Source organism: Watersipora subatra, chromosome 7, assembly GCF_963576615.1.
Source record: "Watersipora subatra chromosome 7, tzWatSuba1.1, whole genome shotgun sequence".
NCBI lineage: Eukaryota > Metazoa > Bryozoa > Gymnolaemata > Cheilostomatida > Watersiporidae > Watersipora > Watersipora subatra.
In genome coordinates this window covers 13909100-14197457 of record NC_088714.1, presented here as the reverse complement: position 1 = coordinate 14197457, position 288358 = coordinate 13909100, and the positions used below count along the sequence as shown (strand labels likewise).

Sequence of the window (288358 nt, the reverse complement as noted above, 5' to 3'; positions counted from 1 at the left end):
TAATACCGGAGACATTGCATTTGCCATCAATGACAGAAGAGAATGGACAATCAATGCTAAGTGCAATGGTAAGCCATTACGATTAAAAGTGGATACGGGAGCATCATGTAATGTAATTTCACAGACTGTACTAGCCAGCGTAAATAGTCAGGTGACAATTGTCAAGCATGCTAGATCATTAGTGTCTTTTAGTGGACATGCACTTGATGTATTAGGCAAGGTTATGTTACTGGTGGATGTTAGCAATAAGTATCATACAGTAGAGTTTATAGTCGTAAAAACTGATACAAACATGGCAACTTTATTGGGGCTGCCCAGTTGCATTGAGCTTGGGTTGGTTGATAGGGCTGATTCCGTCACAGATAAGGTAGCTAAAAAATTCACTGATGTGTTCAATGGTCTTGGCAGGTTGCCATGTAAGCATGCTTTGCAACTAAAAGAAAACGCTCAGCCTGTTATACAAAGTGCTAGGAGGGTCCCATTTAGACTAAGGGATAAACTAAAGTTCACGTTACAATCTATGGAAAGTGAGGGCACAATAGCTAAAGTAAGACAAGCAACTGACTGGGTGCACCCTATAGTAAACATACTGAAACCTGACGGGTCACTCAGGATTCGTCTAGACCCTACACAGTTAAATAAAAATCTAAAACGCGAACACTTCGCATTACCAACAGCTAGTGAAATATTTGCTAAACTTTCGAAGTCTCGAGTATTCACTACGTTAGATGCAACCTCAGGATTTTTGCAGATTGAATTAGATGAGGCTAGCAGTTTGTTGACGACTTTTGCCACTCCATTTGGTAGATATCGATTTCTTAGATTGCCTTATGGAATATCCTCTAGTCCTGAGATATTTTGTCGGATCGATTTTTTAGATTGCCTTATGGAATATCCTCTAGTCCTGAGATATTTTGTCGGACTGTGTCGGAATTATTTGAAGACATTGAAGGAGTGGAATGCTACGTAGATGATTTGTTGATTCATGCAGCGACAGAAACCGAGCACGATAAAATCTTAGAGTTGGTATTGCAGAGATGCAGGGATTGTAATCTGAAATTGAAAGAGTCGAAATGCAATTTTAGGCAGTCTGAGTTGAAATATCTAGGTCACGTTATAGGCGATGGTACTATCAGGGCCGATGTCCGTAAGGTGGAGGCAATTAAAAAAATGCCAAAACCAGAGTGTAAAGATGACGTCAGTAGGCTTTTAGGAATGGCCACATATCTAGCTAAGTTCTGTCCGAATCTGTCGGAAGTTACCACCCCACTGCGCAAGCTAACTAAAAAAGGTGTAGAATGGTCCTGGAGCGAAGGAGCTAAGCAGGCGTTTGAGAAACTAAAATTCCTCGTATCATCTAGCCCAACGCTAAAAATGTTTGATCCAGAATTGCCAGTTACCCTATCAGTTGATGCCAGTCAGTTTGGCATGGGAGCAGTAATAATGCATGCAGGCCAACCAATAGAATATGCCAGTTGCTCCCTTACGGAAACACAGAAAAAATATGCGCAAATTGAGAAGGAGTACCTCGCGATTCAATATGGTTTGAGGCGGTTTCATCAGTACATATACGGGCAGCATGTTATGATAGAAACAGACCATCTTCCACTAATTGGAATAATGAAAAAGGGTTTAAATGAGCTTAGCCCTAGATTGATGCGCATGAGACTACGCAATCAAGGATACGATTACACTTTAATTCATAAACCAGGTAGAGACCTAATTTTAGCTGATACATTGTCACGTGCATTTCTTCCTAGCTACGGTGCTGAGACTAATAAACTTGAAGCACTAGATCATGATCAGATTGATTCAATAACCACAGGCATTATCACACAGCCTCTGTTCAAGGGAAAGTTGAGTCGGGCAACGAAACTAGATCCCACAATGCAGATACTAGCGTCATACATAAAGCATGGTTGGCCAATGACTAAACATGCTTGCCTTGAACCACTAAAACCTTACTGGAATGTAAAGTCTGATCTAACAATGCATAATGACCTGTTACTGTGCCGGGCCCAGATTGTTATTCCTATAGCAATGAGGAAAACGGTGTTGGACCAAATACATGCTGGTCACATGGGAGTTAGTAAATGTACTGAGCGAGCTAAAGGTGCAGTTTATTGGCCAGGCTATTTAGGTCAGATTAGAGATTTGATAGAATCGTGTTCTGTTTGTCAAGAATACATGAGATCAAACAGTCAGTATAGCCTTGAACCATATGATATCCCAGAATACCCTATGCAATCGGTTAGTATGGACATTTTCCACCTCGACGGCAACGATTATTTGGTAACGGTAGATCGATACTCGAAGTGGCCAGCCTGCTATCAATTAAAAACTTCTCGGTCTTTAGAAGTCATAGAGTTATTAAAAAGGCAGTTCATCGACTTTGGTCGGCCTGAAACCTTGGTCAGTGACAATGCGTCATATTTCACATCTTATGAATTTAAATGCTTTATTGAGGATAATGACGTTAAACACATAACTTCCTCTCCCTATCATTCACGCTCTAACGGGTTGGCCGAACGCATGAATCAAACCATCAAAAACAGCCTCAGAAAGGCGTTGATATCTGGTCAGACATTGTGTGATGTTTTGGCCACATTACGGTCAACTCCATTGGGTGACCAACTCCCATCTCCGGCAGTTTTGCTACAGGCTCGAAATTTAAGAGGACAATTACATTGCCTACCCCACCAACTCAAGCCCCAAGGACTACATCTAGGGGAAATACACAGTCGCTTTGTTAAAAGACAATCACAAGCTATCTTTCAGAACAACACAGCTACCCTTCCCACTGAGTATTGCGCAGGAATGGAAGTTTGGTGTAAACTAGGCCATAGAAAGTGGGCAGAAGGTGTTATTGTTGAACACGCGGAAACGCCTCAAAGTTACTACATCAAATTATTGGATGGCAAAGTTTTCAGGCGCAACATAAAATCTCTGAGACCTAACCGATCTTCTCATGCCTATAATAAAACCTCGATTAATGATCACATTGATAAACAACAGAGGCTCGTTGAAAGTACTAATTCTGATAGAACCTTGATTAATGATAACCTTGATAAACAACAGAAACTGGTTGAAAGTACAAATTCTGATAAAACTTTGGTTCCGGTCCAGTCTGCTCAGCAAAGTCAGTTAGCTGTTGTTCCCAATTCTGCTGACCAGAGTGGCACCGCCACTCCTGCATCGACAGGTGCAACCAATCCTAATCAAATGAGTTCAAGCTTTTCCTCAGTTGTCACTAGGTCGGGAAGAGTGTCCAAACCACCCACTCGTTTAGGTTTCTCTTGATTAGGACAATTATTGTAAGCTACATCCACCAGATTTTGTGTCTTTTTAGTTAAAAATAAATCATGTTTTGTTTTTGGTGTGGTTTTGGACTAAGTGTCAATTTCTACCAAGAATCAGATTTTGTACAAGTGTGTTTTGCAATCAACTTTTATTATTTTAAACTGTTATGAAGATATGTTATTTTTCTGTAAGTGTCTGACTTGTGATATTTTAGAGCAGTTTGAATTGTAACAACTAAAAGAAGAAGATGTCACAGTGTGTGCTCACACTGAATGCTAATGACTCTACCAGCCCTACAGTAGCTGAGTCAGCTTATCCTATTATTATAAGATTAGTTATGCTAGCTATGTTTGGACTAGCTATGTTTGCCAGTTGCTTACACACATCCTATGCATACAGTTCATTACAGTTCATACAATATAACATTATTAAAATTACAATTCCTGGCTTTATGATAGGGACATATGGTATCGGGTGCTAGGCTAACATCTGCATTAAGCATTGTAAAAAAGAGCTATATTCATAAAAAATGTGTACATAAAAATCCTAAATGAGAAGAAGGTACTGAAAGAATAAACATAAAAAAACAGTTAAAAATATGTAACATCTAATTCAATGCACTCTATAGTAGTCCAACATTTGTTTACATTTTTGAGCACATGAAAAAATGTTTGTGCTGAAAAAGCAAAGTGGGTGCAATAAAGCGCTTTGCCTCGCCATACATTGAAAAAGCATAATGCACAAGTGCGATGTACTTATTAAAAGTTTTCAATTGTCACTGAAAATGCTTCCAGAAAGTAGAGAAATTGTCGAGAATTTATCTAAAATATGTTTTCTAATACTTTGTGTTTACTGCTTTAAAACTTGAGTCATACTTTTAAAGATGTAGTTGCGTCAAAATTTAAGTTGATCTTAAAAGAAAGCATTTTTTTTTCTCTATCAGTTGATATGTTGTTTGTTGTGTTACGCGATCGCATTGCCAAGAGATTTGAAGAATAAAACCGAAAAAATCTGATCACCGTAAAAACGCTCAGGCCACAAAAACGTGCCCAGCCTCGCCAAAAATGATGTCACGCGTTTGGCAACCTCTCTCTATCTCTCGTATTCACATTGGCTATTTGCGATAAAAGTCTAGTCTTACGCGGCTCTATTGGCATATATCTTATTTTGTATTTGCTCGTGTTGGCTAGAATAAAATTTTAAATCCTGCTACAGATGCATTATTATGAATGTTTAAAAGGCCTCAAATAACGAAATTTGAAAGTTTGTTCTACTCACTTTCTCCAAATCTTGTGTAAACATTTGGGTACCGACTACCAATTCTACCGGTCTACGGTAATTCTGTCTAGTCACTTTATGTAGAACGCGGTCTTTGTATCAGCACAGTTCTGCAGCTACCCATATAAACGATATACAGCCTCCCATAAGCCCCGCCCACATTATGTCGCCTATTACCTATTGCCTACGTACTAGTTTCTTACCAAATGCTAAGTAATTGAAATAAGCAAGCCACCTCTTTGAAAAGAATATAGACAGGGATAGAGTTTTAAGGATGAGAAGTCTGCTGCAAACTGGATTTGAACTCACATTCTCCAGTTCTGCGGACACCCATATACCATATCCGATTCACTACAATATTCTGCAAATCATGTTTTGCATTGTCTTCAACAATATTATTTTATTATATAATTTTTACAAGCAAAAATATTTTCATCTCGGCATAAAGCTTTTATTAAAAATATTCATCAAGTCGTGGCCACTCACATAGTATTAGCTGATACAATAAGACAAATTCATCTACTGCAACAAACTCAAACAAAACATCATCCAGCACGCATTCAAGTCTCGCTTTCTCCTTTATGGCAGTTTCCACACAATGACAAAGCTTCTTCGGCTGGTGGGACGACATAAACATTCTGTAATCAGTAAAACAAGTAAATGTAAACAAAGTAGATGCATTATATATGTCATTCATAGATATGTCATTCTAAAGCGTATCTATTGACAGCTTCCAAATTGGGAGTTAAATAGATTGCGAGTGTAATTTTAAAAACGAATAAACATTTAATAATGGCACAAGTACGCCAAGCCAACGATTCGAAGCTTTGGTTCTGGAAATTAAAGATTTGCAATGATCAATCGATTTTACCCACTTCCTACGAGTGAAAATAATTTGTAATCATGACTCTAATTTACCAAAAAAAATTCGAAAAATTTTTTTGCTAGGTAAAACGGCAGATAAGCTATGAAACGATGATTGGAGATAGCAAAGAATTATCATTTTATTAATTAGTATATGTATTTATGACTATAAAAAATATTACATTTACTAAAGTATAGAAGACTCTAAGTTAATTTACCTCCATTCTGTCTTCTTCTGCAGCAAAACGCTGCTGACGCCTGTCAGCTTTGGCCATAGGCTGTCTACTCTAATCTTTCACTAAACGTTGCTCAGATAACTCTGAGTAGCGGTCGCTCGAACTTGAAGCCATTTTAAAACTATGTATAACTTAGTAATTGTTGAAACGCGTTGAATCAGTAACGATGAGCATGAATTCTCTAGCGATGAGAATCTTCGAGATCACAGACAACGCGTTTTACGAGTGATAACATTTATTACGGTCTATATAAAAATTTCGCGATCGTGATTGGCTAACGAAGCGACCTCATATTTATCGCTCGTGGTTTCGTTTCAGAAAACAAGCTAGTGACGTCACGAAATTGGCACCCGCTGGAACGTGAGCTTTTTAAAAGAGGGCCTCATTCAAACGCATATATCTCTGGACAGGGTTGGTCTACAAAGACAAAAATGGCATCAAATTGTAGCTGATGTTTTAGCCTTTTATGGGTCCTAATTTCATTTTTGACGCAACTACATCTTTAAACACCGCAACTACTTATAGCTGTCTTCTTGATTGCTCAACTAAAGAGCAGCAAAGAATAGTGCCAAAAAAGTACACACAAACAACAGGTAAATAATACCTAATACCTAATGCTATTTAATCTACTGTAGCCTAGCATTTGTATACATGCTTCACAAAAGCTAAATAAAAAAGTTAAAGTTTGATGTACTAGTTAAAATATAACATTTTTTTATTCAAAAATAATCTAGTACAAATAGAGAAAGAGAAAAGGTGAAGAGGTACAGTAGAGTGTAAGTAGTTTATATGTATGCAATACAGAAACCTTCTAACAAAGAAAATGTTTACCAATTGAGGCTCAAATTGGGGGGGGGGTTTCGTTCAGCGATGGAATTGCTTAATGATGGGGTCTTTAGAACATAACCCCTTCATTAAGAGAAGACAACTTGCAATTGACTTTGCTATTACTGGATTATCTAATTATACTTGCTAATCTCAAGTTAACACTTTAGATGGTAATATTCTAAAACTAGTTAGGTTTGGGCGCATGTCCCAGCCTTTCCTACATATCTGCTGTATTTACAGTAATCAGCGGTTTGTATAACCAGTGGTTTGCATGATTTATATAGCGCAATTCAACTTAGGGATCAGTAAAGACAAGTCAAAATTCAAAGATTTTCAAAATCCTGAGATAGATTGGCTTCTCATCTGTGGCAAAAATCCTAATACAAAAAGGCGTAAGGTGGCTGGGTCATCTGCACAAGATGAGTCATGGCGAATCATCAAGACAACTATTATACTCACACTGCTACGGAGGATAGAGAAATCAGGGCGGACCCAGAGAGAGATATGGCGATGTAGCTAAATGTAACATGAGTTTGAGGAAACTAGATACAAACATATGACAAAAGGCTAAAAACAGGACCGCATGAAAGTCAGTGATGAAGTCTAAACCATGAGACAATGACTGACTGCGAGAGAGAAAAATACAAGTAAATAAATAATCAAATCAACTGTGAGCCATGTGAGGTCAGAGAAACAACTTGAGTAACTTATCCTTACTGAATTTGCCACTAATAATAATAGGGCGCTTGTCAGTCCCATGCACTGTGAGAGATTGTCATGAGTAATCAGCATATGGAAAATCACCCCATGAACCAATAAGGTGCTCGAGTGGTGTGGTGCTGTATTTGCCTTTGAATCTGGTGCCGCGAGTTCGATCCCGTGTAAACCAATATTTTTGCCTAACGCTCTTAATGTAGCTTTGAATTAACAGACAGACACTGATCATATTCTAGTAAAAATTATAAAAAAATGTAACACTAGTGAGAGGTAGAGCTAGGTGACACCCAAATATGTAACGCTAGCGAGAGTTAGAGCTAAATGACACCCAAATTCAGTTTACCGACTTACATCTCTTAAGAATAATTCACTCTATTGGTCTGATTAGAGTCATTTAACAGTCATACCATGACAAGCAGTATTAGCTGAAGAACAGCTGAATCCGGTCACTAGTTTTGTGTTACTAAAAGAGATTACTACAACCTTACAAATAGATGATTCACTCAGTATGACTACTATGCATAACTATAAGCTGTGATAAGAAGGACCATTGAAAACAACAGTTATATATCAATCTGAATTGGTTTTAGTGTGATAGTTCCTCGTTATCAAATTTTTTTTAAAGAGTTATGTAAATTGTATGTAAAATCGTATGTAAGGCCTGCTAATAATTGAAACTTAATTGCACCACATTGACCAGAGAGAATGAAAATTACTTTAACCTAATTACAATAATGCTCCAACGTTCCAGGCCAAACTGCTACTCTATATGGTTTAGAAAGAAAACATTAAACAGTAAACAATTACTTTCTGATTCAACTAAATTTTTTAACTAGCTTCAATGACTAGGTTTACTGCAAGTCTCTAGGCTACCTTCAATGGCTGTAATAGATTTAACTTAAACACTATACCATACTTCTATAATTTTCGGTATCAACTAATAAACATTTTGGTTTGTCTGGATATCACCTTTCACCATCAGATAATCAACAGCTTCAGGTAGTTCAACTTTATACAAAACGTAAAATATTGTCTGATAGGTTGCTATACAAGGCAGTGTTGTTTCTAAACAAAGTAATTGAAAAGATGAGTATTTTGGTCTGCAAACCTTCAAACAGTATCAAATTTGATTTATCTATATAGACAGCCTGTTATATTACATTATAGAAAGTATCACATTTGACTTACCTGTAGATTTTGTTACTATGGTAGTTGTCGATACTCATTGAAACTACGCTCAGCTTCCTTTGATGTAGACTTAGTGATTTGCTATCTCTGCTATTTGTTGTATCAATATTTGCTCTTAGGCTCTTAGCCACTCAGCCGATCAGGAAAAAATCAGTAAGGCGTGTTTAAACCCGTAGATTCAAATGGCTCAGGTGGCTATCTATTCACAAATACGCCGCCCTGTGTGACTGGATTGGGTATAACAAGCCTGAGATTGAATAGATTCAATAAACACATGCCAAACATTAACACGCATAGTAGAGTCGGATGTTGCATGTATTTAATAGTTACAAAAGTCTTACGCCACAGTACCATTACCTATCGCTAATTATTTTGTTGTAACTTGACAAACCAGGTAATTCAGCTGCGGTGGTTTAAAAAGGGTTTAAAAGTGGTAGTAAAGAGCTTTTTTTATGATTACCTCACGCTTTTTAATTTAAATTTTTGATTTCTTACATTTTAATATGCTAAAGATTGTTCACAAATTGATAAACTCTGAAAAAAGCTAAAAATAGAAAGTGCTACAAAAAATAAGCGACCAGAGATAGCTTTAAAAGTGTAGAGTGCACTCAACAGACTAGTGAAATAAAAGACAGGTGCCAAAACAAAAATTTAGATGTTAGAGAGTATTAAAATTGCAAACAAAACTATGTCACCAACATTTGGCAGCACTTCTCTTGTTTAAGAGAAAAGCTATTGTTCTAAAAGGTTAGTCAATGGGTTCTTATGGGTCAAAATATTATTTTTCAGTGATTCAGCAATAATCACACTACCACATCGTATATTAAACAATTTTATTGCATAATCCATAGCATTGTTACAATAACCTTCATAGATATAAAAACACTCAATTTTGAAAGGCTTTTGTTTTGTCATAGACATGACTATTTAAATAATTTCAGCAGATTCAGTATAGTTAGATATAGTCTAAATAGCTAGCAAACGAAATTTGTGTTCAAATTTATTAAAACCAGCTTGTTTTTTTATTATATAAATATAATTTAGCTTCAACCAGTAGTTTAAACACCATAACTGCGCCAACAGCTATCACAGAGATTGTTAGCTTTACTTCAGTTTTAATAGCAACAGAGACAACCTATGGAGAACATTTGGAGTTAAATAAGCAGATAAACATGATTAGAACTAAGATTTGTTGAAACTTAAAGTGTGAATTAATGTGTTTAGATAATATTTATTATTGTTAGCAGAATCTTTAGGTCATCAGGACTTATGGCCAATACTGTTGTTCTTCTTATTGTTGTCATCTTTCATCGACACTCTCATTTCTAATGCGTTCCGATTAATTCGCGCTCAACTAGTTCGAGCAATAGTCAAAATTCTTAAAATGCTGATACACAAAGCTAATACCTGGGCTACTTGCGTATTGTCGGGTTTTGTACGCAAGAATGAATAAACACTGAATTTGTTTAGACTCACTGGCCTATGGATGTATCAACTAAAAATAAGACGACTCTTGTTAAAGGAACAACTTGTGGATAGAAAGGCATCAGCAGGGTGGAGATGATTTCCTATTGCGTGCAATTTTTCTGTGAGCTAAATTGATCATTGTTATAAACACAAAGGGTTTTGAATGCTCATGGTATGCTTGTATGGCTGACCTTGTCGACATTTGTTTGCGACTTGTCTGTGTTCTGATCATTGCTTCATCATAACCAGGCTCGCAGCTAAACGAAAGTGTCGATGTTCTGTTCATTTAGTGTGTTTCCATGATGCATATGATGCGCAAAATGAAGCCAACCCGCAAGTTTCCCGCATCATAAAAACGGCATAAATCCGCAAACTAAGCGAGTTTTCCGATTTGCAAAACTTTATCATATCCATAATGCTTGCGAATAATGGAAACAGCACTTGCGAATGATGCACATTAAAATATCGCTCCAGCTATTCAATTTTATGCATTTTCAATACTTCCATCATCCGTTTTTAATTGAGTTTCACGCGATTGGGTTGCTAGCTTGTGCGTTGCTAACTACATCACTAATTATTAGCTTATAGCGTACAATTCCTCACCTTTTGCTATCAAGGCGCCAGAGTCAATCCGCATCATGTGAATGTCTATAGAAAGGCTTAAGTCGCATGGTAACACAACTCACACACAACTTGTCTACAAATCCACATGATGCGCTTCATGCGCCCCATATAAATGCAGTGAATGTAATGCTATGTGTTTCCATTGCATAATCCAAATGTATATCATTTATAAACAGCTAAATGCTCTGTTGGAATCGTAAATTGGTGTCAGCATGGGAACGGAAATTTGGAAAAATGGAAACAGCATGTGCAAATAATGCAAACTAAAATACTCGCCAGCTATTCAATATTAAACACTTTTAATAATTTCGTTCGCCTCTTTTTGATTGAGTTTCACGTGTTTCCGTCACTAACACATGCGTCACTAATTATTAACTTATAGCATACCATCCACACCTTTTTTCAACAAGGCGCTGTAGTCAATCCAGATCAATGCGATTGTCCATAAAAACGCTTAATTCGCACGGTAATACAACTTGTGCACAACTTTAAAACATGGAGACAACTCCAAGTCATGGAAACAGTATATTGTGTTAGATCGTGTCCACCTATTAAACCGAGCCAAGCCGAACCAAGCTGAGCCAAGTCAAGTCCAACCAAGTAGAACAAGAGGCTAGGCCTACCCGCTACATAAGCTTGAACTTTTGGGTTAGAGAGCAGAGCTGTTCTGGGCCTGTTCATTGCATGTGTTTGATTATTCTTGTACTCTTATGAACAAAACGGAAATACATGTATAAACTTATGCATCGAGTCTTATACTGGTAGAGTAATTAAGGGTGGCACAAAACCTTCACAATATGTTTCATCGCAGTCACGCTCTGAACGAAATGAAAATGTCCGTGTACTGATCGTCGCTTCATTGTAACCCTCTCTCAGCAAAATGAAAAATGTAGCCCCATGTTCCTCCACTGATCAAATGACTTTGACATGATGTTTCATATAAGATAAAACATTTAATGGATGACTAACAGAGCCATTTTGTGCCACAATCGTCCATTGACCTTTACCCTATTACTGTGAATGACTTACCACTTCCCACAACTTCAACATGGCAACAGAATTAGCCAATGAGACAACCAATGTAAATGCACTTCGGCTAAAATCCCCCCATGTCAAACCTCCTATTCCCACTTCTAAAAGAATGCGTCCTAAATATTGGTGGATTGCATTTGTACAAAACATTTACATCATATGCTTAGCTTACCAGATATCTAATGGGAAAATAGTGAAATACTTCTATGCTGTCTGTGCTGTGCTGTCTGTCTGTGCTGTCTGTGTGTTAAACACTTAGCCTATTTCCTACACTTTATTTCTAGCCTTTTCACTTCTAGCCTTTTCATGTCCTTAAAAACAGTTAAACTTATTTCAAAATAATTATGGTAAAACTATACAATATTCATTTGCATATTTACAATCTTCGCAACACAATTTTGAAAATTGTATAGTTTTGGATGTTTTTATTTTGAAAGTCTTCTTTTCTAGGCATATATTTATGAAAAATTCTTACAGAATAAAAGGTCTTTCAATAACTAGAGAACTTCAAAGCTGATAACATTTTAAGCTCGCTGTCATGAAGAAAGTATAACATTTTTTGGTAGCTTGAAAGACTTTTATTCCATAAAAACATAAATATTAAATATACCTACTTCTGTTTCCTAAAGTTTGCAAATTTAAAAAAAATCAACCTCCTTTTTTGGTCTTGAAAAAATTATTAAATATGTTGGTTTAGTCTTATTTTAGGACTAAACAGACAGAAAGTCCAGCGATGCCCAGGATTTTTTTCATTTTCGGTCAGACGGTCAACAGATAGGTACTTAAAGATAAACTTACACAGATTTTTTGTAAATTCTGTCAAAATGTATCAGTATTTTACAATCATTTGCAATTGTTTTTGATTATTGCGGTGATCTGATTGCCAGGATGTTTCAAGATTGAAATTGATAGAACTTGATTAGGATTAAAACGCTTAGCTCAGTCGAAATCTGGGATTATGATGTCTATAGTTGCAAAGAGACCAACAGAGTAAAAACGTGTAATGCTGTAACTTAAAAACATTAGCTGATATCAACTATAGCAACGATAACAACTAGTGACGTTTTTTCGCATGTACTTTTTTTCGAGCATTTTAATCGCAATCAAGTTTCATCGATTTTAGTCTAGATACAACAGTCTAGATCACTTCAATCATTCAAAACAATTGCAAATGATAAAAAACATACCGATACTTTCTGATAAAATCTAAAATAAAAATGTGTATTGCTGCCACTTGAACACAATAGCCAATATCAACTATCGCAATGATAGCAACTAGTGATGTTATTTCACACTTCTTTCTGAGCAATTTAAACAAGATCAGTTTGGTAAATTTTAATCTTGAAACATCTTGGCAACCGATCACTTCGAACAATAAAAACAACCAACAATGATAAAAAAATATCATTACTTTTTAATAAAATCTACTGAAATTTTGTGTGAGGTCATCTTTAAGAGGGAAGAAATAGTAAAGAAACTCAGCAGATATTTTAGCGGATTTGAAGAGGCTAATGCTAGCAAATCTGCATGAATATGGAGTGCTTGATCTTTTTGTTTGCTGCCTTGTCATAATTGGCTGGCTGTTTGTCTGCAAAATTAATTTGGTCATTTTGTAATTTTGATGCTAACTTTTGGTAGAAAACTACATTTTACTATCAAAAATTAATTAAATGACAAAACGTGTTTAAAACGACTCACAAAATGCACGAAAATGTATTTTTTTTTCAACATAAACACTCATTCATTTTCAAATGATTATATTGTCTCATTCTGAATTACAAATACAGTTATTAAAAGTGGAATACTAAAGATATACAACTTGTATCAGAAGTGTCATGATATAAATTAATATTTTTGAAAATCAAGACAAAGCTTTACTTTCAAGGCTGACATCATTTGAGTGCTGCGAACAGCATTCATCGTAATACTAACACTAGTAGTAATGTTTTGCAACACTACTTATTTCCGTGTGATGCATCAGTTATGTAACTGAAAAGATTGAATGAGCTCAATTGGATGATCTTATACTTCCTGTGCCACGAATCTTTCTACACTTTACTCTGGCATAAACTCTGTGTGTACAAGGAACATGCCATTAACCCTGTGTGTACAAGGAACATGCCATTAACTCTGTATGTACAAGGAACATGCCATTAACTCTGTGTGTACAAGGAACATGCCATTAACTCTGTGTGTACAAGGAACATGCCATTAACTCTGTGTGTACAAGGAACATGCCATTAACTCTGTGTGTACAAGGAACCTGCCATTAACTCTGTGTGTACAAGGAACACGCCATTAATTCTGTGTGTACAAATAATACGCCATTAACTCTGTATGTACAAGGAACATGCCATTAACTCTGTGTGTACAAGGAACATGCCATTAACTCTGTGTGTACAAGGAACATGCCATTAACTCTGTGTGTACAAGGAACATGCCAATAAATATGCTGCTCGATAAAATGCTGCTCGTTATAATATATTGCAGTCTTCCAGATTAATGTACAAAAAGAGTTATGACACCAAAAGTAAAAGAAGCCATACTAGGTTCATTCAGCCTACTATGGTAACATGACTCACTTTATGTAGCACTTTGTACCAATTAGAGGCTAGCTATGAGGCATACCATACAGCAAAATTCTTGTTTTTAAACTACTGGGGCAAATGGCTCTCTGGCTATATTATAACTACACAATACATGTTTATCTGTCTAATGAAGTATTCTATGAATAATATAATGTACTCACACTCTTGCGCTAGCATGTTCTACATAAACATGGTGCATATACTCTCAAGCCATGAGTTTCATCTCTAGATACTCTCATTCTTATAAGAAATAATAAAATTAGTTATGGCAATTGAAGCGCATATCATTAAATTAAGTTTGTGGTTAGTATACACTTTTATTTGCTCACAGGCATTAAACTGAATACGATTTATTGAATATATTGATTTCAACTTGTGCATGCTGGGTAATTTTAGAAATTTCATGCTGTTAATGAGTTTGGAGTCGCCCGCGACTGGCAAAGTCGTACCCTACTGTTTCAACAATTCTAAGTTGCACAATATTTAAGTTTTCCAAAATTTGTGATGTATCCATCAAAGCAAAATTTTTGAAGCAAACTCGCATTCAGGTCAAGGTCACATTTAAATTAATGCGTAGTCAACTAGTTAGACTAAGTAAGCCAAGTTATTTGATCACTGTTCTATTATTGTGTTTATTATTGCTCCATATTACAGGATATCAACAGCTTTTACTACTTAGTATACAGGTTTTACTTCAGAGGTCGCAACAAGTCAAACCAAAACTGCAGTGAGTAGCAATAGAGCGGTTTTGTATTGGAGACCCATGTGGTTGCGCGTGGAAGTGTGCTAAAATTTCTTACCTCCACTGGGAAGAGCTTAGCGGAGTATTATCGATTCGGATCCATCAGAAGTGAGGATATGTATTTTTTCGGAGTAGTCTCAGAGCAGATTTCTTTGTGCATTTGGGTTTTTATGATTCATAGTGGAAGCAACTTTGAACCAATTCAAAGAATAGACATACAGTGATAGAGGCATGCTAGTACTTATTTCATTGTAGTGTTTAGGGTTGGGTGTTGATGCTGTTAAAATGCTGAAGGCTGTTCTCATGTGCGTGAAGACATGTTGCTTTAATCAGAGACTAGAATTTAGGCTAGCATCTGCTTCAACTGTTGTAGTTATGTCCTCTTTTCTATATGTTTACCATGTTTGCTAGTTTAATTAAAAATCGAGGTTTAAAAGCAGCCTAGATGTAGTTTCTTTTGATTGTACGAAGATAACTAAACTCATAGCATGTCGCACAACTTTTACACTATGCTATGATGTCAAAAACGTTAAATATTAGCAACAAATCATCTCAGTTGCAAAGCAAGCAAAACAATTGAAAAATTTGAGTCTATTTTGTAGAAAGCTATTTAATTTTCGAATTCTGTGAGAATTATTTTTTTTAATCTATTTTTCTAGTTGTACATATATTATTTTAATGGCACAATTTAAAAAAAAATAAAGTAAACGAAAATTAAAATAAATATTGGAAACGGAAAGAGCATTGATAACGCTCAATCTGTGCATTATAACTGGGATCAAGTTTTGTTGATTTTAATTTCAAAACATTGTGGCAGTCAGATTACCCCAAACGTCAAAAAAGTAACCAAAAATGGCAAACTATTGATACTTGTGGTTTGTATTTTGTTATGCAACACCCCCTTTGTCATGTGGCTAGAACTAATCCTTCAAACTGGCATTGGTGAAAATACATGCATAGTGTCGAGGTGGAAACTTGTGATTGCTTTAATAAACCCCCATACTTTCTGATAAAATATACTAGAATTTTGTGCAGGTTTATTTTTAATTACATATTAATTACATTAATTACATAGTATGAATGTCTAAAATATGTCTGACATGTTTCGTATCCAAAGCGAATCTTTTATGACCTCTTTTCTTTTCAGTTTTGCAATCATCTATATTTGTCTTTATGTCACACTCACTATCATGTTGTTTCTACTAGCAATGAATTTCTTTGCTGAATAGTAGACAGGATTCTTTCTTGTCCTTCACTTTTGAATAGTTCAGTTATCCTTCTGTGTATGTTACTCTCAGATCAACTGAATCTTTATATGTTGAGCTAACTGTTGCCTTTTCCCATAATATATAGGTGACTCTGGCCTCTGCATATACGTAAAAAAGTTTTTGAACTTGTATTTATTTATTGTATTAAATGATACACTTCTGTTTTATTAATAAAGCCTATTCTAGCTTGAACAGCTCAAAAAATGTACCAAGCCATCTGTCAGATATTCAAAATTAGAATCACAAAACAGGGATTCGCTTTGCCCTAATAACCTAGATTGACTGATCTATAGGCAACAGGTTGGCACTCCATTTCCAAAAATACTTCTCTGGTAGTGATAGGAACAGCATCTGACATCAAAACACTCTTTCTGTCAAACCAGCAAAACAGATTCGAAAGAATAGTAGAATTCAAGCAATAACAGGCTTAGCTAAGATTGCTAAGTTATAACAAGTTCTTAAATGTGATTGGTCATTGCTTACTGAGCAGAGACTTCGCGGGTTGATGCAAATATTTTTTGGTGACATACCCAATGACTCTTCGCTTATTATTTTGTTCAACTAAGCAAAAAGGGTAATTTCGATGGTGACAGATACACAACCTGGCAAAAACTGGTGAGACTGTTCAAGGAAATACACCTAAGTGGAACTTTCTGGAACTGTATGGATACTGCTAGTGAATATACAAGTAGTTATTAAGCGATTGAATAACACTAATAAGTGTACAAGTAAAAATATAAGAGGCTGGATAACACTAGTAGGTATACAAGTACATGTAGATGTATAAGTGGTCGGATAACGCTAGCAAGTGTACAAGTAGAAATATAAAGAGGTCAGATAATACTAATAGGTATACAAATAGATATAGAAGTGGTTGGATAACACTAGTAGGTATACAAATAGATATAGAAGTGGTTGGATAACACTAGCAGGTGTACAAGTAGATATAGAAGTGGTTGGATAACACTATCAGGTGTACAAGTAGAAATAGAAAGAGGTCAGATAACACTAGTAGGTATACAAATAGATATAGAAGTGGTTGGATAACACTTGTAGGTATACAAATAGATATAGAAGTGGTTGGATAACACTAGCAGGTATACGAATAGATACAGAAGTGGTTGGATAACACTAGTAGGTATACAAATAGATATAGAAGTGGTTGGATAACACTAGCAGGTGTACAAGTAGATATAGAAGTGGTTGGATAACACTAGCAGGTGTACAAGTAGATATAGAAGTGGTTGGATAACACTAGCAGGTGTACAAGTAGATATAGAAGTGGTTGGATAACACTAGCAGGTGTACAAATAGATATAGAAGTGGTTGGATAACACTTGTAGGTATACAAATAGATATAGAAGTGGTTGGATAACACTAGCAGGTATACAAATAGATATAGAAGTGGTTGGATAACACTAGTAGGTATACAAATAGATATAGAAGTGGTTGGATAACACTAGCAGGTGTACAAGTAGATATAGAAGTGGTTGGATATTACTAGCAGGTGTACAAGTAGATATAGAAGTGGTTGGATAACACTAGCAGGTGTACAAGTAGATATAGAAGTGGTTGGATAACACTAGCAGGTATAAAATAGATATAGAAGTGGTTGGATAACACTTGTAGGTATACAAATAGATATAGAAGTGGTTGGATAACACTAGTAGGTATACAAATAGATATAGAAGTGGTTGGATAACACTAGTAGGTATACAAATAGATATAGAAGTGATTGGATAACACTAGTAGGTATACAAGTAGATATAGAAGTGGTTGGATAACACTAGCAGGTGTACAAGTAGATATAGAAGTGGTTGGATAATACTAGCAGGTGTACAAGTAGATATAGAAGTGGTTGGATAACACTAGCAGGTGTACAAGTAGATATAGAAGTGGTTGGATAACACTAGCAGGTGTACAAGTAGATATAGAAGTGGTTGGATAACACTAGCAGGTATAAAATAGATATAGAAGTGGTTGGATAACACTTGTAGGTATACAAATAGATATAGAAGTGGTTGGATAACACTAGTAGGTGTACAAGTAGATATAGAAGTGGTTGGATAACACTAGCAGGTGTACAAATAGATATAGAAGTGGTTGGATAACACTTGTAGGTATACAAATAGATATAGAAGTGGTTGGATAACACTAGCAGGTATACAAATAGATATAGAAGTGGTTGGATAACACTAGTAGGTATACAAATAGATATAGAAGTGGTTGGATAACACTAGCAGGTGTACAAGTAGATATAGAAGTGGTTGGATATTACTAGCAGGTGTACAAGTAGATATAGAAGTGGTTGGATAACACTAGCAGGTGTACAAGTAGATATAGAAGTGGTTGGATAACACTAGCAGGTATAAAATAGATATAGAAGTGGTTGGATAACACTTGTAGGTATACAAATAGATATAGAAGTGGTTGGATAACACTAGTAGGTATACAAATAGATATAGAAGTGGTTGGATAACACTAGTAGGTATACAAATAGATATAGAAGTGATTGGATAACACTAGTAGGTATACAAGTAGATATAGAAGTGGTTGGATAACACTAGCAGGTGTACAAGTAGATATAGAAGTGGTTGGATAATACTAGCAGGTGTACAAGTAGATATAGAAGTGGTTGGATAACACTAGCAGGTGTACAAGTAGATATAGAAGTGGTTGGATAACACTAGCAGGTGTACAAGTAGATATAGAAGTGGTTGGATAACACTAGCAGGTATAAAATAGATATAGAAGTGGTTGGATAACACTTGTAGGTATACAAATAGATATAGAAGTGGTTGGATAACACTAGTAGGTATACAAATAGATATAGAAGTGGTTGGATAACACTAGTAGGTATACAAATAGATATAGAAGTGGTTGGATAACACTAGCAGGTGTACAAGTAGATATAGAAGTGGTTGGATAACACTAGCAGGTGTACAAGTAGATATAGAAGTGGTTGGATAACACTAGCAGGTGTACAAGTAGATATAGAAGTGGTTGGATAACACTAGCAGGTGTACAAGTAGATATAGAAGTGGTTGGATAATACTAGCAGGTGTACAAGTAGATATAGAAGTGGTTGGATAACACTAGCAGGTGTACAAGTAGATATAGAGAAGTGGTTGGATAACACTAGCAGGTATAAAATAGATATAGAAGTGGTTGGATAACACTTGTAGGTATACAAATAGATATAGAAGTGGTTGGATAACACTAGTAGGTATACAAATAGATATAGAAGTGGTTGGATAACACTAGCAGGTGTACAAGTAGATATAGAAGTGGTTGGATAACACTAGCAGGTGTACAAGTAGATATAAAAGTGGTTGGATAACACTAGCAGGTGTACAAGTAGATATAGAAGTGGTTGGATAACACTAGCAGGTGTACAAGTAGATATAGAAGTGGTTGGATAATACTAGCAGGTGTACAAGTAGATATAGAAGTGGTTGGATAACACTAGCAGGTGTACAAGTAGATATAGAAGTGGTTGGATAATACTAGCAGGTGTACAAGTAGATATAGAAGTGGTTGGATAACACTAGCAGGTATACAAGTAGATATAGAAGTGGTTGGATAACACTAGTAGGTATACAAGTAGTGATGAGAGAACTTGTTTTGAAGAGTAAATTTGGAAATAGCAAACAAAGTAGGATTATATTGACTCTGGAATCTTGTTTTGATATCCTACATTTATGTTAGTTGGAGATAGATCATGGTCTAGTTGGTTACAGATGTTGCGTGCCTTCAATATGTTACAAGTTATTTGTATCGGAGCTGCAGTCACTTTTCTTATGGCTCTCATTAGAAGGTAAGTTTTTTATGTGCCTTTCGACGCCTAATAAGTTTTACCTGCGCATTACTTTTAAGTTTAAGATCAATGGCCGATTGGCTTATTATGTTAGAATTTTGACCCCAAAAACAATTTTATTGCCTAACTTAGATGCAAACTAAGTCTAACTGTAATTTTTAGGGCATTATGCAGCTTTGGAAGTATGCTATAACTTGCGAAGAACTATGGCAAAAATGAAATAGTGGCTTGCATATTTATGACTAAGCTAAAAGTAGAACTTTGCTATTTTCATTGGCGTTCGTAAAACCAAAAACGGATTAGTCACAGGTTTTATGTGTAAATTTTAATATTAAAACATCTTAAACAATACTCACTCACGGCTGCAACAGAGCCCACATATTTATTACTGGCTGAATAAAAAACTGTTGTTAAAAGTCTTTACACAACAAATATCTTATAAAGGCACATTGAAACTATATAATTTAACTGACATGTGAAGTGGAACTACAGAACGGAAGTGAGGGCAATAGTTGTAGAGATCGCAGCAACTAACATTCAACTAAATTATTATCGTACACAGCACATCAAAGGTTTGCAAAATAAAAACACATGAACAAAAGCCCAAGTAATCTGCACTATACACATTGAACGGTATTTATCAGTATTCATTGACTTACCATCATTATCGATGTTTATGTTGTTTTTACATAAATAAATATTCCTAGACCTGGACTGACAAGAGTGATTGTAAAAGATTTTAATCACTATGGTGTATGATATCCGTATTAACATTTATTTTGTTGTGTTTATCACCTATTTTAGCAAATTATCACTAATTTTTTGCTATTTATGAGTGATGACTAATACCGCCATCGAAATAATAATATAACTCTCTCGTTAGTTTACCAATCACTGACTACGCTTGATGGCTAACTTCTGTGTCACTTGCTATTAATGTCTGTGCCCTAATGCATTCTTCTCACCTGTCTAAAACAAAATATCTTCATTAAAGAAGCAAGTTTTTCCAGGCAATAAAATAAATGCAACCTTGAAAATGACAACTTTAACATTCAGTTCTACAAGAAAATCTAAAAGAAAAAGTTATAGCTTTGTTAAATAATAAATACAGTTTACTCTGGTGGATGAAAAACTACTTCAACAGGATTTCGTTTCTGTTATATTATGTTAGCTATGTTACACATTTGTCTTAGTTAAAGCTATGTATTCTATTTGATATATTTATGTTATAATATTAGCTATTTCTATGGTACAGGTACTACTTTTGGCATCCAAGACAAGTGCATTTTCTAAGGCCGCTGTTTTCAGTTGTTCAGAAAGACTACAAATTGTCAGCGGGTAAGCTACCTGACCCTTGTAGTAATGGCTTTTGCTATGCTTTAATGTCATGGCCTAGTAGTCAAGAACATGTGACCTGTCAACAACAGGTTAGGGTACGATTCTAAAGAAATCCACTAGTGGTGACAAGAATGACGTCTAACATTAAGTTATACCTCACAACTGGGCACGTCTCCGATTGTCTAGGTTTCCTTGGCACTGCACTCAGACTGGCTAAGACAAGATCACAGATTGTTGCATTGTTTGTGCAACAATCATAGACCTATTAACTATTATACTATAGTTTTAGCTATATTCATATACTATTAACTATAGGTATAGTTAATAGGTCTATGGTAACAATGCTCGTAAAACATTCATTCTCTGCTTGCAGTAAGCTAAGCAGATGTTATACTCGATCTTTGAAGGAATTTCTCACACTACGGCCTTCTCGAATATTTCGGAATAGAATGTTTTATCAAAAAAAACTGTGATTTAAACTTGAGAAAGATAATATTGCTTCATTGACAGGAGACAGGAAAATTATTCTGTTGGTCTGAACGGCAGGTCTGTTGGTCTATTTGTCGGTTTGTCGGTATGTCGGTATGCCCCTCTTTTGTCTGTCAGTCTGTACATCTGCCTTCTGTCAATCTGTTAATTTATTAATTTTTATCTGTTCATCTGTCCATCTATCAAAAAAGATCAAACAAAAACACACAAGATGATTGCACAGTTTTAGATCATTGGATTTTAAATTGGGCTTACTTAGAAATTCTCTGTTGTTATTCTGCAAAATCTCACAAAAAACAGGGTGTTGGATTTACCATTTTTTGAAAAAGGTTGGCATAATTTTCTACTTGAATAGAAACTGAAAGTTTAGTTGTCAAAATATACAATTAATTGATATGTCTGTATAATTAGATAATTTATTTTAACATCGTTTGCTGGGGTAAAAAGTTATAACTGATAATAACCCAATTATTGAAAGAAACTAAAAACATGCAGACTGAACCGCTCAGGTAGAAAGTGTCTCAAAAATTAAATTAACATTTTATGTCATTGACATATTAGAATTGACTCTATCTAACACTATTACACAAGTTGGTGTTACAAGGCAACATCTGAAGTTATATGTTCCTTTCGTATTTATTTATTTTCCACGCTTGCCAATTTTTGTATCAATTATTTTTTCTGATTTGCCAGAAAAGCAACTAAGCAAAATCAATCTTTTTGGCAAGCAAGTGAGCTATTTATATCGCTATTGCTATATATTTTATATTTGCTATTGGTATATTTGAGTAACCTAAATCTTGTCTCTTAATAAACATATTATAAAAATATTAAATATGTTGTTATTGTAATCATTTGCAAGTTTTCCTCTATCTAACTAAATAATATTTACATGTTATGTTTTTAGTTTTATTCCTAAAAGTAAATGAAAGAAAACAATTAAAAGTTATGAGTACACACGGGTTCAAGAGTTGCCTGTCAAGTATTACAAAGATATTTCATGAGTAGCCGGCTATTACAACACCTAGGAAGTATAAGCTACACGTGGAGCTATGCTTGGAAGCAAAAACCTGCAAAAACAGAAATATTATATGTACATTTACATAGCACCAATTAAGTTATAACATAAAGTAGTAGGTTTATAACTAAACATTTTATATCTTCTTAATTAATTGAAATTCTGATTACATTTCTTATATTGTCAATACTTTTTCATATGTTCAGTAATAACTAGTTAGCATACAATTTTAATCTAAGAAATGTATATGATTTAAGCACTATATACAAATGTGACTTTCTTAGATATCAGACACCTGTTTCTATAGATGAGAGTGAAGATTGCGTTCAGCAGTTTGTTATGACAAAACTAGAAAGAACCGGATCCTCTACTCTGCACTCAATTTTAGCTCGACTTATTATCCGCCACCAGCTGAATGTCATGACTTCTCGCAGAGGCAGACACATGAACTTGAGTTTCCCTAATAGTGAGTTCAAGTTTAGTTTATCTTTCATAAATGCATTTGAAAACTTTGAAAGTGTAAGCTGAAGGTTTTAGGCTATGTTAGTGTTGAAGTGGAACGTGACTTTTGCAATATGAATGGCCCTCAAAAGGGCCTCGGAGTGATACAGAATATTAGGCATTTTTTACTAGAAAAAATGGAACAAGCATACGTTTATGCAAGATTGTTTATCAGACTCACACACGTAACCTACAGCTCAAATTTGATAAACCAAAACAGAACCAGCAAGGCTATGCAAATATCTAACTTGCAGTTACATTGTCCATGTGTTTGCTAAATCCTATCTTGCTGGTTAAAGGTAAAATGTACTGAAGTGAGTTATGATATCACAGTGAGTAGCGAGTAGAAATATTAAACACGAGAAGGAACACAGGCTAGAACAGTGAGCAACTGAAATTTGCGCGTAATAATCATAGCAATGAAAAGTACATAGAAGCTGATAAGGCATAGTCTATAAAAGTAAATGCAACATAAGGAGGTGGGGTAAACTAAACTAGCAATACGCATATTCACCATGTTTTCTGCTCTCCATGTAGTCTAATGCATGGGACATAGCTACAATCGCAGAGGATATATCAGACCTCGTAAAGTAATGTAATACATTCTTTATAGACTTCGCTTTGCTATTTCAAAACTTCCGTAAACAAATATGTATTAGATAAAAAATTTACTATGTTTCTAGCTCTTGAAGTCTGCGTCTTTAAAGCTCTGTTTGTGGACTCTGTTGCAAATTGCCAAAGAAATATTTTGATGAGAAAATAAATCGATAAACAGTCTTGCTTAAAAAGCTTTATAGAACAAGCTTACAAAGAGCACCAATAAGATTGCTAGAATTTAAACTAACCAAAAATAAAGGAAGTCGAACTAATACCATAAACAAAAGATATTTAAGGAGGCAGATTTCCTTACCTAACAACAAATGCTGGCCCTGCATATTAGCATCATATTCTCTCATATTTCTTTACCTGTGTATTTGCTGCTTGATGACCCAACACGCTTGTCAATCAAGACAAAAGCCTCAGGCTCCTGGCAATCCTCAATGTGTGGTTCGATAGCGAGTTTCACTCCTTAAGCCTCCATGAAGGACCACTAACTATATTTATTGCCAGATAAGCCAGTCTGTTTGCAGCTTCTACAGTTGACTTGAATTAAGCTTCTGCAAATGTGCATTTAAACTTCATCGGGAACTCTTTCTTTATCTGATGGGTGTTTTATCATTTTGTGATAGAACAATCTTTACTATAATAATAATAATAATACTAATAATAATAATACTTATCGAAGCTAGAAGACCAGACCTCATACTAATAAACAAAAAAATCAAACAGTGTCAGATCATAGACATAGCAACACCTGGAGACACAAGGGTAGTACAGAAGGACGATGAGAAGATTGGTAAATACAAAGAGCTTGGGTTCGAGATAATCAGACTGTCGAAGGCGAAGACCGAAGTGATACCAATAATAATTGGTGCGCTCGGAACAATATCAATGAGGCATATAGCATACTTAGCCGAGGTGGGAGTGAACATATCTTTTGAGACTATACAGAAGACAGCCATCTTAGGAACAGCTCACATTTTGAGGAAGGTCCTCTCTTAGTGGAATTGAGGAAGATGTTGGATCCTTCGGCCTTTTTTGTTAAGACCCGGACTCAACACGGACTAAAACTAGTCACCTACCACCACACGACTCTGAAGAAAAACTTTTACAATAATAACAATAATAATTCTAGCAATCTTATAGGTAGTCTTCATCCAATATCTGATGTAGATAGAGTATATGTTGAAAGAGACCAGGAGGAAGAGGATTAATGAGTGTTGAGGAAACTGTAAATTACAAAAGTCACAGTCTGAAAAAGTGCAGAGAATTTATACCCAGTCAAATTTTTAAGAACAGCAGATAAGATCATAAATACCAACAACAGTGAAGATGGAACACAAGAGTATAGAAACCATCAGAAAACTGAACGAAAGCAAAACTGGCCTGATAAGCCAATGAATGGACAACATCTAAGACAGACAGAGGATCAAGCAGCAAAGGAGACATGGCATGGATGAAGAGGGGATGTCTCAAACGAGAGACTGAAAACCTGATCATTGCTGCCCAGGATCAAGCATTAAGAACCAACTATAGGTAAGCCAAGATAGAAAAGTCAACAAACGATCCGAAATGCAGATTGTGCAAGCAGAAAGATGAAACAGTGTCCCACATAGTCAGCGAATGCAGTAAGATCGCAAAGACAGAATATAAAGGGTGGCATGACAAAGTGGCAAGTGCAGTGCACTGGAGTATATGCAAGAAACATGAGTTGCCCCACACAGAAAAATGGTACGACCACCGTGCAGAAGCTGTAGTGGAGAATAAGAAAGTGAAGCTGCTATGGGACTTCAACATGCAGACAGACAAGATTATTGAAGCTAGAAGACTAGACCTGATACTAATAAACAAAGAAATCACACAGTGTCAGGTCATAGACATAGCAATACCTGGAGACACAAGGGTAGTACAGAAGGAAGATGAGAAGATTGCTAAATACAAAGAGCTTGGGTTCGAGATAGACAGACTGTGGAAGGTGAAGACCGAAGTGATACCAATAGTAATTAGTGCACTCGGAACAATATTAATGAGGCATATAGCATACTTGGCCGAGGTGGGAGTGAACATGTCTTTTGAGACTATACAGAAGACAGCCATCTTAGGAACAGCTCACATTTTGAGGAAGTTCCTCTCTTAGTGGAATTGAAGAAGATGTTGGATCCTTCGGCCTTTTGTTAAGACCTGGACTGAACACGGACTAAAACCAGTCACCTACTACCACACGGCTGTGAAGAAAATTTTTACAATAATAATAACATTAATAATAGTAATAAGAGACGTGTGCTTCCATCTAATTTTCCAAAGCCATTCTTGGAGGTTAGAAAAAAATGTATGACTCTGGCATCAAACTTGGACCTTTGGCTTTGCAGCCGGGCACACTACCAGCTGCACCAGTCAACCACCTCGCTGCAGAGCAGAATAATTGACTTCGCATGGCGCATGGGACCACCAGCACACCAGTCTTTACTATAATAAGAGCTGTGTCTGTTTGTCCATCCAAGCCAAGGTTGAAGCTTGTGAAAAAACATTGCATGGTCCAGGATTTGAATTGACAACATTCCCCCATCCACACCAATCGAACACCTATTAGCATGTCAGAATAACTGTATGTACAATTATTACATCACATTGCCAGGATAGTAGTAATAATACATAGCGACTTATCTGTATTAATAATAAAACTAGATGGAAAGCAGACAAAAACATACAAAAGCTTCAAACTCTGTTGACTTTGCTGTTCTTATGCTGTTTCTAATCCATTTTCTTGAGAGATAGCGCTTTGCATGTTTTTTCTTCTAAAATTGCTTATTTTATGGTTACTATAAAACTGTTTTTTAGTGACTTTAGCATAACTTTTATGCTGTTTTTAATCAAGCTTCTTGAGAGATAGCGCTTTGCAGGTTTTTTCTTCTAAAATTGCTTATTTTATGGTTACTATAAAACTGTTTTTTAGTGATTTTAGCATAACTTTTATGCTGTTTTTAATCAAACTTCTTGAGAGATAGCGCTTCGCATGTTTTTTTTCTTCTAAAATTGCTTATTTTATGGTTACTATAAAACTGTTTTTTAGTGACTTTAACATAACTTTTATGCTGTTTTTAATCAAACTTCTTGAGAGATAGCGCTTCGCATGTTTTTTTCTAAACTTGCCTGTTTTATGGTCACTATAAGTTTTCAGGAATTCTTATTACAAACATATTTAATTTTCTACTTAGTTTTAAATGTTGGCATTTAGCATCACTATTAATTATGCTAAAATTAATTTAAAATCAAATAGAATTTTTGAAAAAAGTATTAAAAGTTTGGTTTTATTAACAAAAGCAGATTAAGAGAGACTCAAGCATATTTGAAAATGTTCCACAGACTAAAGTGTATGCTACAGGCTTTATGAATAGACCAGAATATGCATCGCAAGCCGATACCCTTATAAATCACGCTGTTTACAACCAAACTTTGGTAAAGAAATATGTAAAACCAGGATACTGGTATATCGGTTTGGTGTGGCACCCAGTAGCTTGGATAAAATCAGCAAGCATATACTTTACCAGAGGACAGAGAGCAAAAAAACGATTTTATGTTCATGAAGCAAACTTGGTAAGTAGATTTGTAATTTCATAAAAATGTTTGCATTTAATGGTACAATACATCTAATTTTCTTGCAAATGTGCAGTGAAAATAGTGTGCCAATCATGCATAATCTGCTCGAGGGGTATCATAGAAGATAATGAACCATTTTATTTTTAATTGACGCCTGAAGAAGTATTGTCTGATGATAGCCTTCTATTTTAAATGAGAAGCTCCAAATCGAGTTGGTTTCACCTTGGCTAGCTGCGACGGTACGGGTTCAACTACGAACACAAAAATAATCTGACAGCTATTAAAGATTTTATCGCAGCCCTTGTTCTTCAGTAAGTATGAAAAAACCGTCACGAATGTTAACAACTCTATCAGCGTATTAGCCAACAAGTGAGCGAATTGTGATGGCAAGAGTTTAATTGTTTGCATCGTCCATAACTATTCAGAGGTTGATACGAAGTGGTTACATAGATCAATACATAATATTAGCAATATCAAGATATACTGTAACAATGATATTCACAACTGTGAGTTTTTTAAATATACATAAATATAACTTTAAACACTTAATCAAACTTGTAATATTATTTAGTGGTTCTATGTGCAAAGATTGTCACGCCTCAGGCAGACCAGTCTAAGCTGGAGGGAGAGCCAATACACAAAGTGCTACTAGTTAGGACTCAGAACTCTGGTAGCACTTTGTGTATCAGGAGGTTAGAGGACTCGGGGTATATATTTGTTGCTCTGGGAAAGAATACAACTTTAACCAATTAGTACCCAGGCTAGTAGGTGAGAATACGATGTCGATACGTAAGGCAAGCATTTTCTGCTGGGCAATGGAAATTTGCCTAGTTAAATGTTTCTTTTGATGAGATTAGTCGATGTTCCTTTGTTTTCGTCTACTTCAAATTCTTATTGGTGAGCATTGTAAGGATATGGAAAAGGGCCAGCAACTTCACAAGAGTTGTATTCCACTTCAAGCGTAATGAAGACTGCAATTGACACTGAAATGAAAGAGTTTTTGTCTCTGCATATGAAAAAAAGACGCAAAGACCAGCAGAAACTGTCACTACTGTACTTGACTAAATAAAGCTATGCTCACACTCAATAGCTGTGATACAAGAATTTTATTTTATTTTATGATGAAGAGCAAGAATTATAATACAACAAATAAAACATTACGGTTTATAGCTTTACTAGCCTTAATTCTGGTGTAGATCAGAGTTTCTTTCATTTTCAACAAAAATACTTTCACAACAGAATTCGAACATTGACATTCACTAAGGACGATTCTTGAGTTTTTAATCAGGTAGATTGTGACATATTTATGCTGAAAACAAAAGTTCTAAAATTTCCAATAAATTCTGGCATAGCGTGAAGTAGGCTTGTTTTTTTTCACAGTAAATAAGCCTTAGTAATTCTCCTCATATAGCTCTTCTCTTGCACTGGATTGGTTAATACTATAGACCACTAGTTTTATTATAGTAAATATTAATCATTAGCTTCGGAATTGGGTCATTTTTATTGTTTGGCCCCATTTATGCAAGCTGTCCTCTATTCTGTGTGATGATTTTGAATTTGGTGGTGTTTATGCCTAGTATTTTACTGTTTTGCTTTATGTTTTTTGTGATCTTACGGGCTCCCATGAATCTTTTATCATTTGTTCGCTCTCACTCATTGCTTGATGTACAGGTGCTTCCCCAGGCAGGCCTATGGTGTAGCCATACAGGCAAAGTCTTCCCTGAGTGATTTCTTAGTTCTTTTGTCTTTTTTTGTGTTATTGTACAGATTTGCAGAACTGATCTTTGTTGACCATCAACGATCGATCAGTTTCTTAGCACTTGTCTATGAGAACTGCTAATTTTTGATGTGTTTTTGAGAGTAATAAGCAATTCAAGTGGTGGAGGGATGGTCTCATACTCTTAACATTACATGGTCAAAACTAACGCAAAGCAACCTTCTACGAAAGTTGCTTTGAACAACTTTGAGAGAAAATATAGAAAGGCAACATCGGGAGAAGTTGTCTCTCTATGTTCAACACAACTCAGTGTTCACACACACGCACACATGCACGCACAAATGAGCGCACATTCTCCTTCTCTCTCTTTTTCGCTTTCTTTTTCCTTATCTCTCCCTCTTTCTCTTTATCTCTCCCTCTTTTTTCCTATCTCTCCCTCTTTCTCCCTCTCTTTCCCTTTCTCTCTCTCTCTCTCTCTTCCTCTCTCTTCCTCTTTTTTCCTCTATCTCCCTCTTTCTCCTTCTCTCTCCCTCTATCTCTTTCTCCATTTTCTCCCTTTCTCTCCTTCTCTCCCTCTCTCTCTCTCTCTTTCTCTCTTTCTCTCTTTCTCTCTTTCTCTCTTTCTCTCTTTCTCTCTTTCTCTCTTTTTCTCTCTCTCTCTCTCTCTCTTTCTCCTATCTCTCTCTTTCTCTCTCTTTATCTCTCTTTCTTTCTCTTATTTCCTTTCTACTCTCTCACCCTTTTTCACCTTCTGTTTGAATTGGGTAACCTGGTGCCAATCTTATGGTACGAACAACTTTAAAAAACTAAATTATTCATTACTTCAAATCTTCCAAAATCAAAGAAGATGCATGATCTATCTGTCTGCCTATTATATTGTCTGCCTACCTTTCTGCAATTTGTTTGTATGTCCGCTTGTTTGCTTATGTGTCAGTCAGTATATCTATCTGTTTGTTTGCCTGTTTGCGTATGACTCTTGAGTTTACAGCGAGATCTTAGTTCATAATGATTACTAATTCTTATGCAGAATGGATATCATCATTATAAACGACCAATATGATGCTTCGCTAATCATGCTCCAAAAGATTTTTGCTGGACACTTATTGATATATTCTACAACTTAACTGTTACCTCACTAGCTCCTGGTACAGAAAGGGATTTACCAGCCGAGTTAGTAGACAAGCTTCTGTCAGCCAAGGTCAACCTTAGAGACAAACTCTTGTATAACAGCATGAACAGGACCTGGTGGAGACAACCTGAACCAAAAGAAAACAATTTCTGGGATGAGGTAATGAGAATTATTTGCAATACTTCACAATTTCACAAGAATGTTAGATTACTGCAATCAATAGGCTGCTTATTAGAGACGTGCATATTAAAATTACTTATACCAGTAAAAAATTAAGCCTATTGACTACTCTAAAACCACTGTTTTAATAGACTTATCATGTTTAAAGAGCAGTTAGATTTGAAGGTATTTTATGGGATGCGGAAGTAAACTCAAGAACTCAGATAGTTTGTGTTCACTTAACAAAAGCTGACCCAAGTTGTTTAGTTTGGGTAACCAAGTGTTTTTCAACATTCAATGCTGCCTTTTAAACATAAATCAAAATTTTATGCAATGGTGAACTTCCCATAAGATCCATTTAAATATAACTCTATTTCAATTTATTGAAACTAAACAAGTATGTGACCAAAAGTAATTTTAGCATGTGACAAAATTTTATTGCTATATCTTTATATGAAGTGTTCTGTAGCTGCTGTTTGATGCGTAACTTGGGAAAATCATGATATGATAGTCGGAGGGAAATTTTATATTTTATTTTCCTCTAGGTTCCTATGGCCTAGGGCAGCGCTTATGGATTCTGAGCAGGCTAACAGATTGGACCCTTTTCTTACCACCACCTTTGCCTTTCTATAAATTCAACATCAGCTTGTTGGTTCCCAGAAATGCATATTTTTATCAACAGTAAAAACATTTATTTTTAAAAACATCAGATAAAAAGCCTGGAGCAACAAACAAGAACAATTGTCGACAGTATCTTAAAACTTACCCATCTGACCGGATTATACACAAATACACAGATTAATTTGGCCGAAAATTGACACAAAACACTTGAAAAACTTGGTTTAATAAAAGTTAAGACCGGCCTATGATACGCCAATAAAGCCGTGCTACAGATAGTAGAACTATTTAGCAGTGCGCATTTCACAAGAAAACCTTGCTCATTTCACCATTCTATGCATTGTTTATTTGTAATCAAATTTATTCAAAGGTTTCTGTAATAAATGTAGACCGTTTGAGGCATACCCTAGGACACTTATGTATTCGCGGCATCTAACTTTCGCGTTTTCGCGGCAACAGCCTCTCGCGAAAATTTCATGAGCGAAACTAAACTATCATAACGAACGAGCGAAAACGCGAAAATATATGGCTTTCTTCATTGATATTCACAATAAAATCGTCATATTAGAAATGCAGGCAATTTTCGTGTGTGGTTGGCTCATTGGGCAAGTTTTGCTAAACTCATTATAGCTAATACACCGACTGAGCAGCTTGGCAAAACCAATTAAGATAATAAGTTTTTTTTGGAAAAGCCTAAACAAATGAAGAAGATGATGATATTAGTTTAGTCATTGAATTTGTAACTGATGAGGATGACAGTCTAGTAGGGAAAGTCATAAAATTGAATAATAATTATTGTGGTGATGAATTTTATTACCAACCAAAAGCAATAACAACCCAGGGCCATGGCCACCGCGGCACCGTGTGCTATAAATACTTGAATTATAATATTGGTACAACATCAGTCACTGCGGCAGGGACCTTGACGTCATTGATAGTCCAGGAGACAAACTGCAGCAAGCGATCAAATTGCATTATTGATCTCGCCTACACATTTCTACCTGCGGTTCACAAATACAAACTACCATACTTTTCGGACGATTAGCCGCTACTTTTTTCTGATGATTTGAGCCATGCGGCTTATAGGTAGACCTACAAGGGTGCGGCTAATCACTGTGGCTTATTCTGTGGCTTTTTCTTTCACCGCTAGGGCGCACTAACGGGAATCTCCAATTAGTGCACTTCTAGCTGTGAAAGAAAATACGAAACAATGCCTCACGGTACTGTCCCGTTAGGCACTAAGTTAAAAAGCGTCGGATAATATGAAACTGTGCCGTTCTGCGCTGTTCCGTTTTAAATGGCAAAGTTGCTGCCACGTTAAAAAGCACAGTACTTAGTTCTGCGGCCTATGGTAAGGTGCGGCTTATGTATTGTTTTATTATCATTTTTGGAAAATAAAGCACATGCAGCTTATATAGAGGTGCGGTTTATAGTCCAAACAGTACGGTAGTCCCAAATTGAAAAATATTTCGCACCAGTGAACTGGACCTGAGGAATCTAATGTTTGTTCCACTGCATTTATTTTCACATCACTATATTTTCGCACTCATCAGAGCTGCGAAATTAAGTTCCAGCGAAAGTTTACTCTGTATGCTACTCACGAAACTAAATACTAGCGAAATATAAGTGTCCTAGGGTAGACCGATTTACAGGTTTGAAATTGTGGTACACAGTTTATCAGCCTATGTTTTTTTGTCCAATCACCAAAGGTTTCATTAAATTATTTAAAACGTTAGCTGAAATTCTTTACAACTTATGTACAAGCTAGGGCCAAACTAAAGTGCCCCTTTATGACGAGAACATTTTTTTATTTTGCTGCAGTTTGCAGAAAACTTCCAGACGCATGAACGCTCATACTTACTTTCTGTTAAAGATCGCTATCAAAACCATTCTACAATCAACACAACAAACTTTCAAACTGTGTATAGTACACAGTAGCTTGCCATTTTATTTATAATTTTACATTGCAGAGTTATAATAAACATATTTCCTTATTGTTGTTGTTAAATTATATACATTACAGTAGGTTAGGCCTACAGCTTTAATTAATTTTATGTCAAATTTATTTTATGTCATCTCGAACAAATTTCATTTAAACTATACTCTGCCAATTCCTGCTGACAACTACATTTTCAACAACCAGCATTGCCATTTCTTTTTTCTGTTATCACTCATTCCATTATCAGGTCGTGGGCTGTATGACAGGAGAATTTCTAGTCTATATATCAATCACAATGTTTGTCTGTCTATCCATACTTCTGTCTGTCCAACTATGAAGTTTTATGAATTAGAAATCTGCTTTGAAATGGATTTGAACTCACAGCCTCCAGTTCTGCAGACATCTATTTATTAAATACGCTACACTGCCAGCTGCCTGCTGTAACAGTCTACACTATGGAATAAAATTGGCACATACATGTACTTGGAATACGTGCCATTCTTTCATGGCTTCACGTTAAACACTGAAGCTAGCCTCATGCCTAAAGCCATACCAGAAGAAAAATCTGTGAAGACTTACTAAAAGAAAAATGCATGCCTATAAGAGAAGAAAACTGCTTAAACTCAAATCATCAACAAGACTATTGCAACCAGTATAGATCTGTAGTAGGCACTGTAGTTTGTACTATATGAATTACACAGAAACAAATGCAGTAAACATAAAAAGCACAGTTTACAGAAATAAACAAACGCCTTGATTTAAAAGTTAGAATGGTAAATTTTAACGTTGAATGTGTTGATTAAAAGTAAAAGTCAAAACTACTTTTTACTATTCGTGCAACGCCGGGTATTCTTCTAGTTATTCATGAACACAAAAATCTGTTATCACCTACTGTAGTAGTTTAAAATGCATGACATGCAACAGACTGCAATTGAATTTCTTCAAAAAACAACTAGAATAGAAAAAAAGAAAAACAAACTAGAACTACTAGAATAGAAAAAAGGCAAACTTGAGAAAAAAAAGACCATGGCACCTTTAATGTGCTTAATTGATTTGAATAGGTTAGAAGCCTTCACTGTTTACCATAAACTATTACAATATTCAAAAACATTTTTTTGTCCTACATAACAATAAACGAACCACAAAAAATATGAAGCTATATTTTTACAGAATGCAAGATAAATTGATGTTGGCATAAAATTGCATAGAGTTGTGAAAACCTCAAAAAACCCTCAATTACAATAAAACACAATGAAAAAATGATGAACATAAACTTTTTATTGATAGTACAGACAACTCCGTTTCGCAATATGTAAACAATGTTTTCAATCAGGTAGTTTTTGTCATGAATTCTCAGATGGTTAATGGGTTAGTCATGTCAAATTTTAAAGATTTTATCATAAAGTACAAATATTTCTATCATTTGAGATTTTGTTTGGTGTTGGAGGTGATCTGACTGCCAGGATGTTTTAACATTAAAATCGACAAAACTTGGTCACAGTTGAAACATTCTGAAGAAAAATATGTGCCCAGACTCATCGATCAATGACATCGATCGTTGTGACTATAGTTTTTAATTTAATGGTCTTGTATACTGTAGCATCTGGTACTCATGTTCAAACACAGCATTTAGAGAAAAACTGGGACAAATTCTAACCCGCCATCCTATCTTTAAATCATTGAAAATATATAGCAACCGTCGACATCATTTATCCAGCACTGTATTTGAAGTTTTCTTCAAATAATCATGATAATAATAAAATAATAAAATGATAATATTGCAAAATGAAATATATGTCAATAGAAACACGTAATACTGCAACTTGAACGTGATAGCCGATGTCATATAACAAAAGGGACAAACAGGAAGTGCCACTATTGACGCCATGATTGGAAGAGTCGTTTTCTTCTGAGCCTTTCAACTCTGATCAAATTTTGTTGATTTTAATCTTGAAATGACAAACGAAATCTCAAAGGATAAAATATACTTATACCTTCTAATAAGATGTTTTAAAATATAACATTTTTATAAAAAATTTTTATAACCAACTCCTATTTGTGTCAGACTTCGAGAGACACTTTACAGTAGCTACATGTTGGATCAATTGGGTCAGCATAAGTAGCGCTAGTACAAGTGATTGACTAAATTTTTGTAGCCTCCTCAAGCTCATCTCTGTAAATTATGTTAAAAGTAAAATATATACTGCACCATTGATTACACACACAATTTCACGAATTCAATAAAAAGTTCGATCCGGCGCAACGCCCAACGCATCCCTGCTGCGACAGTAATGCAGTTGGTTCATTGTGATAGAGAGCCGCTTGTAACAAACTTATATGTTCTAGAAAGGAGCACTCGAAAAAAATATTTCGATTGCAACACAACATAAATACAATGGTAGTAGAATTTCTATGCATTACAAATAGTTAGCCATCTTGGATAAGGTTCAAAAAAGCTCTGAATTAAGGATAAACTTACACAGAATTTTTGCAGATTTTATCAGAAATTATTGATATTCTTTATCATTTGTGATTGTTTTAATGTTTGAGGTGATTTGACTGCCAGGATATTTTAGGATTAAAACCAACAAAACCTGGTTGCGGTTAAAATGCTCAGAAGAACAGTATGTGTAAAATGATGTCGTTAATTACTATCATCGCTGCAGTTAGTATCAGTTATTGCATTCAAGTGGTGGAATTACGTATCTCTATTCTTTCAGGCCCTTCGCAACTGTCAAGGTCATAATCACACTTTTGCTTGATCTGAGCATTGTAACTGGAATCAAGTTTTGTCGACTTTAATCTTGAAACATCCTGGCAGTCAGATCACCTCAAACATCAAAAGCAATTGCAAATGATAGAAGAATATAAATACTTTCTAATATAATCTATTACAACTTTGTGTAAGTTTATTTTTAACAAAGACATGATGATAATGCATTTTGTTAAACTAAAATTCTTTTAGTAAACCGGTGAACCAAACAGCCGTAACAACAATAATTTACTGTTGTGATTGAACCTGCTCTATTGCTCATTGAGAAGCAAGCTTAAAGGTTGACTCGCAACAATATTTCCATTACAGTTATTTGATATCAAAAGATTCACCATTTCTTACTCTGCTGTGTTGTAGCTGCGAAATATGTGAAAATGTGATTACAAGCTCTTGAAAGCTCAAAAACAATCAGTTAACTGCAGCCATCACAAAAACGCCGTTGGTTGGAATTCCTTTCCAAAACGGATCAAATGGGACGTTGATGAAAACGATGGCTTCTGTTTACACGTTCATGCAACCTCAATCGTCAAAATATTTTCACAAATATACTTCACACATTCAATAAAACCATGTCTATTGTCCTTATGCGTCTATTTCATCATCATTGTAATGCTGTCACTTTGAGCACTGATATTTCAAAACCTACCATAAAAAAGTTGTTTAATTCTTTAACCTTAGCTCGAAGGAGTGTATATCAACTTCTAATAAACATGACGATGATTAGATGGTTAGACTAAACTGAAGCAAAACTGTGAAGTAGCGAGCATCTATATTTGATAAGGGCTTTCCGGTAAAACGCGAAATGTTTGTCATAAACTAGTGCTACGAGAAGTTTTATATTGAGCTTTTTATTGGCCTTCCAATTTATGTGAGAACATCACATGACAAAACAATAACCAAATTTAATGACTACATCAGAGAAATAAACTGATTCCGATCGGCGGCGGTTTCGTGATGGCTGCGATCAACTGTTCGTTTTTGAGCTTTTAAGAGCTTGTAATCACATTTCCACATATTTTGTACCTACAACACAGCAGAGTAAGACATGGTGAATCTTCTGATACCAAATAACTGTAATGTGAATGTTGTTGCACGTCAACCTGTAAGATAAGATTCCAGATTAGCACTGGCTTGTAGCACAGTACAGAAATCAAATAACGCAAGGAGTTGGTGATAACATTACAGCGCTGGACAGCCAGACGAATGTTTAAATTTACCTTCTCCTAATGTAATTGGTATTGAGCTAAGCCCACAAACTGTAGCAGTTGAGATTAATTTACAGTTTTTTATGGACACAGAGCATGCTCTAACATTTTTCAAGCAAATGACTTCTGGCAATAGCTAACTTTTATGGGCAATTTTTCAAATCTTCTATAAGTGAGAAAGAAAAATCGCTTGATAGACACTCCAAAAAATGTATGCACAAGCCGATTGGTGGAATTTTATATTCACTGACGGAAAAGTAATGTGGCATATACAAACATGTCACAGACAAAATATATAATGACATGGGTGAAGATCGGAAGGAAAATTTTGTAATGCTAAAATTCCTAGCGATGAAAATCTAATTAAATTAACTCAGTGGCAAAAATTGTGGGTGTTAGTTTCTGATGCTACCAGGTATGGTGGGTGTTACCTTGTGATGCTACCAGGTATCATGGGTGTTACTTTATTATGCTACCAGGTTTTGAAGGTGTTACCTTATGATGCTACCCGGTAATGTGGGTGTTCTCTAATAATACTACAAGGTGTTGTGAGTGTTACTTTATGATGCTACCAGGTAATGTGGGTGTTACCTTATGATGCTACCAGGTATTGAGGGTGTTACCTTATGATGCTACCATGTATTGTTGGTGTTATCTAATTATACTACTAGGTATTGTAGGTGTTACCTTATGATGCTACCAGGTATTGTGGGTGTTACCTTATGATACTACCAGGTATTGAGTGTGTTACCTTATGATGCTACCAGGTAATTTTGGTGTTGTCTAATGATACTACTAGGTATTGTAGGTGTTACCTTATGATGCTACTAGATAATTTGGGTGTTACCTTATGATGCTACCAGGTATTGTAGTTGTTACCTTATGACGCTACCAGGTATTGTGGGTGTTACCTTATGATGCTGACAGGTATCGCGGTTGTTACCTTATGGTGCTACCAATTATTGTGGGTGTTACCTTATGATGCTACCAGGTATTGAGGGTATTTTATTGAAAATATTTTATTTATTAGGCCAAACATAGGTTTTGACTGCTTTTCTAGATTTGCTTAGCTGGTTCACTGCTGCTGTTCACATTAGCACGTATATAGCAAACCCCATCGTAACCCATTACGAAGCGTTTCATTGTCACTACATCTATCACGAGCAAGATTTACAATTAATGGAATTTTTATCACCTATTAACATGATTAATTTGAAAGCTAACAAGCATTCTGATTGGATGAGAACTCTATTGTATTTGGTGATTCATAAATTTAAATAGGAAGTCCGTATCAAAGCAACATGATGCTGAAGCAAAGAGAAACCCACAACATAACAACATTGTGCAGTTTGAAATAATCAAGACTTAGTAAGCAGCTGTATATCAGTTTTTCTAAATTACATTGCATTTGCACAAAAATCAACTCTAAAAGGACCAGTAATTTACTGCAAGTTGAAACTAATTTTCTTCGTTTTATCAAGCTTTGGAATTTATATAAGTCTAACTATTCTGTCAATGTTTGTTCTACTATTGTGTTTGACAGCACGATGTGTTATGATTAATAAAAGACAACAAGATTAATCAGACCATCTGTTGAGCTTTACTGGAGACTTACAGAGCTTCCAATACAGGTACATTATTACTTTATGATGCTACCAGGTTTTCTCTAAAACATTTGCAGGTGGAAGAGTGAAAGAGAAAGGTTTAAAGTAGTGTTAAATTGCGCATAAAACAATCTCGTGATTTAACAATTTGACTTTTATATCAGAGGCTGTAGCAAAAATTCAATGACGTCTAACTCGTGCAACTCAAGTCTTTATTGTAATAGATCATAACTAGCTGTGCTACCCAGCATTGCCCGGGTAACAAAATCGTCTTTGCACAAAAAATTTATTTGTATTTAACATATATAACAACATTTGCCATTTTAATTTTCAAACTACATATTATGAGAGAAGTGTTTTGTGTAGTTGAAATAAATTAAGAATGAAAATAAGAACAACTGTAAAGGTTTTCAAACTTTTTCAAGCAACTGTAACTTTCAAAATTTATATCATGAAGAAATGATTTTGTGCAGAACAGGTTCCTTTTTTGGAGGCATTAGACAATGAGTAGCTTCTGATAATACATGTAATTACCGAATTAATAAAAAAATGACAGGATATGGTAGTATTTTGTAATTGAAATTTTATTAGAACAATCTCTGCCAAAAATGGTTGAATAAAAATTTATATTTATAATAAAGATTGAAAACTAACTAAGTAATAATAACAGTGACAGGAAAATGAATGTATAAACTTCAAATATAACTTGTGGTGGATGGTGTCCATCTGTAGCCAAGCCAAAGCCGAGTCAAGCCAGAGCCAAGCCGAGCTGAGTCAGAGCCAATCTGATCCAAGTTGAGCCGAGCTGGGCCAAGCCGGGCCCAGCCAAATAGAACAGAGGCGGAGCCTACCCGCTATATAAGCAAGAACACTTAAGTTAGTAGGCAGAGCTGTTCTGGGCCTGTTCATTGCATGTTACTTGATCATTCTTGTACAACTTATGAATTAAGCAGAAATATATGTATAAACTCATAAACCGAGTCTGGTACTAGTGGAGGAAAAGTGAAGGTCGAACAAAACCCTTACACTGGTGGCGGCAGTGGGATTTCTGATGATCCCAAGAACTCCGCAACGAGACTCGCATTGGTTCACTGAATTCTGGATAAACTGGACCTGCCTGAAAAAACGGCAAACACTGTTCTCACTGGAAAAACTTCCTGGCAGCAGGAAGAAACCCAGAGAGAGCTGTAGAAAGCCCTGCAGCAAGGGACCCAGTAGATGCACTGCTCTGAAAGCAGAAACCTACTGAAGGCTTCGACCGGACTTACCTAAGGAGGTCGCACGGCTCCCACTAGAAGAACTTCCTGGCAACAGGAAGAAACCCATCGTTTCTGCATCGATTGTCGGCGGCTGAATGCCGTCATCGAGCAGGACACCTACCTCCTACCCAGGATTGACAGCACATTGGGCCTGGTGAGCGGGTATTGGCAAGTATCCCTGGATGCGGAAGCACAACAGAAGTCGGCCTTCTCAACATGATCTAAATTGTGGAAGTGGAAGGTGTTGCCCTTTGGATTGAGGTCTGCCCCAGCCACTTTTAAAAGGCTCATGGAACGCGTCCTACAAAGCCTCCACTGGCAAATGCTGTTGCTATATCTCAATGACATTATTGTCATCGCACCGGACATCGATACACACTTGCACTGACTGGAGTAAGTCTTCCAGCGAGTCCACAAGGCCGGATAAAAACTGAAACTATCTAAGTGTGAACTATTGCATCTCCAAGTCTGCTACCTGAGTCAAATCACAAGCCAGGACAGAGTTTCTACGGGTCCCGACAAAGTAAAAGCAGTCACAGAGTGGCGGAACCCGAGCGGAGTAAAATAACTCCATAGATTTTTTAGGACAGTCAGCTACTACCGACAATATATCCCGGAGTTCGCCACTATGGCGCATCCCTTGCACTGGCTGACTGCAAAGGGAGAATCCTTGAGATGGACGGAAGGGGAACACATTGCTTTCAACAAGCTGAAGGACAGTATCAGCACCGCCTCAATCTTGGGCTACCCAGACTCCTGGAAGCAGTATATTTTGGGCACGGATGCCAGTAGATGTGGAGTAGGGGCTATGCTGTCCCAAGTACAGGGAGCTGTGAGAGGATCATTGCCTATTATAGCAAAACCCTCACTCTCTTGAAGCGCAATTACTGTGTCACACGGCAAGAATGGCTCCCGGTAGTTAAGGTGGTGAAGCACTTTTAGCCCTATCTGTATGGACAAAAGTTCTTCCTACCGACAGATCGCGCTTCTCTCCTGTGGTTGTGCAGGAGGAGGGAACCGTTGAACCAGGTGGCCAGATGGCTCGAGATCCTGGCAAAGTTTTGCTACATTCTGGAACACAGGTCAGGAACTCGCCACGGAAATGCAGATGGGCTGAATAGGCAAACCGGCGAGGACTGCCGGCAATGTGCGAGCATTGAGCAGGGAAACGGAGGCCCCTCACAGAAAGAGTTGGCAAGGGAACAAGGGACGTTAGCCGCATGGGTGCTGACCAGTTGCCTGGACGGGACTCCCGCCCTCGACCGGGTGGGATCGACCCTGGGCAACGTCGCATACCCGGGGGGCCGGCTAGCAACTCGCATGGTACTCCCTCCCCAACAGTGATGGGATTTGACCTGAGTGCCAGTGGTTCCCCCGAGGAGCTACTAGTCCCGCCAGGGAAATCAGGACCAAAAGGCGAGCTGGCAAGGCTACAGGCCACCAAACAAGGACCAGTGGCCATCATGTACCGTGCCATCGCCAAAGGAAAAGAGGTGCCAGCAGAACACCTGGAAGTTGGAAGCAGAGAGCAGGATACAGAGAGCTGCACCACATGAGGGGCTCTCTGCGAATACAACAGGATGGCATGCTGGAAGCACGTGTGGCCTCGCAGGACCACGCTAGATGGTGCGCCATCTGCCCCCGGCTATGCTGGAGACCTCGGCGTGGCAAACGCACGCCTTGGCTCAGTCTGGGGTGGGAAGGATGACAAGTGGGCTCCAGCTGACTTGGTACCAGCCCGGACTGACGTCTACAGTCAGACGGCTCAAGAGGGGTGAGGTGTGCCAGGCAGCAAAGCATAAAGGGACAAAGACGGCCAGAGGTGAAAAGAGCCTCTATGCTGGATAACCCTGGCAGAAGGTGGTCGTGGACCTGGTGGGGCTATTTCTGGTCACGCCAAAAGGAAACAAGTAAGTGCTGGTCCTCACCAACCACTTCTCCCGATGGCAGGATGCTCTGGCACTGCCTGATGCCATGGCCCCGGTGATCGCAAACGCACTGAATGAGTAGGTGTTCTGCTACCTGGGGTTGCCAGAGCAGATCCACACAGACCAGAAGGTGCAGTCCAGACCCAACTGATGGTCGAACTGTTCAAACTCTGGAACGTGGAGAAAACACACACATCTCCTTACCACCCACAGGCCAACGGAATTGTTGAATGGAATAACCGGGGACTTGGAGACTCCTAGAGGGCACTACTCTTGGCCCAGGGACAGGACGAATGAGATCTGTTGCTTCTCTAGCTGATGAGGGCATACCGAGGCACCCCCACTTGGCAATCGGAGAAACAGCCAACATGCTGATGTTGGGACGGGATCTGAGGCTGCCGGACCAGCTGAAGAGTCAACCCCCCACCGAGTTTTTTCCTGTTCACGAGCAGGCCCTCAAGCTGCAGCAAAGGCTACAAACGATAGACGAGGCACTATGAGACAGCATGATAGAGGTGAGACAGGAGGACCGAGAAGAGCCACCGCTTTACGCCCCGGGCAACTGGGTATGGCTCACGAACAAAAGCTGGAGACGAGGATATATTCCCATGCTGCAGGTGAAGTTCGTGAGACCATATCAGGTCTTGAAGGCTTAGGGCAACCACACATACATGTATCTATTGGAGTGACAGGGCCAGTCTGCCATCCAAAGCCGGCCAGACCAGAGGAAGGAGAGCACCAAAGACCAAGTTCAGTAAAATTCAATCCGGTCCCACTAAGAGAAGAAGTTCAGGTAGAACAAGAATCAAACCCAGAAGAGGCTAGAGAAACCGCGACTCCAGAAATTCCATAAACTCCAGAAATCCCATCAGCATCAGTCCGGCACAATCCGAGACTGGCCCGGACCACTAGGAAGCCGGAAGGGTACAGAGATAGAGTATGCTACTCCATTGACTTGCCGGAAAACGGTATGGAGGTCGTACGGGAAAACAGCAAAACAGCTCTCACGGACACAACCAAAGCTTACCTTTTAAAACACTCGTTTTTTTTGACGACATCAGAGCACTCGAAATGATGGATAGTGAAGGAAACTTATCACTACAGGATCTACTGACTTCGGTCACAATTGGCTTGAAAGAATCTGGAGAAGGAAAGGATAGGCCAACGTCAGCAAATGTGGTGGCCTACAAGGGGGCTAGTACAGAATTCAACATGGCACGAAGACCGGACTCTGCCGTACTGGAGATTACAGATGAGGGAGCGGAGGCACTGCTGGATGCAACCCTCACGGAGGAGAGAGTGAAGGCCCTGCTGAACAAAACCATGCCGGAGGAAGAAGAGGAAAAGTGCCGGTTGGCTACTATACGCACCAAGAAGAGACGGATCTGCCCCCCTCACCGGAGTTGTCCTCTTCTCCACCGGCTGTTGGGATTAGGGAGAGTACGTCTGTGAGGGAGCCAGAGCCAGAGAAAAACAGGCAACAAAAGAGGCCAGTGGTGAGGACAATTAAGTATCTGTCTGCCTGGACTGTCACGCGAGTGGAAGAGCAGCTGTGGGACAAAAGCTGCCAGATCTGCTCGTTTACGACCAGCACCCGGCAGATCTGCCTTCATGTGCTGCAACACTACGCCGTGTTTGTATGTCCTTGTGATTGGCAGCACATGTTACGGGATCAGATGCTGATACACCATGCTACTCACCAGCAGAGAGAAGTAGAGCCGATGGTGTATCTGGTCGACCAGAATACCTAGGACAAGTTTTGCCAGGAGAATATGCGGGGCTCCCTGACGATGGCTGCCTGCACTCCCACTGTTCAAGGAAGGACAGACAATAAATAAGAGCCCAGAATGCCAAGATGCAACCTTTTTCCTGGCTCGGATTTGCCCAGCCTCAACCAGGAGGAGCCAGACGGCCTTGGACTGATCTAGACACCGCACACTGGCCGAGATCGTGAGATGGACTCTGGCTAGACAGACTCTCCTGCAGACTCAACACAGCCGAGCCTGGCTGTTGGCCCAAGACGCACAGGGTTGGACGAAGGCTGCAAAAACCATGCAGACAGTTCTGAGGACAAGGACACTTGGAGGGCCAAAAACGCCAGTTGCTGCTGGACGAAGTGGAGCGCCTCTGCTACGGAGCCCGCCAACATGAAGCCCTGGCACAACTGGTGCTCCCCCAAGATTTAAATTGAAAACCCTAGTCGCCAATAGGGGGAGTGCGTGGTAGATGGTGTTCACCTGCAGCCAAGTCAAAGCCGAGTCCAGCCGGAGCCAAGCCAAGCCGGGCCAAATCAAAGCCGAGCTAAGCTGGGCCGAGCCGGGCTGGGCCCAGCCAAGTACATGTAGAAAAGAGGTGGGGCCTACCCGCTGTATAAGCATGAACATTTGAGTTCGAAGGCAGAACTGTTTTGGGCCTGTTCATTGCATGTTACTTGATCATTATTGTACAATTTATGAACTAAGCAGAAATATATGTACAAACTCATGCACCGAGTCTTGTACTAGTGGAGGAAAAGTGAAGGTCGCACAAAACCTTTACAATATTATACTCAAATTAAGTTTGAAAATGCAAGTTGGAATAAAAACAATAATGCAACAAACTTTAAAAACTTTTATTATAAACTTTAAAAATTATACAAAGTTTATAAATGTAATAAAGGAATGTAAATTTATGTATCTATTTATCTACCTATAGAGCATCCGTATAAAGAAACTTGTTGATGAATGTGCATATTTGACACGATTTCAATACCATCAAAACGCAGATCTTCAATATCAAGATTTAAAGATCTATAGCTGGAATGCAGACATACGATGACACACCGATTTTGAGAAATACTTCTATTGAATCAAATGATGCAATCAAATGATGCAATATAAAACTTTTCGTAGCACTAGTTTATGACAAACACTTCCGGTTTTACCGAAGAGCCCTTAACAAATATAGATGATTGCTAGTTTACAGTTTTTTTGGCTTGGTCTAATCATCTAGTCCAGGGGTGTGCAACAGGCGGCCCAAGGGCCACAATCCGGCCGACAGACTAAGATAATGTGGCCCCTGCATCGTTAACTGACCATGCACTTCATTTGACATTTGGTAAAGATTGATGATTGACTCTTTGTAGTAAACAAACTCTCATTTACCTAGCACCTACGGAATAGCCATGAGATCATCATCACATTAACGACAATATAATAGCTTAGTTAGTGATGCTTGTTTATATAACCTATGGTTGTAGATTGCACTGATGCTGCCTATGAATCAATTGACCATTTTAATCCTTTTTCGTGTATTTTTAGCTAAGCTAGAAAGATTCATAGCTCTTGCATTGCCATTTTGCAATAAATTGTATTTTTGTTTATGTTATAACCAACAATATATAAACTCTGCTGATTTGTACTAAGCCATTTTATACCAAGCTACTCTGCTAGTTGGCAGCAAGTAGTTTTTTAATATTTTCGCTTTATCAACAGTCATAGCTTGACATACTAGTGATCAAGTCTTTTTGCTGCCTTACCTGGGTAGAAGGCCAAAGAGGTATGCAATTTATATTATTAGCAACCATTCATGTAATTGTACTCATTAAAGCTTTTTTTGCGATGGTGATATAACAGTCAAGGAAATTTGTTTTTTTGTAGCTAAAAATGTCTGCCACTAAAAAAAGAAAAGTTGACGTTGAAGGAAGAGTTTTCAATAAAGATTGGAGTAGCAAATATTTTGTTGTTGAGCACAACAAAGGTGTTATATGTGTAATCTGCCAAGCTACAATTGCTGTATTGAAGGAATACAACATCAAATGACATTACACATCAATACATTCAGCCTCGTACAATACCTTGTTAAGCCAAGCTAGATTAGACATGCTGGAACAGATGACCACGGCAATTATGAAGCAACAAGGGGTGTTTACTTCATTTAAGAAAGACTCTGAGCTTGTAACCAAGCTTAGCTTCAAAGTCTGTGAGTTACTTGCAGAAAAAGGGAAGCCATTTAGTGATGGAGATTTCGTAAAAAGTTGCTTGGGTATATTCACTGATTTCGCCTGTCCGGAAAAAAACAGTTGTTGCAACAAACCAGTTTCTCTCGTTTTACTGTGGGACGCAGGATTAACCAGCTTTCGGATAACATTGAAGAGACTTTGAAAGAACGAATAAAGAGATGCACATCATATAGCTTGGCTCTTGATGAAAGCACAGATGTTAGTGACACTGCCAAATTGGTTGTTTTCATACGAGGCATCACAGATAATTTTGAAATAATTGAATAATTTTTAGACATGGCCAGTATGTCTTCAACAACCACTGGACAAGACATTTGCGACCAAGTAGTGAAGCTGATGGATAAGTTTGAACTGGACCCTTCTAGGCTCGCTGGCCTAACAACTGATGGGGCACCTTCGATGACAGGGAAAATTAATGAATTCACCAAGAAATTCTTAGATGCCATAGGTTTGCCAGAGGTTGTGGTGAATCACTGTATTATACATCAAAAAAATTTATGCACAAAAATTTTTGGTTTTACTGATGTGATGAAAAGTGTGGTTAAATGTGTGAACTACATTCGTGCTCGAGGACTCAATCATTGCCAATTAAAGGCATTTTTAGAAGAACTCGATTCAGATTACCCAGATGCTTTGTACTTCTCTGCAGTGCGTTAGTTGAGCCGAGCTAGTACGCTAAAAAGATTTTGGAATCTGAGAAAGGAGATTACGCCTTTCATGGTTAATAAGCAGCAGGATGTTGCTTGTTTAATTGATGATGACTCGTTAAATGACCTTGCCTTTCTAACTGACATCACACAACATCTTTCAGATTTAAATGTTAAACTACAAGGCAAATTTCAGTCGGTAAACAAGATGTTTGAACATATATATTCCTTTGAAAAGAAGCTTCAACTGTTTCGGAATCAACTGAGTAAAACACAACTTACTCATTTTCCTTGTTTAGCAGTCGGAAAAGCAGAACTGCCAGAAATAGATTGCTCCAAATATACTGAACGACAAGTTGCATTCTGAATTTTCAACAAGGTTTTGCTGATTTTAGGAAATGTGAACCTAAAATCAAACTATTTTCTCAGCCTTTTAACATGGTACCTAAAGACGGTCCTGACCGCTATCAAATGAAGCTGATAGAATTACAATCAGATGCTGATTTGAGGAGAGCATATACTAATAATGATTTAGTAACGTTTTATGAGAAATATGTATTTGGAAAGTATCAAAATCTAGAGCTGCATGCTAGAAATATGTTATCACTTTTTGGCAGTACGTATTGTTGGGCAGTTTTTTTCAAAAATGAAGTTCACTAAAGACAAGTACCGAAGTCAACTCACCGATGAACACCTGACCAGTCAACTTCGAGTTGCTACTACATCAGTAAAAGCAGACATTGAAAAGTTGTGTAAAAACGTAAAATACCAAGTTTCACACTAATTATCTGATATGCACTCTATTTGTTTGTCTCAATTTCTTGGTCCAATATTACAGATTCATTCTAATAAAAGTTTGTATTTATTGTTTGCAAGAAATGTACTTATTTATATTATAATACTTTCTCAGTCTCCTCAACTCGACACACAATTTTTTATTAGATTACATTATTTTGGGTCGCTGGCCCTAAGTGTTGTTCAAATATTGAAAAGTGGCCCTCAAAAAAACATGTTGCACACTCCTGGTCTAGTCGTAATCTGATCATGTGACCCATACATCCGGCCAATCAGCGCGAATAATTTATGCAGTATTTTTCTAATATCACAGGTGACCAACAGGCTTGTCATGTTTATCAGAGGATGATATGCACTCCTTCGAGCTAAGGTTAAAAAATTAAACCAATTTTTACGGTAGGTTTTGAGATATCAGTGCTCAATGTGACAGTATTACAATGAGGAAATAGGCGCGTAAGAACAATAGACATGGTTTTATTGAATGCGTGGAGTATATTTGTGAAAATATTTCAACGAATGAGGTTGCATGAAAGTGTAAACAGAAACCATCTTGTTCAGCTATGTCCCAATTGAGCAGTTGTGAAAAAAGCTTCTAATCAGCAACAGTTTGGTGATGACGGAGATTAACTGTTCGTTTTTTAGCTTTCAAGAACTTGTAATCACACTTCCACATATTTTGCACCTACAACACAGCGGAGTAAGACATGGTGAATCTTGTGATACTAAATAACTGTAATGTGAATTTTGTTGCAAGTCAACCTTTAAGCAAAAATAAATATCATTACAATATTGATTTTTAGAAAAATAAATATAAGCCTAACTCCTACATATTAAACTATTATGAGGCCCACACACGCAGTAGCACTGCAGCTATGTTAGGTGCCAGACCCACAAAACCTGGCATATTTTGGCATATAAGTTGAATTATTTGACTTATTTCATCAAAATTTGAATAGTACGCCAGTTTGATTAATCTAGGCTTGACCAGTGGCTGCTGAAATTTTTTTAAAGCAATTAAATGTTGAAATCTTTCGTAAGTCTTGAAAGTTTGTTCCATTGTGATCAAACTCTGTATTCAATTTTTTTCTTTACCAGAAGCAGAATAAAATATTGGTAAATGTCAGTTGATTTTTTAAAATATAGTATCAGAGTGACTATTTTTTCACTTTATAATCATTTGAATAAAAGCTTGAATGTAATATTAAAAGAATTTTATACTGGTCAAGTTTACCAACACGAAAACCTGAACAAACAGGCATTAAAATGAAATCAGTGGTGGTTTAGAAAAAATAGTGCTCATTAGACGGTTTTTATATTAACTTTTTCAAATAATGAAATGAGCTTTAATGAAATAATAATGAAATTTAGCTCATCGTTGCGTGCATCTTATACCAGGTATCTGTTCAAATGAATTTTTAAGAATTTGATCCAAGATATCTCCTAAAGCTCAAAATCAAATAGTTTTTATTTTAACAATTTTTTAATACATTGTACTTTGTTTTGTGTGTGTTTACAATTAATTTATTTGTTTTACACCAGTTTTTCAAATAATTAAAGTCCTAAATTTGAAGTTTGGAGTTTTATTTTGATTACAAAAATACTCATACTCAAAACCAAAGTTTACTCTTCTATTATTATATACAACTGAATGACTGATTTTTTCTAACGTTTTGATGTTGTGCTATACTAGTAGTACCCTTTCATGATTATATATTTTTGAAAATTTGCAAATCGCTTGATTGACGCAGTTGTCAAGTGGTGAACTACCAAGCTGAATGGCATGGGTTTGGGTCTTGTTAGAAGCAGTGTTGTATTCCAACCCCCAACCCTGGCTTTGCACGGCGAAACATGGTTCTTATCATAGAAAAAATTATCAACTGAATGTAAAAGTATTCTACAAACTTAGCGTATATGTGTATGAACAGTCGAGTCTTTTCTGCTACTTTTATATAAAGCAGAAATTTATGTTTCCCACGGTTTGCCTGTTTAGATTTGTACCGTGTTTCAATTGTGCGATGTGGAACTCCGTGCACATTGAGTTACCGCTTGTTAGAAAAGGTAAGAATTCTATGCCAGAGTTCATAACGGCATATGCCTGTCCTGTCAAATCAAAAGAGGCATGACAGAAGTGTGAAAAAGGTGTAAAATGAATTCGCTTTCACAGAATTTTCTTGATTACCGTTCGCAAGTGTCGTTTCCATTTTTCGCAAGCATGGCACATTTCATAAAAGTTCACAAGTTTACAAAACTTGAATGACTTGTGGACTTTTGTTGTTTCCATCTTTTGAATGACTCGCGATGCAAACTTGCTGATTACCAGTGTCGATAAAAAATTGCATTGATCCTTACTCCTCATCAAATACTTGCTCATGTGTTAACAGTGTGCGTTCCCGAGTTGTGTGCTCGCTGTGCATACGATGCTGACCTCAATACGTTTACCAATGTCTCTAAAACATAATCTAGAGAACAAAGCTTGAAGCAACTTTATGTGACTGATTCGTGCGCAGCAAAGAATTTCTGGAATTTCGAACCATTAGCTGGTCCACAGACTGGCAGCCTTGTTGGCTACATTAAACAACAGATTTGTAAGAGCTTGTTAATGTAGAACTGTAGCTCATATAATGAAGTATTGTGAGCTAATGATACTAAGTGCTGAGAATAACTTTTCCCTTCACTGTATAGAACTTAATTGTGCTATATGAATGCGTACTGCAATAATTTCTATGAATCATTCGGAAAATCCGATATCTATTCTAAAAACAACCCTTGTTCTTCCCATTTCCTAACTTTGGCTCAACTCACTGAGGCGCGCTCGCTCGTGCCCACCTGTACAATCAATGAATCGCAAATAGCTGAAGAAGTGACAGAGAAAATGTGCTGTAGGTACAGACCAAGCAAAACAAAAGCAATGAGGAGAGGTGAAATAGGTTAGTAAAATGGTGACACTGAATTAAAAGCTTATTGCTTCATTTACATCTACCTTACAGCAATGTGGGTACAAATGAACCAATAAGTTTTCTGTATTTTTGCCAGTATTTAACTACTTAGTCGATTGGATCGTTTTTTATCTAAAATCTTTCAGGGGATCGTTTGCTAGAGTTGAATCAAAAGTGAATTTAGTATTGAGTTGTGATTGGATCGTTTTCTATTTCGGTTATTATGGCTACTCAAGAAAGGCCTAGCTATGCACATCCACAGCGATTGTAGCAGATATGTAGTCTAAATCTTTTTGCAGCTAGACAATGGGCCTGGGCGTGGCTGCCACCAGTGAGCATATGGTTTACATATGTAGATTATCCCACTCCTACTTAAAGGCTCAGCTATAGCGTCTGCTATATCGTGGGTAGTTTGTGGCCTTCATTTGCATACGAATAACAACAATCTGTCTGTCTTGTCGCAATGGTTTGAATACAGAGTGCACACGCACACGATATGAAAGTCCCTAGCAATGTGGTGGTTGATGTCAGCGATAAAGTAAAATCTCTTGCAATAAACGTTAAAGACCACTTTTTACTATTGAATTTAATTTAGCCATCTTTCCTTCATATAATTATAGAGAATAGCCAATGAGTGATTTTCGTCATTTTGCTATCCTAATGCTGATTGGTTAAAATATATATAATGATTGGCTTTTATTAACACCCTAGCAATGGTTCAGCATTCAGTTTTTATTAATCTTTTATGGATTTCAATATTGTATATACATACAATGTACTATACAAGTATGTCACTTGTATAATACATTGTATGTTACTTGCTCCTACATGTACTTACATGTACTTACATCTACTTACATCTGTTTTCATGCAATTCCATGTGAGTACATGTAATTGCATGTACTTACATTTACTTTTAGGGTAGTACCTGTAAGTACATGTATGTACTATGAGTGCATACATGTACTTACATATACAGTCAAACATGGATAACTCGTCCACGGATAGCTCGAACACATGGTTAATTCGAACATTTCCTTTGGTCCGTTCCCACGTAATGATAAATTGCTATAGATAACTCGAACTCAACACTGTTAATTCGAACTGTTTTTTTGCCCAACAGCTACCGAAACGGTTGTTTTCGCTTTAGAAAATCACTTTATTCAAAGCCATAAAGGTAAACTTCATCTTTTCGTAATTCATAAGCGTCGTTATTACCACCATCGGCAAAATATTTTTGTCAACGACTTTTCTAAAAGTTTGGTGAAATTTGATTTATACTGCGATACGATGAATAGCACGGGCTAGCCGGGTCACGCGCGCAAGGATTTTCGCCACGCACATACAAAACAAAAATCGTATGTTGTTTTGCATGTGCGTGGCGAAAATCCTTGAGTGCGTGACTCGGCTAGCCCGTGATGAATAGTTTTCCGACGTTGATTCCGTGTTGAATCAACGTCGGAATGTTGAATGTTTAAAACGTCTTAAAAAATGTTGTAATTAAACGTATACGTTGTCTGAGCTACAAAAAACCATTCATCGTTTGACCTAAACACAGAATACGTGTGTACATTCAATAAGTATCTATTAAAAAAGTGTGAGTGATATAGAATGTACCGTAAAACCTCGTAAAACTTCTAATTGAACTGCCTCGGAGTGTTGCTCTTAACGAATCCCAGGTAAAGTAAGGTAATCTGCATAAACTTAAAGAAAAAACGGCAAAATTGATCGTGGGTAAAACCCCAAAAGAAAAAAATGTCTTTTCTTTTGAGCATTTCAACAACGATCAAGTTTTGCCAATGTCAATCTGAAAAACGTCCTGGCAATAACATCACCTCAAACAACAAACCAATCTCAAGTGATAGAAAAATCTCTATACTTTTTCATGAAAACGTTTTAAACTTTACATTAGAAGCATTTAATTTAAAACAAGCCATTTGTGCTTTTGATTTATATTATAGTTTGTATATGTACATGTATCTACTAATAAATAAGTAAATATATGGACTTGTGATAATGCTCTGATAACTTGAATGCTCTGATAATTCGAACACTTTTGCTCGGTCCCTTGAAGTTCGAGTTATCCATGTTTGACTGTATGTACTTACAGTACATACATGTACTTACAGTACACATATGTACTTACAGTACATACATGTACTTACAGTACATATATGTACTTACAGTACATACATGTACTTACAGTACATATATGCAAGTACCTGTAAGTACATGTACTTACAGGTACTTACATTTAAAGTAATTGCGAAAGTTTAGAAAGCAGTCCAAGTGCCTGGCTTCAATATTTTTCTTCAGAGCGTTATGACCACGTTTTTAATTAGGAAGTACATTGGTTGTTCTACGGTAACAAATTTTAAAGTTGGACATAGACTGCAAGTAAGCACATGTGTGGAGTTGCCACTGCAAAAGTAAAGAATGTTTAAAACATTTCAATGTTTTATGCTAGGATAACCCAAGTGCTTACCTTATATCCGGGCATCTCTATTCATTTTCACTGCTGAGCCCCTACAACTGGCGAGGGCAACCTCCCAACCACCCTCTTGTTTTGAATGAAGCAAAAAATGTTGAAAACATAATGAAAAACAGACATATTCGGAATATATGGAAACAAAATGTTATTGAAAGCCATTTTAAGAATTATGTAAAACATGTAAAACAACTGACTTGATAACTTTTGACTGTTTTCCTGCCTCTTCTCTGCTATTATTTTATCGAAACGTATGTCCTTGCAAGTAAGTGTAATGCGCAAATCATTTTCAGGTTTGATGACGTTACAATGTTAATTTTTGCTATACATAAGACATAAGAGATAAAAATCAGAATCACATATCCAAGTTGTTGCAAATGGAACAAAAATTTTCAATTTTCTCTCCTAGAAGATTAGATTATAGCCAGTTTTCATGATTGGTATTTGCATCCCCACAAACAACAGCTTGCACTTTTTAGGGGTGCTTACATTTGTAATGAGGAAACCCTGTCTGATAACAAACGCATTCAGTGTATGCTTAAATTACTTTATTAGATTCATGAATGGTTTGTAGAAGACAACTCCAAGTTTATGGAGTACTAAACATTACTACATTTCATGATGGATATATTTTCAACATATTTTTATACTAGATGAATGCTTTGCATCGCATGGGGAATAAAGATATTTTTGCTAAAGAAATTTATTTGTAATTAGTTAAGTTTCTTTACCCAATGAATTTGAGTAACCTAGCTAGTAACTTAACTCAACTCTTACTAGAATAAGAACCAGGTCTGTTCCTCCGAAGGCCAAGTTAACAAAAAGATTGCATAGTGATCTCTCGTGCATCCATGATCTTCAAAAGTGCTACCTGAGGTGTGAAGTGCTAATTTAAACAACCAAAATTAAAAATTGGCAGATGTAATAATTATGATGTTCATAAACATTCTATAGTAAAGTCAGTGTTATGGAGAGTATGTCTGTCTGTAGAACTGGATGTTTTGAGTTCAATTCCAGCATGAAGCAAATTTTTCATTCATAGATCCTCAACACAATAACTGGATATATGAACGCTGGATGACAGACAAACATATAGATTCATATCTAGATGTACTCTTTTAGAGTACGCACAGAAAATACAAAAGCGCTTTGTGGTAATTTGCTACAACTCTACAGTCATACTTCAACTTACGAGCTTAATGCGTTCCGAGACTGAGCTCGTATGTCAATTTACTCGCATGTTGGTGCAATTAATTTATATATAGAACAATTAAATATATATTGATTGGTTTCCATACTCTAAAAAAAGGCAAATAAAACACTCAAAACAAGATGTTGTAACAGAAAGAACATGTTGGCTATTGTCCTTACGTACTACATGCTTTCAAAAAGCAACAAATAAAAAATAATGCAAGGAAATGTGATTAATTAAAATGTAAAATTAAATACATACAATAGCAGTTAACACTCGCATTTGCAAGGGAGGGAGATATAAGTTATCCTTCGTTACAACAGTTGACTTTGATAAATTTAGATTTTATCAAAGTGTTAAAAGACAAACTTAGAAGCAAACCTAAAAGCAAACTTTCATTTTCAACTAAACGTAATTAAAATTTCTTCGGCGTTCATAGTTTGAAATTTCTCACTGGTTAGCGAGAAATCTTTCCTTTTTTTCGCTTTCACGACTAGCCGGCCGTTTTAAGATAAACCTATCTAAGGACGTTTGCCTTTGTCGCCCTTGCAACATGTTGCGATTAGGACGAACACAGGTGTCGTCACAAATGGTTAACACACGATCACTAGCCAACTTGTCCGAATGTCTATTAAACAGTTTGGATAGATAGCGCCGGCCTTTTCACATTGCATCATTTCAGTTACGCTGTCACCGGCCAATAGTTTGTCCAATGCCATCAGCGGTCGTGAAGATCGCTGCACCGTTTAGAAACTATGGCTAGTCCTTTTGCGAACTAAATGCCCTGAATATAATCCTTCTGTTTGATAATCATGAATGTATTTCTGTCATATTGCCGAGCTATCTGAATCACGCATACACATTTCGCATATTTTTCAATACTTTTCCGTTTAATATCGACTGTTATCATTTGCTGTTTCTTTGTATTATCTTTCATTTTACTGGCAAGCTTTCGGTCTACGCACAGTACTTTTAATTCACATAATTCTGCACAGAAAATCGTTCACAAAAAAACACGGTACAACAGTATAACCTGAGCAGTTGCAAAATACAGAGTGATGCTGTTCTAATAAAACACCTCCGGCATACTTGGCAACTCACTCAAGTGCTCGTATCTCAAACATGGCTCGTATGTTAGTGCTAAAACTTGCTAGAAAGCTGGCTCGTATCTTAAGTTTCTCGTACGTTGGAGCACTCGTAAGTTGAAGTATTACTGTACTGTATTAATGTGTATTATGTATGTTTTAAGAATGGAGAAACCAAACATAAAACTAAAGAAAGACATTTTAAGATATCACAGAGCTCTCCATTTGGAAGAGGAATCAAGATCTTCAGCGCTATCAAAGGCTATGTCAGGTTTCAAGCTCAACCAAATTCTTGGTTGCTTGTTTTGCATATTTTGTCATGTTCAGGTTTGATAAACTTATTATCTCTTCATCTGGCCATAGACACCAACCGTAGATGTGCAGAACTGGAACGACTCAGCTCAGATCAAGGTTGATTTGTTACATGCTCATGAATGGCCATCTTATCTTAGCAACTATATGATAGGCTTATTTGTTGCTATGTGCGTATGCGCAGGCATGCGTGTGGCACCTGTTTGTGGTAGAATGAGTTAAGTTGAGTAAAAACATCTAAAGTAAAAGCTTAACATTTGATTTTTATGTAAACAGATATTCCTCTGAGTTGAAGCAGTTGCATGTTTAAGAAAATATACTTACAAAAAGTATAATAAAATATATGATACACACTCATATACACACACTATAGTAATATACAATTTTATATAAAACAGACTGCATATGTAATGAAGTAAATTAAGTTTCCAGCACTAGTACAGTACAGTAAAGACTTCATGTCCACACTATAGCTTCTTGTCTTTCTAACGCTCTTTTCATCTAAAATGAAAGACTTTACAAACTCTTTAGACAATCTAATTATTTTTCACAAAGAATTAAAATTGTATTACAGATAGGTCAATGCCTGTGTTCAAAATTTATTAACTCATTTTTCCATGCTAGGATGCTAACGATTTAACCAACTGAAAAAGTGTAGAAGAGTTAGATGGTTCTGCAGTTTGATTGTAAACCTCATCTGAGTGTACAGACATGAAGACTACCCCTTTTACAAAAAGAAGAACTGTGACAAAAACTCCGCAAAACATTTCAATGGTCATATTTTTAACTGATCAAATGACCTCAGGACAATCGAGAACTTTAGTCTAGATAATTATCTATAAATGTAATTTTACAGCTGTTGGGTTTACATATTTGAAATCAGCTGAATTTCAAGAAGAAGATTGATTTAATATGTAATTTATGGCTATTCACTAAATTCACAATGAGTAACAACATTGTAAATGAGAATTTAAGTTTCCCAACAAAAGGGTCCAGAATATTTTGCATACCGCTGTATGAATTGTTTAAAAATATGCTTTGTTTTGAGAATCTTTTGGTATTATTTGTTGAGGAACTATTTTGTCCTATAGGGCAAGTGTTTGCCTAAATTTTATGCAATGTGTCAAGCTAGTTGTATGTAGATGACTATAGAACTGATTCTTACATTGAGAGATACTGATGTGGTACAGAGTGTTGCCATCAATGGTGCTTTGGAAGGCCAAACTGTGGAATCCATCACCAACCCAACTCAAGGTAAGCAGTTAATAGGGCATTTCATTAGATATACCAAAAGTCATTATTTGCTATTATGATTGATCTCGGATTTTCTACGCATGACATGTTTGTTATGGGCTACGCGTACATGATAAATATTGCAATTCATTGTAACTTGTTAAAAGTGTAACAATAATTGTTACACTTTTAACGAGTTACAATGAATTGCAATATTTATCATGTATGCGTAGCCCATAACAAACATGTTATGCTTAGGAAATCCGAGGAAATCCGAAATCCATAAACTTGGAGTTATCTTGTCCATAGCATTTAGAATGGTATGTGATTATCTAGTAATCACTCTATGAATTAGATGAAATTAATAAAACAAAATAGCACTCACTGAAGACATCTGCTAAATGGTAAGAGTTCAGTTATTGTTGCTTACAAACATTAACTGTCTGTAAAGATCTTGGGCTAGTTTTTTTAATAATAGATGGAGAAGCGTACAACATCTGTATGCATCAGCTGTTTCATACTAGTTTACATTCAGTTTATTCAAAGTCTATGGTAAGATTTTTACAATTATTGTATCTGACAATTATTATCTCGCAGGTTTAATATTTTAGGCAGTAATTGAGACAAACATTATTTTGTCTCAATTAGATGCTATTCAGAACATTAGTTTTCATATAAATAGTATGTTCAGGATGTAAGTTTTGTCCCATAATTGCATGTATGTCATGTACAAACTGTTACTAATGATGTTCTACAAAAGTGCAAAATACCAGACTAACAACTTGACAAATGCATATTATGTTGGATAACAGGGATTTGTACAAGTGAGTGCAGCTGATGAAACTATTTTAAGGTATCGTATCATATTCAGAGTTATTATAGCCTAGGAGCTTATGTGTGTGCTGGGGTTGGTGCACTGGCATCAGAATGAATCAGTTTGGCAGCAATTCTTTCCCGCAGATTTTTGGCACATCTAATGACTACCAAATTATTTTGCCCCAAATATTGCTATTCTTTGTTATGGCACTCTATGGTTTAAAACCACTTATTATTATTATTACTGGCCGCCGGTTCTTATTACCCATAGTCAAAAAAAGTTGTAGAATTATTTTGTTTAAACTTTAAGTTTGCTAATTTGTTATCCATCAGAAAATGTGGAAGAAACAATAGAGTGCAAAAAAGAAAAACCAAAATTTTGTCACAAATGATAGTTAAATATGCAAGGACAAAGGACAAGGACAGCAAGAAGGATCCTTTGAATAGAACAAAAATGAATGCAAAGCTAAGTTTAATGATATCAATTCATAGAAATAACTTTATGTATACCACAGTATTTATAATAAATATAATTTTATCTATTTTTCATTCCATGTCAAAATAAATATTTTATTCCATTGATGAGGGCAGAAGAGTTAGTTTAATAATAGATATGAGCCAAAATATCAACATTAAAACATTGTAAACTAAAAGAGACAATAGACAGAACCTTGTCTATGGAAAAACCTTTTCTAAGCAAGGCACATGACACTGGGAAGCTACAAACTCCCTAATTGCTAAAGATCATACTTTGGTCAACAACAGTCAATTGAAAATTAAAAAAAACTCAAGTGTTCAACACATTTTTGATGAAATGCTAAACTGTTAAACTTTGGTGCTCAACTTGGTGACTCGAGCAACTTTACTCGAACAATTCGGTGCAAAATCAAAAAAATTTGCAAAGAATGTGTATCGGAATCTGAACAGATTTTCGGTGCTCGAATCAAAGCACCGAAAGTCAATCCGGAGAAAGCCCCGGCAGTTGAGAACGAAGACCTGAGTTGAGCCCAATGCACTCCTCGGCCCTTGTATGTGTGGCTAAAAGTTCCTCATTCTTTCTGTTAACCTATTCATAATGGTTGCACGTAAAAAAATTTGTTCGGCTGAGTAAATTTAGACTAGTTTATCAGTTAAAAAGATACTGGGACAGAAAACATCAAAAAAGATAACCATAAGGACAACCATAGAAACAACCATAAGAAGCTGCAATGAGTCAAAATGGAAGCAACAACTAGATTGCAACTGGAAATTGAAGCCAAGCAAATGATGTAATAAAAATTACTATATATTTTAAAGGGTTTTGGTTTGGTTTCTGTAGGTATTATAAAATATTGTTTTTATGCCACTTGTTTTAGAATACATATTTGTAACATTTGATAGATTATTATTATATAACTTATGAAGTTGCAGATTTGTAGCATATTATTTGATAACGTCAAGGCCACTACGTAAACTGGGCAAGCAACGGATTGAGGGTCACAACTCATTTTCTACTGCACATAAAGAGCAAGTTTCGTTGCAAACATATCGACAAGTGCCATGAGTTTTTATATAACATGATTAATAATATTTATCACGCCAAAACATGGTATTTAAGCATTTTTCTTAAAAGCGAAACTGCGGGAAAATACTTACTATTGTTTCTCATAGGAAAATCAGTTCTAGTTTTCGCAAAAAAAAACAGTGTTAGACCACCAAATCGGAACAAATTATGGTTGAACACCCAGGTTCCACTACAAAGCTAACATGATGTTTCTAATACTTTGACAAAAAATGACATGAAAGACATTCTTTTGCAGCTTTGACAGGACGCAAGAATGTACAGACACAACTAACAGGAATGAGAAATATTGCATCCAGGATGTACTCACTGAGACTTGCTGTGCTTGACATAAAGGAAGCAAGAGAGGAAGATAAAGAAAAGAAGGAAGGAGTCCAGCAGGATGAACCGAGACATGACAGTCAGAGCTGTGTCTATAATATGATAACCTGGAGTTCATCACAAGAAAACAAAAGTGCTGTATAGATGATAGGTGTGTATATATACCACAGATGAACATACACACTGATAATTACTACACTAGAAATTCCCCTGTCATACAGCCCACGACCAAAGTGATAATGGAAAAAGAAAGGGTACTGCCGGTTGAGAAATGCAATATTAGCAGTCAAATGGCACTGCAGTGCAATAGGAGAACTGCAATGGTAGCTGCAATGGTAGCTGTAATGTACTGGGTGTTATTATGTTCAACAAACAGCAATGATGAAAGGAAAAGATTATATGTTTATATCTCTTCCCTGCAATAGGAGAAATGCAATATTAAAAGTAAAATGGCAAGCTGCTGTGTAATATACACAGGCTGGGGGCTGTATACCATTGATCATAGCAACCAATATCAAGAAGTTGTGATCTTTATCTAGATTTCTGTATTTATATCTTAAAAATTATGCTGAATTTAAAAATCTAAATAGATTTTAGCTGGTCATCATAAAAATAGATATATATTTATAAGGAAATGTAGGCCTATTACTTAATTGTACAGATATTAAAAACGGTTTGGCAGTACCGCGATATTGGGCACAGCCGCAGTATCATCAACAAAACCTTTAGTAAAATAACAACAGTAACATATTGCACACCATCGATCACTATATACTTTGATCTTGTAAATTTGAATAAATATTCTTATAATTAAATCTTATAATAATCCTGTAAAACCGAATAATTATTCTTATAATTAAATATTGTTAGAATCATTAGAAAAATATCATCGTCATTTCCTTTACTTTCACTGTTTTGGACACCAGTTGGAATACCAAAGTACTCATTATACTGTAAGTGTCCAAAATGTCAGAGTCCAGTAGAATCAGCAAAGAAGAAACGATTACTTTTCAGTACTTCTATGTTAATTACCGAAACCTTCGGCAATTTGACAATGCCATAGACTGGTGAAATGTGCATGTTTTTCTCGTGAAATGCGCACGACTTAATGGTTCTACTCTTTGTTGCACGGCCTTATCAGCGTTTCGTTGGCCGGTCTTAATTTTGATTTAAAAAAGCTTGTCAAATTTTTATCGTGATTTTAGGCCAAATTAATCTGTCTATTTATGTATAATCCGATCAGATGGGTTAGTTTTACGATATTGCAGAGACTTTTCAAAAACTTGGAAACATATTTAGACATGTTTATATGTGTTTTGTATCATTTTAATACTTAAACGACTCTACGCAAAAATGGTTAAATCTTTTGATGGGTTATTGTACAAGGGCTTGGTAATGACCATTGACGGATAATTTTTTTCGTGGGTTGTGTGCGCATATGCATTTATCATAAAGCTCCCAAACATTCGTTTCGCTCGTGCTTGGTCGTGGGATCATGGAATAGTAGATGTTTCAAAGCTACCTGACATGACCAGAACACTGGTAAGAAGCACGTAAGTTACAGAGGAAGACAACTCCCAAACTAATGCAGATGAAAGTGGTACGACAGCTGCACTAAATAGAGTGGAAACCAATACAATAATAGCATTAGTCAGCATAGACAATGTTACAGCTACAAAAACGTTTCCCTGAAAAATCTAAATACACGAGATGTGGTTTCACTGAAGAATACGCGTCTGCGTAGCACTCAACATTGCGGAACTTGAAGCAACAGCCCCAATTTTGAACAAATGTCAATAAACACTTTTGGTTGAAACATTTCTTTTGAAAGATGGCTTGACCTTATTTCATCTTTCACTTTAAAGTATTTTCAAAAATACTAACTATTGTAGATAAACTCACTATAGCAAACTTTTATGAGAGCAGGTACGGTTTTTCACAAACTGTAGTTGTTGAAACTCAATCCTCCCAGCTTAAATATGTGAAACACATACCTTGGATGAGCTTTTCAGCAACAGATAATCGTAGTAGATCTGAAAAGAACTATTTCACTGCCTATTGTAGCCATATGACTTCCATATATAGTTAAAAAGCGTAGTGTTATTTTATATCTCGCCTAGGGAGTTTTGTACACAACACTCCACTCATTTGAATTAGTGATGACACTAGGTATGTAGGTGCGTACAGCATGACGTCTTTACCACAATAGATCACAGGCAGAGTACTGTTTATCAGTGTTTGATAGCAAACAATGAAATATCATGTTTTAGAAATACATTTTCTTTCCTTCATCATATCATACATTATTGCGTGATAGATTTTTTTATTAAAAATTAATTTAAATAATTATTTATATCTATTATGCTAATATTATTTCATGTTCTAGTATATGTATTTCATTTATGTATATTTATTTATTTATTACTCAATGAATGTATTTAGATATGTAAAATTTAATTATAAACAACCTCGAAGACATTACAGCCAATATCAGTTCTTAACGATATAAAATCATTTCTCTAATGAATATTGATTAGTTGTTTGGGGGGCTTCAGTAGCAAAGCTACATGAACGATCTACAGATAATATTGTGAGATATCATGAAATAAAGTACATGTACTATATTTCATTACAATGATGTATGTACAACAGAAGATGGAGTAAAATACATGCATGTGCCATATTCCATGTACAATATTTTATGTACAATAGAACATGGAGTAAAATACTTGTGCCATATTCCATGTACAATATTGTATGAACAATATTGTGCATAGAGTAAAATAAATTTGCCATATTCCATGTACAATATTGTATGTATAATATAACATGGAGTAAAATACATGTGCTATATTCCCTAAGCTTATTGTGTTGGTTTGTCTTTTTATTATGTGCTCAGCCAGAAGACAGGCAGTATTACGGCCTTAAAAATAGACGCAATATCACTAAGCCTAAACTTAACTAGTTCTGTTAACATTAAAATACCAGGGACAGCCAGTTATACTGTTCGATTATATTAATTAACAAAACACTTGGTTTCACAGAATATGCCGTATGTTTATAGTTCCGTAACCAAGGTGAACAAATATAGAAAACCAGCATTGATTCAAGAATAGGTACATGCATTTAATATATGCATTTAATTATAGATGTATTTAATAGAAGTATTTAATAAATGTTTCATAGAATGCATACTAAAACTTCCTTCAAGTATGTTGTTAGTAGACTAAAATCATTCAAGTTAGATTCAGCATTTATGTTACATGTTTATCTTTACGGTAAGAACTCTGCATGTAATAAATTGTAATGTTGCATTTTATTGCAGATCATAACCAAAGAATGCACTGAAGTTGTTGTAGGTAACTCTAGTTACTAAGGTTAACATATTGTTTTGTTATTATTTTTTAATGATGATGATTTTGGTAATTTTTACCAGGCAATGATTGCATTAGATAATTATTTTGGGTTTCTAGACCATTTTAAACGTCTATACAATATTTTCGCCTGATGATGACAACAATGAAACGAACTACAATTCTATAATCGTATACCAAATAATCTTTCATTGTAACCGTAACAAAACAGACTACCATAAAACCTCTAATTGAACGCTATAGCGGTCTATTTTGCAACCTCTTCTCAATGATGGTGGTCAATTAGAGACAGCGTTCAAATAGAGGCTGGCGGTATATTTTTCAAATGGCTTGTCAGAATGTTTGAAAGATAAATTTAGCCCTACTATGGGTGAAGCAGATGTCGCCTATATTTTACCCTCTTGTTACAGTAGACTAATATTAAACATTTTGAATGCAATAAATCTGCTAACTTACCTCTAACTTGTCAAAGATCTCTTAATGAATGTGCATCGAGAAACTGAGAAATATCTCTACCAGTTGATATCTATTGCTTGCAATTGACCTGCGATGTCCTTCTTTGCGATGATATTGACCTGCGATGTCCTTCTTCGTCATTTGTTGGAATTTTCAATTTTCATTTCATTCTAAAATTGAAGACATATTTTTATTTAATATCTGTATTTAACATTGTTGAAAACGACTCATTGCACTTACTGACATGTTTGCTACAGTTTGAAGCCAAAACTAGCTTTTTATGTACAATAGAAGCTACTGTTAAACTGTTACACTACAGGATATTGCTGCCTAAAGTTATATCTCGATAAATTGCCAATCTTTCTTCATTATTGCAAGTTAACCAATTTGCTATGTCTTTGAAACAATACAAAGTCGTTGTAATACATTCACTCAAAATCTTCTAACTCTTTTCATAAATATTAATCTGGTCAGATTGGGCAGATTGCGTACAGCAGTGGCGAGTATTAATGGCAAATTTATGGCAACCCTTTTATACTAATTAAAAGTTTTCTTTGTTCTGTGATTACAAAGAGTTAATAGCTGAACTTAGCTCTAATCCCAAAACTCGGAGTAGACATGTCAATCTGTTGAATGAGTTAGCTTTCTGCTTTGGGTACTCATTCTGAGTAGAGATGATAGGAATCAGTGAAATAATATTCAGATTAACATATCATGTATTTATTTGTACAACTACAGGCGTTCACAGCATACCAAAAAATGGGTTAAGTCAGCAGCTAATTAATCTAATAATCTGATTGGCTAATGAAGATAAACATATAAGTGTAATGATATGGATAATATATGGAGTTGTCTATACAGAGAGGGTAACTCCTAATTAGTCAGTCGGCTGTAGATGTCTCTCAATACAATTATTGTATGTCTCCAAAATGTTCATTGAAGTTTTAACATCTGGTCTCAGTCTTGTTGTGCAACGCATTTGGGAAACATCTGAGGAGATTAGTAACATTGCAAGAATAGCTCAAAGCAAAGAGCCAGCTATAAATAGATTCTGACTCAAACTGCAAAGTTGTCTCAGGGTTTAAATTTTCGCCTCGTTTGAGTAAAAACCAATGCTCGACAACCCTTAATACTTTTTCTATATTTATCTCTTTCATGAGCTACAAATGTGTTTCGTTTTTGTTAAGTGAAAACAATAGAGTTGAAATATGCAAAGTTTTAATTGCATATTTAAACTGCTTGCAAATTCTGAATAAAAATGATACACACTATCGAGTTGCTCAGTTTTGGTGATTTTCAGTACAGCAGCACTCAATTTCTGTCGTTGTGTAAAATGTTCTAACGTTTGCTTGTAACTTCAACTGGGTTTATCTCAAATTTTGAGTGGTACTCTTGGAATAAATTATTTTTAGAGTGTTCATGTCGTCCACGGTAAATTAACAAATCAAGTCTCAAATATTTTCTGCTTAAGGCTGCGGTCATGACTACCTTACAGCCTCGATGTCACACCCACATTACATGTGGGTGTGACATGACATAACATGCAACATGACATAACATCCCATACATTGTATGGGATGTTTTAATTTACAATGTATACATAGTATAAAATATATTGGTACATATATATGTATATATATATCGGCTGCTCTTACAATGGACCTTTGCCCTGATGATGAGGAAATTGACTGGCACACGAAACCTCTTCATGGTGCTTACCACCGACAAATATCTAAGGTTGGCGATCTTCACCAGACATATATGTCGCTGAAACCCAATGGCCAATACAGAGTCGCTAATCATGGCAGCCCAGGAGCAAGTGCTCCCAACAAGGCAACTCCAGACAAAAATCTATCACACTAGAGACGATCCTAGATGCAGACTGTGCAAAGGTGCACCTGAGACCATCCAACACATCATCAGTGGATGCAATCAGCTAGCAGGAAACGCATACACTGAGCGGCCTAATCATGTCGCAGGTGTTGTGTATAGAAGTCTATGTGACGAGTATGGCCTTAATAAACCACAACACTGATGGGAAGCTCCTGGTGAGGTCAATGAAAATGACCGCGCTAAGATCCTCTGAGACTTCTACATCCGGACTGACAAGCATGTCCTGGTAAGCCAACCAGATATAGTGGTGGTGGACAAGAACAAGAGAGCTACTATAATAGATATAGCAGTACCCAATGACTACAATATAGCCAGCAAAGAAAAAGAAAAGGTAGAAAAATATCTCCCTCTTGGAGAAGAGATTGAAAAATGCTGGAATGTAAAAACAACTGCAATCCCAGTAGTCATTGAGGCACTGGGCTCAATAACACCGGCACATAAAATGTGGCTTGCCCAGATACCAACAGCAATCAACTCAGGTGAGTTGCAAAAAAGTGCGCTATTGAGAACAGCTAAGATCTTGAGGTGAGTGCTCAAACTCCCAGGTCTCTGGTAGGAGACCCGAGTTAGAGCAGAAACTACCACCCATACGAATTAACCGGGGTGAGGAAACAATTTATATATATATATATAGTAGTTAGGGTTGTGATCATTACAAAAAAACTATTATGGTACATTGATATGTCATTATAGATGGTAAAATGTGCTGCAGTAAATTATTGTTTGAATGTATTTGTAGTTGCATTAGCAGTTCAATAGTGAGCAGGTCACGACCATGCAGTGCATATGCATTGTGCACTTTACTACCGCAGCATACATGTAGTACAACTGCTGATATTTTCTTATGTTCTGTAAGTAGTATTGATACAAGGGAGAATAGCCTACTGTACACTGTGCAGCTGTAGATGATGATGAACTCTTTATTGGTAAAATAAATTATGACATTCAACAACTAAACAAAAGGCTCTTTTTGCAGGCAAAGATGAAATGAAATTGTATGGTTCAATTATAGCACATATTGACCTGAATAGATTGTAATATATTATATAGCAAAAAATAGATAATATTATATACAATAAAATAGACAAGTCTATTTTGATTGTTCATGTTTGTCAATGTTGACTGTTTGGCAAAATTTTCTATAATACAGATTTATTGAGTGATACTTTGATATACAACTGATATTTGCGGATACTGTTAACCCAAGCGTCAGACGCTTGCGTTAACAGTATTTGACCCAAGCGTCAGACAGCCCTAAACGCCATAAAGTGTTAGCGTTATTCGAGTTAACCCCTGTCCAGAACTATAATGTTGTCATCTGTTGTCATGTAAACATGTGATGGTGGGTGACCTGCAGGAAGTCTATTATGGAGTCCCAACTGTTTTCTGTTGGCTGTGTGTGTGTGCGTGCGTGTGTGTGTGCGTGTGTATGTGCGTTCGTAAGCTAGCATCTTTGTAATCCGCACATATATTGAGGTAATACTCCAGTCATCTTCATGGAGGTCTTCTTTTAAACAAGTGCAAGTTGGACTGCAACTCAATCCTGATCTGAATTGGATTAATTGGAGTCTGCTTTGGCATGTTAACAGGTCACATGCATGTAAAGCTCCAAGCTTTTCACTTTTGGTGTTCAGTTTTATTGGTTGTTTGAAGACATGATCTGGGTGTAGATTTGAAAGAAGGCCATATGGGCATGCCCCATCTTTGATTAAAACTGTCCGTTGTAGTTTCCATTCTTTTTCTACACAATTGTTGACTTTTATTTTCGATATATTATTTAAGGATATAAATGAAACAAGATTGTTGCTAGTACACATTGACTCAACACAATTTTAATGAGCCACAACCCTGATAACCGTATCAACTAGCAAAATCAGAAGATATGACAGTAATGCAATTGCAAACGGCTTATTTGTACTTGAGAGTTGTGCTCTCTTAAAAAATATCTCTTTTTCGAAACTTCGACCAATAGTCTTCAATTTCGACTAATAGTCTGAATTCGACAAATAGCCTGTCGAGTATCGGCAACAACGGTTTCGACTATTAGTTTTTCGACTAAACCTCTATTTATCACGCGTAAAAGAGGCAGTTCGTTCAGTTCTAATTGTTAGAACTGAACGAATAACATAGAACTAATTAGAAAATGTTATTTGGTATTCATTTCAATGTGCGTTGATTGTTGGTGAAGCCTATGAATGTTTCCCGGTCATTTAATCAAGGCGTATATCGTGATGCTATCATTTTATTCTGAATGTTGTAAGCTAATGTGAATGTGAGCCGTTTTAAATTTTCATCTAATCGATGAGTTTGTGGTTGTTGAGACATCAGGGTACCTTAATTCAACAACAAACATTTCAGCGGAAGACGTCTTTGGAAAAGCCTTCCAATAAAACCATTTCCACTGCTTAGCCCGTAGACGTTAATGAAATTCCGCGGGCGTCAGCACGTGTCCCCGTTTTTAAAATAATTTCAACGCTAACCATGTAAACCTTTATCTTCGTTTATACATGTAACTTATTTGATATTTGGAAGAATTTTAGGCTGTTGTACCATTGACTTTACACATTAGCAAGCTTACTTTATAATCTAGCTATACTTTATTTAAGCTCTAACTTATGCATATCTGAAAAACGGCATAACACGGGTTTTATTAAATGGTAGAAAATGCGAAATGGTATTAAAAATTTACGTAGCCTGGTGAATACATGTAATTGTACAGCTTTTGAGTATAATTCATGTCGTTTTTGAACGAGACGAGGTCACTTTATGAATTTGTTGGACTCTATTCATTTAATTATCTCCAACGCATGAACTACTGATCGTTACGGAGAAAAAATATTTTACCACTAAAAAAGCTACAGTGGTAAACTAGTCTTACTTCATGATTTACAAATGTAGTGAACAGTTTGCAGTCACAAAACATCTAGGCTCATTATGCACTCTTTACCTAAAATGGAATTGTGCTGATGATAGATTCACACTTACAGTGAGGCAGAGGTCGGAAGTTTGTTTGTCGTTGTTTTTCCATAAAGCTTACATAGCATATATAATCAGAATGGTAGCCAAGAATATAGATTCATGAACAAAAACAGCAGAGTAAGACAAGTATATTAATAGTTTAGAATACAATAGCTTACTATTTGCTAGTTATACTACATAGAACAAAGCATGAATCTGAATGTGTCACTTAGCAATAATACTGCCATATTTTGTAAGCGAACAAAATTAATTGTATAAGCAACATTGTCGTTATAAATGTGCAGTTACATAGAGTCAATCAAGTTAACGTTATTGTAAAATAATGAGTTGAAACCTGGGGACATACATGTAACAATGTGGTAACATATTTTGATTTAAATTCTAATAGTGGAAGCTGTATTGAGGGTTCTTACACATATTTCTAAACATTGTGTCCCCCTTGGTCACTACCCAATCATCACACTCAAATGAAAATTTTTACAAAATTATTCTTCTCTAAACTATAGAGTAGCTAAACAATCATAAAATGTGTAGTACATTTCCACAAGTTATAACAACAATAAGTTTCACTACAACCACAAATAGATGGTGGTTTTCTATTATTGGGTATTGAAGCAGAAGAACATAAGCTCTTCATTTGAATTGCAGTGTAACAGACATTAAGTCATTTGCAGCTTGCCATATCATTGGACAGCGCAATACATACAATATTAACCTACTGTATATTAGAAAATTTACAAACCATATTTTAGAACTAGTATTTTATATAATACTAGTTAAACATTTAACTAGAGATCTATAAGATTGACTGTTCTTCATGTTTTACTTGCGATTATTTTTATCTCAATTTCATTTGCTGACATGGTTTACGCGAAATCAAATGTAATTTGCAGGTTTATTAGTATGGAAAAAGTGTATTATTGCGAGCAGGGTTTATCAGTATGGGAAGGGTTATACTCCGCTCTTCGCTGAGCGTTTCATACTGTTCAATCTTACAGATGTACTGCTTATTCACATAATTCATGATGTGTCCTCAATTTCAAAAGTTCTGATCAGCTTACCGATATATTTTTTAAGCTGTTGTTGATAAAAAGAGCCAAGCTTCTACTTATTCTTTCAATGACCTCTTTGAATAGATTATGCTTGTTTGCATTAGACATATAGTTCAGTGACTATTGGTGACTTACCCAATGCAAGAGGAGCATTGCTTGTATATGAAGTTTGCTAAAGAAATCATAAAGCTTGTAAGCCATGATTTATATTGATAATTCCCACTGTCTTTGTGTCTCTGTGTGAGTCTGTTAGTCTGCATAAATGTTGTTTTTTAAGTTTTTGGCTAATTTCATCCTAAATTCACATATGTAAGTTCTGTGCCTTCCTCCAGATTGTTAAAAATATTTAATTTCAAAACTCTCTGTTTATAAAAAGCCAACTTCTTAAACGCCTACTTGCAGGTTGTCTGACTGAAAAGAAAATATATTCTGGGAATTGTCAGGCTTACTTACAGCTACTTATTTATTACTTTCCATTTTGCACTGACTCCTTGCTATTGTGGTTATGTATGCATACTCTGTTACATCGTCATCAGCAATATATTAATTAAAACAATATATAATGGCTCAGTCTGATTTTATTAAGCTGTTTAATCGGAATTTACTAAGGGAACTAGACACTGTCATACATAACATTTTGATTTGACAATCAAGTTTTATTCAAGTAGAGAATCTGGGTGTAAATAGAAATAACAGACAGAGCATATATTATGTGGGAACGTCTTGACTGAACGAAAGATTTCGTTCTTAATTATTGGCAATTATCTGTTTTCAATTAGGGAAGCATCCTGCTCATTTTGTAATATATGTAACTTGGCTTGGGAATTTCGCTCGATAGTTATGGATAAGGCCCTTGGCCTTTTACAATCTTATATGGTAGATTCACTTTTTTACATACCTAGTATTTCTAATAATTAGTGTCAACATTACATTTTGCTAACATATTTTGGCAAATGCTTGATGGTGTTTACTTTTTGTATATTTATTCGCTACAGATTAGTAATATTGTGTAGTCAACCCCGAAGAATGGAAGTTCAAAAACGTGTTCAGCTGAAAACACTCGACAAACCAAAGGAAGCTGATGCGAATCCTGTGAGGCTTGCAGTAAGATTTGAAATAAAACTAGAAGAAAGCACAGATGACAGATGTCCCGAAATTTCTTACACTGATCTTCTCCTTAAACATGAGATGAAACGGAAAAGGGCAAGCATGTCATCGAACTCTAGGATGGTGAGCAATAATACGCGCAATGTATGTATCTCTTACAAATATGGCCACTAACACACAATGTACTTCTTTGTAGACCTTGCTATAGCCCTATTTTTGTGCTCGCATCTGACATAATATACTGAAATTCAAAACAATGTTTGACGGTGTTTCGGGGGAACATAAGTAAGGTTAGCTAAGCTCGCTGTACAACAGCTTCATGCTTGGTGATTTTTTGGTCTTTCTAACGGTTCTAAATATTAAACTCGTTTCAGAGTGATGCTGATCCAGCTCCGCCAGGTAATGAAGATAATCTGGAAGCATTGGCCAAGCAAATGGAAGAAAAATACGTGAGTCATTTGCTAGTGCTCTGAGCTATTCTCAAACTTATTTTGGCTTGCTTACAGTTAACGATTCAAATCGGAACTTGCTTTTCTGATGTTGCAGGGAAAAGCATATGGGGGCCTATCGAGGGGCCGGCACGTGGACCTGGGAGATGGATATGACACAGAGGATAGCTTTATAGACAATGAGGAGGCAGTAAGTTCCGTGGTAGTGGTAAACAGGGTCAATGGCTTTACATTCTTTTTTGTCTGAAAACAAAGCTCTCAAATGGCTTGTAATTTGGTTTCATTTTAAATACATGGTTAATCACACATTTTAGAGTTTTTTGGTTGCCACGTTTTACACGTTTTTATCCCATAACTGACCTATGGCCATACATGTGTAGGATTACTTCAAGCTATTCTGTGCATATGTGGATCTCATGTTTTTGTGCATTCTCCCATCTCATATATTCTGGTCATGGACTCATCGTAAGCTTCCCACCCACAGTTTTAGTGCATGCTGTCTACTTATTTTTATGTTTCTGATTTTTTTGTACTTATATATTTTAAGAGCTTTGCACATTCATTCATCTGTGGATTGTGTCTGCGTATATAGATAGACATCCCGAACTCTTGTCTTCGACCAAACACATCTCTTGCATTATTGGCCTCATGCCTTTTGCAGATTTACCTCTGACTGATTCAGCTTACCATATTATCTTCAAGTACTACTTAGCTATAATCAAAACCTTCATTATTCTTGTTGGTTGCTTTAGTATGATGAGTTGGTGCCATCATCTCTCACAACACAGCATGGCGGATTCTACATCAATACTGGAGTGCTCGATTTCAAAGAAGTCTCTGATGATGAAATAGTATCGGATAGCGAGTTCCGGCCGAAGAAAAAGAAAAAAATTGTGGTAGGATAGTCGAAGTCAATCTTAAAGCTTACTTGATGTCATTGCGGCATCTTTGCTCTCTGGCTGATGATAACCATTTGTAGCATTAACTTAAACGGGGCGGACAACCTGCATCTCTGGGGCCCCATGCGGATCCTTGCCCAGTTTTGCGTGTTTCTCATATTTATGTTGGGTTTAGTGGGTTTGTTTTAAAGATGTGGTTGCGTCAAAAAATTTAAAAGCATTTATTTTCAACCTGTGCCGTGAGAAATCGTCGGCTGTGCTGCATGAAGTTATCAATTAAAGGCCTCTCTTTTGAACTTCATCTATATTATTATTGTTTATCTTTGTCTGTCTGTTCACCTTTGTTTCATAATGTGCAGAGAATAGGTATGTGCACAACTATTCTCCTAATCAGGATGGTAGACAGTTGGTTAGAGTGTCGGTATGCTCAGTAGAATGTCACAGGTTTTGAGCCCCATACCAAGCGATTTTTTCTTGGATGGAACAATTATTCTGAAAGGTTGGCTTGCAGAAAAATTCACATTACAGTTATTTTCTATCAACAGATCACCATGTCTTACTCTGCTGTGTTGTAGGTGCAAAATATGTGGAAATGTGATTACAAGCTCTGAAAAGCTAACAAATGAACAGTTAATCGCAGCCATCACGAAAACGTCGTAGATTGGAATCCATTTCCATAACGGCTCAAATGGGGCGTAGTTGAACGAAATGGCTTCTGTCTAAACTTTTATGCAACCTCATTCATCGAAATATTTTCACAAATATGCCTCACGCATTCAATAAAACTATGTCTATTGTCCTTACGCGTCTATTTCATCATCATTGTAATGCTGTCACTGAGCATTGATATCTCAAAAAACCTACCATGAAAATTTGTTTAATTTTTTAACCTTAGCTCGAAGGAGTGCATAGGCTATCATCCTGTCATAAACATGAGCAGCCTGTTGTTCACCTGCGATAGCCGAAAAATGCTGCAGAAACTGTTCGCGCGATTTGGCAAAAGGTATGGGTCACATGATCAGATTACGACTAGATGATTAGACCAGACTAAATCGATACTGCGAAGTAGCGAGCATTTATATTTGATACGGGCTTTCTGGTAGAACCCGAAGTATTTGTCATTAACTAGTGCTATGAGTTGTTTTATATTGAGCCTTTTATTTGCCTTTAATTTCACGTGATAACATCACGTGTCAAAACAATAACCAAACTGTTGGAGTATGTCAGCCAAATAAAGAGAATCCAAACTACGGCGTTTTTGTGATGGCTGCGATTAACTGTTCGTTTTGAGCTTTTAAGAGCTTGTATCGTACTTTTCAAACTATAAACCGCACCCCTATATAAGCCGCATCTGTTTTATTTTCCAAAAACGATAATAAAACAATACATAGGCCGCAACTTTGTATAGGCCGTATAACTCAGGACAGTGCTTTTTAACACGACAACAACTTTGCTGTTTAAAACGGAACAGTGCCTAATGGCACTGTTTCGTATTAACCGACACTTTTCAACCTAGTGCCTAATGGAACAGTACCGTTAGGCATTGTTTCGTTTTTTTTTTTACCACTAGATGTGCACTAACCGGAGATTCTGGTTAATGCGCCCTAGCGGTGAAAGAAAAAGCCGCATAATAGCCGCACCCTTATGTAAGTCGCACGGCTCAAATCGTCAGAAAAAGTAGTGGCTAATAGTCCGAAAAGTACGGTAATCACATTTCCACATACCTTGCACCTACAACACAGCAGAGTAAGACATGTCGAATCTTTTGATACCAAATAACTGTAATGTGAATTTTGTTGCTAGTAAACCTTGAAGTTTGGAAGGCGGCCAAGAGCCTCGTGTGTCTTTTTACCAGTCATGCTTTGTAGACATAAACTGCACATTGAATTGTGAGTTCCTTTGTGAACGAGGGCACAGAGTGTTCATTGTTAAAAATGGCTGATTTATGGACTTAGTTCTGTGGGACACAGTTTTTGTCATTATCGAGTGAGTCGGTATGTGATAATAGCAATAAATCTGGGTCAATTAGGACATAAATGGCAGTCTCTGTACATATGTAGAAGACTGTATTAGGTAATGTGTGCATATGTGTATGATTTGTGTTTTTGTATTAAGACAGTAAAAACTGGGTCTCTTAGGCTCTGACTGGTTGGTAACATATTTGCTTTGGTGCCAGATCCGAAGATAATTGTCAGTTGAAGAAGCATCCGCTTTCTGAAATATTGGGTCTGCCGCTGCTCACCCAAATTTTATTTAGTGTACAAACTTTCCTCCATTTGTAGAGCTCATCTGGCAGTGAAAGAGAGAACAAACCAGCTAAGGAGAATGTTAAAAAGGTAAATCTTAGTAAAAAAACTTATTAATTTTCTTGGGCCTATTGGCCTACCTTGTTAGAAATATCTCGGTATAGAGCGACAAAAATGTTTTTAAAAGATTTGTATCCACCCAGTGCAAATAACAGATATCTGGGTGCTACCATATGTTTCAGGTGTTGCATACAAACATGAGCTTAGCTGTTACATGAACTCTTAGCTGTTCATACTTATTGTTTTCAAAAGACTGTCGAGGTGTTACATATCTCCTAGTGTAAAGCCTGGTTTCCATATGACAGCGAAATGATCGTGCGCGGCCCGGTGAGCATGCGCGGCCTAATGATTATACGCAACGCATTGCTTGGGCTGCGATGTAGTGTTTCCATAGCGCGCTTAGGCGCCATGTTTGCATTGAACAGGGTGGGCAATTGCCTTACTTTTTCATACGGGAGACCGATTTCTTCGCAAAACAGCCCTCCGTTTGACTTTTGAGATAGGTTAAAAAGATCGAGCGGTGTATTGTAGGATACATCATCAGGCGCACCTGTCGAGAGGATCCATTCTGTTGGATCCTTACGATCAGCGTACGCGCGTCGTGCGTTAACGTTTCCACATCACAGCCGGCCTACTCATGACGTCGTGCGCCTTGATGCGCACCTTGCGCTGTCATATGGAAACCAGGCTTAACTGACAGGTTTAGTGGTTGCTTGTTTTCAGTAAGGTATTTCTTCAATCATCATTATTCAGTGGCTAGTTGTGTGCAAGTACATGTCTCGAACAACTCAATGTTTATAGCATCCCTCAGTTTCAAGGTTTTCTAATCGTTTTAACTCGCCCTTCCAATAGCATCAAAGAGTCTCTTCACTCGCCCTTCCAATAGCATCAAAGAGTATCTTCACTTACCCTTCCAATAGCATCAAAGAGTCTCTTCACTTGCCCTTCCAATAGCATCAAAGAGTCTCTTCACTCGCCCTTCCAATAGCATCAAAGAGTCTCTTAACTTGCCCTTCTAATAGCATCAAAGAGTCTCTTCACTCGCCCTTCCAATAGCATCAAAGAGTCTCTTCACTCGCCCTTCCAATAGCGTCAAAGAGTCTCTTCACTTGCCCTTCCAATAGCATCAAAGAGTCTCTTCACTTACCCTTCCAATAGCATCAAAGAGTCTCTTCACTCGCCCTTCCAATAGCATCAAAGAGTCTCTTCACTTGCCCTTCCAATAGCATCAAAGAGTCTCTTAACTTGCCCTTCTAATAGCATCAAAGAGTCTCTTCACTTACCCTTCCAATAGCATCAAAGAGTCTCTTCACTCGCCCTTCCAATAGCATCAAAGAGTCTCTTCACTTGCCCTTCCAATAGCATCAAAGAGTCTCTTCACTTACCCTTCCAATAGCATCAAAGAGTCTCTTCACTTGTCTTAAACACACTCTAGCTAATATGGTACTTATGATTTGGCATAACCACTTTTCACAAATTTGTTCATTCTTTATATTTATTGCTTGCTGACACGCTAAGTGAGTACTTCTCAAAGGTTTTGTTATTGCAGAGAAGGAAGAAGGCATTATCAGTTGGCACCGCTGAGGCCGGCGGTAAGAAAGGTCTGCTCACGAAGAAGAGAAAGAAAATATTGGCTACAGACAAGTTGGACAAAGAGAGGATAAAGAAGAAGAAGATTCTTTTACAGAAGAAAAAGTAAGCTGATTTGATTCTGTGGTCTTTATATTTGAGAATGTATGAGGTTCAATCTTGTTAGGTTTGTTTTAGTTGGGAGACTGTTGCAGACTTTACAATTGTATCAGAAATTCTGAGTGCCTTAAGGATTGGTTTTAGCTATTGTTTCATCTAAGTAAACCCTCTGAAACGGAAATCATTAGATTCCTAGAGTTCATTTACCGTCATTCTCTGGTTTTCGACCATATTTCATTTCAGAATGCTGCTCAAAAGGTGATTTGTTTGAAAGCGAAAGTATTTTCCCATTAATATTAACCTAATTGGTTTTAATCCGGTCAAAGTCTAATAAATAACCTTTTCAAAGCATTTTCTTGCTATTTTCGCCATAAACTGTATACACATGTAATAAGAAAGCAGGTAATATGTAAATTATAGCGATTGTTCTGTAAACACCTACAACTAGACTAGGCCGGGAATTGTACTGTACTGTTGTATCTGTAGCAGTTTGTAGGCCTACTTCATCCTTTCTCACTCAAAGTCTTGTATACTACTGTATACAATATATAACAAAGTGTAGAAAAGCACCGTGTGTTGCATTTTAATAAAATATATCCCATCTAAGATCATGAAAAACAAACATAAATATGCTTTATTGCTACCATTATCAGCATAAATATTACAGTAGTAAATGCTAACCTATGCTACCATTACAATATAAAAAAGCTTAAATGAAACAATACAATAATGGATTCAAGTAAAGATCATCTGAAATAAGAAATCACAACAGAAAAATATTTTTTGTCATCTGTTTTGGCCAATCAGTATAAATATCAGTGTTTGTCCTTTTGTTGCTCATCCGTATGTCCCGTTATAGCGATTCAAGTCTAGCAATGAAAAAACACGATTCGCATAGGTTTTGATATCGGTACTTCCAAGTCTGAAAACCATTGATCTAAACCATTACCCTACTATCATTTAACTAACTGTAGCGACGAATAACTGTGATTACATTAATTACATTGATTAAAATACTCACACTTACAGCACTAGGGGTTATTAACCAGCACAGTTGATTGATGAGCACAACGTAACGATTATTAAGCTGGCTTCAAACACAGCTATTGTTTTAGTAAAGATTTAGACTACTAGCTTACGCGGTAAGTTACTCAAATTCACCGGGTACTTATTCTAATACCCGTACAACACCTGGCATTTGGCTAATTCTAACATAATAATGAATTTAAGTACCGTAGGATAAGATCAAACACCAAAGTTTTAGTCGCAATCTTATTCAGTCGAGAACGGAAGCAGTTAAAAGCCGAGGTATGACTGTATGTCCTCCATAGTGTACTGTGTCACTGCCATTGTACGCCATATTGCTTCTTGTAAGCCTTTTGATGTCTGTTCACTTGTTGCCTCCTGTAGAATGGCAATGGTATAGGAAGCAATGACAAAATTGCTTATTCCTTTGCGGTCGATCACTCATACAATTATTTGATATACGACTTAAAATGTAAGCAAATATTTTTTTGACGTGAAGTAATTATCGATTTGCTATGCACAGTTTATTGAACCGAAATCATATTTTGTGCTAAATAGAACCTTATTTATTTAGATTTTCATATTTAGTTTTTATACAATTATATAATATGTTAAATGCTATTTGTTGTTGCTTACATAGTACTGTTGTTACTACCAATAGTACTTACCATTGGTTTTGGGCTCTGAAACAAATTTATCAAAGTGCAATGTTATATTATAAAATGATTCGCTCCAACAACACAGTATTGAAATACAAAGTAAACATCTGAAGGGATTAAATTTCTATACTGAGGTTTAGCAGTATTTTGGTTTTTTAGCTTTTCACAAACTTAGTATTTCGAGCTGTGGACTCATGGTGGTCATGCGGAGTCATGGTGATGGTCATGGATGTCAAAATGAAGCATCCGTCTGTTGTTTTTCTTTCCTATTGCCTGGCAAACAAGTTCTTCATGAATGCACTCGTTGTACTGGTTATAGCTCATGTTATATAAAGGGCTGGATCATTTTTGAACTTTGTAGGAGATTGGTTGAGCGACCCCAAATTCACCTCACTGAAAAAGAATTAGATGTTAAAGCAAAACAATACGATTCGCTGATAGATGATGTCATCAACAATCAAGCCAATTTGGGGAGTCTGCCACAGGATGACGGTGGTACTTCTGAAACTGTTAGCACATCTGCTGACGCCATAAGTAAATATTCCCATTCTTCTGCTGCGCCAATTTAGGGTAGTCTTTTTAGCGTAATTCAGAGCAAACAGGTCGGTGCTGTATCATCTGTGTTGTGCTTTGGTAACCGAAGTAAGTTTGTACTCTTTCTGACCATGACAGGCACAATTTTATAAAATCTCTTAAAGTCTCGTAAACTTTCTTTGAAAGTGGATCAACCTTCCACTGGAATTCAAAAAATCTGCCAAAATATCCATAGAGTGCAGCAAGTTTGTAGGTAGATATTTTCCTGACTATTGAGGTTTGCGCAGGGCGTTTATAAAAAGCCCAAGTAAATACATCAACAGGTTCAAAAAGACTTTAGGTAAATAGATGCCTGTGATTGCGGGCAGGTGAGCAAGTACTCTGCATCATGCACCAGTTATTGAACGGGTACCCCACCACTTTGAGAGTCGTTCATGATCTACTCTGTTCTAGGTGAGAAGATCATCTACATCTCTGATGATGGTTTTCTCATTTGCAAGCATTCTGAGGGTAGCCTAAATCTAACGCGTGTATATTAGTGTATTTTTTTTCGTCTTATTGTAATGCACTTCCATAGAATTGTCTGTCAAGGCTGCAGGTAGAAGGTTGATGTTTACAGCAATAGATATTTTAGACAAACTCTTAGTTTCGGTGATAATTAAATATATTCTATTTTGTTTAGCTTCTGGTAAGTATTTTGTTAGTTTGTTCTATCTGCTCACTTGTTTTGCACCCTGTGAACTATCCATCTTTGTCATTCTTACTGTTGATAACGTCTGGCCAGGAGACATCTCCGCTATCATCTCAGATACCATATCTGGAGACTTGGTTTAGTATCTCACTGCAGGTCAAGTCTGGTTCTCATCAATTCTGACCAGTTGTTTGACCTAGTTTTGTTTTAACCACCACTCGGTTACGGTGAATCTCTGCTCTCATGAATGGTGCATGAAATATGTTCTCGTGCCTTGACGAGGTATCTAGTCTAGTGTCGTAATATGTTATGATATGTCATAACATGTAACATGTTATGACATATCATGTCATATCATGTCATAACATGTTACAACATGTTACAATATGATATGTTGTTACACATCATATCATAACATGTAACATGTTATGATATGTTATAACGTGTTTTACCAGAATATAACTGACTCATATGTTCACATCTGCAATTTTCTTGCAGAGGGTAAAGATCAGAAGGCAGAACCTGTCAAATTACCTGAGAATTTATCTGAGAAATGTCTACAAATAATTGACGCTTTAAAGCAGGTGATGTTAGCATAGTTTTATAGCTGTATCACATGGTGTTACGCTAGCTAAAGTTTCCAGGCTTTATCTGGCTTGTGAAGGGGGATAAGAAAGTCTTTCTGGCATTAATGAGGATATTTGTACAGCCTTGCTCACAAGGTTATTTACAGGCACGAGCGGTACAGCCTTTTGAAGGTCTTTTGAACCTACTTACTGTATTATTTTCCAATGTAATCAGTGCTTATATTGTACTAAAATATAATAGCAAATGTAGTATTCTAGACAAAAGTAATGTTTTGGATTTAGTGATGCTAACTTACAACTAGCTACTCGTCTTATGTGGCCAGTTGGTTCATGCAATAAAACTGTTGTAGGCGGCGTCCAAGTGTGTTGATGAGAAGTCAAGGTTTTTTACTAACGATATCAACAATCAGTTGACGAGGTAATTACCAACCCTCCCAGTTGTTATTGGCCATGTATCTCTACGCTGTTTTTCATCAAATATACATGTACCTCATAGTCAGTTACCATAAAACCTAGAGTTATCTACTCTTGCATAGGAGGTACTATAAAAGTGCGTTTTGCTCAGCTGTTGTTTAATCTATTGATTAGTCTTTGCGCATACTCTAATAACTCTATTTCAGCTTAGATATTGAGGTGAGGAAAATAGGCTCTTCACTGACAAGGAATGCGGTATACAGCCACCTCTCATCATTTCTGCCCATCAACAGAGAGACCTTGATGAAGCGTATGAAACTTTTGAGGCTCAAGGAGCTAAGTGGCAAACTCCGGCAACCTCTTGATGACCTCAAGGCTGGTCAGTTGGTGGTGTTTATTCCTTTAGTTGTGCTACCAGCATTGCCAGTGAAGCGTAGTCAGTGAAGCCTTTCCCTTCATCTACTTTTGTACATAGCACAGTTCTAATTTATTAGCGGCTAAAGCGGATAGACTCTGAATATTAGGTCACACACTTGATTGTAATGGATAGTGATAATTTGAGCAATGATAGTGAAACACATGTGGACCATGTATCTTAGGATGCCATGCTTCTGCATATTAAGTTCTCAAATATTCCATCGATTATTAAACATGAACTCAGTTGCAAAAGCAAAAACAATTGAGAGCTCTCGTTTACTAAGGCATAAATTGAGGTAAACTCATTGTGCTGTTTGCTTGCCTTGCTACCTTCTTAAAGGTTGACTTGCAACAAAATTCACATTACAATTATTTGGTATTAAAGGATTCACCATGTCTTACTCTGTTGTGTTGTAGGTGCAAAATATGTGTAAATGTGATTACAAGCTCTTAAAAGCTTTAAAATGAACAGTTGATCGCAGCCATCACGAAACCGCCGTAGATCGGAATCAGTTTATTTTTCTGACGTGCTCATTACATTTGGTTATTTTTTTGTCACGTGATGTTCTCACGTAAATTGAAAGGCCAATAAAAGGCTCAATATAAAACTTCTCGTATCACTAGTTTCTGACAAACACTTCGGGTTTTACCGAAGACTCCGTATCAAATATAGATGCTTGCTACTTTACAGTTTTGTTTCAGCTTGGTCTAATCATCTAGTCGTAATCTGATCATGTAACCCACACTTCCCAAATAATTTCTGCAGCATTTTCGATTATCACAGGTGACCATCAGGCTCGTCATGTTTATCAGACAATGATATGTACTCCTTCGAGCTAAGGTTGAAAAATTAAACAAATTTTTACGGTAGTTTATAGAATATCAGTGCTGAAAGTGACAGCATTACAATGACGAGAAAATAGATGCGTAAGAACAATAGGCATGGTTTTATTGAATGCGTGAAGTACATTTGTGAAAATATTTCGACGAATGGGGTTGCCTGAAAGTGTAAACAGAATCCATCTTGTACAACTACGTTCCATTTGAGCCATTTTGGAAAGAGATTCCAATCTACGCCGGTTTTGTGATGGCTGCGGTTAACTGTTCCTTTTTTAGCTTTTAAGAGCTTGTAATCACATTTCCACATATTTTGCACAGGTATAAAACACAGCAGAGTAAGACATGGTGAATATTTTGATATCAAATAACTGTAATGTGAATTTTGTTGCAAGTCAACCTTTAAAGACTTCAACTACAACATGACAGCTGTAATGAGTTGGTGTGGCTATACAATTAGTTGGGTTATATCAGGTTTGTTGGCCGTAGCTTGTACCATCTGATGAGCAAGTTGGTATAAATCCAGTAGACTTTTTTCATATTTGATGTCATCATTACATCTGTCAATGTCTCATGTTGTCTTTGTTATTTGAGAAGACCCTGTTATTTCTTGAAAATAGCATGACTGATGTGTCTATGTATTCAGGTTGATTATGAGGCGTGTACTTGACCTTGGTGTGTACTTATTTGCCAGCGGTTCCTTAGCAAGAACTGTAGTTCCTTAGCAAGAGCTGCGCTGTCAAGTTCATTTGGCTGTACTAGTATCAGCCATGCGTCTTTGGTAACACACAGTACTTTTTATTGACTCTTTGAATAGCCTTTTGCGGGAGTAACGTCAAAGTTGGCAATGTTTCTTTTCAAACCTCTAGTCTCTTTTGGTGGAAATCTTAGATTCTTAGTTTGTATAGTGTAATTCGCTCTTGCAGCAATCAATGAAGAAATGACTGGGCAGATTGAAAGGTTTAAGCAAGAATCTCAGGCTAGACTGTCAAGGTATGATTCATTCATTCTCATTTAGGTAGTCACCTAGAGGGAGTTATTCAGATATTGTAAGGAATGAGCATAGCAACCAAATAATTTTCTGTTTGTTTCGAGCAGTAAACTAGAAGATGTAGAGAGGCAAAAAGAAGACACACAGGACAGCGAGGATGAATGGCAGTCTGTCTTCAGTAACCAGACATCTACTTCTGGCACCCAATCCCTTCCCACTTCTACCACTACTACAGATGCGGCTGCACCTTCTGATGAGAAGAAGAAAGAGAGAGCTTCACACACATGTCGAAAAAAGTTTGAATGGACAGAAAAAGTGAGGTGAGAGGAGCTGCCACACAGCTGATTTGTTTGATCAACTTCAGCTATGATGATTTTATAGCTGCCTGCTGATACGAGGCGTTAGCATCATCAGCTTGTTCTGTTATTATGCATAGATTCCTGTGATGCGATGCTAGGGCCACAATAGTCATTGTACATGAGTAAAATTAAAGCAAACAATTGATTCATGCTGGAATATGAAGTTTTGATAAGCCAAGAAATGTCATAAAAACTCCAGTTTTTGAATTAATCTATTGTTATAGGCAATCAGTGTTTGAAATGGCAGTCAAATGCTTTTTTGCCAATAGTCAGAAAAGCCAATAACTTGTATTTTAGTTTTAAAAACTGCGGAGTTGAGGTGGTCGTAACTAAACCAGAAATGTCAGGTGAATGGATGAACAACTTTAAACTCTTCTTAAAAATGATATTTGAGGTTTTACAGAAGTTTGTGAGCGATTTTATGTCATAGGACATATCTTATTGTGTTTATGATATGTTTGCACTGCACTTCTGCATGCTAAACTGATATATTCAGTATGAACATTGAGCAAGTAAGGGTACTGCCTCCTTCAAGCAGTATCTGTGACGGTCAGAAGGTGTTGAAGATAACAAGCATTGGAAAGTGAAATAAATCTGTTCTTAGAATGCAAAATGGTGGTATTGGAAGTGAAAATGAGTTTGGTGCAAGTAGCGTAGGTATTAAAGTGAGGAAAAATAGGCGATTCCCTCACAAGGAATGCGGTATCTATGTCGGTATCCACGGGCGTCTTTTCTCCTCATCAATCGGGGGGGGGGGGGGGGAGGAACTCTGATGAAGCTTTTGAGGCTCAGAGTTCGAGTGGAAAACTCCGCCAGCCTCTTGATGACTTTGAGGCTGGTCAGTGGGCAGCCTTTAATCTCTCAGTCATGCTACCAGCATAGTCAGTAAACTTTTTTGATCATCCGCTTCCGACCATTAAAGGTTGACTTGCAAAAAAATTCACAATACAGTTATTTGGTATCAAAAGATTCACCATGTCTTATTCTGTTGTGTTGTAAGTGCCAAATATGTGGAAATGTGATTACAAGCTCTTAAAAGCTTCAAAACGAAAAGCCGCCGTAGATTGGAATCTATTTATTTCTCTGACGTAGTCATTACATTTGATTATTGTCTTGTCACGTAATGTTCTCACGTGAATTGAAAGGCCAATAAAAGGCTCAATATAAAACTTATCGTAGCACTAGTTTATGACAAACACTTCGGGTTTTACCGAAGGCCCCGTATCAAATATAGATGCTCGCTACTTTGCAGTTTTGTTTCGGCTTGATCTAATCGTCAAGTCGTAATCTGATCATGTGACCCAATACTTTGCAAATAATTTTTGCAGCACTTTTCTATTATCACAGGTGACCATCAGGCTCGTCATGATTATCAGACAATGATATGTAATCCTTCAAGCTAAGGTTAAAAAATTAAACAAATTTTTATGGTAAGTTATAAGATATCAGCGCTAAAAGTGACAGCATAACAATGACGATAAAACAGACGCGTAAGAACAATAGACATGGTTCTATTGTATGCGTGAAGTATATTTGTGAAAATATTTCGACGAATAAGGTTGCATGAAAGTGTAAACAGAAACCATCTACCACAAATATGTCCCATTTGAGCCGTTTTGGAAAGAGAATCCAAACTACGGTGGTCTTGTGTGGCTGTGATTAACTGTTCGTTTTTTAGCTTTTAAGAACTTGTAATCACATTCCCACATATTTTGCACTTACAACACAACGGAGTAAGACATGGTGAATCTTTTGATACCAAATAATTGTAATGTGAATTTTAATGCAAGTCAACCTTTAAACACCTCTAATTTAATAGCGGTAAAAGGGGAGACAACTCAAATATTAGTTTTCATCCGTAAATGTAATAGAAAAGGGTATCTTGCAGGGACAAGCTGTGTGCTGTTATAACCATCAAGATGGAGAGCTATGACTTTCTCAAGGCAAAGGGACAAACACCAGAAATATATCTAAAGGAGTTCCTTGAACACGAGGTTAGAACACTTTGGCCCAAGGGCTGGATGCAGTCCAGGTAGGGATGCGCTGATTCCCGCATTATATACTTGACTAGCTGTGCTACCCAGTGTTGTCCGGGTATTAAAAATCACCTTATAAACAATGAACGGTAATGAGAGTTGCCTGCCACTTGCTATTAGCCTGGCACATTGCCAATGGATAATGTGAGTAAGCTTACTAATAAAAGCTATCGACCTCTCATGACATTGTGCCATCACATTGCATAGTAACGGAAAGCCATGTTTTATTTGCTCCCAGGTAGCGACACAAATCGCCTACCGAATATATCAAACTCGTGTTGCTAAATTGGTAGGGCGTCGGGCTGGTGAACCGGAGGGTTTGAGAACGAATTTTTTGTTATACGAATTCTTAATTCCAAGATTTTAATAGCTGTAGCTGAAACTACACACATACCCACCTATAGAAACTTTAAGAAATAAATATATATAGATTAGAACACTTTGGCTCAAGGGCTACATGCAGTCCAGGTAGCTACGCGCAGATTCCCACATTATACACACGTTTTAATTTTTCTCTGCTCTTGTGAGAGTCAAATAGTTTAAATGTAGGGATGGATGCATGCTAGGTAGCCATAGCTTACCTCCTACTTGATATACTACTTTCCGTTTTTCTCCAGTTTAACGTACACGTAATTAAAGCCCTGTTGGTCTAAGCATCAAGGGAAAACTAGGTAACTTCACCTTACCTTGTCCGTGATAAAGAAAGCATCCTTTCCTATTTCATATTTATAGCAAAAACCCATGTTCGCTTTGTAAAATTAGGGGAAGGGTACTTGTGGCTGTGTTGGGTTATATACATGTATCAGCTCAAAGCCTGAAGGAAGTCTTTTTCACAGCTAGTTATCCTACAGGCTGAGTTAGGCTTGCTATAATAGAGTAGCCACTTCATAAAATATTGATTAGCTTTTCTGCCAATCGGCAAGAGATTCTTTTTTAGTAAACGAATAATATTGCTTGTAGTCAGGTGGTTTATGGCATGCTGCGGTCCAATTCTTATTTACCCCTTTCATTTTCTGCTGTTTTGCTGTAGTTTTCAGTTCATCCCATGCCTTTACTGGTTCTGTAATTTATGTCTTGAAGAGTTCTGTATCGAGAGAGCAAAGTGGCGCATGTCAAATGGACCAACCCTTCAGCTCAGCATATGTAAGTAGAAAGTCGGCTTTTATTGGTTGGCTGTTCTAGAGTCGTAGTCTATCCACCTTAAGGCGCATATATACTCAGGGATCTGATGAGCTGCCTTAGCAGCGATAACCTCTAACAACCAATCTAAAATGGCTTGAAATTCTCTTTTCCTCAACCTATTGATCAATAGCGGTAGTTCTTTCAGGATTACACATTTTTTGTTTGTTAGTTTGCTTGAGTGTCTTCTATTGTGTGTCATGGCAATTGGTTTCAAATTAAAGTGAAGATGTTAAGCGTAGCATTAATGCTCTATAACTGTGGTCCTTTCCGTGTCTGAAGGTAAGGGAATTGTCCATGATCAACTCACTGATGTAAATAGGTGCATTGCTTGCTGTCTTGAATTGTAATTTTTGCAGGAGATTAGACGGCAGTTGTTGCTTATTGTAACCGCACCTTTGCTGTGTAAGACTAAAAGCTGAGCACTATTTTCATCTTGAAGCTATACTTTTACCAAAAATCAGGTTTTTCTTGGCGAAATTAGACTAGTACTTTTATTGGTCACAACTCGTACTTCTATTTTTTATGATATCAGGTGTTGTATTTTATCTGTCACTTCATTATTGAAAACTGTATCTGCCCTCTAGTCCGGTGAAGTCAGCACCCAAGAAGCCAGCTCTTATTACGAATGCCATGAAGATGGCTGCTAATATTTCAACAAAGAAGACAAGTCAACCAACGAAGGGCACCACTGTCAATAAAGGTACGTCGTTCAGAGTTGTGCCTTCAAGTGAATTGTGTTTCTTCAAAGTCATAGCTCACTGGTCAGATAGTCGCAATAAGACTGACGTGAACAGCACAACTAGAATGATAGTTTTTGATTTTGGGTTCTGTATTGTTTAGCCTTGGATGTTTTTATTGCTGCTCTTGCTTGGACTCCAAGTCTGTCGACTCAAACTTGAGCTCATGTTTTCTATGGCAACCTGAAAAATGAGTAGATACCGTAAGATGATGCAATAATGCCATACAACTGATATAAACCTGTTCTTAGACCTATTTAATTATCTCCAACGGTAACTGTTCACACAGTGAGGTTATTGAGACACGCACTGTACAGTCAAACCTGTATTGTGTACAGTCAAACCTGTTATTGAGACACGCACTGTACAGTCAAACCTTGATTTATGATCGCCTCGAATGTGCAAGTTTATTTGCAAGCGACGCTAATTTTAAGCAAATGTTTGTCTTAACATATGAAGTATTTTCCAACATATAATTCCATAAATTTCTTGAGGCATTACAGTTTTGTAAGTTAAACCGAAAAACTAATTAATAAAAAAGCAATAAAAAATATATGAAATAAATTAAATTATCTAATGTGAATTAGGGTAAGTTACTTTCAGTATTTTCATCACTCACTCTGTCACCAAACTTACATGTTTTCAGACCTACCCTTCCATTGATCTGTCTCTCAAATATAATAACATTAACATAGCACTAACATTTTTTTACAAACTAAATTTGTTGCTTCAGCTTTTACATATGATTTAGGTATAATGCATAAGTACATGTCCTAATGCTATATATGATGCACCACAGATCTTTAGCTTTACAACAAAGTAATCAAAATACGATCTTTACTAAAAGCAGTGTCCGTTCCGTGCGAAATCACACCAAGAGCAATAATAGGAAAAAATTGTCTCACACTGGGATTGAACTCAGGTACACAGACTTGCAGTCTTACACTCCAACCACTACACCACTAAACTACCCTTTCAGATCTAGATCTAAACATAAAGAAACAATTATCTGCATGCGTTGAGCCAATGAAAAGTATTATGTTGACAACTCATCTTGAGCGTAGATATGCTTTGCAAAATCGTTTATTTTGTATCCCGATTTACTGTTAGCATTGGGTGATCGTTATTGAACAGTAGTACTACTGAAAGTTGTTATTTATATTTTATCAGTAATAATAATAATGCAATCACTGTAATAAGGTTGATAAATCGTCCTACTCGGACATGCTCACGGTTTATTCAAAAATGGCCGAAAAATTGTTTGTTTTCATTTTGCAACATATTTGGATATTTTTCATGACATCGGCCTATGCAAAAACTTATGATGATTAATTTGGTATCACAATATTTTCTTAGATCGTGTGGTTCAACAGTTATGACGGTTTTAATGACACCCCTCGAGTAAATATTAGGTTTTGTCGAATTTGAGAAGAGCATTGGAAAAATTGATTACTTCACACGGGTATCAAACTCGAGCATCCGAATAAGACGCATGCACTTTACCATTACACCACTTGGTAGCCTTAGCAACACTGGTAAATTATCAGTATACTGATTACTCATGACAATTTCTCACGGTGTATGGGACTGCTGAGTGTACTATCACTTACAAGAATATCTGCTCCAACACGTGACAGTTGTGACATACATAACAAATATCAGTGTGGGTTAACGTTGTGTGACCGGGTTTGAGTCTACATAATTTCACATGCTGTCAAATGTAACAATCAGAGCCTGTTCTGAAGCTGGTATAACATTGGCCACAGGGTTGGAAAAAAATCTTGTTTTTTTCTAAATCGAAAAAATCAGCTTTTTTTTATTTAAATCGGATTCTTTTGAAAGCATCAATTACCAGCTTTCTTTTCATAACCGATAACATAATGTTATTTTGTTGAAGTTTGCCACATGAAAACATTAGCAACATAACAAAACAACTTTCCATCACTTTAATTTATTACAAGTTATTTTAATTTTGACCAAGTTGTGCAGTTCATATTCACAGACTCTCTATAAGACCCATTTTGGGGTGAATTAAGGTCAGCATTTAGTGTCCGGTGTTCAGGACCTTGTAAATGAATGCAAGTTTCCCTGCCTTTTCACACCAAGCCTGTTCCTAAGCTTGGAATGCATGATACTAAATGTTGAGAACACTCGCTCTATTCCAGCACTTGAAACAGCAGCATCCAAAACCTGGCCACTTATTACTTACAAAATAAAATTGTACTTAATAACTATTACTTAGCCTTTTTAATATTTCAAACTTTGCTCACAGCTAAAAATCAATTGTACTATCACAGCCTTTGAGATGGGAAAGTTCTCAAGAAAATAAATCAAACATGATATTTTAGGATGGTTCAAATCACAGCCTTTGACATGGAAAAAATAAAAAAATCATCAAACATGATTTTGTAGGATGATTTAAATCAATGACTTTAATCATTTAATTTCAATGGGCCAACCCTGATTGGCTGGAGGTAATAGTAGGACTATGTTATTGCTCAGCCAGCTCCTTTAGTCATGACTAGCTCAATGCGTACTTATTTACTTGCGAATTGATTCTTAGGCAGCAAACAGCTGTTTCTGCTAGGGCCAGCTAGGCGTTAGTATGTAGCCATTTGCATGATTGCAGCTTTTAAAATGTACTCCAATGCCAAAAATGTTTGACGGACATTATGTTACCATTTCGGTACATGGTAGGTTTTTATGTCAAAGTATTTTTGTTAGTAATCAGTATTTAATTTGTTTAAAGCGTGGTTCACACCATATCACAGTATGTCGATGTCGTCGATGTCGATTTTCGTGACTGTATATCATAGTGAGACTGTGCCAGACTATTCGCGGATGGGTTTATGATAGTGGGAACATTGTTATCACAGCCAATCACAGACTTATTGCGTAATCAACACTGACACAGTATAGTATGAATATAGTATGTATATATAGTATGCAATGTAATATAGCATGCAATGTAATATAGTATGCGATGTAATATAGTGTGCGATGTAATATAGTATGCGATGTAATATAGTATGCGATGTAATACAGTATGCGATGTAATATAGTATGTGATGTAATATGGTATGCGATGTAATATAGTATGCGATGTAATATAGTATGCGATGTAATATAGTGTGCGATGTAATATAGTATGCGATGTAATATACTGTGCGATGTAATATAGTATGCGATGTAATGTAGTATGCGATGTAATATAGTGTGCGATGTAATATAGTATGCGATGTAATATAGTATGCGATGTAATATAGTATGCGATGTAATATAGTATGCGATGTAATATAGTATGCGGTGTAATATAGTATGCGATGTAATATAGTATGCGATGTAATATGGTGTGCGATATAATATAGTGTGCGATGTAATATAGTATGCGATGTAATATAGTATGCGATGTAATATAGTATGCGATATAGTATGAACCAGTCTTTATACACTCTGATTTGCAGCCTGAAAACAAACAAGATTCCTTCAGCTGATGAGTACTTGGGATTGTTTGCTTGTTGCAAGTTTTCATACATTTGCTTGTCTAACTATAAACTAATCAGATTATAATCATAGCTTGGTAAGATTTTATCACGGATACCTATGGCAAATGTTTACTCTCTTGTGTTATTTGTGAAAGTAGTGAATCGCCAGACACGAGGCTTTACTAAACGTACTGTTTAATTTTGACATATGAAATTAACTCTTTTTTATATTTGCTTTACGTGTCAATAGCATCACATGGTTGAGCAAATGTTCTTATAAGAATTGCAGAGGGTTTGCTCCGCAAATGGTAGATCTGTGTTAGAAGATGCTTTGACTTATGTATGAGCTGAAAAGGCAATTACTTACGTTAAGGAAAATAAAAGTCACTATAGTGCTCAGGGTTTTTGAACTCTTGAGTGAAAAGGCATTTTCTTTCATTAAATTGTTAATTAATGAATAGAATTATTAAATTCCGCCAAGGTTGTCGAGTTTCAACCTCATTCCACCCCATTTTGAAAAAAGATGGTGTAAATGCGTAATTTTCTTTTAGATGTGTCTTAAACTCATAGAAAAAAATTCCCTTATAAGCTAAATGGTGGTTAATATTTTGGTTAGTCTCGCAAACTAAAAACCTAAAAATTTTCTAAGCAAAAAAAATCAACTAAAACTTATGTGATTATTCTATTACTGTGACCGAAAGTCTGTTAATTAGAAGACTCTTATGACTTTCTAGTCATTCTGGGGCAATGATTATTCTAACTCCTTCTGATCCACATCTTGTCATACTGATAGACAGTGTTTTGCTTACAGCTGTTCAGCCAGTTCAAAGGTTTAATTTCACCTAGTTTTCCATTTTTTCTTTTTAAGGTGATGAAATTATTTAGCTGTGTAACATATTTCATATTAGGAGTGGATGGATTAAGCAAATCGACAGCCCTGCCCACAAGTACTACTGGCGCTGAGGCTAAGGAACTCAAACCCCCTACTACGCCACCTGTTGCATCAACTTCTGCGAAATCTCTGAACAAATGTCCAAATGCTGTATCTAAGTCATCATCAGGTGCGGTATAATATGAACATTGCTTGCGTCTCCCATTGCTCTCATTTTTAGCTGTACATACAATGCTTCACTCTTCATATTCTCTCTTTTACCACCGCTCTCATCTTTGTTGTTGTCTTATCACATTCCTTCTTCATATATTACCAAATTACCATATTTTTCGGACTATTAGCCACTACGTTTTTCTGATGTTTGGGTGCGGCTATTTTGTGCTTTTTTCTCTCACCGTTAGGGCGCATCAACCGGAATCTCCGGTTAGTGCGCGAAAGAAGGGTAGCGGTGAAAGAAGGGTAGCGAGTAGCGGTGAAAGAAAAAACGAAACAATGCCTACCGGTACCATTCCGTTGGTTAGGCACTGGGTTAAAAAGCGTCGGTTAATATGGAACAGTGCTTAACAGCACTGTTCCGTTTTAACTCGCAAAGTTGCTGCCGTTTTAAAATCACCGTCCTGAGTTCTGCTGCCCATGCACAGGTGCGGCCTAAGTTTTGTTTTATTATTGTCTTTTTTTAAATAAAGCAGATGCGGCCTATATAACGGTGCGGTTTATAGTCCGACAAGTACGGTACTTGTCAACCGTTGGTACGTCACTAACACTGCAGGAGCGTTCCATTATCCACTTCTAATGCTTCAAGTATGATCTTTTACAGCTAATAGAGGCTGGGCAGTTTAACTATCAGCTCTGATAGCTGAAATAGTGTCCCCCAATATCAAAGTTTTAAAGCTGTTGCTTTATTTTGACCTTTTAACAAGTTACTGTTCCTATGTGTATAAGTAAAGAGAGTTATACTATTGTAAATGTACAGTGGTGACCATAATTATGGGACCACCAAGTAATTCTTTTGTTTCCTTTTCGTTTACGGCATAAACTCACTTTCTTTACGCCTTCAAGTCACACTTACGGTGTACTATACACTGTACATATCTGAGAAGCAAGTTCTCTAGACATTCTGTTTTTCATCTAAAGTATTCTCAGGATATATAATATATTTATTGCGCACCCGTTTATCCTATTTTGTGATTAACAATATAGGCTCGCCAACTAAATATTAAGACGCTACTATTTCCTCCAAAGGCTTTTAATTGACTTTCATATAGTTATATGCATAACAATGTTCAAAAACCATGTTAAAGTGAACCAATTTTGTCGATAACTAAAAACTTTCAGATACTGAGTTACACTGAAATCAGGTTAAAAAAGGCAAATACCGGTGGATATTAAATAATATTCATGGGTTAAACTTCTCTAGCTCTACATTGATATGCATATTGCCATAATTCGTCTAATACATACTTTAAAGAATTTGAATTAATAACAAATAATGCTTTAATTTTGAGCTGTCCCGTAATTATGATCACCACTGTTGTCTCAAACACTGTTTTGTTAGTTGCTGAGTATTTGGCTATGACTTGTCTGTTTGTTTAGGTATGATCAAGAGGATTAGACTCACTGCTTATTCGTTCTAATCGTTTGTAGCTTTGAAATCTATTCACCTTTTTTATGATGCAACAGTATTTGTGTTTGTATGACTGCATAAAATCTGTCATGTTAGTCGTGCTAGTAACTTTACTTGTAATAGTAATATTTGTGTGATAGTCGTGTTAGTCATATTAGTCGTGTTAGCCATGTTAGTTGTATTAGTGATATTTATTTATCAGTCATGTTAGTTTTGTTTGCGATATTAGTTCTGTTAGTCATATTGGCTGTAATACTAATATTTATGTAGTATTTGTGTATTAGTCATATTAGTCGTGTTAGTCATCTTAGCAGATCCTTAGTCATGTTAGCCATGTTAGTTGTATTAATGATATTTATTAGTTGCGTTAGCGATGTGAGTTCGGTTAGTCATATTGGTTGTAATACTAATATTTATGTATTAATCATGTTAGTCGCATCAGTCATATTAGTCGCATTACTCTTGTTAGTTGAGTTAGTTGTATCGGTGATGTTTTCATATTGGTCATGTTTGTCATATTTGTCGTGTTAGTCATATTTGCCATATTTTTACTTGTTCGTCAAATTGTCAACAAGGTATGCTGTAGTTTGACAGCATTATTACACTCTGTCTCTGTTTCAATTTGCGTTAATAAACTGACAAACTAATGTATTTCGAATGTAGAAATCATTACTGAATAGACATTACAAAGCATCAAATATAAAGTCAAGGTTACAAGCAAGATTAGCCAAACCGTAATACAAAACTTTGCAAGTGAAACTCAATAGTTTTTATACGTTTCAGTGTATCTCTGTCTAAACTCCTCTTTTTTCATTGCAAATATTTTTGTGCCTTTCATGGTTCTTGTTTTTTTTATCGATTATTTGTTTTTGTCTGGATTTCTTGTTTTCATATTTCACTCTGTTTACATGATTTTTGCGGATTAGTTTTCTTTCACGCCTGCTTCACAATGTCAAACACCTTCTTCACAATGTCAAACACCTGCTTCACAATGTCAAACACCTGCTTCACAATGTCAAACACCTGCTTCACAATGTTAAGCAGGTGTTTCTACTATGCACATTTAATACTTACTATATATGTTAATAAAGGTATTTTACTAGACAGTTGTGTTGTAGGTGCTGAGGCCAGTCCTACATCCACACATCCTGTTTCTTTAGCAAAGGCTAGCACTTCAACAGATATTAACAAACCACAGGTTAGAGTTATTCCTTTTGATATCCTTTCTTGGCACTGGTACACTTATACAGTTAGCTCTGGTTATCTCATGCTGTTGAAGGCTTGTTCACATTGAACTCTACAACATCGATGTTTTGGAAAGTAGCCACCGTTAGTGGCCAAACTTATGGTGATCAAACAAAAACCATTTTGGTAAAACATCAGGTTGCTATATTCGTCAGTCCCTGGTACTTTCAAGGTCAAACTTGTTTAATCAGCTCTATGGATTCACTCTACATAGAATGGTCGTGGAACCTCTACAATGTGCAACTTTGTTTTATTATTCCTTAGTTTTACTATGTGTCAAAACAGTTTTTATCTGAAATCGCTAATCGTCATATTTATCCCATCACAACATTATGACTACTTTTTGACAACTAATGGATTTGCATGTCATGGCCAATTTTCTAATTTAATTGATTCTAATTTTTTAATTGTAAGGCAACAGCGCTTATTGGGTTTTGCTGGCATGATGCCTTTCTGTAAATATGTTTTTATCGATCTTCTCATGTTTTTATCTTTAGCTTCTCAATTATTTATCACGAAGAATGGCTGAATATCAAACCTGGCCTTCGCATACAAATACTAATGCTGATTTCCATATCCATTCAGCCATGCATGTTTTTAGCAAGCTAAAAATCTGCTGATATAAATGTGTAGATTGCAATCAGATATAAAGCTTGCAGGTGATGGCCGTTTTATTTTAAAGAGACTATCGTTGTTTAAAACGCTTACACAGCGATTGGAAACTGTTATGTTGAACCTCGCCAAGCAAAAGGGAAGGTCTGACACCCGTGTCATTTATGGGGCCTTTTTATTGATGGTGGCAAAATAATTCTATTATCCTCACTTTTAAGGTTTGCTGAGTTATTCCTAATAAGAGACACGGCAAAACAGGCCTCTACAGGCTTGTTTATTTACATGAGTGATGGAACAAAGTTACTCTTTGACAGTTATGGTACCAGCTTTTGTATTGTGCAGTTGAAAATGATTGCCTTTAAGAGTTTGCTCTACTCAGACTAATCTGTATTTGTATCAGTTCTGTTGCTGCTGCTTAGATTAATTGCAAGTTTGATTGCTTTTTTAAAATCCTTAAAATATATTTGATCTTGCTACCAGGGCATGTATATAAACCTTTTTTGACTTTCCATGAGCCTTACTTAATAACATGAGCATCCAAATGCTAGTAGCGAGTAGAAACGCTAGTAGCCTCAAAATCTTGGTATATTTTAAATTTTTGTCGCATCAAAGTGCTATACAGTCGAAATGCTAATGGCGTGTTTAATGTTAGTAGTGTGTCAAAGCGCTGGTAGAATCAAAATTTTAGTAGCATGGAACTTCTAGTAGTTAGTAGCCTGAAATGTTAGCATCGTCGAACAAATGCTAGTAGCATAGAAATGCTAGTAGCATAGAAATGCTAGTAGGATCGGATGCTTTTCAAAATGCTAGCAGGTCGTAATGCTTTTCTTCCGTAGCTTATGCATGGCTCTTACCTTATCGATTAATCTTATCAATTAATCTTATCTATTAATCTTCAGTGTAACATACATCATCTTTAACGGGTTAGTTCCGAGTTTGAGTGGTTCGCGTGTAACATTCTCTTGTCTGACCAGATAGTAGAACAGAGCAGGTTTTAAGCTTCTATTGTCCAAATGTCTGTTATAATTTCTACCAATAGCTGGGAAAATATTTGACATTTAATAAATAAAAAATACCAACAGTTTACGGAAGCCTAATTGTTAGATATTCAATATTTTGTGTAGTTCTAAGCAGCTCTTACCGGTCAGAACACCTTATAGCGTGCAGTATGGTTGGCGCAGCATGGGTTTAGTAGTCGGTAGACAAATCGCATGCCATCATTATTTATGATGGGACAATAAAGGTATTATTCAGGTTTTCTTATTGGCAGACATTTATTTTGATAAACATAAACCAAGGTGAATATGCAGTCGGTGACTTCTTCATGTCTATTCAAATCTGTTGACTTGTAGAAGCCTACGTCGACTACAACAGACAAGAAAGAAATAAAAACCGTATTCGATAGTCCTTCCTCTAGCATGGAAAGCAAGGGATTCACAGCTATGACTACAGCCTCAGTTTCATCTGCATCTGGATTTGGGAAGTCCATCGGCACTTTGGCCACCTTCAAGCAGGTTACAAGCTCTTTCGCTACATCATCCAAGGGAGACAACTCTACCGTCACTGCTAGTCTATCTAACTGTTCAACCTTCACCAAGGTCACCAGCGTTTTGACTTCTTCTGGAAAAGCTGCAAGTTCTTTGAATCTCCCATTAAAGGTAACGGTCGCGAGTCCATCATCTGTCAAAGGGCTCAGCACTTTGACCAATCCAGTGAAGATCACCAGTTCTCTCGCTGCTGCCGGTAGGATGAGTATTACAAGCGCATCACCGGTCAAAGTAGTAAGCGCTCCAGCCACCTCAAGTAGAGCCACGAGTGGTCAAGTAACCAAAAAGCTTTATACTCTTACTGAGGGGATTCCTACAGTAACATTGTCTGACAGCCCTTCTCCGACGAAGACCTGGGCAGTTCCAGTACGTATCCATTGCTCAGCTCTACCTCATATTTGCATGTAACCAACATTTTAATGGTTATATCTTAAATTGTTGCAAATAGCCAAAAGCAGCGCAAACAGCAGCATTAAAATATATATGTTATATATTTCAACATTTTGATGTTTTAACTTTATTCACTTACTTTAGTGGGCCTATATCTTATCCCAATTGCAATGTAGTTCATATATATATATATATATATATATATATATATATATATATATATATATATATATATATATATATATATATATATATATATATATATATACGTGTATATTACTTGTTTCATTTGTTTAGGTGAATATTTATGCTCTGTATGATTCTCCGTCATATACTGCAGGTTAACTCACCGTTGTCTGTCATATATTGCAGGTTAACTTACCGTTCTCTATCATGTATTGCAGGTTAACTCAACGGCGATAAGCTTAGGAAAGTTGACTAATCGCCAGCACAACATCGTTAAAGTCTCTAGCGGTCAGGCAGCTACTGTTCTCGCTGCACAAAATGCAAGAAGTATGCCAGATTATTTCTACACGTTTAGCCTTATATGTAGATAGCTGATTGATGTGTCTCGATCTACTCCTTCTGATGTGAAGTCATAGATTTACAGCTCAGGTTTCTTGCTTTCGGGTGTGGCAGCATTTTCAGATTTTTGTGTGCAAGCGGAATAGGATTGGGTACACGATAGTGTTGGGCCGGTATTGGGTTATCCGCTCTTACCGATACCAAGGGATTCTCGGTATCCGAGGAAACCAATCATTTTCGGTGTCAGCTAGGTATCCGCGGCCGGTTTGATATGATCGGTATTTATCCGTAAAAGCCTATCGGTATATGGTTATACGGATATCTGGAGAGATTTTTAAAACGCTTCACGACGAACATGCCAATCTCAGCATGCATTGGTGAACAAATTCAACGAAAATTTCCATGCTTACTGTATCTACTATTATATTACGTTACATTGATAATGCCACCAACCTCGAAGATTTGGGAGTTCTACACAGATGGGAGGAGGTATAAAGACTCTAACAGGATTGGACTCTAACTGGACTGCGTATAATTATGTGATTACATTACCTGATTACAATATGTGATAGTAAAATTTTTTAAACTGTTTCAGTATATTTAACAAAGAGAGCCCATTGCCATTATCTATCTGTTCTTTATTATACATAACGTTTGTATCAATAACGATATTTTTTAATAGAATAAACAATAAAAACATCTATCATGAAAATTATATTTCCATCTTTCTTTGTTGGCTTTCTAAAACAAGGAGTCTCTTTGCCGTAACAATATACTGCTGACTAAAGAATGTTTTTTTTGCACAGGCTACTTTTTGCACAACGATAAAAATTGTTCGAGACAGTTATGACTTAAAGTTTAAACCATTTAAAGACACACTGATAACCACATACCGAACAATAGCACCGACAATACCGAACTTTCTTAGTCGGCAAAGGAAACCGAAGATGGTAAATACTGAGGATACCGATACCGGAAAAACCGATAAAAATGTGCAAGGATATCCGATCCGGCACTAAATTAGATACCGGCCCAACACTAGTACACGAGGTTTCAGACTCTAAACACAATCGTAGGGGACTTACAGTAAGTTGTGCCTTGATTGGGGCATACTAGGTAACATGGTAACCATAGCGACATGGTAACCCATAGCGACACCGTAACCAGGGTATGTAAGGCTGCAGAATAACCGAATCAGGTCTGGTTTGTTGACAATGGACAAGCTCAGGCATGACATTGCATTATTAAAAGTGACAGTACAAAAATCTCTACAAATATGTTTGTTTTAGGCTAAAGTAACTGGATACTAACCGTACAACAAACTTATTCAGTATATGCTAAAGTGTTTTATTGGATTCATTAATTGATCATTAATATAGTGATTGTCTTGGGAAATTGTCTTGGGACAGTACGATGATGCAACAGAATAATAGTGAGACTCTCTAAAGACATCTTCTATAATCACATGTGTAGTAGATATATCAGTTTATATATAACTAGATGATGGTGGATGCCTTACTTTATGGATACATATGAATGGTAGGTATATTCAATTATATATGGCTACATGTGTTATGGGTATGTTACTTTGTTGATGCTTAAACCAGGAAAATCTTGTGTGTATATTTAGTAAAATATATGTATATCTATGCAAGGACACATATTACGGTATGAGTCATGTAGTAATAACTCCAAGCTTATGGATACAGGAAAGACTAAACAATTGCTTATCACATAGTTATTTGATAATATGTCCCAGATATTTCTCTTGGGTACCTTTAGGATTGCCAAATGCCCTCGTAGTATTACAACATAACTTCATATAGACAAGTAAATCTGAAACAATAATCTTGAATTTTAATACCTTCAAGCATCACCAATCTTTTAAAAAGTAGTTCTGTGGAACAGGTAGCTAACCTTTCCAACTGATCGAAGCACGCTGATCGCAACCTGATTGTTTTTAGTACTGCAAGAGAAGCACCTGGCTGCAAGCTTGGCTAGTCAGAAGAATATGATAAAACACAAGAAAATGGCGGAAACCTTAGCAAATACACAGACAATTGCTAAACAGCAACAAATGGCTGCCATTCAAGCTGAGCAGAAGGCTGCTGCCAACCGAGCGACTCAGCAGCATATATCTCAGCTCGCTCTCGCCCAAAAGCGGATGCTGGTACAGAAGCAGCTGCAAGAGCAACAAAAGCTGGCCCAGATTCAGCAGACAAGGTTACAGGCTCAGCAGAAGATCATACAGGGGCAACAAACTACGTTAGTCCACGTCTCACCATCGCAACAACAAAAACTTGATCAGACCCAGTCTAATAAACTAGCTCAGGCCCAGCAGCACAAACTTGTTTCCTCGGCGCAGCAGCTCGAGATGGCCAAACATACTCTCGCGCAGGCTCAGCAGAAGTTATCCTCGTCTTCTGCGCAAGATATCAGCAAGCAAACCCATACCCAGCAAGCCCAATATCTGCGTATGCAGTTGCAGCAACAGCAACGGTCTCAGTGGCAGAGTCTTCAGCAGATGGCTAATCAGCCGGGGAGTCAGCCATCAGGGCAGCAGAAGACTATACAGTACAACACTCTGGGCAGCTCACCTTCCTCCGCGACAGCGCTGAGAGGAAGCTCAGTGCAGGCAGCCACGCCTACCCTTGCCACCACATCCACTCCTCACGTGTAAGTACAGACAGTTATATTTTTTTCTTGATTAATTTGCCTCAGTAGTCCTAAATGTTTGGGAAGCTGATGTAGGGAAAACAGTAGTACAAATAGTACTAGTGACCTCGTCTAACGTAAAATACAATGGTCTGGGTGAACTGGCAAATTGCCATAGCCTACTCTGTGTTAGACACAGAGTTTTATTGTCTGAACGCAAACTGCAGCTTTCTCGCTTTGATTGCTGGCTAATTATATATTTAAAAAGAATGATCATCAAGATTTATAACATTACAAATGGAATGGGTATTAGTGAATTGGCTTTGTGAGGAGCTGATAGGTACGTAGTTATTTGTTTCTTTTTTTAAGAATTTATCTACTTGTATGTGCTTTCAAACACATTGTAGTTTGCAGTTTACACAATTAAGATAATCTTTGGGGTTTTTATTTCTACGTTTGGCATGCGTTTGAGCGAGTAACAATTTATTAGTTACAAAGACTTCACTGTATTTAATTGTTATTTGAGTATTGACAGTTATTTAATTGGTTGGTCAAAAACTTAAACGTTTGAGTTTGTAACGTTTGAGCAAAAAGATCTAGTGAAGACTCATGCCAAGAGGCTCCAGTTGACTAAACTGATATGATGGTATAACAGAGCTTGTAGTAAGTCTTCTCCTGCCTGCCTCAACCCATGGAGCTACCCGCACAGACATATTTGTCTTATCGGTTTATTCATTGTTGTCACGACAGGTATTGGTGATGTTTCATATTGGCGGCCTCAGATCTTACAGATTGTTTTATGAATTTGTAGGCTATTAATGTTTTGTTAGTAGTTACTAACGGTAACAAGGCCATATGTGGTCAAAATAACCTAATTATGCTGATGAACCAAAACTCACATTAAACTGTTTATCTTGTAATTCATGCACTTCCATCACATCTCACCAGCTATGGAGTAAAAACAAGCAAAAACGATGTGCACACGTTTAGCAACTTGTATCATTGACATTGTTAAGGACATTGCTCATCCATAATATTTCCCTGGTACTCTATTGCATGAATCGGAGTGACATCCAGCTTTTGGGTGTCACATTGTTACATATGTGATGCTTGAGTTTGAAAACCTGATGAAAATTTGAAACCAGTTGTGCGGTAAAATATGACGTTTAATGTGATTGAAGAAAAAATCTTTGATAGGATTTGTATTTAAATAAAAATACATTTTCTTCATTTTTTCTCATGTCACATTCAAAGTAAAAATTAAAATTTGTATCCTTTTCTGACAGTGAGAAAGATGACCAAAATTCTATAAAATAAATTCAGCCGGATAAGTGGTTAATAAAACTGAATAATATACGAAGCACCTACTATTCTGCTGCTACAATTGCAAGCTGCAATGCTCAGAGTTAATGTGTCTGTTCCAATAATTTTACAGGCCAGGCTACAATTTTGCAGCAGCGAGTAGCTCCTCCCCAACTCCGGTTTCACCTGTAAGTGCTTTTCAGACTTAATTTCAGCCCACATGTTTTTTGTCTTTCCTGTTTTCTCTGTTACCCACAAGCTGCAATTTCTATTATAGTACACTGATGAATAATTATGGCAGTAAAAAGGTTTAATTGTTTTTAGTTTTTTACACACTGACTGAAGCTTGTTTAATCCTGGAAATCATGTAACATGACTGACCAATGGAAGAAAACCACTAGTATTTATCTAGCTTGTGAAGGACAGATCTTATCGGTTTCAATGGCAATTGACCAATTGCAGAATAGATCAGCAGCAAAATCTATCGTTTTTTTGACGTCATCAAGATTTTTGCACATGCGCTCGTTCACAAAAAAGCCACCATGTTTGTAGAAAACAATCGTTTTTCTTTTATTTAATATTACTTTTTAGTGTTGTTTTGATACTATTATAAGAAAATTGCAAACAAAAGTATCATTTTCACAAATTCATTGCGAAAGCTTCGTGTTTTTAACGATAAAATTGTCTATAAAGATGGCCGACAACGATAAAATGACGTCACGAAACAACGAAGGATTGACCAATGAACGAATCGACCAATTGCATAATCGACCAATTGCATAATCGACTTATTACAGATTTGACCAATAGAAAGCTTGTCAATACTACAGTTTGCAAATAATGGAACCTGGCCAATAGGAAAGCTGACAGGCAGCGGGGCTGACCCACTAGTGCTGCTGACCAATGATAGAGTTTCAATAGCAGAGCTGACCATTGGTTGGTCACAACTCATACAGGCAGCTGCTATGCTTAGGGACCTGGTTTATATTTCTTTACAAAGTTATGAAGTCTAGAGCCGTATAGTTTCACAGAGTCCCGCGACAAAAACCAGAAACAAAAACGCTTGATTCCAAACAAACCCAATTGACATGCTGCTCTCTAATAGAATATTCTTACCTCACTCTCAACATCTCACTTTTTTGCGTTTAATTTACGTTATTGCAAAAAAATCATTTGCAGTTTCTTGTAGTGAATTTTGTCCTTTTTCAAATGGTTTATAATACTACAATCAATTTCAGAGCGACTGCCAATGGGAGTAATTTTTGTGGGTTAATGTTGCGGCCTCTTCATTATAACTTATATAAAACAATAGTGGGCGTCTTTTTTGTTTGGAACCGTGCATGTTCTGATATACGCTTCCGTTAGCCGTGAAACTCTGTGAAGTTATACAGCTCTGCACTGTCATAGTCATATAGCTTTACAAAGTCTCGCAACCAAAACCGGAAACAAAAACTTCTGATTCCAAACGAACCCGATCGACATACTGATCTCTAATGGAATATTCATACCTCGCTCTCAATACCGCTCTTTTTTGCATTTACTTTACGTTTTTACAAAAACATTATTAGTAGATTTTTGTAGGAAATTTTGTTCTCTTTCAAATAGTTTATGATACAGCATTCAATTTTTAAGTGACTGCCAATGGGAGTAGTTTTTGTGGATTGATGTTGCGGCCTCTCCATTATAACTTATATAAAAATAGTAAGCGTGGCCTGTTTGTTTGGAATCAAGCGAGCTCCCATATACGCTTCCATTGGTCACGGGACTCTGTGAAGCTATATGGCTCTAATGAAGTCTAGGCAGTCTCACACTCTCGTCTTTAATAAATAAGTTCCCAGGACTCTGCTGTTGCTTCTCTGGCATGAGAAAACGACTCTGTTCATTCCTGTTCATTCTCTAATTCAGCTCATGTAGTTTAGGACAGGTGTAGCATACAAACCTTTTTAACTTATCTGCTTTCTATTGCATAAATATGAAGGTTATTTTCTTTGTTTTACAGTATGTTGGTATGCTGGTTTTCTTTGATTGGCCCATGTGTTGAGATGTTGGTTTGTTAGTTCATTTGTTTACTAGTTTAGTTTAATTTTTGTTTATCAGTTGATGTTGATGAAAGCACGGGTCTACTATGCTATTAGTTATGTTCATTTTTACTCGCAATCTAAGAGCAGTACATGTTGAGTCATTGTCTTATCTAGTCATCTGGAAACAGTCCTTCATGGCCCATCAGTCCTATGCAACAGCAAGCGCAGATGGCAGAGTATAGACGTTATCTTTCTAAAATGGATGTAAGTCCCGCCTTATCTTTTTTTGAAGACACACATACTGAATTCTAATAATTTCAGAAATACAGTAGATGCTCCTACAACGTAAATAATTCATTCCGAGATTATTTACGTTACGGGGATTTTCCGTTATACAAATTGAAAAATGTAAATTGCCTCATCTGTTCCAAGATCTTCTCAAACTCATCCCTTTGGCATTTTAAAATGGGACAAACTAATTTCAACTTTTTAATTTTAAGATTGTACAGTAACAGCGGTGTTATTGGTTTATATCAACAACTTTTCTCTTTTACCTTATCATTTCCAACTATTTTAGTCTTCATGAGTACTGTAATTTTACGTTAAGCTAAGAGACTGCAAGCCTTCGATGTCAATTTAAATCGATTTTTTTCCCATTTTTAAGCAGTAGAGTAGACGCTCCTACAACGGATACCTCCTATAAAGTAAATTTAAGATATTATAAAAAGTTTATCCAAAGTTTTTATGCTTCATACTACCTGAAAATTCCACGTAACTTAAAGTGTCAAATGGGGACAACTTCTCAAATTAGTTTTGAATATTAACATATCTCGCCACGCTTGTGATAAGAAACGAAATACGCATAGCGTTATAACTATAATATATACGACTTCCGTGAAATATTAGTTCATCATGATAGATCCTCAGATGTGTCGGACATAACAGAGAATATGTAGATGCGCAATTGTTAATAAATACTTGAAGGCAATAGATTGGTGCGGGTGTTACAGTGTCGGTCGACCAATCTGAATGTCACGAGTTGGCAATATCGCCGAAAGGTATATTTTATTCTAACCTTGATTCCTGGATACAGGTAGACGACGAACCAATAGACACATCTCTTTTTAATGTAAAATATAATTTTGTTTGGCTTTATTGTAGATGTATAAAATATTTTTATTAGTTTTACTTTCCAGAATAAACTTTTCTCTCTAGGAAAAAATGAACAAATCATTGTAAATGGACGTCAAATATGTGTATTTACCATCAACTTATTGGAAATTTACAGCAATCATTGTTTATAAAACCAGTGATATTGATCAGAAAAAGGAGACAAGTTGGCGATGCAAACTAGTAATATTACAGTTACAGTACAGACAACAAATTAAAAAGTTAAGTCTAGTTTTTCTCTTTTTGTATTGCCAAAGGGTTGAGTTTGGAAAGATCTTGGAACAGATTAACCAATTGATATGTATTTTACTGTTCATATAAAAATGTAAACGTTACTGGAACGGATCATTTACGTTGTAGGAGCATTATTGATTTATGCTGCAAAGAAAAACATGAAAAAATGCTAAACATTTCTAAAATGAATTGAAACAAAAATATGTCCTTACAATAATAATAATGATGTCAGTCTGCGCGTCCTTGTTTTTCACGTCAGAGTTAGAAATTAGGATAAAATACTTATCAAGAAGACTCCACCTCATCACATTCCACTCGGTAGACAGACCCTCCATTGACCCCCTTTCCGAATTTATGAATAACTGTGCTGCTACTCATTCTCTCTGCTTTATTGAAACACCGAGCAGACTAGACTACTTGTATATACATGTATGTATAACAGACATGCCCATGCGCGTCGTTTTCTCTCCCAAGTGCAGAAAGAGAGAAAACGATATTTTAAGGCTGACTGTAGAACACTCATTCTTTAAATCAAATTTGAGAACCTATGTTAGAGGAATTTTTTACTTAATTCGAAGCAAAAACTTTATATAAATTATTTACATCAAATGGATGTTTCATGTAGTTTTCTGTAGTCAGCAAAATATCTCTGAGATTTTTTGCGCAAATTAGCATTTGGCGACTTTTCTGACAATATTTTCAATGGCATTTGTTCATGGTTACAATCCTCGCGGATAGGCTCTCTAGAAGACAATGGCATGTTATAGCCTTAGTCGTGTTAGTCTGAGCTCTAAATAACTCACAAGTTTTTGTTTAAAAGCATCATTTGTGTGACAGTGAGATTTTAAAATCGAATGTCCTGAAAATATTGTACACAGCGACTGTTTGTGTTTGCGAGAGGAGTTAGTCTAAGCTTGATCTTGCTTAGCCTCTACCCGGCTGTATTCTTTTATTTTGCAATTTTAAGCACAATTTTGTGCAGGCAAGTGCATCTTCTGATACACTATTCATTTTATTTTAGTTAATGGAAATAAACTGCTACAGAGCTACATACATACCGTAAAACCTTTATTTCAATGCAATGGTGCTCTATTTTTCAATCCTCTTGTAGTGGCGTTTTATTAGAGGTGACGTTCGATTAGAAACTGCCATTTTATTTTTCAAACAGCTTGTCAGAATTTTGGGAAAATAAATTAATCCTTTCACAGGTGAAATGATTGCCGCCTATATTTTGAACTCTCCTTCGGGCGGAGCAACATTATCCTATTTGGATGCAAATAAATCTGCCATAACTTACTTCCAGTTTGCCGTAGATCTCTAAATGGCCCTAAATAAATATGCATTGGGAATTTGAGAAGTATCTCTACCAGTTAATATCTATTGCTTGCAATTAACCTGTGATGATCTTATGGTCTGTGATGCAATTTGTATATTTTCAAATTTTTATTTCATTCTAAACTTGAAGGCCTATTTTTATTTTATAGTCATTTTAATAGTGCTGTTTCAAAGCTCACTCATTGATATGTTTGCTACAGTTTGCAGCCAAAACTGGTGTCTTATGTGCAATAGAAGAGAATTTATGAGCGTCGATCCATTGTAAGCCTGGTTTATATAATCACAATTTTGCTATCAAATACAGTTCACCTTCAAGATACAGTTTTGATCCGTTCCAGGGTTGACGTCGTATGGTGAAATGTCATCCGTAGAAGTGTAGAAACCATAATGATTATAAATATAATGCTAACATCCCCTGGTTAAAACCGGTCAAAATTGTATATAAGGGCTGCACATATTAAAAAGTTGTAACAAAATGGTGTGTTAACCTTTGTAATTTACCTACAGTAACCTTCATGTATTTAGTGAGTGTAATCTGCAATAACATGTAACGTTGCTATGTACAACATGGACAATCAGTAGAACTAGTACGTACCGTAGGGAGTTCTTGCCTTCAAGACAGTCGTACGTATAACATAAACTATGAATTCACCTCAAATAAGTTTAGCTTACTAAACACACACACACTTGAAGCTGAGTTTTACTATGCATTTTAAACTATTTTTCTGAATTTCAATTTTTTATCACTAAAATTTTACCACTTATCAGTTTCGGTCTTCACTTTTGCTATAACTTTTAGCGAACCTTTTTAAAACCGTTTTCAGTCTAATGCAACAAGCCCGAACGATGCAGGTTTTCTAATGAAGTGGGTCGTCGTTAGCAGCTTAAGTAAGTTGTCTGCCCTTCTGTTTGAAGGGATCACAACTCCAACCTGCTACTGGTTTTAAAGGCAAAGTTTTGCCATTTTACCAACGAGAATTGCTGAACTGAGAGAAATTGGTCATCGTGTCTCTTTTAGTCGAAAGAGACACGATGACCAATATTTTCATCGATTAGCATTTCGGTGTCTTTGTTATTTTGGCATACATAATAAGCATACCATACCGACTGCCAAATTTAAACTTGGGCAAATATTTTGTTGAATTCGTATGGTGTAATAAAACTCATAGGGTGAGGTGAAAAAATAATCATGTTCAACTTCGTCAGGTGAAAAAATCGTATATCAGGGTAATCGTATCCTGAGGGTGCGCTGTAATATGCCATAAACCTGCAAAATTATTAATTATATAATAGTAACAATCTATCAAATGCTACATATATATATTCAAGAACAAATGACATAAACCATAGTTATCATACATGCAGAAAAAAATTAACATTTTTAAAGAAAAATATTTTCACTAAAATTAATATTTGTTGCTTTCATATAGAACCATTTCGTCCTCTGGCTGTTCAATCAATACCTACCTTCCACAGTGTCCGGTGACCTCAACTTTTCTTCTCCATCGCTAAACTAGTCACTATTAGCAAAACAATTTTTTAGCAGAGCGAAACTTCACGCTTTGCTATTTAAAAAACTTTTCAAAGTACTGAAAAACTTTTGGCCGCATGCGCTATGCACTAGTTATTGTCTGAAAACTGTTGCACAGATTCCATCGTAATTTTAAACCGTTTTTCACATACGAAGGAATATCAAGATCCCATTAAACAAGGAACTACTACTATTAGTTTGATACAGTTATAAATTCTTTCTATGGCGCACATTTCAAACCTACAGAAAAAACTGTAAGCTTTTGAGTTAGAAAACAAACTTCGATGCAAGCAGTGAACAAGAAAGAATTAATTGATGATGATGTAACCGAGCCATTATTAGCACCATTTTCCATCTAATTACTTGCTCTTACAGGTTCCTAAAGATCAAAGAATGTCAAAACGGCGATCAAATAGACGTCACATTCAGTTAAAGGGTGACGCTCTATTTTCAACCCTTTTCCTTTAGTGGGGATTACATATAAGCGGCGTTCAAATAATGATAGCATTCAAATAGAGGTTTTACGGTGTTTGCCCTTTTTAATTGCGTCTGCATGTTAGATTAGCATACTGAACTGGATGTCTCAATTCACTATTCATCTTTGCTTGCAGGAGAAGTAAATTCTGAGACTTGCCAGTGCATGGCACAGGTTCGCTGAATGATGGCAAGTGCATTTACATTTCTTTTGTTTTACCTGTATATAGTTTGCCCAAGTGTTTGAATAAAATATTGTCATATGTTAACTAAAATATGTTATAATCATAAGTTGTAAGCACGAATCAATCGTGTATTACCACACTCTCTGCTTATTCCCTGCCTCTATATGCCAGCTCAAGTCCATTCTTGCTTCGCAATCAAACCATCTTCACATACTTCATAATCCTTTGTGCATGTGAAGAAATCAATGTAATATTTTCACATATTAAGGCTTTTAATTCAAATATTTCAATATGCAAACATAGAAATTTTGGCATGTGCATGAGTCATAGTAATAATATAAAATCAATATCAATGAGCGTTATAAAGAATGTTTTAAAGTTATATGTAAAGTAAGGCCTGCTTAGAACACAGGTTTTATTGTCTATAGCTATGATTAAAGCCATTTTCTGGTTGATTATACAGGCTTCTTCGCATTATTGTAAGGCAATACAGTCATACATCTAAAAATACAGAAATATTTTTTTAGCGTAAAACCCGAAATCAATATGTGTATATACGCTTGTATCTATGGAAGAAGTGAAGACATCCATCCCTCCTATCAAACATTGGCGTACTCCGCAAAGGAATTTGTGTAGTGGTGCAGCAGTTCGTAGAGATATTCGTACTGCTCCTGGGTAAAACAATATAAGAATGTTCATTGAATGGTTCAACAAAACATTGGTGGATTGTGGGTAAACTTTTTGATTCTATATTTTGAGAATATTGCGAGTGCTTTTGAGCTTTCGATTCAAACCCTAGAGGAGTTCTGGAAGAATAACCGAAAACAAAAAAAACAAGGTAAAATAGTGAAAACATATCTACCATGGAGCATGGTACGGGACAAGCATTCATGAGTTCTCTAGATACTTGTAAACTAAAGGTTATCATTTGCATACTGCAGTGTTGTGAATGAGATGATTAGCATAGATTCTCACACATAAGCCAAGTTTAGAACGCTAAAAAATTTACCAAACTAATGAGTTGGCTTATATGCACATACCTCTGGTCGCACTCAAACAAATTATATCAGGCTAAATTTATTTCAATAACTACAGGTCAAGCAATGTTTACCATGCGGCTAGTAACCTGCTACATTTTTGCCTTGCAGGTGACAAGTTGAGCACGTTCTAGGTGGGACGAGTTATCACTATAGCTTACAATGATGTTATTACGGCCAAAGATAAATATACGCTGTCACTATTACTATTTTCAATATAAAACCATCACAATTCAATTGATCTACATTTGGTGAAACCGATGTAGCTGTAATGTGTCTGACACGGTTTGTCATCACGGCGAACAATTGCGAAAAACTTCTGTCAAGCAGAACTAAGCTAGGCGTGGACTGTACACATGTTTTCCATTGGCTCGATGCGGACTGGTGATAGTTTCCTTTCATTTACATGCAGACACATGCTCTAATTAATTAACTACTCCCCAATCAGAAACCTTTTGTATGAAGCTTGCTAAGCAACACTACATGTGGCTCTAAGCCATTGCCAACACTTTGTCAGCTCGCAATACGTCGCTCATCGTACGCAATGCATTCATTCTCTTCTGCAACCTTCTGCTTTGATAGGGGCATATTACGATTTGTAGGACCAGCTTATATGTGAATGTTGATAAAATTCGCCGTGCTGAGGCTGTCTTTCTAGGGTTGGCTTATACGTGAGGATCTACGCTTAGTCATTGTTTTCACTAGCTGATATTTGAAAAACTCCACACTTTCTTAACAGCTGACCGTTTTATGACTAGTAGAGGTTTTACTAGCTGTTGATAGGTCGGTATGGATACACTTGCAACGAAATATAGCTCTGTAGTCTGTATCAAGCCGCTGCCAGTTTGAGAAGCTTGTCACCAGTAAAAAAGAAGCTCACCAATTAGCTCCTGCAGTTTGGTTGAACTCGGGTGAGAGGCAGAACAACTTTCAGTTGTTCAACTAACTGGCACACAAAAACATCCCAAATTATTGCATCGCACGAGGACAAATCTCTAATGATATTTTGAATAAAATATAAAATTTATCTCCGTGGTCACACCTTGCCAAATTTTCTCTCGCTTTCCCGTCTGACGCCATTTCAGCTTTTGCTAGCTAAAAATTTTACAAGACTGAACATCATTAGTTTCCAGCAGCTTAGAACAGTTGACCAATAGCACAAATCTGATTTATCCAATAAGAAGGCGAGAAAAGCTATAACTACCTAATCAAATCGGTCCTCTTCCCTAGATTAAAACTTAACATTACTTGATTGTCATGATCTGACAGATTTTGCTCCAAACAAGTTTTGTTATGAGGCATCATTAGAGATTCGTCCTCATAAAATGACGTTGTGAACATCATTTTAAGTGTTAATTCGTATCCACAATATTTTCTCTCCAATCTACACTGTCACAAATGCACTCACAATAGTGGGGATGAATTGTGGCCTTCTCTGCTTAGCCATGACTGAGGCATAGTAGACATCAACCATCTGCTCTGTTTCGAGCCTCTCTAAAGCGTTGTAAGCGCAGATAAACAACCCACATCTTCTGCTTCCATCCCTGTCATGAATGAGTTTACAAAATGTCATCAAAGTCATCAAATGACCGTTTTTAACAAAAATAACAGCGTGAGTTATTTGACTGTTTTTATGATGGGAAAGAATGTGCATATGAGCAAACTAAAGGTACGGCCACACCTAACAATTTTTTCATTGGTTCTGACCGGAATCACTAAATGTACAAAAAACACAGAATTGTTCGGCCGAAATTCACAGAATTGTCAGAGTTGTGCATGCACACCGAAATCGTACATAATAAACAAATTATTAGCAAGCATGACTCTAGCAGCTTTCGCAATTGGTGTAGTCCAAGAAACGTATCACGACACACAATAAAAGTACTAGTAAAACTCAAGATAGTACATACAATGTGATTGCTTAGACTGCGCTATTGTTGATTTTATCGTTTGGACACTATGGCTACAAATCGTTTCTTTTTTGGTAATAACAATTTTTATTTAGCAGCAAAATTTCCGTTGTAAAAATAGTTGCCATATTTAGCGCAATCAAGTCAGTTGCATTGTATTTACTATGGTGAAGAAAGCAACCATTGAAACTTTTTAAAAAATAGACCAAGTGAGCCTGAGCTACAATTCCGCTCACTTAGCTAGTCTTTGGTCTTTTAATTTACACATTATGCTAAGAACCACTCATCATGGATGAGCTTGCACAAAACTTTTAACAAATTTTATAAAAAGTATTGGTATTTTTGTATCTTTTGCTATTGTTTTTGCTGTTGGAGGTGATCTGATTGCCAGGATGCATTGTGATTTCAAGATTAAAATCAACAAAACTTGATCGTGATTAAAACACTCAGATCAAGTGAAGTGTGATTATGATGTCTATATTTGCAAAGAGATCAACAGATTAGAGACGTAACTCTTCGACTTGAACGCAATAGACGATGTTAACTATAACAACGACAACAACTGGTGATGTCATAACGGCTTGTATTTTTCTTCTGAGCGTTTTAAACGCCATCAAGCTCTATCAATACTAATCTTGAAACATCCTGGCAATCAGATCATCTCAGACATCAAAAACAATAGCAAATGATAGAAAAATACTAATAATTGTTGGTAAAACCTGCAAAATTTTAGTACGAGTTCATGTTTAAAGGTGTTTTCAGACTCCCTAAATTCAGGGATATGAGAGTGGGGAGTACGCCAGGCCTTCAAATGCCAATCACCTCGCCTAAGCATATTCAGAAGAGCCAGGTAGTTGCTAGTTTGAGGGCTGATGACGGAATTAGCGTGATAAAGCCAATGATACGCTAAAGATTAATAAATAGCGTAGAAGCAATGCATAAGTTCGTAAAGTGAAGCGACTAGTTGCTATTATCATTTCGGCGATAGTACTGGCAGATTTAACAGCTGTGGTTTAAGAACAGACGCCGTTAACAGGTTTATATACATTCTACCGCAATGAGATCAAAGTCAGTTTTAGAATTTAAAAAAGTATGCAAGCAACTCCCTTATTAACATTTACACAAAAGAACTTAGTCCAAAGTTTGTTGGAAGTGAAGAAGCGCACAAGTTGCCAGGTAGCATTAAAAGCATTGTCTTGAGAGGTTTGTTAATAGTTTCATGTTTTTAGGCTATGATAACTCAGCCTTTGACTCACACAATCAGTATACGTTAAACATTGGTTTTATTTGTTTCGTGACAGTTCTTTGATAGAGTAGTTATTGTTTCGTGACAGTTCTTTGATAGAGTAGTTATTGTTTCATGACAGTTCTTTGATAGAGTAGTTATTGTTTCGTGACAGTCTTTGATAGAGTAGTTATTGTTTTGTGACAGTCTTTGATAGAGTAGTTATTGTTTCGTGACAGTTCTTTGATAGAGTAGTTATTGTTTCGTGACAGTTCTTTGATAGAGTAGTTATTGTTTTGTGACAGTCTTTGATAGAGTAGTTATTGTTTTGTGACAGTTCTTTGATAGAGTAGTTATTGTGCCTGTCACATATTGCTGAAAGTAGCATGGCATATAGAATATAAATCCACGTTTATGGAGTTATCCTCTATATGCCATGCCTCCTGTCGTTAGGGGTTCAAGCTGTTGTTTGCAGGGGTGCAAAGATCAATCATGAAGACAATAGAAGTGTATTTGTCGCCACAAAAATATCTTAGTTGGAATTGCTTCTAACTAGTAAGTAACTTATCTATCAATAAGTTCAAATAATGAAAAATCATGATGCTTGGCATATACTGGGTTTTTCAATAAAAAGCAATCACAGATTATAAGTTGATACCTTGTAAATAACAGCTTTCATTCTTAGGTATCGTTTGACATGTTTTTCATTGCTTTCCAATCATTTGTAGGATGACCTTCCAATAACATTGGTTTCATATATTGTGGTTATGAATGTTTTTTTATTATGCTTTGAGCCTATTTTGTTTTAAAATCATCACAAGAGGGGTCCGAGATTGCCCTGACCAGCAGTATGGGTTTCGGTAATAGAAATGATCAGGGATGTGCCGCCTTTAGAGTGTGTAGGAAATCTAAAAGCACCTTGGAAAAAAGTTTTCAAATTGCTCAGTAATGGAAAATGTTTAAAAACATAAAAGAATTCTGCAAACCACTTGTTCAAAGCCCAAACTTTACATAGGCTACCACAGCCTTTAATGAGTATTGAATGTTTACAAACACACACCTGCCTTTTAAACCGTTGTCTGAGCTTGCCTTCTAGCAAGATCATCTTCGTTTTACCATTACATCATTGACAGGAGTGACAGATCATCAGATAATGTTAGACAAAATCTCAAGCAAAGACCATTTAATTAATAAGTTAGCATCAAAAAGTACCTAATTCTATCCTATTTAACCAGCCAATTTCCTGAAATTCATCTCATGCATTGGTCAAGGAAGGTCATAACTTCCCATGAAACTCACAAGCATGTGACACAGATCTTCTGGCTTGGAACCTCTTCTTTCATACTTTGCAATGTTTTGCACAAGGACTGTACTGCATTTAAGCTTGGCAAGGATTCTGATAGCCAGCCGTTCAGAGCGAGAATGTCAACAGAGACAGATGTCTGCAAGACACGTGATAAGTACCATGAGACACCAGACCAGTGGTGATGTTCAAAGACAGCAGATAATAGTCAGAGCCAAATACACAGGTCTAAATGCAACATAAAGCAAAGCCACGCAGCATATAATTCACTATGTTTCTATTGTGCGGTTGATGTGGATTGGGAATTGTGCGCACATTGAGTTACTGCACGATAAGGTTTTTTAATGGACATTCACATAATGCGGATTAACGTGGGTGCTTTGTTAAAAAAGGTAAGGAATTCTACAACATAAATATTAGCGGTGCGTTCTTGTGTCGCTCAGCAGCTCGCTTTCAAAATAGGAACATACAAATTGTGAAAAATGTTAAAAATGGAAGAGTTCACGTAGTATTTTCTTGCGCATAATCCGCAAGGGCCGTTATCATCTTTCGCATGTGTGAAACGTTCGATAAAAGTTTGCGAGTGACAAAGTTATCTTATTTAGCAGGTTTTTGTCAATTTAATCTGGCGGATGATGAAATATTGTGGATTCTACTTATCGTGGAAATATAGCGGATAGAAGCGACTCGTGTTATTATATATATTCAAAGACACAGTTTGTGCCAATCAAGTGTAGCTCTACACGTTGTCATGAAATTCATTTCCAGAATTCCATAGATCCAAAAATTAAATCCAAGCATCCTACAATCCCTCCTTAGTTAGCCTAAAGAACTACAAATCGCTTGACATCCAATCAACTAACCAACACACAGTTCAAACTCTTACAATCTAATGCTAAGGACAACATGTATGTAGGCTTCCAACGTTAGAGACTGAGAATTGTTCGAGTGCACATCTTATAGATTTCATTCCCTGTTTTGTTTGTTTCACCCGCTAGCAGTTCTTCATAAATATAGCTTACAACGGGGATGGCCAAATGATTTTGGACATGATCCGTTTCAGCCAAATCTCACAAATTAAAGATCCACAACGAGCTGAAGATGCGCATTTCTCTTTTTTACCATACATAAACATGCAATTGTTTATGTATATCTTAAAACAAGGTTTCAAATACAATTTAAATTTCCTTATTATTATACGTAATTCGGCGAAAAGTCAGTGAATGAATGTGCTATAATAAATATGTTTGATATCAGTGAGAAAAATTATGAGTGGGCTTTGACTTCACAATAGTACCAAAACGCGGTTTCCTGCTACTTACAGCCACTCTCAAAGTTCATAAAGATGAGTATTTGTGAGACATATTCTATGATTGTTTTTTAACAAAAATCGCTGCCGAAAAGAATGAATCTACAAAAATTCTAAGAAAAGTTCACACAAATATTTTTCAAACTGAATTTTTAAAAGAAAGTTTCAAAACTTTTTTTGACAGCCAACTTAAAAGATCCACTAAAATACAAAGATCTGGATCCAAATCTAGTCATTTAGCCATCACTGGTTTACAGCATACAAGGCTGACATGCTTGAGACTCTGCAAAGCGATGACTTTCAGTCTATCAGTCAACAATTAGCCGCTAGTTCACTGAACTTTCAAAACAAGCACTTACATTGCCTGTCTCTAGGTTTATCTCTATGACTTTCATAACATCTCTGGTGCTTGACTGCACTCTTGTGATGTTGAATGGCTTGACTTTCATCGTAGTCGAGTCTTTCATCGGGTAAAATGGCGTCTGCTGAAGGAGATTTTGAATTAGATGTGTGTATCTATTGCAGCAAGTTTAGACATTGTATAATTAGATGTGTGTATCTATTGCAGCAAGTTTAGACATTGTATAATTAGATGTGTGTATCTATTGCAGCAAGTTTAGACATTGTATAATTAGATGTGTGCATCTATTGCAGCAAGTTTAGACCTTCTATAATTAGATGTGTGTATCTATTGCAGCAAGTTTAGACATTGTATCAACAGCATTAAAGTTTATTACAGCATGCTGCTCTGTTCAATAACTGATCTACTATGCTTTTTCATAACAGTGCTTCAAATTAAATGAATATTATACTTGCATGATATTATTTGATTGATGCTACTTTTATTGGCAAATTAACTATTTGAAGCTTAATTTGATATATGCAAGCAGGTCCCCTGATCCTAGACAGTATTAAAACTTTGCATCAACTGTGAAAACACTTAGAATAACAACATAATTCTATAGAATAGCACAACTCCTTAGAATAGCACAACTTCTTAGAATAACACAACTCCTTAGAATAGCACAATTCCTTAGAATAGCACAACTTCTTAGAATAGCACAATCTCTTAGAATAGCACAACCTCTTAGAATAGCGCAATTCCTTAGAATAGCACAACCTCTTAGAATAGCACAATTCCTTAGAATAGCACAGTTCCTTAGAATAGCACAGTTCCTTTTGAAACTGAATATCATATTGACGCTCCAACCTCTGAGAACTCAATAAAAAAAACAAAAATCAAATAGAGCAAATAGTTTTTCACACAATTTTAAAGAAGTAAAACTTCACAGACAACTAAAAAACAACGATTACAGTACACCAAGTCCAACAGAGTTTGTATATTTGTTATGAATTTAAAAACAAATACTTATAGCCTAAAGCTTTTGTTGCTGATAAGGAGCTTTTTAGTTTTGCCTATTTTTGATCTTCATTACCAAGAATTTCAATAAGTGTATCATTAGAAACCAGTGTTCTGTCAGCAGCCATTTATCAATTATCAGTTGCTGATTAGAAGTGCCCTCGGTATTTTGGCGATACCTCAGGAGCTAATAGTCGATTCAACTTCAACATTATACTAAAAATGTATTACGCAGAAAGTGACTAGAATTTAGAAACCCTGCGTAAGCAAAACTATGCAGCCAAGTTTTCTCGGGTTCAAGATGAGGTAGGAAAACAAATTTTCAAATTATTTTGAGTGCAGGCTTCAAAGTGTTTAAAAATTGAAAATTGCATTTTAGTTTTTTAATGATTAGATTATTTTTTTCTGTTATATAACTCAAATAAAAAGGAAGTAAGGTAACCAAAGGAAGCTAGCAATGTTTAAGCATAATTCATCTGAGAAAGCAAAGATCTCTAATTATATACGATGCTGGCTTTCAAGTCACTACCATTGTTTACCATCAGCACTTCATTGCCAAAACTAGTTGCAAAAACACTCCCATGCTGTTCTCCAAAACATGTTTGTTTTGCTCAGAGCAAACAGTAGTTAAAGCGTATAATATTTGCAGACGTTACACATTGCATGTACGACAAGGAAGTTTGCACAGTCTATTGCCAACCTGACAGCCTTCCAACTGAACAACAATGGATATTTCCTGTTCTAGAATCAGCTGCCAGAAGTCAGCGATTGTGTTGGACAATGGAAGTTGGGTGGCTATCCACTGCTTCTTCTCTTGATAGCTCTACAGATAACAGATTATCGCTTTTGCATACGTGCCCGAGCAAGTAAAAACAAAAATAACTATAAGAGAACATAACTCTTAAGTTACTTTCATAGTTGAAAGGTTTCTGAGGTGGTTTGTGTACAAGTTAATCAGACGATTCCCAACATAGGTTATGGAGTTATGTGTAGCTTTAGAACTAACTAAATACTGCAAGGTTATCCTTTTGATGGTATACATATGTTTTAATTTAACCAAAGTGTTTGAATGGGTTAAATATACTTATATTGTTACAGTTTGTTGTTCATTTCTGTGGTCACTACAGGCCTGTTTTGTGATTGTGAAGAGTGCAGCAGCATAAAACAGACCTGTAGTGACTCTAGAGAAAAACATCAATCTAAAAAAACATAAGTAAGGTTAACCTATCCCAACACTCTAGTTATATATACAACTCTACACTATTCACAGAGCGTAGAGTACTGTTTGCAGGAGGCCATCCATTATTCTTGATATTTTAGCTAATATAAACACAGCATTTGCCTGCTTTTACGCATCAACGAAGTAATATACCCATAACACATGTATCTATCTATAGTATAAAGTGAAGCACCCAAAAGCGTTTAGTTATATGTAAACTGATACATCTACTACAAATGTGATTTTAAATTTAAAGCTTTTAAAAATGTCTTACTACTCTTCTGTTGCATAACCATACTGAAAAGTAATAAATTCATTTCCCAGATATGTGAAGAAAGTACTATTGCATAACCTAGCTTACTAGCATTCACGTGGTATTTTTGTAAGGAACCAACTAAAATAGCCTGCTTCAGCCCTTCTAAATATGTTTATGAACAGTCTCCAGTTTAAACTAGGCAGCATATTTTAGTAGGCATTACTGGTTGTGATGCTGTCTCGCTGCATCATCTATGCTGTTTGCATGAGAGTTTTGATAGGAAATTGTTGGATGGTCTACATGTGTGCTAAGGCAGAAAAATGAGTGCAGCGTTTATGTGTCGGTATCCATTAACTCTATTGAACAACTAGGTTGAAAATAAACCAATTGTTAGAAACATGATAAGAAAGCATGTCAAGCAAGGATAACTCCAAAAGAACCCCTAAGAATTGGATGTAGCTGTTTACATTTTACAAAGAAATTTAGTGGCTACTTAATAACTAACTCAGCAGTAAACACAGAAAATTAATTACAATCATGGTCTGTTGAATGAAGGCTTCAAAAATGTATGAGCTAGTATTTTACGGTGGAAAGATTTTAGCAGCTCGCTTAATCACATCTCTACATGTGTCACTAACTAAAGTGTTTCAGGTAACAGGTGTTGTAATATACAGAGACATTTATAAGACCACTTGGTAGATACGACAACTCATAAGTAATTGCTCATATAAAGCAACATATATGACCTTCGTTTAGTCTTCCTCATGTCTATTATTATCTGCCTGAAGCCTGCCTATGGGCTGTCTTTTAAGCTACCGCTGAGCAATCAGTAGCTCCATTTTCATAGAGTTTCAAGACAATATAACTGTATATGGATTGAATACTCACATCAACAATGACTGCATTGATGTAGTTTCCATTGGCACCGTTGAGAAGATATGGCATCACGTGGTCAGCTGAAAGCATACGATACATTACCATGTAATTGGATAAGACTGACACAACTTTTCTCTATTCATTCCAACAAGCTTTGGTCTTAAAAACAGTCAATTACTAATAGACAAACTCTCATCGGAAGGAGTCACAAGATTTATGAAATATGGTAGAAAACCATCATGTGATGAAGAAATAAAATGGCCTCGATCAACTCAAACGCTTATAGTAATAAAAGTACACTTTACTTATGCTAAATGTTTATTTTATGCCAACTATAAAGTTTGGAAAATGTTACATGGTTTGTGTCATGACAGCTATTATAGTCACATGACAGTTCAATTTTTCAGCACATTTCACCGTAACTTATATGAGCGAATTGCATATGACCAACAATTATTTTAAGAATATCATTGCTAGCCGCTTTAATAATCTTACATCTAATATCTGTTATCTTAGCAGAGAAAGATATTTTAAATGGTATGTGTCAAACCATTTGTTTGATTTTATTGTTCAACTGTTATCCTTTTTTTGTTTTGAAATTCTTCTATGGTATAACTTGAAAAAAAGTGTTTTTAAAATTAAATCATTGAATTAATAATAACAATTTGTGCATAAACGTGCCTGTGTATAAAAAAGGTTACTGTTCCAGCAGAAGCTATCCATTAAAACTTTGAGTACGATAACACTGGTACCTCTCGACACTGGTACAAATGGAAAAATGGGATATCGGACTGTCATTGTCTGACTGAACGGAGAGAGAATGTAGAAGTCATTCCTACTCAAGATAATACAATTGTCTGCATAAAAAGTATTGGCCTTTGCCGATTTTTTAATTGAACCTTACGAAAAACTGGAAATTAAAGTTTTTGAAAATGCAAAAAAGCATTGTGTTCCAGAGTTAATAAAATTAATAAAGTTTTAACTAATATGTCTTTAGTGTATGCTATCGAGAAAAGAATGTATACAGTATATAGTTAGAGCTGGGCTACGTAGAAGCCATCGTATACTGGTGTTTAGGCAATTGGCTTACCAACCTGTGGTTGTGATATTCGGGAGTTCAAATCCAGGAGATTGCAAAATTTTAATGCCAAGTATTTAATAGGTATAGCTGAACATACCAAAGGACAGACAGACCAATTTAAAGAATTATATATATGTGTATATATATAGCCTATATATATTCACTCAGCAGTGAATTTTACTGCTAAGCGAACTTAGCACAATTTAGCTTATACTTATGTATATCTAAGATAAATTGCTAAATTGTCCTAAATTCACTAAGCAGTGAAATTTCCTATGTCTATTATTATATATATGATGGTGCTTGTTTATGTGATAGTGTATTTCTCCTGTTGAAAGATTCACTCAAAGTGGGAATTTGAAGTAGGGCAAGAACTATCTATAAAATTGCAAAAATGTTTGCTTGCAAATTGTCGTTTTGAGAAGCCAATGCTCTCACCTAAGAAGTGTTGTTTGCTACGCTATACATTCAAACTTTAACTACACGCGCAACGTCTCTGGTGGTGAGTCAAAGGGTTTGTTAGGTTTTTGTATGTTTAAAGCTATCTTGCTGTTTTGTGTTTTGAGACCGTGTCATGCTAAATCTACAGAAGCACTTTCGTTATTCAAAGCCAACAATAGTCAGAGCTTAACCGACTTGAGGACTTTGATATGAAAGCAAACTTTTATTAAAAGGTTTATTTCAACATGAGAATTCGACTGGATGCATTCCTGCTGACAGCAGCTGAACAATATTGATAAGATAATATGTAGATTGATGACTTGAATAGTTTGTGCCCATCACAGCGGGGCAGACTAGACGCTTTTTGACAAACTAGGATGCAGCATTTTTACTGCAAAAATATCATCAATTCAAAGAATGGATTGATGTTGCTTTTTATTTGTTGAACATTGGCTACCAATTTATGAAACCAAAGCCTTTACATAACTTTTTGGGAATAAACCAGCAATTTTAATTATACTCCTTTCAAAGGGATCCGAATATTGTGAAATTTCATTTCAGTTTGCGCAAACGTTTATTTTCGATCAATGACAAATTGATTAACAGGATAGGCAAGAAGGATGCCCGCTCAATAAGCTTTATCAATTTATAACCATGAAATAATGCCAAGTGACAACTTGATTGATGTAACAATTGTGTGTCAAGCAGTGCAAGAATTGCAGCATGCTGTCATGTACGCCTACAGAGGAAGGTTTGGTAAAGGTCATGCTTGAGCTAACTGCACCAACTCCAAGTACAGTCACTAGTCACAGCAATGTTGAATAGAACTGACAGAGTAGAGAGTGGTGCAACCAACACTATGCAAAGCATTGCTGAAAGTTAGAGCAGTCTATCCGCTTGTACAAACGACACAACTGACAGTCGTTAATGGCTGTCCTTCCTTGGCTCTTTTTATATAAGTCTGAAGTGTTCCAGCAGCCTGTCTGCTGTGCGACCAATGAGCACACAGTAGTTAGCTAATCACATTTTTCTCTCTTCAGAAAAGTCAGGAAAATGTAAAAAACATTTTCTACTATCCAACGCCCGTTAATCACTCTACCATATCTATAAACAACCCACTGGCTGAAGCCTGCATATTAAATGTTGGAAGATTGCCAAGTGTTTAATCTAGACAACGCGAAAGCTTGATACAAATAGTATTTTAGCATCAGCAACTAGCAACCTATTGTCACTTGTAGATCGAAGTTGAAGGCAAATAAGAATTGTCTTCTCTTTGCGATGTAGTGCTAACAGCTATTGAAACCAATTTTTGCTGCCAAATTTTATTCTTATGGTTTGAATAATAGTGAAACTTATTTCATTAGCATGTCCTATATAACAAATATCATAAATAATTGGTCAGCAGTATGCTTGACTTTACAATGATGGCATGCTATACTTAGAGGACTGTTGTGGACACATTAAACTAAGATTCCTGAGTATAGTTCAAAAAAGGAAATTGGTTGAAGCCCAAGACCATTCTCATTCTAAACAGAATTTTGATTTCACAAAAATGGGCAATTACGTATAGGCAAGAGTTAGTTACAAATGGATTCAAAGTGTGCAAAAGTTGTTAGCATATATTAATAGTAGTGAATTTCAGCGCACTTGGGAAACTAAGGTTGTGATAAATTGAAGTTGTCTGCCCATTGTTTAGCTCAAAAGTCATAGAGCTGCATAAGCCATGTTGTCCTCAAGCAAGTTTCTTATAACTGCTTATACAATAAATTTAATAATCTCAAATTATCAACAGCTAAGATCTTATAATCAACAGAAATATAAGCTGCACTGACTGCTCTTGTGACAATGGCCGTTCATCTGCACAGAGCTGATAAGAAGTATTTAAAAAAAAAACTGATATGGACTTGATTTTTGTATTTGCTAAATTCTTATAATTTTTGCTGCATTTAATTCATAAATACTGATTTGTCAATCTAAAGCGTTTTCATTGAACATTTTCATAATTTAATTTACTGTAACATTTCTGATCATTCTCGCATGCAAGTATTGCGTTTCATTTATTATTAAATTTTAAAATAGATTACCAGATGAACTAAGCCGTACATATTTATCACCAGTAACTGAATGTTGATTTTTTTCTTACAAACCACCGGAAAGAACAACTTTTGCATTAAAACCATTTAGGTGAACATTCACATTACGAGATTTCTTGTAATGTGAATTCTCAGTTTTGTTCTCTCAAAGGTGGGAACACAAAAGTTGTCTCACAGTACTACTGTAAACACCCATCGTTGATAAAGCTGCAGAGGTCCAGCATAGCCCTCACGGTAACTCTATAATGCTATTTGGCAGATTCTTCTTCATGGGTTTCAATAACTGACTTTGCTCAACGATTAACACAAGTATGCAGTGAATGGTTTAAAACCCTTTTAAAGTTCTGGTTGGACTGTGACACGGTCCAATGAATGGAAAATACGCTTTACTAGATGGCTCCGGATACACATGACTAATTTATAGCCTTTCCTGCTATTGCTTTGGATGTATGAATTTGATCTTTCAGTAGTCATGATACTTCCTCTTGGCAGAAGACTAAGTATGTGACAGAGCCAACAGGTTTAGCTTGTGCTCATAGTAATGGTAGCTGAGGATATTGCAGTATTATTTTGTTAACCTGTTAGAGCTACATCAATATTTATATAGCTTTATTTTGAAACCGAATAAATTAGCGGTGTAAGCAGTGTCTTCCAGTTTGACAGCTGCCCAGGTGTTTCACTCTTTTCTATTCATCCCCAAGGGCTAGTCTGAGATGTTATAAAGTGCACCATTTCCACTGACTTACAAATTAATAAAAAAACTACCCCTGATCACCTCATCACCACAGACTAATTGCCCTCTTTTGTTGGCTCAGTCACTGCCCTTTTTACTGTGTGGAACTCTATAAGACAGGTTTGGCCCCTATCCACTGCACCGAGCTACAAAAAACACCCTTTCTTATGAAAACACCCCTATAATGTGTTTTTTGTTTTGCCGAGCTCTTGAGAATGAAAGTTGAGAGTGAAACCCCAGGGAGCACCTGTCAAAGCTCAGTATGTGTTACTACGATGAGCAGTGAATAGCTAATCACTGGCGGTTACTAGTGACCAGCAATGATCAAGCGCTTGTGAAGGACATCAGCAGTGAAGTGTGACTTATAGCTGCCACTCATCGGTAGTTCGCAACTTCAACAAGTTTTTAGCAGAAAATTGCTCATCAAGGGTTGGGCAAGCTTATCCATCGTCTGTTTTTGACGTCATCAAGCCATTTGAACATGCGCTCATTCACGAAAAAGCTGCCATATTTGTAGAAAATGATCGTTTTTCTTATATTAAATAGTACTTTTTTGGTGTTGTTTTGATACTATAATAAAAAATTGTAAACAAAAGCATCATTTTCAAAAGTTCATTGCAAAAGCTTCGTGTTTTGAACGATAAAATTGTCTATAAAGATGGCTGACAATGATAAACCGACGTCACAAAACAGCGAAAGATCACTTAGAGCTACAATCTTAGAGCTTATTCTTCACCAAGTTTCGTTCAAATTATACTCAAATCAATCTTAAAAACTTACTTTTTACAGAAATTATGCTTTTACTCTAAGCTATTGTATTAGGCCATTCAATAATTTATTTTGGTTTACAGTATACCTGCTGCCATCTAGTCTACTTTTTGTGGTACTTTTTGGAACACACTGTGAAGTATGACTATAATTGCATACCACAAAAAAGATTGCCTATAATAATAGGAGGCTCATTTCCTAGTATAAATTTTTTATCAAGTCGCTAAAACAGCCCATGATTGATGTAATGGTTATTTTGTCAAGGAAGCTCTACAAAGGTCAGCTTAAATTTTCTTAAAAACCAATATTCATGGATTTTCCTGATGTCATTTCATTTTGCTTTTCTGATAATTAATAGTTCACTAAAACACCAGAACATCGCGATTCTGGACACAGAGTACATCAAAAAGATATCCTTAACCTCAGTTAGTGAATTGTATGTTTATCTAACCTTCTATGATGACTGTAATCATGGCATGAAACAGAGTGATTATTTTCTAGCTAAACCTAGCTGTGACCTAAACTTTTCAGACATCATAAATGACAAATACAGATAGTTTTTATGTAAAGGCTGATTCACACTATCACTATGTCTTCATGATGCAAGTGGCACATATTTGGAGCTGCGCATTTGTTGAGTTACCGTGTAATGTTTTTCATTGGACATTCACACGATGTGGATCAACGCGGTGCTTTGTTGGAAAAATTACTATACAAGAGGTCAATAGGTCATAGCGATGCATTACAAATTGCTCGAATCAAAATAAGTATGACTAAATGTACCGAAAATGTTTAAAATGGAATAGCTTGCGAATTTCATATTTTTCTGATCATCCGAATTTGCGGATTTGCGGGTCACATCGCAAACTTTGCGGGTAACAAAGCGATGGCCTTAGAGATTTTTGCCATTTCCATTTTGGGAATAAAAATAATGCTGATAATATTTTACGTTATGCAAACAGTGTACGTCGACATTAATATTACAATACATCAGTAATCGTTTATGATAGCACTGTTTGAGCTATCGCAAACCCATTAACATTGGTGAATAATAGTCGGCGACATAGTGTTCTAATTACACAATGCGATAGCTAAAACGATGAAACTAGTCAAAACTAGTCTCACAGCAGTTATCATGAAAAGCAAAAACAGGTTAAGCAGATTGCCACAGCCAATCACCATGGTCGAAGTGATACACATTGCACAGAAGGTGTGGATGCTAGACCAAATAGCAAGAAAGTTTGGCCCCTGTAATGGCTATGCCATCGGTTCACGATGCACCTAGTCAACAAAACATCACCAAGAGATCAACTCCTGATATACAATGTGAACACGCCTCAAAGGTTCAGCCTACTGTGTGGCACATTTTGACCTGTTAAACATGGTTAAGTGGCAAACTTACAAGGTAGTAGCTCTGAAAATCTGTTCTTCATTTGGTTCTCCGGTAGCTTAGCAGTTGAGTATGAATGGCTGATAGAATTGGATCGTTGAATAGCATGCTAATAACAAAGACAAAAGAGATGTGACCTTTGACCTTACTAGAACAGAGCTTTATTTTATGCTCAAATTTGATCAATAAAAATGAGTTTGAGCATTAATCACCAAACTATTATAAAATCTATCAAAATGTTTGCTGCGTTTTTAAGCAGCCAACTTCATTGTAGCATATTGAACTGTTTCTATCACTGCTCCAAAATTTTAGCTTGCCAATCATTTGCCCAAAAATTGTTAAAGTAGGCATGTGAGACTCAAAGCACATATCCAGTCATAACTAAGCTACGCATTATGTTATGAAAAAAACCATCTCTGTTCCTATCATTTTACGGGCGGTATCCTTTTAAAACATACATCTAGCTCGCTGCTCACAGTTCTCTCAAATGAAAGACAAAAGTGATTGCTCACCCTGAACTCATTGGTGAGATGGCTGATTTCAAAATTTGTATTCTTCTGATGAGCTTGGAGTTTTCGCTCAATTTCAGCTGGTTTGCAGGTGAAATCCTTAGTGGCTAGAGCCTCATACAGGGCGTTATGCAGAAGTTCATATTGTTCCTACAAGTTCACAAACATTAAACGATGGTATCCTTAAAAACAGAATATTACTCAATATTTAATACTCACACCCGAAAAGGTGTATACAGTCTCATATCATGAACGCATGTCTTTATAGCATGTGCATTGAGCTGCCTGCATTTTCAAAATACCTTTACACTCACAATATTATAGTTAGTGTTAATATCTGATAGCAAAAATAAACAATAAGTGAGAACAGGTACCATTTTGGTTAGACTGAGGTTCATACTTTTATCTTTAGGCACCCTAATCACTAACGCATGTATGTTATGATAGGTCGCATGTTGCCATGGTAATCACTAGCGCATGTATGTTATGATAGGTCGCATTTTGCCATGGTAATCACTAGCGCATGTATGTTATGATAGGTCGCATTTTGTCATGGTAATCACTAGCGCATGTATGTTATGATAGGTCGCATTTTGCCATGGTGCTGTAAAATTAAGTTAGCTTCATCTATAGTGACACACCATAAATGATTCTTAGCAGAGTATGTATCTCACTATTTAATGTTTTTGTTGCACCATGAAATATATTGCAATATATTTTTATTGTGGCTTTAGCAGCAAGCCCAGCGCTGCCCTAATTTTTTTTAATCAGAAAAACTGCTGGTAGGTTTTCAAGAGACAAATCTCAGGAGCATAGCAGAGTTTTTAAATAAATAAACACATGGCGGAATCATGTATTGTTTACAAAGATTAGCGGGCAGACACACAGACACAAGCACATGCGCATGCACACTATGACAAGGAAGGGTTTACTAATAAAGATGTAGCACGCTATAAAATAACCACATTTCATCGTGCTGCATACCATACTCTGACTATATTACACGTATGTGTCTCACTGAAACACAACCTCGTAGCAGTGTTAAATACACTGTGAAGTATTTCATGTACAGTATAAGGCATCATTGTGTTACACTTACCATTGTCTGAATCATACAGGGCCTCCTCTCTCTCATTATCTTCACGCACTGGAACATATCAACCTTGCCTTCAACTGCAGCTTGATCAAGCAGATAGTCAAGGGCAATATAAGTGCCAGTCCGTCCAACTCCAGCACTTAAGATTAAAATGAAATGTGTACTTGCGATGATCATAAACAAACAATATTTAAATTTTTAATAGCATGTACAGCATGCATGTTTCCTACATAAAAAGGATAAATTTTAAACATTCTACCTGCGGTATATTACCAAGGGCTGCGCAGAGCTTCATTCACGATGGTAAACATTCATATTCCAAATTCACAGCAAACTGGCAGAGCATGCTGATGACACATTCTGATGACTAAATACTGATGACACATGATGCTAATGAAACTATTTGGTTTGGTAAATCTTTTGGCTCCACCTTACCGATGTACTGCTTTAAAGCATGCAAAAGAAGATGTTCAGTTTGAAAGAGACTTAAATGTTACCTGCAGTGTATCAGCAAAGGTTTTTGTCTGTTGTGACTGATAGTTGTACTTATAAGCCTGTGAAAGGAGACAAAAACTTCAATGTCTGGTACTCCGTGATCTGGCCATCCAGTGTAATTAAATTGAGAAATACGCCTCGTCTCACCATTCTACAAAACAAAATCATAATTTCACCATGCAATAAAGCTTCATTTATTGTAAGTACAAATGAAGCTTTAATGAAAAACAAAATGTTCAAATTGTACGAGCTAATATAGTAGTTAAACCAGAGGTCCTTAACCTTGCTGGACATGATCTGTGCACATGCTGAACTTCACCAGTTTATATACACTTCTACCTAACCTTTCTTTCTTGAAAATTGTACATGATTTTCTTACATGCAAGACAGGTCTGTATATATGCTTTACTGATATTTAAAATGAACTGTGTATTAACATTACTTTTTTAGAAGAACCAAAACAATACAATGCATGAACTCAAAACATCACCTATCTTTCCATGAATACATTGCCTTACAAATCAATGTGACATCTGCTGTTGCCTTTGAGAGACCAACACAAAACCTTTGAGACTGAATCACGAAACCACAAAGGTTCGATTGAACCCATTTTAAGAACATCAGGCCTAAACAGTTGTTTTAGCCACAAAAGTCTCCTTTTTCAATATTTTTTCTAATGAATGAAACCTTCGATAAAATTTGCAAACTTGGCTGCATTGCACACACAGTAGACATGATGTCACAATGATGAATGACTAGCAGTGTGTTCTATGGTAGCCCCTTGTGTTTCATATTTTATGATACAAAAAGTTTTTATAAAGTGACCTCAAGTAAGGAGGCTTATATGCTGTATACTAACCTACAGATTACTGGTTATATTAGATACCAGAGCTTCATTAACATCGTTTTGCTCTTTCCTTAAAATGTGTGGGCAACATAAATGCTTGAAATATATGATTAGACTTATGCTAAACAATTGAAAGAGAATTGCAGTCAAATATTTACCGCTAAATATTACCTGAGCATATATGCAAACAGTGGCTTCAACTCAAACCAATATTAAAAAATTGAATGAAAGAAATCTAATTATTGATGATAAACTGGACTCTATAAAATATACTTTAATTGAATCACAGAATAATATTCTCTTTGTTACGTAGAAACGATGCTACAAAAAGGATTTTATACAAGATAAGCATATAATCATTGCCTAAATAGGCCAACTCCTAACTATGAACTATCTAGCCTAACACTTAGTGCAGAAGGTGTGCAAAGAATTTTACTAACCATGGTTACTTGAAGATAGTTTATGGCAAAGTCTGTGTATCCTTTAGTTTCCTTGAGCACCACTCTAAACTCCCCAAAAGTTTCAGGAGAGTTTTTCTCAAGCGGCCAGTACTGTTTACATTTCATCTGTAGTATAAATGATCACTTAGCATTTGGGAAAAACTATTATCAACGTTTAACTTTGGCTATGTAAGAGCTGTATAGCTGAACTGCATCAAAGCAGTTTTCTGCAGAACATATGAAAATAACTTTTTTTTCTAAGTTACTCTAAGCTGTTGCAAGTTCCAAATATTTTAAAATATTGTAGATGGGACATGACGCTAGTCTGCAAAGCTTTGAATATTGCACGTCAGCTGAAAAACACAACACATATTTCCTGAATTTGTTAGTACCTGGTATTTCATAAGTGCAAACACTATAACAGCCGCTATGGCTAGTAGTTCATAAATGCTTTTTGTCAGGGTGATCTAAATAACTATTCAATCAATTGTAAAGGTCAAATTTTAATCATGAAAAAATGACAGCTAGATCGAAAATGAAAACAAAGTCATTTCAGGCAGCTTGAAATATTGATCCGCAGTGAGCATAGAGCTAGATATACATCGAATTTCAATTTTTATGATAGTAATGTGTGCGGATAAAGATCAAGGAGAAAAGATTATGTCATGCATTTTTTTCTTCCACTAAGAATGATTCTCATATTTAATATTTTACGTTAAAAAAAATGAATTTGTTGATAGTTTGCATACAAAGCATAGCTATTTGGTTGTAATTAAAATATGTCTATTGATTACAAATCTCCCATTGCCAGGTAAGTCTAGTTTGTATAGTGAAGGGGCAAGCAAGTGTAATTCAATTATTCTGGCTAGCTGCTTGTGATAGATTACATAGGCATGCAAGTACTTTTGTGTAACATAGTTAGGTGAACCAAAGAAATATAACCTAAGGAAAAGCATAAATAGAAAATCATTCCTACGACAAACAAATGAGCCTTGCCGTGACATACAAAATAATCCCTATGGTGACAGATAAAAAACCATTCCTGCGACAGGCAAGGGATTCATTAATGTGACAGGCAAATGGATCATTCTTCTAACAAGCAAGGGTTGATAGCTTCCTCAATTGTACCCCTTTAGATGGTTTCATAGTCTACGTACATGTTATTGGCTAGGGTATGCTGCCAAGATTTGACTTGGCTTGTTCATACATGGTGATGAACCCTACTCAAGTGGTTAATTCATTAGAACAGTATGTATAGATGAAAGAGCAGGGTGTGACATCAATTTAACATCCTGAAACTTAGTGTAATAAGGTCAGCAATATCTAGTGACCTACTTTGAGAGTACTGATAAGATAGGACCAGAAAAGCATTGCAATCATGAGAAAAGATTAAACACATCATAAATATTACATCAATGGGTTTAATATCAATTTCATAACTGGATGATTTCCTCTTCTATCGTAAGGTCTTACATTGAGTGAGAGAAGAAGGATGTCATAAAGATATTTTAGTAATAGTATGACAACATTATACAAATTCTCCAACAATATAGGAACTATGATAGTATCTTATTAAAATTATACTGCAGTAACATAATAATAACATTATAATAATACTATGCTGTCAACAGCTGGCCGGTTTTCTAGGGTTCAAGCGTGAAAAGAAAATAATTTACTTTAGAGTTCTCCACAGCTCGTGTAACCATGACAATAGCACTCGGTCTCTGCTGCCAAATCATTATCCAGAAATCTCTTACGACAGCATCAGTAAACGGTCCTGCATAAAAACATTATATAATGATTAGCTGATTCAATTAGGTTAAATTAAATCAACTGCTGTACCCAGCCTTAGGCAATATTATCAAAATATTCAACAAGCATATAAAAACGGCATATCCCTTAGTATGCAGCTGTCAAAGGTAAGATAACACGTTAATCTGAAAATGCAATACTTTTTCATTCAAGTATAAATGGTAAAAGTGGAAGGTTTATAAATAAAAAGACCAAATTACTATAACTTTAGAGCATCACTCGATGTTTTGATTATTCAACTAGTATTTTATTTTGATAAGTTTAAAATAAACAAAGTTTTTTTCAGAGTTGGTAGGAGATATGAAAATAACCACTCAAGTAGCAGTAGAAAAAAAGTCTGACAGTCACTTTAGGTCATAGTAAAGTATCTAGTAGATTCTCCACATAATCAAGCGATACAAGATCAAACATACTGAATGAAGCAAAAGCCCCCTTTAAACTGAGAAACGATTTAAAGTAAAAGTTATTTGTTTTTATGTGTTTTATCAAATGCTTGCTGAGCATCACGCATTGCGACTGCAAACTGCGAGTAAATTAAATTGATGAGCATGAGCTGTACATCATCAAAGTTCATTTTTTTCCTTGCACACACCCAAGAGTGTAGTAGGGAAAACTTTTTCGCTAGAAAACAATCTGTGATTATTGATAGTTAAACCGACATGTCGTTGCATCAGTCAACTAAAATTCATGAAAGTTTATTTATTTAAGTTGATCTAATCATTTAAAACTTTTTTGGCTAAAAGCGAACGAAATGCCATCTTTTAGCAGTTGTCGCTACTATTTAAAAGAAATGACTACAGGCTCAATTTAGAGTGAGGGGACAATACCTGTGAAAATATTTCTTAGTCTAACGGTGGTTGCTCGATTGAATAACCTGAGAAATGCGCAAAATCAGAGGCTATATAACTGTGAAGTGATCTTGTTTATCAGCAAAGATTTAGTATAGATGCATTTGTTAGATAATGTTTAGATTCACTTCATAGAGGTCAGCTGTTCACTGCTAAATTCGATTTTTAAATCAAAGTTGGTTATATTAAATGGATATAGAGAATTACTATATTGAATAATCTATATATATATATATATATATATATATATAGGTAAAATATATATATATATAATATATATATATGTAAAATGTAAATATATATGTAAAATATATGTAAAATATATATATATAAGTAAAATATATAAATATATATAATATATATATATGTAAAATGTAAATATATATGTAAAATATATATATATAGGTAAAATATATAAATATATATATAATATATATATGTAAAATGTAAATATATATGTAAAATATATATATATATATAAATATATATATGTAAAATGTAAATATATATGTAAAATATATGTAAAATATATATATATATAGATTATATATGTTATCTATATATAGATTATATATATATATATATATATATATATATATATATATATAAAGTTATGTGTACTAAAAAGTACAAGTTTAGTTAAAACATTTTATTACTTAAAGTTTCGTGCGGTAGGCTTGCACTCTTCAGATAAAATGTTAAAAATAATAAATATTCCACTAGCAGTAAAGCTGTATTAGAGCTAAGAGCTAGAGTCTTAAGTGACACTGTTTCTTAGCAAGAATTTATTGGCTTGATGGCAGCTGGATAGCATTTACTGCTAGTGGAATATTTATTATTTTTAACATTTTATCTGAAGAGTGCAAGCCTACCGCACGAAACTTTAAGTAATAAAATGTTTTAACTAAACTTGTACTTTTTTAGTACACATAGTTTTATATCAGCTCTGTTTTTACTCTAAACATTGAGCACTCTTTTTACAAATGTGTATAAATATAACTTTTATATATATATATCTTTTTCAAAGTAACTGTGTGTCATTCCGGTTACAGCTATTAAAATATTGGACTAAAGAATTGTACCGAAGAAGATTTGATCTCAGACCTACCAGTCACCATTCCAACAGTGTACCCATTAGACCAGTGTGATTGAGTTGCTAGCATTTTGATATGTCATTATATGAGTGCAAATACCCACCGGCTTTGCGTCCGTCTTGGGTCATAGCATAATATCACGAGAAGCTGTTGGTTCACATTGTTAAACACTCAAATTGTTCATTAGCAATGTGCCAGGCTAATAGCAAGCAACTCTCACTACGTCTCATTGCTTATAAGACAAAACACTTTTCTCATGATATGTAGTTTAAATGCTAGAATAGTAAGTGTTGTTATATGTTAAATACAAATCAATTTTCTATTTAACAATACAGTGATTGTATTTAAAAACACAATCAATGACAATCGAATCAAAAAGGCTTTCTATTTCCCGGGCAATGCCAGGTAGCACAGGTAGTATCCATATATAAATGGATATACATGGTAACTTATATATAGTATATCCATATATACAATATTTGGTATACTACCAAATAAAAAGGTGTAATGGGAAATAACTTGAACTTTTAAGATATGAGTATGTCTCAAAGGGGCCATTTCAATGAGTCAAAAACCTTCATGTGAAGAGTTTCTTAAAACAGGCAATTTGTTGAAAGAGTTTCCTCATCTGCATTTATTAGATGACATTGCAGAAAATTGACCTTTGAATCGAAGAAGAAATGGAAGGTGCTGTTAAAGTTTAACATTAAAATAGCAAAATAAAATACCTTGGGCAGCGATGTATTGTTTCTCATCTCCATTGTAGCCCTGAAACATGCCACAAAAAGATTAGGTCGTCTACAATGTGAACCTTACAAATGACAAGAAACTAAAATGATCTTGTGCTAGGCTCAATATTTGGGTTGTAACTATCCCTCAGCTATACTCCTATACTACCATACCTTAGTTGTACTCCTATACTACTACACCTCAGCTGTACTCCTATAGTACTATACCTCAGCTGTACTCCTATACTACTATACCTCAGCTGTACTCCTATAGTACTATACCTCAGCTATACTCCTATACTGCTATTCCTCAGTTGTACTCCTATACTACTATTCCTCAGCTGTACTCCTATACTACTATTCCTCAGCTGTACTCCTATACTACTATTCCTCAGCTGTACTTCTATACTACTATACATCAGTTGTACTCCTATACTAGTACACCTTAGCTGTTACTCCTATACTACTATACCTCAGTTGTACTCCTATACTACTATACCTTAGGTGTACTCCTATACTGCTATACCTCAGCTGTACTCCTGTACTACTATTCCTCAGTTGTACTCCTATACTACTATTCCTCAGCTGTACTCCTATACTACTATTCCTCAGCTGTACTCCTATAGTACTATACCTCAGCTGTACTCCTATAGTACTATACCTCAGCTGTACTCCTATACTACTATACCTCAGCTGTACTCCTATAGTACTATACCTCAGCTATACTTCTATACTAGTACACCTTAGCTGTTACTCCTATACTACTATACCTCAGTTGTACTCCTATACTACTATACCTTAGGTGTACTCCTATACTGCTATACCTCAGCTGTACTCCTATCCTACTCTACCTCGGCTGTACTCCTATACTACTATGATATGTCAGCTGTACCTCTGTTCTAGTCAATTATAGTTCCACTGTTATGCTACTAAAACATGACTGCAGTCTAATATTAGTAGCTAAAACTCTACCTTCATGAAAGAGGCGTTTATAAAGTCTGAATCATCTTCTTGCAGTTTTTGCAGTTTAACTCTGTACTTGTTTGCTGTAAGCAATAACCGATATTGAATCAACGAATTATAGAAAATCAACTTTACATCTTCAAAACTTCAGACACCTCACTCTGCTGTAGAAGCACATACAAGCTGGCATGCTTTTAGCTGAATAATGTAGGCCTATGTACTTGGTAATGGTCTTATTTCTAGTAGACAATACTTAGTCTAGTAGGATACACTGACATGTTTTATAAACCTGAACATAAATAGAGACTGCATGCGTGGCAAAACTGTGGCTAGTGAAGCTAGGAATCCAATGCTGTTCCGAGGTGAGTAAGACAGCATGCTGCGATGATATAGTGATCGCTGAAAGGTCATGCACGAGAGAAGTCATACTTGCTGAGGTCAAATGTGGTAAGTCTGACCGCCTGTTCAGGGTGTGCATTTAATAAAGCTACATGTATGTGTTTGTCCAGATTGAGACACTAGCCGAGCAGGTCTATAGTTTACCTTGCAGGTTTACAGTACAATTTTTTTCAGAGGAGTTTTGAGACTCCATTAAACCTACAAAAAGCTTTTCGCTGAAAAAGGTTTGCAATCCACAAACGCAAAATGTTGAAAATTTTAATGATATTTTAGGATTTCATTTTAATAATTTTAGTGAAAACTATGTTGATAGAATTACTGTATATGCTAAGAGGTCAGGTCTATCTCTTATTGTTACAAGAAAGACGTTAGGTTGCTTCTGCATTCCAAAAATGGTTTGTACGCAAGCAGTTATTTATTTTAGAGCTCAGGCTTTGAAGTTGAAAACTCACTAAGTTAATTTACTTTACATTTTGGAGCTATGGAACCTACTAGGAAAGCTACTGAAGATATTGGTACTGTAAGTTGAACAAGGCAACTTTCATGATGTGCTATAAGCAACTGCTTGAAGTTCTCATCACCACAAAAACGTTATTAATAACAGTTTGCTGTGATTGGATGCTATACAGCAAGTTAAAAGCTAGTTATTAGAGTTTTCTAGGCTTCCTTAAAATATGGTTAACACCTTTGAACATTAAACCATGGCGACCTTGTCAGCTAAAACTTAATATTATTAAAATAGCATACCAGGATACAAGCCTTTATATCTGCACTTGCCCTTGTTTTCGGCAAGCTGTGCCACATCCATTTTAGGTACTGACAGCTTTTCCAATGCCTGCAACAGATGGCCACAGAAAGCATGTTTGTGGTAGAAACGATGTAAGCCAGAATATAAACTAAATGAAACGCACTAAAATAAATAGGTTTTAATTTAAAACAATTTACATAAAATGTTTACTAAAACCTTCATCAGTTGGAGATTTTTTGCAAAAATATGCAAAAGATCATGGCTTTGGCAATTGTAAGAAGCACGGCGCTGTATAGAAAACTAAATGAATGTCATCTTAAAGAGCTTCTATTTTTGTTGAAAGACTTCTAGCATGCAAAAACAAGCACATTAGCTTTCGTTTGACTAGACTTTCTCATAAGTTTAAATATCAAGCGAAACATATAGAATATAAGATGCAAAATAGAAAATTGGACGTAACAAACAGTGCAATAAAATACAAATAAGACATAGGTATAGCACAGTACAAGACAGATAAACAAAATCAGTAATTAGGTTAACAATAAGTCTCTTAGCAATCAGTTTCTCATCAAAGATAGAGATAAAGCATTACCAATCACATTCAGCCGACATGTTTATTTGCAAAATCTGAAAATGCTAGTTTTCTTGTGTATCTATTACAAAACATTTACCTTGTACTGCGTTCTAATTGCCTCTATATTAGTCTTATTGTACCATTCTAGCTTTTTGACAGGTATAGGTTCAGAAGGTTCTCTTAGAAGGAGGTCTACATTGTCATACGTTGGCAGACCTGGCTGACCTTCCCCTTCATTTCTTCCTGTGGTAGTAAAGTAGCAAATACTATTTTTAACAACCTCTTCAAAACTGTATATTTGCATGATGTAATCAGATGTAACTCAGAGACCATTCAAACCTGGAACTGGAGGTCTTGGAGCATTTGGAACAAGTGGCTTTTTAGAAGGCTGTTGAGCCCTGTTGGGTAGCTCTATCGGTTTGGAAACATCATTTTGTTTTTTAGTTTCTACAGGGTTAGATGCTCTCCTACAAAGTTGGAACAATTGTTTTTGCTTGCCAGCTTTTATCTGCAGAATAATTTAATATTTACTAACATTAGCTAGGATTTTTGATACAAATATTTACACGTAAAGATACATGAGCTGATGGATCGGTGGAATGATGATGTTCATTTTTTAATTTTTTGCGATGAGGTAGAAGTTTTCTGACTAAAACTCAAGCTGAAACGTAATGAAAGTCTAATTTAGGGCATAATATAGTAATTAAACTAAGATATGCTTTGCATAAAATATTTTGTGGATGACACTGGAGACAGAAAGTGTGAAACGTTGTTTTTGTAGCATTTCAACATAAAATTCCTTCTATAAAGTTTGCCCTAAATCTGTCATAATATTTTTAATACATGCTTTTAATAGTATAAATGCTAAACAACATACATTTCAGACAAACCTTGTTTCAGTTCAACTTCAGAAATTATTTAAGGCACACTGTTTAAAACTTACCGAGTCAATTATTTCAAATTAGCAAAAATTTAAATCATTTTTAAGATATTCAGCCATTGTTGTACCAGCTGCGCTGTCAATGCTAGAAATAAACAAAAACGAACAACATTTTTTCATTTTAAAGCAATGAGAATATTCCAAGATTTATTTTATGAAAAAATGCTTACAGTTTAAATTGAGTTTCTCACATAAATTAATTTTTTTATTTAAAAGTGGTGCATACCAAAATGTGAAGCTATTTATTGTTATACAAAATTAACTAATTCAAAAAAAATTGACAGCTGCTCATACACAAATCTACCAGGCTGAACATTATTTGCACAATGGTAATAAATTTTACAGGCTAAAGTGAAAAAGGACTCGCACCATTACGCAATACAAGACGGGGATATAGCAAGGCAATGACATAGCACAAGCTAAATCATTTATCACTCTCTCACCTTTTTACTATGTAAAAGATTACAAATGCAGCAATAATTACTAAGACGCCACTGGCCACACCTCCTGCAATTCCTGGCACAATATTTGGTTTTTGAGTTGTGGGAGAGACATATGCCGGCACTAAAATGAATAGCGAATAAAGTTGGTTGATACACCTGCTGTTTACGTGGAAGAGACAAAAACAGAAAAAAGTTTTTTCAGCATCATTCAGCTTGTAACTAAAATAGTATTGATCTGCAATGCGAAAACTTATAGCACAAGGAATTTGATAAAAACTCACCAATAACAAACAACATGCAGACAGGCCTTACACTATTAGTATGTCTGAGCATACTTAGTATTATTTGTTGATGTTCTATTCATACCCCACTGTTATAAAATAGCTTGTTGCATTTGACCATATGAAAAATGGTAGCTTGCTAAACACATATGTACATATATACATGTACTAGCTGCACTACCCAGCGTTGCCACGGTAATAAAAAAGTTTCTAGACAGAAAATTTATTTTTAGTCAACATATCATAGTCAACATTTACCATTCTAACTTTCAAACTTCATATCGTGAGAAAAAATTTGTAAGCAGTTCAAATGAATTAAGAAAAAAAAGAAAACAGTAAAGATTTTAAAGCTTTTTCAAACAACTACAACTTTTAAATTTTGTATCATGAAAGAAGTGTTTTGTTAAAACAAATTAAGAAGAAAAATAAAACTTTAAATGTCCTTAAATGTAAATGTAAAATCATTAGCAAGAAATGGCTAAAAATAATCTGTTTAGCTATGATTGCAATGAAAAGTTATTTGGTATACGATTATATGATTTTAGTTCGTTTCAGTGATGGCATGCAAAAATTGGCATGCAAAAATATCATAGGCTATAGACGTACATACAGTGGTATTGAAACCCATAATCATCATCTAATGCAATCACCTTCTAGTAAAAATCATCATAATTAAAAATAGTACCAAAATACTATGTTAACCTTAGTAACTATAGGTACCTCCAATGACTTTAGTGCATTTGGTGGGTATGATCTGCTGCGGGCCCAAGATAATATAAAATTTAATGTACTGCGTGGAGAGTTTTGACCTTTGAGACAAACGTGTAACATAGATGCTGAATCTAACCTAAATGAATTTAGTTTACTAAACACATACTTGAAAGAGGTTTTAGTATGTATTTTAGTATTAATTTTATCATTGCAAAACAATTTTATTGTAATGGATACCGAATACACATTAGAACGGATATGAATAACTCGCCATGGCAAGTTCAGCAACGTACATCTTTTAATAGCGTATATAATCAGTACATAAATGACCAAACTTTAAGTTTGAGATAAATTATTGTCGATATCGTGGGGCAAAATAAATTTGCCATACCGAAAATAAAAACGAAGAAGCATCGTGTCGCATGAATTTAGGTCCCAAAATATTTTTTAACAGGGCATTGCAACGCGTGGGCCCAAGGCTAAAATAAATAGCATGCGCATGGGGTATACGGTATATAAAATCGTCTTTGATCAATATGCCGTTTTAGCTTAGTGGTAGAGTGTTCTAATAAGAAACTTGTCGATGCATTTACTGAGAGTTCAAATCCATTAAAGCGCGGAATTTTTATATCAAGACTTTCATAGCTATAGCTGGAATGCAGACAGACGACAGACGTACGACATACTTTGAGAAATATTTATGTATATATTTCTCAAAGTCTGTCTGTGTGTCGTCGTCGGAAATCCGGCTATAGATCTTAAAATCTTGGAATAAATATTCTGTACTGAAGAGGATTTGATCTCGGACCAAGTCGTTCACCAGTGTGACGCCTTGCCCACTAGACTACAGAAGTCAAACTCCTGCCACTATAAGTCATTATATCAGAACAAAACCTAACTGCTTTGCGCATGACAAGGGTCATAGCATAACGTCACGAGAAGCTTTAATAACATTATCAAATTGGCTAATAGCAAACTCTCACTACTTCTCATTGTTTATAAGACAAAAAACTTTTCTCATGATATGTAGTTTGAAAGTTAGAATGGCAAATGTTGTTATATGTTAAATACAAATCAATTTTCTGTCCAAATACTCTTCTATTACACGGGCAACGCCGGGTGGCACAGCTAGTATATATATATATATATATGCATATCTCAAAGTTTGTCGTCTGTCTCTTTTGGTTTGTCTAGCTACAGCTATTAAAATCTTACAATTAAAAGTTCACAATCAGCTGGGTTTGAACTTACAAAAATTGCATCTACAGGTTAGTAATCCAATAATCTAGTTACCAGTGTACGACAGCTTTTACAATTTACAGCTCTTAGTACATACTGTATACACTCTTTGCTCGATAAATGATGTATTAATTGAAACTCTATGAATACTGTTAACTCTATTAAACACGGTGCTTTTCGGGTTTTTGTGAACTTCTATTTCTGGTGTTCGATTAGGTTTAATTGCTAAATCGCGGTCAAGGTGTGAATACTTTTCAGGCCCACGATTTCATTATTTTGAGTAAGAATAGCCTCCCCATTCTCTTACTGTTCGGTCAGACAAAGACAGTCTGATATCCCATTGTTATATTTGTCCCAGCGTCGAGACACCAGTATCACCATAATCAAAGTTTTGATGGATAGCTTCTGCTGGAGCAGTAACTTTTTTTATACACACACACACTTCTATGCCCGGGTCATTATTATTAATTCAACATATTTAGAATTTTTATTTTGTTTTCTTAGTTTGTATTAATTGTATCATTACCAAAGCAGCTTTTATTGTAATCGCAGCAAAACAGACTATATGTAGGTATTACCTGCTAATTATTTCACATCTACATTTGAACAATTATATTTTTTTTTGTTTCCCAGTTTATTTGACCTGCTCAAAAAATTTTCTTCTTGATAGGAAGTTTGAAGGTTTTGTTTGTTTGACACAGTTTGAAAACATATACTGTTGTTTAATTTAAAAAAAAATTATTTAAATTGCACAAACACTTTTCTCATGATATAAAATTGAAAATTTAGAATGGTAACTGTTGTTATATGTTAAATAGAAACGAATTGTCTATGCAAAAACTTTTATTACTCGGGCAACGCCAAGCATTCAGACTAATATCTATATATTTAAATATCATAGTTTATCTTTACCTGCGCATGTCCAATAGTAGCTATTCAAATCTTGGATAGAAAAATTAGTTTTGCGGAAGATCTGATCTCGAAACTTCATCATGATTTGCCAGGCAAATGGCTTACCAATTTAGTTACTCAAGATTGGTGTATTCATTGAGCGATATATTTTGATATGTGGAGCAAAATACGCTATTGCTCTCCGTTACAGCGCAACATCATTCTATGTATTAGTAGTAAAAGGCGTAGATAACTAACTTCCTTACTTAATTTATCCATTGGCAATATGCCAGGCTTATGGCAAGTAACACTGTTTATAAACTGAGTTTATGTGTGGCATTGCTATCACGGTTTGTAAGCTGAATTTTTAATAACCGTACAACGCCAGGTATTCCCTTAGTATACATATATATATATATATATATATATATATATAATTGTTTCCTCACCCCGAATACCCCGCATGGGTGGTAAATTTTGCTATAACTCGGGTCTCCTACCAGATACCTGGGAGTTTGAGCACTCGCCTCAAGATCTTAGCTGTTCCCAATAGCGCACTTTTCTGCAACTCACCTGAGTTGATTGTTGTTGGTATTTGGACAAGCCACATTTTATGCGCCGGTGTTATTGCGCCCAGTGCCCCAATGACTACTGGGATTACAATTGTTCTTACATTCCAGCATTTTTCAATTTCTTCTCCAAGAGGGAGATATTTCTCTACCTTTTCTTTTTCTTTGCTGGCTATATTGTAGTCATTGGGTACTGCTATATCTATTATAGTAGCCGTCTTGTTCTCCTTGTCTACCACCACTATATCTGGTTGGTTTGCTAGGACATGCTAGTCAGTTTGGATGTAGAAGTCCCAGAGGATCTTAGCGCGGTCATTTTCATTCACCTTACCAGGAGCTTCCCACCAGTGTTGTGGTTTATTAAGGCCATACTCATCACATAGACTTCTATACACAATACCTGCGACATGATTATACCGCTCAGTGTATGCGTTCCCTGCTAGCTGCCTGCATCCACTGATGATGTGTTGGATGGTCTCAGGTGCATCTTTGCAGTCTGCATCTAGAATCGTCTCTAGTGTGATAGATTTTCGTTTGGAGTTGCCTTGTTGGGAGCACTTGCTCCTGGGCTGCCATGATTAGCGACTCTGTATTGGCCGTTAGGTTTCCTTTGTTCAGCCACATATATGTCTGGTGAAGATCGCCAACCTTAGATATTTGTTGGTGGTAAGCACCATAAAGAGGTTTCGTGTGCCAGTCAATTTCCTCATCATCAGGGCGTAGGTCCGTTGTAAGAGCAGCCGATTGAAATTCAGCTAGCAACTTATCTGAGATGGCCATGGAGGCTGCATATGCGTTGATGCTTTGCTCCTCCTCTTTGACTGTCTGCTGCACACTTTTGAGTCCCCTACCGCCACCTTTCCTATCAAGATACAATCTAGTAGTATCAGATTTTGGGTGGAGTGCTCCATGCATGGTCAGCAGTTTACGAGTTGCTATATCTGTTTCTTTGATGGCTTCCTCAGTCCACTTTATTATGCCTGCTGGATATCTTATTACTAGCAGTGCGTAGGAATTTATTGCCATGATTTGGTTCTTGGCATTGAGCTGGCTCCGTAAGACCTGCCGAAGGCGTTTCTTGTATTTGGTAATGGCCTTGTGATGTACCTTGGCTTCGTGGTTGATATTGCGTTGCATAATCCCCAAGTACTTGTACCCTTCTTCTATATCTTTGATGGTACCATTTGGCATTCTTAGGCCATCTGTGAGCATAGAATGGCCTTTCTTAAGAATTAGCCTTCCACATTTCTCAATACCGAAGGTCATTCTGATGTCCTTGCTGTATACCTGAGTGAGGGGCATTAGCGAATCAATGTCCCTTTCTTTGTTAGCGTACAGCTTGATGTCATCCATGTAGAAGAGGTGGTTTATCTTGGTGCCACTCTTAAACTGGTACCCATATTGAGCCTCCTCCAGCATATTGCTTAGAGGGTTTAGGCATATGCAGAGGAGCAGCGGTGATAAGGAATCACCTTGATAGATGCCTCGCTTAATTTGTACACTCGCCAGTTTTTTGCCATTAGCCTCCAGTTCCATCTTCCATTTGGTCATTGACATCTTGATGAATGCCACAAGAACAGGGTGAACATTGTACATACTGAGGCACTCAAGTATCCAACTATGGGGAATTGAGTCATAGGCCTATATATAGGCCTATGACTTAAGTATATAGCTATACTTCTTGTCACTTCATTTGGGCCCATTTCCAATAGAGTTCCTAGCTACAACTGAGCAACTGACTAGGGTTGCAGATGGTACACCACAAAACACTTCCATTGCTTCAGTTAGGAGCAACGTTTTTGATGTACAACTCTCATTGTAGGTGCATTCAAGCTGCAAAAGTTTGCAAGTAGTTGCTTAAGTCTTTTCCTATACATCTTAATTACATCAACTGTTCAGCTGTGAAAATGGTAAAAAGTACAAAAAAACGACAAAACTCCTAGTAATGCATTGCTAATACAAGCATTTAAGAAACTGGGCACTCGGGAGTTTTTCATTATTGACTAGACTCAGGTGAGTATAACCAGTTGTAATTTGATTAAATCTCTAGCAAACCTGAGAAAGGAAAAACCTAGCAGGAAAATGGAACAGCATACTATGTTTGTGATACTGTTGTGCGATACTATATATTTCATTCCTAATAGAATACTCCATAGCATACTGTACATATGCAGTATAGTGTTATTTGTAGTAACACACCAAATAATATGCAATATACACAACATAACACCTTATGCATTGTACATAATTTACTACCTTATTTGTATACATAGCTATGATCACTATTATTATTATTACTAAACAGTATGCATATTACAACATCTATTCTGCTATCTGTCTACTGAAGCGTAAAATTCTAAACTCATCCATAGGGCTATATAACCCATAGGGGTTATATATATACATATATATATATATATATATGTGTGTATATATATATATATATATATATATATCCTAACGGAATGCTTGGTTGAGAAAACAATTAAGATAATAATAATAGTTTCCTCATCCGTGTCAACTCAAGTTCGAGCCTTTTGTTCTTTAGTTTATCTTGCAACAAATACTAACTTAACTTCTTCAACAAAATCTGGCTCATCAATCTTTTATCTAGTACTTGAAATATTCAAATAGTCAATATAATTGCTAGTAAACACAGTTCCAACATTAAAACATGTATTTAAGCATTGCAACCGTAAAATCTTTCTCTTATAAAAGTTAGCACTTTTTTACCCAATATTTTTTGCTAGAAGATTAAAGTTTTTAAGCATCTAAAGGCATTTACTAGTTTTTCTTATACGCCCTTACTCAGCAGATAATTTTAAAACATTTAAAATGCCTTTCCAAAAAGCACCTTTTAATTAATCAAAGTATTTAAATATATAAACTGTAACTTTGAGAACCACGGAACTCTTATAAAGTTATTCTGCTGGCATCAGTAAATCACGTTTTGGCACTTGATGTCTAGTTCAACAATGTCCGCTCACCTGTAAATGTCACAGGAGCCAGAAAGTATTCAAGAGGCTTTGAATAACCCTAAAACAGATTTAGGGCACTTGTGATTGAAGTTTGCTAATGAGTAACTCAATTACCCAAATCATAGTTCTGCAAGTGACTGACATACTTTAAAGTTGATAAATTTATCTAAATCCTTAGAAAATCATTGATGTACATGTATTCTGTATATTTTGTAGACAAGTGCATGCTGGAGTATAATGATTTTTGCATTAGCGCATAGAGCAATTCTGAGTACTGTTTTTAGTAAAAGCTAAAGAAACCAGTAAATAAAAACAGTGATTAGCTTTGAAACACCAGAAAGTTATCCCAATAAATTAAATTTATTATAAAGTTACTCTAGAGGCACATATTACAGGTTTTCTGAAATCAGCTTCATAAGCTTGTATCAGATTGTGACTAAATCTAAATTTTTACAAAGTGACATTTACGGTCAATTCAACTAATTGAAAACAAGACAATAATCAGAAGAATCATGTAGTAAGCCTATAATAAAAACAGCTGTCACTCAATTTTGGTCACTGCTCATTGTAAAAGGGTAACTACAATCAAGAATTGTTGGCAATGCAGGTGCGTGATGTAAAATTTTTTATAAACAGGTTTTGTAAAACGGCTTGAATTTAATTTTATGCTTATTTACCTAAACCTTGTAAAAAGGAATAAGTTAAATAAAAATTGTAGTATTTGGTAACTAAATGGTTTTGTAGCTGATTGTCATGGCACTATTGAGGCATACTGTTTTGTAGTATCCCCGCATTAAATAGAGTAAGAAGCTGTATTTTTGAACTGCCTTCTGTTGTATTCACATGTTACATCGACCATTTTGATTTTAGTTACTGTAATGAGACTAATCTAGACAAATTAGACAACACTAGTAAAACTGGTGAAGATAAATAGAATGAAAGCAAACATGAGAATTAGAAAATTAAAGGCCGAGAGAAAGAGAGAAAGAAAGGGAGAAAGAGAGAGAAAGAAAAAGAGAGAAAGAAGGAAAGTGAAAAAGAGAGAAGAAGAGAGAAAGGGAGAGAAAGAATAGAAAAAGAATAGAGAAAGAAGAAAAAGTAGAGAAAGTGGAAAAAGAAGAAAAAGTAGAAAAAGAACAGAAAGTAGACAAAGTTGAGAAAGAAGAGCAAGATAGAGAAAAAAGAGAGAAATAAAGAGAGATACAGAGACATAAAGAGAGAAAGAAAAAGAGAGAAAGAATGAAAGAAAAAGAGATAAAGAGAGAGAGAAAGCGAGAGAGAGTGAGAGAAAGAGAGAGAGAGAGTGAGAAAAAAGAGAGAGAAAAAGAGAGTAAGAGAAAGAGAGAGAGAGTGAGAGAAAAAGAGAGAGAGAGAGAAAAAGAGAGAGAGAGTGAGAAAAAAAGAGAGAGAAAAAGAGAGTAAGAGAAAGAGAGAGAGAGTGAGAGAAAAAGAGAGAGAGAAAAAGAGAGAGAGAGAGAGAGTGAGAAAAAAAGAGAGAGAAAAAGAGAGTAAGAGAAAGAGAGAGAGAGAGAGTGAGAGAAAAAGAGAGAGAGAAAAAGAGAGAGAGAGTGAGAAAAAAAGAGAGAGAAAAAGAGAGTAAGAGAAAGAGAGAGAGAGTGAGAGAGAGAGAAAAAGAGAGAGAGAGAAAAAAGAGAGAGAGAAAGAGAGCAAGTGAGAAAGTGAGAAAGAGAGAGCACTAATATACACTCCTGCTATTTATTGAAAAACTATGAATGTCATACCTTAGAAAATGTTTTATATGAACGACAAATATTTGCTCCAAGTTTCAAAACTGATAGTATGCTGAAAGCGTTGTATGTTTCACAGATCATAAGATGAAGCTTGACTATCATGAAAATCGTAAAACTTTATTTTTTCTGCAGCATTGCCGCTTTGATAGTAAATATTAAAAGACTTACTGGCACAATAGCCTCAACTCCAACTGAGAAGCTATAACTGCTCCCGAACTTGAGCTTTTTATCCTCGTAATCTTTTCCTTTATCTCCACTCCCGATAGTCACAATGTAGAACTTGTCCTGTTCTATTTGTGCTGTAACAGTGCTATTAGTATTTGCTGCAATGTAGCAAGTGTCACTTTGTATGCATCTTTGGACAACTGAAGTACTGGATTCAGATCTTTTCACTTTTGTTGGTATCTCCATTGGTATCTCCATCATCACCAGATAGTTTCTAAAATGTACTGCAAACATATAGATAGTGTCCTACATGCTTGGCAATGTCTATGCTCAATGATGGTACTTGGTCATAAACTAAGCTTTCCGGCATGGCTCCAAAATAATGGTAAAATAAAGATTGCAATAAACATCTAGGAATATGTGTTATAGTTAACTTATTATTGTCACAATGTACTAAGTGTTCTAAAAAACTAAATTTAAACTGCAGTACTATAGTTAACCAAGAAAGCAACCTACCTGGGCTTAACATTGTGAAAAGGGATTGCCTTGATTGTAATATCATAGGTTGGCTTGGAAGAACCCTTTGGTAGGTCTGAGACTTCTGGCTTAGATTTAGTTGGGTCTATGGCTGCAGCAAAAGTGCTTGAGTCAAGTTCAAGGCCACCAATAGCTTAAGTAATTTACCAGATATTAAGCTGTATCTTTAAAGTAACAATTTAGGCTAAATTAACAGTACAGATTCAATAAAACAATAACCAAGAACTACATACATGTACATAAAGAGATAACTAAACTATAAATTTTTTCAAAGCAGCTAGTGTTCACCTAGCAGCTTGGTAGGTTTCTTGTCACTCCATTTGGGCCCATTTCCAATAGAGTTCCTAGCTACAACTGAGCAACTGACCGGGGTTGCAGATGGTACACCACAAAACACTTCCATTGCTTCAGTTGGGAGCAACGTTTTTGATATACGACTTTCATTGTAGGTGCATTCAAGCTGCAAAAGTTTGCAAGTAGTTGCTTAAGTCTTTTCCTATACATCTTAATTACATCAACTGTTCAGCTGTGAAAATGGTAAAAAGTACAAAAAAAACGACAAAACTCCTAGTAATGCATTGCTAATACAAGCATTTAAGAAACTGGACACTCGGGAGTTTTTCATTATTGACCAGACTCAGGTGAGTATAACCAGTTGTAATTTGATTAAATCTCTAGCAAACCTGAGAAAGGAAAAACCTAGCAGGAAAATGGAACAGCATACTATGTTTGTGATACTGTTGTGCGATACTATATATTTCATTCCTAATAGAATACTCCATAGCATACTGTACATATGCAGTATAGTGTTATTTGTAGTAACACACCAAATAATATGCAATATACACAACATAACACCTTATGCATTGTACATAATTTACTACCTTATTTGTATACGTAGCTATGATCACTATTATTATTATTACTAAACATTATGCATATTACAACATCTGTCTGCTATCTGTCTACTGAAGCGTAAAACTTTGAACTTCTAATCTCCAAACGGCCCCACAGAAGAATTGATATACTAGGTGAGTAAAGTGCTTTGTGAAATTTTGCTTTGTTCATGTCTCAAACTTGATTCAGATTGGTAAATCGACACACTACCAACTAGGCAAATTGGTCACTAACCGAAACTGCAGAATAATCTATGATATATAATAAGAATGACATTTAGTGATGTTAACAAATGTTAACGGAGTTAACTTCCCATGGAGGAAGTGCTACAAGAGCAAAGTCACTATGACGTATTTAATGTACAAAAGCAAATCAGGTTCAGACTCAATGGACAATCTTAAGACTTGATTTCCGTACATTTCTGTACTATCATCTCTTTGATTAAAACTCAAAAGATTAAATAAAACCCAAAAAACCTAATTAAAACTCAAAGTCAGCCAAAAACAATTAAAAATATTAAAAGTTTGCCAAAATTTAAGAGTAAAAAAATTTAAATGTGTGTAACCAATAAAAATGTTTATTTTTTGTTTCATCAAATTTTGATGCTGCCATAGAGCAAAAAGTAGCAACTTATGATCGCACATCCTGCGTTTTAAAAAACCCTGTATGTTTCGCAGTTGTAAATTTAAAAAAAATTATTTTTGTGGCTAAATTATAAAAACCGGTTATTTACTGAAAATCTAAATAAAACTCTTAAATAAATACTCTTAATAAATAAATCTTAATGCTTGCTAGTAACTGCACAGATGCCAAGATTTTTTTTAGATTAACCAAACAGTGAGCTGGATGTTTGGTAAGTTTCCAGCCACCATGTGTTTGCTACAAGTAGAGCAAACTAGACTTACTGTTAAAGTGAGACATACTCAGACTTGACCAAAAAACTCTTAGAAACCTATTTCTATGTTACATTTTCACTCTTATATAAAGAAATTTAACATGGCTGCAGGCACAAAAAGTTTAGAATAACAAGTGAGTGATGAGACATTTTTAAGGCTTTAAAAAAGACTCAGTCCAATTTAATCCTCATCAACAAATTAAATTCTTCTTCCTTCGCGTTAAATATTGTGCAATAATCAATTCAATTATGTATTTAATTGGATAACACGACGATTCACTTATCTATTCTTTAGCTATTCTAACTTCAGTGAATAGTTTCATTTTTAATCCACCCAAATAAACAAAACCAATTCTTTATAAGCTCTTACTTAAATAGACTTACGACAATTTATCAAAATAACAATAAACCTCAAGCATTTATTCAACTACATGAATTAGCTCAGTTCCTTTTCTGTTTGTATAACAAATAGGAAGGTGAAGTGTTCATATATACAAAACAATAAATATAGCCATAAAACTATAAGCATGAAACACATATTTTTTTGAGATGAGTCGTGCGTATATGCCCAACAAAGTTATTCGTGTTTGCATAGCATAACGTAATGTCACAATGGCATAACTAAGCTTATTACCAATGTGCAGACAAACCATAGAGTTATACTATAGAGTTATACTATATTAGTGCGTAAAGCCTATTATTAACCAACAAGATATAAACAGTTATATTGAGGTTTTGTGAAAAACGTAGGCAGCTGGCAACATTGGACTGCACTGACACCTTCGCATCAGCTTGAATCAATTAACAGGTTGTTTCATTTACCATATTACGGTCTGTAATGAATTGAAGAGAAACTTTGATGCAGTCTGACTCAGGTCAGTTACTTGTTGAAAATAGAGAACTGAGTCAATTAGTATATGATGACAGTAAAGGGCTGACTCAATTCAATTTTACTAGCAGTATACATATTTCAATTAAGTTCTACAGCAAGTAAAATATGTGAACAAATCGATTCAATTAAATTCATTTTTGAGTTGGATCTTGTTGGAAGGCTTGTTCGAGCAAACATGCAAACTTGAGTGCTTATTTCTGATGAGTGATAGGTGTGGCAAGCAAATGTAACAGATGAGATTTTGTACTGACTCAAAAATGAACTCGAGAGGAAGCAAGCATAAATAATCAGTAGCGAAACAGCTCTATATAAAAGGCCGGCAAAACGCTTAAAAAAGTCAGCCTTTCAAAAAAAATTGAAAGGCTGGATTTAGATTTTAATTCTAAATTCAGGCTTTCAAATCGAAATTCATAGCTTTTAATTTAGCTTTTTAATCTAAATTCAAAGCTACAAATTGTCTATTTAAAGCTATTAATTGTTGATTACTGATACTTACGCCATAACCTTTAATTTCTCCGTTGGGCTTTTCAGGTTCTTGAGCTAGCACTTCAACACAGCTTTCATTTGTGTTGAACACAACAAATGGCACCCCAGGAACCACTGTAACAGCAGAGTTTAATCATTTTATAATTTATTAGCTGCTTTTGGTTGGTGTTACAGCAAAATCAAATATAGATTTTCAATCTTGGTCTGTTGATTGTAAGTGTATTGCATGGCATTTTGGTTCTATGAGGCTTGAAAGCTACAGTTCTACTAATCATAACTAGTGCAAAATAGAATGCATTTATACAATAATTATTACTGTATGCCCGCACCCGATAACCAACACAATCATAGAATCACCTGCCAACTAAAGGTGTTAAATCATGATACCCCATTGTACCTTTGCTAAAAGGAGCAAATATTTTGACCTGATTGATAATCTCTCTAGTTTCATACTTTTCAACACAAAAATTAATAATTCTTACCTGTTTCAGCCGTCAGGTAGTACTTCAAAAATTCATTTGAAAGATTTGCATTGTTGACAACTTGTATTGTAACTGAGTAGTTGGTAAAACCAAAGAGGTTTTCCACCTTAAAGTTTTCGGCAATATTTGTTGTATTAGACCAGATAATCTCTCCATCAAACTCGAGACTGATGGTGTAGTTTTGGGACTGACAGTACGATTTGGTGTCCTGGAAAATACATACGAGCCATTAATAAAGCAGAATTCAAATTTTTATTGGTAAGCTCTACATAGAATGGTGGTGCAACTTTGTAAAAACTATAAACATTTTGTAGCGATCAACTAGTAAAAATTGAGCCATAGAAGTGGAAGTTTTAGAAATCACAAACTCGGAGAGCTATGAATAGCTAGAACGATTTAAAAACCATACTCTTGCAGAGTGATAAAGATTTATTTGTTTTGGAACTAGCAATATCACAGAGCTTGAAAGAGTTGTAGTGTTTGCAGTTACCTGTAAGGTAATGTTTAAATTGGCATAACTTCCTTGTCCTTTCCAGCTAACCAACTCAAACTTAGGTTCTTCAGGATCTGAAATAGATATTATAACATAATTTTGTAAGAATTAATATATACCATTTAATTAAAATTAGAAGCTAATGAAAGCTCTCTTTTAGCAGTATATAATATGGGACCTCTACATAAAACACAGATTAATTGTGACACTTATGTGTAAAGGGCGGGTAGCAGTAGCCTCTTGTATCAGTTATACAGCATCTATCTAAGCAATATAACCTGCAATAGTTGTACTACTGACAATGTAGATCTTTTTTAAAACATTTGCTATAATAGATCTGCACACCTTAGATCTACTTGCAATATAATTAATATTCTTGAATTCAGCACCTTTTCACATTTTGTATTTAATCATTTTTTCAAAACCTTCAAATAATTGTGCCATTCTTGAGTATAAAAGTTTGGAAAGCTGGTAGACATTTAACGACTAGGTGAATGTACTTACTGTACATTTTGTCAACAAAAACACAAATAATCGATTCCTACTTATCATGTAGTATTGATAACTGTAGCTGTAGTGAGATACAAAACAAGCGCTGAATACTGCATCAGATGGTCTGATGTTTGACTAAGTAGTTTGTGTAACTCTGTTAAAAAACTAGCAGTACGCCCAAGGAAGCCTAAGGTTTTTATCTTATTAACCAGATAGCCTAGAAATGGGTCTTAAAGAGGCTGGTTCTCAAAAAGATACATATAGTTCTAAAATCAAAAAATTTAATACCTTGGTCAGAGGCACTTGGCCTATCCGTGTAAACTTTGAATAAAATTGATTAAAAATTGTGCAAAACTGTTTACACGAAAAATGCGCACTCGCGCGCATACGAGTATGCACACACCACGCACACCACACCACACACCACACATCACACATCACACACCACAGCACACAGCACACACCACACCACACACCACACCAAACACCACACACCACAGCACACACCACACCACACATCACACATCACACACCTCACACCCCACACCCCACACCACACACCACACACCACACACCACACCACACATAACCCACCACACACCACAGCACACAGCACACAGTACACACCACACCAAACACCACACCACACCCCAAACACCACACCACACACCACAGCACACAGCACACAGCACACAGCACACAGCACACACCACACACCACACACCACACACCACACACCACACACCACACACCACACACCACACACCACACACCACACACCACACACCACACACCACACACCACACACCACACACCACACACCAAACACACTTGAACACGCATGCACACACTGATAAAATGAAATTTACTAATTTAGCCTTTTTAAAATTATTTATAGAAAGAATTATAAAAAGCTGTTAAAGCCTTCAATAACATTGGTGTATTTTACTACTTTTAATTAATAATGATAACTTTTCTGATAATTTTTGGAATCTCATACTTTTTCTATTTTCTTTTCAAACTTCTGACTTTTGTACTTTATCTGCTTTTGGTCTGTACAAGCAGAGTCCAATCATGTTGCTATGTTGTGCTAAACAGTTTTTTAGAGGTTGATAAAAACTCTAACGAAATTCATGCAAGTAGTAATATTACAAATTACACACTACAATTGATCATTCCTAAGCGATATTGTGACCAAACATTATTCATGTATTATTGCTTCTAAAGCTTGTAGAAACTGGGAAGTTGGTGGGAAATGGATGTCATGCTTTGAATGTTTGAATACCGAATTGTTACTTTCCTTCTCTGCTAGGTGAGAAGTGAGTGATCAGAATTCAGAACACCTAATAAAGTAATAGCCATAAGTTTGTTATTTCAGTTAATAAACTGGGAAACTTGCAGTTTTACAGATTGTCACTCATCACAATATAAACAGGTTTTGTAAATAATAAGGCACTGGAGGGCTCAGAAAATAGTCAAAATATTCTGAAATTAATTTTAAACTAATTTAATAGCAATTATTTTAAGTTTCCCATTTAACCCTAAAAGTATTTTTAACCCAAACTTCAAAAAAAAATTTATCTTGCGAATGCTTGTAAGAAAGGAAGGGACACATCTTTATTTTATAAGAATGGTACTAAATAAAAAATCTTGATACACTCTTTAGACAGTCTTTAACTTTAGTGAAATAAACTATTATGGGTACTTGAGCATTTTATAGTTGTGGAAACTGTAGTAGAGGGTCCAAATCCTTTGGAAGTACTCGCTTGTATGTCACAGGTCACGGATTGTCCAGCTTCATATCCACAACATTTTAAGGATGTAGAAGCAGTTTCATTCCAGGCAGTTCGGTTAGTGCATTGATGCTGAAATAATGTTTATTGATCAGCATATTGCGTCTTGTTTTAATAAAATACTGCTCTAATGGGCAAACTGACAATATTTAACAATATATTGTTTTAAACTTGATGCTAGTGATAAGAAATCCATATGTTCATGTATAAAAAAGCAAGAAAATATTTGACTTAGTCAAAATCTATCAGAGTAATAACGTTGCTCTTTCAAAGCGTGGTAATGAACTAATGCACAGATAGATGAACTTAAATTTTTAATATTGAAACATCATTCAGAGTAGTGATGATGTATATGCAGACTTCAATTTTTGTAATTGAAGATCTTGAAAGTTCATATCGCATTGATATATCATAAGATCAGCTGATTGGAAAAAGACGGCTAGTTTGCAACAACTCTACACTTGTACTTATCTTGTACTTGTTACTCATCTTAATTTGGTTAACCCCAAACAACTCAGCACAATCAGCTATCACTACCACGGCTTTATCTTTCACATCAGCCTTTAAACCATTCACTTAATGCTCAAGAAATAAAAACTAGCACAGTTGCTAATAAAATACAGTTTTCGAAATACTTTATCGTTTTACCATTCACCAAAACACAAAGTGGATCAGCAAATTAGACTAGCCAGTTTTTCCTAGTGTCTAAAACATGGTGCTGCTGTTGAATTTTTTGCTGATACCTACAAACTGATAGCCAAACTATTACGATTGCACACTACAAACTATTACTGTATTAAACAACAATCTAGCATCACAAACACGCGACATGTTGTTACTGATGAAAGAGTGCTACCAATATAATCGAAAGTATTATTTTCATATGACGTTGAAGCTCTGTTTTAACTAATTATTGTTGGCTGTCAGAATATCAATTACCTTAAACTTATTGTTAGCTGCACGCTTTCTGCTCCGAAAAATGCAAATTAATTCATACAAGTCACATGGAAATAATTTCAACCATCTCTTGCATCAGAAATTTTTTTATTTTGCAAACTGTTAGTTGGCACATTGCTATTCGTTACGCAGAAAAAATATTAGTACATTATTCAATAAACTTTTATATAAGCATTATTTAATAATTTGCTTTAGCAATAATAATGTACTTTTAGCACCTTTGAAGTAGAAGAGCAAAACTAAAACAAAGGCGATCGCTGTAGAGACTGCAGCAATGAACAGTCGGCTAAATTATTTTTGCACACAAAACATCAAAAACGTACAAATTAAAACACATGAAAAAAACCAAATTTACTATCACTATACAAATCGTTCGTTATTGACCATGATAATTTTAATCACAATAGCGAACTATATTAATATTAACATTATTTATTGCTGTTAGCAATTGAGTTTATCACCCATTATCACAAATTATTATATTTTTGCTATTACTAGGTGGCGACTCAAACTGATGTTAACCTAATAATATAATTATTTTGTTAATCTGAAAATCACTGAATACACTTGATTGCTAAATTTCGTCCAAGTTGTTATTAACATCTGTAGCCTAACGCATTCCTTTCACATTTACATAAAAAGTTTACTTGTTTAAAAACAAAATGTTTACTACCACTATAAGAGTCGTCTGTCTGTTTGTTCAAAGCCATGCTAAAGGTATTAGAAAAAAAACTGCATTGCCCATGAATCAAATTTGGATCTTTGGATTCCCAGCTAAGTGCACTACCATCTGCAACTTTCGGCCACCTTTCCACATCAAAGAATAATTGTGCACATAGCTGATATACATGATGATCTCTCCCAGCACAAGAGACTACCAGCATACTAGTAATACTAGTGCTTGGCACATTCTCAATGAGAGCCCAAAGTCTGTTGACAAATTAGAGTTTTTTACAATCTTTTAAAATCATATTAATGCAGCCATCTAAAACAGAAAGTTGGTAATACACATGTTTCATATGTGAAACTCACAGCTTATCAGATGCATTCAGTGCACACAAGACTGAGCTATATCCATATTGACAATCACTACTTTCAATTTAGAACAAACTTCTGACAGGCACAATGGTGCTAGTTAAAGTAGAATGCACTGCTTATAAAATTAAGTGCAGTAACTATAGACAGGAATACCTTATTTAAAAGTAAGAGGCACTAAAATGTACTACTTACATACTAATGTGCACTTTCCATCGTAAAATTCACTACTTAGACACTAAACTGCCATTAAAATTCTAAACTACACTACCTTATTGGTACTTATTTACTAAAACAAACCATTTGCACACTAAAATGCACTACTTGCATGTTAAAATGCGTTACTAATATACTAAAATGCACTACTTACATGTTAAAATGCATTACTAATATACTAAAAGGTACTACTTATATTCTGAAGTACACTATTTGCATACTAAAATTTCTTACTTTCATACTACATGCACTACTTACATCTTAAAATGAACTACTTCTATATTAAAAGCACTACTTAAATAGTAAAATGCACTACTTACATACCTAATGCACTAAATACATGTTAAAATGCACTAATTACATGTTAAAATGCACTACTGACATGATAATACACACTAGGTCTTGATATGACTGCTGTACATATTATCTAGAATGTTTTATTTCATCACTAAAAGGCTTCACTTTCAGCCTGAAAAGCATTGTTAACGGACTATACTACAGTACAATAGACACAGAAATACTTTCATACAGGTGATACTTTCATACTTACCAAAAATAAAGCAGTACTTATAGACTACAACAAAATAATTGCTGAATCAAATGCTTTACTTACGTGTGAGAATGCATGACTTGCAGTTTAAATTCACTACTTGAAATTTAGTGTGCATTAGCTCTAAACTAAAGTGCACTTGTTGGTGATGAACACTCTCTAAAACAGACTAGATGCACTAACTAAAGACTACACTGCTTACAATTTAAAAAACTATGGAAAACTACAAATTAACATTTTTGCTAGATTTGTTGTATGAGGAAAAATGCTAGTATTGATTGTCCATCTTAGAAACATCTAAAAAAACTCAGTCTCTGAAAAAACTATCACAGGTAATCAAGCTGCCTTACCCGGTAACCAATGATCTCTCCATTTGCATCTTGACTACCTGGCGGGTTCCATGAAATGTAAACACATTTACCATCAGATGTTGCCTCTTCCACCTTTGGTCCACTAGCAGGCTCTGCATTGTAAAGGAAACTAACTATAGGGAAGTAACAAATACAGTAACAAAGGAAATAAAATTACTGGAAATAAAAAAGTAGAAAAGGCTTTAAAACTAGACCATGTCAAATATCTGTTTTAATTGTCATTGTACTTGTATGAATAAAAACATATATTGAATATTTTACTTTAAAATTGATCAAAGCGTGTTAAGAAGTAAATTTGATTTTAATTGCGACCTTAAACAATTTAATTACTGAAAGAGCAACGGGCTAACCAAACAGTTTGATGAGGTCCGGTGCAGCATTTTACTGTAGTTTTAAACAATTCTCAATAATTACAAAAAATTTAGCCCTTTTTATTTTCTCATAATGTTGTAACAGATACTACCGATAAAATGAGTTTACAAGATGTTTCATGAAAAATCAAAAAGATGATATGAATTTATGTCATACTTGCTTCTTCTGTGACCACAGTTATAGTAGCAAGAGAGGAATTTCCAGCCCTGTTAGTTGCATTCACCATGAATGTGTATGTTGTCACAGCTCTGAGTCGGCTGAAGATAGCACTACTTTGGTAGCTACTGTCATTCACTTTATACATTAGCGTTAAAGGAGACTCACAGTTTGGATTCACATTCTACAATGACATGTTTTACATAAAAATATCAATTGATATGGAAAGGTAAAAATTTGGATTATAAATATCAAATTAATATTTTGTCATATACTTGTAAAGTTTCATACTCACATCTATTTGTAATATAATAGAAAAATAATAATAATAGCTTTCGGATAAAGGTGTAAAAAATATAAAAATATAAGAACTGCTATTATAAATATCATGTCAAAAGTTTGTCATACACCTATGAAGTTTTCTTTACCTCTGTTTGTAATATAACAAAATATTTATAATACTAATTTTTAATGAATGTAGAGTGAATCAAGTCTGATACTGTCCAATGAATCTTCACAGGAAATTCATTAGGGAAGTATGAAAAATGCTGTATCAAATTCTAGCCACTGTACATAACATTAGCATTACCTTTATATCCAGATGAATTGTCCTTGTATTACTTGCATTATCAAACGTGTCTTCATACATAGAACTAATGTTTTCAGAAAATGTTGGATCTAAAACATTATTTTTTATACATGAATTATTTTCTAACACTAAAATAACCTTAGATCACAATGATAGCAACCGACATGTGAACCTTATCTACCTGTATTAACCTATCATACATACAGACTTAAGAATACGCAATAACAACAATGACAAAATTGGATGGTGGACAATAACAACAAAAACTAAAATGCAGGGTGCACAATAATAGCAATAATCATATTAAAGGATGCACGATAACAGCAATAATCATTATAAAGGGTGCACAATAATAGCAATAATCATATTAAAGGGTGCACAATAATAGCAATAATCATATTGAAGGATGCATGATAACAGCAATAATCATATTGAAGGATGCATGATAACAGCAATAATCATATTGAAGGATGCATGATAACAGCAATAATCATATTGAAGGATGCATGATAACAGCAATAATCATATTGAAGGATGCATGATAACAGCAATAATCATATTGAAGGATGCATGATAACAGCAATAATCATATTGAAGGATGCACGATAACAGCAATGGCTAAAATAGAAAGTGCAGCAATAACTAGAATCTGCTTGAGCGCTTGAACAAGTGACTATACGCTATCAGAAAAGAACTTTCTAACAAAAATATACATAAGAAAAAGCCATAGATAGCTCCCCTGTGACATAATAAGCTGCTTGTTGTGTTTTACCTGCACACAGAGTTCTTCCTGTCACATTCAGCCATTCACTCCACTCTGTATTGAATGCTGCGACTGCACAAGTTACATTCATGAATGGTGCATATTCACAATGTTGGACAGTATGATTGTTGGCATCTACTTGTATCTCTTGCTTTCCATCACATACAATCTAGGCAATAGACATAAAGAAATAATAATGTATACCACTCTGTCTTGCACTAAGCTCCTTCAATTGCATGATTCACAGAGCTTATAGATTTATTATGTTGTAATCTGCAAGAGACATGAGCAATCAACAGTGACGTTGCTACTCCTTTTGTTGCACTCCTATTTCCTGTAAAATATTTAAACATTAATTTATTGCACCAAAGTTCTAGTAAAAATTCTAAACTCATTGTAAAACGTATGCAAGTTCCCTATACAGTCATACTTCAACTTACGAGCTTAATGCGTTCCGAGACTCAGCTCGTATGCCAATTTACTCATATGTTGGTGCAATTTATTTATATATAGAACAATTAAATATATATTGATTGGTTTCCATACTTTAAAAAAAGCAAATAAAACACTCAAAACAAGATATTGTAACAGAAAAAACCATGTTGGTTATTGTCCTAACTTACCATAAGCTTTTAAAAGGCAACAAATAAAAAATAAAGCAAGAAAATGTGATTAATTAAAATGTAAAATTAAATACATACAATAACAGCTAACGCTAGCATTTGCCAGAGAGGGAGATATCCTAGGAGTTATAGAAAGTTATCCTTCATTACAACAGTTGACTTTGATAAATTTGGATTTTATCAAAGTCTTAAAAGACAAACTTAAAAGCAAACCTAAAAGCAAACTTTCATTTTTAACTTAACGTGATTAAAATTTCTTCGCCGTTCATAGTTTGAAGTTTCTTGCTGGTCGGCTAATTTTTCCTTTGTTTTGCTTTCACGACTAGCCGGCCGTTTTAAGATAAACCTATCTAAGGACGTTTGCCTTTGGCGCCTTTTAACATGTTGCGATTAGGGCGAACACAGGTGTCGTCACAAACGGTTAATGTACAACCACTAGCCAACTTGTCCGAATGTTTATAGTTTTGATAGATAGCACCGGCCTTTTCACATAGCATAGTTCAGTTACGCTGTCACCGGCCAATTGTTGATCTTTTATCCAATGCCTGAGCAGCCTTGCCATCAGCGGTCGTGAAAATCGCTACACCGTTTAGAAACTATGGTTAGTCCTTTTGCGAACTAAATAAATGCCCAAAATATAATCCTTCTGTTTGATAATTGTGAATGTATTTCTGTAATATTGCTGAGCTAGCTCAATCACGCAAACACACTTCGCACATTTTTCAATAATTTTCTGTTTAATAATTATTATCATTTGCTTTTTCTTTGCATTTCATCTTTCATTTACTGGCAAACTTTCGGTCTACGCTCAGTACTTTTAATTCACATAATTCTGCGCAGAAAATCGCGCACCAAAAACACAGTACTAAAGTATAACCTGAGCAGTTGAAAAATACAGAGTGATGCTGTAAAAAACACAAATCTCATAAAACACCTCCGGCATACTTGGCAACTGACTTATATGTGCGTATCTCAAACATGGCTCGTATGTTAGTGCTAAAACTTGCTTAAAAGCTGGCTCGTATCTCAAGTTTCTTGTATGTTGGAGCACTCGCAAGTTGAAGTATTACTGTAATTATAATTAATTGTTACAGATGTAAACAAGTGAATTAATCTATTGTTTTTTATTATAGTGATCGTCAAATATGGTAGTTATCAGGGTGTTTAAGAATGTTTTAAAAACTAAAACATTCAGTTGTGAAATCTGCCTCGAATTATCTGCTGTGGGTCTTGAAATAATTGAAGAGTAAAGCAAAGCAACTCTGCAATTTGAGAATACTAATTATTAAAGGCTTAACATTTCTGCATGTATTTTTTCACACTTTGCTCAAAGTGATTCAGAGAGAACGTTAATGCCTCAAATGATGCAGGGATTTTTGCATCAATTTGTGGTCTCATGTGATAAAAGTCTATATGCTATATAATAGGTTTATCTTTGTGATGACGTATAATTCTGGAAGATTGTTAAATATTCCATTGCATTATTACTAGTATAGAAACACCTGTCCTAAAGAAAAAATAATCGCTCGATTTCGTCATCATTATGAAAACTCTGTTTATGTTAAACCTGTTTTATTTGTCTAGTGATGAGTCATATTAAGAGAATTTGAATTTGTTAGACCTGTGGTACACTTAATACATATAGAACTGTCTAACATAATGAGCCAATATTTAAATGGAATCACTGCAGCAAGTTTATTAACATCACCTTTAATCAAGTACAGTAAACTGGCAACTGCTAATTGTGATATAAAGAGCTCTGAATATACAGGAAAAAGGAAGGTTTGGATAATTGAATTACATTGCAACACCCATTAGTATAACAAGTCATCTGGCAGACTTTGACCACAAATTTGCTCTACCACCATAACAAGCGCAACCTGAAGAGCAGCTGAACCTGTAGACCTGTGCCTTAACGAGAAAATTAATAAATGAATTAATCACCGACACAGCAAATTGTTGGAATATAAGTTAGGTGTATTTGTTACCTACTCATCACCTATTTGTTGTATATTTGTATACATTTATTTATCTTGAGCAGCAAGGTATTTGTAAATTTAAGTCGGAGGTCTGTTAGCTAACTAAAATGAATTTCATTGGATTTAGATGTTTCTTAATTTTCCACAACAAACCAACTCTTCATATAGTTACCATAGTTACCAGTAATAAGTAGATGCGAGGATGTACAATTTGGAAGAAAACATGAGCCACAAAATTAATAAAAGCGCACATGATTAAGTTTTTCAACAAACAAAAACCGTGAAGCCAGCTATGACAAAAATGTCAAATTTTCACTCAGGCTATCTTTACATGTTTCTACTGACAGCTCATTGTTTTTGGTTTCAGGTCAGCTTTCCTTTTTTTTGGACTGATAGGCCACTTCATAAGCCTGTACTACATTTTGAGGACTCACAGCCCGGATTTATATCAATTACAGTGAAACATGGATAACTCGCCCTCGGATATAGCGAACACATGGTTAACTCGACTGGATTTGCTTGGTCCGTTCCCACGCAATGATAAATGGCTCTATATAACTCGAACTCAACACTGTTAATTCGAACTGTTTTTTGCCCAACGGCTACCGAAACGGTTGCTATCGCTTTAGAAAATCACTTTATTTCAAGCCATAGAGGTAAACCTCAACTTTTCGTAATTCATAAGCGTCGTTACTACCTTCATCGGCAAAATATTTTTGTCAACGACTGTTCTAAAGGTTTGGTGAAATTTGATTTATACGTACTACTATACTATGAACAGCACGGGCTAGCTGGGTCACAGGCGCAAGGATTTTCGCCATGCACATACAAAACAAAAACAGCATGTTGTTTTTGTTTTGTATTTGCGTGGCGAAAATCCTCGAGTGCGTGACCCGGCTAGCCCGTGATGAATAGTTTTCCGACGTGGATTCCGAGTTGAATCAACGTCGGAATGTTGAATGTTTAAAACGTCTTAAAAATTGTAATTAAACGTATACGTTGTCTTAGCTAAAAAAAACTATTCATCGTTTGACCTAAACACAGAATACGTGTGTACATTCAATAAGTATCCATTCAAAAACCGTTAGTGATATACAATGTACCGTTAAACTTCGTAAAACTTTTAATTGAACTGCCTCGGAGTGTTGCTCTTAACGAATCCCAGGTAAAGTAAGGTAATCTTTGGATAAACTTCAAGAAAAATCGGCAAAAATGATCGTGGGTAAAACGCTCAAAAGAAAAAGATGTCTTTTCTTTTGAGCATTTCAGCAACGATCAAGTTTTGCCAATGTCAATCTAAAAAAACGTCCTGGCAATAACATCACCTCAAACAACAAACCAATCTCAAGTGATAGAAAAATCTCTATACTTTTTGATAAAAAACGTTTTAAACTTTACATTAGAAGCATTTAATTTGAAACAAGCCATTTGTGCTTTTGATTTATATTATAGTTTGTATATGTTCATGTATCTACTAATAAATAAGTAAATACATGGACTTGTGACAGTGCTCTGATAACTTGAACAATCTGATAATTCGAACACTTTTGCTCGGTCCCTTGAAGTTTGAGTTATCCGAGTTTCACTGTATTTACTTTTAGCTCTAGTCAGTCCAATAAACTTTACATCCAAAACATATTTAGCCGAAATGTTCTATTGTTGAATAAAGATTTTAGAACCAATTGTAAGAACAGCTTCTATTAAACTAAACAGCAAGTGTAAAGCCACCCTTTTAGATGTTTTGCGGCTATACTGAATTTTGAACCAACAAATCAGAAAAGGCTTTAAAGACAAACAATAAATTTGTAAGAAAACCAGTAACTATGGCAGTAGGGCTACTACAACCCTTTACAGAATTACTTCATCTTTTATTTTACATTTTTGGAACTCTGACCCAAGAGTAGCAATGAATGCAAATAACTTTGCTCAGCTTGCTAGTTGTAAATCAATATTTACGACTAGCTGATCAATACAGAGATACTTTACTTAGTGTATAAAATGCTATTCAATTAATTGAAAAAGGAACTCAATTTTTTTCTTGCAAAAGGTAAATAACTTAAATCTCTTTGATGATTCTGTTTATCCAATAGTCACCTTATAATTCTGAATAGTCCCTCCTGGATATGTAGGTGTTTCCCAAGCAATGTTAACACACCCTGGTACTGTTCCAATTACTGTGAGTTGGTCCGTTTCAAATTGAGGCGCTGTAGAGAACAATACACAGATCAATGCTATGTATACGCATATATATATATATGTTTATATATATAAATATATATATATATATATATATTTATAACACCGGGCGCAATTACACCGGCTCATGAAATGTGGCTTGCCCAAATACCGACAGCAATCAACTCAGATGAGTTGCAGAAAAGTGTGCTATTGGGAACAGCTAAAATCTTGAGGTAAAGCAGAAATTACCATCCATATAAGTTAACCGGGGTGAAGAAACAATTTTTACATATATATATATATATATATTTATATATATATATATATATATATATATATATATATATATATATATATATATATATATATACAAATCTCAAAGTTTGTGTGTGTGTATGTAGTTCAGATTGTCTAGCTATAGCTATTTAAATATTGGAATGAACAATTCGTATCACAAAATATTTGGTCTCAGAACTTCTTGATCGGCAGGCAAATACCATATTAATTAAGCTACGCAAGATCGATGGATTCAATGGGCGATATATGTCGTCTTGTCGGTGAAAATATGCTACCGCTTTCGGTAACGTAATTTTATGCTTGCTCTCCCGTGAGAACAAGTAGTCAGCTTTTATTAGTCAGTTTACTCAAATTAGCAGTTTTCAGTTTGTCAGGCAAATGGCAAGTGGCAGGCAACTACATTACCTTTCACTGGTTATAAGCTGATTTTTAATACCCGTGCAACGCAGAGCATTCCGCTAGTATTTATATAAATATCAGCATTGGCATGTTGTTCTTTTGTTTTTACCCCTGTGTCCAGTTATAGCGATTAAACCTAGAAATGAAAAATTTGCATTGCAAAGATTTTGAACTTTTTTGAACCTTAATTTCACAAAGTCACAAACTATCCGATTAAGCTAAACGGTCTATAATGGACTCATTGGACAGATAGTCAATTTCTGGGTTAGATACACATAACGACACTGTGTTACATGCAACTTCACTAAAGCTTGGTCTCACGACTCTTATTAGTAAGTTTATCACTACGTATACTAGTTTACTCTATTTAGCCAACTACATTACCTACCAATGTTTATAAGCAGTTTTTTATTACCTTTGCAACGTGGGGCATTCATTTAGTTCACATAACCCCCATTTCACCTTCCTTCAAAACCAGCTACCAGTCTTTTTATGCAGATTTACTGTTCTCTATCAAACAAAATGCTGTACTGCTATTATACTTCATTACAGGGTCATTCAACTTGACATATACCGTAAAACCTTTATTCGGATGCCATGGTGTTCTATTTTTCAACCCTTATTTTATGATGGCGTTTAATTAAGGGTGACCTTCAATAATAGGGTAGTGTTTAATTTTTCAATTAGTCGCTCAGGATTTTGGAAAGTTAAATTTCATTCAATCAACCATGAACAATAATGTAACATCCGACATTAAATCAGCTCCTGGTCTTTTATACCGACTTACTGTTTGTTCTCTTTCGAACAAAACGTTTTACTGCTGTTATACTACATTACAAGGTCATACAACTTAATAAATACATGTTTTTATGTCTCTCACATGTAATTGAAAAATTATTTTTTCAAACATCAGCCTATTTGATGTTGTTATTTCCCCACATTTATTAATAATCTTAACTAACACCTTTCTACTTTTATGATTTCCAACAAGCCCTGCATGTCAAACTGGCTCTAATTGTACTATTTCTAACACTATAGTTGTCATACTGCTATGGTAAAAAGTCTCTGCTTCTAACACTGTGTGCAAAGTGTGCTGATACACACGTATTTCTAATACTAAATCATATATTTACATGTATTACTGTAATTTCCTTTGATGCATTTCAAGTACAGAAAGATGTATAAAGGTGTTTAAATGTGAAAAGGTGTAAAAGTGTTTTATAAAGTACAAAGTTGTTGTATGGGTATTTTTTATACAAGCTAAATACGTTTTTGTTAGATATACTAGAATGTACATAAAATGTTCATTGAAAGTATAAAGTTATTCAATTTTAGCATACTGAAGCAAAGTTTAAAGCAAACACAACTTCCAGACTCGAACAAAACTCTAACAGGCTGAACGATGCTAATTAAAACTAATGCACTTCTTATAGAATGGATTGTACTAATTATATGCAAAAATTCCTCATATAAAAAGGCTCTAAAAAGTACCAATTACACACTAAAGTGCATTATTTGCTTACTAAAATGCAGAACTTACAAACAAAACCGTACTACTTACATTCTAAAATGCACTACTTACACTACTTACTTTAAATACGTACACTATACATTATATGTACATTATATGTACACTATATATTATATATATGTACACAATATTTTATTTATGTACTCTACATATTATATATTTCACCTAAATATTATATAAGTACACTAAATATTTTAGGGCAGAAAATAAACTAGATGGAAAAGCTGAAGGCTGTTTTTTAATTAAAAAGGTTCTGTATCATATTGACCAGCATTCATTGACCACCATCTATTATCCACCATATATTGACTACCATCTATTATCCACCATATATTGACTACTATCTATTATCCGCCATATATTGACTACCATCTATTATCCACCATATATTGACTACCATCTATTATCCACCATACGTATATTGACCACCATCTATTATCCACCATATATTGACTGTCATTTATTGACTACCATATATTGACCACCATCTATTACCCACCATATATTGACTATCATATATTGACTGCCATTTATTGGCTATCATCTATTATCTATCATACAATGACTACAATCCATTGACCACCATCTACTGGCCACCATCTACTGGCCATTGTCTATTGGCTACCATTCACTGGCTACCATCTATTGGTTACCATTCATTGGCTACCATCTATTGGTTACCATCTATTGACTGCCATTCCTTTGCTATCATCCATGTTCTCAGCTCAGAAAGTCTTATGAGGTTTTACGCTAAATTGAACTTCACTGAATCTAATGTTAACAGAACATAATTAGGCATGCTGATTGACACATTGTGTTGTTTATACAATTATTTATAAAATAGAGATAAGTTTCAATTGAGTTCTAGTGACCCATGGTGTTTTTTGCTGTTCAAAAACGCAACAGAATCTAAAAATACACATATTTTAAACATTGGTAGGTTATGTCTAAAGAGAACAATTAATGCAAATAAAAACAACGTAATGAAACTTTGTCGTATACCAATGTTAATCAATAACAACATAGAGTTGTGATTAGTACTGCTGTCCTATATTCCAGTTTTAGAATATTGGTTCTGAAAACAATTCAATCAATACCAATCTTTTGATGCTTTTTTACAAGAACCTCATGTTCAGTGCAATCACTTCACTGCAAACCAGGAACATGACAGCAACTAGTATGTGTCTCTATTTAGCATTTTAACATTCTAAAAACATTATTAATACAGCAGAAATATTAAAATAAATTAACTCATATGCTGAATATGAACACTAACAAGTTGTAAAATATTTCAGTATGTCTATAGCGCAATGCAAAACCTATCTTTTAACATTTGCTGAAATGAGAAACATAGCACTTCTAACTGCAAAAGTTTGTAATTACATATCTGACTCACCAAGTACTCCCGATTGTTGACCTTTTTTTACAGGTGCAGAACTTATATTGTCAGAATTTTTGGCTTCAACAATGAAGTTGTACAGCTGGTGCCCACTGAGCGAAAAGGTAACGCTATTCTTTTCAGTTTCATTTGTGTAAGTACCGTTTAAGCCATAGAGATAGCGAACATTGCCTGGACAGTTTGCGTTTGCTCTCTACAAAATAGCGTGGGAATAACAAGTTAAAGCATTAGTAAAACAAAATGATCTAGGATTAGAAGGTAGAAAATACCAATATGCAAAATAAAAATGACAACTAAAAGAGAAACTCCAACTTTTAACTATTGCGTTGCTAAACCTTATTTAGTAAAGCAAATCATAAACCGACTTTGAAAACTTCTTAAGTATAAAATCATTGTGAAGGCATTACATAAAATTTTTATTCTAAAGCAAAACAGCTGCAGCACTTTTGGCTGCAATTCATTGGTAACGCTATCTAGTAGTACTCAAACGACCAAAACAACTTAAGTTCAATGTTTATTGATAGGTTTTTAGAACTGTCCAACGTTAGAAAATAATATTCTTGCAAGTTATGTGAGAAGAGGATGTACTAATAGACTATATATATTCAAGCTCAAACTTTCATTTCTGACAGCTTCAAATATTGCTTTTAGCTGCAATCATTAGTAATACTATGTAGTAATTTTGTCAATTTACACAAAGGTAATTTACAATTTGTGTGAAAAGAGAAAGTACTGAATGGACTATAAACATTCAAACTCAAACTGTCATTTCTGATTGCTTCAAATATTGATGTAAACTATGTACTGTCAGCAAATGAACGATACCCCACTGCATAGTTGACAGCTAAAAAAAACTAATTTAGAAAATATTCACCAGTGAAAGTTAAAAGAATAAGTCCGACTGACCAAAGTAGTTTCAATAGTGGTGACATTTAATTAACTCAATGTAATAGATGAAAGTGGAGTTCATTCTCAATATACTTTATAAGAAGTTTTATTAATGCCATTTTCTACACTCGGTTTGCAATATTATCAAACAAGTTTGTGGTTATCAAAGAAAATCGTACAAACAGTTTGACTGCAGAGTGCAATGGCAAGGATAAAAGCAAGCTAACATCTCCTGTCTATCGATGAGAAGCATTTGTACTAAGGACAGCTTTAGCTTTGTATGGCTTACTGAAAGACATAAAATGGCTCTAGTCTAATAGTCTAAGACATTCATTTTCCTTGAACCGAGAGTAGAGACTTGCAGGTTGTCATACTATGATTTTTAGTGAAAGCATTACAAGATTACTAGAAAATTGCCTGAGTTAAAGCTTAATACTACGATGAATGTATCCCAGAAGCACACAGGTACACATGTATTGCTAGCATTACATGCCACCAGATTCTTTCAATGTGCTTTCATATGTTTGTATAGCGTGTCTAACTTTAAAATACTAAATGCATACTTTTAAATAAGCTATTATACATAGTTCCTGAACGAGCATAAAATATATGTGGTAAATTGAAAAGTGCCACGATAAAATAGAACAGCAGTAGTAGTATTACAGTAGAAATGGTATTAGCAGTCAGGTAATAACAAGAATACTTAGGAGTAGTAATAGAGGTTATTGTTAGTAGTAGTATTAGTGCTAGTGATAGTATAGTACTAATAACAGTAGTAGTAGTACTAGGAGCAGTAATACTATTAGTAATAGCAATGACAATGGACGGTGGTAATAGAAACAATAAAGGTAATAATGATAATAATAGTAACAGTAATAGTAATAATAATATTAATGGTAATAGTAATAGTCTGAATAATAGTAATAGTTATAGTAATTGCAATCATAATGATAACAGCAAGAGTAATGGTTTTAGCAATGATAATGACAATAGTAATTGCAATGGTAATAGTAAAAGAAATAGCAATAGCAATACACTAATACAATACTACTTTCCAATTTAGTTTTCGAGGCTCCAGTACTATTTTACCAAAATACCACACAAAAAAATAAAAATTGATGAAAATTGAAAAAAATTAAAGTTAAAAGTTAAAAGCCATAAAACACATACATCTCTCTCAAACCTTGGCCGGTGAGATCACTCCACAAGCATCATTATAATATCAGTCACTGCAGTTTGCTGCTATATTGTTATGCTTTGGGACTTGTAAAAGTGTAAAATACTTGTTGTACTGTACATCTCCTTAAATGCTTTCAATCCATTATATTATCTAATGAAGCTAAGAAAAAGAGGAAGAGACTTAACAGAAATGTGACTCCCTCTAGTATGACTTTATTAGTTATTATTAGACAGACTTTTGCTTTTCACGAGGCTGTTTATTTTGATTATTTTTGACAAGTGAGAATTTACTGTAGTAGTAATAGCAGCATATAAAAATTGCGACCACAACCAGTCTATGTTTGCATACTTTGAAACAATCCACACTCTTTTGTTACAGCGTGTTGCCACTTTACATTGATGCTGTATGGCAGACTAAATTCTGTGAGGTAAATGTAATTTGCAAGGCCAACTTCTCAGCCTTATTTAGTGAAACATACCGTCCAATTAGCGGTGCAGTTCCAATAGATAGGAAAACCATCAGTAGATTGTTGACAGTCAATGTTCAAAGGCTCTATCGAGCCCGGTGCTGCAACATATACATTGTACGTAAGGTTTGAAGGTCTCTCTATTCTCATATTAATCATTTATAAAGCAGCAGCATCTACCAAGTTTTGCTTGTTCTTTGATCATTATATATTGTTGAAATTATTTAACCATTTTGTGCATCTGCAGTTTATGAAACCTTAAGTTTGTCTAAACACACAATTGTTTAGGAGTATTTGGAGCAATAACAAGATAATAAAGGAATGAGTTGAGTGAGTCATAGAAACTGCAATACCTGCCTATATGGGCAGACAACTACCTACAGTAAGTTGATAGCAGTCCAGTCATTTGGTTACCTATGATTGAATAGTACGCAATCACCAAAACACTTTGACACCTTAATACCTAGTGTTTTTATCAAACCCTATTTACAATGGCTAAAAGTTGTCCAAACTAACAAAATTAAAAGGAAAAACGTTGTTCTCCCATTGCCAAATCAGAATACAGTCAATATTTTTTCAACTTCTGTTACATAGGGTTCCCTGTTTTGCAAGTTAACAACAGTTTAGTTCATGTAGCAAGTTTGATTCAAACTTCCACTTTAGCGTTGTTAGAAAAGAAAATGAGGACCTTCATTTTTCTGTTAATCTTGTGCCTTTGAAAGATTTTATATACTCTGAGCAGTGATTGCTTATATAACGTTATAGGGCAGTCTAAAGGTTGTGTAACATTCATTTCCACAAGTTTTCTAACATTGTTAAGTTGTCTGTTTAACTAATTATATTTTATTAATCATTAATACTAGCGATGTAAGCTACATATACCTCATATTCAATTACTTCTAAATTGGAATTTATAAGTAATAATACAGCTCATTCAGGCTTTTATAGATGCTAAAGCAGTACAGTCAGGTGTTTATAAATGGTAAAAAGTACATTCAAGTGATTATATATAGATGCTGAAATGGTACATTAAGGTGTCTTCTGCTCAGAGTGAATAAGATCTTTTTTTATGATTGTCAAGAGTGAGACCTTTGTTAGCTGGAGCTCCCAAATGTTTTTGATTTTGATTCTACTATCGTAACTCAAAGGCTACTCACCTGTACAATTTGTGGTTGCTTGAATATACTGAACCTCTCCAGGGCAGTCTATTCCTTGAATAGAGCATGCAATGCTGACATTATAAACTTGTCCTGGGTTTAGCTGGTCAAAGGTTACATTTACTCTTTGACTACTGCTGTTTTGATGTTCAGGAAACATGGGGTCTTTTCCAGACAAGGTTATACGATACCTACAGTACAAACAGTGCTCAACTGTGTTATTAGCCTTTCTGAGTTATAAGGATCATACAAGAGATTCAAGATGCTGATGCTTAAGCAAGGTATTGCCCTGTTGCACCAGAAGAAAAAAAATCTAACTCACAAATATATATACCCGTACTGCTTTGTGATTATTTGTTAAAGAAATATTTTTAAAAATAACTGCACTGGTCTTCTACTGGCCAATACGGTTTGTGGTTGCTTTCACCTGTTTTTATTTGTTGCGGAGAAAGCTGCTGTAAAGGTTTGTTTAAATTTTTCCTTAAAGTTCTAAAACTCGAAGTTCTTCAGTTTTTGCTCTCAAAAATTGAGTAACTTTATCGTAGCAAATATTTTTGTTAATTTGCTGTTAACTTGCTACTATTTGTAACAAACAACATTATATGTTCAAATTACATTAAAGTAAATTGAACCCTTCAAGTGTTAGTGACAGAGTAGAATCAATTTAAATAACACCTAAACAAATAGTCAAACAAAAATTTAATTTTTTTTACTAATTTAAGGAATTCAGAAACTTGAAAAAAACTTTAGCAAGGAGCAAACCAAACTTTTAATAAGTGTTTCATTTCTAATCAAACTCGTTTGAGTATAAGTAGTTTATGTTACAGCTTCAGTTTTATCTTGAAATTTTAATCACTGATATAATCCTTTAGAAATTGTTTTATCCCAAAAAACCGCCTTAATAAAAATATGTTTCTTGAACAAAATTGGGAAGTGGTTTTCTAGCTTGAAGCGCATGAGAGTGCTGGACCCTGTTACACTTATTTTTCTATGGTTATGGGATTAATGTGTCTGTTACAGTTATTTCCCTAGCAATAGGAGAATGCCACATCTGGCTGAAATACAAAAGGATATGCATACATACTGAGTAGGAGGGAGTCCACCAATCATTTCTTGTTTCCACTGCAGAAATGATATGCTAATAGAGTTGCTAGTTATAGCCTCTGTTCTCAAATTTATGGCAGCCGTAAGCTGTGGAAACTCTAAATAATAAACAAGAATCATGACACAAAGCTTATGAGATGATACTATAAGCATGACATACAAGGCACTACAAGCTTATGAGATGATACTATAAGCATGACATACAGGGGACTACAGAAGGTGAAATATTTGTGGGAGGATTCTGGCTAGAAAGGACAATAGAAAAAAGATCCCTACTTACCAAACCCAAATATTTCCACTTCTCTCAGCTCCACACTAATTCCCTTGTTATTTCTGATGCTGAATAGTCTGGTGACAGGGTTCTGTAGACCAAGGTCACACTGCTCAGTAAACTCTTCTTTTATTGATGTGTTCCTGAAGCAGCATGTGCTCCATCCATTTTCACCAGTTGTGCTTGGGGATGTTGTTACAGCATTTGGGTTCGTAAGTAAATATACTTCTTGCAGACGAGTAGCTAAAATATTTTAACACATAGCAAGAACTGGGTAGACCTTTGTCAAACAAGTCTTCAAACAGAATCAATGCTACTTGTTATGACTTTTGTTGCTTTTTTAATGTGTAGAAACTAGGCTGGTTTTTGATGTTGAGTATAAAATTATTTCAAGATTTTTAGATAATGTTTTCCACGTAAATATACAGCGCATAAATTGACTTGTTTGTACACTCGCTATTATACTAAGTGAATTATGTAAAGCGTTGTTTCAATTAGCGAATGACCAATTTAGTTTATAAAAGTATTAAGGCAAGTTGTAAATGATGAGAGGTAGAATATCTTGTGACTAGCTTATTTGGTTTGCCACAAGTTTTATCAAACTAAAATAAATACATGTACATGTACGCTACTAAAAATGCTCTAAAACTAAACTAAAATTTTATGATGTTAGTTAAAAATAATTAAACAATTGTTTCAAGTATTGCATAAGATGGAACGCCTTTTTAAAGTAAACTTTAAGTTGTCATTTGCAAGTACTTTTAATTCAGTGTTTGATTAGACTGCTATAACAAAATGAGTTAATGTCAGTTGATGATTTAACCCTCATCGATGATAGGGGTATTTAATGATACCCCTATATGATTTACCATTCCTTGAGAGTAAGGGTTTATCGTTTGAACCAATAGCAACCACTATTAATACGTCACACGAGCTAATTATAGTCAGCTAAAAGCTAGCTATAACATGACTACTTTGCTCAAGTCTGTTGAGCTACTAGGCTTTTGTGCATTATCCCTTTGTGTTTAAAGGGTTGGTATACTACCACATCAATTTTACATTAAATGACCTTTTATTGATCGTGAACCGCTGGGTGTATTTCCTACCACTATATCATATCCATAGTAAAGACATTTTCTTTAGTTACAACATAGCAAGTTTCTAAATATGGATATAAAAACTACTAGTGTTCAAAACTCATATTGCCTTGAAAACATTCTAAAGCACAAAGCTAATAAACTGGTCAGCTAACAAACTTGGTTCTTGAGATGCATAAATTCTGATAAGCAAAATAGAAAGGTTTCGTTGATGCATCCACTAAAGGATTTTAAGAAGAACAAAAGTCTGAAATACAGAAATTTTCCACCTCAAGTTTTAAATAGAAGACTAATAAAGATAGCATTTCCTTATACTTACAGCAGTTGGTACTTCCCCCATCACATAGCCCATTTCTAACATAGACTCTTATCTCTCTTAATACTATTCTTCTTTGTAAGTCTACTTTCCACCATTGGTTTGTTTTGTGATTTATAAAGTCTGTGTTGGATGATGTGGACAGATCTCCATCATTTGCTTTACCGGAATTGTCATTATTGTAACTTGATGATTGAGAAGCTGGCTTGTCAGCTGCATAGTTGTACTCTAAAATATAATTTACCATACTAGTAGTCTACCATGTTAAGTGATGAAACCTGCCTGCTAGCAATCATTATTAAGTTGATGTAAATACAGAACCATATCGCTAATCCATCACAGTCCAGTGATAATCGCACTGGTAGAAATTTCTTTTCCGACTCGTTGCACTAAAGGTACTTGTGAGGTTTTGAATATAAAAGTATTAAAATTTCTGTTGCACAGCAAGCCAGTCATAAAGTACGGTATTAAATGTGTTAAAACGTATTTTCCAAAATACAAAATAAATAGGGTTTATATGATCAAAAGATTTTTTTCTACAACATAGATTATTACTGAGTTTTTTGTCATCTGTAGCAAAAAACTTTTATATCAACCATACTTCAAACACTACAATGAAGTTCTAAAGTTAAATGTTTTCCTTTAGGTATTTATATACAAGCTACTCACAAACCTTGTCAGCTTTATTTTGAAGCGCTTAATAGACAAACTTACTCTCCATCTTGTAAATCAGGCTATTTATAGCTAAAATAGTAACCTAAAACAATAAATTTTAGAGCAAAGTAATAACACACGTATAATGGTGAACTAAGCTGCTTACTCTATGGTATTTACAGTTTTTTGAAGTTGTCATATTTTTAAGCATAATATCATTTTAACGTTTTTACAGCTTTGATGCACCTTGACTAGATCACAGTCTTTCTTTGTGATAAATATCTGAAAAGCCTGGGAAATTTTGACACACAAAAGTAATTTCTAAAACAAGACTCCTTTAGTCGGCATATAATCAACGTATCCAAATAATTGCTTACCATAGATCTTTACTTCCACCAAACACAACCCTTTAGAGTGATTATTATAGACTGCCACATGTTGAGCCTCTGCAGGAGGAGTAAACTCTACACTACCAACTGATGGATAAGGATTTTCTCTATAGCTGAGCTGTATCCAGTCAGGAGATGAAAGGGAGGGAGAGGAAGGTTCACCAGCAGAGTTGGATATCAATACATGTACCCATTTGAGTCTGCCTTCTACATCAGCTAGAAAGAAATAAATAGGCAAAAATGAAGCCTTGAAGTTTATTGAAAACATCTCGCGGTTATTAGCCCAGAGTAACCATTCCAAAATGTTTGCTGAATGGCTTACTTCACAGTAAAAATATTTTATTGGTACTGTTTAATTAGTTCTTTAAATTAATTAAATTTTCTAGAACTTGACATGTTACTTTTATTTGCTAGATGCAAACTTAGATTACACATTGATGGACTACAATAATAACAGTTCAAGTGAAAACCATAGACATCTACTAGCTTTACTATAGACATTTTCTAGCTTCGACTATAGACATCTACTAGCTTTGGGCACTAACAATAATACAATTATAAATCATTTGAATAGCATAAAAATGACTATATTGGTGTACTATACATGAAGTCATTGCCCTTCACCTCACCTAAAGAGTAAGGATTTAAAATTTAATTTTACCCAAGAAATGTAGATTATAACACTTGTTAGGCAACCAACCACAACAGGCTATCTATTGTCATAATCATAACAAATATAGTTATGTTTTAGGCAAGCTACATTTGAGATTTTAAGGGTTTCATAGTATGCTGCTCTATTGTGACATGATGTGACAAATTAATAGCAATCTATTTTACTGCTACTGAAGTGGCTTTTAAAGTTATACACAAGTAGCACTGGCGAGATCAACTATTTTCATAGTTTTGAGTTATAAAAAATATAATTGTTTATGTCATTATTGTTTATTGTCAAATCTTATGATAATAAGCTTTTATATCTTCTAGATTGTCTGCTCTTGTGTAAACTAAAGAGGATTATTATAGGAATTTAGATATTTGTTTAGACAACCTTTACCTATTGAGATAAAATAATTTTTTTCAAAAATCTCAAAAATGTATATTGCACAGCAAAAGTTTTTTATAGCTAAAACCTAATTTATGAATTAATCGAATGCTATGAATTTTATGACATTTGTAAAACTTGAGCAAATCTTTGACTTGATGATTGAAGTGATTTTTAATATTAAATTGTTAAAATACTTTCATTGAATGAAACCGATGCATTTAGTATAAACTGACAAACATAAAAGCATAAAATATTAAAAACTATTTAAGCTAGTGAGTAAGTTTAAAGGTTCAGTTAAAGTAAGTTACTGAATCTAAGATTTATTGAGCTTACACTTGTGTTTTAGCGTATCAAAAATTTAGCTCAAAGAAACTTATGTTTATTAATATCATCTCATAAGTTTGGCAGTTTTTTTTGTGGAAACTACTTTTACTTATTTTACAATTACCTGTTTTATGAAATATGTATGTGTTTCATGCATAGATATATATACCTAGATTGGCCAATAGGGAAAAAGCCTGTCAGACCTAAATAGCACGACGCAACGTCACTGTATTGTACCTCACGCTTGACTGCACTGCTGTTTACAATGAATCTAATGGGAAGAAGGTAACAAAATTACATTTATTGTCACATAAAAACCTTCTTGTATACATAATCCAGTAAACTAAAGCAATTCTGTGATAATATCTGATAACCACCATAGATTAAAACTATAAAAGCTATGAATTGTTGCACACAAATCATGAGCCATCATGGCTTTATTTGCAACCCTCTCTTATCCCCATTCTTTCTTTTCCCCTTCTCCAAAGATTAAGTTAGAAGGGGAAAAGAGAGAAGGGGAATGGAGAGGGGAGGGGAAATAGCCCACCCACTCAAAGAGCCAGATCTTGGCTAGGTAAATAGACTAATATGCTGAACTAAACATGACTAAATATGATGAGTATGCCAGTATGTCTGAAGTCAAAAATGAGACAGAATGATTATTTTACAGCTGGCTAGGTCACCAAAGCTGAAGTGTAATGATTGTATCACTAGCATCGTGGATGTTACTAACGTTGATGTAAACCAAGCAACGAATTCCCTAATTACAGTTAAGAATCAGGGTGGCTTGACTTTGTCTTCGCCTGTGGTGATTGAGGTTTGCAACCACAGCGAGAAAGCGACAAGAGTGTTGCTTAGTAGTGCTGGATTGGCGAAAAACTTTGCCAGGCTAGCACTAATTGCCACCACTAAGAAGTCAGTCACGAAAGGACAATACCAAGTTATTTGTACAATATGCATAAGCAAGTTAAAGGTTGACTTGCAACAAAATTCACATTGCAGTTATTTGGTATCATAAGATTCACCATGCCTTACTCTGTTGTGTTGCAGGTGTGAAATATATGAGAAGGTGATTACAAGCTCTTAAAAGCTAAAAACCTATACAGTCATACTTCAACTTACGAGCTTAATGCGTTCCGAGACTGAGCTCGTATGTTAATATACTCGCATGTTGGTGCAATTTATTTATATATCGAACAATTAAATATATATTGCTTGGTTTCCATACTCTAAAAATGCAAATAAAACACTCAAAACAAGATATTGTAACAGAAAGAAGATGTTGGTTATTGTCATAATTTACCACATGCTTTCAAAAAGCAACAATCAAAAAATAATACAAGGAAATGTGATTATTTAAAATGTAAAATTAAATACATACAATAGCAGCTAATGCTAGCATTTGCGAGAGAGGGAGATATAAGTTATCCTTCATTGCAACAGTTGTCTTTGATAAATTTGAATTTTATCAATGTCTTAAAAGACAAACTCTAATGTTGGTATGGTATTGGCCTTCAATCTAGCTTTTTTCCTAATACCAGGTGATACTTGGTAGCTGTCACTAGTGAAGTGGTCTGAACAAAGTACAGAAGATTTACTTGGGGTCAACTGTTCTCGTCTCACTGCTTTAATCCAGGCATCCTTGCGATCAGCAGCAGTAGGAAAACTTAACAAGTAATAAAAGATACATACAATTAGTGGTGTTTTTTGCTCATTGGATTATTGACTTTTGCCTTTGAGAAGTGTAGCATTAACCTTGTCAAATAATGGAAACTTTTAAGCCTGATTATAGCCTAAGATAACCATGCTCCAAGCCATGCTCTTGTAGTATGTTCATGAATTCTCCCAACGATTAGCAGGGTGAATGTTTGTTATATTGTCCTACCTGTGGAAGCTTTTCTCTGGACATTTTCTTGGATAATTGGAAAATCCAAAAGCAACGCAGCAATTCTTACTAGTCCTCTCAGATGACTGTGAGCTTGATGAATAATGGTGAGACCGTTGCCAAAATAGCAATGAATATGAATTCCATTCTGACTTAGTGATTTTTAGCAAGATGGTATCCAAATTAATGACTCAAGCATCACAAAGTAGCAGTATTACACAAGCAGCTCCTTGGGCAAAGTTAAGGAAACCTTCCAAGAGAGAGTCAATCAGTCAATGAATCAAACAAATTGAAGTTGATAGTAACTTGACAAACAATGATGTCTGCTGATTTGATTGTCTTCAATGATTTTTTCAAAGTGTCAAATATAGGGAAAATATGTCCACTATTGGTATGAAAACTGTTCTAGTTTTTACTATAAAGCCTTACAGCTGATATTTAGGAGTTCCAAGCCTATCTTTGACATTAAAAGTAGTAAAAAACTCACCTTAGTAGCAGCTGACACACTCTTCTCAGCTTCAGCCATTGTAAACTAATGATGAATCTTGCGGTCAGTCAAGCGTAAGGTACAATATGAGTACGTTGCGTCATGGCATTTAAGTCTGACAAGGCCACCAATGGGACTAGCTATTATTGGCCAATCTAGGTATATATATCTATGGTTTCATGCCTCACATAGTTATCCTAAATATCCAAAGTTTTGTGCATATCTGGTTTTTAACTGGACTTTAAATATCAGCTTGTCTCGGCATGCAGCTTCTTAAATTACCACATGACATACATGATGCTGTAAATTATTCTGCCATAAACTAGCTAATTACAATAATTTCACTTCTGTAAAAATGCTTTCGAGTTAATTGTGACAGTTTTAGTTTTTTACAAGCTTGGCTGACAGCCTTCTAGTTTACTTCTAGCATTATTTTACCTAAAACCACTTGTAAAAACTTGCAAAAGTAGTTTTAAGCAGGTGAAGTAAATCAATTGTCTACTGTATTGTCTAGCTGAATGATAGAATGCAAAAAGTTATTCTTATTTCATTGGCAAGTGATTGTCAAGGTTATGAATCTTAATACGAGCAACAAAAACAGAATATATCCCAAACGAATGGTGTAGTAATCACTGCAATTTTTAGCAGCTGTTCTCTGTACAGTAATTTGACATGAACACAATTGATGAACACCAGATGTTTGTCGCTAGAAATTAGAAACTTCAAAAAATTGTTAGTTTTAAATACATAACACAAAAAAACTTGAATGTAAGTTTTTCTTACAATTTTAAACTTTATTGTAATAGTTTAGACCAAAGAGCCTTAGAAAAGCTTTATTTAGGACACACTGAACAGCCACTAAAAATATGACAAGGTCCTGCAGGTGACACTAGTCCCAATATACTAACTTCTTACCTGTTCCAGTTCTATCATGCAAAATTATGCTTCCCAAGCTGTACTTTCTCCCTAAATCAACTTTCCACCAGTTGAAAGTCTTGTTTTCTCCAGTATGAGAGAAATCATCAAGCCGGCCGTTTACTGCATTACTAGCAGAGAAATTCATGCCATTAACATTATATTCCGTGCTTTGTCTAGTTGGTTTGTTTGAGGCAAGGTTGATGGCTGCTGCAAAAATATAACAAATATCTACTGTATTTACAAATATGCATTACAGACATGAGGTAAACACAGTAAACTTACCACTTTGTGTAAACCAACTCCATGTTGAGACAGCAAAAACCTGATTTAATCTAATTTATCCTAGTAGTCTGTCACATATACTTGATATAAGAGTGTCTGATAGTGTTCAAGTCAAAAAGCAGCCATCATCGGTAATTCACTAATTGTGACTATAAGAGGCATGAGATGACAACTAGTCAGTATGGTTTAACCAACCTTGTGACTGAAATATTATTACTTTTGCAGAGTTTCACCTCTTATGGCTTGATCAACATGGCTGACTATAAACTTACATACTTAGGAGAGTAAAGACTGAATCATAAAAACCTTGACTCACCTACTCCTAAAGAGAAGACCGGCACTAACAAGAGACTAGAGATCAACCTCTCAAACATGTTGCGAGTAGACCTACTGTGAGACTAACTGCCAGTGTTGTTGAACGCCCCGCTTTGACAGTAATTAAGGACACTTGTTTTACTTCCTCCTATTTGCTAACAACTACTTTGCTATTGGGCTAGATCTGCAAGCATGTTATCTATGTTGCTCAAATGCTACATAGAAGGTCCTTGAACTCTGTCAATGGCTCATCAATTTTGATACACCCCAGTTGTTGAAGCAATACTTAATCGGCTGAGTATTGACATGCATGTGTGTTTACTTTATCTAGATATAAGTATGTGTTGGAGCTTTTTACAAAGATAAACAATATGAAAAGACGAACAGAAAAATCTATAAGAAATGAACTGCATCTTAAATTTAGCACTAAACAACTAAATTGAAAAACACCTAAATTTTCACAATTTTGAGTAAATAACTAGCTTATAGTATCATATATGAGCTAAAGCTAAAAATAATCAATACACAAATAGCCATGGATCTAAGCTCTTCATAGAGACTGATCTTTACAAGATGCCTAAAGATTTACTTTAGCTCTTATCAGCTTTCTTATGTAGAACTTCCTTATGTTAACTTTTTACTTTATATGTACTAATTAATGTGTTACAAATTGACATGTAAGCTAACCAAAGTTGACACTTAAAAATCTTAGAACACCATTAAAATAACTTGATTTTTAAAAAATTTAAAAAAAGTTTATATCTATATGATAACTGCAAACAAAGAAAAATATTTCAAACTTGAAAATAACAAGTATTTAAAACACTGTTCCAGAAGTTGAAGCCAGGTGGCTTACAGCCAGGCCAACTTAAATGAGTGACACAGTTTGAAGACTAGCCAGCACCGGACATGGATCGGTATAAGATCGACTGGCCACCCGACTGGAGAGCAAAGCCTAACAAGCCAGAAAACTATATGTATAAAAAACTCAAGAAAGAAGACAGAAGCACTGTGCATCTTTTTTGTGTAAATACTTCTGTTATGTTAATACTTGCATGCAAATATATTTTGCTAAGTTATTACTGCGAGTTACTCTTAGAATGGTGTAGAGAAGTATGTAGAGTCGGTCAACTTCCTTTACAATACATTGTCAATAGCAGTCGATCAGGAACTAAAAAACAGTGCTGTAATGTTTGTGCTATGTTGAAACTACATCAAAAAATTTGTATAAAAAATGAAAAACAAAGAACAACTCTAAAAGTATTAATATCATTGTTTTATATAAGCTCTCACTAGAGCTTATGTCTAATTTTTTGGAATTGAAACCTAAACAGTAGAACTACGTAATATTTATATTTTTATTGTTAATGTTAAAGCAATAATCTACACTCTCAGAAGCAAGTTAAAGCCGGTTTTAGTGAATAACCTTGTGACTGAGATATCATCAATTTTACTGAGTTATACCTCTTGCTACTGGCTAAGCATTGCTGTCTGTAAGCTTACATTTTCAGAAGAAGACACACTGAATCATAAGCAACCTTGACTCGCCTACTACTAAAGATAAAACCAGCACTAGCAATATAACAGATATCAACCTCCCAATCATGTTCCTAGTACACTCACAGTGAGACTAACTGCCAATGTCATTGAAAACGCTTTTTGCCACTAAATATATATGAACTTGCATTCTACTTTAGTATATTATATCACAAACTATTGGTACTTTTGTCATTAAATCATTTGATGTCCTCTTTGATGTTTGATGTGATCTGACTGCAAAAACGTTTCAAAATTAAAATCAAATAGATTTGATCGGCATTTGAACGCCCAGACTAAGCGAAAGAGCAATTGTGACATCTATAGTTGAAAAGAGACCAACAGTAGATCAAGTAGATCGAACATACGGAATAGAAAGTTGTACAAATGTTAGAGTAAAGTTTCTGTCAGGTCTAGTATTAATTTACATGTAGCTTGTTTTTATAGCAATCGGTAATGCATCAAATTAATTGAAAACTAGAATATGTATAAAAATGCTAAATAATTCTTATAAACCTATTTTGTATTCAGTTGCAATGGCTACCAAACTCTAAAGATGGTACTTGTGTAAATACATTATAATAAACCTAGCAATAAAGTAATTAATTATTTTTTATTTTTGGATAATACAAAAAACTTAGTTCAGGATACCACTGTTTTTAGTTAACTAATTAAAAATAACTTGTAATAAAACAGCAAGAGGCTTTGCAAAACAAAATAGCTGAAAATCTGTCCAATTTCATTTAATTTTGATGACATTTTATGTATAATTCTGAAAGATTTGGGCGTTAATAGGAATCATCTATCAATAATTTATTGAAGTTAAAAAGAGGAGTAACTGGCCATTGATCCTGCTATAAAAAACTACTACCCCCATGGTATCAGAATTTAATCTTTGTATATGCATGCAAAAATGCACTGTCAAGTAAGATATAATGAACCATCAGTAGCTGAAATATCTTTTACAATGTATAGTTAATTCATATACAGATAGTTTTACATTTAATTGTTTACTGCAAATAAGGTGCACTAAGAAGTTCATGCAAGCTTCCAAGATAAGCTACAATTGAATGGAGATTTAATCTACATTTGTGAAATAAAAAAGCTTCCATCTTTGCCCAAGTGATATAAAATTAGTTTGTTTTGCACAACAAAACTGAGAATATTGCAAGCAAAGTTTTGATATTATTGACAAATGCATGCAAGTTCAAAGCTGAGGCGCACAGTTTGTGATAAGCATCCAGCCAATGTAGGCACTTTTGGAACTTTTGACCACATTAAATTAATGTGCACATGTCTAGAAGAGCTAGCAGTAATATACCTAAGACTATTTTATCAAAAAAACTACTATCTTTAAATCGTACTATGAAAGTCAGCTGATGTGACAGGTGTATTCGCACTGCAATGTTATTTTTCTACAATCATGCTCAGCTCTATGCTCTACCAAAGCACCCTATACTTATTCAAGGAAGTGAATTTGATTATTATTAACAGTCAAAGTTTTTGAGTTTACTACTTACCAAAGACCTCAACCTCCGCTAGAGCTAAACCTTTAGCATGTACGTTGTAGACGGCTAAGTGACGAGCATCTCTAGAAGGAGATAAATCCAGAGTTTCAATAAGTGAATACGATGCTTTGTAACTGATTCGTGTCCAGTTACTAGAATCTAAAGACGGACTGTCAACTTCCTCAGTGCTGTTTGAGGTTAGAATTGATATACCGGTCATCCTATCCACTATAATAAACAACACAGTTAAAAATAAAGTTATATGTCAAGTCATATATAGTTTATAGTATAACTAGAAATCATATCTAAAACATTTTATCACTTAGTTACAAAACAGATTAAAATCTACGAATTTTCACAAACTTCCAGTATTTTTCTGTATGATTGCTTATGTACAGTAGAGTTGCAAATCAATTGTAAAACACTCTATTAAGGCAACCAGTATTGAAAAATAGAATTGATTAGGCTACTCACCATATCCCCTCCTAGAGTATATTACAATTTTAGCAAGGCTGTACTTTGCAGCTAAATCTACCATCCACCAGTTATATGTGGCATCATTGGATGTGTGGGTGAAGTCAGTTAGAATTCCATTGACAGCTAGATCTGCTGGAAAAGGTTTTGAGTAGTTTTGGCTCAACTTCGCTGTTTTATTGTAGGCGAGATTAACAGGACCTGTTGAAATAATATCACAACTTTCACAAATTACGGTATAAGTTCTTATGCCATATTCAACCAAAAGCTACTAAGTACTAAGGAATAAACACATCACCAAAATAAAACACTTTAAATCTCAGGTTTCACTTAAATTTGCATTGTTTCTATAAACTGGTCATTTTATGGTAAGATAAATATACTAAATTTAAAAGAAAGCCTATACCATTTTTGAGAAAGTAAAATTTAATGAATTATTTTGCTCGTCTCATTAGTAAACACTGCAAAGTTGACAAATGTTTTTAGTTGATACTAACTAAAATACTCAGAACAACATGTGTGCTGAAACCAGCAATTATTTCAAATTATTGATTCTTTGCATTAAAATATATTATTTCCATTGCAATAAAGTTAGACAAATAGACAAGTTTCAATAAAACTGGAGTGTAAAAACTGGAGTCTAATGAAAGCTTTTAATTTGAAAGCAGCTGTTGAATTTTTATTAAACATATTTGTTGAAACTTACAAACTTTGATTGCCGGTCTTTATTATGCAGGAGAAGAATTATCCTTGCAATAGTCTTCGTACTTTAAGGTTTAACCTACATTAAGGGTTGTCCTACCATACAAGTAATTAAAGAAGCACTGAACAGTACTTGAATATTATTTTTAGTTGCACCCACGTACCAGCACTTGAATAGTTGTGCATTCGTACGACAATATTATTGCATTTACTTAACAATAACTTAATAAAAAAATAATATTTTCATGCTTAATTACAGCCTGAGAGAGGAAAAAATTTAACAAAAAGTGGATTGTGAACTAAATGTCAAATTTCACTGCAAATGTACATGTATTAAGATAGTTTTTTCTGAGAGAAATCAGTGTCAGATTTGACCTGAATCGTCTTGCTATATCATTTTGGTAGTGGGCTTCGTAAAAAAACGTGTTTCTGTGTACAGAAGGCATCTTTATGTAGCGTCTGCTCAATTGCTTTAATAATATGCTAAATTATAATCAGATTGGATCAATAAATAATATAAACAACCCCAGCCTACAAAATATTGATTCAAATATAATATAATGTAATAAGAGTATTATTTAGTTTTAAAAAAGTTTCTAACTTAGCCATCTCAATTTTTATAACATCTACCAACTGCAGGCCAATCCTACAAATAAAAGAAAAGCTTTCAAATTTGACTAAGAAGGCTAAGTTACTAACAAGAAACTAAAGCTCTAATTAAGCACTCTTCCTTTAACTCAAACTTGCTGATGGAAAGTTTGTAGTCACCTTGCATTATCATATTATCCTTGAATAAAAACTAGTCGATATTAAATATGGTAAGGAGAGGAGTTAACTAATTTAATGTAATTAAAAACATAGAATACCCAGTGCTTTCTGACAAAATAAACTGAGTGATATTGATAATTATAGAGAATACTACGTGAGTGCCTTGAGATGCCCGAGTAGTAAAAGTCTTTGCGCAACAAAATTATTTTTATTGAATATATAACAACAGTTACCATTCTAACTTTCAAACTTTATATCATGAAAAAAGTTCTTAGCGCAGTTTGAATAAATTAAGAGAAAATTTAAAACAACTATATAGGTTTTCTAATTTTGTCAAACATCTAACTTGCAAACTTTATATTATGATGAAAATGTTTTGTGCAGGTCCACTAAATTTGGAAACAAAATGAAACCACTATTAAGGTGTTTAAATGTAAATGTGAAATAATTAGCAAGTAATAGCTAAATAAAGTCTGTTTTGCCACTATTACAATAAAATATGATTTGGTAATGATACAATTAATACAAACTGAACCAAACAAAATAAAGATCCTGAATACATTGGTTAATCATCACATATCGTGCATAGAACTGTGTGTGTGGGTGTGTGCGTGTGTGCGTGTGGGTGTGTGTGCGTGCGTGTGCGTGTGCATGTGGGTATATATAAAAAAGGTTGCTGTTCCAGCAGAAGCTATCCATCAAAGCTTTGAGTACGACGATACTGTTACCTCTTGATACTGGTACAAATGAAAAAATGAGATATCAGACTGTATTTGCCTAGTACTCTGTCTGACCAAACAGAGGGAGAATGTAAAGGCTATTCCTACTTGAGATAATACGATTTAGCAATTGAACATTACGAAAAACCAGAAATAGAAGTTCACAAAAACACAAAAAAGTATCGCGTTTCATAGAGTTAATAGAGTTTCAATTAATATGTTATTTACATGTAACTTGTGCAATCGAAAAAGGGAATATGATATATGGTAAGAGCATGTTAAATCGTTAAGGTCTCTATAGCTCAGTGGTTAAATTCATGGATATGCACCGTGTGGTTGTAATCATTGTGAGTACAAATCCAGCACACAGCAAGCTTTTAATTTCAAGATTTAAATGGCTATAGCTGGACAGATACATACAGATGGCAGCACAAATATATGATGATGAAGATCAACCATTTGATTATGCTATAGATTATGCTGCTGTATCATTTTCTGTCAGCTGCTTGAGATTCCATCATTGTTACATCAATTGTAGAGTAATTACTTAAACAGTAATGAATGCTGAGCTCCTAGAATGAGCTGCTTCTATATGTACATTTCAATAACTTGGGTAGTAAATCACTTTTCCTATGTAGATAGTTTAAACTAAGAAAGAGCAAATATAACAAGTAATGAATCACTGGTGAAATGTGAAAAGTATTAGAAGTTCAGACCGATGTCAGAGTTCCAAGTTTTCCTTTCATACTTTATTTAACTCTCTGTATGTCCATAAAAAGCCATCAAAAACTGCAAACATCAAAAACTTTTCAAGCTGTTATAAATCAGCTATCATGTAAGTTATTACTTTACAGCGTGCATAAATGCATAAACTACCATGATTGATATAGTTATTCAAATGCTTGAATTAGTGTCTTTATTTTAGAAGTAGTTTTGTATGTTTATTTATAACACACGCCATATTTAAGGTTGATTTTTTTTAATAACTAAAATGTTGTTTCTGCCCTTGACTCCCTATTTGTAAAAAATTGTTACACAAATGTGACTGGGTGTAGTATTACATAGTAAGGAACTAATCAGTGGTACATATCTGTGATCTGATCTGCCATAGAAGCTCTTATCTATATATCATGGTATAATGATAAACTCTTGCATAAATTCTGGGATGGCTTGAGTTCAGTTAAAACCGTTACTTGTTTTTAAAAAAAATTTTCACCAACATTTTCAATGCAAAACTAGGTTTAGCACACTCTTCACCAGTCAGTATAAAGGTACATAAAGAATAAAATATATGATAAAATCATAATGTATCATGCATAAAATGCATGATATATGTATGTTTCTTTAGCTGATGTTACCTGGCTAGATGCTCATATTCATTGCGCAATGAGATCTGTAATATGACACCTAATCAGTTGATAGTGATGATCATTTGAAGAGATCAATTACAGTTGGATATTTCAGATGAATAATAATGAAGTATTTTAAAGACTTTACCATAGATCGTTGTTTCAATTCGCAGTCAAGAAAACCACCAGGCATGCCACAGTTATTTGTTGTATGATTGCCTTAGGCTAGATGAGCTTGATCGCGTTTACTGGCGCACTTCTTGAGTATAAATAATAATTAGGCCACAATATACTTGTTGCAGCTTGTAAAGTAATCATGGAGCTCATGCTAGGCCATTCTAGCCTTTGAATGAGTCATAATGACATGATAAGAGTGTTTAATATCAGATCTACTTCCAGCTACTTTCCAACTGATTTGGTGACGACTGTGAGCCACACCAAACATCGAGTAGTAATTAACAGCTACAAGCTGCTGTATTGCGGATCTCTTGTGTGACAAGCAACAATCAGCTGTAAGTTACCAATAGAAATTAAGCAACAGCAAACTGAATTTAGGTGGTAGCTGCTACGAAATGTTTAAACAACCAAATCTTAAATTAAAATAATATCTCTTTGATAAATGCAACATTTTAGCACTTAAATCTAATATTTGAGAGCAGGAAAACTTTGTTTAACAATGTTAGACTTTTTTTTCATGTTTAGACTCTAAAGATCACTGACGACCACTTTCTTTTTCTGTTGAATCCACAGAAAAAAGATGATTGCTTTTTGAAAAACCCTTAGCAAAAATACTGATTGTTTTTGCAGTTAATATGTTATCAACAAATAGAAGCGATTGTACAGGAGCTACAGGATCAATGAGAACCATACTGTATTGATGAAATGATTTGCTCGTTTACTAAAAGTAACCAAATAAGCTATTTATTATCATAAAGGTTGCTTAATTAGGTGCACTGTTATATTAGTAGTTAAAGCATTGAGTGAGGTAAATGGTTTGCTTTATGTAATTTTTGATAACTAGGTGCGTTGGTGGTTCTGTCTCTGTTTTAAGAAAAAGAAAAACATTGGCTCATTAAAAGGAGTATATTGAATGCATTCGACCTGATTTTAAAAAAAATCAGAACTATCATAAAATTCAACAAGCTGGGAAGTATCGATTATTAGAACAAGTTTTAAAACCAAGTACAAAAGTACTGAGAACAAATTTGACTCTCTTAGTGACCCACTTGTATAGTGAATCCATAGTTACTAGTGACTACCTTCCGATTAGGCGCAGCTTACAATATGCAGTACTTTCAAAGTAGGTGCAACAAAAAGCGGTGCATATCTTTAGAATAACAGAAGTTACTACACACTAGCATAGTTAGAGTAACTATGGTAGTCATCACTGACAACTATGAACGAGTAAAGTTTTTAGTCTGACCTACAGTAAATGATGTCCAACTACCAATTTAATTGTAAATAGATGTAGATAACCAAATATAGGTGACAAGGGTAATATGAGGAAAAAACAACCATATTCTCCTCATCCTACTCAAGCCTTGAAGCATAGAAAATGCTGCTGATAACAAGTAGGACTCAACCAAGCACTTTGTCAAGTATACAAGTAGGACTCAACCAAGCACTTTGTCAAGTATTGCAACTATTGACTTACCAATAAATGCAAAAGCTGAAATAGGTAGAAGAAATGTTGCTAGAAGCTTCAACATTGTGCAGCCTTCAATAGTGAACTCGTGCCGCTATGTGACAAGCAGCAGTTACAGCAGTGATAAGTAGCCAATAGTGTCTGATATTGTTAGATTAGAGCTGCCTACTTCCGTGTTCAAGCTGTGAGACATTTGACAGTTGATGACTGTTTACATATTTTGTTTTGTAAATCTAGTTTTGTTTCTAAGACAAGCTAAAACATATGAAACTCAGTCTAAATAATGCATAAAGCTTTACAAGATATCTGAAGCTGTTTAAAAGCTTTAGCAGTTGTAGTGGAAAAGTCAGTCTTTTTTTTATCAGCTAAGAAAACCTCTAGTGAACTGGGTGCTCATTTCTGTTCCCAAGTTAGAAGTTGAAGCTAAGAAAGGTTGATTTTCTAATTGGTGTTTTATTTTCACATTTTTTGATAACGACTTGATGTTAACTATGAAAGAGACATTTACGATTATGTAATTATTTCAAGTTTTGATTTTCCTGTATATTTAGCCGGTACGCCATGTTGGAAATGCTTCTATGCCGATGGTTAATGTGCAGTAAATGCACACACTAAATAAAATTTCAGATTTAAACAAATAACTGGTTTTGCATTTTTTTACACATTCAGTAGCTGTTTGTTCATACCACATAATATTAATTCATCCAATGAGCAATATGGGTGTGGCTGCATAAAATTTAGTAAACAACATTGCTGGATGATAAGGGGTCACAAGGCACTATTAGAATTACTGAAAGCCAAACTATGATTGACAGTATTTCCTGTTCCCAACTACACACTGATGAAACCTGTACTAATGTTAGTTTTTAAAGCCAATGTCAAATTTTGGCTGACTTTGTAGTTTTAAGTCATGTTCTTAAAGACAAAATATCTGATTTTAAAACAATGGTGTCTTTAACGTTACCCATGTTTTTTTGCTTTAGAAACTGCACAATGGCTAAACCACTGATTGACTGTTAAAAAGATGGGTACAATTTCTATAGAATACTACTACTCTAGCAATCTCATGTTCCTTGAGAGATCATCAGGTGTAATAAGCATGTGCATAAACATTTGGAAATGTTGGAAGGAAGACAATTCGCAAATGTATTAAAGTGTCAGCTGGTAAAGCTGAATGTCATGAGTTCAAGTCCCTAGTTATGCATCTTTTTTAACCTTTTGTGGTGTTGGGCAGACAAACAAACACGGCTCTTGTTATAGTAAAAATTAAAAAAATCGGTCAGTATTCAACACACACCTAGCACGGAAAGGATTCGAATTATTAGAACTAAAAATCTCTCATTATTACTTACTATAGAATTGCTTCGCAATACTATAATTGTGGAGATAATACTATAAAACTGTGAGAAAATGTTTTAATAGTTGATATATAATAGTATTGCGGAGTGATACTATTAGATATAAACTATTAAATATATTGATATTCAATATTCAATATCAACTATTAGATGTATTGATATTTTAATAGTATTGCTCCACAATACTATTAAAATATCAAAATTTAAAGCACTTTTTGTTCAACTCGCTCAAAATTTCTTGATTTCTGTAGTTTTATTTGGTTCCGTTTTGTTGGTTTTTAAAAATATTGTTTTGTTGATCACTTATGCCAGTGAAAAGCTACGTGTACATCAATTTACACAATGGCTAGCTAGCTTGAGGAGTTTAATCAAAACTCCTGTTGAGAATTGCTGACAACTCTTGGCAGCCTTAATGCTCTTTTAAAACCGTTAACTATTTTTACAATGTCATTAGCACTCCGTGACAGAAACATCAAACTTGATATACCTTTTAAAACTTACCTATTTACTGCATTTATATCACTTTTAAAGGTTCTTATTTACTGTACTAACACCTCTTTTTTACATGAAACACTCAGCGATGAAACACTCAGCAATGTCATCGGTTGACAATGGGCAAAGATGATGAGTAATCACAAAGACGGCAACCCAAAACAAGGTGATACAGTGTGAACCACGTTTTAGCAAGCCAATTACAGAATGTGTATAGGTATTGTTGTGGCATTCTGTCTACCCAAAACACCTTTAAGCTATTTGCAGACCTATGAGCAGGCAAGTGTACTAGGATTTACAGTTATTTTTAAATCTTATATCTTTAGTTTTACAATGAACATTTCAGTGTTTCCAATTGGATAGCTAAAAGTCAGTGTTAGAAATTGATACTTTGTCCCATAACTGTGCATACTATTTTTTTTCAATTAGTTTTGGGTGGTAAAGAAATGTTAGAGAAGGTTAAGAGAAAAAATGTTAAACTCACACGACAGATAAAAATAACAAAAGTAGACTTAGAATGTCGATGTTTCTTGAATAATGCTATTATATTGTTAAATAGCTCAAAACGATAATTTTGCTGTTTAAGCTTGAATGCTTTAATGCCGCATATCAACATCTAAAACTGCAATTTAAATGCTGGTCAACAGAGTTTAACATAAATTTATGCTATCTAATTTATTATACCTATCCAACCAAGACTCTATTTATACATACTTGTCACTTTAGTATAGATTGAAGCCTTGACTGGAGGTCCTTGCCCAACCGTGTTGACAGCCTGAACAGTGCAATCAAAGCTTGTATCAGGGGGGACCTCACAAAAGGTTGCAGTACCTGACAGCTCAAAGATATCTGATTGCTGGATCTGATGTATGCCATTGTAGATGCAGGTAAACTAGATAAGACACAACAACATAGCAAATGAAGAGCACTATAGGCAGTTTTATTCAGTTTATTTAAAATCATTAATCATCCAAAAATGCTTCTCAGTTATTACTACAACACACCTTCAAGGGTGCAGTCAATGATTTTATAAAAAGTTTACTGTATACTGTATCTGTAAGAATAGTGCCACATTTTCCACTAATTTGTAATATTAGTTGCAGTTTTACTTTATAGAGATAATTTTTAGGCTGCACATGATCCTTATGCAATGAGGGTTAATGTTCATACCAGTAAACTGATATCAGCTCCATTGGGTTCAGTTGGCTCTTCTGCATGGATATAGACACACCGTGAATCAGCTCTGATGCTTCGAAGAGTTGGCTCACCGGGAACCACTAGATAACAGACACAAATGATTATTCAAACTTACTTTGTGGTAAATTAATACTGTTAAACTTTCTACTGAAACCAATGTCTGTTGTAAGGTTTTGAGTGGCAGAGAAAAAAGTAAGGAAAGTATAAAAGAAAACAAGAAGAGAGATGAAAAAGAAAAAAAAGAAAAAAGGAGCGAAATAAAAACTAGAATGGAAAAGAAAAGAGACAAGAAAGAAGTGCAGGGAAGAAGGGAAAAGAAGTGATTGATATAACGATTAAGTATGAAAAAATTAAAAGTTGAAAAAAAGGAACAGTGGAAGAAAAAATAAAAGAGGCAAAATAAAGGCAAAAGAAAGGCCAAGAGCAAGAGAGAGCGCGCGAGAAAGAGCGCGACAGAGAATGCAAGAGATTGAAAGAAAGGGTGAGAGATTGAGAGAAAGAGCGAGAGATTGAGAGAAAGAGCGAGAGATTGAGGGAAAGAGCGAGATTGAGAGAAAGAGCGAGAGATTGAGAGAAAGAGCGAGAGATTGAGGGAAAGAGCGAGATTGAGAGAAAGAGCGAGAGATTGAAAGAAAGAGTGAGAGATTGAGAGAAAGAGCGAGATTGAGAGAAAGAGCGAGAGATTGAGAGAAAGAACGAGAGATTGAGGGAAAGAGTTGGAGATTAAAATATGAATGAGAGATTGAGAGAAAAGCGAGACATTCAAAGAAAGAGCAACAGATTGAAAGAAAGAGCGAGAGATCGAGAAAAAGAGAGTGAGAGATTGAGAGAAAGAGCGAAAGATTGAGAGAGAGAGAGAGCAGGAGATCGAGCGAGAAATCGACAGATTGAAAGAGAGAGAGAGATTGAAAGAGAGCGAGAGAGAGATCGAGAGAGAAAGAGAGCGAGAGAGCGAGCATAAGAGCGACAGAGCTAAACAGCGAGAGAGAGCGAGAGATAGAAAGAATAGATGTACAGATGAGTAATTATATATGAATAGTACATATTGTGAGAGCAAGTACAATCCTTGATAACATCAAAAAGTTAGAAATGCCTAACTATAACAAATAATTTCTTTGGTATCAATTGTGCAACATTTCTTGCAAAATATATGAAAAAGCCTAAAAACAACTGGTGTAATACATCAGTGTTAAACTTTCTATCATCTAAACATTACAGAGGCCTTCCGTCATTTTAAAACTTACTTGTTTCTGCTGTCAATATGTCTTCTGTACTTTCTGCTTGGAGCTGGATATTGTTTTCAACATTAACGGCAACTGTATAGTTGGTAAAGCCAGAGAGGTTAAATATTTTGAAGCTTTCCAGAGCAGTTTTTGTTACACTCTTGATTATGGTGTTGTTCAGCTCTATTGTGATAGTATAGTTCATCGACTGACAGTTAGATCTGGTGTGCTGAAAGAAAAAGTTGTCACTCTTCTTAATGAAGTTAAATAGAGGTTTGAGTGCTAATTAAAAAAAAATGCTCAGCAAAAATTGGTTTCAAATGATAAACTTACAGTTTAATTTTATAGCATATAATACATATACTCCTCAAAAGTTTGAAATTTTTGTGTGGAATATCAGAGAAACTCATTTGCCCTTAAAGCACGCTAGCTATTATCAACACTACAAAGTTTATATATAATCTTATTCCATGAATGATTAATCGTTTAATGTTGGCCAAATTTTAAGAGCAGTATTGTTTTTTTTTAAAATTTGTAGTCAAATGATACATACTTCCTAACTTCAATATCAAAATAATTAGAAATTTTGGAAAATGAATGTTTATTTAAAAATCGTGATGATCTCCACAATCTGCAACTGCCAGCAGTAATTTTTAGAATTGATTCACCTTTTATCAACTGTATTTTCAGTTTCCCTTCATTGGAAGCCGTTTAATATTGTAGCCTATGTAAGTATTTGATAGCTTTGTTAAACCGGAAATACAGCAGAGTTTTAGCAAGCAAGCAGCCATAACGGCATAATACACTCACTTTGCTAAAATTGCTTTATTTTCCTACAATTTGGCAATGATTTTATCTATTGACATGTCTTTTCTGTTTTTTCAATACATATAAGAAACCTGCTATTTATACAGTAAATAATTTGTATCAAGCTGGTACAACATGGGAATACATTTTTTTGTAAAGTTCTAACAGAACCAGAACTTGCAATGATTGTTTTACTACATTATAATACATTTGAATAACACTATAAAAAGTAATATTTGACACATATTTGTACACAAAAATGTAATTTATTACTAATATAACCAACTGTTCTTACCTCTAAACTGATGTTTAATGTAGCTGTATTGTTCGCCTCTGCAAAGCTTGTCACATTAAACACCGGTTTATCAGGAGCTGAAATAAAATGAGTAGATAAATAAGTTCATCAGATTTAAATACAACTGCTTTTACATTTGTAGCCAGCACTTCATAAACTTTTCTTCAACATAATGAAAATTAATAAAATCTATACAACTAGTTTCAGTGTGCCTACAACTACTTTCAAGTTCAGTGTTCTTCATATAATACCCTTTGTCAATATTGTTCAAAAACAACATATTTTACTATGTTAAATGCTGTTTTACTTTGTACAGTACCCACATGTATAGCACACCATTATTCATAAATACTAAATGATTCATTCACAGAATTTAAAAAAATGACATGCATATATATGGACTAAGCTAAGGACTGCTTTACTGTTTGGGGTAACCATACCAATAGCACACCATTATTCATAAATATCAAATCACTCAATCGTGGAATTTACAAAATTTCATACATATATTCAGATTTACCTAAACTAATTAAATGCACATAGCTATTTGAAGTAAAATACTGCAATTTATTTACATTAGGCAGGAAAAAATTTAATGTTTGAGTAATTGAATATGTTACAAGGAACTAACCAAAGCTTAAATTGTATACAAGCAGTATGATTGTGACCAATCAAAGATGATTTTTAAAAGTTTAGCAGCTCATTGGTCATAATTAGCTTACTTAGCTTACATCCTTGTAGCTATGATGGAACACAGGCTTTGATGGTATAGATTATCATGACTTAGCTTTAGTAGATTGTAAAAAATAAGTTGCATGAAGCCGAGTCATAAATAGTCTCTTCATTGAAATTCATAAAAGTAAGCAAAAGGCCTAAAAAGCATTTTAGAGTGCTGCAAACAAACCGAAACAAAATAAGAAAAAATATACTAAAAAAAACTTTAGATATCAGCTTGAATTACTGTACTGTTGGAAATTAGAAGCACTACTTTTCTGCCAAACTTCAGAAAGTTACTAGTCAGCAGTCACCGCCTCACAGGAGCTGTCTAAAATTTTTACAACAAAATTATTTTTACTATCAAAGACCAATAACTGATTGTAGCATTTTATTGAACATAGAAATGGTTCTAATAAACACACCATGAAGAACTGGAAGCACAATCTGTACTAAATAGGAAACTGTCAAAAAGGGGCTATAAAGCCAATTAGCAAAGAATGTCTCTCACTTTTGATGTTTTATATAATAGGTTGAAGTGTTCATTATCTGGAGTTTGAAGAGCCTTGGGTTGTCAATATAAACACAATACAGATGTAAAGTGCATTCTGCTTTTGTACTAAAGTACATAATGTTAAAAACAATCTATAATCTCTATAACTAACCAAAGCCAATGGTACACAAAAGTTTATAAAATTACAAAATAATCTTCAGAACTGTGTGGCCCTTGTGTTCACGCAGTTCTGGAAAAGGCAAGGTTTGGATAAACAAGCAAAACATGAATAATGAAATAGCGGTCTCTCACAAAAAAATTATGCGAATAAAAGCTTTTTTCTAAATACTAACGAGCATTATCTCGTCATATTTTTAGCTTCAATAGCAATTGGTTAGTTGTGCAAAGGATTCTGCTGACCTTTACTCAGGCACAATCTAGATTGCAAGAAACACTGCATAAAATGCAGGAGAGTTGATTATAGTTTTCAGTCGTTTTATTCTGAAGGAACTTCCATTAGTCGCGGAGCTGCAACTACTCTGCTCTCCTAGCAAGAGCGCTTTCTTATATATACATATATTTTCCCCCGTACCATATAATGGAACCGGCAGGAAACCGTATAAGAAATAGTGATTAATGAAGTCGCTAACACGCTGGCTTAGTTATGTTCAAACTAAAAAAGTATTAGTGATAAGACACATAATGAAGATAGACACAATATGCAAAAATATATAAGAGTAATTATATGCGAGTATATAAGGATATAACCGCAGAAATAAATTTGTGGCGTGGCGTCCATCACAGTTGTTTTCTATGTCTATGGTTGACTCCAACTTCTGGCTCAATCAGGCATGCTATTTAGGCCACATTTACCCCTCAAAAACATTGTTCTCTAATGTAAAGTTTTTGGTTATGTATATTACGGATTAATATTGAATCCACCTACTTCTCCTAGTGGTCGCTAGTATATAAAGCCCTTTACTAAAACTACTAGTAAAACTACTAAAACTAGTAATATAAATCTAATTTCTGTTAGTCAGACAAGCATTACCACTATAGTGCTGTAATGTGTTGTACATATGATAACCACACTATGGCTTCAAATAACTTTGTGGTGACTTTATAAATCTAATTTCTGTTAGTCAGACAAGCATTACCACTATAGTGCTGTAATGTGTTGTACATATGATAACCACACTATGGCTTCAAATAACTTTGTGGTGACTTTATAAATCTAATTTCTGTTAGTCAGACAAGCATTACCACTATAGTGCTGTAATGTGTTGTACATATGATAACCACACTATGGCTTCAAATAACTTTGTGGTGACTTTATAAATCTATTTTCTGTTAGTCAGACAAGCATTACCACTATAGTGCGTAATGTGTTGTACATATGATAACCACACTATGGCTTCAAATAACTTTCTGGTGACTTTATAAATCTATTTTCTGTTAATCAGACAAGCATTACCACTATAGTGCGTAATGTGTTATATCGGTTTAACAGCTTATATATCTTTCTCATTTTTAAATTTTAAAACAGTATTATTCAGTGTGAAGGATATTCCTGCCATTATTGTAATACTTGTTCAGTGGCCTGAGTCCAAAGGTCAATGATAGCTCACAGACGTGCTTCCCTGTCACATGAACTAATCATACCTGTGCATGTCGCGTATGTAGTAAAAGTAGTAGATGGTCCAAAACCCTTCACTGTCCCTGCTTGAATTTCACAAGTAATCTCTTCACCAGGGTTAAACCCACAGGAAGTTAAAGATCTGTTAGTGGTTACCTGCCAGCTAGAATTGTTGCAGCGGTACTAAAACGTTACAGGGTAAGATGTAAAACATGTGCATTAAGCTTCAGCTGCCCATTTGAAGAAAAAATTAATTGAAATAAAGAAATTATTGTTTTGATTTTTATTCTGTAAGAAAGATGTAACGAAGGAAAACATCGATGTTAAATTCTTACCTTATAATTTGTGATGTTACCATTGCTTTGAAGTGGTTCGGAGTAGCTCATATTAACACAGTTCTCAGTTGAAGAATTGCTTGCCACAACGGGCCCACTATCAGGCTCTACATGCAGAAACCATAGCAGTTAACTCAACACCACATACACCAGCTTAATAACTCATGACAGCGAGGCCGTATTCTGCTTCATTTTAAAGGTTATTTGGCTGCAAAAATGTATCAAAAGCCTTAAAATTCATATTTTACATATTTTTTTATGCTGCAGAACACAAATTTCAAAAATTAGTTAAAATTATAACAATTTAGACCAAATGATATGTTTGATGTATACAAAAGAAGCCCCATACTTGCTTCTCCAGTGAGTACGGTGATATTCACGACTGACGTGTTTCCAGCATTGTTGACTGCTTTTACACTGAAGTTATACACAGTAACAGCTTTGAGCATTTTGAAGATAGCATCAGTTTTGTAGACGCCATCTAATCTATATTCTGGAGATTCTACAGATTCGCAGTTTGGCTTTACATTCTACAAATAGCAGGAGTAATATGAAACAACCAACTTCTATACTGAGTAAAGTGGTAAGGAGGCAGAACACACTAGTTTAGTTTACAAAGTGCACCAACTTGTTAAGAGGTTATATGTTTGCTTCAACATGAGTGAGCTTGCGTTCAACATTTCCACGCTTTTACTCAATATTTCCACGTTTGTATTCAATATGTCCATGCTTGTATTCAAATTACAACAGATACTTACAGTCAAAACCGACAACACAAAGCCACCAAATAAAATTAAACATCAAAATTTAATCCTACTTTGTAATAAAAGTAGTTTGAAAACAAATATTCATTTAGAATAATTCAAAAAACCAAATGATGTACTATGTGAAAGAGATTTAGACAAATGCAACATATTTGTAATATATGATTAAGGTCAGCATAACCAATGAGAAGGAAAAGAGGAAACTGAGTTCACCATTTTGAAAGTTCAGTTAGAAATTAAATAATAAATTTTATGAAAAAAATTTGTAGTCACTATAGTATACAACAAAATTTCCTAAAAAGAATATTTATTGTTAGACAACCAAACTAATAAGGTGTTATAGTAATTTGATTAGGTACAATAGCACCGACTAACACATGGGAGCTGCTAGTGATCAAAGCTTACAGTCAGTCAACCCAACTTAAAAATATCGCAGCTATCTAAATACAATTTGTAAATGTAAGGTTATTGATTGAATTGCCTGAATTTACTCCTTCTACCTATAAGTATTCAGAAGCCATTTTAGGAGTTATCATTTACAACTTGAAAATTTTTTTGTTTGCTTTTAGAAAAAAACCTTTTATTCATTTGTTAATGTTACAAAAAATGTTGTTTCTTGCAACCAGCTTGTCATTTGTACATTCCAGTTCAACGATCAACAGGAACTTGTTTTTATACCTGAGTCATAAACTCAACAGTCCTGGTGTTGTTTTCTTCCTCATATCTCTCAGTAAAATTGATGCCATGAGGGAACTCGGGTTCTAAAATAACAAAATTATGTCATTGTTGGTCATTTATTGCACTGAAATTTCACACAAACAAGTTATTCAAGTTTGTATTTAAGTGTTTTTTGTACACTTTCACTATGTTACCATTACACGCATCATGCAGATTTGGATATGTGCGCAAGCCGCATTATTGTGCGAATCAAGTGTTTTTATGGACATTGACCCAGTGCAGATTGATTTTGGTGCCTTGTCGAAAAAATATCAGGAATTGTACTCTATAAGTTAATAATTAGCGACGCAGTTAGTGAGATATGTGTTAGCGACACAAACACATGAAACGCAATCAAGAAAGGACGAACAAAAGTAATGAATAAAATGTTTAAAATTGAATAGCTAGAACAGCATTTTAATGCACATCATTGGCAAGGGCTGTTTCCATTATTTTAAAGCAAGATAGATTCGACAGAGTTTTGTGAATCGCAAAACTCGCATAGCTTGTAGATTTTGATGCTTTTATAATGCGGTTAACTAACGAATTGGCTCCAACCTGCACATCATGCACATCCAAAAAAACATGGAGTTTCACAGCTGCATGTAGACTTATGCATCAGTAGAGAGCATGTCAAAAAGATGTATATTATAAAAATTACACTAAAATGATTGTGAAATGAAGCAGTAATTAGGTGCAGAAACATTTATTGCAATGATTTGGCTGTTTAAAAAATACCTAAATTCAGTCAAATAGTTTTAACTTCTCAGTAACGTCAATTAGCAACTTTTTTTACTGCTATTTGCCATGAAGATGTTAAACACTAAAGCGCTGGCAATCTGGTGCTCCATAACAAATTATCAGGTGTATTAGCTATTTGAACATGTATTGTTTTGCTTGACAGGGAGCAGAAGTGGTGAAGCTGGTAGTATGCTAGGTCCAAAGTGAAGAGTTCACACCCTGTAGAAAGCGATCTTTTTTCATAGTCTTTAAGCATGGCTTTAGACATATGAACAGGCAGATGAACACGACACTCCTTATATTAAATACTAGTGAACAACGCGTTTGTATATTGGATCAAATGCATTTTGGACTGAAGATTGACAAGAACACGCAAATTACTAGCTGAACCTTACCTCCACAGAGAGTTCTCCCAGTAGCATTTATCCAGCTGCTCCAGTCAACAGTTTCAGCACGTACAGAACAACTTACATTACTGTATGAAGCATAGTGGCATAGGTGAGCTGTTGTGTTTGTGGTGTAGTCTTGGCCTTCTCCTTTGCATTGGTACTAAATACAAGTACTTTCAGTGAACTAATCAGTGTTTCATAGCATAAAACAACCTGGAGTACAGTTTAATAACAACATTTATTATCCGCTGGTGAGAAAATTTATTATTTTGGTAAAACTGATCACAAGATTAATTAGCAGAAAAAGACTCAAGGGCACCTATTGTTGTCATTTGTCGTGCCCCAAAAACAATAATAGTAGCATCTAGTACCTCTGGATTGTTTCCTAAAATCAATTTTCAAGTGCACATAGCATATAACCTACAGGTGTTTGAGAGCTGAATTAACTACATGTGGTATGTTGGTAAGGCCAATTAATAGACTCATCTTATAACTCATCCTCATTATTGGTCACACGTCTATCAATTACTTTGTGACATCACTCTGCTCACTCTGGTGACATTAACAATTGCTGGCTAAAAAGTAACTGATCCTTCTGCTTTTGCGATTGCTGTACTGGACTAAGTTCTTCTTGTAAGTTTTATATCTCTTCTCTTTTGATGCATGCACTTTGATAAATATTATTTTGCTGTTTTTTTGTGCATTACAATTACTTATGGATCAGCCACCTGTAAGGTGGTTCTACTTTTCCCAGTCATACTCTCAATTGTTCATAGCAGTTAGTTTGTTCATAGCAATCTTTCTCAACTAATGCTAGTCATCAATCTATTCATTGCATTTGAAACTTGTACCAAAACATAGTGAGTGTAAGTTGCTTAAATCCATTTTTATTTTGTGATAAACCTTAATATTGTAAAGCGATATAATTGATCGAAGACTTTCTTCACTTTTTGTTAGCAGTTCTGCTTACACATGTTACTATCTGATTACGTAGGAAGACAATAAATTTGGCGTGTTAATATCTGTAGTAAAGTGGTTCTTGTACAAATTTAGTAACTAGGCTTGGATTTCTATTGAGATGGATAAACTAGGTTAAAGTTCAGCTCAACTTTTGGTTTTATTCTGTGACCAACAACCGTAGTTTATTGTACACTTAGGACTATGAACGCAATATCCACACAGCATAACTATTATTTAAACACGTTACATTGTATGACTTACTATAGATCCATCAGCAAGTTAGATCATAACCAAAGCTGTTACATGACACATACCTACAATTATATATTTATAGACCCTTAATAGTTTTATTTACTGCGACCAAATCAAGTAAGACTTACCTGATACTGTCTAATAACTCCTCCAAGGTACACAGGATCGTTCCACATTAGTTTGACACAGTTTGACTCTGTTCCAACCACTGTGAGCTGGTCATCGCCAAACTCAGGCGCTGTTCAACATGTCAAAAAATATTATGACAATCTTCATGTTTCCATCAACAAATAATTAAAAGTAGGATATTCATAAAATAAACTCTCTAAAAAGACGAATTGTTAGACCGAAGCAGATCTGACAGCTTCTGTTTTCTCACAGTTAACTAGAGTGATTTTATGACCAGCTTTTCTATTCATTACACGCTTATCATAAGCATCGGCAAAAACAAACATGGTTACCAGTTTCTTCTGTTTGAATAACTTTAGTTTCATTGTTGGTAAGATCTTTGTTGTTGACAACTAGGACAGTAACTGTATAGTTAGTGTATCCCAAAAGATTGGTGACATTGAAGTTTCTGGTGGAGTTTGTTGTGCAATTCCAAATCAAATCTTCAGCGTGTTTAACTGATATCAAATAGCTCTTTGATAAGCAGTTTGATTTAGAGTCCTACAACAACATAATTAGCAGCATATGCAATTTTTTGAAATTAAATAAGGAAATTATAGATCCAGCACCTGATAGACCAATAAAGGCCCTAGCAAGCATTAATATTTGCCTAAGCTTTTATGTCAATAACTTTGGAGCAGTTAAACATAAATTTAACTATATAATGTATAAAAAATGACAAACTACAATTATCAGGTTAAGACTTAATCTGGTGCGTAGAAAGACAAATGAGAAAAAAACATGTTTCAAAATTTTTTGCCATGCTAGTTTTTCAGCAAATATAACAATTGGCGAATAAAACAGTTTTTATTCGTATTTTCAGCAATTGGCGAATGAAACGGTTTTTGCGACACAATAAAAAAAAACTCAAACATTTGATGAAAATTTTGTTGGGTTAATGCCAGCATTTTTTTGCTTTTATTGAGCAATTGCTACAGCAAGCTACTGTAACACTTGACAATAAAATAAATTTGGCCAATCAAGAAATACATGTAGTTTAAATTTATCATTTTTATCTGAATACATAATTAAAGTCAAAACAATATTAACATTATCTGCATGAAAATTTAGGTAAGAACCCACTGACTGTCAGTGAATACTTATTCTGAGAATATGTACGTACACGTAGATCTTACCTGCAGATCAATGTTCATGGTAACCCTGTTAACAGAATCTCTTGCGCTTGTTAAAATAAAAAATGGTTTCTCTGGATCTAAAATATAAGATCTTATTTTATTGAACAAAGCACTGATAATAGCAGAGATATTTGATATTAGTCATCATTTTGGCAGTATAAGACATGACACAAAGCGTCAGAGGAAGTCTAATTAATATTCAATCAATCATCATACATGTTGCAATGATGCAATCTGGTGTGTACCTTATAATGCTGCTAGAAACAGTCTCACAACATATGTTTTTTCTCTAATCACATATAATTACAGACAGCGACGAATAAATGGATTTGATATCATATCCAGAAGACATAGCATATGAGATAGCATATGCTATATGCATCTGTTATTTTAACTCACTATATAGCGATATGTGAACTCTGTAATCACTCGCTTAATTTAGGTAGTAAGTTTATACTAGCTCTCAAACTTGGACAAATCTTATTAAAATTGTGATAACTATTTTTATCAAACGATTAAGAACGCAAAATATTTAGACAATATAAAAGCCTTTGATCGCAAGAAGCACATCCTAGCATAACATTTCAGAATTTTTATTTGAGTACGTCAATTTTTCACTAATTTTAATCGAGCAAATCAGACATAAACAGCTGCTTCATTCTATATTTACATGTGGGACATTCTTATATTATAAGTTATTTTTAACACTATTGAATTCCCACATTACACTTACATCTGTATTTTTCTTGACACAGTCTGATTTGCCTTTGGAGGCATTGGCACATAAAATAAAATTAACATAATGAAACTTGATGTTAATAAATGGCTGTATATAGTCAAGGCCAAATTGTGTTCCTTAGCATAAAACTGAAATATTTTTTGGTGAACCAATATCTGCATTGACTGGACACTTACAGGTACACTCTGTCAGTATAGAGATACTTGCTGCAGGTCCAAATCCTACAGATGTCTCTGCCTTTATCTCACATGTTATTTCAGTGCCGGGATCATATTCACAGTAAGACAATGAGTTGTTCCTTGTTAGTGTTCTACCACTTTTATTGCTGTTATTTGTGCAGTTGTGCTACAATAATTTATACATATTGACTAAAAACTACAGCAAATGAAATAAACTAAATAGAGACGATTAACGTGTTGTATGTATTAAATAAAATACTGCAGAGATGCATTCAAATACTTGACTTTCCACTTTTAGTGGAAAGTTCAGTATTAGTCTTCCAGTATTAGACTAATAAAGTATATTTAGATAGCTTGGCTTGTAATTTGAATAATTTAAAGTTAGCTAGCTTCAGATAAGAACTCACAGTTAAAACTATATAGCTCTTATCATACCTCATAATTGGTGATTACTCCGTTGCTACGAAGTGGTTTTTTCCAAGCAATGTAAAGACAGTGTCCAGCTGAACCATTGCGGGTGATGACTGGAGCATCGTCAGGCTCTATAAGTATAGGACAATGAGAATTCACGCTCTGAAACATTAGGGCTAGAAGACAAAGACAAAGCATTCAACAGAAAACTTACTAGCTTCTCCTGTCAGTAGTGAAATGTTTAAAGTTGTCATATTGTTGGCATTGTTGATGACCTTCACTGTAAAGTTATATGTAGTATAAGGATTTAAAGATCCGAAAATTGGTGACAGCTGGTAAGGCGAGCCAATTATCTTGTACTTCATGTCAGTCAATGTGTCACAATTTGGTTCAATACTCTGCAACAAGTGACCATGAAGTTGCAAGTAAAACTAGGCAAACTGATTAGTGAGTAACTGCAGTTGGAAAGCTTTTCTACTGTAGAACTAAACACAGAACTTACCTCAGCTATTATTGTAACTTCTCTCTTATTGCTGGACGCAGTATATGAGTCATTATATGTAATGTTTTCCATGAATACTGGATCTAAAATGAGCAATTTAATTAGCAATTTTGATAAATAGAAAAACATGTTGTTGCCCCATGCATAATGGTAGCAGTGAGCTAAATACCATTTCAGGCTGTGACAAACTTGAGCGGTAACGCATAGACTTCAGAGTGATGAAATTTTATTAGGCATGTTAATGGTTGAAAAATAATCTTGAAGTAAAAAAGTGTTATATAGACAACAGAAAAACTTCTTTAAAGGTATTCAGTGTACCTCCACACAGCGTTGTCCCAGTAGCATTTATCCATGAACTCCAATCATCGTTTTTTGCTCTGACATAACACGTGATGTTGGTGAAAGGGGAAAAAGAGCATAGTTGGTGCGAGGTGTTCAAAAGAACGTTCAAAGGTAGTTCATCTCCACACCTTACCTGGATAATAGGATGATGATGAGTCAAAAAATGATTTCTATTTTGAAGCATGAATAACTGAATTATGAGCAATGCTGAAGATTATAAGCTTGCTCATCTTTGTATGAGATTACAACCTCCAGCTACCACACACCAGACTATTTATATATAAATATATATATATATATATATATATAGACATATATATTTATATATATACATATGCAACTTTGCATACCTTTACTTTGAGTAATTTTGTACAGTCAAACTAATGTATGTCCTGGCCATGAGCTGAACGCTGTCAAAACTGTCCTCAAACTACACTAGCTAAAATGAATGAAGTCAATGTGGTTGATTTTGTTAGAGCTGTTGGTCTTTTAGCTCTCTAATACGCAAAATATCTCTCTATTAGAAACACTTAGATTTTTAATGAGCTAAAATCTGTTTCAGCATTGGCAGTTTAAATGTCAATATGTCATTCGAAACAAAGAGGAATACTTTGCAGATCTCTAAGTCACTCTGAGGCTTCGATAGTTGGCAATCTTCTTTGGCTAAAAATTGCTAAAATTGAAATGAAAAAATGTGTAAGATTTAGAAATTTCAGCTTTTAATACGTTGTTGTAGAAATAAAACTTATATATAACCTGTTAAATTAATATGTTTTAATTTGCTGCACGGTAAAGTACCGCTAACATAAAAAGTTTTGGTATGAGGAGGCTAGTGTTGACGCAAACATCAGAAATTGTAGACTAAAATTAAAACCTTTCTTTTAGTTCTCTTACATAATAAACAAGTACTTCTAGAAACTTGTAGCAAAATTGGTTTGGAGAAATTTTCATGTTACAATTGAGCTTACTAAAATATTCCGAAATCAAAACAGCTTAGCAAACACTGAAAGACATTTTTTTGCTGAACGAAAATTATAACACTTTTCAAATTGATGTACAGGCTCAAAAACTTCTTTTTATCACAAAATATAACTAAACATTTTAATTTTTGAGTTACTTTCTAGCATTATGGTGGAAACATCATGATTTACAAATTCTCTAAGAAATACTTTTTCACGCATGCTTTTCTTACATGTGCCAAAAAATTACACAAAATGTAGAACTAAACAGTTCTAACAATGCTCAGTTTGAGAGTTTTTTGAAAGTCTCATAGTTAGGGACACTTTACTTAGAAGTACTTTTTTCACTACACAAGAAGTTATGACAAATCTTGATTTAAAAAACAAACCTGTAATTTGAAAAAAATGGGTAGATATTTTACAACAAGGACGCTTCCTTGAATCATAAAATTAAAACTTTGCTTGTTCAAAAATTATTAGTTCCATCTCAGATTTGCAGCATGACAATTCTTAAAACAAGTGATCATTTATTTTTAAATACAGTTTATGGTTATTCAATGATGCAAAATTGCTGCTACATTCAAAATACAATTGATCATTGTATTATTTGCTTTTTTATAGACTATGAAGCTTATTATTGCAATGTAAATACAGAAAGCCTATTACGACAAATGTAACATACATATAGTAGATAATAAATACAGTTGGTAAAACCTTGGAAAAATAATCTATTGGCAAATACTCATAATACTTAATTACTTTGCTCAAAGTGACATCAGTATATATGTAACATTCATAACTCCCAGTCTAAAAGGTGGCTGTTATTTAAATTCAAAAAACGGTAAAGCAGTTCTCATAGCTTAAAATTTCTTACTGAGAAGGTGCTTCTAATATGCTCTGCATCTTTTCTCAATGATTTATCTTAACGTATGTGATAACATAGGAGTTGCCTACTCAACGTAAACATGTACAGCTAGAGTTACATTTGTCAAATGTTAAGTAAGTGTACTTTAGTCATTGACCACAGAACAGTAGTTGTCTACCAGTCTGGTATGGCTGACCTGTGAGCAACAGGGTTAGATGTGATTTCTAAAAAGGTCGTTAGTGGAGATGACAAAAACACTGTTGACTTTGAAATTCTTCTGACTGATAAATCGGCAACACAGAATAGTCTGCACCCTGACAGGAAATTTGCTAACTAGAATTTAGTGATAAAAAGTAAATCATACCTTTATACCATATAAACAATATTTTAGCAGCTATCCTTAATTTTGTTAGCTTTTGCTATAACCTCTCCTAAAGTACCTTGCTCTTGCTATCAGATGGTCCTATCAGACTTTTTAAATCCTTAAATCACAATATGAACAGCACAAACATAATTTTTCTTTGAGTTACCTCATACTGTTCAATTGATCCTCCAGGATACTTTGGCTTTCCCCAAGTGAGGTGTACACACTCTGAATCTACTCCAGCAACCATGAGTTGGCCATTAGTGAATTGTGGAGCTTCAAAAATTGAACATTACTGTTAATAAAAACACTAACTAATTATAAAGGGAAATCATAAGAATCTACTATAAATGTGTTATCAATGTTCGCTAAGTTGTACTAAAATTCAAATAGCGAGTTTCCCAATTTTCTACAAATATACACTTGCTAAGCAAAATTTCATTTTAGTATAATATAGCTTAAATTATCCATTTTTAAAAACTGTGTGGTGGCTAATCGCCAGAACCAGGGCCAAGCTAGAGAACAAGAGGAAGAGAGCCGACACTGAGACAGCTAGAGCCAAGATCAGGCCAAGTTCTGACTAGGTAGGTAGCGGTATCATTGGTAATATTTCTGGTCATTTGAAAGTTGGCAAAGGGAGAGGCCACCGATGGGAAAAGTCAAGCCACAAGCAGAACCAGAAGATTCTACCAAGATATGAGTACTTGGAAATCTCTTATTGTGCAGTTTACTATATGTTGGTTGAATCTTGAACTGTACTCTTATACATACATTTTCTGCCAAATATATATTCATCGTCTTACACTTGAGTGGCTTGGTTCTCTTGAAACGCAAGCAAAAGAACTTGGTCAATCCATTTACACTGGTGGCAGCAGTGAGATCATGGATCTCTACTCTAAAAAATCAGTGGATATTTGGATGCTGTAACCAAAGTTATCCTAGTGATAGCAGGAGGAGAGCTCTAAAGAAAGTGAGATCACCTCCTGATCACAAAGGGCCTTAGTTGCCCCAAGAACAGCCTGCCTCCGAGGGTCAAATAAATGCTCTTGTAAAAGTTGGCATCACAATGACCACCATGCACACTTAGAGGTACGGATTGTCTGGCTAAGGTGCTAAAGAGGCTGATCATGACTCATCAGTTTGATTAACTTCAGTACTTTAACTCGAGAAACATGAGCTACTTCAGCAGCTGGTTCCAGAAAGTAGCCAAAGTTAAAAGATAGGCTGAGGTGGACGGCTTACTCTATGTTCAAGAAGCTCTGTAGAAGAAGGCAGAGAACTGTCATCAACCCAACCAAATAAAAGCTGCATTTGGTGTACTGCAAGCTCAGTTTGGTCTATCCTTCAAGCTAGCTCAGTGTGAACTGAGTACCTTGAGGTGAACCACAGCAACTACTCTATAAAAGCATGCATGCCAAGCGGCATGGCTAGTCCAAGTAGCCTACGAAACATCTCCAGCTTTTGACAGAGCAAACATGACCAAAGAGCGGTTCCTCAGCAACCTGGACAACTCCAGCCTACAACGACACTCATTAGCAGGGCCTACACTCACATTGAGCAACGCAGACTAAATTTTCAAATAAAACATGTGGAACGCTAGTCAAGGGTCATTCATTCTGTGAATGAGAGACAAGCAGAAAGGACTGCAGTAAAGCAAGACCAGACCAACAACTGACTGGGGCTTCTCATACAACAACTTACAAAGCAGGTTTAGCCACTGCAGAGAAAAAACTTTCCAAAGATTAAAGTGTGGAGGTCAAGGGCGCGTTTGGAAAGACTTCTTCAGCTAGAAGCAACTAATCCAAAGAAACGGGTCTGAGTCACTGAAACGGCACTGAGTCTCCAAAACCAGCTGAAAACCAACAAGAGACACTCTGACCCGGTGGTCGAGCACCCTGCCAGGATAGATTTCAGCCTGGAAGAGCCCAAGGAGTAATGGAGAGATGACACAGAAAAGGTTTGCTTCTCCCATCTCAGCCTAGGTGGCAGTAAATAACCCTTTGACTGCAGTTATTCGGTATTACTACGAGGCCTTAGACAAGCTGAAGCTTAAAAACCTAAAAAATGGCACAGGATGGAGGACGCTATTTTTTAGGTTTTTAGGACCTGGAAAAAGGCGTCCTTAATCACACCCAAGCAAGTCACTGCAGATTGTACTGCCAGGAGTGCACTCGAAGACTAGTTCGAAAGACAACGGTTGGCGCGTAGCCTGATGCCAACCTTAAAAACAGCAAAACTGGCTTGTGAAGTCCCTTTTTTGGGCTAATTCAACACACCAGGAGTATATGATGGGAGTGTTACTCCCTAGGTCTCACTTGGAATAGAGCCTAAAAAATATCGGCGGTTGCATAGTTGGAAGCCTGCCTTGAAAGCCTCAAGGCCAACTTGCCTTACCCAACATTCTAGACAAAAAGACACACCAGAAGGCTGCCCTGGCAGCTTCAAGAGTGTCTTGCTTCTGAGATTTTGCCTCTCGAGGCAAGGGTGATACTAAACTAATTAAGGTACAGGCTCTAGGCTGAACCCATTGTACAAGCTACTCCCTTTCCAAAGAATTCGAAGAGCTGTTTGTCAAGCTCCTGATCGTCACTAGGTGTACAACAATCTTGCTGAGTAGGCAACCATTTTACAAGCTTCCTCAAAGCACGAAAAACTTGCTCAATGAGAGTTACAGTATTTTTCAATTCACAGCCTTATAGCTAATGAAACCCAACTGCCATTCTACAAAGTTGTACATCTAGCTATGCGGCTCCCGACATCAGCACATCAGCAAGATACCATCCTAGAAATTCTTTTTAGTTGCACAACTGTTTGCTATAGAGTTTCAGCAACCAATGTTTGTTGTCCATGGTCAGCCCCTGACTTGTTCGGATTGATATGGGGCAACTGCTATTCAGCAAGGAACAGGTTGCGAGAGACATGGTGGTGCTAGCTCAAACAGGTATGGCTATTCCATGTAGTGTCACTATCTAGAACTCCTGCTCGATGGGTTGATAAAGGGTTGCCCAAAAGGGGCTTTCACAGATTATGAGTTTGAACTTACCTGAAGGAAAGCATAGTAATGCTGTGCATAAACCTCACATACAAACCTCGGCATCTCTGAACCGATGTCATGGTCAACATCTATATGGGAGTGGAATAAAAATAGATGGGTAATGAACTACTTCTTTTCAGCTAAAGTCTAGCAACACAAAGAATGAAAGCACTAAAGGCAGAGGTGCCAGCCCACTTGGAGGACCTGTTCTTGGCAGCCACGATAAACTGTACAAAGCCTGGACAAACCAGAAGGCTGGCAAATATGTTGACACATCACCGAAGCACCTTCAGTACTTTCAAAATAGTGATGAAATCTGAAGCAGAGCTACAAGTTCAGGATATTTTTAAAAAAAGGACTCATCGAGCCCATTTAAAATGTTTGGAGCTCTCATGTGGCTTTGATCCAAATAAATACAGAAAATGGCGGTTTTGAGTAGACTACCGTCGGCTGAATGCAGTAACCGAACAGGACGCCTAATTCTATCTGGGGATAGGTGACAGCTTTTATGCCTTCTCTGGCAGCAGATTATTGAGCACACTGGACCTGATCCGTAGCTACCAGTAGGTGCCCTAAATGTTGATGCGCAAAAAAACTTAGTATTTGCTACTTGCTTTGGCTTGTGGAAATGAACGGCTCTCCAATCTAGACTTACCTTTTTCATCAGCTGCCTTCTTAAATTCATGAAGCATGTGTTGCACGACCTGCACTAAAATATGTTGCTAGTCTACCTGAATGACATAATTGTCATTACTCCAGATAATAGAGTGAGCAAAAGATGAAACTCACCAAGAAAAATCTTTTGCAGTCACAGTTGCTTTATTTTGGCTATGCGATGAGCGGTAAAGGAGTGGCTACTGATCCTAAAATGAATTAGAGTGATCGAGAAATGGCTGAACCCAAGCGAGCTCAGGGAGCTGCAAGGCCTCATAAGTATGGTAAAACACAACTGTTAGTACATTACGAGCTTCACTGCCACAGCATGGCCTCTGCACTGATTGACAGGAAAAGGGGAGAAATAGTTGTAAGATGAAAAAGAGCAGATAGCCTTTGAAGAGCAGAAAAGACACATTTGATCAGCACCTGTTATAGACTATCCTAATTCGAGTCAGCTGCATATTTCGGACATTGATGCAAGCGGATGCTGAGTGCTCACAGTGCAATCTCAAGTACAGGATGGTACCAAAAAAGTTTTTTCATACTTTAGCAAAACCTTAGTACCAGCAGAAAGAGATTTCTGTGTCACTCAAAGCAAGCTGTTGATTGTGGTCAAGACCGTGAAACGCTGCCAATTTTACCTTCTTGGACGAAGGTTCCTACTTTGCACAGAAAATGCATAAATTTGCAGGATATGCGGAAACAAAGATCCTTTAATCCAGATAGGCAGATAGCTAGCGATCCTAGATAAATTCTAGTATATTCTGGAGAACTGAGCCAAACTAAGCTACAAGGATGTCAATAGACTGAGCAGACGAACCAGTGAGGATTGCCCGCAGTGCAAGCTCATTGCGCTGAGGAATGGTAGACCGACTAAGAAGGAGCTCGCCATGAAAAGTCAGGCATTGTCAGGTAGAATCGAGGGAAGCCCAACAGTCATGTCAGGGTTTGCCAAAACTGGGTTTGAGGAGTATTTGGTTGCATGGGCCAGCTTGCTGCCATAACGAGAAAAAGGGGAGAAGTTGACCACGACCAACCGGCACTACTCTAAGACTCTGTGACACAGCTAGGGTGAAGACTCGAGGTGACCCTGACAAGAAGCTGGCTCAAATGCAAGTTACGTGCCTGGTACCAGTGTCCACAATAAATTAAGCTATTTCTCTAGCAGAGGACATGACTAAATATCAGTTAGAGCTGGAAGACCAGGAGCTTAGGCAGCTGCACATGATCAGACCGTTCCTCCAACTAGAATCGGAGAGAGTACTGGAAGGCCAGACATCTCCTCACAGCTAGCCTCGGTAGTGTAAGGCCTGCTCACGGGCCATCAGAACAACAGCTGTATAGCAGACGCACTTTCTTGCTCACTTTAGAGTGGAAAAGACCACCAGCCAACTCTGTCTGACATGGCACTGGCCGGGGGTGTCAGCCAAAGTAAGGAAACTAGTCAAAAGATTTGAAGCAAGCTAAACAGTCAAGCATAGAAGTAAAAAGACGAGCGGTAGTAAACAGATTATCTTTGTATAATTATGCTTTGTAAACACGCCAGAGAGTATATGCAGAACATCCCTAGTAGAAAGTAGATGTGGATTTGATGGCAAAACTACTAATGACACCGAGAGGACACAAGTGGTTAATGGCACTAACTGGCCACTTTAATAGATGACAAAACTCTTTGACACTTCGAAAAGCCATGAGTTCAGTAGTGGCTAGTGGGGTAAAAAAACAGATCTTTTGCTACACATGCCCATTGAAGCAAGTCTACACAGACCAAGAGAGACAGCTTGAGAGTTAGTTAATGAATGAGCTGTGCCAGCTCTGGCATGTGGAGAAGACACACACCACTTCATACCACCTGCAAGCCAATGGAGTAGTGAACTAGAATAACGGCTGGCTGGGTGACTCATTCCAAGTTGTACTGCTGACGAAAGAATGAGAATAATAGAACGGGAAAAATTGGGCACATTGCTACTCTAGTTGGTGTGGCCACACAAGAACACACTCAACTTGCCTATATGAAAGACAGTTTACCTATTTATGCTTGGCCTACAGCTGACAGTCAATTTGTCTAGCTAAGAAGACAAGCTGGGAAAACATTAGCACTATTAGGATGTCCAACTGCAGACAAGCCTTTATACCACTACAGAAAAGAGTGAGCTGTCAGCTACAGGGGGGCAATCGCTTACATGAGTTAGCCCTAAAAAATGCCAAGCTGATCCAAGCAAAGAAACAGAAGGAAAAGGAGATGGCGTTTGCGAAGTCAGAAGTTCATCCTCTGGAGTATGAAACTTACAGCCCCGACTCCGGTGTATACTAATCCCTCCTTAGTACGCTGTGTGGGGAGCCCAAAAAGTCTTTGCTAAGGAGAGAGTGCGGTGGCCAATGGCCAGAGCTAGGGCTGAGCTGAAGAGAAAAACAAGGAGAGCCAGCGCTGAGGCAACTGACACCATGACCAGGCTTAGCCAAACTCAGTAGATAGCTGGGCTCTTGGTAATACATCAGGCTGGCCGAGGATCAGCAGCTGAGTTCACCTTGCCGCCAAGTAGCCAATCCAAGCCACCCTTAAGCCTGGTTCATATATCGATAGCGAGTCTCCGGCAGTAATATTGCGCAGCAAAATGCTTGTGATGCTAGGTTCGACGGTTTATGTTCACATAAAGCTGCATTGCTGATAACGGCATAAAAATGTTCACTCGCTATGCCGTTTAGATAATGCTGACCTTCACTTGTACAGAAAATTTCTAGAAAGTTTTGTCTGTGGCTGTTCACAAAATTTGAACAGCGCTAAACTCTTCTATTGTCACCGGGTACCTGGTGGTACCCGGCGGTACCCGGTGGGTAGGTTTCCACTTCACCACTCATAGCCCGCGGTGCTGTTGCAGGTGCTTTGCAATGTGTATGGGAACCAGGCCTAAGAGCTTTAAAAGACGTTACAGACAGGACCAAGATCATAGCACCTAAAAGCCTGCTTATGTCAAATTTACTGTATGATCAATGAATGTCAAGCTGTACTTATATGTAGTGTGAATTATATAGTCAATGTTTTGTACTAAAGTGGTTTGGCGGTGGTAGAGCAAGTAAAGAAACTCTGTTGGTTCTTTTAAATCTGCACCTGGGAATAATTACTGACTTTATCTTATCGCCATGAGTTGGTCATTGGTGCATTGTGGGCCTTCAAGAGTCAAACAGCGCCGTAAATAAACACAAGCATTTTTTATAAAGATTAATTCTGAGAATATAATATGAAGTGTCACAAATGTTACTAAACCTTAACAAAAAACAAAACGTTTTTTCTTGCTGATACTTACAAATTATTAATAAGACAATAACTAACCCAATTTTTCAGACCGCTTTTCTTCATATACAGGTGTTGAACTAAGGTTAACAACGTTCTCTACTTTAAGGGTGAAGTTGTACAATTGGTCTCCATGGAGCAAAAAGCTAACTGCAGTGCCTGTTGTTTCATTCGTGTAGCTGCCATTTATACCATAGAAGTATGTGACAGCCCCCGCACAGTTATTGCTTGATACCTGCAAAAGCAGCAAGAATACCTGCAGAAAGAAAGCAATGCTGTAAAGGAAACCATTTGGTCCAGCAAGCCAGTCAGCTTGAAGACAAAGTGTACTGGCTGGGTAATGACTAATTAGCCTCCCCTGAGATAAAATAATGCAGCCAAAGGTTATATAAAAGACTGTTATGCTTCACTTGATGTCAATTGACAGGCAAAAGAGTGTGAGAGAAATAAAGAGCAAGAATGAGAAGGCAAGAGAAAGAGAGTGCAAAAATGAGAGAGAGAGAGCGAAAGAGAAGTAGAGAGGGTGAGAGAGATAGAGAGAGAGAAAGAGCAAAAGAGAGAGGGTGAGAGAAAGCGGATGAAAAAACGCGGGTGAAAGTGAGGGTGAGAGAGAGGGTGACAGAGAGGGGTTGAAAAGGAGGGACAAGAGAAGAGACGAGTAGGATGAGAGAGAAAGGGTAGGAGGAAGAGGGAAACAGAAGGAGAGGAAGAAAGAGGGAGCGGGGAAAGAAAGAGAGTGAGAAAAAGAAAAGGAGAGGGAAAGGGAGATTGAGAGAGGGAGAGAGAGGGAGAAAGAAAGAGAGTGAGAGAGAACAAAATGGAGAGAGCGACAGAAAAAAAAGTTAAATCTACATGTCTATGTATAGCTATATTGTTTATTGTAATATGAATTTTCAAATTAGTATATACATATTTTAGTAGGCTCAAAAGCGCTGGTTCTTTGGTCATAAAAAAGTGAATGGTCGCATCGGATCCATTAAAAAAAGAATATATGAACATATGCATCATATTTACATTGAAATGTATTAGAAAGATAAAACTATTTTTAAGCATTTTTATTTATTAAGTTGGTGCTCAGAATATTTTCAATATGAGGAAGAAAGTAAAAAAATCATAAAATAAGTAAATATATGATACCTTTCTCAAAGGTATCGTATACCAAAAAATCTTTTAATACTCTTTTCAAAGGTATTTAATGTGACAGTTTAAAAAACTGATTTTCGTCACCTACTTTCAAAATAAATTGATTTTTATTATAATAAGCACTTTTTCTAATTTATTTAAGAAATTGATAGTTTTCAAAAACAGCAAAATTAAATAACACATATTTTCTCCACAGTAAATCAAAAATTTATTATGTGTGTGTGCTATACCTGCAATATGAAAAGTGCATTGCTGTTTGTACTAAGAAGAAAATTAGTGAAAATGAAAATGGCCAAAGACCCATAAAATAAAAAAGTGAGTGAATTGAAGCTTGTTTGAACATGCAGCAAAAATTATTAGGTATCTGAAAAATGGCTAAAATGAGAAAATACATGTAAGCTTTACCATCCAAGTGACTGTGTAGTTCCATTGAACAGGAAAACTGTCTCTATACTGAACAGAGGTTATGTTAAGGAACTTTGGGGATTCAGGAGCTAAAATCATACAACTGCACCTGTTAGCAAATGAACTCTATTGGAAACTTGAAGTACAGCCTAAAAAGTATGCAACACTCCTTGTGATTCAGAACTACAGCAAGGCAGAGTGTTAGTAAAGTGCATAGAATCCTTCAATAGACGGCGCTTAATATCCAGATTGTTAGATAGCTAGCAGTAATAATTTCAGTCTTCAATAATTTAGCAATTACCAACGGTGTCTCATATTGGCAATCTTCTGTGTACACATGTAACTGATCATGTCTTGCTGTTTATCAAAAGCAACCTCAGGCAATAATCTTTTTGACACGCAAAAACATGTCACCTATTCGTCAAGTATAATAAGTTTAAGATTATCTCAGCTAGCTTCTATTTGGTATGACAAATGCTAACTCTTGCACAGGAAGATGATCCGCAGAGATTAAAAAAACATGCTAAGATGATTCAATAAGATATATATAATATGTAGAAAAAAATTAAGAAATTTTTTTTTTTAAAAATGTTACTGGTCATTCATTCTGATATATCAATTCTTTTGATAAAGAACTGTTGACTCTTTTTCTAGAGAAATTATCCTTGACTACTTACCTGAGCAGTTTGTCATAACTTGAATAGATTGGCTGCCTCCGGGGCACTCTACTCCTTGGACTATGCATATTATGGTGACGGTGTAAGTCTGATTTGGGCTTAGTTGACTCCATGTTGTGTTAAGCCTTTGAAATGTAGTGCTGTTTGGATGTAGTAGAAATACAGCTTGCTCTTTACCGGTCAGGTCTATTTGGTAACTGTGATCATAATATACACGGTTTTGCTTCAAGCTGAATTAAAAGTTGGAGTACAATCAACCACAAAGTGCTGCATCTTCGCCTTCACTACTGGTAGCAATCTGACCTGACAAATTCTCAATTTGTATTCAAACAGCTTATGCTTAGAATTAAAAGTGTTAACAATTCTATGCCTACTTATATTTAAAAAACTGATGCCATTTAAATCGATAAAAACAACAGTAATAAAATAGGCATTATAAAAATATGAAGCATTTGCAAGATAAAAAAATGCAAAATTGTTGTATTTTGTCTCAATTAGTTCAAAGTAGTATAGCCTTTCTTAAAAAGTTTGTAACTGACATGTTTTTAACATGTTCCCTAAAATGTATTTTGGTATTTTTTAAGTGCCTTCAATCTCAATAGCAGTAGCACATGTGTCGAAATAAACTGAATACCAGAGCAGAGTAACAGAATGAGGAGGTCTGGTAAAAGTTCAATAGAGAAATGGGAAGCTTATTATTAGTCAACTCAATACGGTATTTGCGCTTGAGGCACTCACTCTTTTGTTTCAGGCTATACTGAGAAAGCAAACAAAAATTAACTCCATATAACACCATATACTCTCATTTTTACTGATTATCACTGAAAGCGATCTAATCTGAACAATGATCACATTTTAATCGAACCTACTCAGCATGATACTAACTTTTGTAACAACTATAAGGTATATGCCAAATCTGGTACTGTCTACATGAATAGAAATCATAATTATATAGTAGAAGTGATAAGATGGCAAAAAGTTATGTCTAGATATATCGCAAACTGAGACTTTTTGCAGTTGTTTTAAGGTAGTGCAGGCTGTTTTTAAAAAGGTTTACCATTGACATTTCTTCCGTGTGCATTCCAATATTTATATTTGTGCTCAGCAGTACATGGTCTGAAAGCAAAGAAACTTGAACAAGGATAAAAGATGCAGCTGCGGCCGCAGCTATAAGCCTTAGCTGTAGACAACGAAACATCTACCTTGTGGGAGAAAATCCTCCAACCATAATTGGGCTCCAAATCTTAAATGAAACTCTGATAGAAGTAGCAGTCACTTCTTCAGCAACAATATCTATGCTTTCACTCAGTTGTGGCAACTCTAAAAACATATTATAGGTGGTTGAAGGGGCCTGTCAGCAGTAAAAGAACTAACGATTAATTTTTATGCTACAAACAAAACTCACCGAATCCGTATATTTCTACTTCTCTTAGTTCTACACTTTGATTTCTGTTATTCCTTATACTGAACAGTCTGGCAATAGGATTTTGATAACCAACATCACACTGCTTGGTAAACTCTGCTCCTAAAGAATGATTGCTCTGGTAGCACATATTCCATCCATCTTCATTATTGGTGTTTGGAACTGCGGTTGTGTTGTTGAGGTTGGTAAGTAAGTTGACTTGACTTAAACGCTCAACTAAAAGAACACAAACATTTGCGAATACCTCCTCTTTTTAGAACCATGTACATGTATATATCGGCTAATGAACAGATTAGTTAGCTAAGCATATAATTTAAAACAATAACACTGCAGCACTTTCCTTTCATAAAAAAATATGATCACTACCTCATTCAATTTTTATAGTGACCCTGAAGATTGTCAGCTGTGTGTAACAAACTAGCCTAAAATTTAAATGAAGATAAATTGTAGCAACTATTAAAGTCATTAAAGCTTTCTATCAAGCCTGGTTCCCATACCGATTGCGACACTCCAGCGGTAATATTGCGCAGTAAAACGCTTGCGGCGCTAGGCTCCACAGTTCATGTTCGCATGAAGCTGTACAGCTGGTAACAGCATAAAAATGTTTGCTTGCCATGCCGTTTTGACAATGCCGACTTTCACCTGTACAGTGCATTTTGGGAAGGTTTTGCCTACGACCCTTCGCAAAATTTGAACAGCGCTAAATTCTTGCATTGCCGCTGGCAACTACCGGCGGTCCTCGGCGGTACTCGGCATGTAGGTTCCCATTTCATCACTAATAGCCTGCGATGCTGTCGCCAGTACTTTGCAACGTATATGGGAACCAGGCTTAAGAGCTGAATTTCTAAAAAAAATTACAATTAGTATGAAGCAGCTATGGCAAAAGGAAAGTACTCCTAAGAGTAATCATACAGTAATTTAAGCATTGGAAAATACCTCAAAAACGACCTGCACAAGCAGTTGAACAACTGTAATTTAATTTAAAACCCATAACAATAAAACTCATAGCTACCACGAGCAACTGCATGCAGATTCAAGTCCAAAACAGTAATGGTTTGACTACTTCACAATATGAAGCAAGTCTCAGCTACAGTAATTTGAGTTATTGCCTGTTTGATGTAACGCAGATAAATTTACAATTATTTAGAACTTGGCATTAAAATGAATAGAGGGATTTAAAATTTGAAGTTTACAAATAAATCAAAGTTTTAATTTTGTAAACACACGTATTATTGGATAATTTATTGGTTTTTAAATAAAAACCAAGGCCAGTCAAGCTGCTTTCCTCTCTCTCATGTTAAAAGTTCCAACACAGGTAGTTTAATTTGTACACTTTTTCATTGCCGTATCTAACAATAGACACATGACTGACCACATTAGTGACAATATATCAGGTAGCTACTGCAATTAAGTGTTCACAATTAGCTGTTTGATGGCTTTAAATTCCACCATTTTTTTTTTGCATTTTTTGCTTTTATGTGATAATGAAGAGATATAACATCGTTCCTTGATAGAATAATGCAAAAAGAGGAGCCGATGAAAATATTTTGGTACTTTACAATTTTATAAATGTTTTCAAATTATAGTCTAAAAATTGAATATTTTAATATTGGGTGAGCTAATTTTCCCACGACCAAACGAGTGGGAGCGAAGTTTGAGAGTTTTTATGATAAATGCATGTGCACACAACTTATGAAAATTATTCATTAAGAACGTCGCAGACCCTTGTTTCAAAATCTCATCAACAAATTTAACTATCGTTTTGTAGAGTCGTTAATGTATAATAACGATACAAAACACATATAAGCCTATTTAAATATGTTACCAAGTCTTTGTAAATTGTCGACAGTCTCTTAAAATTTACCCATCTGATCGGATTATACACAAATAGACAAATTAGTTTTGTCGAAAATCGTCACAAAACGCTTGAAAAGCTTGGTTTAATAAAAGTTAAGACCGGCAAATGAAACACCGAGCAACAGATAATAGAATTATTAAGTCGTGCGCGTTTCACGAAAAGAAAACGTGCACATTTCACCAGTCTTTAGCATTGTCAAATTACCGAAGGCTTCTGTAATTAACGTAGAAGTACAAAAATTGTTTCATTTTTGCCGATTTCAAAGTAATTGACATTTCGGAAACTTTTGAGTACTTTGGTATTCTAACTGATGTCCAAAGCAGTGAAAGTAAAGGAAATGACGATGATATTTTTTTCTAACGATTCTTATGAGATTATTACAATATTTAATTATAAGTTTAGATGACTATTGAAGTGTAATAGTCACGCTAACAACATCGATGATGGGTAATATGTTACTGCTATTATTTTTTGTAAATAGTTTTGTTAAATAGATTTTCTAAAAACCTATATAAATATCACAACTTCTTGATATTGTTAGCTATGATGTTTTGAAATGTAAACAAAATTGTGCATTAGTTTTCTATTATTACTATATTAATAATATAGGTTATTCTAACAATATCAGTGCATTTTACTTTTAATATTGGTCAATATTGCATTTATCCTATTGCAGGGGAAAAATATAAACATATAATCTTTTCCTTTCATTATTGCTGTTTGTTGTATATAATAACACCCACACCCAGTACATCACAGCTACCATTGCAGTTATCCTATTGCGCTGCAGTGCCATTTGACTGCTAATATTGCATTTCTCAACCATCAGTACCCTTTATTTTTTTCCAATATCACTTTGGTCGAGGGCTGCATGACCGTGGAATTTCTAGTATTTGTTATGTTGAAAATTATTTGATATAAACAGGCTAATTTATTTTAAATAAATAAGTCATTAACTGGTTCAAATTGATTTCAAGTGACAAAAACTTGTACATTTTTAGAACTGTGGACAATCGTATGTCTCATATTAGTATCAAGATTTTTAAACTAAGAGAGCATGATAAAGCTTGATAATTTGTTTTAATGCGATAGGCCTAAAATATTGTGTGAATGACGGAGTATTTCGGCATACTAATTAAATTGCATTTAAACCCTTGAATGATACTTTTGGAGTCTGTAGAAAACATTTAAAGATTCCAAATATTAGAGATTTTATTAAGCACTCTAGATTAATACATACCACAAGGCTGAGTTGGCCCATGACAGGTGCCGTTTCTGACCAAAACATGGACTTCTCTTAAAACTATTCTTTTTCCTAAATCCACTTTCCACCACTGATTTGTTTGAGTCTCTACTTTCTCAAACGCTGTACTTGCGAAAGATGTTAGGTTTCCATCATTTGCCAGGCCAGCATAAAGGTGACTTTCGTATATACTAGACTGATTAGCTGTTTTGTTGAAAGCATAATCGTGCTCTAAAATAGATATAATACATATTTGAATTTGAAATAACCTACCAATGGCAAAGAGAAAAAAAAAGGATTTTCGAAACTTGAACTGGCAAAAAGATTACCTCATTAAATATTTTTAAAATATATTACAAGATGTTACAAGATATAGATTGTAGCTTGCAGCTCCTAGTTTGCAGACTAATGTGGCTTATAAGTTAATTCAAGTTGATAACATAAGACAGTACAACAGGATTCAATGTTAATAGTTTAACTTTTTCTCTAGAAATCTGAATAAGACCTATTCTAGCTTCTCTCATAATCACTTGCTTTTTCATGAAACTGCAACAACCAGGACAGACACTGGCTCATAAAAATTAGGCAATCCAATATATTATCTCTAAAATGAAAAAGGTAAACAAAATGTTTTTGCGCACTGATATGCTAACACACTATTGTACAAGTAGGTTTGCCATAGCTGCCTGCTTGCATCAGATAACACACCCATAAACATCAGCGTTGTGCGCAGTAAATCATTGAGTAAAGTACACAGCTACATGTACAATACTTGCTGGTGTTGCAGTAAAGCTCTGTTAGCTAAGCAAGTAAGTGAAAACTTTGGCTCTCACTCACGGTTGTGGTATCTTAAAACTGTTGCAAAATTTGCTGAATTGTTTTCTCTAACAGTGAGTAGTTTTATTGCTCACTCATCAAACTTTTAAACTGAGAAATCATTTAGTTTTACTCTTTCATAATATTAGAATATTTCTTCTGCATGTAGTCAAACCAAATGATTTACATATTAAGGTACTAAAATATTGATGACATGTTTTTGAGACTGACAACAGTACTTAAACTATTTAGGGAAACAAGTTTTACTTACCATAGATTTGAATCTCTGCCAAACACAACTCGATCGGGTGGTCAATATAAAATGCTATGTGCTGAGCTTCCACTGGAGATGCAAACTCCACTCTACCAACCTCTGGGTATCCATTTGGATTATAGCTAAGCTGTACCCAATCAGGAGAAGCAAGGGAGGGATCAGTAGGCTCACTTGGAGAGTTTGACAGCAGTGTGTATATTCCAATCAGATTTGCTGTAGCAGCAGAAGTGACAAAGAGTGTTTTCTGTATTAGATCTGGTTAATAAATTTCACTAATTAGAACTTTAACCAATCGAAATTGTTTGTTTAACAGCCATTACTACTCACTTATTTTTGTTTATGCAATAAATTGCTTTGAATGAGTAAACCTCAGGCTTTGGCAAACAGTTTGATAACCTAGACATGATCACTGATGATTACATTTCATCTAGCCACAGGGACACACGCAGCACTATGATTTCACAGCACAATCGTTTAAGTAGTGTTAACCTAACAGTCACTATTAATAAAAGAATGATGAGAGAGCATAAAACTTTAGAGGAAGTAAAGTCTTGTTCCTCTCAACTATGCCATTTTGACAAGACAGTGCATGTGAGTTTTTGACAAATGTCAAAGCTGGTACCACAATAACAGACTACAGTAGTGCGTCATTACTGATTGAAAAAGTACTTGAGTGGAAGGATATGATAAATAAATGAACTTCTTTTGCCATTGATATTCTATTAAAGCTAAAAACCTTTAATCAAAAATCAGATGTTTTCATAGCTGTATCACTTGTTCATGAAAAGTGAAAAAGTATCCTGAGCCACATCTTAATCTACTTCTAGTCTCAAGTTCCTTTGCTACCGGGTACTTTTTAAATTTAAAATCTCTATGATTTATCAAGTGTCGTTAGTAACAATGATTTTATAACCCCCCCCCTCACAGGGTTAGTTACGACCATCATGTGGGCGGGGTTTAATGGTCGGGCTCTGTTGGGATGAACCCAAAATTGGCACCAGAACCAATAAATATGCTGATTAAAGCCTTTGTAAATTTACAAATATTATGAACAATGGTGGTTATTTTACTGATCTGTTGGTTTTATTTTGTGGTCAAATAAATAAAGTTGCCCAATATTGTCACCCTTAAGATCAGTCAGTCGCCATTCACAAGTATTTGTGATATTAATAGTCGTCATTGGGAAATGACCCAAATTTGCTTTTAGATTTAGAGTACAAAATCTATACTGCACAGCTTTGCCTGCTGTCCCATCTTATTGGCCTGGTCAAACAATGTGACAGCGATGAAAGACTGTAGAAATTCGAGGTTTGCTGATTTAGGGTTTGTTATCCGCGATTGATGCATATTTGGAATAAACATTTTGACCCAAAGACCTAACAAGGCAACGTGACTGCTCCGCGAGAACTGCGTTAGCCTCGAAGCCCAGGCTAGCACAATCCCAACATAGCTTGATTATTAAACCCCGCCTATATGATAGCCATTGCCAATCCTTGCGGGGGGGGGGGGGGGGGAGGGGGGTTGTTATATCATTGATAACAAAGACAAAGCTATTGTAAAAGTTTGTTAAATTTTCTAATTAAAACACAATTTTTAACTTAATCCTACTCAGGTGCTACTGAATATTAGATTTTGCCAATTTGCAATGACAATGAGTTATTATAATAATGAATAATATTTTATTTAACTATTTTTGTCAGTGTTATAAACTCGTATGTTTGAAAAATCTGCAAGATAAAAGTTATGGTCTAGTTGGAGAGCACAAAATTCCAGTTATCCATTAAAATGTCGTTCTTCCGCAATTAACTGCTATAGATTGTGATGTCAGGAAGGTACTGGTAATAGAGTTTAGAAAAGATGAAATGAATAATAATAGAATTATCTTGAGTGCCATGAAAAGCTAATCGCACCAAAAATCGAAGCAGTCTACCATAAATTGATTTCGTCAAAAAAAGATTCGCCACCGTCATTAGCTGAAATAGTAAAACGCAGATTAAATCTTATTAGTTTCTATTACATAAAACATGTTAATTTAATGCATAAAATACTCAGTTAGCTGTTACCAAGTTTTATATAAGAACATCATTTTGTACATTGAGTATTCCCCTCACTCAGTAATAATTTTTTCTGCTCTTATTTGATGAGTTTTTTTTGTGCAATGCATAGTTACTCTCCACCAATCTAAACAAGTAAAATCACAGAGGTAAAATTGGTGTTACTGTAAAACGTAATTTCAGTGTAATTCAGTCAATTTCAATAAAAAAATGGCTGAACTGACATGGTTTCACTTTATTTAGCAATGATTGACTTTAATAAACAATATTTGCAACAATGGACAGCGGCAGCATAAAATTGGTCTGAGTTTTAAACCAGGGCATAAGTACAGAAATTTTACTAAAAAAGACATCTGCACTGAGTAAAGGCAAGTCAACAGCGATTCATAAAAAACACAAGCAAAAATGTGTGATTATGATGGTAACAATAGTGATGTAGGCCTACAGTTCACTATGTATTTTAGGCATTTGCTAATCTAGTGTATAATCGATGTCAAGTTTAGTCTACTATTACTATGGTTTATAAAAAATAAAATTTGTCAAACTATTTCAACTCATTCTACTCTACGATGTTTTCATGATCTATACGGAGTTTGAAACTTGATAATCAAAAGGCAGTGACCCTAGTATTCTATTAGTCATCCCACTAGTTTCAGAAACTCATGGTTTTGCTAGTAGTCTAAACTGGACCAATAATCATATTCCAGCATCTTGTACACTACAATCTCGAACAAAGCAAGTTCAAATAGTAAAAAGGCAGATTAAAAATGATAAACACCTGTTCATTTTGTTTGCACCAGTACTATACATAACTGAATATCATCATGAAGTTTGTATGAGCTAAAAGTAAAACTAATTGAAATTAAATGGACTTCATGAGAGTTTAAATACAGTTTTAGAGGAAGTTGAACCAGGCTAAACAACTAGCAAATGTTTACAACTAGTGAAAAACATCACTATCCCACTTCTTTACCTTCTCCAACTTTGCTGTGTAAGACTATGCTGCCCAAACTGTACTTTTGGCCTAAATCGACTTTCCACCAATTAATGGTCTGGTTTCCTGTGCAAAAGAAATCATCGAGTCGACCATTCACTATACTGCTGAGTGAGTAGGTAGCAGTATAATTCTCTCCGCCCAGCCTGACAGACTTGTTTAGTGCAAGGTTGGCAGCAGCTGCAAATAATAATTATGTTTTTAATACTTTGCTAAAGTTTTTATGGTATTGGGCTGGTTTTTCTATCAGCCAAATCCAGTGATAGTCCGCAACAAAATACTATGTCAACTTTCATGTGTTTGATAACAACCACGGTGCTTCAAAAGTCAGTACAACCCAGAATTGAGTGCTAATCAAAGTTGCAAAAAGTATATTCTACTGTACATATATTTGCTGTTAGGAGACCTTTCTACCAGTATCTCATCACAGAAACAGATTTTTTTATTCGTGGAGGTTTTACTTTGCAACTTAGTTCAGGCAGTTATAAAACTTCTCAAACAAGTTCTATAAAATGTAAAATCTATTTTTTCTATTACATGAAACAGGATTTTTAAGCACAATAATCTGTTACCAACCGTGAAATAAACAAAAACAAAACTTTGATTGCTGTTGACTATAATTTTTAAAACAGAGTAAAGAAACAGATTAAATATTATAACTTTGTATAGAGCTGATGCCTGCTGAGTTTACTGAATATACTTCCCGATGTTTTTATTAACTATTAAAGTAACGACAGAAGGTCTCACATACTTAAAACTTTCTGAAAACGGACGTTGCTTTTCTGTAAGTAACTTTTTTCCCAATGCATGTAATTGTGGCAAGGCCACATTAAAGAAACAAACTTTCTTTGTATATTTTGTATACAGTATATACTTTGTCTATGACAAAGTATATACTGTATAATAAGTGTTACGGTAGTAAAATAGCTATGAAAGGAGAGCACCTTTAGTTTAAACTAGTTTTATCAGTTATTGGTGGCATTTATATAAAGATATCATAGCTGTTCTAATCAACTTACATGATAGTAATTAGAACTCTATACCATTTTCCATTAGAGTAAGAAGCAATAATATAGTACCAGGTGGTTCAAAAATGTAAGGAAATTTTCTTGTATATGATTGGAAAAAATTGCAAATAAAAGTTTGCTCGAAAGTTCTACAAATATTATTATTTTGGTTATTTTAAATTTACAATACTTCACAATTGCTTTTTTATTTGAAACCATGAAAAGTTAAATCAGTAGTTAATATCAACTCGGCTTTGTAGCTGATGTTTAACATTAGGTACATAAACCTATCAAATTGCTAATATATTTGAAAAACACATTAAAAAGAACTTTGCACCTTAGTAGTTTTTTTAATGTTAATGTAGAGTACGTTCCAGGAACGTTTACGTTATAAAGATTTTACATTATAAAACAGTAAAGTACAGGGAAATTGCTTAATCCATTTGAAGATCTTTGTAAACTCACTACTTTGAGCATACAAAAAAGAAAAAGTTGATTTAACTTTTTTAATTTGTGGGCTGTACCGTAACTGCAGCATTATTAGTTTGCATATCAACAATGTTTGTTCTTTTTATGATTTATCTCATTGGTTTTATAAAGCATTATTATTATATATATAGAGTATTATTGTGCAATACTACAATAACTTGATGGGGAGTGCACATCTTCGATACTCAGTTATAATGATTTACTTTTTTCCCAAACAGCAAACTTTACTCTGCAAAGTAAAACTAATAACAAATACTTATACGTCTATAATGAAGCAAAGCAACAAACTATTTTACGAAAAGCGATTCAACCTGTTCGTCGTCTATCTGCATGTAGAGGTCAAGGTTAGCATAACCTTCAAGGATACTCCAAATCATGACATTTGGATTGGTAAACCGACGCTGTACCACCTGCACCAATCGATCACCTTTGTATTTGTGAACAATGCGCAGCTACCCTATTCTCTGTTTTGTCGACACATCTGGCAATCTATCACTATGAACTAGATTGTTGCAAAAGTTGTATATATAATAGTGTGAAGGGTTTTCCCTAATAACAGTGTATTAATACACCTTGAATAACTCACAGGCTATAGTTTAAATGCTGTTAGACTAATATTAACCCAAATATTTAAATAGGCCTAGATAACTACTCTAAACCGTGATGTTAGCGTAGCCACATAACCTCGAAAGGATGACTTTCGTGCTATAATTGCCACTTCAATAACGTAGTCCGGTGATAAGCCGTTACAGCCTAAAATAGCATAGCATGTGACTTAAGTCTCTTATCCACAATTTAGATTGATAGATATAGCAACAAGCTTAATTTCACAGGTTATAATTCCTTTTATTTACTAATTCAGACTAAGACATACCTCGTATATAGAGTAAGACTTAGAATGGTATTCGATTAAGAACAGGAAAAAGACAGAGTAAAAATAAGGTAACGCATTATTTTATACCTTCTAAACATAAATGAGGGACCAATAAACTTAAAAGTCTCCATTTACTTGGTCCAATCATTATTCTTTCACGCGTAGGCTATGTAGTTCCGGAGTCAGCAGAAATACCAAGCTGACCCCCTTTCTTAGCAAACAACATGATTCACCATTTCGAAATTTCAATCTACCAGTTGTTTGTCATGAAGGCAAAATTCTCAGCCAAACAAAAATAACCAACATACCACATACATAATATATGCTATAAATCCATCACAATAGATATAACACTACATGCAGGTCGTTTTTTGCATTTGCAAGTACCGCAAGATAGATTGCTGTTTAAATTGAATTTGAGAACTAGCCTGACAGAGCAATTTACATCGTATGGAATTTTTTATGTAGTAGGAAGCAAAAACTTCACGGAAATTTTCATGGGATCTGAAATTTACCTTATAGGAGGTATACATTATAGGAGCGTCTACTGTATGTCAAATATAACAAATATTTTTATGCTAAGTAAAATATAGATACATTTGAATTAACCTATTGAGCTAAAAGAGAGATATCTATAGCAATAACTAAAACCAACAATGCGTGACTGGAATTCTAAAACTTCCAGTCAAGCTTTACAAAATTAAAAAAAATCTTAAGCTTGAACGCATTCAATCAAAGTAAGTGGATTTAGAAAAAAGTGTAAAATCTCTGTAGCCAGAACTAAAAAATGGTTTAACAGAACCAGTTTGTACCAAGCTTATAACTACTGTATGAGCATCAACTTTTTATTTTCTTTGACAAAGTACTTGAGACATACATGTACTATTTGCAATTGATATAAATTTCAATATCTTCATTGTTTCATCAACAAGGTTATAGAAAACTGAAAGTACCTTGAGATTTTCACCATTTAATAACAACTAATTGAGGTACAGAAAGATTATTCAGATCTCAATCGCACACATCTTTTAGTTTTAAATGAACTTAAAGTTGTTTGTGCTTTAGTTAAGGCATTGAGGGTTTGATCAGCTTTGCTGACAGTGAATTAGTCCAACTGTGGTGGTGCACCATTAAACTCTGTAGCTAAAGATCTCTGTAAATAGATTAATTTTTTAGGCTATCTTAGCTGCATTTTTGTTTGTTGTATGTTTCCAACGATGTTTCCAAAAACCATTTGTAGATATTGATTTCAGATCTACTATAGAATAATTGCTGTGTCAGCATATGTTGTTGAAAGTTGTGAGTAGAGGACGAATTTACAAGTAAGTTTACAGAAAAGCCGAAGTTTAAACAATTGCTTACTGCATACGCTACTCTATGCTACTTTACGCTACTCTACAATACTCTATGCTACTCTACAATACTCCACGCTATTTTACTCTACGCTACTCTACAATACTCTACGCTACTCTACGCTACTCTACTCTACGCTACGCTACTCTACGCTACTCTACCCTACTCTACGCTACGCTACTCTACGCTACTCTACGCTACTCTACGCTACATTCTGTTTCATGGGTACATTTTCATGCTGAATGTTTGAAAGCTGAAATCATCTAATGATATAGAGTAACAACATTTATATGTGTAGTAAGACTGTGCCAAAACGTATTTGGTGTTGGGTAATAGGAAGTTATATCATTACTCACCAAGAATTAATTAAGTTACAGTAAGTTTTTAGGTTTTGTCATTTTAATAGGTTAAAGAAAGAATAGATTTATCTCCCTTGACCAAATGTAAAAACACAGAATGATCCGACATAAATATGCTGTTAGAGAAAGTTAGAAGAAATTACGTAGCAATAACAAGTTTGAAGACTAAAATAGTGCGTTGATAATCAGCCATTTCAAGTAAAGAGTGTAATAAGTAACAGAGTTCATTCTATTGTTAACATATTGTTTAAAACTAAAAATATCATTTGGTATAGCTGGCAAAAATGGCAAAAACAAGATGAATCTGATATTTAGTGTAAAAGCTGTAGGCATTCTTGAGTAACCAATAGCTTGCCAGGCTAATCTTACTGCAATACCATTATACTGATAACTTACCAGTCGCTGAGAAGAGTGATGTGAAGCAAATTAAGAGGCTGAGATTAAAAGGGAGTTGAAACATGATAATGCTGAGCTCTAGTAGAATACAACTTCCACCATTCCACACTCAGTTGATAGCTCACAAAAGCCCTTGGTCTGAACTGCCGTTGCTCTTACTTCCGCGCTTGCCCTATTGGCTACTAGAGCTTGTTGAAATACAAGCTGCTTTGGCTTCGAGGACTCTCCCTTGTTTAGTATTACTCGGCTGTAATTGCACGGTATTTTATAATGAGGAATCCAGAGCCCATAGCAAAAACTGGATCAAAAAAACAGATGGGTGCAAATAGAAGTCATAAGCTCTGTCCTCAGTGTGGTTTGAATTAAAGGGATGACTGAGGGAATGGCGAGCCATTGCTTTGACTCATGACAGCCGCAACCACAAACAACCACAAATAGATTTGATGTGTAAATGAGTTGAAGCAAACACCTCTAGTAGCACCCACAGCCTGCCCTGACTAGCAAGAAGAGTAGTTATCACTATGAGCAGAAATGATCAACTAAAATGCAGGCAGCTACTCTCCATCTATCCGAACATTTAAGTTTTTAAAAAAGTAAAGGTTGTTATACACCAATTCAGAGACAAATGGAAGCGCTTCAAAGTATGCTGTCGTTTGATGAAATGTTCTTTGCTTGATTGCATCTATTTTGCTAATTATTTTGCCAGACTGCAGTTTTGTACCTTTGAGAACTACGAGGTGCAGTGTGTGAATTACATAAATACCTTCTTTTGTGACAGTAATGTTTAAAACAGTATTAATGATTTTTTGCTTATATCTCTATCAAGCAATATTCCCTTTTGCCATTAACAGCAATACATGTTATTTTTAACATTTTGGTCTTAAAGCTAAAAGGTGGCACAGAAAATACATCAAAAGTCATTCATGTACAGCGAGTAACTAACAGCTATTATTGGTTACTACTTTCTGGGTTGATGAAATACACATTATTTACTGAGCATGGCGCATTCATGCCAATCACAGAAGTACCCTTAAGAAATTGTAATGTGGAACAATCTGAAATTAGCACCTTCTACAGGTAAAATGCATATCATACAGTTTAATGTTAAGCCTACCCAGATTGTTTGTATCTTGTAGGTGAGTGCGCTGAGTAGCAAGGAGTAATCACTGTCTGTGATTTTAAACGCTTTGGTTGTGCAAGGGCCTCGAGGTTTGTTTATAATTTAATCAGGTAAAATTTATTCTTGCAGGCTTTTAAAGATATGATAATTTGTGAGTCATCAATTCCAGTTCCTGATATGCAGTGAAACCAAATGCTTATGCAAAGCTGCCCAGCTTAAAGCAATATTAACAATAATGAAATATGATACAAAATTTCAAACTGTTTAGTAAATCCTGAGCGGAATTTGTGCGAAAATATCAGATTTTAGGATTTAAAAATGAATACAAAGTGTTTAGCAACTAAAGATATGAGTTGCTTCAGGTGAAAAAACATAAAAAAGTTTCAATTAATCGTTTACAAAGGATCATACAGTTGGAAATGGAGAGCATCTGTTTAAAGTTCAATTTAAATATTTCATTTACAGTAAAAATTAAAAAATATTCAGCAAAAACTGATCAGTTTTGCCATACTTGCCAAGAAATCTCTTGTCTTATAGACCACAATCTTCTCAAGTAAAAAAGTTGCCAAGAAAATAACGATTCACTAATTGCCCAGTGCTAAAGTTTATCTTTTTAAACAATTTACTTCTATTTTAAAAATTGAATGTTTTGAATTATTAGTGTGTATATATAACTATGAGACATCTTCGGAAAATTTAAATTTTTTAGATTTCTTTTTACTTTATTCGAGTAATCAAAGGCCTACCTAATACAACGCTGTGACCTACATAAGTTTATTACAGGCAACTCCGATAAGACCAAATAGACAAAAACAACTATAAGAGACTAAATTTTTTCTCTGTTTTGAAGTTTTTTCTTTTTTGCTAAACATTAGTTTAATAACATTCAGTTGCTGTATACTTTCCTAGAAGTTACAAATTACTACCGCTTCTTTTGTGAACTAAGTTATTTATATGGAAATCGTTATCTATTTTTGTGGTTTTTGAAGCAGTCGGTAGATGTCAAAACACATCACCAAAGCAGCTAGTTTTGACATCACTGACAAGCCAAATAAGTTATCAAGATAAGACTTGTCATATCTGCACAAACTTAACAAGTTTTACGTAGTAAACAAGCAACTTTAAAATAGACAAAATTCGAAGGCTATCAAGTTGTTGTGAACCAGTTGATTGACCAATTTGGTTAAATCAAAGCAGCTGTTAATACCGTGATATGTACTGTAATCATATAAACATAATTTATAAACAAATAAGCATATAGCCTTACTATTAGCTTTACATGGGGAAATAGGTATTGGATCTTTAACCAGCAGGTATTAAAGAAGCCAAGCACTTATCGCTCATAAATGAGTAGGCCTACAGGAGATATGCCAGATGTGGTGATACGAGAAAAAAAAACACTAAGACAACTTAATTTAAAAACATACAAACATATGCATATCAATGATAAAATATAAAAGTAAAAAGTGACATCTATAATTTTATGTTTTGCTTTACAGTAAATAGGTAAAGTTTTTGTTTAGCTTTGCACTGGCCATTCCTTCATACGTTCTTGAAATTGTCTTTAACCAATGAATCTTGATAACAACTCAGAATGCTAGCAAATAATATTTAAACTTCTTCCTAGGTTCTCTAGATTCTTTTCATTAAAAATTAATCTGGCTATGAAAATGTGAAATATTGATGCAGCTACATTAAGCCAATCAATGCTTCTTAGAAGTATTGGCATCCTCTGAATCATTGATACAAACTTGTGTATAACCTAGACTGCAATCCCGCTTATCTCCAGCTACTGTAGCCTTTAGTAACTAAAATAATACTACATATTTTTTGTCGTATAACAATTATAATGAGTGTAAAAGCAAATATTAGAAAGTAGAGTGGTCTTTTAAAAGATACGCTTACCTATTGACTGTTCAGTTATTTGTATTCACTAATACAAATTTATTGTAATTTGACTATGATTTCGGTAACTCAGTATTCTACAATTGACAATCTCAGTGTGTTTTTCTTTTAAAAATATGCAAACCCCGCACAGCTGTCAGCTTCATTCATGACAGCAAGAATTATTACATTTGACAGAAAGCAGGCAATAACTCTAAATCCCTTACCAAATTTTTCTTAAATTCCTAGCGATCAAAGATACAGTATCTTTGTGAAATGTGACTGGTGCATTAAATAAAGATGAAATTTTGCTGCCACCTATGTCACCCAACAGAGCGTCACTTTTACAGCTATTGATGTACGGATTTGACTATCTAAAGCGCAATTTAGACTAAACAAAACAATGACAGTGATAGGGAAATTTAGTGTAATTTGAGCATGATTAGTTCAGTATTCTACATTTGATAATCTCAGTGTGTTTCTCTTTGGAAAATATGCAAAGACCGCACAGCTGTAAGCTTCTTTTATGATAGCAGGGATTATTACATTTGACAGTAAGGAGGCAATAATGCTAAATCACTTACCAAGTTTGTTTTTAGTTTATGCAATCAAAGATATAGTATATCTGCGCATTGTACCTGCTGAGTTAAAAAGAAGTTGAAATTTTTTTGCTACCTTTGTCACCTACAAGAACCTCACTCTTACAGCTATTGATGTATATCACTGTCTAAAGTTCAATTTAGACTAAACAAAACGATGACAGTGATGGGAAATCACAACAATTGTTAAAGATAAACTTGCATACAATTTCCATAAGATTTATCAAAATGTATCAGTATTTTTTATCCATTTGCAGTTGCTTTTGGTGTTCGAGGTTATCTGACCACCGGGATATTTCAAAACTACAATCGACTAACCTTTATTGGTATTAAAACGCTCAGAAGAAAAATACATCTCCAAACATTATGCCAGACGCCGTGTTTCCTGTTTGTCTCTCTCGCTATGCCATTGGATATTGAGTTCAAGTTACAATGTTACGCATTTCTATTGACATATATTTTATTGTGTATTTGCTCTTGATTGTCAAGTTAAAATTTTACATGGAAATGTAGCTTTAGGCTTCAGATAAACTTCAATAGATGTTGCAAATATTTTAAAAATAAGCTAGATTGATTAGAAATTGTCTGCCTTTTCCTTTTAAATGTTCTGTAAACATATAGGTATCAAATGCTGATGTCACCATATATATTTATCATTTATAAACAATATTCACATATAACTTAAGAGAAGATTTTTGGACAAATCTGGGCGTATCTTTTGCTTCTGAGCATTTTAATCACAATCAAGTTTTGTAGATTTTAATCCTGAATCATCCTAACTGTAGAATCACCTTAAAAATGACAAATAACAGCAAATGATAAAAAATTCGAATACTTTAAAAAAATTTACTAAAGTTTTGGGTAAGTTTATCTTTACGTCTAAATGTTGTTTATCTCTAATAAATAAAAGTTCCAAATAACTATTATTGTTATTGGTCCAGAAATATTCAGAGTACATAGAAATTATTATATAGTTGCTTATGCAATACTTTTTAATTTCGGCAACTAATGATTTTGTTTTATTTTTAAAATAATAATCAACAAATGATATTAAATCATGTTTACTTGCGAAATACCTAGATTTATTTATGCCTAAAATGACAAACAAGTAATGATCAAAATAAAAATTTTGGTGGCAAAATAGCAACAATTTGAGCGCTAATGATGCTAGCCAGTCAACCTAACACATCCAGTGATAATCAGTCAAATAAATTTATTTTATCAGTATCGCATGCAACTTTTAGCCAACATTAATTGTCTGTCATATTTAGCATTAAAAGGTTTATGACCACAGCTGATAAACATGTCATGTGGCTAATTGTAATCGAGTGCTTCAAGTGCTTAATAATTACTCCAAAGTCATTACATAGTAGTGATACAGAGTTGCCTACCCTTTATATTTAATAAAAATGTGCTACTTTAATTGTGTTTGGACATTGTAGTATAAGACAAACCATCTCTATCGATTAAAATGTTACCAAGTTTACAAACAAATATTAAACAGGATCTTGCTGATCGTACCAACAAACATAATCATAATGGGCAATTGAGCAATGAACCAAGCACTGCTAACAAAATAAAGATGTGATTCATTTCTTATACTATAGCTAGTAAAGAAGACAGAGCTTGGGAGTTGTTTTATTTAAGCTTGTTGCAGCTGGCTCCTTTTAAATCCCAAAGCAGATATTAAAATAGAGAATAAAATTGAACTGATCAAGTCAATTCTTACACTGAGCTCATGCAAGGTTATGCAGACCAGATGCACATATGGATCTTTTCAGTCCTAATCAAATCTGAGGTGGATCACTAGTTTGCACAATAGTTTCATTGTTTGAAATTTGGCAGTATTTTTAGTCACTGCCCTAATGACCTTTGACCTTGGTCTCATTGATTGCATCATTGATGAGCTTTAGAATTAGTGTGAAATTACTGGTATATGACAGCCAAGTGTGGTCTCTGCAATGTTTGACTACATAATAGATCTTGCCTAGGCTCATACATATTTAGTGCCCAACACAGAAGGTTGCAGGTTGCAGATAAGTACTGTTCACCCGACAATGTTTTGCTTATGTGTAATTATATAAAATCAATAGGGAAAACTTCCTAATCTATTGCAATAAAATATAAAAACATGATGCACTCACGCGATGTAGATTGTATGCAAACAACTAGCGATAAACATTTTAAAGATGGCTGCCAAAAAGATGGAGCTTGATTTAGTAGTCTTGTTTGCTTTCTCTAGAGGAAAATACAGAATGAGTTTGCTACAAATGAGTAAGGTTTTAAGTTAATGCCTAGCAAACATCAGCATGTGGCTGAAGCTCAGAGTTACACGTATAGTTACACTTGGACCTTTGGAACTTTGTTCTTTGACTGCCAAAGTTCGTAAGCTATTTTCCAATTACAAACTAAACGAATGTTCAAAACTTTGCTTTATCTTGCCACTCTGCGTACCTTAGTGAACTGGTTAGAAAGTGAGATTTATCTGTCTTCCTCATTACTTGAGCTACTTGATGGTTGTAGTTCAAGTCTAACTATTGGCCTGTCTTGCTTAGATGTTGATAACATCACAAAAATATCACATAGCAATGTCGCAAATTAGTGATGAATGAAAAACTGTATTTTTGCATAACTGCTGCATGTTTAGAAAATGAGCTATGCACTTTGAAATTTTTAAACATAAAAATAGCGTGTGGTCTATTATTTCACTTAGTTTTGTTGACAATCGCAATGTATTTCTATTAGTCTATTAGCACAAAAGCAGCAAAAATCTAAACAACTTTTAATGTGCACACGTTGAATGAAATCATACCGCTAAAGAGTGAGTACAAAGCACAAAGATATGCTACTCAAGCCAACATAAGCAGACAGCCAATGTGACTCAACCTTATAAGAAAATAAGCTTTATTTTACAAAATAGATATTTTAATCAACATATTTAGCCGGTTGCGTTTTTAGAGTAATGATGAAAGAAAAATGCACTTTTTGCTTAACTGTTTAGTGATACCAGAGTCAGTTCTAAACACTTTCTACACAAGGTAAGATGTGTTGAGAACAATTTGTTTTAAATAATTTTTCTAATGTACGTTCACTAAGTGCGCTATTAAACTCATAAATTATATAATGCAACTGAGCCATAAATTACTAAATTTTTACGATAGGGTTGTGAATTAGTCTGGTGTAGTTATGAAGTACTTATAACTTGCTGACAGCATATTTTATCTCTAGCCATACTTTATGACTGATTATATGAATAGAAGTCCGAAAACAAAATTTATATTAGTCTTTAAAAAAATATTTTTGGTAATTCAATGATTGAAATTATTTGAACCTGTTACTAACATTTATGACCACAAACATTTAATTTTACCAGGCTGATAATAACTTTGTTTTTGCACATTGAAAGTTTCATGCAGGCACCAGCACTTGCAAAATAATTTTTATGTTTACAATTTGAGAATTACAACTTTGTCTGTGGGTTTCACTCTAATTTAATAAAAAGTTGCATGCTTATCAAACGTAGTATCTAAGTAATATCTATGTTTTTAATTATTAATAAATTGTAACATAATTTTTGTTTTTCTCTCAAATTTGTGAAAAGCTTAGAAGACACAGTTTTCACTTGAAGACAAGTTATTGATTAACCCACAACTGAATTTTATCATTTAGAATAAATATTTGTTTTAGATTAATAGTACTTGTTAGCTAATAACCTTTCAAATGCTCAATTAGCTGACTGCTTTACAGTGGTATATTTTGAGATTGTGATGCAGTGGTTAGAAGTTTAGCGCAAACCAAAATTGTTTGGTCACAAACTTTTGTTTTTGGCAGCTCATAAAAAACTGCCATAGAGCTAATGAACTACTTGATAAAAATATGTGTTAAGACTTTACATCAATAACTAAAAAATCAGTCAGGCCTCACATGGCATGTTATTAGATTTGAATAAAGCACCTACAAACCCTAAAATGCTTTTGAACAAGAATTTAGTTTTTATAGTCACGATATATCCCTGATGTTCTTTTCTATGAGTCAATGCACACGGTAAACAACCTCATATGTGGCAGCTTCTTAAGCAGGGGTGACCAAACCTTTTGCAAAGGTGGCCAGATTTGGTGTGTTAAGAATTTAGGGGGCCAACCTTGGTGGATATTTTTTACATATAACAGCAATTAATTTAAATAAATTTTACCGAGCCAATCTGCGTTTCATATTTGATTTTTTATTCTAATTTCAGCAATCTTAGGCCTGTGTTTTGGTTTGTTTGAAACATGCATATCAAAACTGCATTGAAATTATAATTGAAATTTAATAATCACTCAACTTCACTTTTTTAAAACTAACTTTTTTGTAACGGTTGAACAGAATTAATTGTACTCTTGGGTACAAATTACATCTGAAACAAAACAATATTTCACCATGGCAGTTTAATATTTATAGAATTTTCAAGCACAAATACAGAAAAATCAACAAGTAAAAGGCATACCAACAAGCGCAGGGCTCATTTAAAATATGACAGTAACTATATATGTTGATTAGATTTTTCAATGTTTAACACACAGGTAACAGCGCTTCGGCCCAATTCATTAACCCTTTGAACCTTGGTCGTAATTTGCCAGTGCATATCAGTAACCCTAAGAAATCTGTCCAACGATCCAAAGTTTTTAAACTTTTATTAAATATAACTAAACATGCTCATAATACAATAATACTTGGTAAAACATTAGTAAAAGTGTCAAACAACTCAAAGCAAATGCCATCAAACAGAAAACAACAGTGTGTCACCATAATTCAAAACAAAACTATAAAAGTTTGTACGATTCTAAAAAACTTGTAAAAACATTTACAGTAGCATAATATTCATTAAGCACATGTTTATCATCGTTTCATAACTTAAAATATATTGGAGACTTATAGTTATAGTAGTATCATAAAATTCTTTATTTGCATCCTAATCATTTACGACCCGTTAACAAACGAGTCGTATGAAAATTTTTACGATACCGTTCTATTAAAATTTGTTATTAAATCGAAGGAAGTAAAGATATTTGGAAACTGTTACAAATGGATGATACATTTCTGGTCAAACATCTTGTGCAAAAATATTCTGATTGGTTTACGCTGTTACTTAGAAAGTGCTTCTGTAGGCAAAGCCATGTGACTGCAAGAATTCCAGCTGTTTGGAATTTTGACACACCCTATGCAATGCTGGAAAATCGGCTGTTAGGGTTCAAAGGGTTAATTCTACAGGCGGGCCAGACGTTATTGATTTTGTGACAGAGGCTGCGCCGGATGAAAAATGACCCCGGGCCCGCATTTAGCCCGCAGGGCGGGACTTTGGACAATGTCTGCTCTAAAATGTCATCAATGGCCTGACATATCTAAACGGTGACAAAGTGAAAGCCTTCAAAGCTTCAATTTTTTTCATTAAATTTTGATTAATTTCAGCTGTAAACCTATTTGATTAAAAGAATTAAATTCCGAAGTGAGTAGGGGACTACTTCTACATCAGATGCCCAAAAATGCATACTTGAAATTTTTGCTTTAAATGAAACGTTGATGACCTTAAAAGCAGCTCTATCAACTGTGCTCGATTTTTAATTAAGATCAGGTTTACTTTCACTCTTCTCATGATTTTCATTAGATAGAACAATTTCCACCAATAGTAAGTTGCAGATTTGCTAGGTACATGTTTGATTAATGCTTTAACTTGGTTTCAGCCAACCTTTAGTTTGTCAGGGTCAGTCATCAATTACAGCAATCACAAGCAAATGCCTACTTAGAGCTATATTTCAAGAGAAGATGACTCCTACCTTAGGTTATAAAAGTAAAATATGTGCAGACAGTTCAACAGCCTAAAGAATTTTTAGAATTATATAAAATTTGTTGTAACAATGGATATCAGTGGGATACACCAACATCTTCAAGCTGAGTTAAAGTTTTTGGCTCTCAAATAATTTTTTTACTTACAAAAGTAACAAATACTTTGATAATTTTTCAAATAAAAACTGTAAAATTTAACTTCCGGCTTTTTATGCTTTTTAATGGAGTTAATAATGAAGTAAAACTATTATCTAGCTATTGCCTTTCGAGATAGAAATCTCAATAAAACTGATGCTATCTTATAGAAAAAAATACTGCTAAATTTTCTATGCTATAATTCATGCTGTTTTTTTAAATTTCGATACATTGTTCGCAGAAGAAAAAGAAAATAAAAATTGTTGTTCACAATCTAATTATTTTTACATTAAAGTGGGCTGTTATTTTTAAAAATTTTTTGTGTAGTTGTATGCTATTATAGTTTTTTTGTTGCTACCACCGTACAGCTGAATATGAAATTTTATTAATTCTCATTAAATAGAACACTTAGAGGTTTTATAAAACAAGAAGTTTTCTAAACAAAAATGCTTGAATTTATTGCTGAATAAATTGGTGTTCAGCAAATTAATATACTTTATACTGATGTGCCAGATTAGATGCTAGTGAAATTAGATGTAAACATTCATCTAATTAATGATGTAGAAATTTAACCAAAAGCTTTTTAGCAGCCTGTTGGCATTAGGTATGTGACTGTCAGATGACTTTTTCTGAGAGCAGACAGCATTAAAAAATAACAGCTAGTATAGTTTCAAAATTAAGCTACATTAATATTACTGTACGCATATATGACTATATATGACTATATAACTAACATATATGACTAATTTCAACTTATGTTACATTATTGCCCTTTAGCTAATTACTTGTTGGGTTTATCAGACATTAACCTAAGCTGAAGAACAGACACTTTGGATGCTTTAGTTTTAGTATTTAATATTAAAGTTACCGTGTTTTTATATCGCAAAGCTATATTAAACAAGGCACAACCAATTGCAGTAAAGTACTCATCAAAAACTTTTTTGATAAAGAAAGACCAGACAACTAATATTAACAGCTTAAACAAAATAGCCTTTTGTAGTTTGTATCTGATTTATGTAAATTTATTAATGATTACTTTAAAAGATATTGCAACTTTTTATTATTATCAGCATTTTGATGACATTCAATGGTTTTTAAAACAATTTTGGAAAGTTGCTACTTTTTTAAAAGATAATGATGCTACAAGCATAAGATATACATTTGCACTAAAATACTATACTCAAAATTTAAAATAAATATTGCGGAACTGCGATGGAAAAAGCTGCACTCTTTTTTGAATAACCCAAAAATATGAAAGATCAGAGAAATATACTTTTTTCTTCAACAAATGATGAGTATTTATTGTACGTAAGCAAAGCATAGGGGAAGGTGGGGTAATTTGTGCCGTTTTTCGGTTTTTGATGTATGTACTAGTGTCTTTTAACTTTTTTCACCCAAATATTTTTATGTATGCAGTTTAATATGTTCTCTAACAGGATATATCAATCAGTTTGAATAAAACTCACAAGGTGACCAAGGGTACTAGTTCCTATAAAACCTTATTAATGGCACAACTTACCCCGCATGCGGGGTAAGTTGTGCCACATACTTATTTTATACGGGGTAATTTGTGCCAGCATAAAACATTAACAAATTGCATAATTTCTGGTGACTTTATTATAATAACATTTTATAAATCTTTTTTTTGCTATATAACTCAGTTGAGTATTTAAATACTATAATATATCTTAATTAAACGGGAACACTACATAAGTCAGCGCTTAAAACACTAAAATATCTTTTATTCAATGGTGAAATCGCCCAAGTCAATACTAAACATAACTTTACTTGTAGCCCTTTTGGTCCTAGGGATAGAAACAGGCTTTCCAAACTATAGCACCACATCATTAAATGTAATCAATTCTAGATCATCCTCGTCAGGGAAAGTGAATGATACGGCCGGCCCCTTTACTTTACGCATGAATTTAACTTCGAAATTGTGTTTTGCGAGAGCATCACTTTTCTGACATAGAACTTGTTATACTGTTTATCAGTCACATGGTTCATCAGCACAAAATCCCTCGCTCTTAACTAATGTAAGCTGATCTAAGATGCCAGTTTCACCAAACTCAGCTTCTGGAATGTTTGAATCTCTGCCTGCAGCAATTCAATTCGCATATCCTCTTCTAACAATGACTCGGGTATTGGAGCTTTCGCAACTTTCGTTTATTTGCTGGTGCTTCACGTTTGCTTCTTTTTTAAGAAGCTTTCTTAGTTATTTTTCAATTCGGCTCTTTTCTGAGTTTTTGAAATTTGTCTTTGAAAAAGCAATCATCTAAAGTTTTAATATAGGCAGCTATAGATCTCTCTTCTTCATCGGTAAAAACCCTATGAGCAACAGCAGTCCCCTTGTAGCCTTTTTGCACATTATTATTGATATACCTAGCCAATGTCATTCTGTTTAGACCATACACTTTGGCAGCATTTCTGATACTGGACGCCTTTTCATGAACCAATTCTAGTTCATGAGAGGCGTCCATGTAGTTCATTAACAGCCTTTTCTAGTTGCCCTATCACCGATATTGTCAACATGCATTGTCTTTCTTTTGTAATTTTGTGTCATTTTTGCTATAGCAGTGAGAGTGAGCTAAAATAATAGAGGTTCACCAGTAAAAATCCATATATAAACAAAATTTTATATAAAATTATATTTTGCAGTAAAAGCACAGTGTAAGTTGTGCCGGCACAAACTACTCCAGTGTCAGTGGCTCAAATTACCCCGAACCTCCATTTTGAACAAAAACTGAAATTATAAAAAAGTATTACATAGAATAAATTTACACAATGATGTCATTGTACCCAACAAACATATTAAAAAGGAATAAATGGTTTAGCAAAACTTTTGCAGTTCATTCTTCAAAAAAATTATTCCCAAATATCATGCATCAAAAATAATTTTTACTAAGAAAATGACTAAAGTTTGAATAAATTACTCACCATGTGCTTAGAAAAGAAGAAACAGGAAACAATATGGTCACTATCCAATGCTTGTTATGTGAGATAAAAAACAATACCGTACATACAACAGTTTTTTCAAAAAGTGCCTTGGCACAAATTACCCCGTGGCACAAATAACCCCGCCTTCCCTTATAGACTTATAGATTAGGACCAGAACTATCAAATTGTATATAAATTTAAAACTCTAAATGCTGTTGTCCAAGTTACATTTACACTTATTTAAGCTGAAATAAAAAAGTATAATTAATGAGCAATTAGCGGACTGGCCTCCTGAATAAGAGGTGTGACACCTCACCAAGTCATGCAATGGTATATTCATATTAGTGTTAGATAACAGCAATTCAATGGCTAAAGACATTTTTTTCGCTTTAGCACTAGAAATTTTATGTTATTTATTTAAAGTTTTAACTTTATTTATAGTTATATCTTTTAGCAAAACAGTTTTCTAAAGCTATTTGCATAGTCTCGTTTTGAGTTATACAGCACTTTGTAATAGTCAATAGTTATATCATCAATAGCCAATAAATTGATAGCGGAATAAAATATTTGCCAAAGTATTTAAAGGGCTTGTTTGTTTTACATTCAACATGACTTAATTAATCAACGCCTTTATCGATAGACTTCAAATGTTTCCAAATAGTTTTACCACGTTATTTAAAACAAACATCAACAAAAATTTGTTTGTTTTTTAGAACAAACAAACTACATGTGTGAAAATTAAAACAACGATGCAATAGCTACATGTAAATGCTAATAAATTTCAGCTATATTGCATATCAGCCAATGTTGATGCCAAAATTGAATCCAAACACCATCAAGTTAGTATAATCAAATTTACGAACAAGAGCACCTTCTTAGTCTTACCATTCAACAGCTTATCAAGCAAAACAATCATGCAGTTAACCTTGAAACCTGCTTATGCTGCTGTAGAAATAGACAGTGTGGTTGAGCACACATATATCATATTTTCAAGCTTTACAAACAGTGAAACCTTTCTTTACCACATTTAATTAAAAATCAACCTGACTGGCTAGCTCCTTTTACTTAATTACGCCAAAATTATTTGGGTTTACTTTGTCTCTGTTAAAACTGAATCTACAACAATAGTTTGAATTGCAAGTAGTCTTTTTGGAATTACTTTTAATTTTACGGTAATTACCTTAGTAAGTACATCTTTGTGTCCAGCAAGCAATATTTCCGTTTGGCAGAATTTTAGCATAATCCCAATACTTTTATGCAAATGAGCTGCAAATAAAGTACTACAAAGCATGCAAACATTAGCGGGGCAGAATTTCTATAGAATATACAATCCACATAAAATTGCCTCATCGTATCTCACAGCGCAATATGAGTAAACCAACATTAGAGTATTAATTAAACTAATTGTTGAAAGGTTTTTTGTTGGCAAGTAAAAATCACATTGAAGCTCTTAATTGAACTAACAATGAATGATAAACTAAATGAAAATTTACAGTGTAGAGAGTTAAAATACATGTCTTGTCAATTATATAATTAAGCACAGCATTTGTATGATTCATCTAAGAGTAGCTGCTCGATTGCAATAAATAGCTGTCAGCTGAAAAGATATAATCTAATTGTCAGCTTGTATATTCGAAAATTGTTTTTATCATTAGCTAAGACAAACTCAAATAAAAGTTTTTATGTTAAGACTGAATTGCTAGTAATTTATATCTAGAATACTATATATATATATATATATATATATATATATATATATATATATATATATATATATATATAAATATATAATCTGGTGCTGTTGAAATCACGTAAATCAAGCTCATAAAAATTGTTGTTTGTATCAAATATAAACCATTTGGATGCTTGATAACTGCACAAAATTATAGTATTAGCGGCTTTCAAAAAAGTTACCTATAACAAATTGGACAGCATTTAATGCACAATAACACGTTTAGCAGCAGCACTAAAATACTGGTAAGTGCAAGAAAAAAAGAAATATTTCTGCAGATTATTATTTGCCAAGCGAAACAGTTATATTGTCAATTGTGTTCATTCTAATTAAAGCCTCAGAAAAGTTACTATAGATATACTGCGAGGTAGAAAACAGAAGACTAAAGTAAAGTTCATGTTAGAATACAATAATAAATTGAAAATATGCCAATCATATTATTAGTCATAAATTCTTTCATAACCTACAGAATTATAAAATGCTTTGGATAAAAAACCGCCTAACATACGTTGACTTTGAGTCTTCCATATTGCAATTGAGCATTTACTCTATAAAGAATTACACAAATGCAGTACAGGCTTCAAAGGCATAAAATCCTATTACATAACTTCCATTTAGCTTAAATAACTTATGTAATGTATTTATTTCATATTGTGTAAAAAATTCCATCTAACGCAATGCTTTCCAATTTGATTAGAATAACAAGAGTCCTACAATTAGCCTTCAAAATATTTTTTTCTTGTGTTGCATTTGAGAGAGACAACTACATATAAGTGTATAATTTGTACTCTAGGTATAATCTAGTACTGTGGCAGTCTAGCGTGCTGTCAGAGATTGTCAAGTGTCACAGTAAAGCAAAGAGAATAAGTAGATGCACATTTATTGACAACATCCCAAAGGCAGTCAATTGGTGCAGGTTTTAAAGTGTTGTCTATCAAGTTAAATGTAATAAAGTAAAGTCTCATTAAAACTATCTTATATCCTAACCTTTAACCTTTAACTATAGCTTCAGCAACACGAACTCACAGATTGACGCAATTATTATTACAATAAAGATATATTTTTGTTTTAAATTCATTTTAGAAGTTAATAACATTTTTTCATGTTTTTCTTTGTAGCATAAACCGATTACTGTCTGAAAAAATAAAAATAAGAGCTTTAAATTGACATTGAAGGCTTGCACTCTCCTTAAATTAACTTAAAATTGCTCTAATCAGGGCCCTAAATAATGTAAAAAGGATTAAGAAAAAGTTGTTAATCTTAACCATGAATACTTGTTACTGTACAGTTGCTAAATTAAAAAAGTTATGTTTAATGATTCTTTTTTGATAGTCCAAAGTGGTGAGTTTAAAAAACTTAGAAATTATTATATATGAGGCTACTAACATTTGTTTTATGTTTGGCATAATGTAAAAATTCTACATTGTAAATAATCTGTAATCTGGATTGTTTACATTGCAGGGATATCTATTGTACTGTGTTTAATGATGCAAATACAACTATGTAGTTTAAATACTTTTACTGTTAGTACTGCTTCAATTTAATATTTATTGTTAGTTTATTGAAGGGCTTTAATATGCTCTCTGTCAATAATACTTTTTGCGCATAAGAGTTTGATTTATAAATAAACTCTTCAACAGAGTTTATTGAGAATACGAACAAGAAGCAAGCTTTTCTGCTACAGAAGTGTTTCAATTCTCACTGACAAATTGTTTTTGCAGCTGATAGTAACCCAAAAATATTAAAAGATGCATGAAGTCTTACTAATTCTACACATTCTGACCATTTTTGCTGGTCTCACAGAAAATTGAAATATTGTAAAGGAAACTGTTGGTTCATTCTCTTCACAAAACAAAATTTACTCTCTACAAGACAGTCAAACCACAACACGGAGTATGAAATTCTAATGAACTATATATTTACTAAATAAATGTAGAAAATTACATGTGTGACAGGCAATAAACCACATTCAAAGCCTGCAGAGAAGGTGCGGATACTGCTCTGCCAAAATGATCACATCTTCTTCATTTTATGTTTTTACTTTCTATTTAGGCTCCGCCGTTTATCCTTTGTTCTATGGTCAGTTTCTTTTTCAAGGTCGTCTTGTTTTCTTCTTGGTCTCTCGGTTTCTTCTAGCTAGCCCAAGTGCTCTTATGATGACCAGACCTTCCTCGGTGTTTCAAAGGCTTGGCCCTTCGACTGTAGTGACCAGGAGGTCTATCGCTAATATCTTGGTTACTGTAACAGCCCTCTGCTGTAACACTCTCTCAACAGTTGAAGCATTGGGGCTGTCTTAGCCTGTCTTGACTAACTGTTGTTTTTGCGGAGTTGTTCCCCCGTTGAGCGAACGAGCAACACAACAGCTTGTCACAAGACGTACTGCACCTGATGCATCAGCTGCACCAAAAGGGAGTTGTTCTCTTCCGTCTATGTAGCGTGGCTGCGATGTTATGGCGGTCGCTCCATTGGCAATCATAACGGATTTCGCGCAAAAGTTTATGTAGAAAAAATAAGATTACGACGTTTAACCAAAGACCAGTTTCTGTTGTAAACGTTGGTAGAATTTAGGAATAAAATAAATTGAAAGTAAAACCCATAAGAACAAATAAAACTGACTATTACAAAAATAGAAATAAAACTGACTGAGCACACAAATAACGACACGTTTAGTCGCTGTTGTTGCCTAAGTTCTCAGGTTCTACTAAAGTTTATCGCAGAGACTGGTCGCTGGTTAAACGTTGTAATCTTATTTTTTCTACATAAATTTTGCACGAAATTCGTTATGATTACCAATGGAGCGACCGGCATAACATCGCAACCAAGCCGCATAGACGGAAGAGAACAACTCCCTTTCGGTGCAGCTGATGCATCAGGTGCAGTACGTCTTGTGACAAGCTGTTGTTGCTCTCCCGCTCGACGGGGGAACAACTCCGCAAAAACAACAGTTTGTCAAAACAGGCTAGGGCTGTCTACGCTAAGCTAAGAGACGAGAGTAGCTGTGACCAGAGCTGCTGCCAGGCACCAAACTTTAACTTAGCCACCTTAGTCCTTGCAAATGCCTGATCTGCTCCTCCCAGGTGCCAGGCACTGATATGTTAGCTTGTTTGCAGCACCAGGCACGACCACTTTTCTGCTGTCCTTGAGCTGCTGCTAAGCCCTTTCTTTCTGCCATCTGTATAGTTCCTTGTAAGTTGGTGGAATGCCGAGAAAACAAATAAGTTGCTCTACTCAGCAATGGGCTTCATCGACAGACTGGAGCCATTTTCTGGCGGTTTCATCACTCTGACCACTCTCTTTCGAGGCAGAGAGTCGTATGCTATGTGTTGTATCATATCTGCACAGTCTGTGAGATGCCCTTGGTTGTTGCTATTTTATCCTCTGGTCGGTAGAAGACCGCCCGCTCGCTCTCTGGGAGGTGTGGGTTGACAGGGCAGCATCTCCAAGTTTTTTCTGGCATGCAGAAAGAATTGCTAGCTGGCCTGGTCAACCAGGTATGCTGAGCAGTCACACTAGGCAGTATCGGTGGGTTTTCCTTTGAGCCATCAGCTGGGCCCTTGAAATATGCTGATAGCCGCAGGGGCAGACATACATGTCAAAGTTTTCCACTTCTTTCTGTCTTTTCGTGCATGCACTCATAGTAACACCGCAGATGCTACAGGCGCTTGGATCCTTAAGTGCACTATTGATGTGGTCCCAGGTACCAACACTAACATATCGCACTAACATGTACAGTCTCTATGTTTATTTTTGAGACCACGGCCCGACTAATTCAGAGCTTCCGGAGGGCTGGCTGAAAAATTGTTGGCATCATAACAAGCTCAGTCTCAGTAACACATGAGACTCCAACTAGCTCCATGACCAACTCAAGCTTCTCTAATTTTTCTAACCAGTCAGGTCGATCGTGGATTTTCAGCGGCACCTTGGTACTTAATCTTTCTAACACTTTCTTGAGTGACACAATGTACGCTGAAACCTTTTTGTGTTGTAGCTAAAGTGTCAACCAGGAGTGTCTCAACTGAAGTCTCTGTGTTGATAAAAGAATGACCCAGAAAAAAGAAATGGCCTGGTCAGAGCATTACTCTAAGTTGCCAGGGAATTTTGCCGTACTGGCGGAGGTAGCTGGGCGTGTGCTCTGCCACAGAATGCGGTTTTTTCTGAGTTTAACAGACCCACCAACAACTCCTTCTCTCTGAGTCCAGTGTCTTCAACATCTCAGCCAGAGAATATAAGTCCTTTCCTAAGCTTACCATAGTAAACTCGCCAAAAGTTTGAGTAGTTTTATTTGCAAAAGCCAAACTGTGCCTGACTGGCTCTTCTGACAGTGCAGCAAAAAAGGTGTTATGTTATCAGTATTTTCAGAACCCCTGACTACTTGGGCTTTGACAGAACTACATCTGTTGCATTCTTGATTGGCTCTTACTATGGTTAACTACTCCCACTTCCAAAAATAGTCAGGTGGCCGAGTTTTCCAAGGTAGCCGAAGGTTGTACCTAATGACCCCAGGTGCCATTCTCTTTGCGCTAAGAAGCTGGGCTGGTACTGAGATTCTGAGCCTGAGTCATTTGGATTTTTTCATTCTTGCTGTTCTAGTCATTTCTCTAGTTCATGGCTCTTTCGGAGCTCCTGTAGCTTCCAGCTTTTTGCTGAATGTGGGTGAGATTTAAGCCTCTGCCCTTTGCCTTGCCAGCTCAAACTCGGCTTCTTTCTCTTTTTTTCTAGCCCTCGCCCCTTTCATGTTGGCCCTCTTCTTGGTTTCGATCGGTCCTGGGTCTGCTCTCCGGCCATGCTCACCTGCTTGCTAAAACTATGCAAAAATGTTGTGCTTTTTCTTTAGAATAGAACAGATAAACTACTTGTTGTTATAAGAAAAACATTGTGCCTGATTAGCATTTTTCAATGGCAGCTATTCATGAAAAATTAATGAAGATTCGTCTTTAAAATTTTCAACATCAGTATTGAACAAACACAAATTCGTTGTTACAATCTTTTTTTGTCCCCAACAACAGGTTCCGTATAATTAGCAAATTTGATACAATTTTAGATTTTGGTATTTTAGATATGGTCATAATCTAAAATCAATAAACTGCTATATGACTTGCTTCTAAAAGCTTTATTAACATCCAAAAAATTTCCTATTTTTGTTGGGAATACCATTATGTTTAATATGGTCTTGATCATACAGGCTCATAATGGGAAATACTATATCTGCAAAGACAACTGCAGCAGCCATTTGGCAAAGGAAATCCCATCAATATACCCTATTGTTCATAAAATTGCACTGAGGTATTGAGGCCACGTCAATAAAAGCTTTAAAATTTTTTTATTAGGTTTTGGTTTTCTCCTTTATTGTTGATCGGTTTCTAAGAATGTTGGTTATTTGGTATGCATTAATTTAAGCCAGAAGATATTTGTGTAGTTTTACAGCTTCAGTTTTGAGTACGAAAATAAGCAGTAGCTCTAATAAAAACTTGTGATATTGTGATATAAAAACATTGTTATCATTTTTATAATATATTTGAACATAGTTGATCTTTTTTCAGCTTTGTGATGTATAATTTTTTTAATCGGCTCATATTAAATATAAGATAAACCTTGAAGCTATTTTTTGCCGCTAATCACACAGTATCCTAAATGCTTTTTTATATTCAACTTTTCAATATGTTTCTCTTTTTCATTTGTTTTAATTGTTAAGTTGTTCTTCCCATTCAACTACTTCAGTAATTTTCATTAGATTCCAATTATTCGTTCTCGTAATTTTCAGGTAATTTTAATTATCAAATTTAATCAGCTTTCAAAAGATAGTGTGAAACTTTACTGTTAGTCAAGTAAAAAGTTGAAATAAAATAGTCCTAAGTTATTTACCAAGTCAATATGAGCTGGAGTAATTTTGCTAACTTTTTATATATCAGCTCCTTTAGAAAAAAACTTAGCAAACAAGTTTTTCTAACTTGTAAGCAATAGAGATTTAGCCTCTGTGTGATACTAGAAGATATTTCTTTGTCCCTCAACTTAAATATTTGAATAGCTGCTAAGGTATTTTTTAACTTAGCTAAAACCAAAATTTAGTTTTTTCATCATAGCTTTCCTGTGTTTTCTGCAAATTCTTTGTTAGCCAAAAGCTTATATCTGAAGGTTCTAAGCAAATCTCAAAGTTGCGTCAAGTTAGGTGTTTGCTTTGGTGTGTGCCAAAACTTATGAGTTTTTCATAAAGTTTCAAAACTTCCCTTCTAGATATTAAGCAACAATGATGAGGGAGATCAATAGCTAGTCGTTAGCGGATAAGGAGGAAGTGAAGCAAGTGTTTTGAATTACTATCAGAAGGCATGTTCAATAACACTGACAGTTAGTCTCACAGTGACTGTACTAGCAACATGTTTGAGAAGTTGATCTTGAGTCTTTTGTTAGTGCTGGTCTTATTTTCAGGACTACGTGAGTCAAGTTTGCTGATGATTTGGTGTTTTTACTCTCTTTAGTATGTAAGCTTATAGCTAATCATGCTTAGTCAGTAGCGAGAAGAGGAATAACTCTGCAATAGCTATGATATTTCAGTAACGAGGTTGATCGAACTTAACTGGCTGAATATCTGATCCTGCTTCAAACAGGGTTAACTAGTGACTTACTGATTATGGCTGTTTTAATTTATTTGAAAACTGTCAGACATTCCTAATTCAAGTATATGTGACAGACTACTCCTGCAAATTAGACCAAAGCGGGCATGTGCTGTCTCAACATGGAGTTGTTTTGCACAAAGTGGCAAGCTTACTGTTGTGTTTACCTTATGTCAGCATGGCGCATTTGTAAATAGAGTAAATATTTGATATATTTTTGCAGCTGTCATCAATTTCGCATCCAATAAGGCAGCCGCACAACACACAAAATATAATGTAAACAGCGTGAATTTCTCTGCTAGTAACGCAGTAAATGGCTGGCTTGATGATTTCTCTCTGACAGGAGAAAACAATACTTTCAACTGGTGGAAAGTTGATTTAGGCAGAAAGTACAGCTTGGGAAGCATCATTTTGCATGACAGAACTGGAAGAGGTAAGAAATTAGTATAGCGGTACTAGTTCCACCTGCAGGACCTTGTCATATTCTTTGGTTGTTTTGTTGATGTGTTGTAAAGGAAACTTTTTGTACAAGTCTTCAGTCTAATCTATTTTCAAAGTTGTTTAAAGTGGGAGAAAGAAATTACATTCGAGTTTCTTTTGTATTATACACTTGAAGCAAAGGACTTTTGATAGCTTTTGGTAGTTAGTCAAGCACTTCATGCGTTCATCAATTGTGTTCATGTCAGACTATTGTACAGACAACAACTGCTAAAAATTGCAATCATTACTTTAGCATTATTTTGGGACATGTGCTGTTTATGTTGCTCATATTAAAATTTATTAGCAATGACAATTACTTGACAATAAAATAAAATCCTTTTTTGTATCAATATAATGTTTTTATCATAAATGTTTGTTTTTTCTAATGATCCCATCTTTAATCCTATATTTTAATTGCGTCACCTTTTTAATGAAAATAACGTCTAAAAAGATAACTTCCAAAACCACCTCACATGGAGACTAATCAATTCAACGAAATCTGAAAAAGGTAAAATTAGCAAAAAACTGCTCACAAATATCAACAACAAAGTGACAAGAGAAACTAATGTAAAGTTATGGCAAAGTATGGGTAACGTACTGAAATGGAAATATAGGAGTTTACAGAAATAAAGGAAAAACAACAGCAATCCTTTATTACTTTTGACGTTTGTGAGTTTTACCCTTTAATAACAGAGACACTATTGTAAAAAACATTAGACTATGCAAGTAACATAAAAGAAGTCACAAAAGCTAAAAAGACCATCATACTACGTGCAAAAAATGCTTGTATTTTGCAATGACACAGCTTGGTCAAAGAAGGGCTCTAATAAATTGTTTGACGTAACTCTTGGTAGCTATAATGAAGCAAAGACTTGTGAATTAGTAGGGACTTACTTACTGACTCAAATATCCAAAGACTTTACTTGCAGTATTGGACTATACAGAGAGGGTGGACTTGCGGTATGCAAGGGGACACTGTTATAATGTGAAGTTTCCTCAAGGTGGTTTTATTGTATGAATGTTGACAAGGATAATTAAAGACTGCTTAGCTAGGCTGCTTGATCAGTACTGATGAGTCATAAAGAAAACACAAGCTGGACCACCTATAACATTGCTTCAAGGTCACACATACTTAGTGCACATATAACACACTCCTTTTTGGGAGGACAGTAAAACAAAACTTAAAATGTCAGTGAATACAAAAGCATAAAAATAGAAAATATTTATAATAGAGTTTGGAGCTGAGTTAACTAAAATGTATGCCGGTGGATGCAGCTTACTAAGCAAGGTTAGTGTTACATGCTCAATTTTTAAAATTAGTTTTCTGGCTGGGGGTACCTCACTGGTGGTTTGGATATGCGACCTGACCTAGTTGTGTGCGTTTGCGCAGATGGAGGTGACTGATAAATACTACTGGGCTGGTGGGTGGGGTGTGAAGACTGTGAGGTATCTGATGAGGTTAAAGGCTGTGTGGCCTCTGACCTTGTGTCATTGTGGTCTACACCTTGTGCCGCTCTATGCTCCACTGCAATAAAATTACGCATGGTTCTATTATCTAAATGCGAAGATTGCAGGGTTGTTGGGGCTTCCTTGTATGGCCTCAAGAATTTTATGTTCCTTCTAAAAACTCTACCCTTGCCGATATCTACATAAAAGCTCCTGGGTGCCTCTGCTCTTCGGATGATCACACCATCTACCCAATGCCGATGGCCTAGTTGGCACCAAACTCTCATGCCTACACACATCTCAATAGGCCGCCTAGCAGGGCTTGTGTTGAACATATCTTGAGACTGGCGCTCTCTGAAAGCTTTCTCAATGAGGTTAAGATCTACTTTCTGAAGTTTGAGCTGTTGAGGCATGAACTGAAGATGGTTTCTCAGATTTCTTGACTGTAATAGATCTGAAGGTGATGGTAACTTACCCCCCAGTGGTGTAGATCGAAGGGAGGCTAAGACATCAAACAATGTTTGATTTGTCTCATAGGCCTTTTTCAGGCTGCTCTTGATAGTTTGATTCATCCTTTCAGCAAGGCCGTTAGAACGAGAATAATACGGACTAGATGTGATGTGCTGTATCTCAAGTTCTTTTAGAAACTGTTCAAATTCAAATGATGTAAAATACGAAGCATTATCGGTAATTAGGACCTCAGGTCTACCAAAGTCAAGGAACTGCCTACGCAGTATCTCAACAACGTTACTAGATTTTGCACTCTTCAGCTCGCTGCAGGTAGGCCATTTGGAATGTCTGTCTACCGTGACTAGATACTCCTTGCCAGCTAAGTGAAAAACATCTATGCTTACTGATTGCATTGGATACTGCGGTATGTCATATGGTTCGTAAGCACATTGTGCATTTGCCCTAACATTCTCCTGGCATGTTGCACAACTCAACACCACATCCTGTATCTGCCCCTGATAACCTGGCCAGTACACAGAATTTTTGGCTTTCTCGATGCAGTTACTAACCCCTAAATGTCCTATGTGAATAATATCTATTACCTGCTTACGCATAGACACAGGGATGACTATTTGACTGTTTTTAAGTATCAGATTGTCGTGTGTCGTCAAATCATATCTCGCTGCCCAAAATGGTTTCAGTGGTTCAATGCACTTGCTCCTCTTAGCTGGCCAGCCATTTCGTATGTAGCTGCTAAGGATTTGTAGAGTGCTGTCTGATTGCACTGTGCTAAGGAGCCGGCCTTGGAACGTTGTGTTTCTAAGGAAACCGCTTGTGACTGAATGGATTTTTCTGTATCTAGTGAGCTTAGAGCTTCTGCATCTTCACATAAATCTGCCAAAAAGGCACGCGATAGTGTGTCTGCAAGGACTAGAGCTTTACCTGGTTTATGCACAAGTGTGTAATCATATAATTGATTGCGTAGTCTCATTTTCAATAACCTGGGACTGATATCATTAAGACCCTTATTCATGATTCCTATGAGTGGAAGATGATCCGTTTCCACCACTACATGTTGACCATATATATATTGATGGAATCTTTGTAAGCCAAACTGAACTGCTAGATATTCTTTTTTGATTTGAGCATACTTTCTCTTAGTGTCTGTCAGTGTGCAGCTAGCAAACTCTATTGGCTGCCCATTATGCATTATCACTGCACCCATGCCAAACTGACTGGAGTCCACAGATAACACAATAGGCAGGTCTGGATCAAACATTCGCAATGCTGGAGTGGATGTCACCACAGCCTTCAGTTGTGCCCAGGACTCGTCATGTGTGCCTGACCACGACCAAGTCGCATTTTTTTTGTTAGTTCTCTCAGCGGGGGTGGTAGTGTCTGACAAATTAGGGCAAAACTTTGAGAGATAAGTTGCCATTCCAAGCAATCTAAGAACATCTTCCACATTTTGTGGTTGAAGCATGTCAATGACTGCTTTGATCTTAGCTGGATCAGGCTTGATGACCCCATCCCTAATTATGTGACCTAGATATTTGATATGCTTTTGTCTGAATGTACACTTTGACTCATTTAACCGGAGGTTTCTTTCTCGGCACCTCTCTAGCACTGCTTCAAGGATTGCGTCATGTTCAGCCATTGTAGGTGCATGAATCAAGAGGTCATCGACATAGCACTCAACGCTTTTTATATCCTCAAATAGTTCAGAAACTGTGGGACAAAATATATCTGGGCTTGAAGAAATACCATATGGCAATTCTAAAAACTTGTATCTACCGAAGGGAGTGGCAAATGTGGTGAGTAGGCTACTATCTTCGTCTAGCTCCAACTGTAAGAAGCCAAATGTAGCGTCTAACGTTGTGAATACCCGCGATTTAGATAGTTTAGCAAATATTTCTGATGCCGTTGGTAGTGCAAAATGTTCACGCCGTAAACATTTATTTAACTGGGTAGGATCTAGACAAATTCTAAGTGAGACATTTGGTTTTAATACATTTACAATAGGGTGAACCCAATCTGTGGCCTGTTTCACTTTGGCTATAGTGCCCTGAGCTTCCATTTTTTGAAGAGTGTCCTTCAACTTATCACGCAATCTAAAGGGAACCCTTCTGGAACTTTGAATTACTGGTTTAGCATTTTCTTTCAGTTGCAAGGCATGTTTGCATGGGAGGCACCCCAAACCACTGAACACATCTGAGTAAGCTTTAGCAATGTCATCGCTGACTGTATTTGAGACATTGACCAAACCCAATTCCATTGCACTTGGTAATCCTAACAAGGTCTTCTGACCGGCACTTGATGACACTATTACAAAATCTAGTAGTACAAAACGAGCGCTAACATCCACCAACAATGTTACTTTACCTAGTACATCTAGTTCATGGTTGCTAAATGAAACTAGTGACTTGCCATACTTTTGTAAAGGTGTATGCACCGATAAAGAGTCAAATATCCCTTTAGGCATGACATTGCATGAAGCTCCAGTGTCAACTTTGAGATGTAGCGGCTTTTCATTGCACCTTGCGGTGATGCACCATTCTCTTCGGCTCTTGTTGTTGTTCACGGTAAAAGTTATCTCATTCTGATCTCCGCTAGTCTCTACTAACTCATATGCAGCTTTGGCAGCAGACTTACGCTGTGGTGCCATACAAGCTATGCTGAAATGATTCAACTTGTGGCAATTTCGGCACTCTTTGCCGTATGCAGGGCATGCTCCTTTAGGGTGACTTGACTTACAGTATTTGCAGTTATTTACCCTGACACCGTTCTTATTCTTGTAAGCTAGATGAGTCGGTTGTTGTACTGTATTAATATTAGCATTCTCTTTGTCGATTTTCATATCTGTAAGATAATGTTTGGTGGCCTCCGCCCGACGACCCAGCTGTATGACTTTGTTCAAATCCGGATTGCCATCCAAATTGAATATGTCCTCTCTGACTTCCGGTGAGTTAATGCCACACACAATCCTGTCTATCAGAGCACTATTTTGTTCATCAGCATGTATATTGCAAGTAGACAAGAGTCTGCGTAGTGCAGTTAAAAAATTGTCGATTGATTCACCTGGAAGCTGTGTTCTGTTATGAAACTTGTACCGTTTATAGATAGTTTTCACTTGCGGTGTAAAGTGCCGGGTGAATGCCTCCTTAACCTTTTCAATATCCTTGCGGTCTTCTTCAGGAAAATTGAAAGTTCGGAATATCTCTTGACCCTGTGGTCCAAGTAGGGTTATACTGTATGGCTACTTGGATTTCTCCCCCTTTTATTGACTTCTCTGTTGCTAGCATATAAAAGTTAAATTGTTCAAGCCATTCGTGCCAGCTTCTGCTAGTCTCACTGGGGTTGCCGGCATTAGATATAAAGCAACCTGGAGCTCGCAAACCGCCTTCTGCCATTACTATCCAGCCGTGATAATTCACACTATATACTATAGACGTCCTGACACCATGTTATAATGTGAAGTTTCCTCAAGGTGGTTTTATTGTATGAATGTTGACAAGGATAATTCAAGACGTCTGCTTAGCTAGGCTGCTTGATCAGTACTGATGAGTCATAAAGATAACACCAGCTGGACCACCCATAACATTGCTTCAAGGTCACCCATACTTATTGCACATATAACAGACACCACAAGTTATAGAGCGAACAAAGAAACTAATATGCAGCATCTTTAATAAAAACAACTTGAAAATTATTATTGATGCAAAAAAACTATCAGTAAACTTTCTTGATGTAACTTTAAATCTATAAGATGGCAGCTTCAAACCTTTTCAAAAGCTAAGTAATACAATATTATATGTACACAAAAAGGCAACCATCCACCTTTTATATTGAAAAATCTACCAGACAATATCAACAAACGATTAAACACATTCTTATCATATGAACAACAAATTAACAGCACAGTACAACCATACCAAGAAGCACTCCACAAGAGAGGATACAAAAGCAAACTAAAATATGACACCATAATGGAAAAATACAAAAAACATAACAGACAAAGAGAAATCACATGGTACAACTTTCTATTCAGCGCCAATGTTGCAACCAATATCGGCCACAGATTTTTTAACATAGTTATGACATCTTCCCAAAAAAACACTCGCTCCACGCAGTATTTAATAGACAAACCTTAAAACTGACCTACTCAGTAATGCCAAACATGAAGACAATCAGTGATGCAAGCAACAAAAAGCTCTCTAAAACTATTACACAACAAAGAGAAGACAACGAAAAAAGGATGCTACCGCAGACAATTTACTTTATTTTTAATATTTTTCTATTATCTCCTCATTGTAAGGGTAATAGAAAACAGATTATAAACAGTGACAGGTAATGTAGCTGGCATTGGCTAACTTGAGTAAGCTAGTATGCATAGTGCTAACTCATTGATCTGTGCTAAGCATTGATCTGTGTATTGTTCTCAACAGCACCTCAATTCAAACGTGACCAACTCACAGTAATTGGAACAGTGCCAGGGTGTGCTAACATTGCTTGGAAAAGACCTGCATGTCTAAAAGAGGCTATTCAGAATTATAAGGTAACAATTGTCTAAACAGAATTTGCTAAGAAATTCAAATTAGTTACGTTCTTTAAGAAAGCAATTTAATTTTTTTTTTCCATAAATAGAATAACATTTTTATGTACTAAGGAATGTATCTCTGTATTGATCAGCTGGTAGTAAATATTTATTTATATCTAACAAACTGAGCAAATTTATTGGCATTTATTGCTACTCTTGGGTCAGAGTTTCAGGAAACTTACATGTAAAATAAAAGTTTGAAACTATTTAAAAATGATTGTAGTAGCGCTACCGCCAGCTAGCGGCTACCTTCCAAACTTGGGGGTCATCTGTAAGTTGTTTTTTGACTTGTTGGTTCAAAATTTGGTACACGCGCAAAAACAATTAAAAGTGTGGCTTTACACTTGCTGTCCTAGTTTTAAAGAATTTGTTGTTATACTTTGTTCTAAAAAATTCATTTTTCATTATGTTTCCTTGGTTTTACTTCCTAAGTGTACATCATCGTATCTGCTAATTATTGGTAACTATGAAAAACCTGTTCAGGGCAGAAAAGTAACATACATCTAAACCCAACTAAAGGCATTTTCTAGTTAGCTGAAGGACCTCTGACTAAAATTTACAAATAACTTGCTGCTCAGTATAAACAAATGTTGTATACCTAACTTATATGCTAACAATTTCCTGTGTCGGTGATGGTTTCACTCAGCAGTTTTTCGTTAAGGCAAATTTTCCAAAATATTTTTGTATGTAAATAACTCTATAGGTTAAAAGTTGAGTTGCAATAAAATTCACATTAAAGTTATTTGGTATTAAAAGGTTTGCCATGTTTTACTCTGCTGTGTTGTAGGAGCAAAATATGTGGAAATGTGATTACAAGCTCTTAAAAGCTCAAAAACAAGCATTTAATCGCAGCCATCAAAAAAACCCCGTAGGTTGGAATATCTTTATTTTGATGACATACTCAACTTGACGTGGTTATTGTTTTGACACATGATGTTATCACGTGAGTTGAAAGGCCGATAAAAGGCTCGATATAAAATGTCCCGTAACAATGGTTTATGACAAACATTTTGGGTTCTACCGGAAAGCCTTATTGAATATAGATGCTCGCTACTTTACAGTTTCGTTTTGGCTTGGTTTAATCGTCTAGCCGTAATCTGATCATGTGACCCATACTTCCTGCCAAATGGCGTGAACTGTTTCTGCAGCATTGTTTTTATTATCACAGGTGACCAACAGGCTCTTTATGTTTATCAGAGGATGATATGCATTCCTTCGAGCTAAGGTTGAAAAATTAAACTATTTTTTAGACTAGGTTTTGAGATATCAGTGCTAAAAGGACAGCATCACGACGATGATGATGAAATTGGCACAATAGAAAAGACAATAGATGTGGTTTTATTGAATGCGTGAAGTATATTTGTGAAAATATTTCGACGAATGAAGTTGCATGAAGGTGTGAAGCACAACGTGTTCAACTACATCCCATTTGAGCTGTTTTGGAGAGAGATTCCAATTTATGGCGTTTTTGTGATGGCAAATATGATCGAATAATTTGATATACTTAGGGGTATTGAAGCATAATTCAATTAGGCAAGCCTTACCTTTTCCTGTAAAATTAGAGCTTTCTATCACACAAATAGCAGCTGTAAGCTTAATTCACTTGATTAGAAGTGATGGTAATAAACTTGCTGTAATGTCTTCCTTTAAATATTGGTTCATTCAATCAAAGAGTTCTATATTAATCAAGTGTACCATGGATCTAATAAACATAATTCCTGTTAATGCTGCTCATCAATAAACAATTAAACAAGTTTAACATAAACAGAGTAACTCTGTTTTTCACCATTGCGCAAACTTTGCAAAATGATGAGAAAAAAAAGTGATTTTTTTAAAGAACTGGTATTTCTAGACAAATATTAGTAGTTTTATAGTACCTTACATCATCACAAAGATAAACCCATCATTTACCATATGGATTTTTGAACTTTGAAAACACTGATAGAAAAATTACTGCATCACTTGAAAAGTTTTTTCAGAATCACTCTGAGCAAAGTAAGTGTGAAAAAGTATCTGCAGACTATTTACAGCTAAAGAGAATTTGTTTTATTAAATTGCAAATATTCTTTGTTTTACTCTTCAAAACATTTTAGACCGACAACAGATGGTTTCAAAACGATTTCAGAAAAGTTGACTTTCAATGCTCACTCTTAAAAGTTTTATTCACCAGGTTTGTTGCATTAAAAAAACAAATTTTAAAAATGTAACATTAAATAGTAATCTTGCTATAAAAAGCTGAGCAAATCCTTTAGTCAATATGATTTCTGTCTGGTCAAAAAACCAACTAGCAGAAACTCAAGCAAGAACAGTGTTATACAACATTTAGTTAAGCTTACAGTTGCAAAAACATTTATGAACTTAATATTAACGCTACTGAATGTGTCCTTTAATAAATTTATTATTATATCCTATATTGGATCAGCACTATTGTAAAAATTAGTAGGTTGATTTGCTTGTATACGTCTGCAACATTTGATTATATAATGAAATTGCTAATATTTCACTAGTAAGTGAATGCGCTGTGTTGCCTGGGTAATAAAAGTCATTGCAAAGAAAATTTGTTGTTGTTTAACATATAACAACAATTACCATTCTAGCTTTCAAACTCCATATCATGAGAGAAATGTTTTGTGCAGTTTACATAAATTATGAAAAAAATAAAACAACTGTACATGTTTTCAAACTTTGTCAAACAACTGTAACTTTCAAAATTCATGACATGAGGAAAATGTTTTTGGCAGTCCAAATTAATTAGGAAACAAAATAAACATGCTTAAATGTAAACTCGTTTATTATGTTGAAATGTGTAAATAAAACAACTATAAAGTGTTAAAATGTAAATGTGAAATAATTAGAAAGTGATGGCTGAATGAAGTTTGTTTTGTTACGATTACAATAAAAGATGATTTAGTAATGATCCAATTAATATGCAGTGAGAAAACAAAATAAAAACTCTGAATATGTTGAATCAATACCAACAATTTGTGCATAGAGGTGTATGTATAAAAAAGGCTACTGTTTCCGCAGAAGCGATCCATCAAAACTTTGAATATGACAATACTGGTATCTCTCGATACTGATACAAATGTAAAAATGAAATATTGGACTGTCTTTGTCTGGTACTTTGTCTGACTGAATGGAGAGAGAATGTAGAGACTGTTCCTACTCGAGATATTACAATTGTTCGCGTGAAAAGTATTAGCCTTCACCGATTTAGCAGTTGAACCTGACAAAAAACTGGAAAAAGTAGTTCACGAGCACGCAAAAAAGCATCAGTTTCATAGAGTTAATATAGTTCATAGAGTATCAGGCAATACATCAATTAGCATGTGAAAGTGAGAAAAGGGTATACAGTGTATGATAAATGCCAATTGACCTTAAGGACTGTGTAGCTCAGTGATTGAATGCATGGTTTGAGTTTGCAGTTGCGATCTCAGTCAGTTCAAATTCAACAGACAGCAAGCTTTTTATTTTAAGAATTTGACAGCTATAATTGGACAACAGACATATAAATAGACGACGACAATCTTTGATATTTTTTTTAGATAGATGAGTTTAAACTTTTTATTAGAGTTTTGGGGCAATAAACTATGTTTACATATTGTACAGGAAGCAAGAGTGCAACAAAAAGAGTTGTTATGTCACTGTTGACTACTAATATCTCTTGCCGATTATAATATAATAAATCTATAAGTTCTGTAAATCATGCAATTGAAAAAGCTCAGAGATAGACAGTCTGGTAAACTTTATTATTTATTGATGTTTATTTCCTAGATTGTATGTGATGAAAAGCAAGAAATACAAGTAGATGGCAACACTCAATCTGTGCTACACTGTCAATATGCACCATTCATAAACATAACTTGTGCAGTCTCAGCATTCAATACAGAGTTGAGTGAATGGGTGAATGTGACAGGAACAACTTTGTGTGCAGGTAAGATATAACAAGTACCTATTTATGTTAGAGGTGCTCTGTATCACTCTTGCTTATATATTTTTTTGTTAGCAAACCTTTTTCTGATAGCTTATAGTTATTTGTTTAAGTGTTCAAGTACATTCTGGTTTATGCTGCTATTGTGCACCGTCCATTTTAGTCATGATTGTTATTGTGTACTTTTCATTTTGATAGATACTATGATAGATTAATACATGTATATAAATTTACATGTTAGTTGCTATCATTGTGATCTAGTGTTCTTTGTCTTAGAGAACATCTTATTCATGTAAAATATCATTTTAGACTCAACTTTTCCTGAAAACGTATATTCTATGTGTGAGGAACCGTTTGATAATGCAATAAATACAAGAACAATTCAGCTAGATATAGAGGTATTGCTAATATTATGTACACTTGCTAGAATCTGACACAGATACTTACAATTTCTTGTTTTATCTGTATTGTCTGTTATATTATTGTGAGAAAATAAAGGAAGGTAAGGTTAATCAAATAAAACAGCTCAAATTAGTAGTAATTTATTGTTCATATTTATCTAATAAATTTTAATTCAAACAAAGATTGGCTGGACAGCTTCAGACTTGGTTAACTATATGTTTGCAAAAAAACTAGTAATACATGTATGAACATACACTACTATTAAAACAGACAAATGTGTGTAAAACTTTACAAGTATATGACAGAATATTGATTTGGTAATTAAAAATAATGACAACTTTTACTCTTTACATCTTTTAGTCAGCCTTTTCGCAAATAATGTCTCATTGTAGAGAGTGAACCCAAACTGTGAGTCTCTGTTACCGCTAGAGTATAAAGTGAATGACAGTAGCTACGAAAATAATGCTACGGTTAGCCGACTCAAAGCTTGGATATCATACACTTTCACGGTGAACGCCACAAACTCGCCTGGAATTTCTTCAAAAACAATTTTAACTGTGATCACTGGAAAAGCAAGTATGACACAATTTCATATCATGTTTAAGATTTTTTAGGAAATAGTTTGTAAATTTTCATTTTTATCTGTGTGTTATCTCTTACAACATCATTTGAAAATAGAGAGCCGAAGGTATTAAATTAAAATGGATCCAATTATTAGTAATTTTTGTAATTATTGAGAATTTTATAACACTACATTAAAATGCTGTAGCTTGGTTATTAAAGTTACAGCATTATTAATTTAGTTTTATACAATTTTACCAGCCTGCTGGTCAGCCTGCTGCTTTCTCAGTGGTTAAAATTTAACCACTGAGAAAGCAGCAGGCTGACCAGCAGGCTGGTAAAAATAATTGTGTCATGATCACAGAAACCATGGTTAAGTCGGGATTATAAGATTCAGAGTTATCTGCACTAGCAGAAGCAGAAATTTCTCACTGTTATTTTGCAAAAATAATTATGATTCTAGCTTAATTACAGCAGATTTTATGGTCAAAAAACTGAATGCACGTTTACCATTAGTGCGAAAACATAGTTCCGAGAAAACTGGCGTTAAAGTTTGAGAAACGAAAACCAATGCACAATTTTGTTTACACTTCAAAACGTCATAGCAACCAATATCAAGAAGTTGTGATATTTATCTATATTTTTATATTTATAGGTAAAAAATTATGCTGAATTTAAAAATCAAAACAGATTTTAGCTAGTTGTCATAGAAATAGCTGTATATTAATAAGAAAATGTATTACATATTTTTGCAGATACCCTATTAAAACGGCTTGGCAGTATCGCGATATTGGGCACAGCCAAATCATCAACAAAATCTTTAGAAAGATAACAACAGGAACATATTGCATACCATTAGTCACTATATATATATCGATCTTGTAAATTCAAATAATTATTCTTATAATTAAATCTGATAACAATCTTATAAAATCGAATAATTATTCTTACAATTAAATATTGTAATAATCTTGTAAGAACCGCCAAAAAATATCATCATAATTCCTTTTAATTTCACTGCTTTTGACATCAGTTGGAATACCATAGTATTCATTATAAGTGTCAAAAATGTCAAAGTTATCTTTAAAATCGGCAAAAAAGAAACGATTATATTTATCGGACGCCATTTTTCAATACTTCCTGTTTAGCATAGCAACGGTTTTAAAAGGGTTTTTCCGAGGATTAAAGACTTCTATTGGCTAAACTGACTTCAGATTCAGGAAGCTCACTCTTTGATTGGTCCAGATGCACGTGTTACGAAAATCGTTACCAATATCATAAATTCAGTTAGTGCAACTTCAAAGTCGGATAACTCAACTTCGTGATTTGCGACTTAACCATGGTTTCTGTGACCGCGACCCTTTAATTGTTTAATGTCACTGTTGAGAACATGTGGGATTTTATGTGAACATTTGAGGTTTTCCAGTGATTAGCCGGCAATGCAAGGGCTGGCTTTCATGAAAAGCCAACTCTTGCATTCAAAGTTTGTGGCCAGCAGCTTGAATCAGCCAGGATCCTAAGGGTAAGTCATAATTAGGTGCCCTAATTCAACAGGACATCCTCTGTCCATCAAGGGTAGAAACCACCCAAATAGATGATGAGGACTCTTTTTCATGGAACCTAGCAAAAGACTAGCAGCTGGGGTAGCAGCAAACCTAAAAGACCAGTTCTAAGCAGCTCATCCGAACCGCACTGAACCAAACTAGGCAACAAGGTTGCTCCAAATACAGAACTGCTACGCTGCCATATTCAGTAGTAGCAACAGGGATGCGGAAATGACTTTGAAAGTCCATCACTCCTTCCTGGTTACCAAGGAAACCTGACCTATCGGCCAACTACCTCACTGAGTAGGCCTGGAAAAAGAGGCTGAGGCAGAAAAGCAGATACAATACCTGCTCAAGAAGAGCCTCATTAAGCATGCTGAAGAAACCTGGAGTTACAAAGCATGGTTAAAAATGATTTAAGCACCAAGCAGCAAAGCAGCAACTAAGCAGCAAACAAGCCCCATTGCTAGAATTTTTGTCAGCCTGAATGCTCGGTTTGGCTGACAATATTTCATCAAGCTGAATTCATTAAATGGAATTCATGGAAATAAAAGGTGTCATAGTTGGGTTGACTGCCACTTCGGCCACAGTCTAGAGGTTGATGGAGTGTGTCTTGCTTAACCTCTATTGGCGCATTTCACTGCTTTACCTTGATGATATTATCGTCATTGCTCCAAATTTTGAGACTCACCTCCTGTACGTATCTCGAGGCGGTCTTCTAGAGGTTCCAGAGAGTGGAACTGAAACTGAAATCCTTCAAGTGAAACTACTTCGGTCTAAAATACGCTACCTGGGGTATATTGTCATTAAGGACATAATATTAACTGACCAAGCTAAAGTAGGGCAGTGCAAAAGTGGCCAACCTTTCACAGAGTGAAAGAACAACAAAGGTTCTTGGGCATGGTTGGTACTAGCGGCAGCATATTTCCAGGTTCGCCATTGTGGCCTACCCCTGACATTGACTGTCAGCCAAGAACGAGTCCTAGCAATAGACAGAAAAAGGGCAAGCCAAGTGTAACCAGTTTAGACGGAGCATTACTAGTGCTCTTGTGTTGGGGTACACAAAATTACAACAACAGTACATCCTGGATACCAATGCAAGCGGTCATGGCGCAAAAGCTGTGGTATCTCAGGTACAGTCAAAAGCGGGTGAGAGCTTAATTATAATAGAAAAACCTTGACACCATCAGAGCGCAACTACTGCGTCACACGAAAAGAACTGCTGATAGTCATTTTGGCCATCAAGAATTTTGATCCTACCTCTATGCTCAAGAAGTCCTGGTATGAACTGACCATGTTTCCCTCTGCTGGTTGTGCGGTAGGAGGGAACCATCTAATCAGGTAGCTCAGTGGCAAGAAATACTGGCTAAATTCCGACATACACTAAAACATTGAGCTGGAACAGGCACGTTAGCGCGCACGACCTGAGAAAATAAATATGCAAAGAATGTCGCTAATGCCAGAACATTGAGCTTAGAGACGGAAAGCTTGAAAGAACTGGTCAAAGAAGATTGAAAAAGACAAACTACACAAAGGATTTGAATCAGCCGGATTGGATTCAAAATCAGCAGAATGGAACTATGGTAACGCTGCATATCCATAATAGATCTATGTATATGCTGTGTCAGATCATTATCAGCTCACAACAGCAACCCAGATGACAGCTTAGGACACTAACCAACGTGGTGAGCTAGCCAAACTGTAGGCTAAAGGCCATGAACTCGAGGCCACGGTGGATTGGTCTATTGCTTTGAGAAAAAAAGTAACCCCAGAACAGTGGGAGCCGAAAAAAAGAGAATTGGAGGTTTTGCACCACATACAGGATTCACTAAGAATTCGGCCAGTTGAACCGTTGGAAGCTCGGATGGCTGCCCAAAACCATCCCGGGTTGTGCGCCACTTGCTCACAAGCTCTGAGGGAATTAATCATATGGCACACACATGCCCTTGTCCACTCTGGAGTGAATGGGACAATGAGCTACCTCTAATTCAAATAGTACTTGAAGCTAGTAAAAACTTGTGAGATGTGCAATGCCACTAAACACGAAGGAACTATGACTGCTAGAGCAAAACAAAGGCTGTATGCCTGTTGGCTCTTGTAGAAAGTATTCTTCAATTTAGTCAGTTCACTCTCAACCAATTCAAGGAGCAAAAAGTGGTTACTAGTGCTCACAGATCACTTCACCAGGTAGCGAAACTTTCTGAACTTGCCAGGCACTACGGCTTCATAGGTGGCAAACGCTTTTGATGAGAGGGTGTTCTATTACCTGTGACTGTTCGGATTAGATATATGTGCACACAAACCTATGGTCTCAAGTGATATCAAATTATGACTGATTTTCACTGGCTCTGACACATTGACAAAAGCCACACCACTCTATATCACCTACAGGAGAATGGGATAGTGAAGAGCAATAACCAAGGCTTAGGAGACTCTCTCCGAGCTCTACCACTCACACAATGTCACAACAAGTGGTATCTGCTCCTACATTTAAGGAAGGTATAATGAGGCATCCCCCACTTCTCCACAAAAAACAGCAAAAATGCTGGTGTTGGGCCAAAAGCTAAGGTTGTTGGACGAAGTGGAAAGCTATCTCCTACTACTTATTAAGTTCTTTGTGGCTAGCGATCATGTGGCAAAAAAGTGGATTAGGCAGGAGATAGCATATGACACTCTTCTGCAGAGCTAGATGGAGATTCAACAAGAAAACCAAAAGGAACTACCCTTGTACGCCCCCAACAACTGGGTATAGCTGACCAACAAAAAAAGGAGGAGGGAGATAATCCAAAGGTGCGAGCCAAGTTGCTGGGCCATGCCAAGTTTCAAAAGCATGGCCCCACACACATACTTGGCTAGGGCAGTCACATATAAACAAGGGCAGTGGTCGTTACAATGCGAAAACCAGCTCAAACCATACCAAGCCTGCCCAGGAGGTTGGACTTTGCTGCAGCCAGCTTTGAAACTAGATTAGGGTGAAATATGAAAGAAGCGAGACCAATGAAGTCAAATATAGCAAATAAATATAGCCAACTTGGCCAGTCCATCATCTTCCAACGACACCACCCCAGAATTGAACCAAAGAAAGGAAGCAACTTGAGGATGACATATAGCCCAATGGCAAACAAAACTAAAGATGATCAAGCCTGACAAAGACTGACCCGGTTTACTCCAGTCTGAGCCTGTCTAACACATTTCGAGATCAATGAGATCCAGTTTAAAACCAAGTCGATACAGTGATTGGGCGTGTTCTGTGGTCAATAACCAAGAGTCACGGCGAAATTATACACAGCAACGATCTAACAGAAAAGGAGAAACAAGTGAACACAGCTCACAAACAAAAAGTATCCCACTCATCTGTGGAAACTTAAAGAAAAAAATTTAAATTTAAAAAATAAAAAAATTAAAAATTTAATCATTATTGTCAATAAGATAGACCGCGCTTCGGAAACTATTAAACTCTGCAGAAACTATTAAATCAGCTAAATGAATTGATCGAGCGTATACTGTAATTGCTGAGTGAAAATCTCATGAAGTCAGACAAAAATACAACAGCATGATTACATTCAAGGAAATTATGAATACACCACTTGAATTTCACGATGAGGATACTGACTGGTTAGAAGAAGCGCAGGCAAAAACTCCTGCCTTAAAGTGGCCAACTACATGTACATGTATGTCGAAAAAGTCTTTCAAAATAGTGTTATGCAAATGAACCACAGTAATAAAACTGTGGAGCTACTTTGCCCGCCACATATTCCTCCCACAGAAAATAACGAAAAGAAGCAGCAACCAGCTATTTACCAAACTAAAACAAGCAAAAGTCAAAACATGGCAATGCTTGTCACTGGCAACAATAAATGTGGTTGCCGGGCCCTGCAGGAACACAAAGGATGGTGTAGGATTTCCATGATGAGATGTCGCCATCAAGGAATACAACATTTTGTAACTTTCGTATGCCCACGCTTTTGACTTAACGCACCACATGATTAGGTAATATGCTTTCAAGAGAGCCGCTCTACAAAGCAAAACTACCCACAGATGGCCTATCTAGTAGATAAACTCGAGTGGTAAAGTAAGATGATAATATATAATAATGATATATTAAGTCTAATAATAGCGGATTTTGTTAGCGGACTTGATGAAAAAAATAAACTTTAAATATCATGCAATAATTATAGATGAATTGCAGCATCTGCTAATTGATGCAGCTTTATTTGAATTAATTTTTTTTAATTTAAGTAGGAATATTCTATTAATTTTTATTCATCATTTAGACAATACATTTTTTAATGACTTTTCTCTCTTTCATATCAGTTAAATGTATAGTGATTAAAATGAAGTATACATAGCAGCAAAATATTGTACTATAATCCAGCAAATCAGTAAGCACAATATGTTACATACTGTTCTACAAATGTACTGTTTTTTAGTGTCTTATGACTGTCATGCTATCCTTTGATTCCATACATTTGTATCTTGATAAAGCATTACACAATCATCAAAACATCATGGGGCAATTGAGTAATTAAAAAAAATCTTTAAAGTTTAGGATACCTCCGTAGATGTTATATCATGACATCCTAAAATTTGAGAAAGTTGGAAAAACTGGTAGTTTACTAATTTTGCGCAAATTTCATGAAAAAAGCTCTTACCCACCTCTGACTGAACTTAAGTACTATTTTGGACTCAAAACTCATTTAACTCGTATGCTGAGGTATGACTCGACTGAAAAATGTGCAGCATCAAAACTGTCTGTAATTTAATGTAACATATTAGCTGACTGACTATAACTATACTACACATAACTGACTAGTACAATGGTTAACTAGTGTAGCCAAAATTCATATCATAATAATGATAGTGGTAAACAGCAATACAATTTGAGGGCTTAATCATAAGGTAAATAAAGTTTATGTACTAATTAGACTATGGCATTTTAAAAATTACAAAAAGTTCTGCAAAGTGCTGGAAGCTGATCAATTTTAAACATTTTTTTAACAAAAAGCTGTTAAATCAATGTTTTTACCTTGAAACTTTACCTTTACCATTTTTACATTTAGATTTTGCTAGTAACATCATATAATATATAATATATATATATATATATAATTTTTTATATTATATTAGCATTATACAAAAGTCTACTGATCAGGTTTATATGCTAACAATCTATCTGTTTTATTCAAGCCCAAGGTATTTCAATTGGATCAGGAGTGGCAGCTTTGGCAGTTGTGCTGGCAGTGGGTATATTGGTTGCATACCTGAAAGGGAAGAAACAACTTTCTTCTGAAAGTGGTTCATCTCTTGCAAAGAGTGAGAATTCAGGTGATTACTTGACACCTGTAAAAGATGGCAAGGGCATCTGAGTATTCTTCCCTTGAGTTTCGTAAATCTTGAGTTGATAGTCGTGTTTGTGGAAATGACTCTGGTGTGGGTGAACTAGTTCGGAAAAATCCAATCAATGATGATTGCCATGAAACTGTCTTGTAAGAATGATGCCTTAGGGTTATTACAATGTGCAAAACAAAATGACTATTTTATATAACATATCACTGCTTCTAATGCACATGTTAATGTCTTTCTGATATAAATAGTATAACAAGCTACCCTCAGTACTCTGACAAACTTCATCTTAATATATGTTCATTTAAGTAGTTTATATAATGCAACACTGCTTCTTACACTGCTTCCTTCTGATATAAATAATATAACAAGCTACTCTCAGCCCTCTGAAATGCTGCATTTTAGTAATTGTTTGTTTATGTACATGTATTTCACTGGAAAAATAATTGTTTTCTTTCTTATAAATTCTAAATGCACATTGTTTAATATACAATTATTTTTATTTCGATTAGCTGAATGCAAAGTTTTGCCAGATAATAAAAAGGTCTTTGCGCAGAAAGATGATTTTTTATTTAACATAACAAAAGTTACCAATCTAACGTTCAGACTTCATTTTATGAGAAAAGTAGTTTGCACAGTTCAAATATATTTAAAAAAGATATAGCAGCTGTAAAGGTTTTAAAATTTTTCAAACAAGTGTAACTTTTAAATTTCATATCAAGAAAAGAGCGTTTTGATAAAATAAGTTACAAAAAAGATAAAACAACTGTAAAAGTGTTTACATGTAAATGTGAAATAGTTCACAAGTAATGGCTAAATTAAGTCTGTTTTGCTACGACTACAATAAAAAATGACTTGGTATACAATTATATGATTTTAATTCATTTCAGCATTAGTATTGTAATGCAAACATATTGTATAGAGTGATATAGAAACCTATAGCAATTATCTAATGCAAACACCGCCTGGTAAAAATCATCAAAACTTTATCCATGTATGTACCGTACATATTACAATTAGTAATAAAACAAAGTGTCAACATTCGTAGTTATAGTTGCCTACAGGTACTTTAGTGCATTTAGTGAATATGGAACTTTTGAAACAGACGTATAACATATACATTTAACTTGACTTATATGAATTTAGTTTCCTAAAAACATTAGTATTGAATCTACTAAGCTAAAGTTAAACATTGTCAAAGACTAAAATTTTATCGCTTGTCCGTTTTCAAATTCTTTTAGTATAACTTATGCATAACAAATAACATTGAGCTGAGATAGCAAGCATTGTATATCTCTTTCAGGCATTGACAGAAAAACAGCTCGGCCTGGTAGGGCTAAAATAAAAGATGGATGGCTTAGCTTGAGAAGCAATTGACTGGAAATTAGCCAACCCTACCGAAAGCACCGACTACAAAGACAACGAGTCTACAGCATAAAACAACAGGCCAAGCTTAAGAAAAGCAGAGCGAGGAGAGCTTCTGAAATGTATTGTTGCCCGTTATTGAATGTTTTATTTTAAAATTCCCATTTACACAAAATATTTTTTAACTTCTTGAACAAGTAGCGAGTTTAAAGTGGAGAGGTAAAGGGCCTTTGCAAATCCTTTACAAATATGCCTCAACAACCTTAAAACATTAAACTGCAATTGTTAGTTTTAGAGAAAGTATATTGCCTGAATATAAACAGTGTAAATTCATTACGATACTGTGCTTGAATATAAATTGTCAGATAAATGGCGAACAGAAATTATTTTTTACATATATAAACCGTTGTTATTGCAATGCTTGCTTAAGGAAAATTATGTTTTCATAACAAACTTAGTCTGGTGAACGTAAATTCTGCTGGTTTTTTTAAAAATGATTATCAAAAAACATGCATGGTATTCTCCAGTAATAAATCACATTATTAGGTATTTTGTTGCTCTCAATAAATAGCTTACGGTTTTCGTTCTTGAATATTATTTTGCTAAATAAAAAGTCTAAATCTAAAGTTTAGTTGAATTGTCACAGTCTTAGTGTCTCAATAAAGGAGCCATGATAAAACAAGTTTGAAACCGAGCTATTTTGTTTCAAACTCAGACATGTACTAGTATGTTTGTCTTTGATGATTTTAAAAGATTGCGCAGTTTTGACCAATAAAATGTTCTCTTTTTGTACCTAAAAATTATTTATTGGCTAGTTTTTCAAATATTACTGCTCTGATGCATATAAGTCTTACTAAGCAAAGCGTTTGTAAACTAAGATGGGGGCCAATAAAAGCTGTACAAAGTTAAAAATTCATTAGTGAGCAATACAAATAAACATGCTTAATTATAAACAGAAATAATTTGCAGTGGTTAGAGATGGGGATTTGCCTCAGCTGCAAAAACACTATTTTGGATTACATTTCTGATAGCAATGGACAATTTGACCTTGAAACTGTAAAGATTTAGTTGCTAAAAAGCAGTGAGTATTTAATCAGGTTTTAATTAGGGAATTAATATCACAATCTTACAAAATGATACAAAATTTTGTACTCCTAATAAAAGTCTAAACACTAGCCTAAATTCAACTGATGAAACTAAACTTGTGATGCAGCTAAACTTGTGAGGCAGCTAAACTTGTGAGGCAGCTAAACTTGTGAGGCAGCTAAACTTGTGAGGCAGCTAAACTTGTGAGGCAGCTAAACTTGTGAGGCAGCTAAACTTGTGAGGCAACTAAACTTGTGAGGCAGCTAAACTTGTGAGACAGCTAAATTTGTGAGGCAGCTAAAAATGTGAGGCAACTAAAAATGTTTATCCAAAACGAGCTGAAGAAATATGCCCACTGATTGTTTGTCACTTTTTAAAAACGAACGAGACTTAATCATTCTAGAAACCGTAGCTATTTTATCAACCGCTGTGCTAGCACTTGTAAACCACACAAACACTTTAAAAGATATGTTAGTGCCAAGGAAGAAGCAACTTTGATTCATTAGTTAAGGGTCGCTGTCAGTCATACAAAGAAACAAAAAGCTGAAGGCAGAATTCACACGTAGTTCATTTATCTCAATAAATGTCTATGCCAATCTCTTAGCATGTAATTGTTATATAGGAACCCCTGCACAGTGATGGTTGAAGCACTAATGAGTATTGTGTTTATTTGCATTCAGATGGCAAACTGTGTAAATAGAACTATTAACAAAAAGTGGAGAATGTGTTCATATCGTTTAGGTGGCTTTACAATATTAAGCTTTATAACAAAATGGAGTATGAATTAAATAACTTACACTTAACATGCTTTGGTAAAAATCACCAAAGCAATAAATGAGCAGCTTGATTGTGGCAGTTGAGGGAGATTTCTTTAAACAAATTAATATATATATTGCAAGAATTAATTTAAAATGTAGAGCTATGAGTAGAAAGTTAGTGCAACGTGCAATAAAAAGTAATGTAATAAAATGTATTAAATGTGTGCATGAAAAAGAAAGAAAGGGAGAGAAAATACAAACACAACAAACTTAAACCTATTCAACAATCACACAAAAAGAACGCACAGCTCAGTGTTAGCTAGAGATGAGCTAATGTTACAAAAGTGAGAAGAATGATGTTGTAAGATAATTGGTAAACATGTGATCAGTTATGAAAAAAGCTATGAGATGAGACTAACAACATTATTAATATGATAGCTGCTTTAGCTCTCAAAGGCAGGATTGGTATATAATGTACAATGCAATGGAAAATGGCCCTTTGGAAGCAAATCTTATGCACTTTGTGCATGTATGCATGGGCGTGTGGTTTTGTGTAAGCGCATTGCATTATAATGAGGTAATGCATCAAAATATAAAAAACAATAATCATGGTCGCAAAATAAGCTGTCATATAATGTAAAACAAGGGCCAATGCAGCCCAGTATTTTTTAAAATACTGAGAAAACATTATGATGGACAGCGAACTACTGAAATTTTGATGATTTTAGTATAGCAGGATATTGGGATATCCAGGTGCAAAAGCCACTAGTTTTGCAAAAGATGGCAAGAAGCTTCGAGCATTCAAGATAGACTTTAAAAAGGAATATGATCAAGTAAAAGCTTTAAATGGTAGAGCCATCTTACTATCAATTAATATGTAAAGGAAGTATGTGTGACACCTTTACTAGTTCAGTGCCTAGCTAGTAGAAACAACACCGCATGTTTCAGATTATTACATGTATTTTACTTCTCTTAAGCTACAGTAAAAGACTACATACATTCAAACAAGTGCAAAATTACTTTGTCTAACTGTATCTCTTTGTTGTCTTTATATGTCTGATTGAAGGTTTTGGCTTTGCCATCATTTAAATGTAAATGTGAAATAATTAGCAAGTAATAGCTAAATTAAGTTTGTTCTGCAATGATTACAATAAAATATGATTCGGTAATGACACAACTAATACGAACTGAGAAAACAAAACAAAAATCCTAAATGTGCTGAATTAATAATAACAATTCTTGCATAGAAGTGTGTGTGCGTGTAAGAAGTTTACTTTTCTACCAGAAGCTGTCCATCAAAACTTTGAATGCAACGACACTGGTACAAATGTAAAAATAGAAGATCGGATGGTCTTTGTCTGACTGAAAGCTGAGATACTACAGTAGTCTGCGCCAAAAGTATGGACCTTCACTGCGGTCTAACAATTGAACTTTACGAAAAACCACAAATAGAAGTTCACGAAGACGTGAAAAATCATTGTGCTTCATAGAGTTAATAGAATTCATAGAGTTTCAAATAATGCGTTATTTAGTGTGTGCATACGCTATATGATATATAATAATGTATTTAATAAAAATGCTTTGTATAGCTTAGTGGTAGAGCGCCTGGTTAAAAAACTTGCTGTTGCAATCTCCATGAGTTCAAATTCATCAGTACGCAGACTTTTAATTTTAAGATTTTGATAGCTATAGCTGGACATACCGAAAGACAGATGACAGATGACAAACGTTGAGATATATATATACAGTGAAACATGGATAACTCGCCCTCGGATATAGCGAACACATGGTTAACTCGACTGGATTTGCTTGGTCCGTTCCCACGCAATGATAAATGGCTCTACATAACTCGAATTCAACACTGTTATAACGAACTGTTTTTTGCCCAACGGCTACCGAAACGGTTGCTATCGCTTTAGAAAATCACTTTATTCCAAGCCATAGAGGTAAACCTCAACTTTTCGTAATTCATAAGCGTCGTTATTACCTCCATCCTCAAAATATTTTTGTCAACGACTGTTCTAAAGGTTTGGTGAAATTTGATTTATACTGCTATACGATGAATACCACGGGTTAGCCGGGTCACGGGCGCAAGGATTTTCGCCACGCACATACAAAACAAAAACAGCATGTTGTTTTTGTTTTGTATTTGCGTGGCGAAAATCACTGAGTGCGTGACCCGGCTAGCCCGTGATGAATAGTTTTCCGACGTTGATTCCGTGTTGAATTAACGTCGGAATGTTGAATGTTTAAAACGTCTTAAAAATTGTTGAAATCAAACGTATACATTGTCTTAGCTAAAAAAAACTATTCATCGTTTGACCTAAACACAAAATACGTGTGTACATTCAATAAGTATCCATTCAAAAAGCGTGAGTGATATAGAATGTACCGTAAAACCTCGTAAAACTTTTAATTGAACTGCCTCGGAGTGTTGCTCTTAACGAATCCCAGGTAAAGTAAGGTAATCTTTGCATAAACTTCAAGAAAGATCGGCAAAATTGATCGTGGGTAAAACGTTCAAAAGAAAAAGATGTCTTTTCTTTGAGCATTTCAGCAACGATCAAGTTTTGCCAATGTCAATCTAAAAACGTCCTGGCAATAACATCACCTCAAACAACAAACCAATCTCAATTGATAGAAAAATCTCTATACTTTTTGATAAAAACGTTTTAAACCTTACATTAGAAGCATTTAATTTGAAACAAGCCATTTGTGCTTTTGATTTATATTATAGTTTGTATATGTTCATGTATCTACTAATAAATAAGTAAATACATGGACTTGTGACAGTGCTGTGATAACTTGAACACTCTGATAATTCGAACACTTTTGCTCGGTCCCTTGAAGTTTGAGTTATCCGAGTTTCACTGTATATATATATATATATATATATATATATATATATATATATATATATATATATATATATACTAGCTGCATTATTCGCCTACAGCAACAGATTCACGTGCAGCATAAGGTTTATTAAGAGAATTGTCTTTCATACTGTAAAACAACTCCAAATATGCAGTCTACTGAAAGTGTTGTCCTGATCAGAGTATGCATGCACATATACATGTCAATGTTGGGGAGAACAGTATAAATCTGCAATGTGTCTTACAGCTAGATGCGTGTAAAATCTAGTAAATATTCTAGATCCATGTGTCTAGATTCATGTATCCGTACATACCCGTCTACATTTGCAGTTGACAATCGCGCACTTCTGCCGCTGAGCCTCCGCCTTGGCTGACCAGTCTTTACCCGCCGAGCAGTTGACAATCGCGTTCTTGCGATTGCCTCGCAATCAATCGCTTCGTACTCACAATCAATCGCCTTGCAATCAATCGGCCCTCACCTGCCTCGCAATCAATCGCCTCGCACTCGCCTTGCAATCATTCACCTCACACTTGCCTTGCAATCAATCACCTTGCACTCGCAACCAATCGTCTCGCAACCAATCGCCTCGCACTTGCAATCAATCGCCTAGCACTCAATCGCTTTGCAATCAATTGCCTCGCACTCGCACACTTATTCATTCAGAAAGCCGCGCCTGGAGACTCTCGCTGTACTCGAGATGAAAAAAGTCTTTTGCGCATACCCGAGTGATGCCACGGCCCCAAGCCTAGCTGTGCTACCCGGCGTTGCCCAGGTAGTAAAAAAGTCTTTGCACAAAAAATTGATTTGTATTTAACATATAACAACATTTGCCATTCTAACTTTCAAACTACATATCACGAAAGAAGTGTTTTGTGTAGTTAAAATAAATTAAAAAAAAAAAAAACAACTGTAAAGGTTTACAAACTTTTTCAAACAACTTCAACTTTCAAACTTCATATCATGAAAAAAAGGTTTTGTGCAAGACAACTGATTTAAAAATAAATAAAACAACTGTACAGGTTTTCAAACCAATGCAAATTTAAAATTTCATAATTTTCTGCGACCTATATCTTTTGATAACGTATAGTGGAACCTCAGTTCTCGAACATAATCAGTTCCAGAAGGTAGTTCGAAAACCGAGTTGTTTGAGATCCAAAAAAATGTTCCAATTAAAATAAAATAATGTAAATTTTAATCGTCTCCAAGGCGAAAAAACAACTTCGGTAAAGTATTTTTCAACATTTTACATCACAAGCTGTACTTTTACCCGGGCAATAAAAAAGTCTTTGCACAGAAAATCTATTTGTATTTAACATATATAACAACATTTGCCATTCTAACATTCAAACTACATAGATAACATGAGAAAACGTGATAAGTAACCTATCATGAGAAAAATGTTTTGTGTAGTTGAAATAAAGAGAAAATAAAAACAACTGTAAAGTTTATCAAACTTTGTCAAACAACTGTAACTTTCAAACTTCATATCATGAGAAAAAGGTTTTCTGCCAGTCTAATAAATTAAAAAAATAAAACAATTGTAAAAAGGATTAGATGTAAATTTCAACTAATTAGCAAGTAATAGCTAAATTAAGTCGGTTTTGCAACAATTACAATAAAAGATGATACAGTAATGATGCAATTAATACAAACTGAGAAAACAAATAAAATTCGTGAATATGTTGAATTAATACTAACAATTCTTACATAGAAGTGTGTGTATAAAAAGTTACAGTTCCACCAACAGCTATCCATCAAAAATCTAAATACAAAGATACTGCTACGACGATATGTTATGTAAAAATAAAATATTGTAGTGACTTTGTCTGATCGAAGGTGAGAGAATCTATAGATGCTATTCCTACTTGAGATAATACGATTGTACACGTGAAAAGTAGTGACCTTAACAGCGATTTAGCAATTGAACCTTAAGAAAAGCCAGAAATAGAGGTTCACAAAAACGCCATCGTGTTTCATGAGTTAATAAAATTTAATTGCCAAATTCTAATATCAAGAGAGTCTATTGTCGATATCATTTTGCCGAAAACAAATTAGCCCTAATACATCGAGGACAAAAATCATCGTGTGTCATGAAGCTAAAAGAAAGCCATAGAGTTGTAATTATTACGTTATTTTTGTGTGAAAACGGCAAACGATGAATAGGATATGTATCGAGGCGCACTAACCAGGGATTCTCGGTAATGCGCCCTAGATATCTAGTAGCGGCTAATAGTCCAAAAAGTACGGTACTCTATTAGGCGGACAGACAGATAGACAGACAGACAATGATTGCCATTAATATAGTAGATATATATATATATATGTATATATATATGTATATATATATATATATGTATATATATATATACATGTATATATAACCATAAATTTACTAATTAGATTTATTTTATAAAGTTTTGAAAATTTAGCTTATTATGTTTTTTCCAACTTCATTTTATATTTTTCAACTGCTGCTATTATGATTGAAACTATTGTTCTAAAATTTAATTGTGTGATATTTGTATCACTGAAACAGAATTCAGTATATAATTATACCTACTGAAACTATAAAGTCGCTTTTCAACACCACACTTCACAGCCTACATAAAAACATCGCGAGCAGCTATCACAGATGTTTAGTATTTTAGGTATTAAAGTTTTTTCAATACTGTGCAGCGGTTTATTACACACAAACTTTGATAGTGAACAGTCAAGCGCTTTGCATTTTAAAGCATGGCTTAAAGTTACAAAGTCTACAAAATGTTGTCACACGTATTAAACTACTAAAAGTGTTAAATTTTTCAATTGCACATTGTAAGGCACAAAAAGACTGACAAAATAGCTTGTTTTCAGTAATTCTAATGAAAACAAGTTTTTCTTTGGAGTTGTAACCTGTTTTCACGCATTAGTGTAAGTTACTACATTCTAAGCACATGCAAGCATATTGCACATTTTTTAACACTGGCAGTATGGTGTGAAATAGTAATAGGGGGATAGGTAACAAAATAGTAAGGTAGCTTTTCATTTAAATTTGAAATTTATTTTAACACATGTATCTATGTTTAATCTTCTACATATCAGAGTTTTTTGCTAATGAATTTTACTGATACACCGTACATTAGTTTAAATCTTTTCACACTTGGTACAGCTTTCATATACCTGAGTAGTACCATATCCAGTAATGTAAAAATTGGCAAAGAACTTACTCACAGAATTTGGACTGCCCGTGCTTCCTTTGAAAAACTTAAAAACCGTTTGCGGATTGACAAGCATTTAACCATTTAGTATAAGTGGGAGGTATACAGAGCTGCAAGCCTAACAGCCCTATTATATAGAGCTGAGACTTGGACAGTGTACCACAAGCAAGTGAAGAATCTGCATGCTTTCATGATAAGACAACTACGCAGCGTAATGAATATCACCTAGAAAAATAAAGTCAAAAACACAAAAATCCTAAAACGTACTTGCCTCTCACCCGGGGTTAAAATTCTGATAAAGATTTGAAATGGGTGAGACATGTGCATAGGGTGGTTCATGAGTTATTGCCAAAACAACTATTATATTCACAACTCTATAAAATAAAAGAAATTGGGACAAACCCAGGCAGGGATACAAAAATGTAGCTAAGCGTAACATAAAGTTGAGGAAAGTAGACTCAAACAGATGACTGGAGCAGGCGGTAAACAGAGCTGCATGAAAGCCAGGGATAATGCTTAAACCATAAGACAGTCATTGACAAAACTGCCAACTGAGAGAGAGAATAAAGCTTAATCAAAGCAAATCATGAGCAGATACCGACTTGGACCTAATTTTATGAATTAAAATACCACTGTCACATTTAAGAGCACGTTGTGATTTGTGATAAAAAGACAATACTGCCATTTTTACAAGTTTTTACTAGCTAATGTCTATTGAATACTGCAAATTGATGTGCAGAAACAAATAATACTTTAACATAATCTTTTCCTGGCTGATTAAGAATTAAGAATAAAGAACAAACTTTTCTCTACATCAAGTTTTTAATACTATATGTACCTGCAGTCTGTTTTATTGGTAGCCTTTCTTTTGAGTTTTAGCTGGTTTACCAGAATTTGATAGAGCTAATTCAAGAAAAACGTTTAAAAGAATTTATGAACCTTGACATGCTCATTAATAATTTACTAGCATACAAGTGTCTAGCAACTTAAGTCTATTAAATGCTGCAAGCTAATGAGCAGAAAAAATAGCCCTATTATGTAATATTTGGCTGCCTGATGGAGATTTGAGCAGACTTCTTTTTTTACCTTAACTGCTGAAGACTATATATACATGCAATCTGTTGTATTAGCACCCTCTTTTTTGAATTAGAGCTTAGTTTAGCTTGTTCTATCATAATTTAATAGAGCTCCATACGCAAATGATCAAAAGAGTTCAACTTTGACATGCCCCTTGGCATATTTCCATAACCTTGAACAAGGAAGTAGGCAGTCCTAATCTAATAATAGCGGACAAGTAGCTACTTCTCCTTGCTCTTTCTGTAACTCATACAACGCAGCCCAGTTTACTAACAAAGGCTGCAAAATGGTGAAACTTGTAGCAGCATTGCTTTTATCTATATCTGTGTTTGCACTTGATGGTAAGTCATCGGTTGCAGTACTTGGCAGAGCACTTGAATATTTTATTCTCTTTGCAAACAGCATCTTCAAGTTTGAAGTCTTAAGTAATAAGATAGTTTGTTCTCTGATTTCATTCTTATATTGCTCTAGTTTTTTCCGTTTGATTTCTTTAAATCTTTCTAGTCTGATGTGTAATGTTGAGTTTAAATTGCATCGCCATTATTTTTCTATCACAACTTTTAGCTTTACAGTTTTAAATCATTCTGAAATTTCTTGCATCATTGTGCTTGTTCTAACGGGTGATACAGTTATATACAGTGCATTGTTAAGAAATATTGAACAGAGCTTTTTCTTAATTTTTTCCGCTTCTCTTGGTGTTTTGTAGGTATTCCAAGGTCACCCTAAATCTAACCTTAATGAGTTAAGTTTACTAAAAACATAATTGAAGAAAGCTTTAGTATGTATTTTTAGTAAATTTCAAATTTTAAACTAAGATTTTATCATTTGTCCGTTTGCGAACCCAACTGTACCATAACAGATATTGCTGAACTCACTATGGCGAGCAACATATATTTCTTCTTAACATATATAATCGGTATACAAATAGCCAAATTTTAATTTCGAGAGAAGTTATTGTTGATATCGTGAGGCAGAATAAATTCGCCCTGATAAAAAAATAACGAAAAAACGTTGTGCTCCCTAGATTCAGGCCAAAAATATTTTATAACAGTGGCATCGTAACATGTAAACACAATGCTCAAATAATGCGTCATTTAGCCTGCACATATGCTATATGGTATATGATGGTGTCTTTGATCAATCTACCTTGTATAGCTCAGTGGTAGAGTGCAAGGATTAAAACCTTCCGGTTGCAATCTCTGTGTGTTCAAATCCAACAGTGAGCGGAATTATTAATTGAATTCCGAGATTTTAAGAGATATAGCTGGACATACACAGCTGTTTTAACTAAATTCCTCAAGTCAGAGTTAGCCATTGTGTGAATTTATGAATGTATAGATTTTCATTACCATTAGTAATCATCAGCCCAATAATGTATCTCGTCATCTTCCAAAGTACGGAAAAGGAAAAGACGAAAATCAGGAACCGTTGAGCGAGATGAACAAAAGTGTTTTAAAAGTTGGTATTATAATAGTATTGCGGAGCAATACTATTATATTACCTACTACTATATTTTTCACAGTATTCTAGTATTATCTCCACAATTATAGGATTGCGGAGCAATACTATAAGAAGTAATAGTGAGAGATGGTCAGTTCGAATAATGGTAATTCTTTATGTGCTAGGTGTGCCTTGATAACTGAGCCATTTCTTTAATCTTCACCGTAACATAAGTCATGTTCATTTGGCTGTCCAAAACTAAAGGATATTTAAAAAAAGGTTGCATAACTTGAGATTCAAACTCATGACATTCAGTCTTAATGGCTGACACTTTTATACATTAGCTAATTGTGTTCCTTCCAGCATTTCCAAATGTTTGTATACATACCTATTACACCTGGTGATCTCTCAGACCACAGGAGATTGCTAGAGTAGTAGTAGTCTATAGATAATTGTACCCATCTTTTTAACAGTCAGGCAGTGGTTTAGCCATTGTTCAGTTTCTAAAGCAAAAACATAGGCGCCATTAAACATGTTCTAAAGTCAGATAATTGGTCTTTTGGAGCATGCCTCAAAATTACTGAGTCCCAAAAATTTGCCATTGACTTTAAAAAACTTAAGCATTAAGGAAGTTTTGATTAGGGTGTAGTTGGTAGCAGTGAATACTGTCAATCATAGTTTGCTTTCAATAATTTTAACACTGTGTTGTGACCCCTTATTATATAGCAAAGTTTTTCGCTAAATTCTATGCTACACACCCATATTGCTCGTTTAATGAATTAATATTATTTGGTATGAACAAACAGCTACTAGATATGTAACAAAATACTGAACAGTTATTTTTTTTAATCTGAAATTTTATGTACTGCGTGTATCTCCTGTACATTAAACATCAGCATAGAAGCATTTCCAACATGCTGTATATACCAACTAAAAGTACAGGAAAATCAGAGCTAGAAATAATTATGTGATCATGAATGTCTCTGTCATATTTAGCATCAGGTCGTTGATAGTAACATTTTTAAAATAAGAATTATAAGGAATTAGAAAGTAAACCTTCCTTAGCTTTAAAGGCTCGTACACACTATCACTCAAACTGATGATTAGCTTCGCAATTGACCGCAACGCTGGACTGCTATGACATCATTTTGCAATGAGCGGCCAACGTAATCGCTGTGTTGTAATCACATGTTGTAAGTCCATCGAGTGACGATGGACTTTCAACATGTTGAACTTTGAAACCAATGTTCACAACTATTAGCATCTTGATTGGGTGTTTGTTGACCGCATCGGATTCAATTTCAACAGTTATGAAGATTGGTGTGAATTTATATTCTGGAGCTTGAGGAATAATTACGCTCCATGAATTGCATAATCAGATAATTAAAAGATAACAAAATGACCCGACAATATCACCAATTCAACTTCGTGATTTTTAATTGGTTGTTGGTTAGCGATCACCTACAGCTAATCGCTCAGTGTGTACAGTGTTGTGTTGGTTCCAGCGACCAACACGTAGAGGCGACCTGGGTCGGCTTACTCTACCGGTCTGCATTCACCTTCCACAGGGGCCGTGTAAGTGTTGCCCGTTGACCAACACGCGGAGGCGACTCAGTCGGCTTACACCACCGGTCTACTACAACCACCTTACACGGGGAATTGCTCCCTGAGTGATATTATGCTCGTTCGACAAGGTCGACCTGAGGTCGACCGGGGTCGACAGTGTTTCTATACTCTACTCCCAAAGCACAGTCCGTAGACTGAGGCTTGGAGTAAATAAGTGCTCAGTATGATTCTGTTATTGCGCAAGGTAACAGAAGAGTGTGGGTCCAAATGCAAAGCATGTATTGAACAACTTCTATGCCGATAAACACGGCCTTAAATATAACAAAGTATGTAAATGAGGTGGCTAGGGCCAACCTCCTCTAGGGGCGTGGCTATATAAAATAACACAAGGGAACACAACTCTACGATAATAACCAAAAGGAGATGGTACTACAAGTTTCCATCACACACGCCGCCCCTATAGACGGCTATCGGCTATATAAGAAAAACACAAGACAAGAAAAAAAAATACAAGAAATATGGGGACACACCAACTAGCTACAACAAAACAAACAAAGAAAAGGGAATATAATAGTATAAGAGACCGCAATTACTAAATACCAAGGGAAATACGGATAGTTATGTCGACCGGGTCGTCTGGGAGGTCGACATACGATTTGCCAGATCCTCCAGGCGACGAGCTGCCCGTCGGAGGTTGGAGGCCTCTTCTCGTAAGGTATCCACTGTGACCCGGGGTCGTACGTCCCCCAGCCGGCTCTGGATGCTGCCTATTGTCGTCAACCTCCTAGGAGCTGGGACTGGTCGTTCCAGCTTAGGTGGGCTTTTCCACTTCTTCTTCGGGGGAGAGGGGAGAGGTGCCGGGGGTCCTCTTCGTATAGGTGGCTTAGTTTTAATAGGCCCGTAGGGTGTAGGCTTTTCAAAGGCCGGAGAATTGTTTAATCGTATCTTTTGGCTCCAGGCCGGGTAGCTGTCTCTGTCGACCTCATATATAGCAATCCCCTTTCCACCGTGTGCCTTCCGTACTTCGGTATCCTTGATCCGAGCCTGATGTTTGGCAATCGTATCTCGAGATGTGGAGTTCCTCCCACATTTGCAGAAAAATCGCGTAAAGTGCTGGGCGATATGGATTCTGCGTCGCCGAGGGGTAGAGATTAATTGTTGGCACAATGGACAGTTAGTACCTTTTTCTCGACATAGTTTCGAGATCGTTTTAGCTGTCTCTGCCGCAATCCATTTGGTTGGTAGTGGGGGGTGTGGAACGTGATTATCTAAAGACTCCGTTTCTGAGTCGTCCAGGGTTTCACCCGGTGCTGGGTGGAGCTCCAGTGGCAGGATCTTCACTTCTGGCAACAGGGGTAAAGCTCCGATAATTGGTGCCGGCTTCTTCACGGTTTCTTTGGTGATTTCCATGTTGAGGAAAGATATGGGTGTGTGCGTCTCGAGGTTGTAACAAGTAATGAGCGCGTTCTGTCTGGGACCCAAAATGGCCGCCTTCTGGCCTTGAACTCCGAGTGTTCCTCCCGATTGGATGGTGTTAGTGTCGTAATCGGCCAAGTACGCGGGAGGCCTCCTGATTCGCTGGGGCCGTGGTGCATCTCCAGCCCCGGTATCACTAGCCTGGGCTCCCATATTTTCTGTGGCGTTTTCTTCCTCGAGTATCGACTCGTCGCCAGGGTCGGGGTCAATCATCAAGGTAGGATTGTGCTCCCCTGGGGGAACCAAGGGGTCCCTCCCGGGAATCCGAAGGGCTTCTGGCCTTCCTGGCGACTGAGGTATTCGCAACTCCGTTAGTTGGCTAGGCAGGGGCAACTCTGAAATAACTACTTCCGGGTTATCGTTTCCTCGTGCGATTTGCCTTCTGGGTCGGCCCCTCATGTTGGGACGGCGAGCAGGCTCGACTTCCACTGGGGCTCGTCCTTGTTGCACCGGACTGGGGCGACAGAGTCGTAATCTTCCCTCTGCTTGGATAGATCGCTGTCCATACCTCTCTATCTCGTAAGTGTGGTTTTCGTGACTCCTCAACACGCGATAGGGCCCCAAGTACTTGGCCGCTAGCTTCGGGTTTTCCCCTCTTCTCCGCCGCTTGCTTAGCAACCACACGAGGTCACCCTCATTGAATAACGGAGGCTCTCTCGTGTCGGTTGACACAATTTCTTTTTGCCTATCTCTGAGGAGAGTATGGGCTTGTATCAACCGGTCGTGGACCGTCTGCACATACTCATGTATGCTTGCGAATGATTCTAGTCTATTCCCATACTGCAATTGGTCAGGAAGACGTAGTTCCCGACCCAACATCAGATAATTGGGTGTTTCTTTAGTTGCGGAGTGTGGTAACCCTCGCAGCGTCCTCATGATTTGTGGCAGTAGCTGGTCCCAATCTTCCTGTCCTCTACCCAGCAAGAGAGCTCGCAGGGAGTCACCCAACACACGATTGTTTCTCTCGACCACCCCATTCCCTTCGGGGTGGTACGGGGTGGTCCGAGACTTATCGACTCCCCACAAGTCGCATAGCTCCTGGAATAATGAGGATTCAAATTGGCTCCCCTGGTCGGTATGGATAATCTCGGGTAGCCCGAAGTAACTAAATACCCTTTCGTCTAGGATCTGGGCTACCGTTGGGGCTGTAGCGTCGGGGATGGCTAACGCATCTGACCACCTAGTGAAGTGATCAGTGAGCACCAACACCCAACTATTTCCACGAGGGGTTGGAGGCAGGGGTCCCACCAAGTCTACGGCCAGGCGTTGCCACGGCCTCCCGGCGTACAGCCGTTGTCTGTTCCCGGAGATCCGCCCCTTTCCTGTTTTGGCCCTCTGGCAAACCTCGCAAGAGAGGACTGCTCTCCGGATATCTCCGGCCATACCCGGCCAGTACCAGTCCAATTGGACGCGTTTCAAGGTCTTCTCCACCCCGCAGTGTGTTTGCTCGTGGGCTTTCCACAGGATTTCCTGTCTCAATGTTTTCGGGCATACCACCACTACCTTTTCTCGCCCATTCTGGGTAAGATGGAGAGTCAACACGCCCGACTCGTCGAGCTGGAGCTGGTGAAACATCCGGGCCAATCGTTGCAGCTCGGGGCTGCCCACTCGTAGCACGGCTTCTTCCACTCCTTTCCGGTCCCTGACGGCTTGGTAAATGACCCCTAGGTCGGTAGTGGCCCTCTGTTGTAGCGCCCGTACTTCGTCCAGCGGGGTTTGTACCACCGTCAGCTGTTCTGGACCCTTTTTGACTACACTTTCACCAGTTCCATCCAAATTTTTGGTTTCGCCAGTTATCTTGACGGCTTGTGACTGAGGATCCTGAGGTCTTCTGGGAGGGTGGTCCAACACTCTAGGTGTTCCTGCCCCGCCCGGCAGCCGTACCGGGACTGGACTGGTTGGTGTGAGAATCGGGGGGCCGTGCCCTAAAGCCGGTCTGTTGCCAGGTAGTTGAGGCCATTCATCCTCATCCAACTGGCGGGGGTTGGGACTGGATGTTCCGACGCCTCTCGGCGGCTGTACCGGAACTTGGTCCACTGGCACCGCAGTGTCCCAATTCGTTCCTGGGTTTATTAGGGAGTCGTATACTTGCGACCTCGTTGGCCCTTGATCCCGCTTTTCAATAACAGCACACTGCCGGCAGTCGACGCACTGTCGTCGACTCAATCCATCGGCGTTCCCGTGTTTATCGCCTTTTCGATGGATAATTCGGTACTTGTGCTCGGCCAGACTCTCCAGCCACCGGGCCACCTGGCAAGAGGGTTCCTTCCTCCGGTGCAACCAAACCAAGGAGGCATGGTCGGTTCGGATGGTAAACTCTCTGCCATATAGGTAGGGCCGGAAATGCCGGACAGCTTGTACCACTGCCAGTAGCTCCCTTCTGGTTACGCAGTAATTGCGTTCGGCGGAGGAGAGGGTCTTGCTATAGTAGGCTATGGGTCGCTCCGTGCCCTGCTGGACCTGGGATAACACAGCCCCAGTCCCTACATTACTAGCATCAGTATCTAGTACGTAGGGCAAGGAGGGGTCGGGATATGCCAGTACTGGAGCGTGTGTCAGCGACCATTTGAGCCTAAGAAAAGCTTCCTGTTCCTCTTCTCCCCATTTCCAGGGGACCCCTTCGCTGGTCAACAAGGTGAGAGGTTTGGCGACCGAGGCATAGTCCGGCACGTATCTGTGATAGTACCCAGTGGTACCCAAGTATGACCTTAGCTGTGTCACATCTTGGGGTGCTGCCCATCCACTTATAGCCTGAATCTTTTCAGGGTCGGTAGCCACCCCTGTGTTGCTGACTATGTGGCCCAGGTATTTGACTTGGGTCTGGAACAAGCTGCATTTGGAGGGCTTTAATTTCAGCCCGGCCTGCTTCAATCGTTCCAACACCTCGGCGAGCCTAGTGACATGACTGGAGAAGTCGGCTGACATGACGATGATGTCATCGAGGTACAGCAGCAGGGTTTTCCAGTGTAGCCCTTGGAGGACACGTTCCATCAGCCGCTGGAAGGTAGCTGGGGCGGAGGTCAGTCCAAAGGGGAGCACCTTCCACCTCCACAACCCACTGCGTGTGGCGAATGCCGACCGCTCCTGGGCCTCGGCGGAGAGGGGTACCTGCCAGTACCCGCTCATCATGTCCAAGGTACTGAAGAACCTACTGCCAGACAAGGCGTCCAAGCTCTCATCAATCCGGGGGAGGGGGTAGGCGTCCTGGCGAGTGACACTATTAAGTTTCCTATAGTCTACACACAATCGCCACGCCCCGTCCTTCTTCCTCACCAAGACCACCGGAGAGCTCCAGGCCCCGTGAGCGGGCTCAATCATGCCTTGCTTTTCCAGGGCCGAAACCTGTTGTTCGATTTCGGCTTCCTTCTCGTGTCCTACACGGTACGGGTGTTGACGGATGGGTTGTGCCTCTGGGAGGAGGGGGATCTCGTGTTGTACCAGGGTGGTACGCCCCATGTCTTCGCTCCCTTGGCTGAATACATCCGCATAACGGGTCAAGAGGTCTTTCATTCTTCGGTGCTCGGTAGGGGACGAGCAATGTGGTGCCGCCTGTCGGAGCAGGTCCAGCATGTGGGGTGGTACATTGGAGACAGGAGGGGGAGTTTCTTTAGAAACCTCGGCTTCTCCCTTCGCTGTCCAGGGGGCCCCTATTTCGTCCGGCCCGACCCCAGTGTATTGCCCCACGACCGTTCCTGCCGTCACACTGACGGGATGGTCGGTGGGGTTCATACAACGGATGGCCACTCTCCCCTTCTCACAGGGTTGGTGTAGGCTGGCGGCCACCATATATCCGTTCTTCGTTCCCTCAATTAACCCGACTGGCTGATAGGAGGAGGACGTGAGACGTCCGGCAACCAGGACCTCGGTTCGAGGGGGAAGCGTTGTGGCTCGCATTACCTGTACGCTGCTTGTCAGAGGTCGACCCTCTCGGTCAGTGCACGTCAACTTCTGTCCATTTAACACCAACGTGGGTTGCTGGAAGTTCATCTCGCAGTGGTGGTCGACCAAGAAAGGCATGCCCAGGATGGCATCCTCCTTCAGGGCACACACCACGAGAGACACAGTAACCTGGACACTCCTGACTCTGACCGGGAGAGTGATGAGTCCGTGGAACTGCAGCCGGGTACCATCTGCCATTTGCCCATAGTCCTCCCGGACCTCCAATTTGCTTTTGACGTCTTTAGGTAACCGCTCAAAGACATGTCGTCCCAACAAATTAGAGGTACACCCGGTGTCCACGAGGAATTGGACGGACTGACCTCCGATGCGACCTGGCAAGAAATAGCTGCTATTATGCGGCTTCCATGATTCGTCTCCGTGGGTCCGTCTGGCTTTGCTAGTCCTCTGGGGGCCCTTCTTGGAAGGCCGAGACGGCTTTGGCCAGACGTAGGTTTCATCCTTGGCTTCTGAGAGTGGGAGACCTGCACACTCAGGTAAGGGTTGATATTGGTTATGCAAGGGGACCGGTGGCGAGCAGGGGGGGAGCCTGCGTCGCCTAGTCCGTCGTGGCTGTTGCCACTGTCCTTGCAAGGGTATATTTGATCCACAGTCAGTACTTCCCCCTACTGCTGTGGATGGTAACCGTTTCCCGGCCTCGTGACTTGAGGCCGTTGTCCTTGGGGGGCTTGGGGGCACCGGCGTTGGATGTGCCCTGCCTGGCCGCAACCCCAACAATTTGGTCCCCTTTTGTCCACTCCCCGTTGTCCCAACAGCTTCCCTTCCCTCAGTCCATCTGCTAACCCCTTTATAGCCATCAGGACGTCGTTCAAGGTGGCTGATGGGGGTTCCGAATGGACGGGGGCGACTGTAGCGGGGGTAACTTCTTCCTCCTCCACCGTCATTATTAGGGGTCGGGCACCAGGTCGAGGAAGAGTGGGCTGGATTTGCAGGAACTCGTTCCCCGCCTGCACTGCTTCCTCCAAGCTCTGTGCCTTCATCGCTAACAGGTGGCGTTGGAGGGGCGTATTTCCCAGTGTCAGAGAAAACGCATCCATGGCCATACTGGACTGGTAGGATTCTGGGAGGTCAGCGTATGCTATTTTCACCAGACGCTCCATCTCTGTGGCATGTTCTTGGAGACTCGTCTTGGGTTCTCTTTTTAGGTGGAGTTTACTCCTAGCCTCTCTCGGGGAGAGCCCATACTTCATGCGTAAAGCCGAGAAGATGGAGGCAGGTGAGTCCCCTCGACTGCATCCTCTGGCTCCTTCCTTCAGGGTCTCCCGCAGGTGGAGGAGCGTGGCCTTCTCACTCCACTCATTTGCTTCCGCGACCTCTTCGAACTGGGAGATGAATAGCTCTACATCCTCACTCCCATCGAACTTCGGAGGCTTGAAGTTGGCTCCCCCTCGGGGTATCTGTAAGGCTCTAGTGATAGCCTCTGTCAGTTGACCAATCTGGTCGACCTGCTGTAACTCTGCCTCAGCCAGATCTCTGGTAGCATTCCGTCGGCTGTTTGGCATGGTTACTAGGTTCGTCTTATAAGTCCTAATTACCGCAGTTCAATCCCACTGCTGCCACCAGTGTGTTGGTTCCAGCGACCAACACGTAGAGGCGACCTGGGTCGGCTTACTCTACCGGTCTGCATTCACCTTCCACAGGGGCCGTGTAAGTGTTGCCCGTTGACCAACACGCGGAGGCGACTCAGTCGGCTTACACCACCGGTCTACTACAACCACCTTACACGGGGAATTGCTCCCTGAGTGATATTATGCTCGTTCGACAAGGTCGACCTGAGGTCGACCGGGGTCGACAGTGTTTCTATACTCTACTCCCAAAGCACAGTCCGTAGACTGAGGCTTGGAGTAAATAAGTGCTCAGTATGATTCTGTTATTGCGCAAGGTAACAGAAGAGTGTGGGTCCAAATGCAAAGCATGTATTGAACAACTTCTATGCCGATAAACACGGCCTTAAATATAACAAAGTATGTAAATGAGGTGGCTAGGGCCAACCTCCTCTAGGGGCGTGGCTATATAAAATAACACAAGGGAACACAACTCTACGATAATAACCAAAAGGAGATGGTACTACAAGTTTCCATCACAGTGTACACCATAATAGTACACCTTTAGTCGGTGATGATGTAAAAATAGCTAGTCATTGTAGTCCATCGCACAGCTAACTGTTGATTTGAACGATAGTGTGTACAGGCCTTTACTTCCAACTTAAGAACAGCAATGAGCATCCAGTTCATTAGAGTTTTTCCTAGCTAATAGAAAGAAGCTGACTTTTTCACTACAACTGCTAAATCTTCTAAAAAGCTTTAAATATATTTTGAAGCTTTATGCTGTATTTGGATCAATTCTCATGTTCTAGCTTGTCAAATAACAGCTTTACAAAGCAAAATATGTAAACAGTCATCAACTGTCAAATGTCTCACAGCTTGAACACTAAAGTAGGCAGCTCTAATTTAATAAAATCAGACAATTGGCTACTTATCACTGCTGTAACTGCTGCTTGTAACATAGCGGCAGCAGTTCACTATTGGAGGCTGCACTATGTTGAAGCTTCCAGCAACATTTATTCTACCTGTTTCAGCTTTTGCACTTTTTGGTAAGAGAATAGTTGCAATACTTGTCAGAGTACTTTGGATGAGTCCTACTTGTTACCAGGAGTGTTTTCCATGCTTCAGGTGTGAGTAGGATGAGGAGAACATCATAGTTTTTTCCTCATATAACCCTGGCAACCTTTATTTGACTATATACATATACCTATCTATAATTTGATTGGTAATTTATTTGTATTTAGCATATAACAATAATTTCCATTCTAACTTTCAAGCTAAATATCGTAAAACAAGTGTTTTGTATAGTTGAAATAAATTTAGAGAGAAAATAAAAACAACTGTAAAGGTTTGTAAACTTTGTCAAACAGCGGTAACTTTCAAATTTCATAACTTGAAATAAGCGTTTCATTGAAATAAATTAGAAAGGGAAAATAGTAAAAATGTAAAGGTGTTTAAATAAAAATTTGAAATCGTTAGCAAGTAATGGATAAATATAGGCTGTTTTGCTACGATTACCATTAAAAATTATTTGATATTCAATT

At 35.7% G+C, this 288358-nt stretch overlaps 3 protein-coding genes and 1 long non-coding RNA gene across 7 annotated transcripts; 3 read left to right on the top strand and 1 right to left on the bottom strand.

Annotated features, from left to right (window-relative positions):
* Positions 1 to 69963: 69963 nt before the first annotated feature.
* On the top strand, positions 69964 to 107194 carry LOC137401134 (ubinuclein-2-like). 2 transcript variants are annotated; one of them, XM_068087506.1, is made up of 23 exons: positions 69964 to 70193; positions 70445 to 70519; positions 70617 to 70709; positions 71272 to 71415; positions 73701 to 73754; positions 75274 to 75419; positions 77460 to 77632; positions 78822 to 78907; positions 79261 to 79328; positions 79531 to 79703; positions 81505 to 81571; positions 81677 to 81889; positions 83817 to 83960; positions 85045 to 85107; positions 85731 to 85846; positions 90277 to 90429; positions 93003 to 93082; positions 95094 to 95654; positions 96083 to 96191; positions 98168 to 98879; positions 100294 to 100348; positions 102356 to 102445; positions 107063 to 107194. In XM_068087506.1, exons 1-23 carry the CDS (start codon positions 69990 to 69992, stop codon positions 107069 to 107071), a joined length of 3588 nt encoding a protein of 1195 aa, XP_067943607.1. In that variant the 5' UTR covers positions 69964 to 69989; the 3' UTR covers positions 107072 to 107194. The 2 variants fall into 2 exon arrangements, with proteins under 2 accessions (XP_067943607.1, XP_067943606.1); XM_068087505.1 differs by having other exon boundaries at positions 69964 to 70214.
* Positions 107195 to 107363: 169 nt separating this feature from the next.
* LOC137401193 (receptor-type tyrosine-protein phosphatase mu-like) lies at positions 107364 to 199404 on the bottom strand. 3 transcript variants are annotated; one of them, XM_068087584.1, is made up of 52 exons: positions 199328 to 199404; positions 198995 to 199104; positions 197661 to 197814; positions 196486 to 196568; positions 195393 to 195573; positions 195044 to 195150; positions 194735 to 194891; positions 191866 to 191942; positions 190785 to 190992; positions 189514 to 189620; positions 189058 to 189235; positions 181311 to 181511; positions 180849 to 181064; positions 177193 to 177402; positions 172525 to 172752; positions 171497 to 171721; positions 170090 to 170323; positions 169790 to 169907; positions 168706 to 168896; positions 167561 to 167649; positions 165012 to 165207; positions 161305 to 161414; positions 156618 to 156777; positions 155846 to 155934; positions 155257 to 155440; positions 154708 to 154820; positions 151512 to 151671; positions 149312 to 149388; positions 148822 to 149029; positions 148350 to 148453; positions 145458 to 145629; positions 145149 to 145260; positions 144636 to 144906; positions 142726 to 142774; positions 136048 to 136168; positions 135004 to 135131; positions 134762 to 134907; positions 134090 to 134177; positions 132953 to 133026; positions 131981 to 132020; positions 129175 to 129275; positions 127499 to 127624; positions 126214 to 126362; positions 125720 to 125855; positions 124624 to 124770; positions 124124 to 124220; positions 117618 to 117685; positions 115955 to 116077; positions 114254 to 114379; positions 112582 to 112724; positions 109556 to 109691; positions 107364 to 107781 (listed from the first exon to the last, which is right to left on the bottom strand). In XM_068087584.1, the coding sequence occupies exons 2-52, from the start codon at positions 199040 to 199042 to the stop codon at positions 107710 to 107712; spliced, it is 7038 nt and encodes a 2345-aa protein (XP_067943685.1). In that variant the 5' UTR covers positions 199043 to 199104; positions 199328 to 199404; the 3' UTR covers positions 107364 to 107709. The 3 variants fall into 3 exon arrangements, with proteins under 3 accessions (XP_067943685.1, XP_067943686.1, XP_067943683.1); XM_068087585.1 differs by having other exon boundaries at positions 114254 to 114376; XM_068087582.1 differs by lacking the exons at positions 189058 to 189235; positions 189514 to 189620; positions 190785 to 190992; ... (6 more) ...; positions 198995 to 199104; positions 199328 to 199404 and adding an exon at positions 186503 to 186571.
* Positions 185268 to 189553, top strand: LOC137399657 (uncharacterized). The gene is made up of 3 exons (XR_010979170.1): positions 185268 to 185360; positions 189070 to 189230; positions 189473 to 189553. It is a non-coding gene; the product is annotated as an uncharacterized lncRNA (long non-coding RNA).
* Positions 199405 to 247480: 48076 nt separating the features above from the next.
* Positions 247481 to 267848, top strand: LOC137400445 (uncharacterized). Its single transcript, XM_068086772.1, has 6 exons — positions 247481 to 247538; positions 247941 to 248150; positions 254539 to 254648; positions 258465 to 258624; positions 266316 to 266453; positions 267775 to 267848. The coding sequence occupies exons 1-6, from the start codon at positions 247481 to 247483 to the stop codon at positions 267846 to 267848; spliced, it is 750 nt and encodes a 249-aa protein (XP_067942873.1).
* The last annotated feature ends 20510 nt before the right edge of the window (positions 267849 to 288358 follow it).

Excerpts from the sequence above, each read along its gene's own strand:
- LOC137401134 (XM_068087505.1), top strand. The coding sequence starts at position 69,990 with ATGGAAGTTCAAAAACGTGTTCAGCTGAAAACACTCGACAAACCAAAG. Across the intron at positions 71,416-73,700 it reads AGAAAAAGAAAAAAATTGTG|AGCTCATCTGGCAGTGAAAG; the intron begins GTAGGATAGTCG and ends CTCCATTTGTAG. Across the intron at positions 85,108-85,730 it reads AACCCTTCAGCTCAGCATAT|TCCGGTGAAGTCAGCACCCA; the intron begins GTAAGTAGAAAG and ends TCTGCCCTCTAG.
- LOC137401193 (XM_068087584.1), bottom strand. The coding sequence starts at position 199,042 with ATGTGGAACGATCCTGTGTACCTTGGAGGAGTTATTAGACAGTATCAG. Across the intron at positions 196,569-197,660 it reads TGGGAGAACTCTCTGTGGAG|AACCCGAGTTCCCTCATGGC; the intron begins GTAAGGTTCAGC and ends TTGTTATTTTAG. Across the intron at positions 109,692-112,581 it reads AAGATCTGTGTCACATGCTT|GGATGGAAGCAGAAGATGTG; the intron begins GTGAGTTTCATG and ends CATTCATGACAG.
- LOC137400445 (XM_068086772.1), top strand. The coding sequence starts at position 247,481 with ATGTTTGAGAAGTTGATCTTGAGTCTTTTGTTAGTGCTGGTCTTATTT. Across the intron at positions 248,151-254,538 it reads GCATGACAGAACTGGAAGAG|CACCTCAATTCAAACGTGAC; the intron begins GTAAGAAATTAG and ends TGTTCTCAACAG. Across the intron at positions 266,454-267,774 it reads TGCAAAGAGTGAGAATTCAG|GCATTGACAGAAAAACAGCT; the intron begins GTGATTACTTGA and ends TATCTCTTTCAG.